The 288,168-nt window shown below is 37.8% G+C and overlaps 5 protein-coding genes across 8 annotated transcripts; 4 read left to right on the top strand and 1 right to left on the bottom strand.

Annotated features, from left to right (window-relative positions):
* The first annotated feature begins 12,346 nt into the window (after positions 1 to 12,346).
* On the top strand, positions 12,347 to 23,441 carry LOC128856357 (uncharacterized). The gene is made up of 3 exons (XM_054091656.1): positions 12,347 to 13,170; positions 22,209 to 22,403; positions 22,492 to 23,441. The coding sequence occupies exons 1-3, from the start codon at positions 12,478 to 12,480 to the stop codon at positions 22,822 to 22,824; spliced, it is 1,221 nt and encodes a 406-aa protein (XP_053947631.1). The 5' UTR covers positions 12,347 to 12,477; the 3' UTR covers positions 22,825 to 23,441.
* A 16,543-nt stretch (positions 23,442 to 39,984) lies between these two features.
* Positions 39,985 to 51,115, top strand: LOC128857417 (uncharacterized). The gene is made up of 12 exons (XM_054093177.1): positions 39,985 to 41,515; positions 41,573 to 41,713; positions 41,857 to 42,018; positions 42,087 to 42,260; positions 42,324 to 42,497; positions 42,561 to 42,740; positions 43,484 to 43,555; positions 43,634 to 44,010; positions 44,079 to 45,534; positions 45,596 to 46,099; positions 46,172 to 47,110; positions 47,759 to 51,115. Exons 1-12 carry the CDS (start codon positions 40,169 to 40,171, stop codon positions 49,451 to 49,453), a joined length of 7,221 nt encoding a protein of 2,406 aa, XP_053949152.1. The 5' UTR covers positions 39,985 to 40,168; the 3' UTR covers positions 49,454 to 51,115.
* A 7,457-nt stretch (positions 51,116 to 58,572) lies between these two features.
* On the bottom strand, positions 58,573 to 80,411 carry LOC128857416 (DENN domain-containing protein Crag). Of its 2 annotated transcripts, XM_054093175.1 has the most exons (16): positions 80,085 to 80,411; positions 79,225 to 79,529; positions 78,618 to 79,164; positions 78,414 to 78,564; positions 78,248 to 78,349; positions 78,015 to 78,184; positions 77,733 to 77,946; positions 77,496 to 77,651; positions 76,877 to 77,279; positions 75,499 to 76,810; positions 75,125 to 75,427; positions 74,562 to 74,642; positions 68,687 to 69,053; positions 68,179 to 68,595; positions 65,571 to 65,749; positions 58,573 to 65,506 (listed from the first exon to the last, which is right to left on the bottom strand). In XM_054093175.1, exons 2-16 carry the CDS (start codon positions 79,523 to 79,525, stop codon positions 65,188 to 65,190), a joined length of 5,022 nt encoding a protein of 1,673 aa, XP_053949150.1. In that variant the 5' UTR covers positions 79,526 to 79,529; positions 80,085 to 80,411; the 3' UTR covers positions 58,573 to 65,187. The 2 variants fall into 2 exon arrangements, with proteins under 2 accessions (XP_053949150.1, XP_053949151.1); XM_054093176.1 differs by lacking the exon at positions 74,562 to 74,642.
* A 13,041-nt stretch (positions 80,412 to 93,452) lies between these two features.
* Positions 93,453 to 217,302, top strand: LOC128857414 (allatostatin-A receptor-like). Of its 3 annotated transcripts, XR_008453938.1 has the most exons (10): positions 93,453 to 93,795; positions 130,303 to 130,381; positions 189,746 to 190,432; positions 199,755 to 200,040; positions 200,222 to 200,372; positions 205,549 to 205,667; positions 210,740 to 210,815; positions 216,537 to 216,692; positions 216,802 to 216,994; positions 217,054 to 217,302. XR_008453938.1 is itself a non-coding variant. In XM_054093172.1 (9 exons), exons 3-9 carry the CDS (start codon positions 190,033 to 190,035, stop codon positions 216,898 to 216,900), a joined length of 1,287 nt encoding a protein of 428 aa, XP_053949147.1. In that variant the 5' UTR covers positions 93,453 to 93,795; positions 130,303 to 130,381; positions 189,746 to 190,032; the 3' UTR covers positions 216,901 to 217,302. The 3 variants fall into 3 exon arrangements, 2 of the variants coding, with proteins under 2 accessions (XP_053949147.1, XP_053949148.1); XM_054093172.1 differs by having other exon boundaries at positions 216,802 to 217,302; XM_054093173.1 differs by lacking the exon at positions 130,303 to 130,381 and having other exon boundaries at positions 216,802 to 217,302.
* Positions 217,303 to 267,973: 50,671 nt separating this feature from the next.
* Positions 267,974 to 283,022, top strand: LOC128857415 (allatostatin-A receptor-like). Its single transcript, XM_054093174.1, has 7 exons — positions 267,974 to 268,346; positions 271,793 to 272,078; positions 272,207 to 272,357; positions 272,552 to 272,670; positions 275,062 to 275,137; positions 282,611 to 282,766; positions 282,837 to 283,022. Exons 1-7 carry the CDS (start codon positions 268,004 to 268,006, stop codon positions 282,936 to 282,938), a joined length of 1,233 nt encoding a protein of 410 aa, XP_053949149.1. The 5' UTR covers positions 267,974 to 268,003; the 3' UTR covers positions 282,939 to 283,022.
* Positions 283,023 to 288,168: the final 5,146 nt, after the last annotated feature.

Raw genomic sequence — 288,168 nt, 5'->3', positions numbered from 1 at the left:
TGTGTACTTGACTTATGTGCCAAACTCGATTTAAGCCAATCAAGTTTTGAACGAAACAAACTTAGAAAGCTAGCCAATAAAAATCAACTAACAAAATTAGTCATATTTCAATAAAAAAAATTGCATATAAAACACGGCGTGCACATAAAATGGTTAACAAATTCTCAACATATTCAAAAGCTAAATCTATATAAAGTTACTAATGGTTTTATTTGTAAGTTTGGCTGTATTTTCGTTTTTTTTTCTTTTTTAGTTTTTACCGAATTATAATTTCGTATCCAAAAATGAAAAAAAAGTAGAAAACACAATGAGCAAAATCAAACATTTCTCGAAAATTCCATAGTTTTCAGTGCTATATTCCGTAAAAATTTTAGGAATTTCTTAAAATAACCCACTTTATCCAGCCATAACTACAATTTACACTTAAGGGAAAACGCCACTGTGTGGGGTCAAAAAATAGTAGATTTTTGGGAAATTTTTTCTGTAAGTAGAAATGATTATTCGAGAATCGGACAAAAGGCAATTTATTATATATATATTAATCTATGTTGATGTAAATTTTTATTAAGAAATATTGAAAATTGACAAATTTATGTAAATAAACCTAACGAGTTAAAAAAATGAAATCATCTGGTGGCAGCGATACAGCAATGAATAATAATCTGAAATCAAAAAACCGAAAATCCCAAAAATTTTATTAATCTACACAATAGTGGCTATCGCTGTACGTAGCCGTTTTTTTTTTTTGATGAAATGGTGGTGATTCGAATTTCGATGTGTGTTTTTCACCAATTTTTCGATTTTGAACAGTCCCAAAAAAAAGTCATTTCCAAAATTTTTAAAATCGGCTACGTACAACGATAGCCAATGCGATAACAGAAATTTTGAAAAAAAAAAGAAAATTAAAATCGGTTCATTGGTCTTCGAGAAATCATTGCCACCGTAACAAAAAAAGTCGTTTCGAGAAAAACGCGTTTGAAATAAAGCATCGTATCGTAAGCGCAACGGGGCCGAGCCGACGGGCGCTCACTTAAGTGCACATAGAATCGGGAATAAAGCGAATTTCACTTAAATATTTTTACCACATTTTCTTGAGTAGTTATACTAACAATTTAAGCAAAAAAAAAAAACAAATCGATTTTTTTGAATTTTCACAGTGGCGTTCCCCCTTAATTCTTTCGTGCTCAAGAATTCTCCTAACTCAATTTTACGGCCCTAACAGACAATGTTATGTTAACAGTAATTGCCTATGTAAAGTATCAAATACAACAAACATAAGTTTTATTTACACTTAATTAAATATAAACATCGCACGGAAATGTTAAAAAATACATGCAGTTGTTGTTTCTTTTGTGCTCGTAAATTCTCTCAACTCAACTTTACGGCCCTAACAGACAATGTTATGTTAACAGTAATTGTCTATGTAAAAGATGTTTACAGGCGCAGCCAGAGTCACGACTACTTCTTCTTGTTCAGTATGATACTACGTTCATTTGACGATTTGTGCTGATTGCGAAATTCCACCAGTTACTCATGCCGAGTTAATTTTGTTACTTATTTCTTTATTTATTTATTTAAAGTATCAAACACAACAACCATACATTTTATTTACAGTCGATATCGTTTTTAGTCCTTTCTGCAAGAATGTTGTAGAATCATCTCAGCAACTTCTCCTCAGCTGGTCTACTCTCATCGGGTTGAGATTCTAACATCTTGGCTTCCCTCGGTATAGCACATCGTTATACGAGAAAACTTATTTCAATATCAGCGAAGCTTACAAAATCTTTATACTTTTTGGTTAGGGATGGCTAGAACTAATAATACTTGCAATGCTCCGATTTCTAGAGCCTTGAGAGAATTTAATTGTCTTTCAAACCACGTTGGCCTAGATTTTTCTTCCACAAAGCACTGCTTCAAAGTGCTACTAAATGAATTGTTTAACTAAATTCTAAGTCTTCTCTAATATTCTTTTTCTGTAAACTGTAAGAAATGCTACATTTTCTTCATTAATTCATAATTTAATTTTGATTGAATTGTTTAGCATTCATCTGTTTTTCACTGTCTGTAGTAAATATTGCACTTTAAGATTACCCAATTTTAAATAAATAAAAGTATAAGCATTTCAAATATTAATTCAAGCTTGTGATAAATATTCCAATTCGCTATACGGAATAAAAAAACTAATAAGCTAGCAGCTCTGGCAGCTCCACTTTGAATGAATTCGCATTGCTGCGAATATATTGAAATAAATAAAATTTGCGCCTAAAGGCAAGCAATGCCAATTATTGATGCCCATATGGGCACACAGCCATCAGCTCATACGTGCAAAATGCACGTACGGGTACTGGCGCCCATCTCTACTTTAAACTGGGAAGATCATATAGCGAGTCCCAGAAAATCTCTTATGGTAGAAAGTAAAAAATGTTTTTAAATGTACATATTTTAGCTTTTTTATGTAGATTTTATAATGTGGGTTCCAAACTATAGAACCATATTTCAGTAAACTAGAGATGTAAAAAGCGCTTCAATCACATATGGATTATCAAATTCTTTTGACCGCCGCATTTTAAATGCTAGAAAATCGCTGGCTTTATTAACGGTGACGTCCACTTCAATCTTAAAATTAAGTTTTGCATCCACTGCAACACCTAACTCATCAAAGTCATGTACTTGTCTTAGACTGTAATTGCGTATTTTATAAAAAAGAAGTACATAATTTTGTACATATTTCTTAAGATTTAAAAGCATTTTATTTGCTGTCGCACCAAGTAACTAAGTTATTTAAATCTGTTTGCATTAAAGAGCTTTCCACGACCGAAGCGCATGACTTAAAAAAATTTACATCGTTGACGTAAATTAAAATATGTATGTGTGTATGTATGTATGTATGTACATATGTATGTGTGTGTTTGTGGAATTTAAATTGGAAATAAAAGATTTTATCATTGAGTATTCTGTTAAAATCAAGTAATGAGGTGGCATACAATGAGCGTACAATTAAAAAGCCAATCATTAAGAATTGAAATTATATTTCGTTTTTATTACTCCGTTCATCACAAATGTTAACAAATGTTTGCATGTAAGTTCATTTCCGTAAAGTCATTCAATGTACTAAGTGCTTCAAAAGCGGTGAAAATTTCTTGCGATTGGTCGATTCTAAAGAAACTCCGCATAGAGTGTTTTTTTGAGGTTGCTAGTTTTTCAAAATTCAAAATGGCGGACACCATTTAAAAATCATTTATCAATCGATTTTAGTTAAACTTCTACATTGCACATTCAATATGGTGGACGATTTTCGAAAATAATAATCCGATTTTAAATAAACTAAACTTCGGCTAAATGGCTAAACAGAAGTTTTACTTGAGATCATGGAAGCGGCTAAACCAAAAAAAAAATGTTTTTTTAATTAAAAAAAATAACCAAAAAAAATTGAAATAATTAAAAAAATTGAATTAAAGAAGTAAAAATTCAAATAAAAAACAACACAATAATTTAAAAGAAAAAAATTAAATATTAAAAAAATAATCAAAAAAAAACAAATTGAAAAATTAAATTAAAGAAATAAAAATTAAAAACAATTAAAAAATTTCAAACAAACAACAATTCATTAAACCACAAAAAAAACTTTTTTTAAATATTAAAAATGTATGAAAAAAAATTTGGAATAATAAAAAAAATAAATTAAATTAAGAAAAAAAAATTCTACAAACAAAAAGAACAAAAACACAAAATATTAAACCAAATAACAAAAATTAAACAAAATAAAACACAAAAATTCAAAAACCCAAAAATAATTTTTTTATTTAAAAAAAGAACCGAAAAATGAAATAATTACAAAAATTAAATTAAATGAAATTAAAGAAATGAATATTCAAAAAAAAAATTAAAAAAAAAAATTTTAAATAAATAAATTTTTTTCAAAAATAAAAATTTTTTTAATTAATTAAAAAAAATAACCAAAAAAAATGAAATAATTACAAAAATTTAATTAAAGAAATGAATATTTAAACAAAAAAAACACAAAAATTAAAAAAAAATTTAAACCCAAAAAATGAATTTATTGAAAAAATTAAGTTAAATTGAGGAAATACAAAAAATCAAAATACAAATTCAATAAACCACAAACAATTTTTTTTTAAATAATAAAAAAATTTGAATAATTAAAAAAAAAAATTAAATTAAGGAAATAAAAATTCAAAACAAAAAAACCAAAAACAAAAAATGTTTAAATAAAATAACAAAAATTAAACAAAATAAAACACAAAAATTCAAAAAACCAAAAATAAAAATATTTTTAATTAAAAAAAATAACCAAAAAAAATTAAATAATTACATAAATAAAATTAAGTGAAATTAAAGAAATGAATATTCAACAAAAAAACACAAAAATTAAAAAAAAAATTTAAATTAAATTGAGAAAATAAAAAAATCAAAAACACAAATTCAATAAGCCACAAAAAATTTTATTTAAATAATAAAAAAATTTGAATAATAAAAAAAAATAAATTAAACTAAGGAAATAAAATATCTCAAAAAAAAAAATTATAAACGAAAACATTTTAAATAAAATAACAAAAATTAAACAAAATAACACAAACTAAACAAAATAAAACACAAAAATGCAAAAACCCAAACAAAAAATTGTTTTTTTTATTTAAAAAAAAAATTAAAAAAAAAGAAAAAAAAAATGTAAATAAATACAAAACTTAAATTAAGTTAAATTAAAGAAATAAAAATTCAAACAAAACAACAAAAATTCAAAAAACAAAAGTTTAAATATTAAAAAAAATAACCAAAAGAAATTGATTTTTTTGAAAAAGAAAGAAAAAGGAAAGAAATCAATAAATAAAAATGAAAAAATTAAACAAAAAACACAAATTCAATAAACTACAAAAAAAATGTTTTTTAATATTAAAAAAAAATTGGAATAATTAAAAAACAATAAATTAAATTAAAGAAATTAAAAAAAAAAAATAATTAAAAACAAAAAATATTAAACAAAATAAAATTTTTTTTTTTTAAATAACAAAGTCGTTTTGTAGCCCATATTTTGACAAAAAAAGTGTCAAAACCGCAAAAATGAGCTAGTTTTTAAGTAAATAGCCAAACAATACCATTTAACAGAGTAATAAATAAAACAAATACTTATTGAAGATAAGAATTTTTTCCCCAATCGCACGGAGTCTTAAACTAGGGAAACCGACTAACTCTATCTGGGGACATGAAATATCTGGGAGTAATCCTTGATAAATCCTTGACTTGGAAAAATCACTTATCGTACATCACAAATAAAGCCTTGAGAGCAATATATATATAAAGAAGGCAATCTTACAGGACATTTAAGAATTCTGGATTCAATCCTGAACTCTCCGTGCCTGGCAGTTCACGACAAGATGGAAAGGAAACTAGAACTCTTCAAGAAATACAAAGTGGTCATTAGTGACCGCTCAGAGTGCCGAAACAATGAAATATCCTTAAAATAGGGCGCACAGGTGTGGTTTACTGATGGGACCAAAATGGATGACGGTAGTGCCGGGGCTGGAATTGTCGGACCACATTTCAAAAAAGCAATTGCAATGGGAAAAAGCACTTCCAATTTTCAGGCGGAGGTCGACGCCTTAGAGCTGTGTGCCAGAGAATGCCTACGGAGAGGCACGTGCGGTGCCAATATTAACATTCTCGCTGACAGTCAAGCAGCTCTAAAATCGCTGGATAGCTTTTCATTCCAAACAAGGTTGGTCGGGGATTGTTTTAAAATCCTCAACACCCTAGCATCAAGAAACTTTGTAACCTTGATGTGGGTTCCGGGACATGAGGGGCACAAAGAGAATGAAATTGCGGACACTTTAGCGAAAAAGGAGGCAAAACTCCCTTCATTGGTCCTGAACCTTTTTGCGGGGTAAGTAACAGCTCCAAAAGTGTCTTTCTACGTGAACATGAACAACGAGGCCTAATCGATTACTGGAGAGCCCAATCGGGCATGCGGTAATCGAAAGGACTCATAGATCCAGAACGGATAAAGTCAGAAGCAATCCTTAATCTAAGCAGAAAGGACATAAAACTTTACACTGAACTACTAAAAGGGCACTGTAGACTTAATTATCACATGAAAAAAATAGGTGCGATAGAAAATGATTCCTGTAGACTCTGCAAAGAGGCACGAGAAACAGTAGAACACGTTCTATGCGACTGCCCAGCAGTGGCACGACGCAGACTAAATTACCTGGGAAATGGGGCTATAAATCCAAACCTCTTGGTGGAAATGAAGCCTACAGCAGTTTTGGGATTTATTAACAGCCTAAAACTGTTTGAGTAGGCTACATGGCTGCACAGTAGATCTCTTCAGGTCGCAGTGCACAAACAGCCAATCAATTATAAATAAATAACTGTACAAAATTCTCTTAACTATTTTAATAGCTTGCAGCCAATTTTCAAATATATAACTGCGCCGCATAATAAGTAGCCACTAGATTCTTTTCACAATCTATTCCATTCGGATTTTGATCGAACCCACACCATTTCGCTCACAATATGCTTTCAAATAGGACTGTGCACGCACGTACATGCAACTGCACATATTTTTCCACATTCATAAATATTCGCATAGGTACAACTGCTATAAACAATTTTGATGTAATATTCCGTAAGAGCTACATCTGAATATATGTAGGTAGATGTGTATGTATGTATGTAGATATCATCCGTTTAAATTTTGTTCAGATTTCAGAGGAAATAATTGATATAAAAAAATTAGCACAATTTTTGCACGTTCGCCTATTTTATAGCCCTTTTTGTTTACGCCGTAAATTATGTACGAATATGAAAACAAAGGCAGGCTGCAGACTTTGAAGCGCCAAATAGCAGCTTTCAACATTGAAGGCAAATAGTCTTCATTCGTAAACATAAAGTAAAGTAACAACGTAAAACAATTAAATTAAGTTAAACCAATACCTGTGCATATCTATATTTATACGTATTTATATCTTTGTACTTATACAAGGTGAAGTCCAAAATAAACAAGACTGAACTAAAATAGAAACGAAAGCAGCTTTGTTCTGATAACTTCGAGTTTATTTATTCAAAATAGTCCCCTCTGGTCTCGATACACTGGATTGCGCGATCTTAAAGCTTTTCGAAAAAGTGTTTCAGGTCATTGACCGGAATGTCCTTTAGGATGTCGACACAAGCCTTTTGAATGGCCTCTACGGAGGCAAAACGTTTTACTTTCATGGCCAAATGCAATTCTCCGAATAGGTAAAAGTCACAAGGAGCCATATCAGGCGAATGCGATGAGTGATTGATGCTTAAAATGCGATTTTAAGTCAAAAAATCAGTCACAAGAGTGGATCGATGAAATGGTGCATTCTCATGCAATAAGCGCCAGCTTCCACCTTTGCGGTATTCAAGGCTAATTCGACGAATGTGATGTAACAAACGCTTCAAAATGCTAAGATAGATAATTTCATTGACGGTTTGGCCCATTGGCACGAACTTCTTTGGACAATTCTCTTGGAATCGTAAAAACAAATGAGCATCGACTTGATTTTTGACTTCTCCAAACGCGATTTTTTGGGTGGTGGCTCGTCTGGGACCTTCCATTCGGCACTTTGACGTTTAGTTTTAAGTTCATGTTGTAAAGGAAGTTCTCGTTTTTTATGGCCTCTTTAATGAGTACTTTCGAATGTTGAATTCTGAGCAATTTTTGGTCCTCAATTAACTTGTGCGGAACGAAACGTGCACAGATCTTTCGTAAGCACAAATGATCAGTTAAAATGCAATAAATCGGTGTTTTGGAGATATTCAACTCCGATTTCATGAATTTCAGCGAAGGTTTTGGTTCAGTTTCGATCCATTTACGAACAATTTCGATGGAGTTTTTGGTGTTCATTGTCATTTATGTCCCTCCAACCAAAGTGTAAACCACTCATGAACTCTGGCACGAGATCATCATCAATTCTTCTTCAATTCTTTTTCATCAATTCAAATGTTTCGGTAAACGTTTTACGGATTTTAAAACAAAATTTCATATTAACTCTTTGTTTGAAGCTCACTTTTTGTACCGATGACACAAACATACTGACACTTTAGACGCAATAACTTCGCTTCCACTGAACCGAATGTCACCAAGCTTTCACTGGAAGTCAGCTAGGGATGTACCTTCCAACGCACTAACTCATTAGAAAGATGGCGCCATCAAAAACATTTTTATAGCACCAGTCTTGTTTATTTTGGACTTCACCTTGTATTTATACGAGGGTGGTTCAATTATGTAAATAAAACAAGTTTATTCAAATTTGTTGTTCACACCCAAAGATTTCACCATTTTGCACAGTCTTATTGCAAATCGGCGTTAAAAACAATGTGGCCCAGCATTTTAGATATATAATATGTTCAGCAGCTCTAGGTAAAAAATAACGAGGAGCATTTTTGTGGAGCATTTTAACCCTCTAACTCTTCAATAGATGGGTATTTATATCTCTTTTGTTGTCGATTGATTGGTCGAAGGCCAAATTTTGTGGATCTTTACATGAAGCAATTAGCCTCCTGAGGTAAGGACTACAAAGGCCGAACTACAATGGCTTAAACTCCGAAGGAAGCCCGACAAATCCGTAGGATTGCGTCGAATTCCGCCCTTTAAGCAGCAAACATTTAGTAAATGCCAATGTCAAAGTCAGCAAATCCACTGTTCCATGGGTTATTCCAAAAGCGCCACATCTGAAACATAAAAAATAACAAAAAAAAAACACCTTTGAATAAATTTCGCAAGGAACGCCGCCTCGATTTTGCAAAGAACTGCATAGCTTGGAGTTCTGTTACAAATAACGATTCCAGTGAATGTAAAAAATAGTATTTAGTGACGCAAAGAAGTTAAATCTGGATAAGCTGGATGGATACAATTCGTATTTGCATGACTTAAGAAAAGAGGAAAGGTACTTGAGTCGACATCACAGCCGTGGGGGCAATATGGTGCTACGGCGCGTTCTAATTGAAAATTGTAGACTAAAAAATGACGGGAAACAGCTATAAAGCTCTATTGGGATTTTGTTTTCCGGAGATTCGAGAAATATTTGGACCTATTAATTGGATCTTTCAACAGGATAATGCAACTGTACACACTTCAAGTGTGCTCAAAACTTGCGTTCCAAAACGTTGAAACTTTAGATGCCCACCATATTTCCCAGATCTCAATATTGTTGAATATCTATGGAGGAGACTAGCTCGTAAGGCAATTTGAAAGCAAACATGCTTTAATTCAAATCATTAAAATGGCCTGGTCTGAAATTTCATTATGCTGTCTGGAGAACTCGTACAAATTCATTCATCAACGTATCTCCGAAGGAATATATAAACAAGGTGGCAGACCAACCTATTAAGTTTAAATAATAAATGAAAAATAAAACTAAATTTCCTATATTTGTTATTACTTTTCTCGAAACGACTTTTTTCGGCCGGGTGTTGTCAAAAAAAAACTATTTAACCGAATCGTCCGAAATTTTAATATGTTGTTCACAACATCAAAGGCTATCGCCCGTACAAGAATCATATTATAATTTATAATATAATATGTATTGTAATAGGACTATGAATAAGTTCGTGCGGTTTTTTTCGAAATTTGAAACTTTATTGACGTAAAATGGTTACAAATTTAATATTCAAAATATTGTCCATCGCTTACTACTACTTTTTCCCATCTTTCTGGCAATTCACGGATTCCCTTTGTGAAAAATTCGGTCGGTTTTGCCGCAATCCACGAATCGATCCATTTTTTGACTTCATCGTAATTACGGAAGTGCTGGTCAGCCAGGCCATGTTGCATCGATCGGAAGAGATAGTAATCGGATGGCGCAAGGTCTGGACTATACGGCGGGAGGGGTAGGACATCCCATTTGAGCGTTTCTAAGTATGTTTTGACCACTTGTGCAACATGTGGCCGAGCATTGTCATGTTGCAAAATAACTTTGTCGTGTCTATCGGCGTATTGCGGCCGTTTTTCTCGCAGTGCTCGGCTCAAACGCATCAATTGTCATCGGTAGACATCCCCCGTAATCGTTTCATTCGGTTTCAGTAGCTCATAATACACAACACCCAGCTGGTCCCACCAGATACACAGCATAACCTTCAGGCCATGAATATTCAGCGCCGACGTCGATGTTGAAGCATGGCCAGGGTATCCATACGTTGCCCGACGTTTTGGATTGTCGTAATGGACCCACTTTTCATCGCCAGTCACAATTCGATGCAAAAAACCCTTTCTTTTGTGCCGTTGAAGCAGTTGTTCGCATGCCATAAAACGGCGTTCAATGTCTCTTGGCTTCAATTCATACGGCACCCAATGGCCTACCTTTCGGATCATTCCCATGGCTTTTAAACGTTTGGAAATGGTTGATTGATCAACTCCCAAAGTTTTTGCAACCTCTTCTTGCGTTTGAGCCGGATCTTGATCGAGCAATTCCTCCAATTCGGTATCCATGAACTTTGGCGGCGCACCCTCGCGTTCTTCGTCTTCCAAGCCAAAATCACCACTTTTAAAGCGTGCAAACCACTTCTGGCACGTTCGCTCAGATAGAGCGACTGCTTCTTTCTTTCGGCTGCTTTTTTCTTCATATTAAAATAATGAAGAAGAATTCCCCGCAAAAACACATTATTTGGCACGAAATTCGACATTTTCAAGTGTGGTAAAAATATTGTTGTTTACGCTTCAAATAAAAAACTTATACTGACGTTTGTGCCTTACGACAGTAGCTCTCCAATGAATGTTTGGAAATGTGGATCGATGGAATAATAATCAAGTTACGCCATCTGTTGTAAAACCGCACGAACTTATAAATAGACCTATTATATAATTATTTTGTATTTTTTTGATTAAAAAACTGAAAAAACCACCGATTTTTAGAGGATCAAAATCAAAACGGCGCCATTTTGTAAATATTTTTTTATTTTGTAAATTATTTTATTATAGTAGCGGGACATAGTTACAGCCGATTTAAAATTTTTTTTGTTTTTGTGTTTCAGATAAATAGAAGAGCCAAAAGGGCTTGGATGTATGTAGATTTGAACCTACGCACTCGCGAATGGTAGTCACAACTCATTCGGCTACGGTGGTTCCCTGGTATACATCCACTATTTATAATCATTATGTTATTCCGCACATGACTGTTCCATTCGCCCGCCAACCAAATATTTTGTTTCATTAAACATCCTTAATCGGCGGCAAGCAAACAAGTGCGCTCATTCCCTTTTCGAGACGACATCGAGAACAACACCGTGCAAGAGCAAATCTCACAATGTTTTTCTCTAATAAGGCGTAAGTCTTGTAATTTTGATTATTTACTTTAATATAACAACAAAATTATAAAAAAAAATAAACCAACCATTTATTGTTCTAATCAAATTACTTTGCGTTTTTCTTTTAAAGAATAAAATAAATAAATAAACGACTGGCTATGAGACTGTCATCACTTGCGCTAGGTCATTTCATTAATATGTATCATAAAAGCAAAAATAAAAAAAATTCAAAAAAATTAATTTCTAATTAACTCTGATCAAATTTCCATTCATTAAATTGACCAAAACCGGCGAACTTCAGCTCTCTGCCAAAACTATTCGTTTATGTTACAAAATATTTACAAAATGTGAAATAAGGCATAAAAGTCGCATACATCCGTTGGTTTCTTTGTTCTTTTATTACATTTGTTGTGGTTACGTATACGCACCCGTGCACACGCAGGCATGCCTTTATATGTTTATTTGTACATGAATGTATATACACATGTAGTATTTAGTTCTTAAACGCTTAGCCGACTCCCGCTGCTTTGAAAATTGCCAATCAATGCCAATTAATAGCAACAACAAATATCCGCAGTGTTTTCAACTGCACACCGATCTGCGCCCGACCTGCGCCCGATCGTCGCTCGCAGCCGATTCCTCTCCCTGGCTAATTTATGATAAAGTAAACAAACAAGCAGATTTCATGGACTCCATGGCATAGCGCGGTGTATTTTCGAATACTTTTGATATTTTCTTAAAGTATATCTGCACTCTTTGCTTGTACTTTTTTCACTTTGATTTTTGGCATTTTCTTTTGGATTTTATAGTAAAACTTTCCTGTATTGTAGGTGTGTAAATGGTATGGGTGAGTACTCGCAATTCGCACAAGTGTTAAATGAAGAACAAACAAAGCAAAAAAAAAAAAAAAAAAAAAAAAAAACAAGAAAAGATAATCGAAAACACATAAAGTGTAGCGAAGTTATCGTGAAAGTGTGGAAAATGTCGGGAAAACGGCACGCCAGCATTTTTAGCACGAAAGTCTTGAACGATTTTAGTTGTAATTCAGAAAGCGGCGCGCACGATTCACATTTCTCGGTATACAGAGTTTAATCGAAAATTTTAAAATTTAATCTTGCAGTGTCTGACTTTTGTATCTTATATTTTATTTTTATACATAATTTTTTGTTTGTTTTTGTAATTTGGAAGAATATGTCTGCTCATATTGGATTCGAAGTGAAGAATGAAAAAAATCACACAAATCAAGTGAAACCATATAATAACGCGCCAAATGATGTACGATTCGAAATAACTGACAATTTTAAACATGATCGAGTGCGTTTCAAAAATACCCCTCCTACCATTATTGTGCCTACACATAATTCGCATAAAAATGTGCCAAAAAATTTAGCAACACAGTTGAAAGAGAGCGGTAACAAAAGTGAATCTAAACACATTTCAAACATTTTAACCGTTAATGATACAAAAAATGATTTCGTCATACAAATCAAAAATGACACAAAGCATAAACGAAAAAGTGACGCAAAACTCACACCTAGCACACATTCGACACTTTCGAAAGCCGAATCAAAAACCTCCTTAAAAAGTGATCACAAAATTTTGATAAAATCAGATTCAAAATCGACTATACGTAGTGGTGAATCTAAAAACGACTTGAAATCACTCTCGGGTACCTTACCGAGGCGGGAGTCCAATGACACAGTGAAAGGTAATAGTTTGAATAGAACGCTGCAGAAGGTGGATTCTAGAGCGACGCTGAAAAGTGAAACGATCTCAACGACAAGCGTTCCAAGCAGCACGCATGGCAAAAAGAGTCTGGAGTCGATGACGGATGAGGAGATCGTCGAGGAAAATCTAAAAGAATTGCTCGAAAACAAAAATCGTGTAAGTTTTTAGATAAATAGCATAGCGTGACCATCTCCTTTGAATAAAGCAAAGCAGTTTATAGAAAATAATGATCTCTTAGCCAAAAAAGCAAAAAAACAAATAAACGCTGAATTAAAATGTTGACGCCATTTGTTGTTGCGCGCTCAGTTTTGAAATTCAAAGTGAAATTAGTTAAAGATTTTCTGACGAATACGCCCAGATTCGCCTTCCTCGACAGCACTGAAGAGGTCGCCCAAATAGGGCGTCCAAAATTAACATAATTTATTAAATCCACAGGTGGGTCATAGAAGACTCAGGAGTGTAAAGGAGCTCCAGTGGTATGACACTGGGGCTATTCAGGCGAAAGTGTGTCGGTTGACAGCCACTCAACCTAACCTAAACCTCAAATACAAAAAAATAAAAATATATAATTGGCGCTTACACTTTTGTTAGGTGTTTGACCGAGCTCCTTCTCGTATTTGTGGCGTGCATCTTGACCTACAGTTTTAAGCCGCCTCCGAACGCTAATGGTTTTTATGAGGAGCTTTTGGCATGGCAGAAATACACTCGGAGGTTTACCATTGCCTGCCGATGGGGGAACGCTATTAGAAAAAACTTGCTATTTCATGCACGCAAATTCGAATCTACGCATTGTCGAATGGCAGTCACACACCAACCTATTCGGCTACGGCGGCTAACCTACGAATACTTCTGTATAATACGAGAGTTGCTTCTTATATTTTTGGTCTTCTGCACTTATCCTACCTTCAGGCCCCATCTGATGTCTTCATTGGAAAATTTGTTATATTTTACCTTAAACTTACTCAGAGAATTCAACCGTGAACTTTTTCGTGCGACTATTTTTCACAATTTTCGACGCAGTTTAACTTCGTTAACAATGCTTCGTTGAACTAAGATCTGCATACCGCGAGCAAGCAGAAACCTCTATCGCCATAAAAAACTAGTGGTACTATGAATTCCCTCGTGTTAGGTGTTCACTTACCGCTGAATTTTGGTTCAGTGTTTGTATTCACATGCCATGACATTGAGGCTTCCTTGGGTATTTGGATGACAAGCATTAATAAGATGTTGCAGACCACCTTGGGTTAAAAAAAATAATAAAAGAAATAAATAATTTAAAAAACTCCCAGGAAACGCTCTGAAAACGCAATCGGACGAAATGCTTCAAAAATTGGTTTAAAAGAATGTAAAAATATATTGATCATCAAGAGAAACATTAAAAAAGATACTCGTTTTCAACCTCGATTTTTCCATTATTAGGCCAGAAATATAAATAGCAACCCTAATACAAAGGGAATGAAAATCCGTAATCGACGACAAGCACCGTAGCGGCGCATGTGATGTCTGAAACCCTTCAATTTAGCAGTACGCTTGTACTCCTGAATGTATTTCATGCCAAAAAATGTGGTTTGAGCGCATCTAACACTTATTTAGGCGTCCAAAAACTTTTCGCTTTTATTTTGCTTTTGATCTGCGGATCATATATCAATTCGATATTTTCAGTGCACAAATACTCGTTTGTTTGAGTTTGATTTGTAAGACCTATCAAGACCTATCACTCTCGTAATAGGACGTTCGTATTTTTCTTCCATTTCTGGCTAACAAATGGTGTTATACCAAACGCACGAGACAAACTCCATTATTCCGAAAAAAACAAGCGATCTTTTGCTTGAAAATCTTTCGTGCGTGAACAACTTTTTTGGATTTGGACGAGCTTAAAAGGTCAGACTATAAAGTCGATTATTGTCTCGTTTCGCACTCATATGCATTGATCCACAAATTGTCGCCTGTCAGCATCTTAGAGGCGTCTTTTGATGCACCAAGATAAAATTTGGTCAATATATCTCTGTTGCAATCGGTATGGGCCTTTGTTGAGCGATTACCAATCTACAACTATCCAGCGCATAGAAATCTTTTTGAAGGTCAAATGTTCATGCAATCTTGCATGTACGCAAATCGAACTAGTGCGCAGGTAAGCCTCTAGCTTAGGGTACGTCCAGGATTTTTTTTCTGGCACCACTACTGCTTAGACGATCTTCACAAATTCGTATCTACTGTTTATCGAAGCGCGACTACGATTGTATTCGGAGAGCTAGTAAAATACAGCCGTGGCTCATCGTCAAAAGTTGTTGGTTGATTCTTATTGTTTAATTATAAATTCACGTTGAACGTCATAAAAAATCATCATATGAGAATTGAATTCAATTAAACATTTCAGTATTTACCATCACAGTGTTAGTTGAGACATAAAGAGTTTTGAAGTCGACACTCATTGGAATCAGTGGGGCACTTCGAACGACTCCTGTTCTGGTGGTCAACGCAATGTTAAATGTGGTACCCGTAGACATCGCAGACAATTGCTGCGTACCGTAATCAAACTGAGGGGTTCGAGGGCTATAGGATCAATCTCACTTATGGGCACTCAAGCATTCTTAGAACCTTTGAGTTCATCCCCCTGTCAGCAGATCAATGTATACCCTCACTTAGTCCAACCGGAACTTTCTCCACTCATATTTCATCAAGGGAAGAGTGGACGGGTGGTTACACTTCGGAACAGGGCCTGGTGAACTTGTTCACGGATGGATCGAAGTTGGAAGGGAAGGTTGGCGGAGGAGTTTTTTGCGAGGAGCTCCCTTTCAGACTCAAATTCAGGTTACCTGGCCACTGCAGTGTATTCCAGGTAGAGGTAGCCGCAGTTCTTGGCTGCTCACAGGCATCTTGGCTCTTACTTCTTTGCTATGTCTGTTGATATAGCTAGCGTTGACATTAAAAATCTAACGCAAGCGCAGCACAGTTATCGTTCATAATCCACACACTCTAAACCCATCCTCCTAACCATAGCACCACCACCTCTCCCCGCCCTCTCCTTCGGTTTCCTCTTTCACCTTAGCTCCTTCATAATGGTATCACAAAGGACGAATCCGTTTATCTTCGTTCAAGTGTGCCCATTTCTTGGGTAACCATTCCAACCTAACCTAACTGCTTATTTCTCTTCCTCTTCCCTACAACTTCTGCAGTATTCATGAGAAAATACTCCTAGCCTAGAACAGCCTAGCCTACCTAACAGCCAATGACCGGGGACACAATCCACGGCCTCCGAGATGTTCTCTCTTGAGAGGTCCCGCAAATCGTCTGACCTTTTCCTATCTATTCGCGACCAAACTATCCTGGCTGTGAACCAGTATTTTCTTCTCTCCATGCTCTATTGGCCTCTTGAAGAATATTTTTTGTTATGCTTAAGTTGCAAATCGCCATAGGAATTCCAATATTGCCTCTGTTTTGAAGTAGTGGAAGATTAGTACCTGGCTGGCTCAACAGCCTTGCAATTTCCTTCAATATCTCTAAGTCCCAGTACTCATATTAGACTGCCACTGAAGATGGTGCTAATATCATTTAGAGCTATCAGGCATTCCTGAGCAACCTTTGATCTTCTTGATTTGAGTTTGCCACTCTTTTCTTGAAGGGATGTTAGTATTGAAGGGCCTGTTGAAGGTGAGTTTAGGGAAAGAGTAATCGACTTAAAACTACCCATAGTATGTAAGAACACGCCTAGTAACGTCAGTAAAAAAATCTCACGATTTACGAATAAGCAGGTGGAAAGTGGCGCAAAATTAATCATCCAAGGTTTTTTTTGTATAACTCTTTTACTAAACAAAAAAAATTGAGTGGTAGAAATCTTTATTTTCACCTTTACGCGCTCCATTGCTTGTCATTTTGCTTATTGCAGTTGTCTAATTCACAAGTGTCAAACCTGACTGATGTACAACGCAACATGCAAAAATTATAAATTTTCCGATAGGGTGATTAATTTACAAGTCTATTCTTGTTATCAAAAAACTTTGTCAAATTCAAAGAAATTTCATTCATCCTAGTACAAATATATCTATGCATGTGCATGTAAGCGAAAGTAAAGGGTGAACAGATTGGATATACTTTTTTCAATAGGCGATCACGTGTGGCTACTGTCAAACTAAACACTTAGTTTTTTCAGTATTCATTGACATTTCATCATGGAATGACTTACGCCTCAACAACGTTTACAAATCGCACAATTGTATTACGAAAATCGACTCTCTGTGAAAAGTGTTCATCGCGCTACATCAATAACCCCAACCCCATGCCATGCAAGAACAGCCATTACATCCATTGAAAATAATCGTTTGGTGAAGCCAATGGGCTGGAGGAATCATCGGCTCATAGTTCTTCAAAGACAAGGCTAACGCCAATGTAACAGTGAATGGCGAACGCTATCCCGCCACGATAAACGACTTTTTGATGCCGAAAATTAAACCCCGTGAGCTCTACATTATTTGGTTCCAACAAGATGGCACTACAGTAGATTCTGTTTTTATGCGGTAGATACGTTCCGCAAGAAACAGCATAAAAAAAGAACAGCATAAAAAAGCTACTAGTTCTATAGTGCTGAAACCGCATAAATCTGAAATAATGTAATAAAATCGCATAAAAAAGGGCACTAGTCCCATATTATAACTATAGATACATTCCATAGACCGCATGAATCTGAAATAATTAAATAAAATCGCATAAACAAAATATTATATTTTTGAAAATTATATCTTTATTTAAGAAACGTCAGAATCGAAAAATAAATTTAAGTCCGAAATAGAATCAGACAATACCCACATATTGCGCGTTCGTTTAGGATTTGGCGTAAAATCACTTTCGTCACTTGAGGAAATGTACACGTCTGATCTAGATAGTTATGCAGGCGGTTCCATACTTGTAGGGTTAGCATTTCTGATGTAATCTGTGATGAGTTTTTGCTTACCTGGTTTAGAATCTTGTTTATATGTACAATTCCCGATAGGTCGACATGCATTTTGTAATTTAAAAAAAAACCGCACTATTTCAAAACCGCATAAAAAAAAGCCGCATAAAAACAGAACCTACTGTACTTGCCATACGTGAAACAATTGAATTACTGCTTCGTCGTTTCGGTGAACAATTTATCTCTCGCCTTGGACCAATGGATTGGCCACCTTGAGCTTTTATTTGTGGAGGGATGTATAGTCAAAATACGTTCTGGTTGAACCAGCTTTGATTGAGGCATTCGTTGGAAGCCAACATTACTAAAGTTATTCACGAGATTTCGACCGAAGTCCTCCAGCGCGTCATTCAAAATTGGTATTTACGAATGACCGAATTACGGCGTAGTTGCGGCCACCATTTGAAAGGGATTATCTTTAAAAAGTAAATGTCTTGAGTGATTTTACTCAAAAATAATAAAGATTGTCTAATAAATTTTAATTTTCATTGTTTCCTCATAAATTCCAATACCTCTAAATTAATCACCCATGCATATGTGCAATATTTATATGTATATTATAAGTATACAATTTTTAATTTTGCACGCACATTACATCTTATTCAGTAAACAAACACATTCCACTCACTGACCGAAGGATTGCAAATTGATGGACCTGTCAAAATTGATGAAAATCCATGCCGTAAGACATTGAAAACTCAATTGATTTATTATTCAATAAATTTTTCCAGCCACTACTGCTTTTTTTGTTTTTGTACTGAAAATATTTGGTATGAGCGCATCACTTTATAATTAGAAAATCGAATTTATGTAGATAATAAATCAATGTTTTATGATAGTCGAAGTGAATCATAAAAATTTGCAATATGCTGCGCTAGAGTTCTAGTCCATTTAGAAAAAAATTGCGTGGCTCTAAATAATTGACACGTAAACGTCTGATAGGTTTTTGGCCGAGCTCCTCCTATTTGTGGCGTGGCTGCTCGACTCGTTCCAAGGGAGTTGAATTTCTTTCAAAAAATTCATCGGAAGAAGGTGGCTAAAGACATGCTTGAGCAAGTGACAAGTGAATTCGCACCCAACGTTTATCCAGCGCATCATAGCAGGTGATGAGACATGGATATATGAGTTTGACATGCAAACCAGTCAACAGTCAACAGGCGGCTAAATGGCCGAATGAGTCGAAACCCAAGAACCCACGTCAAAGTCGGTTAAAAGTGAAAGTCATGCTACTCGTTTTCTTTGATTATCATGGAGTTGTGCTCTCGGTATTCGTTCCAAATGGTTCTACAGCAAATAAAGAATATTATTTGGAAGTTATGCGACATTTGAGAGAGAATGTACGTAGGAAACGGCCCAATTTGTGGAAAGAAAACTCATGGATCTTGCACCATGATAACGCATCGTTTCGCAAGGCTCATATTGTGAACACTTTTTTGGATTTAGCCTCCTCTGACTTTTTCCTTTTCCCAAAACTTAAATTGCCACTCCGCGGGTGCCGTTTTGAGTCGATAGAGGTCATCAAGAAGAATTCGCTGAAGCAGCTGAAGAAGATCTCTTCAAACGCGTTTAAAAGGTGCTTTGATGACTGGACTAATCATTAGTATATGGAGCTTCAATGGAGCCTATTTCTAAGGCGACAAAATAAATTTTGATGATTAAACAATTATTTTGCGCTCTATTGAACAATTCCCGGTACTTTTTTGACAGAATGTATAAAGGTCATCTGCGTGGGTAATATGTTTAAAGAATTTGTGTTCTTTTATTACTTTAAATTTATTAAAAACAATCAAGAGGAAGGCCTCCTCTGCGGTGAAAATATCAGGTGGAGAAGGAGTTGGCTTCACTTGGTGTGTCCAACCGGCACCGGTTCGCACGAGAAAGAAATGATTGGCGCGCTTAGTTAAGTTCGGCCAAAATCACTTAACTGGTAATCGCGCCAATCAAGAAGGAGAAAAATCAAAAGAGGTACCACTGAAAGAGGGGACACTTGAGCAATGCTGTTTTCAAATTTAAATATGTTTGAGAAATTATTGCTTGTGCAAAAATTTTTTTTTATAAAATTTATAATTTTGTATCCAAGCTTGCATTCTATTAGTTGATCAATGACGGTGTGTATTACATGTATGTTTTGTATGTATGTATCATCCATAAATTATGGTATGAAATCTAAAGAGTTCAATGTTGAATGATGAGTAAAGTTGAAAGTATTCAGCATGACTCACAAATAGTACCTGGAAAAACGGAATGAAAAACATATTCATAATCTTGTTTGGGTATTAGCAACTAAACATTTTTGCCAGCTCCAATTAAACTACATAATTTGTGAATAATCTTATGAAAGTGTGGTGCACAAAATAGGAATCGTGTGCAACTTATGTGGGTGGTTAGTCACATTTTAATACATTTTTAAAATGTTATTCTATGTGCATACTTGTTTATGTACATACATACATACATACGTATGAATAGTAGGAAAGCAATGACCGCATGTGGTATTCAGCGGGAAAGTAGTAGGAATGTAGGAGGATGTAGAAATTAAACACAAATTCATACAATTTTATTTCTTTATATTTTAGGGGTCTAAAGAAACTTCATTAGTGGAATATGTCAACTATTGGAACTATTGGATAACATCCAAGAAACATAAACGGACTCTTCCTTAGAACTTTTTTATTCATTACAAAATCATAAGTAAGATGTAAAAGGTGGTTAAGTTCCAAGAACCGGTGTTGATTTTGAATAAATACATCTTTTTTAGGAAATGATTGTCACTTCTGATTTATTAAGATAATATTGGTATGGCTCAATTACGTATGGAACAAAATATCGGCCAGATGGTCTCGGCGGTACACCTCCATCCGATGGTCCAAATTTTCGATGACGCTGAGGCATAATGGAGGTTCTACGCCGTTAATGTGCCGAATTATCTCATCCTTTAGCTCTTGAATTGTTGCTGCCTTATCGACGTACACCTTTTCTTTCAAATAACCCCAAAGAAAGAAGTCCAACTGTGTCAAATCACATGCTCTTGGCGGCTAATTGACATTGTTTCGTTAGCTGTGTGACAAGTGGCACCGTCCTGTTGAAACCACATATCGTCCGCATCCATATCTTCCAATTCGGGTCATAAAAAGTTCGTTATCATCTCACGATAGCGAACACTATTCACAGTAACTTCCTGACCTGCCTCTTTTTGAAAAAAATACGGCCGTGAATAGTAGAATGATGTCACCGGCCCATTAACCGCAGCAAACAGTCACACTTTGTGGGTGCATTGGTTTTTCGGCAATCACTCTTGGATTATTATTCGCCCAAATGCGGCAATTCTGCTTATTGACGAATCCACTGAGGTGAAAATGTGCCTCATCGCTGAAAATCATTTTCTTCGAAAATTGGTCATTGCAACAGTGAACATTTCCTGCCACCATTCTGGCCATTGAAGACGCTTGAAATAGTCAAGAGGCTTAGTTCTTGAGTCAATTGCACCTTGTAAGCAAGTAAATGCAAGTCTTTATACATAGTATTTATCAACGACGAGCGTGAGAGGTGCAATTGTTGGGCACGACGACGAGTTGAGGTGGACGGCTCTTCAACCACACTATCGCGAACAGCAGCAAGATTTTCTGCAGTACGAGCTGTACGAGCATGCACTGGAGTTTTTACATCTCCTACAGACCCACTTTGCTCAAACTTTTGCACAATTTTTCCGATTGTACGCACATTTGGACGATTAAATTGACCGAAAAAATCACGAAGTGCCCGATATGCATTTTGATTTGAACGCCCGTTTTCATAATAAGCCTGAATAACTTTAACGCGTTGCTCGATTGTGTATCTTTCCATAGATCAAATTGAGTTAGTCTGAAATTGAAAAATTTCAAATGAAATGTAGAAAAAACTTGACGTTTAGGTGTGGTTCACGTTCAATATCGGCCTTTGAAATTTAACCACCCTTTACAATCTTATGAGACTACCCTTACTTTAGTGCACAAACATTTACAACAAATATTTATCTGCGAGTCCAATTTATGATGTGAACTCGAATATTTATAGTTGAAAATAGAAAGATATCTGCTCACAAAAAACTCAAACTCATGACCTTCAGGTGAAAGTGCACTATTCACTATTGATTGCCATTTAATTACAAAATATGAACTGACTACTGTGTCACTACAATTTAAGTTTCTAATTTGCTAATTAAATTACACTTCACTACTACATACATACCAATTATTATTTATGTTCGCAGGAGGAGCGCAAAGCCAATGGACGCCTGATAGCGCTGATTGTTGCGTTTTTGGTCATTTTCATTGCTCTCTACAATTCGTGGCTGAAGGATGCACGTGGCCTGGCTGGCATCCTAGTCCCGGCGTTAATTATGATATCTTATGCTGGATGGGTGGTGTTGTTGGCGAAGCGCGACAAACAACGTCAAGTATTGTTTGTGAGTATCCATAGGTTGTAATTACATTAATTGTTTAGAAGCACCTGACTGATACTAATAGTCCTAATATTTTTTCCTTTCATTACAGGAAAAGCATTTAGAAGAAGTTATGGAACGCAACAAAATTGAATTGGCGAGAAAGGCAAAACTCATAAAGAAAAAGAAGCAAATCGAAGAGGCAAAGCGCAAAGAGAATGAGAAAGCCGCTAAGCAACAACGGCTGGGGCATCGGCCCAGTTTCCGAGAGAAACTCTTCGGTGTGCGTACGCCGGCATTACAGCCTTCAACTAACTTACTGACAATTGCCGTCACTGCAGCGGCGCCATCACAAATTGTTGTAGAATCAAGTAAGAAGCACTTGCAGCGTATGGATGCTTTAGTGCTGCCACATCCGCCTGTGCGTACGAGTTCCATACCGTAGTGGTAGAAATATGAATATGGAGAAATATTCATAAACAGGAAAGCTGCTAAAAGTGTTGTGTTGTGGCAGGAAGTGAGCGTAGTTGTTAAAAAACTATACAAAAATATGATTAAACGAAGTTTTTCACATTAATAAATTTTACACAAATTTTTTAAAACCTTTTTGGTATATCAAAAATTGTATGTTTATATTTCTTGTACCTATATCATAAATTTTTCATTATTTTGCGTGCTTACTTTCATAAACACAATCAATGATAGATAAATTCATTAAAAATGTGCTAAATATACAAATCCAAAAATACTCGCCTTTGAACACAAATTTTATTTACTTAAAATTTTGCTACCAATTAACGAAAAAATTCCGTCCACTTTATATGTTTTTCTTTGTAGTCATTCTACTGTGCGGATTGGTGTTTCCTTAAGCATTTTTTTTTCGAGGTGCTATATGCTCTTGTATCTCATGCAGTTATTTTAGACACAAATACATTTACTTCTTAAGCTCTAAACATGCAGGCATACATACAAAGATATGTACGTTTGTAGTTAAGTAAATATAATTTCAATTGCTGAAACTACGATATATTACGTTTATACTTAATTTCTACTCCTCTAAGATTACAAATTTACTGTTATTTAAATAAATTTTAATTTATCAAATAAGATACTTGAAAGATTTTTCTTTTATTTTATTTTCTTATATTTTTTCTTTTTATTCTGTTGAGAGTAGATTGCCTTCTTTATAAATTTCCAATATGGTGATACAGACAGAAGCGTGGAAAGATTTCTGTAGTTCCATAGAATCAACCAAAGATACGGCCAGACTGAGTAAGCTTTTACCCAAAGAACACTCCTGTCCTTCTTTCTTGAAGTAAGACAACGGAGAATGGACAAAATCCTCGGCCGATACATTGGATTATCTCATAAACACACATTTCCCAGGCAACACAGAATATATTGAGAGCAATATTAATAGTGTTCAAACATCCAACTAGTCATCCAATAGAATCAATCACATGAACAGGGTTTGATTGAAAAGTAATGAGCCTTCCCACACGGAGCGTCTGCCAAGCGATCAACCAAATCGGCTGGTGGGGGAAAATGATCGTTGGGCTTTCCCCTTCCATTAGAAACCGGTCCGAGTTCGCTAGCAACAGCGGTGCAGTCAACATCGCTCCGCGCGTGAAAGCTCGTTTAAAAGTGTGTTAGGATTTTGCAGTGGCGAAAATGCAGCGATCTTTGGAGCAACGTTACTCGATCAAATTTTGCGTAAAGCTAAACAAAACGAGTAGCGAATCCATTGGGCTACTCAAGGAGGCTTACGGGGACCAATCTCTGTTCAGTGCCCAGGTAAAACGGTGGCACAAGTCGTTCAAGGAAGGCCGGGAGGACGTCGAAGACGAACAGCGATCATCTTTTTCGACTCTCGAGGCATCGTCCACAAGGAGCTTGTACATCCAGGAAGCACTGTGAATGCGGCATTTTACAATGAAGTGCTCCTTCGGCTGAAAAACTGTGTCGCCCGGGTTCGGCCCGACCTCGTCAACAATTGGACCCTTCATCACGACAATGTGCCGGTGCACACCGCCTTCGTCTGCCCCTCTGCATTGGCCAAGATGGGGGTTCCGGTGCTTCCCCACCCTTCTTACAGCCCAGACCTGTCCCCTCCTGACTTCTTCTTGTTCTGGCGCCTGAAAAGAAAGCTGAAGGGGAGGCGTTTCGACTCCATCGAGGGAATCCAAAAAACTGTAACAACCGAATTGAACGCGATTCCGGTGGATGAGTTAAAAAAATGTTACTGCTAACAGCGGTGTATTGACGCTCAAGGGTCCTATTTTGAAGAATATTAGTTGTATAAGCCAAAAGGTTTTGTGGCATAGAATAAAAACAATGCTCACTAGTCGCTTTTCTCGATCCTTAATTGAGATTCTTAATATATTAGGCACAGACATAGGTCTCAACGAATGGAAAGAGAACATGCTTAAAACTAGAATAATCATCGCACAGGTAGGCAGCAGCATGGTAAAACGCTCAATAGGAGAACCCCTCAGGGAGGGGTCTTATCTCCTTTGCTGTGGTTACTAGTCGCTAACAACATCCTTACCAAATTCAACCGAAAGGGCATTAAAGCAGTGGCGTATGCGGATGACATAGTGCTTATGGTTTCAGGAATGTTTTCATCCATAATCAGTGAGATTATGAAAGGAGTTTTGGGATTACTTAGTAATTGGGCCACAAACTGTGGCTTAAGTGTAAACCCGAGCAAAACTGAACTGATGCTATTCACTAAGAGAACTAATACACCAAACTTTAATCTACCAAAATTACACAGCCATTGTACGGCCAATACTAACAAATGCGGCACTAGTCTGGTGGACCGCAGCAGAAAAGTAATACAACCAAACCAAGCTGAACACTATACAAAGAACAGCGAGTATCTTAACCACAGGAGCGCTTAGCACCAGTCCTATTGAAGCGCTTAATGTACTTATACATATAATTATTACCATTAGACTTACATATAAAAACAAATCAGACTATACAGTCCCCGATCTTAATTTTAAGAAAGACTTTACGGTACGTTTTCCACCGAGAGCCGAATGGAGGAAAGGAAAAGTGATTAGTACATTCGACATTGAAATCACACTAATGGTTCTAAGATAAACTGTAGTAGTGGAGGGGGCCTCTGTTCGGAGCTGCTCAACATATCCACATCAATCCGAATTCCTGACTATGCCAGCATGCTCCAGGCAGAACTGTTAGCAATCAGAAAAGCATGCAAATCACTAAAATACTACAAAGACATTGGTGCAAGAGTAGCTAACTTTTCAGACAGTCAGGCAGTTATTAAATCCTTAGATTCCGATTCCATTTCATCCAAGTTTACAGTGCAGAAAGGAACTAGAGCTGTTTAGTCATTGGCTTCAAATTTGATATGGGTTCCCGGTCATAGAATCATAGAGAGTAATGAGATGGCAGATGAGCTAGCATGAAAAGCTCTTTCGGGAAGCCCTTCTTACAGCAAATTAATGAAATCTCAGACGTAGAGATAAAAAAATTGCTGCTATACCTAGATCTAACGAAACGGATCTGACTTAAAACGGAAAAAAAACATCATCTCACGAGAACAGTGGTAGTAAAACAGCGCTAGTCGCTAACTACGAATATTTCAACAGGAATACTGAACCACCGCCACAAAAACAACAACAACATGACGATACAAGGTAATCTTTAGTTATATGAAAGTATCTACTTAGGTTTTTCACAATACTGTATATGATTAAAAGATCATCGATATCCTAGGTTGTTCAATAATTTTTGCGGTTCGATAAGAGATGACACTGCTACGAGCCTAAATTTCTTTTGTTATGTTGGTGCGATCTTCATATGCACGGATTTCTTTACAAACCATTTAATATCGACGTGTCACAGTATTTTCTATAATGGAAAAAATCAAGCATCGTCCAGTGTTTGAATTTTTATTTTTGGTAGATTTAAAAGCTAAGGAAATTTAGGAACAAATGCTGAATATGTATAAAGATTAGTACAGACCAGCAATTAGTACAGACAATAACAACCCGAAATCATAGAAAAAATACAATACGATACTGGAAAATCGTCGAGTGACTGAAGCAGATTAACTATAATAGAAGCCCTAGGCATCTCGTTCGGCAGTGTAAGCAATATTTTGACTGTAGTATTGGCTCTCAAAAAGCTTTGTGCAAGTTAACACCGGCTTCAAGCTCACTTTTCTATAATTCTAAAAAATAATAGCAACAGCACCTGCTTATGTGTTGCAGCAACAGTAAAGGCAGTTGCCTAAAACATTCCCACAAAATAATTCCAAAGAAGTAATGGAAACTCCAACCACCTGTTTATGTGCTGCATCAGCAATAATGGCAGATGATCAAACATTGCCATAAAATTGCAAGTGAATGAGACTAAAATAGCAACAACAAACTGCGGCAGACGCGGAGGCGTTGGCGGCAGCAGTGAAAACAGAATGGATAGGGTAAAATAGAAGATTAGATTTTGGTTTCCTAAATTATGTCAATAGCATAATAATTCACTTCTTGGCAAACAGGCAGAGAAAACACCTCGTAAAAGCGGAGCAATAAAAATCGCTAACTAAAAGAACTTTGTTTTACTAAAAACGGTAACTTGCACAATGGGTGTCCCATTCGATAGCAACGGAAATGGAACAATAACCCATTCGAATGCGACTTTCTCAGCAACATTTAAGTTCTTTCGGTTTCCGAAAAGAAAAAGTGTACGAGGGCGGGTCAATAAGCTCAATGGACCACATCAGAGGGGGCGGTGCATCATGACCGCATAAATCTAAATGTATAGTCAGAAAGGGACTTCTCTATGAGTCTTCTGTCTTTGCTAGAGTAAGGCTACACATTTTGGGTTCCAATGTCATGAGAATGAGTAATATTCGTTTTCTAAAACTGGAGGATATTTTCAGATATGCCAAAGAATCTGGAAAATTCTTATTCCCTATTCTATTCTATCTCTTTTTTTTCTGTTACCTCTCGCCTTTCCTCCTTGACTATCTAAACTTTTACTTTCCAGAGCTTTGAATACAATTGGCTTTTTAGCGTGAGTGTTTTAGGCGTTACCAATCTCTCGGTCTCGGTCTTTGTTGACGCACCTTTTTCAAATTTCAATTTCATTTCAGAGAGGGACAGAAATAAGCATACATTGTTATTATTTGGGGCGAAGTCAGGCGTAACACCTGAAAATATGGGCATTGGGTACAGATAGCTAAATTTTTTAATATTTATACATCTAGCAGGGCTAACAAATATTGAACTAGACCTAAATACGTTCTGCATCAAATTCTGATTTAATATTATATGTAAGAGTATCGTGGCGTGGTGCTATCAAGGCGTACAACCTCAACAAGTGCAGATTGCTAAATTTCAGTACTAAAAATGCCGATCCATTTAGCAGCAATAATAAATTCATTTATTTTAATGTAATTCTAATTGTACATACATATATAAGTATATACATATATATATATACATATATGTGCGTAAATTTCCTTTGGCTAGAGGTAGCAGATTTTCACACCAACAATTCCCAAACAAGCAATAAAATTTATTTTTGAAAACAACCATTCAATAAATATATTTTGCGAAGAACATATCTACATATAAGTATACAGTACGAGTACATTTTTTGTGCACCATTTTGTGCAAGTCATGGAACATTTACTCTCGGCATGGTTGGCCTTATAAAAATACTTAAATAAAACAAAAAGTTAATGTAAACACGGAAAAAGCAATAAAAGAGTATTCGGCATACTATAAGTATCCACAATTACTATTATAAGAAACTGATTATTTCTTTATTCATTAAATACTGTAGTATAAATAAAAATTTGCTTTTATTATATTCTGCCACATACACACATGCACATAGCCGAATAGTATACACAATATATAAAATCTAAATATCTTTCACTGAGAAAAGCAATTATTATTACTTAGTACTTATTCTTGAATAAATTTTGATTTATATTTATAAGAAATAGGATACATTCATAACTAAAACTGAGTGGCGTCCTTGCGTCTTGTGCTTGTTTTTGTACACATTTTACTTTTATATTTAAATCAATGACGTTGAATGTTAGACACCAGGCGCAACAAGTACATTCATGAGCGCACAAATGTGTTTGTGTGCAGGAATTTAAATATATTTACTTGCACGTGTGTGCAAAGTAAATATTTGTACTACAACATCCAGTCAGATTTTGATGGCTTCAAAGCATACAAATAATTAACATTACTCATACGCCATGTTGGTCATTATTTTAAAGAGTCCTGAGTATTCTGCTATACAAAGAAAAATAAAATATAAAAATTAGCAGTTTCTGTCGGCGTAGCAAAATAACTGGCATTTAAATTACGCCCAGGGGTTTTATTTCTTAAAAAAACAAAGGAATTTTGTGCGTTTACCGCACCATTTTCGTTTATTGCCTCTTCAAGGACAGCGCTTTTATGACTCTTTTTTTATATGTCTAACTGTAAATCAGAAATAACCATAAAATATTGGTTTCTCATGTTGATGGTCTCTGTAGTTCATAAATTACTATGAAATTCTTGTGCATTTCCTTATTGCCAAGCTAAACATTCACGGGTGGCCAAGGGCGTGAAGAGCTCAGCACCTTCTTCAAAAATTTAAACGATTTTGTTCGAAACTCTTGCGCATAGGTGGCGCATCTTCAAGATGTCCATATAACTTTTCCTAATTCTTACGAATGCTGGGGCCTAAACCCAAAAATAGTTCACTGGCTATATGCAGCAGTGGTAAGGCCTATCATGACATACGGTGTCTTAGTCTGGTGGCCAACACTCGAGAAAAGAACAACAGTAAAACGCCTAGAAAGTATTCAAAGGGAGCGGAGCACTAAAGACTACTTCCAACTTAGCCACTAACAGAAGAGGTCACGTAAGAATACTCAACGATGGACTTTTGTAGCTCAGTGGAGTTGCATTTAAACACATCCCTTACCACAACTCTCCCAACGAGAGAAGATTGGGACAATGGGGTAATGGACAATAAAAGCAGAATCAGCATCTATACTGATGGTTCCAAGCTAAATGATCAAGTAGGCGGAGACCTTCATTCTGAAGGAATGTTTACCGGATCACTGCAACGTATTTCAAGCTGAAATATTGACTATCAGAGAAGACCTGCTAGCGCTAAATAAAAGTGTCCTCACAACAAGAGATACCAACATATATTCAGTCAATCGGCCCTGAAACCTCTAAAATCGCCTAATATTAACTCGAAGACAGTAAAAAAAATGTATCGACATTTTGACAGAACTATCACAGTACTTTGTAATAAACCTGCTCTGGGTGCCGGGTCATAGATACATAGAAGGCAACTGCAAAGCAGATGAACTGGCAAGATTGGGTACCACATTGCCGATCCAACCTTAAGCAACTTGTAAGATGCTTATGGATAAACACACTATCAGTGCTGCCAACAGGCTATGGTCTCAGTCCCTGACCTGTGCAACTAGTAGAATGACGTTGCCGGAATGGAACATGGGCCGCACAAACCGACTGTTGAAACTAAACAGGAAAAACATGAGAAATGTCCTCGGTGTCCTAGCAGGGCATTGTTTGATTGGCAGGTATGCCAGTAGACTGGAAGCTCCCTATTACGACTATTGCAGAAGCTGTAACGACATTGAAGAAGAAGAGCCTATAGAACACTTTCTAGGCGGGTGCATGGCTCTGGAGAAGAAGGTTCAATATTTTAGGAAAAAGCTCAATGAATAACTTGTCAGAAGTAGCCAATATAAAAATAACAAGTCCTGTTAGATATATCAAAGCCACAGGTTGGTTGAATGAGGACGATATAGAGTGAGGAGAGGGGACAGCCCCGGTGGTATCACAATGGGTATACAGCAGGCCTAGGTGTGCCGAACGACAACCACTATCCCTACCTACCTACCTACGAATGCTTTCTGTCATTGGCAGATGTATGTACAATCTCTCATTATTCGAATTAATTGTTAAAATTAATGCCCTACTATAATTGGTATTGCTCTTGCTACTCAATGAATCAGTAAAATTCTATTACAAAATCAATTAACTATTCCAACGATTTTGGGTACACAAATAAATTTGACGGTTTTCCAACCCAAAAACACGCAACATTAAGTCGGTCATGTGAGAGGCAGGGATTTTCTAGATTCAATCTATTAACTTGCAGTGATTTACCCTTGGCCTTTGCGAATGCGAGTCGAATGGGAAACTGGAGGTGCTTTTTTTTGCGGTGAGGTTGGGTTAAAAATGCCTTCGCACCGTTAATACTACTTGTTTGTGTGTATTGCTTCCACTAAAAAAATGTTCTCTTGGATTTTTTAGAAAAATCTTTAATTGCAATTTCTTAAACATCTCCAAAATATCAAAACAATTAATGTAACTTCGAATGAGTTAGTGCAAACCAGCATTGCATCCAGTCTTCCTTGATCTTCTCTTTAAAAATTCCATTTTTTTTTTCATTCTCAATAGATATTAATTGTCATTTTTCGGCAGTGTTGCCATCGAAACTTACCCTAATCTGCTTAAATTATGAGAATTAAGACTTGTTGTCAATCCGCATTAGTTGCACTTAATTCCGAATTAAGTTGTTAATCCCGATTAACGCCACCGTCTGTCTATGTTATGGCACTAAAAAAAGAGGTCTTTAGCACATTCTGATTTGGGCTCCGTGAGACCTATTAAATCCGATAACGGTTTTCTATGTATAATTAAACAGATTATAGCCGCAACACTGAAAAAAATATTATAAAACTCTACTATTGAAGAACACTATAATAAACTTCTTTCATTTATTAGAATACAGCATTTTTAATTTATTTTAATTAATTAAATAAATTTTTTTTTTTTGTTATTAACCCTGCGTTGGGCACCTTTCTTAAAGCCATCGGTTGGGCACCCGCATCTGGCGAAATTGACGTATTCGACTGTTTTCAAAATATATCGTTTCAAAATTTTGAATCGACACTGGGACATTGCTGCTGGAAAAATAAGCAAAGTATCCGAAGCCCACAAAATCTCCGCTTTCTGCATATTTTGTGTGTTACACCCATGGCGAAAAGAACACCAGTAAATGCCCAAGGCTCAGTGCTAGTCAGATCAATCCAAACTCTTAGTTCTACATCTGGATGTGCTTCATTGCATTTTTGAATGACTTCATATACATATCGATGTGTTTCCGAAATGATAATGAATGAAATATTGGATGTAAAAAATGTATTTACTACCACAATAGGAACGGGATTTTGAATAGCCACAGATGGCTCGTTTTTCTTTCACTTTGTTCCATCTCTGCCGTGGAAAAACGGATCGTCCGCACTTGGTTCTGGCGCAGCCGTCGACTCATTCAAAAAGTCGTCCTTAATTTCTTCATCGCTGTCAAGTATTTCATTTGGCTCGATTATTTCCTCCTGCCCAATACCGGATGCATCATCCTCAGGCAAATAATCACCATCTGGATCGTCATCACCACGACCAAATGGATCCACTTCATCACCGCTATCTTTACCTCTACTTCCACAACGAATATCAGTCTCCAAAGCTAAATAAAGTCGGTTATAACAATCAACACACAGATTTCTTCCACATGAGCTTGTGTTAAGTGTTTAACGTCGCTGCTGATACTATTTTCGTGTCCGCTGTAGTAATATACTGCTGATTTGAAGGTGCATATGTGAGGTCACGATCGCAGTAGTTGACATTCGTTTGAATCCTTATTTATTTGACGTCAAAAATTTATACGTTCGCCCCGAAAAAACAGCATATGCGCGAAGTCATGCTTCATTATTACCTTTTAAAGAAAAGTGCAGCTGAAACGTCTCGTATATTGATTAATATTTACAGTAATCATGCTCCATCAAATACAACTTATAGAGTGGTTTCGACACTTCCAAAGTGGCAATTTCGACGTGAGTGATAAAGATCGCGAAAGGGCACCGAGAAAAATTCGAAGATACTCAACTACAACAATTATTGGATGAAGACGCATGTCGAAGTCTTGCTGATATGCCTAAAGAGTTGGATGTTGACAGATCAACCATCGATAAACATTTGCACACGATGGGAGGGGTCCAGAAAGCAGGTAACTCCACATCAATTGAAGGAGAGGGATATCGAGAGCCATTTGGTGGCGTGCGTGATGCTTCTTGAACGGCAGAAAAGAAAAGATGTCTCGTCACTGGCGATGAAAAATTGATCTTTTGGGATAACCCTAATCGTCCAAAATGTTGGAGCCTGTCATGTGACCCAGGTCCATCGACAGCGAAAAAAAATATTCATCCGTCAAAGGTTGTGTTGTGCATCTGGTGGGATCAGAGGAGTGTCATCTATTATGAACTCCTTAAGGGGGGAGCCTGGTTTATGATGATAGATTTCTAATTATCGTAATTTTTTATTCTAGATGAACTAAGAAAACTGAGAGAAATTCCAAAATTTCAACTTTTTGGAGGTTTTAAAGGAAAAGTTGCCTTTCTATAAAAAAAAAATTCACTTCAACTTGGTATAAAAATCTTGGAAAAATTTTTTTAATCTATTTTGTTCGTTCAAATAGAAGAGAATTTAATACTGAAGAGAACAAGCTATGATTCATTTCAAAAGGTTCGTTAGTTTTTATTTCATTCATGTACGCCAATTCAAAGAAATCATAAAAATGAAAAGTCGAGAAAAGAAGATAAAGTTTGTACTATAGCTGTCCGGTCACAGCGAACTACCTAACGCTCGCCTACCTTTGGCTTTGTATCTACGGAAATATTGAGAATTAGGCTCTGTAACTTTGTGAGAATATTCTGAAATATATTAGGAATCGCTTAAAACGAAAAAAAAATTGAGTTTTTTGACCTTATAAACCAGGCTCCCCCCTTAAACATCTGAAACCATCACTTTGGATCGTTACCCACTGCAGCTAATGCGTTTGAATCGAGCTCTCAAAGAAAAGCAGCCGAAATGGGACGGTAGACATGACAAACTGGTTTTGCTGGATGGTAACGCTAGACCACACGTTGCTAAATCGGTACAGAAATATTTGGAGGGACTGAATTGCGAATTCTTGTCTCACCCGCCGTATTCTCCAGACATTGCACCTCCGGATTACAATATGTTCAATAATCTGATCAATGCAGTCAGCTCTTATTAAATAGCGGTCCAATGCTTACGAGAGCATCGCAAACTTGCTCAATGAATAGATCAAGTCAAAAGAACTCGAATTTTTCGTCAGAGGAATCTGTATGCTGCCTGAAAGATGGAATAAAGTTGTAGCTTCCAAGGGCTCATACGTCACATAATATCATGTAATATTTAATTGTTTAAATAATTCGAAACTTTGGCTAAGAAAGGACGGAAGCTTATTCCCATACTCATATAAAATTGTAAGAAAAAAAATCCAGTAAAGCATACCACTAAAGCCATTTCGAACCCCCCAATTTTAAAAGCAGTTATCTTATGTAGAATCCGAATCTGCTAGGAACGATGTCAAAGAAAAAATGTACCCGCCCTAATATTTTATATTTATATGCGAATATTCTTACATACGTATACAGGTATATATACGTACATATGTTTGGGAAAAAGTTGATTGCGATACTGATTTTAATATTTCCTTTACATCTGTTATTTCTTAACATTTTTTTATCTGTTTTGTGTGCGTTTCCAATTTTAGTGGGAATTCCAAATGCACATGTGCGAGCGCAAAGGTACTTGCAACATACTATACATACCTACTTACACACAAGCTTAATTGTTTATTTTTTTTGCATCTTTTTTGTTTTAAATTTTCTAGTCAAAAATAAATAAGATCGCCTGAATAAGCAAAAAAGCTTAACGCAATTTAAATATACACCGCAGATCAGTACTAGCATACATACATATATATATATATATATAGATATATGTATGTGTGTATGTATATATAGATATATGTATGTGCTCAAATTCAAACTTTGAAAATTACATATGACGCCTTCAAATATCTGAGTGCTTTCATGACCCTAGCACACCTGCAGCCATTCTAAATGGCCAACCGCAAACGAAGGTGTGTAGCCGTAAGAAGAACTCAGTCCTTGCCTAGGAAACCTGAACCAGTGAAAAGACTTTCTGGTTCAGAACAATAACGGGTGCCATAATTTCGAACTAATCGTATATATTTTTGACCTCTTCTCATTCATTGTGCGATAGTGTCAAAATAAAAAGGATAAACAAAAACAATACTCAACATGGTGAAACAAATTTAGAAGGTGTCGCTAATATCAGACCGTTAACCGGCTCTCAGCGAATTTTAAGGATTCAACTGATTGACTGACGTAACTGGGGTCATAACAGCGGTTTGTTTACGAAAAGACTGATATTGTGTTGGTGATATACGAAAAAAAGTGACACAGTCTCCGCTCATGTTGCTTTGTTGCTGTCTCAACAACGACTGATTTGATAAGTACAGTGGTCACACAATTCGTTCGTACACCCTGAGTCGTCCGCAAAAAACTTTAGCTTTGTGCAAAATATTTGCTGTGACAATATATGTACTACTTTTGGGTCACTGTAAGAATGTTACAGTGAACAAAACTCCCGTTATTTCAACTCACACTGAAGGGTTCCATGGAAAAGCAGGCAGATGTAGCAAAGTGCTGCAAAACATTTATTCCTATACTTGCAACTCTTGATAATGTTGCTGCAAAAGTAATAGTAAAAATCGTTTCTGTTTTTAATAATACTGCTGAAAACGAAATAAGATTGGTTTTTCTTAGTTTTTATCACCGATTTAGTTTCAGTTGCGCGTAGTATCTCGATTGAAAGTGACAAAATAGGACGAAGCGCGAATTTACCATTAGAAATGCGTAAAATTGTTATTAAATTGTACCTGGAAAACAAGTCTCTGCGCGAAATCGGCAGAACAGTTCGCAAATCCTATACTACATTGCAAAGTTTTCTTGCTAATTACGTTAATACTGGTAAATTGGAAACTAATCACCTTCAAGCCGGAAGGCGAAGAATATTGAGTCCACAATATAGTAGCATCAGTCGCGCAAAATCCAAAATTAAAGTCCACGATACTATGCCGAAATATTCAAGAGTCTTTGCATAAAAAATAATCCCACAAACAGTCGGTAATTGTCTGCTTAACTCTGGTTATCATAGAAGATTCGTACGCCGCAAGCCCTACATTTCAGATATAAACAGAAAGAAGAGATTGAAGTTCGTCAAACGCTATATAAATGAGCCAGATTTGTTTTGGAAAAACGTCACATTCAGTAGTGAGCCGAAATGTAATGTTTTCCGATCAGATGGTCTATCAAAAGATTGGAGAAAAGAAAATACAGAACTGAATGAAAAAAATCGTATCCCTATCGTTAAGCATGGAGGGGGAATTCAATGATTTGAGGGTGCATATCTGCATTTGGAGTAGGAAAAATGGTTTTTATTGATGATAAACTGGACAAATATCTGTATTTAAGGGGGGAAGCTGGTCTAGAATTTTAAAAAAATCGAAAATTTTTTTTTTGTCTTAAAAGGTGCTTTAGGGTCTTAGAAATAATATACCAAATGAGGGATGCCAGCAAAAATGTCTAAATGCCCAAATTTTTCATTCGACGGCAGTGCCTCGCAGGTATGCCCCGAACGCTACTTACAACTTTAAACGCGTTTTTCTCGAAATCACTTTTTTTAAACTGGCCGAAGACATAACTCGAACAAATCTTTACCGATTCTTACGAAATTTTGACAATACATTCGAAATACCTTTCTCCGGAGACGTACGTAGGATTTTTTATTTATATTACATAGTTTTTTTTTTAATCAACAATTTTATGTCGTTCTTTATAGTGAAAATTGTAACTTTTTGTTCAAACGTGCACCATTTCGCGAAAAAACAAAATATCGAAAAAATCCTACGTACGTCTCTTTCTGTTGTTATATAGAAACCAAAAAAATTTTATTTTTTGATCCAGGACAAAAATTAAGGAGTTTACGTCTTCGGCAATGGACCCACTAGAAAAAAAGGCGCCTTAGGAGAATTGCTGGACAGCGGCCATTTTGAAATTAATTCAGACGAAAAATTTTGTATTTGTACCATGAAAGCTATATTATTAAACCTATTTCACAGATTTTCGATTGATTCCTTTGTTGAGTCAAAATAAATTCATAAAATATGCCCATTTTTTGCGCTCTAGACCAGCTTCCCCCCTTAAACATGTTGCATAATTTTCATGATAGTTCCGTTAAACTTGGACTGGATGCTAATAGTCCGGGAGCCAGGGGTTATTTTGACTTCATCATTTCATGCCGACTGATTTTAATACTGAAGGCAGACGCCATCCAATGGATGACGAAACCAACCGTCAGCTGGTCCAATAGCGGTGGGTACGTGCGTGGGATGCTGCGAAACGTGTCGAAAAAACATTTTTAACAACTCATTTAATACCGGCTGAAATTTTTTTTGTGTATTGTTGACATTTAGTAGAATAAAAAAAATAGTCAGCTGCGCCGTAGAGGGGGGAAAATACGTCTGCTGAACAGGCGAACTTGTAAAATAAATTAAAAAGTAAAACTACTTTATGCTGATTAAATTTTTTTTACATAATTTTGGACACATATGAAAATATAATAATGATGGTCACCTGCGTTTATAGCGATGGAAAGACCGTCAGCCGAAGCATTGAAAATTCCACGCGCCGCCGAGATGCATGAACGCAATGATACATTCTTGCTTATTTCGCCCACGCAAAAAGAAGTTACATACGAAAATACTATTACATATGTTGAGTACGGAACACTAGAATAGGCCCACTGCGATTTACCTACAACTTTCCCCACGAAGACCTCACCTGGACAAAGGAGGTCAAATTGCAAATTAAGGTAAAAGTCGATGACACACCAATTCCGACTGTTAACAACCCCAAAATCCTGGGAGTTACCTTCGACAGTTCGCTCTCCTTCTCAGCGAGTACAACCGCTATTACCTTACCTGTCCAACACCGTCTATGCCATCTATCTATCATCAGTATTTCTGCGTTAATATTTATATACACAATTTATATATTGTAGACGTTGTTAAGCTAAGACTGTTAAAATATTCCTTTGTTTTTATTCGAATTGAGTTTGTTTTTTTTTTGTCTGAAAGCACCGTCCTTCTGTCACTTTTCAGCTATTGTTAACTCGAAAGAAGTTTTGCGCTTATAAATGCAAATTAAATTGTGGCTGAAGTGTGCATATACCCAAATATATTTCGGAAATTTAGACCCACTATATCCGCAGGCGTAACGAAAAAATGAAAGCCCAGATGGCTAAATCTTTGTCAGACGAAAGCAGGGCAGCTCAGAAGAAGGTGTTGAGATGATTCCACCTCGTCCTCAAGACAGCTTCTGCAGAACGGACTTGAGGCAATTCCAAGTCTTACCACATGAACACCTAACGGACAATGCCCGGTAAAGATACCCACCAAATTAGAGAGCTGGGGCTTTGTTAGCCCTAGGAGTTCCCTCGAGCGTCCCCGATCTACCCGTGGCCAGAAGGATCTCGCGACCTTGCACGTTTGCGCACTAGCCCAGCGCTCGCTGAGTTGACTTGAGGCCCATATTTCCAGTAGTAGACCACAGGTTCGTAAGGGAACCCCAAACCTCTCATTTCGTGACGAAACCGTCTCCAAAGTCCCCTGTCTAGCCAGCTCATCAGCCCAACAGTTTCCCTCTATGCCGCTGTAACCGGGAACCCAAATGAGCCTGATGTCGAAGTATTCGGATACTATCGAGAGAGAAGCCAAACATTCCCCGACCAATCTCGAACGTACAAAACAACGAGCTCAATGCCCTAATTGCCGCTTGGCTATCGGAGTAAATATTTACTTCCTTAACAGTAATTATCAAGGTAAGCAACCAATCCACTGCTTCCTTAATTGCGGGTACCTCCGCTTGGAAAACACTACAGTGGTCCGGAAGCCTGAATTCGAGTTTGACGAGAAGCTCCTTACAGAATACTCCCCCATCAACCCTTCCGTCCAACTTCGACCCATCCGTGAACATGTTTGCCATGCCTTGCCGCCAAATGTTACACCCTTCCCACTCATCCCTTGAGGGAATATGAGTGTAAAAAGGTCCGCTCGGACCAAGCGTGGGTGTAAAGTGATACAGCACCATGGGGATGAACTCAAAATTTTGAAGAATGCTAGACTACCAGTAATTTAAGACTAGCTTATGTCTCTTAGTCCGACTGCGGTGTGTGCAGCGGTAGTTTTCCTACAATGTTCACGGGTTCCACATTCAGCATAGCGTTAAGCACTAGAGTAGGAATGGCACGGAGCGCCCCACTAATTCCAATGAGGGCAGACCTTTGTACCCTCACCAGCTTCTTAACTGATACCATCCTTTCTAGCGAGTGCCACCAGACAAGGACTCCGTACAGCAAGATTGGTTTAATAATCGTGTTATAAAGCCAAAAAATGACTTAAGGAGAGAGGCCCCATCTTTTGCGCCCCTGCAACCATACAAGGCGACTGTTGGTTTCCTAATTCTCTTCTCAATATTTGGCTTCCACGTAAGACCACTGCCAAGGATAAGTCCCAGGTACTTCACCTTGTCAAAGAGCACCAACGGAGCGTCCGCTATTGAAGGGAGAAACACTATAGGTATTTTATATTTTCTCTTAATAAGACGAGCTCCGTCTTCAGGATTTATCGAAAGGCCGAAATTTGCGGTCCAATTCACAACTAGATTCAGATAACTCTGCCCCAATCCTATCAGAGTATCTAAAAACTTGCATCTAACAATAAGTGCCACGTCATCCGCGTAGGCAATCACATTGCAGCCCCCCCACTCCAGCTCCTCCAGCAGGTCGTTAAGTACGGCAATCCAGAGTAGTGGCGAGAGAACACCACCTTGCGGAGTGCCTCTGTTCACTTGCCGGCGGAGAGAGGTGCCGGACCTTTCTGCCGCCACCGTTCTATCGCTAAGCATCGTATGGATAAGCCTAATGAGTTTGGTTCCGACTCCTAGTTTACCCAGAGACTTGGGGATTGCCTCCGGGAGGACATTTTTAAAAGCCGCCTCAATATCGAGGAAGGCGCCCATAGTGAACTCCATCTGATGGAGTGAACACCTCGATGTCCTTAACAATTGTATGCAAAAGCAGACTTTGCCGATCTGCCTTTACAGTCCTCTTATTACTTATTATAAAATGTAATACAGATTTTCCCATGCGTATTGCTGCCATATTTTTTTTGCGCCGTCAGTAAACGACGTTTACGGATTTCCTCCAACGGTTTATTATTAGCAGCCAATTGCGCAATTAAATTAGCTATTCCTTCTCTTTGTCTTTTCTTCACATCGTTAAAAATAATCAAACAAACCAAAAACACCAAAATATTCCACCAAAATAATTTCTATGAAGAAAAACCTTTCACAACAGTATTGACAGCTGATTGTGAATTTTGCAGGTAATCTGCCATATGTGAACGGGGAGATTAATTTTGTGGGTTTATTGGAAATTACTGCATATTTGAACGTAGTTCTTCAGTGTGGCGTAATTCGCGTATTAGTTAAGCAAAGTATCGATATATCTGACACTACGCTACATATACAAGCAAACAACGTTGTTAACGCACATCCCTAGCTGGGCATTTCTATCGGATTTTTGTTTTTTCGGACGCTTGGTTTTCACCAATCCTTTAACGTTAGCGCGAACATTTTTATACTAATTAATGTTCTTCCAATATTTTGTTATACAAACAGAAAAAGTGCTTAGTAGTCAATACAAGTAATTTACATTTCAAGGTCTATTTCCGCCCATTCGGCATTCGCAATGGATTTGGATGAGGGCAAACATGTTTCTATAACACACTTCATCAACCCACAACTTTTCTGGTTTCATGAAATTAGTGTTCCAAATGAGGCGTATTGTGAAATAAAGGAGTTGGAAGAGCAACTACAGAATTACTACAAATCCCATCAACCATGGACGCAGGCAGTACACAAGCCGGCAATCGACATGCTAGTAGCTGTGAAATTCTTGTCCTGGCAGAAAATGATACGAGCACGTGTTGAACATATAGCAAATTTCAATAAAAATGCGCATGGCGGTGAATTTATAATGTGGGCTATTGATTATGGGTTTCCCTTTCAAACCAAATCTGATCAAATATTTCGTTTGCCGGATAAGTTATCGCGCAAGGTTGATCATATACGTCGTGGCGGACTGGTGGATCTGAATCCAGCAGAAAAAGATTTTGATTTCCGTATGAATTGTGCTGTAACAACTATGAAAGAGAACTGGAGCCAACGTTCGTGTGACTTGGTAGAGAAGTTGCTGAACGAGTCGGAATCGGTGATGTTTGTTGAAAAATTCAAAGTGAAAGATCATACCTGGGGCGATATTATAGTAACTACGCATTTGGGAGATAAATGTAACATACGCGACTATTTGATTGGTATGAGTTTGGCAATGGATGCCGGGCCCAACTTCCCTGAGATTTGCCTCAATTTGAAGGTCACAAAAATTTTGCCATGGATGACAAACAGTGGTAATAGTAAATTTAGTGCAAACAAAGGATTTTTGTATGCCGGCAGTGAACACGAAGCTAAACAAGCGCAACAAGTGGTCAGCACAGGAAGGGATGACTATGCGAAAAGAAAAGTTGAGGATTGGTGTGCACGAAATGAGCTGGCAAACTTTCAAGAATCATCAGATTTCGATGTCGACATGCTACTGGACAGTGTCGCATTCGACGACTCAGCATCAAACGAAAATTTGAATATCGGGAAGAAGTGCGTTAATAAAGAAAATCAACAAAAGCAACAAAACTTACATATCGATTTAAGCAGTAAATCCACAAAAACAACCTCTGAGTGGAGCGACGAGAAACTTCTTAACGCTGTGGAGTCAAAAGATAATGATGAAATTTCTGAACAGAAACTGGGCATGGCTGGTGCGTTGACCGAGTCAAGAAAGAAGAAATATGGCAAAAAAGAATTGCCACCAAAACCAAGCAGCAATGATTTCAATATGAGATTTGATTCCGAAAAGGATATGCATAAGAGAAATAATGAACTATCAGAGAGAGAAAAACTAGTCAGTAGTGTAGAGTCGCTGGTTTTAACGAGCACAGTAGTATCCGGCCGAAAGCAAAAGTTGCTGGAAAAACGCAAGCAGGTAAAGGTTGAAAATGTAAAATTTATGGTAAAAGCATTTCAAATAATTCTTGTACAGATTAGCAACAAACAGCCTGAAGAGTCGAGTATAACTAATAAGCTGCATGCGATGGCTAATGATAATATCAAACAAAACCTCCTTATAGACTTGAGCTCTAATATGAGCGCTACTGCTGAATCGGATAATGAGCGGCAAATGGTAAGTTAATTAAAGTTGATGAGCAATTATAATCTACGCGATATGTTCATATGTGCTTTTAACATCAATATCTCACACAAATCTGCATTTTCTTGTGAAGACTATTTTTAATTTTACCTTTCAATCGCATTATTGTTGTGTAGGATGCCGAAAGTAGCTCTCGTGTTAGACGTCATCTACTAAATCGCCATAAGGAAACCATTCCACTAGCAGAGAGCAACACAGACACTACATCCTCCAACACCAATGAGCTCAGTACGCCGCAAATCTCAGTTTCATCCAAACGCATGGAAATGCTTAGAAAGGTATTATTTACTTGCACTTAATTTTTAATTAAAATACTGAGAAAGTGTGTCTCTTTTGGCAAAAATAGCAAAGATTGGAAAAGCTTAAAGCAGATAAGGTCGCAACATGTAAGCAAGATGGCGCGAAAGAGGAACCACCTAAAGAGGAGGAGACCAACACTAACAGTGCATCTACTAATACGAATGAGCATGGCATGTCGCAAGGCTCATTTTCATCCAAACGCATGGAAATGCTTAGAAAGGTATTTACTTGCACTTAATTTGGCGTTAAAATACTGAAAAAGTGTTTATCCTTTGGCAAATAGCAAAGATTGGAAAAGCTTAAAGCAGATAAGGCTGAAAAATGTAAGCAAGATGGCGCGAAAGAGGAACCACCTAAAGAGGAGGAAACCAACTCGGACAGTGCATCTACTAATACGAATGAGCTGGGCATGCCGCAAAGCTCAGTTTCATCCAAACGCATGGAAATGCTTAGAAAGGTATTTACTTGCACTTAATTCGTAATTAATTTACTGAAAAAGTGTTTATCCTTTGGCAAACAGCAAAGATTGGAAAAGCTTAAAGCAGATAAGGCTGAAAAATGTAAGCAAGAATGCCCCAAAGCCGAACCATCTAATTTAAATCAGAACAATACAGAATTAAACAACGGAGCTGAAAACAATTCCTCGTCGACTGCATCTAGCAGCTCTCATGTAAATCGTTTGATGAATTTGCGCAAAAAGGTAATTCTCGAAAAAGTTCAGCAATCAAGCTAAATTATGTGACTCTCATATGCACCACAATTGAATACGAAATATTAAATGTAAAAAATTGTGTATTATTATGTATCTCAACTAACAGCATAACGAGGAAAAGCAGCACCAAGTAGTTGTTAACGTATTTGTACCTAAATGCAAGGTAAAGAAATAGACCAAAGTTTGGCAATTGAACTGTTTCGGAATAGCTAACTTATAATGTTTTATCAGCGAGTTTTGTACTGTAATCAAATGTACAATTACCAATATAAAACGATTTTTGTGACATTGCAAATATGTAGTATGTTTTAACTAAATTATTAGACGGTTTTCGCTTCGTACCTCCAACAGTCGGTTCTACGCTGGCGCAGCGACCCGAATTTATAGGCTGCCAAAGACTGTCAACTAGGCAGCATTCCCCAAAACTTTATGGAGGGTGTTGTACGATGTTACGATAATAACAATTCATCTGCTTTTTTATACTCATCTACATATATAAATATATAAATGTGTATGTGTGTATATCAGTTCTTATAATGCCATGATTTGCACTCGCTATTAAGCTAAACTTCAAAAATATGGTTAGAAAAATATGCAGAGCACATATCATAATTTACTTAGCTCTACTTATTCACAGCCTATAAAATCATAATGAAATATTTCTAGCATTACTGTTAAATGGCAAATGCTGCAAAAGTATCAGGGTAAAACTACGTAACGCTTTCTTTCAGGTTGAGGATATAAAGGACGATTCATTTTTTGAGCTGACTGAATCAAAGTCGCGTTATCGCCCAGCTGCCGAGGTTTGTTTGAAATTATAAAACGGCTTAAGCCCCCAATTTAACATTTAAATGCATTTTTTTTCTCTTTTTTTTTTGAAGACTTTAAATGAGAACTCCACTTTCCATGGCTTGCGTATGATACCAGCCGGTTTTGATATCACAAATCTAAATCATTATAAAGACGAGAAGAATCATTGGCATCGCAAAGCGACAACCCGTTTTGATTATGTGCCACATGACTCCCATGTAAGGGCCGTGGAGCAGAAGGAAGCTTTACGCTATGAAAACTTACATAGCGGCGGCCAAAAGTTACGTGGTACATCAGCCGCAAACATATCAAAGCATGCAAGTATTTTAGATACAACAGTGCCACGACTAAATGAAGCCCCAATGGAGTTTTCTAACACTGTCAAGCAAGAGGCAAACAATAGGGTGGCTACAACACAAGAGCCACAGTTGTCCTCCAGTGGCAGCAAGTAATATGCAAACAATTAAGATGTCACACTCTTCAATAGTAATCAAAATATAAATGAAAATGTTTCAGTTTAAGCTCACCTGTGCCGAAGAAATACGGAAGACACCGTTCGCTGAAATCTCCTTCAACTCAAATGAACAAAATTGATGAAATGCTACGACGTGCATATGACGAAAAAGCAGGAGGCAACGATCATATACTAGACTTAAACAATCTTAACTCAAGCGGCTGCAAAGATGACTCCGACAACATGGAACTGTACTCTGCAGAAGATGGCACCTACGGCGGCTCTACTTCCGATAATGAAGATGTATCTGCCCAACAGCATTCATCAAATAAACGCTCTTTAATAAAAAGTCGCTTACAGAAGAAAATGACGACACAACAGGCGCATTTGAAGCAAGTGGAAGAGCAACTAACCTCCGAACTGATTGGTGCTAAGCTCGAATCTTTTCACATTCGCCTGCCACAAGTAAAGGAGCTACGTGAGGTCGAGGGCGAACATAAGCTAAAAACCAAATTTATTGACCATTTAGTGCTGGCTCATTCAAAGGTGCCACTAAGTGCGCTGGCAAGCATATCGGAGGCGTTCTTCCTCAAAGAGATACACGAAGAAATGGAGCACATGCGCGTCACCAAACTGTATCGTATACAAGCCTACGCTTGGCCGCACTTGTTGCGTGGAAATTCACTGTTCATTGTAAATCCACACAAGTCGGGTAAAACATGGAGTTACCTACCGACTATTTGCAGTTTGGTTGCGTATCGCATACAAAGTTGTCGCCTTGCCGAGACTTATGGTCCCGTCGCCATTATTCTAGTGCCCACTTCGGCCTGTGTGGAGGTGGTGCACAATTATTGTAAGCGTTTGCTAATGGGCGTACGCCCAGAGGTGACCACAGTGTCATCGTATGGTGTGCGCAACGCAAACGCTGCTAAAATTCAATTGCTCAATAGTTGCGGTATTTTGGTAGCGACGCCAGGTAGTCTATTGCGTCTGCTGCGTGATAACGAAAAGGAATCGTTGATTGATATAGAACGGCTCAAGCACTTGGTTATTGATGATTTGGACTTGATGCTTTCGCGTTCGCAAGCGGACATCGAAACCGTATTGAAGACGTTCTTCAAGTTATCCAAGCGCAGCATGGGCAAAGATGCAGCGCAAGTATGTTTGCCTTGGCAACTGGTGGTGACATCACGCCATTGGGACTCACTGCTTGTAGCGCTGATGCGTAAAGCAAGTCAACCGCTACTTTTAATGGGAGATTTTCTAGAAGCTGCTGTATATGGCAGAGTGATGATATCGATTAAGTTGTGCCCCAGCGAACGTAAGATCGCGACAATTTTGGAATTCATAGAGCAGTACTCGTTGGAAAATGAGCGTTTACTTGTGCTGTGCAACAGCGATGACGATGTCTATGAAGTCGTAGACGCGCTAACCACTTCCGCATACGTCTGCATTGCCTACGACAGCCACTCTTCATCGGATGTGCGCCTCATAGTCGAGGAGTGGCGCAAAAAGAAGGTTATACGCTTGAATTGATTTAAATGTTTACAGCAATTTTACATAGTTATATTAATTTCAGGTAATGTCTTCACGTATACTCGTTTGTGCCGACTCCTCGTTTCCCGAGCTGCAAATACAAAATGTTTCGCACGTCATACATTACTCGATGCCCACATCGTGGACCAAGTTTACAGCACGTTTTTCAGCACTAGCACAAACCTACGAGAACTACGTGTGCAAAAACTTCGACATGCTAACTGGCTTGGACCGTCCAACAGCGCGCTCATTGATCTTACTTGACGAAGAGAACAGCATTCAACTGCCGCGTCTGATGGACTTCATGAAGAAGCATGATCAACTGAAACTGATACACGCCGACATTTTGGCTGTATCGAAGCGTGTGTTGGTGGAGCGCGAGGAGGCAAGAATTCTACAGGGCACACGCATGTGCCCGTATGTGCTGGAATTTGGCGAGTGTGATGAACCACGTTGCGAATTTCGTCACAATCTCACACGATTCGATGCGGCTTCCACAAAGGACAATTTGCCGAAAGCCGGCGATATGCGTATACTCATATTAAAGGTTTGTGTGGCATAGTAGCACTTAAAATAATATCAAATTTCAATAAAAATTACTAATATGCATTTCTAATAGGTCTTTTCACCCACCCATTATGCCGCACGCCTGCTACAACATCGCTCGCCCAACTCCACCAAATGGCATGACATTCGACGCTCGAAGGAGGTCTGCAATTTCAGCATACAGATGAATTTGCATTACTTGAAACAAGAGAACTGGAATATGCATTGGCCGCTCCATATAGGCGATTTGTGTGTCTACAAATATGCGGACACCTATCAGCGTGCACGCATACTTGAAATGCCAGAAGTGCAAAATACGGATATGATTAAGACTATAAAATTGACTGTGAAACTAATCGATGATGGCAGTATTATAACAAGCGTTAAATCGGATGAACTCTACGTGTGCCACGACAAATTCAAAGACTTTCCCGCCCAAGCAATTGACATACATCTCTTGGGCGTCGTGCCATTCGACAACGAACGCACGTGGGACACGAAAGCCACTAAAACAGTGCAAAAGTGGATTATGACCGATTTAACCAAGAATGAATGTGTGCATGTGAGCATTAATTTCACATTAATCGACACAATTTGGGTGAACAATGTGATAGTGATGGAGCAGCTCGCTCAAGTGGGACAATATGTGTATCGTGTAAACTTGAAACGCTCGCTCTTGGGGAAGGATATCGCCGCTGTGGCTGACTGCAAGCGGCAGGGTATACGCGAAATAGCTGAGGAGTTGGGATTGCTGGCAAATGGCGATGCGAATGCCACGATCAGTGACTCGGAAATGGAGTTCAAAAGTTTTAGTGAACACGATACGAGCAACCTAATAAAATTCTCCTCTAATGATGACACCACGGAGAGTGAAAAGCCACCGCCAATAAACGTCAAAGAGGTGCCGAAACCACAAGAACTGATTAAAATCAACGCTGGATGTGGCGAGGACGAAGCCGATTGGGATGAACAGTTGCGTGCTGACGATAAGAATGATAAAAACTCCAATGAGGTTAGTGTGCAACGTTTGAAATTAAGCAAGCGCGTGTTGCGGCATCGCCAGCGAAGCAGTTTACTCAATCGAATGTGATGAGCTTAAGAAATGTTTTCATATATTAAAAAAAAAAAGATTTATATATATAAATAAAGGTCCATAGCGGTTAGGCAAGGCGGCGCAGTCGAAAAAATCGCGATTTCATCGAATGAATTTGAAATGAATGCAACGTAAGACTAAAAATTAAGCAGATGTCGCACTACCAACTTCGTGAATGGAAATAAAAATAAAAATAAATAACTTGCGCGTACACTTCTGTTAGGTGTTTGGCCGAGCTCCTCCTGCTATTTGTGGTGTGCGTCTTGATGTTGTTCCAAAAATGGAAATATCGCTTTACATTTGACGGAAAACTTGCTTCATTCCTCATTAAGTTCACATTACTGAAATATTTTCATAATTCTTTTACATCAACATAACGGCCGGCCCCGCTTGATTTTCGACTGTGGACCTACTAACTTTATTATTATTATTATATACATATAAGAAACGTAGATGAGATCCACTACTTTACATTGGAATGGAGCACTAGTGTAAACACCTTCGGCTCGCATACTAACTTTAATTTCAAATGCTCTTAGAAAACATACTAATATAATAATTTTGCAGATTTGCTTGCCACTGCGTTCAACTAATACGCCCGAATCGAATGTAGCTACGCCAACAACAACAATCGCCTCCCAAATGAGTAACACCGATATTTTAACGCCTACAACATGGAAGGAAGATTGGATTGCTCTGCCAATAGAGCAACTGGTTAAAGTAGAAATCGGTAGTGAGGCTGAAAATGGTAATTGGAGTGACATTCACTTACAATATATCGGCGATGAAAATTTGGCCAAATTCGATGAATTGCTCGAGTTAATTAACGCGCACATAGCGCAGTTGCAGCAAAAGCCGCTGATGCCATTTCCTGCCTCTTGGTTCAAACCTATGCAGAACTGCATAGTACGCCATGATAATAGGTATTTGCGTGCCAAGTTGTATGGCATCTTCAACAAAGATTCCTCTTCAATTGGCGCCACCACTTCTTCAATTTACCGCTTCTTTTTGTGTGATTATGCTTGCTTTGTTATGGCTGATACTAAAGATTTGTATAATGATTTTCTGTATCCAACCACCCAGCAAATTGTGGAGTTTACACCTTATCAGGCGGTACACTGCACATTGGCGGGCATTAAGTTCAATCGCTTTGCGAAGCCTTTCAAAGTGACTAAGGATTATCTATTTGCTTATGCGGTAATAGAACGAAAATACGAATCGATGGAGATAAGGGGTTTCCCCATTAACTCATATGAAATTTTGTTGTATGAAAATGAAACCGAGGACGATTTGCAAACGCTTGAAATGCTTAATAAGGCTCTAATCAGCAATGGTGTTGCCACTGTGGATGAGGAAACAAAAGCATTTTTGGATATGCACATAAAATTACCAACGGTGCCTAAGGAATTGTGTAAATTTGATGAACTTTTGCAATGCATACAACGCTCGTTCGACCTAGAAATGGGCGAACTTAAGTGTGCGGAGTCCTCAACACCATTGCGAGCAATTGAATTGCCGCAACTTCCGGCACCGCATGAAGAAAACGCGCCACAAAATAGTGCTCTCAATCAACATAGCACCTACGAACCGTTAAAATCTAGCACATCAAGCGGTAGCGAAGAAGAACTGCTGCTATCGTCAACAACTAAAACCTCAAGCACCAGTAATAATGATCAATCGGTGAGTTGCCCTTCCGTAGCGCATGATACTACATCGTCGTCGACGTCTGACCTGCCACCTCCACCAGCATTACAAACGAAATATAAACGCCCACAAGTGTCTTGGTACGATACAGATTGCCTAATTTACCTGGTTATAAACGTGCCCGATATTAGCCACTACTATCTAGAAGTAAAAGTGGACACCTTGTTATTCTATGCCATAATCAACGATCAGCCATATGCGCTAGTGATGAACTTTTTGGGTATTGTCGAACCCTCACTTGTCACACATGAAATTCGCGGCTTAAACGTAGTGGTGCGTCTGGTTAAGGGAGTATTTATGAAATGGCCACGATTGCTGCAACAGTCAACCAGATTCCCGTGGCTCAACTTCAATTTGAACGCCATTGATTTGTCGGAAGTGGAGAATTTGCTACCGCAACAGCAACTGGAAATGTATCTGCAGAAGACAGCAGGATTAAACCGCAGCGACAGTGATAGTAGCGATCAATCTGATGATGAGGAACGCAATCTGTTCCAAACGTTTACACCAATAGTCAACAGTGAGGACATACACGATCCCACTGTAGAGCTTCTTTGATACCAAAAACCAGAGAAAAGTTTGAATATTAAGCTAGTTAGTTTGTTTGTTGGGTTGGGAGTTTTGTATTTAGGTTTCAAGTGGCATACGATTCGCATTCCTAGATCACTACCTATAATTTAAAATTGAATTTTATCTCATTTTAGTTTTCGAATATACCGATTCATTTTCATTTTAACTTTGATAAACCACTTTAAGTGTAAAGATACTTATACATTTATGGACGCATTGGAATGTGACGTTTTGAATTTAATATCGTTACTTACATATGTACACACTATATATAGGGTGCTATATGTACCACACACATCTTAAGAATTTCGAAATCAAGTGTTTTGATTACTGAAGTTTACAAAAAGTTTGCTCAAAATAAATCCATTGAGAACGACATTATTGTTTAAAACTGAATTTTTATGCTCGAAAGTGGGGTTGACACTGGATAAGTAATTTAGATAGTTTAACTTGCTACAATGTGCAGAACGTAACTGGGTGAGAATAATGCGTGCTTTACGAGACAGCTGAAATTCTTCGTCTGTGATGTGTGTTATGAAAACTATAAAGAATGAAGTGAATCAACTAACCTACTTTGTTTTTAAAGTCGCGGTTGCACGACGATTATTTACGGTTGGGTTAAACGCTTCACGCGACTAATGAAAAGTTTGATATTTTTTTTAGTAAGTTGAGAAATATAATAGGGACCACCTCACATACAACACAAAAACTACAGTAAGTAAGTTGCGCTAGTACACGGCTATGATAAGACCCATTATCACCTATGCGTCAGTGGTCTGGATGAGTAGACTCTCTCTAGTGGGAGTCAGGAGGACCTTATCGAGACTACAACGCACTGGCGCCATCTGTTGCACCGGAGCTTTTCCGACTACTTCAGGCCCGGCATTAGATGCTCTGATTGGTTTACCACCACTTGATGCTTTCATTCAAGAAGAGGCCTTGAAGGCCATCTGTAGACTGAAACACAATGGGAACTGGTACGGCTCCTGTACGGCATTGGAGCACAGAGAAGGCATGGACGTCGATCCAACGATTCTCTCCATGCCCCTTGACTCCATGCCATCAAGAGTCGTACTTGAAAAGAGATACAGTGTAGTGCTACCAGATGCTTAGCTGTGGGAAGACTCAGAAAATGAGCCCGGCAAACACTGTTTTCGCATTTTTACGGATGTCTCCAGGACCGAGCATGGCTCCGGCTCTGGGGCTTGCGTGGAATCCAGCGGGACAAAACTGCACTTTGCTCTTGGAATCTAGGCCGAACTATGTCGGTAGACATAATAACCTGATGCTAACATGGGTTCCGGGACACGAGAGTATCGCGGGTAACGAGACCTCGTGACTCCTTAGCTAAGATGGGCTCTGAGGCCAACTTCTTTGGCCCAGAGCCCGTTTTGCCACTCCTTTCTGCGGCCATCACAGCCACGGTTAGCAAATGGGTAACTACCACCCACAAGCGAGCTTGGCAGGCTGAGAGAGGGTATATTCAGAAACGCATTATAAATGCGCAGTAATTGCAGCGCTGGCAGCACTGCCAATGTGACAAGTGATGCAATTGATAGATTTGTTAACGATTTGCAAAAAGATTTGTTGCATTTATGAACGCGTTTTACACTAAAATGGAAGTATTATTGAGTTTAGTTGTTGACGATATATTTGACGTAAAAGTGATAGTTTTTTGCTAAATTAAAAAAAAAAAGACGTGTAAAGCTAAAAAGAAGATCACATATAGTAAGATGTTCATTAAAACGAAAAATTCCCAAAAATAAATCTTTTTTGCTAGTCGCTAATGCTTTTTAATTTATTGTGATTGTAATTCATTACTTTTCCAATTTTCAAAACAAAAAAAAAAAATCTTTTTTGAAACAATTAGAAAATTTTGCCCGTCTATTTTCAAATCTTTATTCACCTTTTTTATTTCTTCCGCCACTTTATTCCACAAAACACTCTTTTTCCTCCTCCCTGAAGCAAATTCACTTTCCATGCTCAGTCGGACTCTGAGAAGCAACTTTACTTCCGATGTACTTAGATAATCGCTAAAATCAAGAAAAATGTAATAAAATATTGTTTTAATAACGTATATTTAATATATCTTTGCATTAAAAGCTAAAAAAAATTGTTTTATACTCAGTTTTCATCAGACATCATATTAGCGTAATCAGCGGCAGTATTAAAATTTTTCCTGCAAATAATGCGTGACGTTTGATACAAAAATGGCGTTTTGGAACGCGATGCATTTGCAGTACTGCCATATTTGCATTTCTGAACGCATTGCCAACACTGCAAAAGTACGTTGCGCATTATAATGCGTTTCTGAATATACCCAGAGGCTGCAGATGCAAGTCCGATCGACTGTCGCAAACCCTTCTGTCATTAAGCAGAAGGGAGTGCAGACGGCTGGTTGGACTGATGACGGGCCACTTTCTGTGGGCAAAGCACATGGAAAGGTTGGGCATCTCAGACAGTGTACTCTGCCCAGCTTGTGAAGAGGAGGATGAGACGGCGGACCACTTCCTGTGTGTCTGCCCCGCCTTCGCTCGAATCAGGTTTGAGGTCTTTGGCACTGATGTGTTAAGAAGCGACCATCTTGGGTCCTTGGCACCACAAGATCTACTCAGATTTCTTCGGAGATCGGGTAGATTTAAAGAAAATTAAAAGGGAATCCAAGTGTAGTACAATGGACTCAATTAATGTCTGAGTGCTGCACTTTCTAGTTGTCCCGACAAAAAAAATTCCGCTAGAATATTTGGTAATAAATTGTTTTTAAAAGTTTTTATTTGTAGGACTTCACCGACGAGCAAGTGCAGCGGAAGGTGCACGTATTTCTACCATCGTCACATGTGGTGCTACGGACAATTTCATAGATGACATTGATCGTGCTGTGTATGATGGTTGGGCCTCTGTTACTCAACAACGTGGAAAATTTTGCGAAAGGATTTAGGTGTGAAACCTTTCGAAATACAGCTGGTGCAAAATTGAAGCCAAACGACCTACCGCAATGCAGAATTTTTGGTGAATGGGCTCTTGGAAAGTTGGCCGAAGATCCACTTTTTTATCGAAAAATTGTGTTCAGCGACGAAGCTCATTTTTGGATCAATGGGTACGTAAATAAGCAGAATTGTCGATTTTGGAGTGAAGATCAGCCAGAAGAATTGCAAGAGCTACCAATATCCAGTATCCAGAAAAGGTCACAGTTTGGTGCGGTTTATGGGCTGGAAGTATCATTGGACCGTACTTCTTCAAAGATGCTGCGAATCGTAAAGTAACTGTGAATGGTGAGCGCAACCGTGAAATAATATCAAACTTTTTTTTGCCCAAAATGCAAGAGCTTGACTTGCATGACATGTGGTTTCAGCAAGACGGTGCCACATGCCACACAGCACGCGTAACAATGGACTTGTTGAGAGGCGAGTTCGGTGAATATTTTATTTCACGTTCGGGACCTGTCAATTGGCCACCCTGATCGTGCGATATAACGCCTTTAGATTATTTTTTGTGCGGCTATGTTAAAGCTCATGTCTATTCAGACAAGCCTGCTTCAATTAACGCATTGGAGGACAACATTAAAGCATTTATAAGTGAGATACCGGCCGAAACATTGGAAAGAGTATGCCAAAATTGGACTAAGCGGATGGACCATTTGAAGTGCAGTCGCGGTCAACATTTGCATGAAATAATCTTCAAACATTAAATTATATGGACTGTACTATCGATTTAAATAAAACTTTCATGCATTTTTCTGAATTTTACGTGAGTTTTTTGAAACCCTTTCCTATAGCTCTTAAAAAATCTCCCTTTACTTGCAATGTTGTTGCCACTCTAAAGCCACGTCCTTGTACTCATTCGCCTTGACTGTTATACCTCAATTGTTTGTTTACTATGAATAAAAAACAAGAAAATAAAGAGTTCCCAATTTGGTTTCATTTTTAAAAGTGACAATTTTATTTGCTCTTTGTAAACATATTTAGTTGTAAACCATTTCTAAAGGATATCAATTTTATTAATAATATTGTAATATATGAACTTTTAATAGTTTTTGCTTCATAAACGCTAACTTGGAGATACTGAAAATCGTAGGATTACTTAGTTAATCGTCATATAATCATCTTTCGTTTAGTGTACAATATTCATCAAAAATGAGCGTGCCCAGACCAAAGTTGCACACACACATATATATGCATAAACATACTTCTATACTCGGTACATAAGAATGCCTGTCTATTTGCTTATTTGCTTATATGTTTGTATGTATTTATGTATTTTTTATGTGTAAAATAAGTAACATTAAACAAAGTGTGGGTATTATAAACCGCATTTCCCGTTTGATTGTTTGATTTCATTCATTTATTTAATAATTCCTTTTTTAGGATAGTTACAGAAACTGATCACGTAAGTTAAAGGGCTAAACTAAGTACGTAAAGTTCTGCGCAAGTGCCTTCATTTCGAATTTCGAGTGCATGGCGAGTGATTATTGTGAGCTTTTTCTGTCGTTCGTTTCGAAAAGTGCTTAGTTTACATACACATACACATACATACATATATACATACACATATATATGTACATTCTTCTATTCTTATTTATTTACGGGTAGGTTTACGAAAAGTACAAAAATCGAAATGAGCGAAGGTGTATTGTCACAAAAACTACTTAGCCTAAATTGATGCGCGTATGCTGCTGATCGCATTGTTGTATTGTTGTGAATGCAGAGTGCTAACTGATAATCAACTCTTGGGAGAGTGAGTACTCCGAGAGTGAATCTGCGAATAGGGTATGACGGAATAGTGCATTTTAAAGCTAAGTTACATCAAGGAAAAACTTACTTACATACATACTTAAATTTTTGCATTAAGTACCATTACCAAATCGTACCATAACCATTTTTTGTTGTTTTTTTCTTCGTTTCTTCGTTTTTTTATTGTTTTTTTTTTTTGCAATACTGTTACTTTTCGTTATTATTAACATTTTTCGCTCTCAATTTCATTGGCCACAGACATACAAAACAACAACCACACACGCGCTTGCTTACTAGAAGTTTTCAATGAGTTTTTTTTTTCAGAAAAATGTTTATAAAAAAATAATTAAAAAAAAAAAAAACGCTGTACGAAATGAAATCTCCTTTTGTTGAAATATATTCGCTGGATTTGTTCATGAAAAATTAAACAAAAAACTGTTGCAATTTCAAGATCCAGCGGCTCCGGGCTGGGTCATATCGTCCGAATGGATACAATCGCTCTGGCTCTGAAAGTATTCAATGCGGTATCAGCTGGTGGTAGCAGAGGAAGAAGAAGGCCTCTTCTGCATTGGAAAGATCAGGTAAAGAAGGACTTGGCTTCTCTTGATGTGTCCAATTGGCGCGGGTTAGCGCAAGAAAGAAACGACTGCCGAGCTTTGTTAAAGTGGTTATCGCGCCAATGAAGAAGAAGAAGATACTATTTCAAGGTTCGTTTGATAAAAGTAACAGATTAAATATAGATAGAAATTCGATACGAAATACATTCCCATGCTATAAGATCGAACTGGATTTGCAACAACATAGAATTTCGAGACCTTTAAATCACACTGGAATTATTTGTAGAAGAAAATGTCTACCCATTTAGTTTTCTTTAATATTTAAAAATTAAATATTAATACAAAATATATTAAAAACGAGTTTATTATAAGAAAAAAAAAAAAAAATAGAAATAGGAGGGGTTGCACTTTGACCTTAAGGTCTTTTGTGCCCTCTTAAACCTTTAATTTTGTTACCGTAAAAAAAAATTAATCTGATTTTAACTCAAAATTTGAGTTTTACGTTATTTAAACTGTAAGCCTGATCGACGCGGCTAACTCAAGAGTTGCTGAAGATCACTTCTACATAATTGAGGTCGAAATATCGACAGACAAGTGAATGAAAGCATTAATTCAGTTTGTTGCTTTATTATTGACCCTAAGTTGGACACTTTTTTTACAACCTTCGGTTGGGCACCCGGGTCTGGTCTTTTTTCGTTCTGTTCGAGGATCCTTTTTAAAAGATTATATCCAGAGAAAACTAAATTTTTGGAAGCTTCCTGGAAACTCAATTTTTTAGCTATAATAGAAATGTATTAAATTCATGTCCCAAGTTGAAAAAGTCTGGCCAGACCGGGGTGCCTAACGGAGGGTTAAAAAAAAAACAAAAAATGTAACTGATTTTTATTTGAAATTTGAGTTTTACATAATTTGAATCTGTAAGCCTTCTACATAATTGAGGTCGAAAAATTGGCAGTCAAGTAAATAAAAGCATTAATTAAATTTGTTGTCGAGCCCCAAGAGATTTAAGATTTGACATTTGTCAAGTCGAGACAATCCAGTACATTTCAAAGATTCTGCACAACTGATGCTGCGCCACCGATTGTCGAAGTCGCGTGCTCATTTTTTTTCAATACCAAATCTTTTGAAAACTAACTGACGGGGAATGTCCGCCCAAGAGAGTTTTGGTATTTCTCGACATAAAAAAAAACAAAAGCTATCGCGCGCTGCTTGGTTCTTTTCGTACTCATTTAGAGGAGAAGATGTTTGGGATTCTTTGCAAAATGAAAATCAGAGTTTTATTAAAATACTTTTTTAATTTTACATTTTTTTTTAATTTCTAGAAATATCATAACTTTAACACTATCTGCCCTATTTGAATTTTAAAAGCAATCAATATCAAATCTAATAGTCAACCAAAAATAGTCATATTTCCCAGTTTTCGAATAAAGCAAAAAAAAAAACACAGCTAGTGCTAGTTTAAATTCACAATTTGCTTTGAGTAACAGCTTTGCAAGTTTTATTCTTACATGGCTCTTCGTCATCGAATCGACGCTACAAGACGACTACTTTGGATAAAGTCAAATAATAAAAAAATTAAGTAATGACTTTTATTTTTTAGTTGAAATTGTAGCCAAAATGTCTTTACTTTATTGCTAATAAAATTATTTAGTGGTAACACCACTGCCAGATTTTAGAGCTATTGATTTGTTTTACGAAAACTATTTGCTAAGAGGTTTCTTCGATCCGCCACTTCTCTCTCGCTATGGGCTCTGCTCACGAAACCAAAAATTTGCATGTGACAGCAACAATAAAGTTGTCAAGCAAGATTCGCCGCTGGTAAGTGCGGTTATACTTCATAAAACTGGTACAACTCACTATTTTCAAAAAAAAAAAATTAATTTTGGCACCTCTTCTTTTCCAGTTGCTTCATCTATACGCCACTTGCTAACGCTTGGCTAGTTGTATGAATGAACTATTTTTTTCATATTAATTACAACAAGTCGCCCACACATCCTTAGTTGGTCACCCGGGTCTAGCCACACTGACTTTGGACTTGAATTTAATATATTTCTATTATAGCTAACGACTTGAGCTTCCAGGCAGCTTCCTTAAATTTAATTATCGACAGAAAATTGGATATAACCTTTGAAAAAGGATCCTCGAACGGGACGAAGTGCCAAACCCGGGTGCCTAACCAAAGGTTTCAAAAAAAAGTGTCCAACGAAGGGTTAAAAGGTCTAATTGCCAGCCCATTCGTGAAGTACATCTTAATATATATATATAATTACATATATATATACAATCACATCTTAATGTGGTGACAATTAAATGTTGTCCCCGAACAGCAGATGACTTGCTTACGTAAAACTTTTTCCTGGCTGAAATACCATACAATCGGCCTGCTGAGCGGTAGCTATCAGAAAAAATTTTGTTGAATTTAGAGAGCGACAGAACTTTGGCTTCGGCTTCAGCCATAAACTTACCGGTCGGTTTTAGTGGAACATTTCTTTGAATTTTTCGTGCTCAAACATTTTATAAACTTTAGTTTTTGTAACATTTTTTGAAGACAAAAAGCAAAGCTAACATTTTCTATTGAAATATCACGAAATATCTATCTGCTTCTCCATCGAATGTGGAGTGTGAAATGAGCAATTAATTGTCTAGTGTTGTAGGTCAAGCTTTTATAGTTAAGGTTTTTGTTTTTACACTAAAAAAATTGGCGTATACACTTCTGCTAAGTGTTTGGTCGAGCTCCTTCTTCTATTTGTGGCGTGCGTCTTGATGTTGTTTCACAAATGGAATTACATTACAATATGAAGTTATTCGATTGAGTATTAAATATCACTGTGAAACAGGTTGTCGTTAAGGTGCATACAAAAAAAAGAATACGAAGAATAATTTTGTAGAACATTTCAACCCATTAGTCCACTCAAGAAAGGGTAATTTTGCCCCCTTTTTTAGAAAGTCCGAATAAAAAAGTATTTTGAAGGGTTCACTAGAGGGTTCACATGTTCCAGAAAATTATCTATTATACAATTTCACACCCATACAATAACGAAAATTCGAAAATCTTTACTTTTTTCAATTCAGTGCAAAAACGTTTTCAGTGCTTTTGCAAGTAATCATGCAAATCTAGGTTTGAGAAAAAGGCTTAAGAAATTTTATTAGATTTCGGAAAGTTGACTTTGATATTGATCACGACGTACAGTGCCGGTCAAAATAATAGCAGCACAAAATTTCGAGCATTCGTTATATGGAAGAAAGCGCATATAAAAAAAATGCAACAAAGGGAAATATTCAATATAATGCAACACTCTTTGAAAAAAGCGGGCATAGAGGGGTGTATCCCCGTCCTAAACAGAAATAAACAACCCTTATCAGTCCAACTCCGGCCACGCCATCCACACTTCTTTTGCGTAGAACTCCTTTCCACGTTAAAACCACTAAACCAAAAATTAAAACGTCATATGCGCGTTTCCACGACAGTCGGTTCTACGTAACCGGAACGACCCGGATTTATATTTGACCAAGGACTGTAACTTCAGCAGCATTCCAACAACAACGTCATATGCGTGTATGTAGTAAGGATGCACAATACTATAAACCTCATCCCCATCATCAACACTGAACTAAAATACTTCATTTTTGTTCATATATTTATGTTCATTTGCAGGCATCCGGCAACACTATACTGTTTTAAATTTCAACGAATTGCTATTCTCGTTTCAAATAGGAAAGTGATGATAACGATAAATGCATTTACATTTAATTTTCATTGAAATATTTCGAATACAAAAGGAGTAAACACTCGCGTGTGACTGTACATTTTATGAATTGAAGTGAAGTTTAAAAGAAAAAATATTATAATCTGCCAAACTATAAGGCACTTTGAACGCAAATAATTGCAAAACTATTATTTCCGAATTATTGGGCGTTACAAAGGTTGTTCACGAACCACTCCCTAGCGCACCTCCACTAAGTTTCATTAAATAAATCAAATAAATAATTGGCGCGTACACTTTTCTTAGGTGTTTGGCTGAGCTCCTTTTCCTATTTGTCAAGTGCATCTTGATGTTATTTCACAATTGGAGAGACCTACAGTTTAAAGTCGACTTCGAACGACAAATAGTTTTTGAAGTGAAACTTCTTTACGCGAGAATAATTTCAAGACCGCGACACACGAGCTAGCGTTACGAAAAACCGTCACGAAATGTATAAGCCTACGGCATACAAGCTATTCTCTTTCTCCGCTTTGTGCGGTGCTTCGTAGTCTCATCACTCTGTTGTCGACCGCTTGCTTGTTTGATTGGCTGGCGATACGAATGCATTTGTGTACGTGCGTGGTTAAAGTAGGACCAACGGCGACGACGTGTTGTGGTGAGTCAATCGAAGCCGGTGTACTCGTACTCATAATAAAAAGTTGTAGTCAGCTACTTACATGCACATGTATATAATATATATATATACATACGTGCCGGTCAATATAATATCACCAGTTGCAATATTCTGATTCGAAAGATGTAAAAATTTCACCTATTTACTATATTATTTTTTGGAGTGTAAAAAACAGTTACATTTGTTATGCTATCTCAGAGTGTGTGCATTTGTTGTCAAATTTCGTATCTGTGAATCAGGTGAATCAGGAAAGCATTGTTCCCCTGAAAAACGAGGACTAATAAAAAATGTTGTGTCCGAGGGTAAATCGTATTCTCAAATAAAGGAATTGCTGGGCTGTTCCAATGACCCTGTCACCCTTAATAGTAAAACGGTTAGTACGGACGACTAAAGCAAATCCCTTTATGATAGCTAGAGAGCTCAAAAAAAACATTGGATGTGCCGGCAAACGTGGAAACTATTCGCCGCAGACTTCGAGACAACAGGCTCAATGCCTGTAGTCTTCGAAAAGAGCCGCTCCTTTCCTCTAAGCATGTTGCTAAACGGATTTCTTTTGCTAAAGCACATCTAAATTGGCCAAAGGAAAAGTGGAGAAATGTGCTATGGACTGACGAATTCAAAATTGTTCTTTTTGGTGGAAATTGTTCCAGATGTTTTATCCGTAGGCCACCTAACAGCGAATACAAGCCACAATTCACAGCAAAAACTATCAAACATGGAGGTCATAGTATTATGGTATGGGGTTGCTTCTCGCTTCAAGGTGTGGGTCATATATAGTGGATCAAAACCGTTATGGATTCATCGGTTTATGTAAAAATCCTTGATGAAATTATGCTGCCATATGCTTCTTATGAAATGCCGCTGGTGTGGATCTTCCAGCAAGACAATGACCCCAAACACACCAACAAAATAGCAAAAAAATGGTTCAACGATAACTCGTATCAATGTAATGGAGTGGCCTGCACAGTCCCCAGATTTGGTTTCAGTTACCACAAACCGATTGTATCCACTGCTGCTATTGAACCATTAATACAAAAGGTACAGGCTGTTGAAACACCGACTAATGTACTAAATTTCAGAAATAAATGAATAATAATATTGCCCACTATTATTGTATGTAATTTTATAAAACATCATTTCAATCCTCATTAAAATATTTAAATTGAATCCGGAAATTAAGAAGTTTCACTTCAAATATGCGCACATAGTGCGGCTGGTTTTCTTTTTATGATAAACTTTTCCATGGCAGAAATACACTCGGAGGTTTGCCATTGCCTGCCGAGGCAGGCCTAAAATTTCTCACTAAGCCTCCAACACAAAAAAATTATCAAAAATCAACACGAATTTTGAGCCACTTGAGACTTGCACAGGATTCTAATAAATATTCTAACAGTTTGAAATTTGACGGAAAAAACTTAAATTAATAAGCAAAACTGTGCAATATGTCGCACTGCTATCATTTTGACCGTCACTGTATGTACCGTTCAAAAGTATAACTCACTGCCTACTTTGAGCCGCCCGTGAATGTAGCAGCCTTCAAGGGGCAATATTTCAACTGTTTGAAGCCTTAGAAATAAATATTCCAAAATGTCCTGACTCTGGGGGATTTTAATGTTAGATCTAATTGGTGAACTTTTTTGAATCCAGGAGACGTTATTGGCTTGGAAACTTAATAATTAATAATTCCAGCTTATTCTAGCTCAACAATGTGCCTGTATACGACTTTAGTTTTACAAACATCACAACACTGGCAACCTAGGCGGCAACAGCACTATCGCATCCTAATAAATTCAGATCAAATAAAAATTAAGTAACCCAAATTCTTAGTCAAAAGGAAATTGTTGAAAGATCTTGGGACCATTAACCTTGGAACCACATATTAGTCAAATCAAAAATAAAAATTCTATTGTTCTGATAAAAAAAAAAACAAATCAAAAGATACTAACAAACAAAAGTGGAAATTACATTTTAGTGATAAAAAAACACTAGAAATTCCAAAATATTGGCCACGCGAGGTGTTGGCAAAACTCTTCAGGTAACAGCTGGCTGCGCAAAGAAACCAAATAAAGTATAACAAAGATAAATAATAATAAAATTATAGTAAAATGCGTAAATTAAGAAGAGTCTACACAATTACCGTCTGGGTATTTTTTTCTTCCGTTGTATGCACTTGTTTTTTGTGTGTTAATTGTTGTTCACGCAAAGTCATGCAGATATTCTGGCCTAAAACCATAAGTAACACTGACATATGGGCTAGTACTAAGCAAATGATATCTGAGCAGTATCCACTGTGTTTGGCACCTAAAGACGACCTTATACCCACAGTTTCATTTGAAAGGAAATTTGATGTCAGATTCCAGAATGCATTCAGGGAGGTTAGATGGATATTTTTTTACCGATGAGTCCAAGAATGAAATAGGGTCTGGAGCCAGATGGTAGTTAAACGATAGTAATAAGTATCACTACGCTATGGGGGGAATGGCAACTGTTTTCCAAACAGAAGTTTTTGCAATCCTAAAAGTAGCCGAATGGATAATCGAGAGGAGATGGAGTGGGAAACAGATTGGAGTTTTCAGTGACAGTCAGGCTGCACTGAAGGCCCTGGAGAATGCGAAGCAAACCTCAAGGATTGTTCAAGAATGTAAGAAGAAGCTTAATTCTGTCGCAAGACAAAACAGGCTTGTACTTATATGGGTTCCAGGACAATTCGGTGTTCAAGGAAACGAAATTGCCGATGAATTGGCCAACTGTGGATCAGCGGTTTTCCCACGAGGGCCAGAGCCAATAATCGGAATCAGTTCCGCAGGAATCATGAATTGGATCAGCGATTATGTAGGCAATGTACATAAAGAGCGACGGGCCGGTCTATAACGCTGCAGAACTACAAAGTGTTTTGTGAAAAGTCCGAACAGAAAACTGTCAAACTTTCTACTAAAACTTAGAAGGAAAGATGTTCGATTGTTGGTCGGTATTATCACAGGGCACAACTCGTGGGGTCAGCATAGAACCACCATTGGAATCATTGAGCACCCAATGTGCCTGTCTTGCTTGGAGGAGGCGGATAGCACTGAACACTTTCTCTGTGAGTGTCCTGCCTTTGCTGGAGCAAGGCTACGAATTTTGGGGTCCAAAGTCATGCGAATGAGTAATATTCGTTCTCTAAAACTGGAGGATATTTACAGATTTGCCAAAGAATCTGAAAAATTCTCACAGGACTAACTATCTCTATCTCTGTCTCTATTCTTTCTCTGATACTTTTCTCCTTCCCTCCTTGACTACCTGCCCTCTTTCCAGAGCTTTAAATATAATGGGCTTTTTAGCCTGAGTGTTTTAGGAGCCACAAAATCTCCTGGTGCTCCTTGACTCGACCTTTTCAAAATTCAATATCACTAAACAAATACTCATCCTCCTCGAAGTACGACGTCACAAATGGAAAGGGATCGGCCATAAACCAAACCGCCTAAACCCTTGGACGACATCGCAAGAGTTGTGTTGGGTTAGAATCCGCAAGGGACTCGCAGGCACGGAAGACCAGTCAATATCTGGAGGCTACAGGTGGATGCAGAAGCGCAGAAAACGGGCTATTCGTGGAAACAAATAAAATGCCTAGCTTCAAATAAATCAAATTATAATCCATTTGTTGAGGTCCTATGTTCCAACCTAGGAACCATGGGAAAATATCTATACATTCACTTCTACAAAGTTTCTGAGTAAAATAAACTCAAGTGCTTTTTTCGAGCTTCCTTGAATTGGCAGTGGCCCAAGAGGTAACAAACAACAGATTGCTCCTCCAAGTGCGATATATTCCGTTAATTGACTCTATACCCTGGATAACTTCCGTGCGTTGCTGCATTTATGAATATTGGTACGAATAAAGCCGTAAACGTTCCAGAAACTATTTGAATCAATGTCATTCTGATGACACACATACTCGCACGTCTACGTATGCATATGTATATGTGGCATACAGTTATAATAGAAACTGAGCTTAAATTGAACTTGCGCGTTTAAAGTACAAACAAAAAGTTTATTTTTATTTCTGAATTTGTAAGACGTCACACATACACACACACACACACCCATGCACACAAACATAAGCCTGAAATATCTATACGAATCTCGTCCTCGATTTAACTTCCCAAAAACTTATCACTTCATAGCGCCTGTCTATTACTTTAGGGGTCTTCACACCTTATTCGTGGATTCGTTACTTAGCAGTTTAACGTATTTTTGTTTTAGTAAAAACAACTAAAACATCTAAGCGCCAAGTAACGAAGCGCTGCTGTGACTAACTCGATAACGATCAGCTGTTTGACAACTGGCATTTGGTGGTCAGGCGTGAAGTTCAATTGCAAAATATCAAAAAATGTAGGGGAAAAAGTAAGTGAAAATAATTTTTTCAGTCAAAATTTTGTAGGTATAATTCGAAATTTATACAATTAATTGAGATATACAAATGTCTTTGCCTTCAATCAGAGTAACTTGCAACTTTCTATTAATTGATTAATAATTTTCGGTTTCACGTTACTAGGCAAAAGATGGCGCAAAATTAAACACCTTTTTGGAAAATTTATAATTTTGGCAAATAACGTCGTACGTCAGTCATTTTTGACACTTGTGAATTAGACAGCTGCTGTATTCAAACGGACAAGCAATGGAGCTCAAATTAGAAGGTCGCGTAGACCTATCGAGTACAATAAAAATAAACAACTGCATATAAATACAAGCCAATCTATTTAAAGAAACTGGAACGAATTAAGAAGAAAACGAAAATAACAAGAAAGTTCCGCTGAAATTGATATACCTCCAAGACAACATAAAAACATACGCAAAATCAAACGGAATCTAATTAACAAATGAAAACGAAATGCACTAAATGAAATAAAGGGTTTTCCAATAAGAGGTGTTATTTTGATATTCAAAGAAAAATGCTATTTTTTAATATAAATAATCGGATGTTTATTAAATTATAAAGAGGAAGGTATGCCGTTAATAGTGAAAAATAACATCAGTTAACTGACCACCACGACCACGCTTACAGGACAATATCCTTTTCATGAAATTTTCCATAACCGAATTGCAAAGTGGTTGCCCCATGTCCTCGATAGCCGCTCGAATTCCATCTTTGAGGTCTTGAATCGACCCTGGGCTGTTGGCGTAGACCTTCTCCGTCACGTGGCTCCAAAGAAAAAAGTCACAAGGCGTTAAATCACAAGATCTCGGTGGACAATTGTGATCACCTCTTCGAGAGATAACACGGTCCGGAAACTTTTCCCGTAAAAGATCAATGGTTTCATTGCTTGTGTGGCGCAGAGCGCCGTCTTGTTGAAAATAAACGTTGTCCAGATCAATACCATCCAATTCCGGCCATAAAAAATCGTTAATCATCTCTTCTGTTTAACACCTAACACCTGTTATTGGAAAACCCTTGATAAAAATGTCGATTCAAAACAAAAATGATTCAACATAATTTAAAAAACAAGACGATAGAAATCCTAAAAAATTAGAAGCTGTCGTAATAACGGTAGTACAGTACAGTTTTACGTCAACACACAGTTTGAACTCACAAACGGTGGTGGCGTTTTGTGGAAAAAAAATAAATAAAAAAAAATCACTTAACATCATTTCTTTTATTTAGTAAAAAAGTTATTCAAAAACAAAATAGGCTGATTTGATTTTGCGCCACCTTGTATACATATAGTGAATTTGCTATAAATCAGCTGGTGCGCAAGAGCATTACCAAACTAGCAAAAATAAGTCAAAGAGGCCGTTCACAGCAAAACACATTTGCCGAACCGACAAAGCAACGAAATGAGTGTGTGATTACCCCTACTAACGATTTCTCATTATTTCTACTGATATTACACCTTCACATTACATTCGTCCGACTACCAAAGAAAAAAAAAATAACAGAAAAGAAAACAAAATGTAATATGATTATGAATTACGTAGTATCTACAACATCACTTAACGCATCCGCCACAATACCTTCGTCATTTGCATTCGTATTTGCCTTCGTATTGATGTGAAAGTCATGCCGCAGATAGTTGATATCACGTCAAGGAAGCAATAGCGGCTTGAAGTAAGCTCGGCAGAAAATTGTTGCCGCCGAAGGTGGCAAATCCTGATTGCGATAGAACATATTGCATTCCTTTTCGGTCAGCTTGTCAAATACCGAGGCATATTCGCGATGGAATGTGGCCAAATCGACATTGGAACGGCCGATGGCGGTGAGCGCCAAAAAGAGTATATCACGATAGATGGAGTGTGTTCGATCAACGCCGTTATTTTTCAATTTGTGTCGCTCATTTGCTAATCGCTTGACTGGCGTTAAGAGATCATTGCAGCGTATTGCCGAAATGATTTGCTGAATGACGCTGAGGAGAAATTAAGAAATATATGTTAAGTATATTCATTAATTCTGCTGAAACTGCTGCTTACTTTTTGTTCAAATGCGCCTGGTCGGTGAGCAGTGCTTTCAGTAACGGACTGGCTGGCTGGTTTTGCTTGTATAATATATACATGGGCGGACCGGCTTCGCTGTGTAGTCGTAAATTATCCCACAGACATTGGATGCTTACAGTCTTTACTTTACTTAGCGGATCGCATTCCTCGTCAGCCTAAGAGAAAACAAAGGAGAGACTATTATTATTATGTTTTTTTACAAACCAGATTTACAAACATACATATATTTATTTAAATAACTCTTAAGAACCTTGGAAATAATAAAATTAAAAAAAAAAAAAAAAAAAAATAGTGAGCGTGCCCAATATAATGTAAACATTTTTGAAGTGAAACTTCTTAGGCGTCGATGGACGAGCGAGAATGGAGAGTAAAATTTCAAGGCCATGCAACGTTTTGGGCATTTTCGTTCCGCGAACGAGAAAAAAGATATAACGTAGAGGGAAAAGAGAAAGAGAGCATATCTTATATATCTTAGATACACTTTAGGCTATTTTTTCTGAGTTTTTCCTTGTGGTTGTAATTTCTAGTGAGAAATAACAGTGCCTACATTTTGGCGCTTGATTCTTGGTGCAAACTTGTAGGAAATATATTTTTGGTGCCTACTTTTTGGCGTTATATTTCCTTTGTGCCTACTGTTTGGGGCGTTTTTTGGTCCCAATTTTTTAGGCGTTTTTTTTTTGTGCATACTTTTTGGCGCTTTTTTCCGTTTCCTGGCTAATGCTTGTGCTTACTATAAAGTGCTAACCATTCGGATTTATTGGTATTGCCTTGCGGTAATTTGTGCCGTTGCTGCGGTTCTGGAATCGCTGCGTTTGTGCGGGTGATGAACGCTCGGAGTAGTGCGCGTTGTTGCCACAGCGCTTGTGTCCGGCGTTTACCTACACCGGTCGACACTTATCCGTTTTTTGTAAATCTTGTCTATTTGTATTCTCTGCAAATGTTGTGAATTTATTTAGATATATATTCGTTCTCTCTTTCTCTCTCTCTCTTTCTCATTTCCTCTCGGGTCTCTCTTTCTCTCTCTCATTCCCTCTTGGGTCTCTCTCTCTTTCTTTGTCTGCCTTGAAAGTTTCACTTCTGTTATGTGTACTAAGCTACACGCACTTTTTTTATTATTTAACTTTGAAACAAAATCAGTAAAAGAAAAAATAAAAATATAATGGGCTACTTTTTTTTATAAAATGGCATACGACTGCAGTACCTACTAATTATGTTTCAGAGTATTGTTTTTTGTATAAATGTCCATACCAAAATTGAAAATTTGTCCCAATAAAATGAACAGTGAAAAACTAGTTTTTAAACAATTCATAATTTTTATCCCCGTTTAATAGAAATAACCGTTTTAATATTTTCATTTCAATTAAATTTATATGTAAAAAATAGTTTTTATTTGTATTACCGCTTTAATATTTTTATTTCTATGAAGTTTGACAGTAAAAAACTAATTTTTGATCGATTTACCATTTTTAGCGAGTTTTAAATTTTTTTCTATTAAATAGTAAATAAATAGTAAAATAGTAAAAAACTAGTTTTTGATCGATTCACCGTTTTTATTGATTTTTAATTTTTATTACCGCTTTAATATTTTTATTTCTATTCATTCCGATCCATAATTTTTATCGACTTTTTATTTTTATTACCGTTTTAATCCATCCATTTTTAAAGATTTTTCATTGCTATCAAAATTTAATAGTAAGAACTAGTTTTTAAATGACTCATAATTTTGTACCGATTATTTATTTCCATACCGCTTTAATATGTTAATACATTTATTTCAATTAAATTATTCGATTTTTTATTATCATCCGAATATTTTTATTTCTATTAAATTTAACAGTAAAAAAATAGTTTTTATCGATTATTTATTGTTATTACCGCTTCATTATTTTTATTTCTAATTTATTTTTTCATTACTGAATTTTTAACGAATCACTACTTTACATATTAATTTACTGATCAGGTATCTTTTCGGCAACCCGTCTCAAAAAACTACAAAAAAAAAAAGAAAAAAAATTGAGAATCTGGAAAGCCTGTGGCACTAATATCGAAGATACGTAATATTTCGTATAATATGCATAACAACCAGTCTTCCCCACTGTCTTATCATGATTGACTCGAGATGTTCCGTACGAACAGACAATTTCTATTGTAATTCTAGCAAATTCGCTATTTCTTATTGAAAATTTGTCCCATATAAATTATAAAATGCCTCTATGGGGATTTAGGCCTCTTTGCCGAAGGTAAGCTGATGACAGTTGGCTCAAAGTTATTTGTATAACCCGAATTTATACCGGGCCAAGGATTGTTACTTAGCAGCATTCCCAAAAGTGTATGAAGAAAATTTAGTGCTGTTACAGCAACAACCTTAGTCAGCTGAACCTCTCCTATGGTGAAAATGTGCAGTTTGAGTTTCTTGCTGAATCTTCAATCTAACTGCCATAAGGTTGCTAGCCTTTAATTTAAGTAGACGCTTTTGAGTTAATATAACTTTTTCTTTTTCTTTGCCCAAGTGGGCCCCTCGCGTGGTCAGCCATTTGTCTTATCCTAATATACATAGTTTTAGATTGTATAGGAAAATACTCACAGCTACTGGCAGACAAAGCTCAGGCAGATGCGTTTTACTCTCGATACGCTCCATAATCCACAATAAATTCCAATAAATAATCGGATGCTCCTCTACAAAGGAGGACTTCACCAGTGCGATATCACCTTCCTGTGTAAGTATGTTTTCGAGTTCTTTGCGTAAGACCAATGGATTCAAATATGGAATTGTCAGGCTGTCTGATTGTTTGAGCGCCTTCAGGGAATCGTCCACAACAATTTGTACGCTCAGGAATGGCACGGTTAACTTATTACATGCGTGGCAGGTTGTATTCAAATTGGAATCCTCTGCTGACCAACCGGACATAATCTCCTCGTCATACAGCAGCACCGAACAGTTGTGGCATTGGGAACAGGATGTGATTTGTATGAGTACGTCACATTCGGGTCGCTCTTCTAACTGTAAGTACGCATGAATCGGGTTAATTTTTATTAGAAATAAATTGAAGTGCAAAAAAAAAAAAAACAAGTTAAATAGATTCAAAACTCACATCCGCAATGGGTGAGTACAAATTTTCCGGTAGCACTGGAAATGCGCTCAAATTTAACGCCGACGTATTTTCGCCCAACGGCACCAAATTATTATAGCTTGATTTGCGCGATTCACTCAGCCGTCCCCAAGGATCCAAATCGCTGGAGACGCGACGTATTTTCAACGTGCCATCCTCGTGTGTAATCACATCCTCATCAGCACCCTCGGAATGTCCAACGTTGCCAGGCGTTTTGACCGGTGTCGTTTGGGCCGAGAGCGCACCTTTAATCTCATCGAATTTTCGGGTTAACGAAGTGGCAGCATATTTTATGCTGCTCAGGCTACCTTGAATGATCTCATTCGATTTTTTACCCGTTAAACTGGGACTGCAAAAGGTGAGTAAGCGTGTATTTTGAGATATATATGCATGTATGTTTGCTTTTCATCGGCATAGAATTTGTTTTTTTTTTTTTCTAAGCAAAATTTAATGATTTAGAAGCTGATTTTACAGCTGTTTTAGTTTTGGTTAGTAAAAAATGTTTAATAGGATTGTATGGTGTAGGTAAAAATGAAATATTTGGATGAAAAAGCAATATAATTAGTATAAAAAAGTAAACGTTTTTAAAAAGTAATGAAATGAAGCACCGAAAAACAAAGTGTGCAAGCAACAATCACGAGTGACAGTGGTGAATTTAGAAGAGATTTGAGTCGATTATTCGTCGTGCAATGCTTTTTAGAGATGGATGATTACTTGCCCTAATTACAGGGTGGGCCATATAGCGTTTGCTTTTTGAACCAGCTATTTTTTTGAGAATGGTAACACAAATGACATGTCAAATGTGTTTATAATTCGTGGACACAATTTTTTTTATAAAATTATAGTTCTCACTACAATAAAAGCTATATAACGCAAAGTTCCAATTTCAGTTTCAACTTTCACAATTTTTCATTTAAATTTAACAGTAGACAAATTTTTAAACGATTCGTAATTCTCACCGATTATTTATTTTCGCCTTAATATTTTTATTTATATTAAATTAAATAGCAAAAAAACAACTTTTATACGATACATAATTTTTACCGATTTTTTATTTTTAATAATTTAATTTTTATTTCTATTAAATTTAACAGCAAACAAAATTTGTAATCGCTTCGTAATTTATATGGACTTTTTTTTTAATACCTCAATATTTTTATTTCTATTAAATTTAACACTAATAAACTGCTTTTCAATCGATTCACAATTCTTATCGATTATTTATTTTTTATCACCACTTCAATATTTTTATTTCTGATTCATTATTTCATCACAATTTTTCAAAATTAATATACAACATTTTTTTTTTATCTTTAGCCAGAAATTTTAGAATTTTTCTAAGTATGCATTTTATAGCTCACTGAATTTCAGTCTGACAAAGTGTAAATTTAAGGAACTATAATAATACTCGTATACCGTTGATTTTTGTAAATTTTTTTCGCTGAGATGACACACCTTTTCTTCCCCACGCGCAGTACATGCTCGATTTTTTTATATGGAAGAAAAAGCCTAGCACAAAAACAAAAAATGCCGAAAATCAACGGTAATCTTTAGTCACTGGAAACTTGCACTCTGTTATACAACATTTTTCTTCTTTTTCGCTTCACAGTCTATGGTGGGCCATAACTTCATCATCAATCTTCCTCCAGTTCACTCTCCCTCTCTTTTGCTACATTTTTCCAATCACGAACGTTCTTGACTTTCAAGTCTGCTTCGAGTCATCAAACCATCTCTTTCTTGGTTGGCCTCTTTTTCTTTCTCATTTTGGACGTAAAGTAAACAGTTTTTTTTAATTCATTTGGCATTTTAATAATGTGACCAATCCATCTGATACCCTGCGTTTTAATAAAACGTATCTCACCATCTTCGTCTCCTTGCCGCGGGGATGAGGCTTAAGGGGTGATTTAACTCCCATATCATGAGGGGGCTTGCCATGTCGAGCAGCGCGGACAATTATGAAATGATGATGCACAAAAAAGCCGTAGCTTCGGATAAAGGCATAAAGAAAACAACACCCAATCCTACGGGAAGGTCAGGTCTTTCGACGGGAAAGACCACACACACGAGTGGTGCAAAGCCTAAGTCAGGGCCAAGCTCTCTCTCCGTCCGTTCGGGGACTGCCTCCACGGTAGCGAGGACTATTACTGGTCACCATCCCAACCCTGCCTCAAGACAAGTTGGTGATGATATTCCATCAACGTCTGGTGGCAGAAGTAGACCCCCTCGCAACTAAACCCTCAGGAAGTAAGGACGGCCCTGTCCTAAGACAAGCCGAGCTTGCTGTCTCCGTCACTCCAGGTGACACGGGAACTCCAGAAGGAGTAACACTCCTGACAACGTCGGCGGCATCGGACCACATGGCTCAGCCAATGGTTTCTGTAGCTCGCCCTTCTGACACAATCACTGCCCCGGGTAGTACCCACCCCCGGAATCAAATTAGTTTTCAGAAAGGTACTACCGTACCAAGCGTTCAGCCTTCAGGATCCTGGAGAGGCTGCAGGATACCAAACTAGAGGATCTGACGGAGGAACAGTCAGACTTCAAGGTGTGGGCCGAAGCCTTTATTGCCGAGCACCGGGAAAAGGCTAAAACGGATTCTGCGCAAGGGAAGCGCAAAAGATCGAGGGAGGGACATCGGCTGAAGCCAAACGAACTAAAGTGTCCCCCACTCGAGCAACTAACACCACGAAGAAATCTATTGCGGAAGTAGCGAAAGAAAGCCACATAAGGGGGTTATTGATCGCAGTTCCCACGACGGTGCGATTACGCAAGCAAACTGGGACCTGATAAACAGGAGTCTCTGGAAAATTTACAGAGACATCCGGAAAGAAAATCCAGGATCCCCACCCAGTTGTTTGGACGTGGGTTGGTTTCAATTACGCGTCAAATTAATCAGGTGCGCTGATCAACGATCGGTGGACATATTTACTCTGGCAATAAAGCGCATAGGGGAGCCTCGGCCGTATTACTTTCACACCACGAATAATATTACGTTTGCTTTTTGAACCACCTATTTTTTTCAGATTTGGGGCTCAGAAAATGCACACGTTACTTTAGAGAAGCAAATGCATCCACAACGAGTCACTGTTTGGTGCGGTTTTTGTTATGGCGGCATCATCGGGCCATTTCTTTTCGAAAATGGGCGAGGAGCCGCGGTTACAGTAAATGGCGAGCGTTACCGTGACATGCTCAACGAGTTGTTTCCAAAAATTGAAGAGGATGACATGGACGACATTTGGTTTCAACAGGACGATGCAACTTGTCACACTGCCAAAGTTACACTCGAACTTTTGGCTACCTTTTTTGAACCGAATAATCAAGCGAAATTCCGATATCAATTGGCCGCCTCGGAGCTGTGATTTAAGCCCGTTGGACTATTTTTTGTGGGGAGCCGTTAAGGACAAATGCTATGCGAACCATCCAGAGACGATTGATGCTTTAAAACACGAAATCGAAGTTGCCATTCATGAAATTGGAGCCCAAATAGTCGAAAATGTGCTTAAAAATTGGGTTGATCGAATGGCCTACTGTAAAGCCTGTCGTGGCAGTCATTTGAACAATATTATTTTTCATTCATAAATGACAATGTTCAATCTTCAAAATAAAAAAAAGGTTTGAAAAAATATTGATTAGTTTTTTGTTTTTTTTAGCACATTCAAAAAGCTAATTTTACATGGCCCACCCTATATATAATATAAAAACTGCTTACCCAGCAAAACTCTGGTTAAAAAGTTGAAAGTTTTAATCAAATTTTGAAACTTGCGTTATATGGTGTTTGTTGTAGTATGAACTTAATTAAAAAAAAATTAGTAGTGTGTTTATAATTTTGCAACGGGGTGTATAGGTGAAGAAATCGTAGCGGTGCGAGTTAATAGTGGTTAGGGCAAGAACACTCATATTTATATATACTAGGGATTTCAAACCGCGATTACAAATTTGTCAACAGCACTTCAGAGTAGTCAATTGATCTTCAGATATCGTAAAATGAATTTCAGAATAGCTAATTGATTTTCAGAAAGCGGAAACAGTTAATTACAGTTCCGAGTCCGTTAAATATATAGTCCGGGAGCCAAGGGTCGATTTTGGACTGCGTTTTTATACCGTTAAATTCTTGACTATACTTGTGATTTAGCTTTCATGAATAACAAAAAAGAACGTCAACTGGCGCACCCGCGGTGGGTGTGATTGTGGGAGGGTACGAAACGTGTCGAAAAAAGATTTCTACCAACTCATTTTATACCGGCTGAAATTGTTTTCATGTATTGTTGACATTTAGTAGAATAAAAAAAAATAGTCAGCTGCGCGGTAGAGGGGGGAAAACACGTCAGCTGAACGCAATAATACATTCTACAATGGTCTTCCCACCGCTATAAACGCAGCTGACCATCATTATTATATTTTCATATGTGTCAAAATTATGTAAACAAATTCAATCGGCATAAAGTAGTTTTACTTTTCAATTTTTTTACAAGTTCACCTGTTCAGCTGACGTGTTTTTCCCCCTCTACCGCGCAGCTGACTATTTTTTTTATTCTACTAAATGTCAACAATACACAAAAAAAAATTTCAGCCGGTATTAAATGAGTTGTTAAACATTTTTTTTTTCGACACGTTTCGCAGCATCCCACGCACGTACCCCCCGCTACTGGACCAGCTGATGGTTGGTTTCGTCATCCATTTGATGGCGTCTGCCTTCAGTATTAAAATCAGTCGGCATGAAAAGATGAGGTCAAAATGACCCCTGGCTCCCGGACTAGTACTCCATAATAATTTTAAATGTAGCAGACAAATCAAGGCGAATCTATTAAAGGCGGTGTTGGTAAATCAGCTGATTTTTTTACCTTTCGCTGTGTCCATGTCGCTGTCAGCACAAAATAAAACAAGGCGAATTATTATAATTTGTTTTCTACTTCGCCAATACCATGCCGTGACAATCAAACGTAGAAAACATTGTTGTAGGTCTAGTGCCCCCACCTTCTACAAATGCGTCTTGAGAAAGGTTAGGTTAGCCTGGTTGGCAATAAGCCATGCATAGACCTTTTGGTCCCTCGCGATACCAGATGGAGACCGACCTCTATGAATACCTAAAGTAGACATCATGTAGGATGTCAGCGCTTTTGGCGAACCTAAGTAGGACTGGGAGCTCCGCTTTTGAGACGTCTTCCAGACCCTCAAACAGTGGGGCTCACAGGCATTTTAAACACGATGACTGGGAGAGTCATCTTAGTCGCGTTTTTGATAATGCCGGACTAAGCAGCCGCATTTGTGAGTATTCAAAACAGCTACTTCCTGAAACCTTCAACAGATTTTTCAGATTCATTAAATTATTAGAGATAATAATCTCTTATTAGCCTCCTTCGATTCCTGTTTTCCCGCCCCTAGTTCGTATTTTAAGGAAGTGCAATGGGCATCTAAGCCTGAGTGATTTTACGACTTACTCAAATCTATTCTTCCCCTCATGTGCGCCCAAAAATGTGCAGCTTTTTTCAAAGCCAAATTCAAAATGAGTTCCCTAAGACGTATATTTGTGGTGTGGACGTAAAAGTGAGTACTACACAGGTGCATATATACAAATTATTGGTCAAATTTTAAGCATTAGTGAACCCACACCGTCTTTAGTTCAAACCAACATAAAATTTTACACACATTGTGATTGGGTTAAAAAACGAGGAGTAGAGAAAACCATCACCGTAAAAATGTTTTTTTTTTTGTAAGGAAATCAAAAGTTGGATTTTTTTTTTAAACAAAGCATCTAAAGCTGAGTGTGGCGCCAAACACAATAGAATAGAATAAAACAGAAACAACTGGACGCACACACAGCTCAGCAAATCTGTGGCTTTTAGACGGTGGCACTTACCTTATATTGGAAATATTTTCTATAATAATGGTGGGCTTGAAACTGTCTTTCTTAAATGAGAATCGTGCAGGTGAATAACGTCTACGAAAACATGGTACAAATTTGTTTCATTAAAAAATTGGGGAAGTGACAATTAAGGAAAATTCAAAAAAAAAAAGTATAGCAAAATAAAATTTGTACTAAAGTTGGTATGTAAAAATCAAAAATAGCGCGCGTTAATAGCTTTAAAATGCGCTTGCAAAATATGTATGCATGAGTAGTATTGGCTGCATAGCAAGAAAAAAGAAAACAACACAAAAAAACAAAAAAAAAAAAACAAAAAAAAAAAAAAATTTAAAAATGACTGCCCTTGCATGCATTAAATTTTCAACATTAAAAAAAAATTAATATGTTGTCAGCCGTTGAAAACAGAAAAAAATAAATTTGTACTGTTTTGTCTGAATTCTGCTAATGTCAACCGCATCTGAATTGCAGCAGTTTACTCTTCTTAAATCGACAAGCCTAAGCAATTCTGCGCATTCATACTTGAAAAGAAATCTGTGCATGTCGTTGCGTATATTTACCCGAAATTGAATTTCAACGATGAACCGAAATTGGCCAAACTCGACGCCACACTTGAACCAGGCATTGTCTCCGATCGCTGCATACTTTTGCTCAAATGCGTCGATTCGTCGAAGGTCGCACTGCGTTGACCTTTGAATAATATGGGCTTATCGGTATACATAGTGCTGTTATTCATGCCGGCGTGTTGTTCGTTTGTTGCCTCTTTGGTGCTTTTGGTGTTTGCAGCCGCACATTGACCTTTCAGTTCTTCATTTAACGCGCCTAGCGGATCATTTTGAGTGACCGGCGTACGTGGTGATATTCTGACAGATAATTATTAGAAGAATAACCTTAGTTTATTTGTTGTAATTGATGTCAAGCACTTCGCACTTACTTTGTGGGACTCTGTAGAAGATTTGCGTGCGCATCTTCACCGCTCATATGTGCGTCAGCCGTCGTCGCATAGTCCAACTCTTCCTGAGAGCTGGCAATTTCATGCAGCATTTCATCTTCCTTCAGGCCCTCCTCTTCATCGGCTACATCTTCCTCGCCATCACCAATATTCATTATTTTATAACGTGGCCCACTTGCCTCGGTGGGCAGCGACTGCTTGCGTTGCAATTTGTTCAGCAGCTGTGCATCACCACCGAAACTCTCGGCCTTCGTCAATTGTAGCTTGCCGCTAGCGCCAACCCCGGTTAGATCACAATTGGGGCTGTGCGGACTGTTCGGTGTGTGCGGCGACGATGTGGAAGTAGGTGGCGCACTTTTGTCATTGCCTGATTTTTCGATGGCCCCACTGGACTTGATGTCACCTGCTATCAATAGTCCCGCTGTCGAGCTGATCACATCACCAGCTGGGTCCTGTGCACTCATTGCCAGCGCCGATTGGCGCACAATGCTACCTAATTTGCCTCGCAGTTTATCGAATGCCGAGAAGTCTAGCAGTGTGGCGCTGTACGCGTGAGAATCGCCAGCACCCCGTTCCATATGCGAAGACGTTGAAGAATCAAGGCTGGTACGTGATGTGCCGTCAACTGTTTCTAATGTACTGAGGTTATTTTCGCATGATGCCGAAAGTGGTTTCTTAGCTGCATGCTTCTTGCCAGCGCGTCGAAAATGCGCCGCGCCAAGTACGACGTTTTTAATGCGATTCCAACGTAGTTGGCTAAGCGTTGTACTATCACTGGGCCATTCCGACTCGAGCACGCAACGATTGTAGAAGCCGTAGGTTAGCGCATTGGGTTGTACACCCGAGCGCTTCATCAGATAGTGTAGACGCACCGCCAATACGGGGAGATTATGTATGCCACACAATTGCATCATGATACGGTAGCAAAATTCATCACAGGTTATTTTAAGTTTTGAGGCGCGCACCAACATGTCGTAGGCTGCACGCAAAATGTCGTGCTCTTTGCCCGCCTGGCGCGTATCGGTCACCATGGACGGGAGTATGAGGAAGTAGAGAGAATAGCATGTCGCCAGCAGATATTTTGACCACGCCTCTGGGTGCATCTGACAACGTCGTGCCATTTTCTGCGAGAGCTTAATTTCGTGTTTTGTGCGGCGTGCTATAGGCGAACCCGGCGCCAACGAGCCGTTTAACTGTTGCTGCAAAAAGTGCGATAACGCAGTCTTCTTCGACGATTTCAATAGACCCGGATTCAGCGTGAAGTTCGCATAGTTGTAAACGAACCCGGAGTTATCTAAGAGATAGACAATTTAATTATATATTTTTAGCGAATGTATTTGCGAAAGCTTTTAGTACCAACCTTGTTTGGGTCCTACACTGTCTGGTGGAAATATGTACTTTGTACGTTCGCTATTCTGCCCAGATTCCCAGTCAACTAAACGCAAGTCGGACGGTGTATCATCGTATGCGCCCACCTTTTCGGCGCATTCATCGAAAAATGTAAGTCCATGATCGCCATCCGATACGAAAGAACGTTCTTCAATGAAACGTATAAACATCTGAGTTTTCATGAGAAGTTCAAAGAACTTTTGATGCGCCTTATCGCGTGATCGCAAGAACGCCTTCAGTTGAAATAAGGCACTTGGATCTGTGGCACCGACAGAGGGCGCCTTCGATATCGGCGTCAAATAGTCGCGATAGCCGCGTAAAATCGATGCCATGAACAGCAGAAAGGCCTCTTGAATTCGTTGTTCGAGATCTTGCTGAGGAAGGAAAGAGCAGATCCAAATGAAATGCAGAAATTGGCAAGCACATTTGGCAGTGGGTAGGTAATTTAAGGTACCAGCAAATATTTGTTTTTGGGTCATGGAATATTTTTAATAGCAGCGTACCAATAAAGTTAGCATAGCGCGCATTTGTAGTTTGAAATTTAAAAGATAAAATTAAAGTTATTAATTGAAATTTAATAGATAAGGTACCTCACGCTTTCGCTTTCTTAAATCCCTATCAAGGCTGTTAGTTGATTCGATGTGTGTCGTTTTGAGAGCTTCCAATTCGTTGAGGCTTTGACGCAAAATACGTGCAGCACGTTTAGGCAAAAGTTTTATAGTTAAATGCTTCTGTGATTCACACAACTATAGCACAAAATAAATATAAAGGGTAGATAAGAAATGAAACTACATACACAAGTACAACCAACTAAACAATTCACGTACGCTGATTGTGTTCGTATCTAAGTCGATGCAAGTTACATCTTGCGGTGGTTCATACAAATCAAAAAACCTTGAATCGACGCCAATCAAATAGGGCAACGGCGCATGCAAGACTTCCGCCAAACCCAGCGGGCATAGTGGAATGTACGGGCATTGCCATTTGAATGGAAATAACAGCGATACAATAGCTTCACCCACTGCAGTTAATGTCGCCGGTCTAAAAGAAAAGCAGAAAATTAAAATCAAATTGTTTTTATATGACTTAATATCATTCAAGTTGCAGACCGTAATGAGTGTATCAAAATTTTTTGCTCCGTTAACGCCAGCAACAAGACATGCAAACAGTTATCAGTTCCTAAATTCTGTAGCAACATATGAAAACCCGCACCGCTACGTGGCAGAGGCGAGTCTTCCGGTTGCGTAAGCAGAATGCGGTCATTGGACTCGCTGGAGAGCTTTATTTGCGTACAAAATAAATATTACTGATAATGTAAATGAAAAATTTTAGTAAGATTTACTTGTAAGTGTATGCTAGGTGCTGGAAATGGTACTTCGTCCAGCAATTGTGTTATATAACGTTCGATGGCTACTGGTAAATCTACACCATACACTGCTAGGCGCTATAAAAGTACGAACAAACCAAGATTTATTTCACGATTGTGCAAAGCACTATTTCTCACTCACATGTAAGTAACGCAGCCATCTGTCGAAAGTATCCCCGAATGGGTAATGTGACAAAAGGCAAATAGATTTAATTATATGCAATGAATTTTGCTTAGCAAATGCTTCATTCCATCCCAACAGGTCACGCTGCTTCTCAGTCAATGCTTCTTCCCTAAAAACAAGTTTAATTTACTTTATAAATTAAATAAAACTCTATCTACTCACTCAAAATCCTCATAGAATGTTAAGGCGGAACCATAGACTTTGTACGTGCCATCATTGACCGTCAGTACAAACGTACTGAACACCGGACTGATGGGTTTACGTTTCTCTCCTTCGCTCACGTGAGGCCAAGCCTCTAAGGATGCGCCCATCGGCAAACAAAATAGGGGTACACTTGGACATAAATTTAAGGGAAAATCATTGTGATCGACTGTTGGATACCGCAATAATATTTCCGGCTGATAACTGATTAATCTTGGACGGTACATAGATTTTTTGTAGCATAAATAGACATCGCTGCCCATGTAACCCTTATTGAGGGTTTTGTAGATAAGGCAAAATGCATGTGGTGGTTTTTCTCCTTTGCTTTGTACGATCACACACAAATCTGTGACCACTAATTCGTTGCAGGGCATGTCCGGTCGTGCTCGTCGGTATGTAAGAAATATTTTCGATGAAGAATTGTTAACATTTGCTACGCGGCCACCAGGCGTCTCTGCGACAATTTCAGCATCGGACATTATACGTTCATGACCATCGTACAGTACACCTGGAATAGAGAACTAGGCATTAAAAGAAGTGCTTAAGTATACATGCAACAATCGATTACCTATATCCACTAAAGGCGGTCGATCTTTACCCCGTCTATAGTAAATATAACATTCCGTGGTACGCATAGACCCATGGTTGAGATTCGCTGGCAGTCCTGTAGGTGTCGCCTCCAACACCTCGTAGCCTTCAGGCACCTCTTCATCGAGTAACGGGAAGTATACACCAATATCAGTTATGGGTTCTATGGTATTAGCCGCTCTCAAATGACCCGATTCGCTGAAAATATTTTCCTGCAACAGCTGCGGATGCTCTGGCATACCAGCTACCACAAAATAGTCAGCAATTCGTTTCTCCTCCATGGCGCTAAAGATTATAAAATGAATAACAAAATTGAATTGAATTGAAGCAACAAAAGTACACATATAACATTTTTCACAATTGCATTTTGTTTTCATTTGACATTTTTGTCGCTTTTGTTTTGGTCAACAGTGAACACAGCAACCATACCCCAAAGCAGGTAGAGATGCCATTCACAATAGACCAAACAGTATGCACATTCTTATAGCTGGTAGAGTTGGAGCATTGCAGTTTTTATTTTTTTTTTGTTTTTTACACACAACCTGTTCTTCCCACTTAAAGAAATCCTTTGATTTATTTTCAACAAATCTTCCGCTAACGCCTTCCTGATATCAAGTTTTATACAAGGAGCTAGCTCAAACTAGTTCGCCTTTGCAACTTTGCGCCATGTAGTGATTCACCGTCCCGTCACTTCCTCGCCTATTTCCGCATTTGGTGTCGGGGTCAAATTGCTATTTGCCCCTGCTGCAGCCACCCGTTGCAAAGTAAGATTTCTAACTATTAGCTCATTTTACATTTAATGAACCTATAGTTAGAATAATGAAGTAAAATCCAACTTACGTCGATTGATTTTGCTTGGCTTTCCAATCTATGCGCCACTTTGTTCAGCAAACTGTCTGCTGCCTTTTACTTTTGCCTTGCACTCCTTTTCTCGACGTTCACTTTAATCAGAAAAATTTTCACAACACTGCGTAAAATATTTTGTATGCCTTTACATCACCATCTTTGAAATAAATGTTGTTCTTATTAATCTTTAAACATGAGGATATGATTTAAATTCAATATTCAAAATATTTTAAGAGCGAATAGAATTTATAAACGCTTCACTATTGGAATTTATTTTCCTTTGATAAATCCATTGGTTCGGTGACTCGCAAATGGACAAGAGATGCCACCTGATCAAATCGAAATAGATGAAAACCTTAAAATTTCGATTGACAATAATAAGTAAAATTTATACTAAAAAAATATGATATATTTTATTAGAGTTTTATATATATAAATTATTGTTATTCCAAACTGTTTAATATCGCTTTTAATTCAAGAAGTAAATATTGTCAAGCTGCTTTCTGAGATTAATAATGAGGATTTCACATTAGGTTTTAAGTGGCAGCGCCGAAAATGGAATGTATAACTGTTTTGTCTCTTTTAACCTTATGGCCTCCGGTGACGCTCCAGCATGCTTGTCCAGCAGGCTTGTATGTGTGCGTGTCGGGTGCTTGACGCTAATATCTAAAATTTTTGATTTTCATCATTCAAAAGCCGACAACAAGTATGTGTGACACGAAGCAAGTACGAGTGTCACCCGACACGCACACATATAAGCCTGCTGGACAAGCATGCTGGAGCGTCACCAGAGGCCATTATCAGTGCTGGCACAATTAAATACTCGTATAAATTGGTCTAAAAAAAGTTTTGAATTTTAAGGTGAAGTGAAAGATCGATAATGACCAAGAACATGCGAAAAGGTGAGCATTTTTCAAACTAGTATTTATTTGAAAATTAAGTGGTTTCTAACAAAAAAGCACAATTAAATAAAATTATTTTTTGTATTTATTTATTATTTATATTTTTATATATATTTAATCCCACGACATATCCGATCGCCTTATAATTTTTCAATTGTCTTGGAGCAGTCGGTTCGCTTTACAAAATATCCTTAAAAGAACGGCCTAAGATCTGATTGTGCGCTATGATTGACATCCGCTCCATGAAACCATTTTCCAATGAAAAATTAAACAAAATCTCCGATGAGATTTCCACTTCTGCTGATGACCATGGTAGACGCTTTAAAGACTATGATTTGGGGGCATAATAAAGAAATATTTTTCTAACAGCGATCGCCACTTGGCATATAAATATTATAACAATACAAAAATAAACATATTTAACTTGCATTTCTTACAAAAATTTTGAATTTGAAGCTGCATGCAATGTATGTCCGTCCGAGTTCTTTTTTAGCCACTGTAGTTTGGTGACGATCGGGTTTGCGCGATGTAATTTCATATCTACTCATTCTAAGTATATCTGTATTACGAATTTCCTCACCGTCCGGTTAGTTGCTATAAGCCGGTGATAACTTAACCGAATGATGGCTTGAAATTACAATTTCAATTTCCGTAAGGTCTGGTTGGCTGGCATCGGGTTAGTTCGCCATTCTGAATACTTTGGAAAAAAGCTCACAAAAACTCATTGAGAATGATCACAGCAACTGATTTCGGATGCTATTTAATCCATTGATGTAATTTGGCAGTAAGGAAAAAAGGAGCATAAGTTTATTCCCTTTTTGAAAAGGTAGTCAAATTTGAAAAAAAAGTCTAATGGTACTTAATTATTTATATTTTTAACCTAAGCATTGCAGTGGATTTGTCACATTTGTATTGACAATGCATGACATCTTTTTGTGCTTAGTTACCGAGTTCTTTATGGGGTTAGGGGTAGTTAGAGTTTTGAAATTTTTTTGCATTTTCTTAAAGTATAATATCTTAAAAATATTGTGTGAAAATTTGAAGTCAATCCGACAAATACTTTTCGAGTTATTCAACAATTAACAAAGGGCGCTCCGGAGCAGATAGCAAAACTTTAAATGCGTTTTTCTCTAAACAATGTTTTTTGAACTGGTGATTTCAATAAAATTTATAATGCTTTTAAAAAAATACCAGTCTAACGGTTAGACGCAATAGAAGTGAAACCTTCCGTAAAACAAACTGAGAGAGAATGAGACGAAAGCAGCATTAGGAGCGGGATAATTATAGGTTCATTATAATATTGCTAAAAAGTTCATATTTTATTTTCTTCATTTTATTATTATTCATCCTCAATGTTTTCAATTTCAACAAATGATACGAGTGGCTTATGATAGCTAAAATATGATACAAATGCTTTGGTTTCGATGTTGTCAACATATCTTTGAAATACCGCGTCAATTGTTGTTTTTGATCGTGTTGTCGTTTCAGTGCGTTTGTTACACATTTTTAAATTGAATGTTGTATTGAGAAAGTCAATTAAAGGAACCGCTGTGTCCAATGCCAAAGTTACGTTAAAATCGCCACTTAAAATTATTGGAACTTGATTGTAATCTTTTCTAAGTATCCGCGATACTTCTGGTGTATACTTTATTATATTTTCGTGAATGAATTCCGTGATGCTATTTATTGATTGATTCGGTGAAATATAAATTGCCACAATTAAAACTGTTTTTCCATTGCTCAATCTGGTTTCGCATGCACATATTTCTCCCACTTTAGAGAGCTGAACAGACAGTGATTCTAGTTGCTGAGCATTCAGATCTATCTGTGGAGTTACAATACGAGCACCGTCATTTTGATTGTGGTATATTGCAACACCGCTTGCAATTGCGGTAAATATTTAAAAATGAAAATATTTACGAATATAAAAATACGGACGCAATACAGCACACGCGGTTGCTATTATGAGCGTCGTAAGGCGTATATTACACAGACGTACTAACATACACACAAACATTCGTAGGACGCTTGGTCTAAGCAAGTATTAGGTAGTGTAGTATAGGTATACATAATGCTTTCTCGCTCACCGTGGCTCCGTAATACGCAGGCGCGCACACATACGTACTAGCATACATACAAACATGCATACGTATGACGCTTGAACTAAACACCAAAGCAAGTAATAGGCAGTGTAGTATACATACTACAATACTCACTATACTAGCGTGGCTCAGCAGCCACACACAAACGTACATATATCAACATATAACGCTTCGTAGCCAAGAGTGTCGCTTTTTCGGTTCATCGAGTCTCAAATCACTCTAAACGATTCTAATGAAGTTTTCACTTCAAAAAAATAAAAGCTCGTGCCTGATTTTATCTTAAAAACATTTGGTTTTTTTTTACAATTAATTGTCGGTTTTTTTCGAAAATCTGAAAAATATTTCTTGAGGACGCCATATTGTAAATTTTGAAAAAATGTTTCGATCAGCCGCAAGATTATCTATTAATAAAACTAATTTCTCTTGTCTTGAGTTTAGATGAATCTCCAAGGATTTGTGATGATCACCGAAAGAGACTTTTGAAGAAAAGCGCTCCTTACAAACAGCGGCAACTTTTACAATTACTAATTTAGTTTTTTGAAATTTTGCTAAAATCAAGTGGAAACGTAATAATGCTATGTATTTATTTTTGAAAAATAAAGCAATTGACTAGCAAAAAAAAAAAAAAAAAAAAAATTATTGAAAATCAGGGGCTCTGACTACTCCTAACCACTTATGTATATATATACTATATTTCATGATATTTTTGGTTGTATAGCTTTAATTTAGTAATGTGTCTCAAATTTGCTATATTTTTTTCAGGTTTTAGAAAGATAAAGGTCCAAAAGCTCGTAGTTTGACAAACAACTATGCGAAATAAATTAAAACTTAACTTAGCACTTAGAACTTAATTGTTGGGTTTTAACAACAATTGTTGCAACTTTCGGTATGTTTCACAAAAGATTTGATAACCTATATCTTAAGAACTAAAAAACTATATCTTAAGAAAAAAATATATTTTTCCTGTTCTCAGAAGACTTACGTATGCTAGTATTTCGTCAAGCCCGTTAATCATACATTTAATATTTTTGTTTACCGCAATGTTCACTGACGAGATCACCTGTTAAGCTACAAGTATAAAATCCATGTGAGAAAAAGGTAAATGGGCTGAAAACTCGCGGGTCTAACACATAGATGGCACTAGTTGTATTGCATTCGCCTCTTTTTCAGTTAGTTCCAAACTTAAAAAGACAGCGGTTAAAATTTCATAATATTTTATTCATTAGTTTGTGAGTTATTGTGCAAAGAGTGACGCTACTTTTGTTATTTTCAAAATAATGGATAAAAAACAATTTCGTGTTTTAATTTTACACAGCTTATTGATGGGGAAAAATATCGTTGAAGTGAAGCAATGGCTTGAAAAGTGTTATGGGGACTCCGCTCCATCAGAAATTACGATAAAACGATGGTTTGCTGACTTCAAACGTGTTCGTAGAGGCCCCGATGATGCACAACGCAGTCGACATCCTCTTGCAGTAACACCAGAAAACATAAAAAAACATAAAACACCAAATCGTTTTGAATGATCGAAAGTGAAGTTACGATAGTTAGCTGACATCGTAAAGATAACAAAGCATTTGACTATGAGAAAGCTTAGTTCAAAGTGAGTGTCACGTCTGCCACTGTTTACCATCAACAGGCAACGCACAGTGTCACAAGTTAATCAAAACACATGCAAAACTACATGAATTGAACTCGAAATTGCTCCTACATCTACCATATTCGTCAGATTTGGCTCTCAGTGTCTACTGACAGTTCGCAGGCACAATTAAGTCCATTGTAATACACTCGGATTCCCTTCTAATGTTCTTTACATCTAACCGATCTCCAAAGGAATCTGAGCAGATCTTGTGGTGCCAAGAAGCCAAGGTTGTCGCTTCGTAACCCATCAGTACCAAAGACCTCAAGGCCGGGCAGAAAGAGGTCCGCCGTCTTATCCTTATCTCCACACGCTGTGTAGAGTACACTGTCTGAGATGCCTACCTTTTCCATGTGTTTTGCCCATAGAAAATGGCCCGTCATCAGTCCAACTAGCTGTCTGCACTCCCTTCTGCGTAATGACAGGAGGATTTGCGACAGTCGATCGGATATGACAGGTAACATCAGTTTAGTCCATCTGCAGCCTGTCTCAGCATGCCAAGCTTGCTGTGGGTTGTAGCAACCCATTTGCTAACCGTGGCTTTGATGGCTGCAGAAGGGTGTGGTAGAACAGGAGTCAGAGGTCTCGTTACTCGCTGCAGATACATATAGATCTGCCTCTCCATCTGTTTTCCACAACAAAGTTTACACCGGAGCCCTGCTCGGTCCTGGAGTCATTCGTGAAAATGCGAAAACAGTGTTTGCCGGGCTCATTTTCTGAGTTTGACCACAACTGAGCTTCTGGCAGCAGTACACTGTATCTCTTTTCAAGAACGACTCTTGATGGCATGGAGTCAAAGGGCATGGAGAGAATCGTTGGATCAAGGTCCATGCCTTCTCTGTTTTCCAATGCCGGACAGGGGCCGTACCAGTTTCCATTGCGTTTCAGCGTGCAGATGGCCTTCAAGCCTCTCCATTGATGAAAGCATTAAGTGGCGGTAGACCAATCAAAGCATTTAATGCCGGGGCTGAAGTAATCGGAAAAGCTCCGGTGCAACAGATGGCCACAGCGCATTGTAGTCTCGATAAGGTCCTCCTGACTCCCACGAAAGAGAGTCTACTCATCCAGACTACTGATGTATAGGTGATAATAGGTCTTATCATAGCCGTACAGATCCATAGGACCTTGCTAGGAGAAATACCACACGTTTTCCCAAAGACACCTTTGCACTGCCAGAAGGCTGTCAGTGCTTTAGATGTTTTCGTTTCAACGTCTGACTTCCAAAGAAGTTTACTATCGAGGATTACTCCAAGATATTTGATTTCTTTGGATATCTGGATTGTGACTCTTTTCAGATCAATACCAGTTTTGGTGGGGTTTATCGATAGCCCATTCGCACAGCACCAAGTGTCAATCATATCCAGTGTTTTCTGTACTTTTCTGCAGATGTTCATAAGCGAAGGGCCCGTTATCAAACAGGCAACGTCGTCCGCATATGCTTCTGTGTAGACTCCAGCACCATTTAAGGTGGTGAGTAGAGGATCGATCACCATGCAACAGAGCAATGGAGACAGAACACCATCTTGGGGGCAGCCTCTATTAACCCCGGACAACACCAGCAGATCCTCATCCGCCCGCACCGTGACTATTCTTTTGGTTAGCATTGAACGAACCCAATTCACCAGCACTTGGTCTACACCATGTCTGCTGTCAGAGCTCCACATACTGTCGAAAGTGGCATTATCAAAAGCCCCCTCTATATCGAAAAAGATGCCCATAGCGTAGTCTTTTCTGTCGATGGTCTGACTATCTTAGCAACAAGGTTTTGCAGTGCCGACTCGCAGGATTTTCCGCTTTGATAGGCATGCTGAAATGGAAAGAGTGGGTGAGCCTTCAGCGATTTCTGACGCATATGCAACTCCACTAGCCGTTCGAGATTTTTCAGCATGAAGGAGGTCATGCTGATAGGTCTAAAGCTTTTGGGCTGGTGTAGTCATCTCTCCCAACTTTAAGGATGAAAGCGATCCTCACCATCCTCCACGAGCGTGGTATATAAGCCAGTGCCAAGCATGCAGTGAAGATTTTCTCCAGTGCTGCAGTCACTGACTCTATGCCTTCCTTCAGCATGGCGGGATAAATGCCATCTGGTCTGGGGGACTTGTAGCCGCCAAAAGATTCCATAGCAAATTGAATGGCGGCTTCATTCACCACAGACCTGGCAACGTACCAGGTTGGGTTAGGTTGACCTGAAAGCCAGATGGGGCTAGACCTTTACGTTTCTTTGTAGTAGACATCTTGTAATACGTCTGCGTCTTTTGCGAATCTAAGTACGCTCTAAACTCTAACCCCGAGAAGCATTCTAACTTCTCATATTGTAAAGCATTTTAATCCGGTTCTAGCTAACGCAGGGCAAGAACATAGAAGACGTTATATCGTTTCCCTTTCTCTTGAATAATCTGCAGCTATCGTAGTTTGCAATTCCTATTTTGTATGCGTGCGCCGCTAGCAAATTGTGGCCTGTCTGCTTTCTTTTCTGGACAGAGCTACATAGTACGAATCGGACGTATTTATCTGCATTCTGTGTACACATGATTTCCGCGGTTTTACAGGTAGCTTCGTTCAGACAAGTATATTTCTTATTACACAGGTTAAGTGATCGGGACGATCTAGTGATCGTAGAGGACATTAAGTTTACGACGACACAGACCATCACAATTGGCATACAATTCACATCCATAGAATAAGATTGATAAGATAAATGTTTTAGCTAAATGTACTCGAATTTTCAATGGATTAAAGTGCTCAATGGCCCATAATGAACAGAGCATACCATAGACCTTGCCTGTAGTACTGTAAATTTGGCTATTCCGCTATAGAGTTCTATTGAAAATTACTCCTAGATTTCTGGCAGTGTCAACAAATTTTATAACAGCGTTGTCAATTTTACTTCACTGTAGCCTTCGAGTTTGAAAGCCTCGCATTTAACCCATTAACCCTCGCAAAGTAACCCATTGACGTAAGCCCACTTGCTGATGTTTTCTAAATCAGTGTTGAGTTTATTAATACAGGGCAGTTGACATATAATTGGACATTATCTGTGTATACATGAATGTCACAATATTTTAACACACTTTGTAGATCACTTATATGTAACACACACAATAGTGGCCCGAGAATTGAGTTTTGGGGAGCACTTTTAGTTACGGGTAAATCATTACACAAATTCCGCGCTCAGCCCATTTACATTTTCGGAAACATGATTACTTTTATTGCTAGTCCCTATTTCACGAATGTAATTCCATGTTTTTTTAGAACCTATTGCTATGCTAAACCGAAGTTCGTAGAATTTATTTATAGTTAAATTTAAATTCGAATCGCGGACAAAACGGAGGTGGGCTATTGCGAACTAAGTTTAGTTTTTTTTTCCTTGTTTACTCCTTTCGGGAGCATAGGGCCTCGACAAGACTCGTCTTGCACTGGTTTCGTTAATCTATTTTCCCTGTCGATTTCTGACAGGGTAGGTGATTAGTCTGCCGCTACCAGTCCTAAATAGTGGGAATGCCCACCCGTCGCTGCTTACTGTCTTACTGCTTGGAGCGCCATCAGAAGGACCGCACAGTTGGTTGAGGACTTCGCTAAATGTGGTGTGCCTGCGCTATTACTGTGTGTTTTTCTTTGTTTTTTGCTTGTTTTAGCAGCCACAATGCAAGTAATGCGCGGACTATTGCGCGGGAGTAAGCATGGAAAGGATAAGTTTTTGGGTTTGAGGAATGAGATTTTTTTGTTTTTTTATTTATTTTTTCTGTTTTTAAGGGAAGTAGGTAAGTAGGAAAAGTGCGAGGACGTTGCTTTACGTGGGGTTCGAACCCACTACCTCTGGAATGGAAGGCTAGTGCACTTACGCTAGACTACCGAGGCTGGTAGTTTTCAAATTTTTGTAAAGGAGAGTAAACTTGAAATTATATGGCAAACCTGGGAACAGCAGCATCTAAAAATGACTCCTTATGGAAAGCAACAAAACACATTAATGGCGCTGTAGTCAACACCCCATCTAAACAGAAACATGAGCAAAAACAAGCAAAGAAAAAGCCGATACACTAGCCAAACACTTCTTAGACACGAAAACATTAACATTAACATTAAATCTGATAACATAATAAACGTTCCGCAAATCAAATCAAAAAAGACAACCATAAGCGAAATTAAAAATCAAATAAGAAACCTAAACGATAAAAAAGCTCCAGGATATGACCTAATAAATGGAAAATTTGTAAAAGAGTTACCTGAAAAAGCATTGCAATTTATAAGAAATACATTTAATTGCCAGTTAGAGGCTAAATACTTCTCACGGCTATGGAAAATTGCTCAAATTACCGCCATACCCAAACCAGGAAAAGTTGCCTCCAAAACTGCCTCATATCGACCCATCCAAGAAATCTACAGGGTTGTCAACAAAATACTTAACGATATGAATGACAAAAAAATATCTTTTGTAGCTATGTACTTGGACATTGCAAAAGCCCTTGATAAAGGTTGGCTCAGTAGCTCTTTCCACAAAACTACTTTGAACTTTTGAACAGCTACATAACTGATCGAAAATTTTATATAAGATATGAAGTCGAATATTCCGATATCCTACCAATGACAGCTGGAGTACCGCAAGGCAGTGTACTAGGACCTCTTTTACATCTAATATACACCGCATATGTGCCAACTCCGACAACGTACGCAGATGATACGGTATTAATGGCATCAAACAATTACGAAAAACTGGCGACCTTCACACTTCAAAAATTAATAAACAATACAGTAAACTGGTTTGACGAATGGGTAGGGCTGCTAGACGTCCCGGTTTTACGGGACATGCCCCGGTTTTAGGACATTTGACCTGGAGTCCCAGTCCAACTCTAAAATGTTCCGGTTTTCGTTTAGGTGTCCCGGTTTTTAAATCTAATCGATTGTAAAGAGCCATGAAATCTACCAATTTTTTGATTTGCTTATAATGTGCGCTCCAACTAGTCTGAATAAGAGTACCAACTATCGGCTTTAATTATGAAATTCTAATATCGCTAGATAGTTGCACCTTGCACAGTACACATATATCGATTATCGATATTAAGTGTTCTTCCTAATTAGCTACAGCGCTTTTTGTTTGCGCTAAGTATTTAGTTCTTCAAGTTGAGTATTTTCTCACAAAATTTATAAAATTAATGTGTTTATAATACTTTCAATCGCTTTTAGTAAATGCCAAAAAGGAAATGCGAATTCCTTCTCTCATACACAGAAGAATGGTCTTTTATGAAACGTGGAAGAAGTGAACATGAATCGTTGTGCACAGTTTGCGATTGTTTTATTGCCATTCGTCACGCTGGACGCTCAGATATTCTTGATCATATCGACAATTCCAAGCACAAATCAAGGTTATGCGAGGCTTCTACTTCAAAAGAAATCTGTTTTTTTTTTTTGTTGTAAAACCAGATACAACAAAGAGGCAGTTGATCTCCGCCGCTGAGCTAACAAATGCATTTAAGATTATTAATCAACTTCAGTAATTCAGCTCAATAGATTGCGCTACAAAACTATATGCGCTCATGTATATATCTTGATACGGAAATAGCAGCAAAGCAATCAGTTTGCAGGACCAAGCAACAGCTTTAATCAAAAATGGTTTTGGCTCCGCATTCATTAGCAAACTTTGTAGACATTTTAATAAAAACGGAATTTCAACGGACGCCAGCAACCACCAAGCCGAAACAATGTTTCCATTGCTTACTCACTTTTTCACGAAAAAATAAGGTTTACAAGTAAAATTATTAAAACTCAGAAATTTACCCAATGAAACTGCAGATTTTCCAACGCCATTATGTGTAGACACATTAAGTCATCACAAAATACCATTACAAAACCTTGTAGCTTTTGGTGCTGATAATACCAATACCAAGGTAGGGACTAAATCACATATTTTATAAATTAAAAGAAGTTTCAAGGAAAAGCATTGAGGGCGGAGGTTGCACAATACAATTTTTAGTGCAGTGGATGTAATGTCAATATATGTAGAGTCTGTTATATTTAAGATATATAAATACTTTTCGATATTCAATGCGGAGCGGCTTAAAGATTTTTGTGATAATGTGAGCACAATGTACAGATCAATTTTTTCTTATAAAGGATTTTCCAATAACAGGTGTTATGAATGAATGGATTGCGCTATCGAGAGATGATTAACGATTTTTTATGGTCGTAATTGGATGGTATTGATTTGGACAATGTTTATTTTCAACAAGACGGCACTACGTGCCACACAAGCAACGAAACCATTAACCTTTTACGGGAAAAGTTTCCGGACCGTGTTATCTCTCGAAGAGGTGATCACAATTGGCCACCGAGATCTGGAGGTGTTATTTCGATATTCAAACAAAAATGCTATTTTTTAATATAATGATCGCATCTTTATTTCATTATTAAGAGGAATGTATGCAGTTAATAGCGGAAAGTAGCATCAGGCAAATGACCACCAGGACCACGCTTACAGGACAATATCCTTTTCATGAAATATTCCATAATTTTTCGAATTGCAAAGTTGCTGCCCTATGCCCTTGATAGCCTCACGAATTCCATCTTTGAGGTCTTGTATCGACCCTGGGCTATTGGCCCCAAAGAAAAAAGTCGCAAGGTGTTAAATCACAAGATCTCGGTGACCAATTTTGATTACCTCTTCGAGAGATAACACCGTCCGGAAACTTTTCCCGGACACAAACCGTGGCAACAACGCGTACTACTCCGAGCGTTTATCACCCGCACAAATGCAGCGATTCCAGGACCGCAGCAACGGCACAAATTACCGGAAGGCAATCTAATAAATCCGACGTCGGAATGGATAGCACTTTATAATACGCACAAGCACTAGTCAGGAAACGGAAATAAGCGCCGAAAAGTAGGCACCAAAAAAAAAACGCAAAAAAAATTGGGACAAAAAACGCCCCATACAGTAGGCACCAAGGAAATATAACGGCAAAAAGTAGGCACCAAAAATATATTTCCTACAAGTTTGCACCAACAAACAAGCACCAAAAAGTAGGCAGTGTTAGTTCTCACTAGAAATTAGCAACCACAATGAAAAATAGCCTAGAGTGTATCTAAGATATATATATAAGGTATAAGCTCTCTCTCCCCTTTTCTTCTGCGTTATATCTTTTTTCTCTCTCGCGGAACGAAAATGCCAAAAACGTTGCATGACCTTGAAATTTCTCTCTCCATTCTCGCTCGTCCATCGACGCCTAAAAAGTTTCACTTCAAAACAAAAATTTTGTAAGACAAAATAATTTCATTACCAAAACTTTGGATTCCAAAGCGTACATATAAGTCTTATCTGGAGTTATTTCCAGTTCGACAAATTCCGTCCACTAATAGATTTCTCTGAGCGTCCTTGTAAGTATTTCCCTCACCATTTATGAATACCTACCTGAGATGCTAATAGCCAAGTAGTCAGCATATGCCATCAGTTTCGGTTCGCTATTCCCCAGTTTGATGAGAATCTGATTTATCACTAGAAGAAGGGAGAGCACTCCTTCCTGTGGAGTTCCTCTGTTTGCCTTTTTCGATATTGTACTGGACCCCCATTAGAACATCACTATCCGACAGTTTAATAGGCTGCCGATCCAGTCTTGAATAGCAGGTTCCACACCAGTTGCATCCAGCTCCTCTATCAAAGCTTCTGTAGATACTTTGCTAAAGGCTACAGATATGTCAAGAAAGACTCCCCTCGTATATTCTCCAAAGTGCAGCGCTTTCTTTATATGCAGCACTACTCTGTGAAGAGCTGTTTCAGTGGACCTACCCTTCGCCTGATTTGGTGCCAAGTTTGGCTAGGTTTTCGGTAGGTAGTGTTTTAATGAAAGATTGTACGGAAAATTTTCAGACCTTGGCACGTTGGCGACGGCGAGTAACGCAGGCGATGGAACAATGAGCTGTATGAGCTTTACAGAGGAGACCTTTCTCTTCCTCTGCGTTGGAAAGATCAGTTGGAGAAGGACTTGGCTTCAACTGGCACCGGCTAGCACAAGTAATAAATGACTGGTGCGCTTTGTTCAACCCGGCCAAAAATCGCTTAAGCGGTTATCGTGCTAATCAATAAAAATAAGTGTAGCTTGTTTCTATTAAAACCTTCCAATAGGCGGGTTTGTTATTTCTTATAAACATTTAATAAAAAATTTAATTTGATAAATTTTCTTTCTTTCTTTGTTGCTGATTAACATTACTACATTTTAAGTGCTACAAATGGCGGAATTTGTTTTTAGTTCTTGTACGTACACGTACACGTTTAACCACAACATTAACGGCCTTGCACAATATAAAAAAAAAACAATAAATAAACAAAATTTACTAAAAACGGCATTGGCTAACCATTGTTTGGTGGTCCCGCAACGGGTAACGCTCAAATATAGGTTGAAAAAGCGAGTAGGTGATTGAGAGAAGATAGTAAACAAATGAGCAGGATATTGCTTTCTCAACCTTAACATTTATTGAGTGGGTGGTAGAAAATTTAACGAGTGGCTGTAAAGGACTCTTGAGTGGAAGAGCAATTGAGCAACTGAGAAAATTCACATAGCTTCCATCCAAATCGCTCAACTTGCGAGTACTTACATACGAATGAGAATATGTGGAATTTATTAAGCGTAGATTTTGTGGAACATATGTAAAGTGTCCCAAAAGCATAGAGGCAACAGCTGCAACGAAAATCACTTTCGATTCACGTCAGTTTCGTATCGTTTGGTGCAAGTGGCGGTTCATTGTCGGCAGAGCAACGGGAGAAGATTTAATGCCAATGCACATAAGTCGTAACCGGTGTACTTTAAGCACCCACGGTTTCACGAAATTTTATACTTTAGCATTGACGTAAGTGAATTGTGGAAAATAATTAGAAGAAAAGAACGGCAAAGTTGAAAAGTATTAAAAGGGCAAAACTATGAATAGAAAGCAAAACAAAAAATAAGTGATTAACCGTTAAAAATAAGTGAAATACATGGAATTAAATAATTTTATCAGTGACGAACAGCAGCTTTGTGTTGCTTTAAAATTTTACCTTAAAAAAAAATAAATAAAAAAAATATGCAAAATGAGTGGTAAGTGAACAAATTTGGAAGATTTAAGCGCAAAAAAAGAAAGTGTTAAATATGTAGCCTAAAATATGTGGAAAAAAGGTTGGAAAATTAATGCCTTGGCACTGGTACAAACATACATACATATCCACTATGCGCATACAAAAAATTCTCGTCGTGTGCGACCTTGTCTGGATCCCAAAATTGCTTTATTAACCAAAGGCTAATGAAACAGTTTTTAACAATTTGCAGAAAAGGCTCGAAGTTATTTATTTTCACCGGACATTGTGCATTGTGCTAGCAGGATGCTGTTCTTGATAAAGTAGCGCGCCTAACGCTATGCTATAAAAATGTGTGGGTAATGAAAAGCAAACAGCAGCTAGTAGGCCAAAGCCAACGCCATAAAACAACAACAAAGGGGAAAAGTTACGGCTACTACATTTTTATATGACTTGAAGTCATACACATATGCTTAGATATGTATGTATATGCACATAAGTGTGCAGGCGTGAAAGTGTTCTTCATGTATTGGCGATAAAATGTAGTAACACAAATTTCCCCAACTTTCATAGGGGAATTATTAAGTAAGCGTCTCAACGTTTTATTGCTATTATTGAACATTTCGCTTTATGAAAACGTGATCCATTGGATTATATCAGCTATTAAGTGAAGTACCAACTTATAGGTATGTGCAAAAATAATAAATAAATCGGCTTAAAGCATGGATGTTGCTGTTTAAAAATGTGAGATTTCGATTTTAGAATTTGTGGCAATTTTGTTTTTATTTATTTTTTTATTACCAGGCTTAATTCCATTCAGATCCGGTGGGAAAACAAAAACAAAAATATATATATATATATAGATATATATATATATAAAGGATATACCTCCTACTCCGATAGAGTATTAAAAAGGAGCAGACTTTGTGTCTATGACTTTTTTCATTCATTTTATGAAAACGAAAAGCGTGGAGTTGTGTAGCAACACACTGAGGTTTGCGGGGAGAGTGTCAGTCATTTCAGAGTGCTCAAACCTTCATCATTAGAAGCCCAAGAGCCTTTGTGCGGGTGGTTGGTAGAGCTCGCACGGAAAGCAAAGAAGTTGGCTCTTGCAACACATTGCTTTACGATATTATCTTACCCTGACAATTTAATGCTGACTACCTTCCATGAGATTGCTGGCTGTGCACAATCAGTACACAGTTAATGGCTCGAATTTTCAACCTTCGTCGCTTTTTAATATAGTTGGAGTGGATTGAATATAACTCGGAAAGTTAGCGGAATCCCACTATTAAACTTTTATAATCTCAGCCATTAATTAAAAATTAAGAAAATTATCTGTGGGTTTCATGTCAAATTACAAAAAATTTGTTTTTGAACTAAAAAATTTAGGTTTTTTTCCAAAAACTTTAATCTGTGGGTGTTTCGTTAAATGGCAAACAAAAATTTTTTTTTAACTAAAAAATTTAATTTTTTTTCCCAAAAACTTTAAGGACTTAAAAAAGCATGCAATTACAATAAATTTAAGAATTAAATTTTTCCCGAAATTTTTTGAAAAGGTTTGTTAACAATTTTTATCTCAAAAGTATAAATTTCTTTTCCAAAAAGTTTTAAAAAAGTTAAAAAAAAAGAAAATTTTATTTTTAATAAAATTATAAAAAGGAAAATTGGATTTAAAAAAAAATTAGAAAAAAGAAAATTTAATTTTTTAAAAGATTTTTTTGTTTTTAAATTTAATCTTTTAGTTTTTATTGTTTTTAATTTTAAAATTGTTAATTTTTTTCTAAAAAATTTTGAAATTTTGTTTTTAATGTGGATTTGAATTTAAGGTTTTTCCCCAAAAACGTATGAACTTTAACACTAAAAGTTAATTAAATTAATTTAAATTAAATTTAAGAATTATAAAAAAAATGTTATTTAAAAAAAATTAGAAAAAAGAAAATTTAATTTAACAGAATTTTTTGTTTTTAAATTTAATCTTTTAGTTTTTATTTTTTTTTTTTTAATTTTAAAATTGTTAATTTTTTTCTCAAAAATTTTGAAATTTTGTTTTTGATGTTGATTTTGAATTTAATTTTTTCCCCCCCATAAACGTATGAACTTTAACAGAAAAAGTTAATGAAATTAATTTAAATTAAATTAAAGAATTATAAAAAAGAAAATTTCTCGTACAACTAGAATGATTTTAACAATTACTTAATCTGAATTTTTACACCAGTTCATTAACAAATCAATCCAATATATGTAACTTAACTACAAATTAGAAGATAAGGCTTTGGTAGTAGGAAATGAAAAGAAGGATTTAGAGAAAAAAAGTAGTAATTAGAGAATACAGAGAGAAATTTAATGCTCTAATTCAATGCAATCAAACACTTTTTTGTTAACAAAAGCATTTAATTTCTTTGTCAAAATTTTAAAAATTTATTTCCAAACAAATTTAATTTTTTCTCAAAATTTTAAAAAATTATTTCCCAACAAATTTAATTTTTTCTCAAAATTTTAAAAAATTATTTCCCAACAAATTTAATTTTTTGTCAAAATTTTAGAAATTTATTTCCAAGCAAATTTAATTTTTTTCCAAAAAGCTTTAAAGAAATTCAAAAAAATTTAATTTTTTTTTCACAGAAAATTGTTTTGTCTTATTAGAATTATTTTATTTTAAGTTTTAATATTTTAAAATTTTTTTCGTAAAAATTTTGAAATCTTGTTTTTTTTTCAAAAACTTTCTTTACAAAGCTTTAAAAAGATTTCGTTAACAAAAATATTTAATTCTTTTTCCAAAAATTTGGAAATTTTTTCCCCAGCATTTTGTCAACAAGCATATTTTATGCTAAAAAATATAAAATGGTTATAATATATTGTATAAAATGTTAAAAAGAACCGAAGATATTTGACTTTAAAAACTAATAGCAAAAGTTTCAACATTGAATGAATGATTTATATTAATATTAATAATAATTATTTATTATTAAATTTTTCCAGTGCTCTTTTAATTTCACTAAAATAAACCAATTTTCAGAAAAATTTAAGACCACTTGCAAAATACTTGGATGACTTGACATGAAATCGCTCATTAGAAAGATTGGTAAAAAATCCAGCAGTTTTTTGCCTCAAAAGCGAATGCTGATTACTTTTATAGAGATTTGAGTCTAGGCTTTGATATCTCATCAGAGAATAGGAATTTTTCAATCACTACAAAAAATGCGACAAAGTGCTTAAATATGACCTTCCGTTAAGCGTAGTGTCTTTGGTGTGTAGTGCCTGGTGTCGCAAATTGTTATCAATAATGATAAAGCTATATTAAAAAAAAGTGCGTGTAGCGTAGTACACATAACAGAAGTGCAACTTTCAAGGCAGACAAAGAAAGAGGGAGAGACCCGAGGGAGAATGAGAGAGAAAAAATATATACCTAAATAAATTCACAACATTTGTAGAGAATACAAATAGACAAAATTTACAAAAAACGGAGAAGGGTCGACCGGTATAGGTAAACGCCGGACACAAACCGTGGCAACAACGCGCACTACTCCGAGCGTTTATCACCCGCACAAACGTAGCGATTCCAGGACCGCAGCAACGGCAATACCAATAAATCCGACACCGAAATGGATAGCACTTTATAGTACGCACAAGCACTAGCCAGGAAACGGAAATAAGCGCCAAAAAGTAGGCACCAAAAAAAGGACAAAAAAATTGAGACTAAAAAACGCCCCAGACAGTAGGCACCAAGGAAATATAACGCCAAAAAGTAGGTGCCAAAAATATATTTCCTACAGGTTTGCTCCCAACAAACAAACGCCAAAAACTAGAGAATGTTATTTCTCACTAGAAATTGGCTACCACAAGGAAAACTCAGAAAAAATAGCCTAAAGTGTATATAAGATATATATAAGGTATAGCTCTCTCTCTCTCCTTTTCCTCTACGTAATATCTTTTTGCTCTCTCGCGGAACGAAAATGCCCAATACGTTGCATGGCCTTGAAATTTTACTCTCCATTCTCGCTCGTCCATCGGCCCCTAAGAAGTTCCACTTCAAAAATGAATTAATTCTAATATTTATAAATAAAATTTCTAGTTTATAAACTAAATAAAACGCGACTCAATTCGAAATATTGTATATTAAAAACAATAATTAAATGCCAAAGAGAAATTAAAGCTACAGCAAAAAAATCGTCGCTTGTATCAAATGATCAGCTGCGTCTAAAGGCCGGTTAAGCCTTTTACTTCAATGTTAAAAAACAAAAATCACTTGGCAATAAGAAAAAGCTGTATTTGTTGAAATTTTGAGCCAACTATAATATTTTATCTCAAATCGAGGAAACAATGTTAGGTCCTTTTAAGAAATACCAGCTTTAATTTTTGAGGTAAAATTGTGTTGACCAGCGCAGTTTGTAGTGGATTCACACGTTTGCAATTTAAAAAGTTCGTTTCATGGTTTTCTATCAGCATTAAATTAAATTCTTAGCATTTGCAAATAACACACGCACACATTTATGTAAATAGATACACGTATGGTACTCAATTTTGGTGAAACTTTTTATTCCATTATGCTTGTTGATGCAGTTGGAAGCATACCGCAACCATAACCGCATCATCCATCATCCAGCCAAAGCCCAGAGGGTAATCAAAACAGTTGGTCACGAGGCAAAAACAGCAATGCAACAGTGTGAGACACTGTCAAAATATCCATACTACAAGCTGATGTGGGTAACGTAAACATACAGATGTAGATCTACAACGAGAACATATGTAAAGCACAATGTGAAGTACAATGAAAACAGCAAGACAAAATAAAGGCAACAAAACAGGAACTGAAGTTAAAGTGCCAGTAGAATCAAACTTTGTATACCCGGCGTACGTTTTAAAAGAAATTCCATGACATGCAAGGATACAGATAAGGATATAAAGATAGAACAGAGATTATAAGTATAATTAAACTAGTGGAAAGAATAACAAGGCAATGTGATTGTATACTTCTGCTTCTTCTTCTTGATTGGCGTGATAGTCGCTTACGCTATTTTGGCCTAGTTTAACCAAGCGCGCCAGTCGTTTCTTTCTCGTGCTAACCGGCGCCAATTGGACACACCAAGTGAAGCCAAGTCCTTCTCCACCTGATCTTGCCAACGCAGAGGAGGCCTTCCTCTTCCTCTGCTACCACCAGCTGGTACCGCACCGAACACTTTCAGAGTCGGAGCGTTTGTATACATTTGGATGAGAGGAACCAGCCAACATGGCTGCTGGATCTTTATTCGCTGCGCTATGTCTATGTTGACATAAGGCTCATACGTCTCATTGTTCCATCACCTGCGATACTCGCTATTGCTAACGTGCAAAGATCCGAAAATCTTCCACAGAATCTTTCTTCTCATCGTCAAAGATTCCGCTTCATATGTAAGGGCGGGCATGTTCGTCGAGAGAGAGGACTCAACTACTCAATTGCCTACTTAGTCTAAAGTAGCACTTGTTTGTAAGAGAGATTCTACGTTAGATTTCAAGGCTGCCACTATTGTGGTAATCCTGGTTCCTAAACAAATGAAGTCTCTTGCAACCTTGAAATCTAACCAATACGCGAGTGCGCCTGTGCGACTGTTTGTGTGATGACAGGTACTTAGTTTTGTCCTCGTTCACCACCAGACCCATTCGCTTTGATACCAATATCATCCGCATACGGCAACAATTGTATGCTCTTACAAAAAATTGTGCCCGAGCGATTAAGTACTGCAGCTCGCACAATCTTTTCCAGCATCAGATTAAAGCAGTCACACGACAGTTAGTCACCCTGCCTGAAAACCCGTTTGGTATCAAACGACTCGGAGAGGTCATCATTTTGCATAGCCATATTAGTTTTGCCGGGATACCAAATTCAGACATCGCGACATACAGGTAACTCCTTTTCGTACTGTCGAATGCAGCTTTGAGATCGACAAAAAGATGGTGAGTGCCGATTTTCCTTTCATGAGTATTTTCCAGGACTTGCCATATTGTGAATATCTGGTCGATGGTGGTGGTATACTAGTCTAGAATATACTACAGGTATAACTCCCTGTAGTCTGCTTCTCATAGAATAAATCAATTTTTGAGCATCATAGTCGTAGTATATCATGTGCCATACCTCGTAAATAACGTTTTTGAGCTCTGCTCGAACTTTTGAGAATTTTTTTGCAATTTTACTTTAAATATGCCCACAATTTTTCTATTAAATTAATATCCGGGCTTTGGGCTGGTATATTCAGTATTTTACTGTAATAAAAAGAAGCCGCATTCTGACCACATGTGTTCTGTTTTGGATCATTGATATGTATCCTGGATCCTGTATATGTATGATAGGTAGGCTAGATAGCAAGATTTCCAGAGCTAAGCTGCAAAGAGCACTAGAGGCAGTTTTAATACCATAATGTCGACCACTAAATGCGAAAAATTACTAAACTTAAAGGAAGAGAAATGATCCACAGCCATCCGGAGTTGTTTATGTAAAGGATAGCAAAGGGATCTAGGCTGGAGAACTGCCTCAGGCTATCCCAAAAAGGCACACTAAGGAACGATAAGTGTCTAGCCGCCAAACCCGGCCATTTACAAAGAAAGTTTTCAACAGTCTCTTTTTCTGCAGGCACCCCACAGCTTCTGCAATTGGAGCTGAATGGAAGTACAAGCTTTTCAGCATAAGTTCCGGTCGCCAAGTGACCGGTGAGCACCGCTATGAGTTTGCACTTTTAGTGGACAACAATTTAGGTGGATAAATTCACTTAGCCTTCATACATTACACTGCCTTGAGCCATGCTTTGAGACTGACGGAGTCTAGAAAGCTTCTTAATGCCCCAGTTCTAGAAAAAAAAAATAGATTTAAAGGAGTATCGCACTTCGACCTAACTACCTTTTGCACTATCTACTCGACATTCTTCTACTCACATCATCCAAGCCCAGTTGCCTGAGTAAACCTAGTATGGAGCTGGATTGGGCTGTGTGTATTTGCCTTTGCTCTGGCTGTATCAGGTCTAGATGTTTATTCTTTGTTCTCGCAATGGCATCACAGCCTGATGGCTCTGCTTTATTCGCACAAGTATAATATAAGAGCCCTTGTTTGCGTAATTACGGGATTTTTTCCGTCAAACGAATATCTCTGCATTAGTGGGGTTATATTTTTGGTTTTATGAGACAAGAAGACAAAAATACTGATCGAATCGTTCAGGCATATGACTTTTGGGAGAATATTTCTAAGCAGTTCCGATGGCATGGAGTTCCATCTAGTGGATCGTATTCAATTTATTCCTTGTTTAGCTCAGCTCCAGGAGATATTTGTGTCTAGCTTAGTGGTATGGGTGTACAGCAGTTGAAGACTTCGCTTACCTTTGTCTGCGACTGCCTTTTACATCAGCGTAGAGGCGGTCAGTCAGTGTATGGGAATATTAGCTGCTGCTTGCAATTTATGAAAAAGTCATTTCAATGAGCAATAATCTACGCTCCGATAGCCAGCAGAGGATCCTTAATAATTATAAAAGCTCGTGGTTCTATCGATTTTGAAAAAATAAAATAAAAATTTAAACTATCGCATTTCCCTCATATCATTTCTCTCATATCATTTTTCATACATCCTCTTTAAAAAATTTAAGCAAAGCCTCTTCCATATTTACTATATTTACTGAAATATTTGCTTATTTTGTATAAAAGATGGAACTGAACATTGCCCGAATTCGCCTATTTTCAATACTAATCCAAGTTAGGCCGGGCGTGCACTAAGTTCTTTTGAGATATTTCACATTTTGCTTCAGCTATCTTGCGGACGGTTGGTTGTAGAGAAAAATTAATCATCACCTCTCGTCATTATGAATAAATTGGTATACATACCCGTATATGCATATATGTTTTGAGCCATAAGTCCTGGCAGCTAGTGCTCCTTTTATTGTAAAATAATAATTTATTGTTATTTTCCATATATTAAATAAATAAAAATACGCATATCTTCAAATCCATCGTCACTCCATTAGTCTGCCACAAGCAACCGCACAAAGTTATACTAGTCACACCCTAGTGCACAATTGCGCACGGGTATAAAAAATAAAGACCGGCATCCCTTCGAATAATCAGAAACATAAAATGAAAAATAAAACTTTGGCAAAGTTAGCTTTGCCGGGCAATGCGACCTTGAAGTATTCCCTCATTTACATATTATTACCTTTTAATACTCAACGCAACAAAAGCATCAAAAGCAACAACAACGGGAACATGCGATGAGAATAAGACAATAAAGAATAAAAAACGGCAAAGCAAATTGTTTGTCTACATTCACTTTTGAGCCAAGAGGGAATTGCGTGGTGGCAGGAGTAGCAGATTAAAAGGAAAAGTGTGGGTGTATTCATAGAAGCTGACACACGTACACACCAATTCCTATGTATTTAGTTTTTGCTTTGCGTGGCAGGCAAGACAGTGGTGCTGACTTGGTTCCCATGAGTTCAAAAAATGTGTTGCCACTTCGAAACAATGCACTTACGTGTAAGTACTTACATGGGTGTGGCGGCACACTTTTCTATTGATCCATATATTTTTAGTTGTAAATAGGCACACACACACGTGCTTGACTGTACATATGTACGCGTGCTTGTGTGTTTTGCAATAAATCCAATCTGACACGCTGTTACCGCACTCTAAAATTTTTTCTAATAGCATTTTCCTGCGATAAGTAGTTGGGTGGAGTAGCATAAATGGCTCTAGCTCAAGCAACAGTCACCTCCGCATACTTATCTGTTTAAGTGGCATGAGAAAGGTGGCTAATACAAGTTTTATTGCCTCAAGTGGTACAGCTTCGTATCTTAAAGTGACACTGCAGCGCGCTTGGCTTTGGATTTACACATACTTTGTATTTTATACTCCATCTTCGTATTTTTGGTGTAACAAAGTGTTACAAAAGCTGTTGGCAGTCAGCTGAAATAGCTAAGAAGGTTGCATGGAAGTTGGCGGCTGTCGTAGATGGGTGGATTTGAGCGCAACTACCATTTAATAGCCGTCGCCTCTCGGCAGACGTTGACAAACTTCTAAGTTAATTTCATAAGTAAAACTTTATTGCCCTCCATTTGTAGAACAACATCAAAGTGCACACCGCAAATTAAAGGAGAAGTTGGGTCAAACACTCGAACAATTATAGGCTTCTCAATAATGACTTTTGAGTTAATTTTGGCTTTCTAAATTCAGCAATCTTGCTTGTTTACGTAGTAATTGAGCTAAAAATTAGCAGCGTAAGTTAATTCATTATGAAATGTCGGAAAACATTTAATACTATTTATATTCAGATTATTGACTTAAGGCACAGCTGTCAGGCACTTAACCTATCTTAAATTACATTAACATAACGTAACATAACATAACATAACATAACATAACATAACATAACATAACATAACATAACATAACATAACATAACATAACATAACATAACATAACATAACATAACATAACATAACATAACATAACATAACATAACATAACATAACATAACATAACATAACATAACATAACATAACATAACATAACATAACATAACATAACATAACATAACATAACATAACATAACATAACGTAAATAATAAATTTTAAATGAAAAAGTCAGATCAGATAAGCTAAGCTGACATAATAAAGCATAAGATTATATACTGTATCATAGCATAAAATAAAATAGCTCCATGGTTGACATGATTCCAACCCTTTTAGTGATCTAAAACAAACAAATTAAGAAAATGCTTCATTAGTTAGGATGTCGCTATCGGATGACGCCAAATCAAAAAAAAAATAATGCACAAAATGGCGTCAACTTGAAAGAAAAAATTTTTTTGCCCCCTTTTTTTTACCTTTTCAAATTTTTTAAAAATACTTCAAACTTAAATTTTTCAAAATCCGAGGCAGGCACGATAGACAGATGTAAAGGGGTTTTCAATTGGCGCGGGTCGATTTTGGCGCCCTGTGGTTGCCATTTTGTTTTGGTGACATCTGTCAAATCTGTTGTTTATTATTCAGTTGTTTATGCTAAATCATCATGGCAAGTTACACGATGGAACAGCACGTTCAAATGATAAAACTTTATTATCAAAATGAGTGTTCATTAATGCAAACGTTGCGCGCATTGCCCCCATTTTTCGGTAGACGTGTTGGCTCTTCCAATTTCTTATGGCCCATATTGAACCATATGGACCTAGACGATATGTGGTTCCAGCAGGACGGCGCTACGTGCCACACAGCAAACGCCATTTTATTCCATTTCTACATCTACCCGCCCTTATTGAAAAACCCATTATAATAAAAAAATTCTTCTTCTTCTTCTTAATTGGCGCGATAACCGCTTACGTGATTTTGGCCGAGTTTAACAAAGCGGGGCAGTCGTTTCTTTCTCGTGCTAACCGGCGCCAATTGGACACACCAAGTGAAGCCAAGTCCTTCTCCACCTGTTCTTTCCAACGCAGAGGAGACCTTCCTCTTCCTCTACTACCACCAGCTGGTACCGCATCGAATACTTTCAAAGCCAGTGCGTTTGTATCCATTCGGACGACATGACCCAGCCATCGTAGCCGCTGAATCTTTATTCGCTGCGCTATGTCTATGTCGTCGTAAAGCTCATACAGCTCATCGTTCCATCGCCTGCGATATTCGCCATTGCCAATGAGCAAAGGTCCAAAAATCTTCCGCAGGATCTTTCTCCCAAACACTCCAAGCGTCGCTTCATCGGATGTTGTCATCGTCCACGCTTCTGCGCCATACGTTAGGACGGGCATGATGAGCGCCTTGTAGAGTGTTAGCTTTTATTTACTACTCACTCTGGATTAATCGGCGATATATTTCCAGGTATATATTATAAAAGTATAAAGTATATATATGTATTCCTTCTGCTCAAATATGAACGAGACGTTATCAATAAAACGGTCCGCGGATGACATATGGCAAAAATAAATTTTTTGTTTTTTGGTAGGACTGTTATAAGCTTACATGGCAAATTTCAGCGTGATATGTCACATGCTACTGTTACTGTGCTACTGTAAACAAGTCAAGCTCGAGTGTGTTCTTCGAATTTAACGATGGAAATTCAAGTTGATCAAAGAATTTGTTTGAAATTTTGTTATTCCAACAAAATTTCGGCTTCAGACGCCTTAAAAATGTTGCAGACAACCTATGGGGACTCTACTCTATCGCGTGCACGTGTTTTCCAGTGGTACAAATCGTTCAAAGAGGGCCGCACATCGGTTGAAAACTTGCCTCATGAACGTCGTCAAGCAACATCAGTAAACGACGAAAACATAGGAAAAGTAAAGGAAATTGTGCTTGAAAATCGCACAAATCGCAAAATCGGTTAACGCTGAATATTAATATATTTAGACGTTTTAAAGCGTTTGCGCGAGAACATTCGTCTTAAAAGGAAGGAATTGTGGGACAACAAGTCATGGTTCTTGCATCACGATAATGCACCAGCTCACACATCACGTCTTCTTCGCGATTATTTAAACAAAAATAATGTTAATATCGTTCCACAAGCACCGTATTCGCCTGATATGGCTCCATGTGACTTTTTCCTGTTTCCCAAGCTCAAGTTGCCGCTCCGTGGAAAACAGTTTGAGACAATTGAAGTCATAAAAGAGAATTCGAAGAACACACTCGAGCTTGACTTGTTTACAGTAGCACAGTAACAGTAGCATGTGACATATCACGCTGAAATTTGCCATGTAAGCTTATAACAGTCCTACCAAAAAACAAAAAATTTATTTTTGCCATATGTCATCCGCGGACCGTTTTATTGATAACGTCTCGTTCATATTTGAGCAGAAGGTATGTATAGAATAAATAAAGGTTGTGTGGGATAGAAAAGATTTTGTGGAAAGAACGAGTCCTCAAGTCGTCTGGTAACATCTGCCGTCCATTGTGCGATTCGCTCCACTCGGCCGGCTCAGACGCCATGTCACAAAATCCGCTGTATCTCCGAAAATAATTTGCATTTTGAAAAATCCCTTGAAGGCCATATTGTTGAAGGTTTAACTTTGAAAATATGCAAAAAAAAAAAATCGATTTTTTTCAAATTTCTAGACCAGAATACCCCCTTAAGAACAAAAAAATATTTATGGGCTGGATCGATTACTATTACTGTGCATCTTTATATTGTCGATTATTTTGCGAAGTAGATGGAAGACGTCAAAAGAAAAAAATAAATGAAAATAAACGCTGGCAAGGAGAATAGGTATATAAACATATATTTCATCCAATATTGTACAAAAATTAATTAATTTTTTTTTGTATATCTTTCAAAGGGGAGCAAAAATGAGTGTAGTGTTACAAAAATGAAGTAGAACTTGATTTATGGAATATAAACTGAGTGACAGCTGATTGCTAATCTCACCCTTAATCTGACAGGGCGAATGGACAAATTAATTATATCAATCAATCTGCGGCAAACCTTTGCATGTACGTAATATAAGGAGTACATTTCTCTTGTTCTACTTCAAAAGCAATTCCAGTTTTTGCCCACAGATCAATTGTTTTTCTTTATGCAAATAATTTTTCAACGCATAAACTTCTCCTGCCATAAACTTCTTCTCTCTAAAGCATCTTCCGTATTGCATTGCGGAAACGGTAATAAACTCTCACATATTTACATTTGTGGTGTGTGCTTGATGGTGACCAACAAATGAACGGACCTAAAGTTTCATGCCGCCTCTGAATGACAGAAAGTTTTTTATGAGAAGCTGTTTTACGACACCTATGCACACGGAGATTAACCATCGTCTACTGAGTAGCAACGCCATTTAGAAAAACTTTTTCTATTATTTGATGTTTCATGTTGACAGCGAACATCAAATAGTAAGCTAAGCGCAACCCCAAATTCAGCTACGACGAATATTTTGTTTACATAGCCTGCTCTTAAGGTTGACAAATTGGTTGAAAGACAGAATTTAGTTTTTTACTTTCAGTTTTATTATAGTTGAAGAGTTTCTTCATTTGCCTTTTGCTTTTACTCAGCTACCTACCCCTTATACTGCTGGTTTACGGGTTTTTGTATTTGCTAGCGGCCATCATTCAAGCAAAACAGCAAATTGTCAACATTGTGGCCACGGGGCGTATACGCAACATTAAAGTGTAAGCGAACGAGTAAAACATAAAATGTAAACACAAAGTGTTAGAAGAATGAAAGGCTGAAAATATAAAAAAAAAATTTGGTGAAGAATAAATGTTAAGCGAAATATGTTAAGAAGTTGAAATGCTGATAAGGCGAAGTGCAATAAACCGCGAGAAGGACAATATTAATACAGGGATGGGCTGGCGAAAAAAATGCAGTGGTGTTTATAAAAAAAGCTTAGATGAAGTGAAAATTCTAGTTGCGAAATAAACAAATTGAAGAAGTATTATAATTATAATATAGAAAATGCATGGGTTATAAACGGTTATCTACAATTGCAATAAAATATTCATAAATTTTAAAGCTAAGTGAGTTTTGCATTTCTATGTCTGAAATTTAATATTGAAGAAATTTAAAATGCTTCGTGTAATTGATTATTCAGGCGTAGTTTGATGCTTTATTTATTTAAAAAAAAAAAAAAAAAATTAAAAAATCCGACTGGCTGTCAAACACAGTTAAGCGAAAAATAAACCGAAATTAAACAGAGAAAAAATTAAATGATGTTATCACAAATGTGTTACAAGGGAATTTAACATGCGATAATGGAATTATCGTGGCAGCACAAAAAAATTGGAAGCGAATAAAAACGTTTGATTATTTGGGTGGCACTAAATACTGAATTTACAAGTCATCTGAAAACTTAAAATGCTTGAGAGAGGCGAAAATTACTGCTCGCCATTATGCTGAGTAAAATACATTCGCCCACTTTTGCAATTCAATATAACAAAATAACTAATCTAAAACCTTGCAATAAACTCAAAATTTTGAACAATTGGAAACTTATTTTCTGTGGCTTGTCACACAAAATTATAAGAGATATTAACTACCCGAAAAAACACTGGCCAAATAGAAATACTTCTTCAACAAAATAACCAGACTAGACATCATGAAATTTGAGCGACTCCAAAACAAACAAATATTAAATGGATCATAAATAAGTAAGCACCTCTTGTAGAGGGTGATCAATTTAACGGTATCAGATTTTCGGTACCGAAAATTCAAATTGATTGTGAATATTTTTTATTTTAGTGTAGAATCTTTCATGACATTTATTTTTTAAAGATAATCTTTTTCAAATATTGGCCGCAACTGCCCCCTAATTCGGCCATCCATAGACACCAATTCAGAATGGCTCGCTGGAGAACTTCGTTCAATATCTCGTGAATAACTTTAGTAATGTTGGCTCTCTAATGCCTCAGTCGAAGCTGGTTTATCCACAAAGCATTTAGACAATACATGCCCCCGCAAATAAAAGTTCAAAAGTGTGCTATCACACAATCCTCATGGCAAATTCACTGGTACCGGACAGGAGACAAATTGCTTACCAAAACGACGACACAGTAAATCGTTTTCACGACAGTCGGTTCTACGTTACCGCACAACCCGGATTGATGTCCGGCCAAGGACTGTCAATCCAGCAGCGTTCCCCTTATGTAATTATGGGGAGTGTTTATGCTGCTACAACAACAACAACGACACAGTAAATCCAAATTTGTCTTATTGGAACGAAATATTGTGGAGATCACTGGCTTCAATTTTCAGCATCAATGGTAATGGCAATATTTGTACGTGTTAGGCTAAGGCCTTTATGCACAGCGAACAGTTTGATCTACTCTAAGCCTCTCCTTAATGCTAATTGCTTAGTATTGCGACGAATCGAACCAGCTCCTTAGAAGGGCACATTTGCAAGGATGCATCGTCTAGTAGGCACGAGCTCAGGACTCTGTGTCTCCTGTGACCTAATGCTTCACAGTTGGTGATTAAGTGTTCCATGGACTCCTCTTCATCACAGCAGAACTAGCATAAACGAGTGCTAGATATTCCTATTGAATTGAAATGTTTATTGCAGGCAAAGTGACCTGTAGGTGCACCATAGAATAGTCTGAGGCCTTTTTTGTCTAGGGTTAGAACAGATCTTGCTTGGTTGGAGTGCTTACCGGCATCAAAAAGTCATTTATCATGGCGTGATAGCGTTGGCCATTCACTTTTACATTGGAGCTAGCCTCGTCTTTGAAGGAATATGGGCCGATGATTCCTCTAGCCCATTGGCCTCACCAAGCTGTTGTTTTCAATGGATGTAATGAATGTTTTTGAATGGCTTCGGGTTGATCTTCTGTTCAAATATAGCAATTTTGCTTACTGATGTGGCCATTAAACCAAAAATGGGCCTCATCGCTGAACACCATAAGTTCGCCTGAGCAAGGAATGAACACTTTTCACAGAGCGTCGATTTACCTAATAGAATTGTACGCTGTCTAAACGTTGCTGACTTTGTGCCGAATAATCGTCATTTGCGGGAAGTGTTGATTTTCCTCTTTCATTCGAAAGAAACGGCAGCTGAAGCGCAAAAAGTTTATGGAGATGCTGTAAGTGCTGACTGCCGAGATTGGTTCCGTCGCTTCAAAGACGGTGATTTTAATGTTGACGACCGTTCGCGTGAAGGAAGGCCAAAAATCTTCGAAGTCGCTGAATTGGTATTTTGGTATATTGCTTCAGTGTTAGGAGTTACCCGCCAATCCATTTCCAAGCGATTACATGCTTTGGGAATGATTCAGAAACTGGGGACTTGGGTCCCTTATGAGTTAAAATCAAGGGATGTTGAACGCCGTTTTCGAGCCTGTGAACGACTGCTCCAGCGGCAAAAAAGGTAGGATTTTCTTCATCGCATCGTGAGGGGTGATGAAAAATGGATTCATTACAGCAATCCCAAGAAAAGAAAGTCATGGGGACTGCCCGGTCATACTTCTACGTCGTCACCTCGACCGAATATTCACGCTGCGCAGGTTATCCTATATATTTGGTGGGACCAAGTTGGTTTTATTTATTATAAACTGTTAAAACCAAGCGAAACCATCACTGGGGATCGGAATCGACTTCAATTGATGCGATTGAGCCCAGAACTGCGCGAGAAGCGGCCGATACGCAGAGAGGCATGAAAAAGTGATTCTACGGCATGACAACGCTTGGTCTCACGAAACCCATTAAAATCTACCTGGAATTACTAAAATGGGAAGTCCTACCCTACCCGCCATATTCTCCAGATATTGCGCCATCCGATTATCACTTGTTCCGATCGATGTCAAATGGTTTATTCATATAAAGACTTCAAAAAATGGCTTGATTCGTGGATAGCCTCAAAAGATGAACAGTTTTACCGCGACGGTATACGAGATCTACCAAAAAGATGGGGAAAAGTAGTAGCCAGCGATGAGCAATAATTTCAATGATTCACTTGTAACCAATTTTTCAGAATAAAGTAGTATTTTCATCAAAAAAAAAAAAAAAAAAAAAACAGTGAGAACTTAATTGCGCACTTAATATGTGAGACTTATCCCCAAGAAAGAATTAAGCCTGAATAGATGTGCCAGGGCGTCCATATTCCCATCAATACAGCTCGAAAGTAGTGCTAGGAATGCATCAGCTCCCCACATTGCACCTGCGTATGGTTCAAGTAATCTAATCCAAACCTAAGGTTGTTAAATATATAACCATGGGATGTGACTAGTTTTGCCAGGAAGCCTGCGGAGACAAAATTATATCTGTTCCAACACCGGGCTAGAAAAGTGAGCTGGTTTAGATTATGCGTACAATAAACCACAATATACTAATAGGACTATGAATAAGTTCGTGCGGTTTTTTTTCGAAATTTGAAACTTTATTGACGTAAAATGGTTACAAATTTAATATTCAAAATATTGTCCATCGCTTACTACTACTTTTTCCCATCTTTCTGGCAATTCACGGATTCCCTTTGTGAAAAATTCGGTCGGTTTTGCCGCAATCCACGAATCGATCCATTTTTTGACTTCATCGTAATTACGGAAGTGCTGGTCAGCCAGGCCATGTTGCATCGATCGGAAGAGATAGTAATCGGATGGCGCAAGGTCTGGACTATACGGCGGGTGGGGTAGGACATCCCATTTGAGCGTTTCTAAGTATGTTTTGACCACTTGTGCAACATGTGGCCGAGCATTGTCATGTTGCAAAATAACTTTGTCGTGTCTATCGGCGTATTGCGGCCGTTTTTCTCGCAGTGCTCGGCTCAAACGCATCAATTGTCGTCGGTAGACATCCCCCGTAATCGTTTCATTCGGTTTCAGTAGCTCATAATACACAACACCCAGCTGGTCCCACCAGATACACAGCATAACCTTCAGGCCATGAATATTCTGCGCCGACGTCGATGTTGAAGCATGGCCAGGGTATCCATACGTTGCCCGACGTTTTGGATTGTCGTAATGGACCCACTTTTCATCGCCAGTCACAATTCGATGCAAAAAACCCTTTCTTTTGTGCCGTTGAAGCAGTTGTTCGCATGCCATAAAACGGCGTTCAACGTCTCTTGGCTTCAATTCATACGGCACCCAATGGCCTACCTTTCGGATCATTCCCATGGCTTTTAAACGTTTGGAAATGGTTGATTGATCAACTCCCAAAGTTTTTGCAACCTCTTCTTGCGTTTGAGCCGGATCTTGATCGAGCAATTCCTCCAATTCGGTATCCATGAACTTTGGCGGCGCACCCTCGCGTTCTTCGTCTTCCAAGCCAAAATCACCACTTTTAAAGCGTGCAAACCACTTCTGGCACGTTCGCTCAGATAGAGCATGCTCACCATAAACTTCCACCAAGATACGATGACTTTCGGCTGCTTTTTTCTTCATATTAAAATAATGAAGAAGAATTCCCCGCAAAAACACATTATTTGGCACGAAATTCGACATTTTCAAGTGTGGTAAAAATATTGTTGTTTACGCTTCAAATAAAAAACTTATACTGACGTTTGTGCCTTACGACAGTAGCTCTCCAATGAATGTTTGGAAATGTGGATCGATGGAATAATAATCAAGTTACGCCATCTGTTGTAAAACCGCACGAACTTATAAATAGACCTATTAGTTATATAAAACACTTTTGCTATTAATAATTTCGATAATAAACCCGCTTGTATTCCCCTTAGAAACACAGAAATAAAATCATAAACCCAGGCCCACCAAAGCATTCGTTGTTGTGTTGCATCGTTTAATACTTTCATTAAATTTTACTGCCTCATACAACTAATAACTCTTTCGCGGAAAAATATGTAATTCATATTAATTAATTCCATCCGTTTGAATCCATTTTAATTTACAAAGTCTAAAAAAGTGGTTTACTGCAAATACTTTTTATCACTCATACGCCCTGACAACCAAAGTGCTGAAGGGCGTGTAAATATTTATGTAGCCATGCCTTTATTATTTATTTTATTGCGTCTTCTTCAAATATATAAATATTTTTTATTTATTAGCTTTTGCATATATCAAAAAAAAAACCTTTAAAAATATTAACCAAAGCCAAATGCCACATCATTAAAAATGCGTGGACTTAAATCTAACTTACAAAATATGTCTTTGAGAAACATAAGAAAAAACCAAACCATGACACCGAAAAAGGGTAGTTACGTATAGCAACACATATCTGCGTAGATACTATGTCAGTAAGTACATGGATATAAGCCTTTTTTGGGACGTCATTTTAGCAAAACCACGCAAACCAACGTTAATGGCACAGTATGCGGGTGCGAATGTATCGCCTTCAGCGAATTGTCTAAAAATGTTTGCACTTAGATACGAATGCGTACGTACGTACATACATATGTAATATGTGAAGTGCACATCCTAGGCGCTCAACATATTTGCCTTTATGTACACATTTATGCATGCCGTTGGCGTGAGAAGCATCGTTTGTTTATATTTGCTCAGTTCGTTTACTTTAAATTTAAATTTCGGTGCGTTTCAGTGTAGAAAAGCAGTCGTGTTTTCACACAAACCAATAGAAATTTACGTATAGAATTTAAAATAAACAATGTTTGCAAAATGGTTAAAATTCAAAGCAAAATTTTGAAAGAAAAATATATTTCAGCAAAAAAAAAACGAAACAAACGTAAACAATTTCGGAATAGCGGACCTTTGAACATAATGGAGTTGGTATGTAAATCATCATAAGAGGCTGGTACATTCACCTCTAAATGGTGGTTGTTGTAGCAGCATAAATATTCCCGTGAAGTGGCAGTCCTTGGCCGGAAATGAAACCGGGTCGTTCGGGTAAGGTAGAACTGATTGTAAATGGCTACAAGATCGGTTTGACTCCAAGTTTCTCGACTTATGCAAGCCCTTTTGCACTACCACAAAAGCGACGTAACCAGAATTTGTATCGCTTTCGAATGGCAGGGAGTTTCTATAAGAAGTGTTTTGCATAATTAAAATGAACCCAGAAGTATTAAAAATAAAATAAATAATTGGCGCGTACACTTCTGTTAGGTGTTTGGCCGAGCTCCTCCTCCTATTTGTGGTGTGCGTCTTGATGTTGTTCCACAAATGGAGGGACCCAGAAGTATTGGGTTAGGGAATAAGTTCGTAGCGCTGTTACCGAAGACTTTTACTTAAACAAAAAAAAAAAAAAAAATAATTATATCAATAAGTTAATCAATTATAAAGGGTGGTTAAGTTTCAAGGGCCTGTGTTGATTTTGAATTATTGTAAATACAATTTTTTTAAGAAATTATTATCATTTCTCTTTATTATGATAATATTGGCATGGCTCAATTACGTATAAAATAAACAATTGGCCAAATGGCCACCGCGGCCTCGGCGGCACACCTCCATCCGATGGTCTAAATTTTCGATGACGCTGAGGCTTAATTGAGGTTCTATGCCGTTAATGTGCCAAATTATCTCATCCTTTAGCTCTTGAATTGTTGCTGGCTCATCGACGTACACCTTTGTTTTCAAATAACCCCAAAGAAAAAGTCCAATGGTGTCAAATCACATGATCTTGGCGGCCAATTGACATCGCCGCGACGCGAGATTATTCGGCCATCAAATTTTTCGCGCAAAAGAGCCATTGTTTCGTTAGCTGTGTGACAAGTGGCACCGTCTTGTTGACACCACATATCGTCCACATCCATATCTTCCAATTCGGGTCATAAAATCATCTCACGATAGCGAACACTAATCGTTTTCATAATAAGCCTGAATAATTTTAACGCATTGCTCGATTGTGTATCTTTCCATGTTTGAAATTGAGTGAAATTAAAAAATTTCAAATGAAATGCAGTTAAAACTTAATGTTTAGGTATGGTTCACATTCAACATCGGCCTTTGAAATTTAACCACCCTTTATATTCACCGTTGCTGTTTATAACCGCTTCCCACCTCTCGACCAATTTGTTGATGTCGTTCCGCCAAAAGTCGCCTGGTCTGGTGTCACAGAAGCTGTTGAGCCAGTTTTAAGGACCTATTTGTTATCGAAGGGTACGGCCTTCATATGGTTCGACAGGGAGCGGAAGAGGAGGTAATCGTTCGGTGTAAGATCAGGAGAATACCGCGGATGCTGAAGAACCTCCCATTCGAGCTCTTGAAGCGCGGCTTTGACGACTTGTGCAACATGGGGCCTGACGTTGTCGTGAAGGAGTATGGTTTAGCTATGTCGGTGAGGTCTTCTCAGTCGAACATCCTCATTCAAGCGGTGTAGCTGGGCAATGTATATAGTGCACTATGCCCTCCCAGTCCCACCAAACACATATCATGACCTTCTTTGGATGAAGATCCGGCTTGACTCTCGGCCTTGGTGTATCTCCTGGAAACTCCCAGCCCTTTCTTTGTTTCGTGTTGATGTATAGGCACCATTTCTCATCTCCCGTGACGATTCGATACAAAACGCGCTGTCTATGACCTCGTCTTGCTTGATGGCGGGCGAGGTGCTGAGAGGCAATTTGAAGGGGAATTTCTTTGTTGTTTTTTTTTTATTGAGCTCGTGAGTCAACAACTCGATAAATTCTATTGAACGAAGGTGATTGGTGATTGAGAATCTTATCGTGATCGCAGTTCCTTTTTTCCGCCAATTCACTACTAGTTTGGCGACCGTTCAAAAGCGATTTGAGACGTTCTTCATTGAATTCAGAAGGCCTTCCGCTGCGTAACACCCAAAGACGTCGCAAATGTCCCGCTGCTTTGGTAGCTTTCTGACCTCGATGAAAAACAAAGAAGAGCAGATGCCGAAAATGTTGATTTTTGCTTCCTCCATTTCTAAGCCTCACAACTAATGAAAAATTAAATAACTCAAAAATACCATTAACATAGTTTTGTATAGTAGAAAGAGTTCTATCAAATGAATACTTATATATATATATATTAGGCCGGGCCGATTTGTGGGGAGGCAAAAAATCGCCCATTGCTCTGTGAAAATCATATTCTGGGGATCAAAATAAGAAACTTTGCCGAAGGAACCATACCTCTAAAACGAATTCTGATGTCCCCCAATTTGGGTTTTCATGTAAAGGCCAAAAATGGTGATATTTTGAAATGATTGTATGGGAAACCCTCCAGGGGAGTGTATGGGGAACCCCCCAGGGGGTGTGCCACTGGCATGGGTGGATCGGCCGTCCAAAGTTAGTGGGGGTCGGTCATACATTTGGACTCGATTGGAGCACTCTAAATGGGTCAAAGTGGGATTTTTCGTTCGACCCAAATTGGGGGACATCAGAATTCGTTTTAGAGGTATGGTTCCTTCGGCAAAGTTTCTTATTTTGATCCCTAGAATACGATTTTCACAGAGCAATGAGCGATTTTTAAATCGACCCGCCCTAATATATTGTATATATATATTTATAATTGGCGCTTACACCCTTTTTTGGGTGTTTGGCCGAGCTCCTCCTCCTAATTGGGGCGCGCGCCATTGCGCCATTAATGGAGGGATCTACTGTTTTAAGCCAACTCCAAACGCCAGATATTTTTTATGAGGAGCATTTTCATGATGGAAATACACTCGGAGGTTTGCTATATCTTGCCGAGGAGTGACTTCCATTAGAAGAAAACTTTTCCTTCATTTTGGTGTTCATGCACGAAGATTCGCACCAGCGCACTCCGAATGGTAGTCACGCACCCACCCATTCGGCTACGGCGGTCTCATAGAAATTCTAGCTGTAATTTATTTAGCCTGACAAACAATATTGGCCTTGTGGGCACCTCTATTCACCTTTATGATGTATTAAATAGTTGAAATATAGTAAATAGCTGTAATTTTAATAAAATTTAGTGTAAAACATTAATTAGTTTAACAGGTTTGCTGTCAATTAGTTTTCCCAAATTTCGGTGTAACAACCTCAATTAATTTAAATAAATACTTCCCACTATGCAACAGAGAATGATATAATATCTATTGTATTTTACTCCATGCGCACAGTTTCGTATGACGACAGCCCTTAATTAGTAAAAGTAACTGCCAAAAATTAAAAATATTAAAAACCATATTTTGGCGTTTATATCATATCATTTTAACATTAGCAACATCGCACAACGGAAATTCGTGGAAATCCGGAAGGCAAAAGTTAAGCGTGGCAAAAGTTACACGCGGCAAAAATTGCAAAGCTGCCTGGTAAATTGGCAGCCATCAGGAAGCATTATTTAAAGTTTTTGCCATTCCATCAGCGATATGGAAAAACAACAACGAGCATACTAGTATAAGTAAAGGGCAACATACAAACATACGCCTGCTGCAATACAAGTAGCTGATAGTTTCTTCCCAATAACGTAGGCTATTAGTTCAATGGCCCTCTGTGCCAGAGTACTTTAGCGGTGCCTAATGGGATGTTTTTCATACCGATCCTACCCCTTCTTTCAAATTTAACTTAATTTTCCCCACCGCTGCGATCAGCGTTCGTTGCTCTTTTGTTCTTGTGAATTGGCAAATGTTGTCAATTATGAACTTGGAAACTTAATCATGTAACGGAATACTTAAAAAGTATGCGCTTGTGTAAAAGTTTATTTGTTTCTGCCTGGAAGTTTTCGTACACCTTTACAAAAGAGAGCGAAAAGGTAACTTGGATATTTACACGGCTTTAATTAGGAAAGAAAAATGTAGGAACATTAATAAAGTCATTGAAATTAAGATTTTCGTTTAATGGAAATTATTCAAAGAGTATCATTTTCCAACCTTACTGAGCCGCCCTACTGTATTAGAAGCCATATAAAAGCAAGGATAGGAGTCTCCTCTGAAGCAGCAACTACGTCCTTGCTGTTTGTTTTTTTGTTTCTGAAGTAAGCTTGAATAAAATTAAGAAAGCGGCTTTCACTTTTATACAGGCAACCTCGTCCAAATTAGAGGTCAGCTTGAGTTTTAGCTTTACCTTCTTCCCATATTTGTCTTGAAAGTTGGGTAGATCAGAAATTACTTAGTAGCTCACTTTACTGTTGACTTTGAAGCTTTTTTGTGCTACTAAATGCGCAGTTCGAGTTGGGCTAACGGATATCTATTTTTTTGGGGCAGGTCAAACTACCGAGTACAGCACTCCCACAACATTAAGTCAATTGTACTGCACTCGGGTTCCTTTTTTAATTTTTTTTTAATCTACTCGACCTCCGAAGAAATCTGAGTAGATCTTGTGGTGCCAAGGAGCCAAGGCGGTCGCTTCTTAATACATCATTGCCAAAGACTTTAAGCCCGATTCGAGCGAAAGCCAAGCAGACGCCCTGAAAGTGGCCCTCCCACTTATCCTCCTCTGCTGGGCCGAGTGCACTGTCTGAGATGTCTATCTTTTCCATGGGCGTTGCCCGCTACCTTAATGAGGTGTTTTTTCTTATCTAGGGAGAGTAGTTTAACCAACTAAGGTCTCGTAATGTTAACTGAAAAGGCCAAATGCGACATATTAAGTAAAATATCATACTTAGGTAGGGTGACTAAGAAGCCGAGCAATGGCATGAAAATTTTATTTAATACATTTTGCAATGTAAATTTCGGGGTAAAGTATTTTCATAATATTAAATAATATCACAACACCGTCGGACGCCATTTCTGAAGGTGATAAATTCTTTTACATTACGATGGCCTCAGATATGTATACCAAGACTTCCAAGCCACCCACGTGGCCAAACATTTTGTTTGGCTATCAAATTAAGCTTTCATATTTGTATCAAAGTTGTTTCGAAAAAATTAAAAATATATTTTAAAGCAACAATCTGAGCTAAATTTAAGTATCTGAAAAATAATTTTGGAAGCAATTTTTTCGACTCATTAATGTGTATTTTTGACACCTTATGTGACAAGTACTAGCAAAATCCTTTTACAAGTAAGAGGGTGCGTTGTGGGGAAGCTCTAAGACAAACGACCGAGGTCAGTCTCTATATAATTTTATTATTAATACTAACTTATCGGTACAGGTATGTAACAGAGGTAACACTCCCACTTTCACCTTTCCTAGTACGGAGTACTTCAGAGGATGGGAGGAAGTGATTGATGTTACTCTACTGTCTGAAAATAGCTCAGTAAGGGTAGATAATTGGAGGGTATCCAATGAAAGCAGTGAAGCAGTGAGCTCTTAAAACTAAGGGAAAAATCTATATCAACGTTTAACCTCAGCTACTCGATGGGAAATTGGGAATTGTACAGAGAAAGTCGGAGACAGTACAAGAAGGCAATCAGAGCCGCCAAAAAAGAGAGCTGGAGGGAATTTCGTTCGTTGTGTGTGCTGCTAGGCTCAGCCGTGTTCTTTCCAAAAACCACTCAATGGGTTCTTGGGTTAAGAAACCTGATGGAACTTGGACTACTACGGCAGAAGGATCGCTAGAGCTTCTGCTAAACACGCATTTTCCGGGATGCAGCGTTCACGTAAAATGGATGTAGGAGCTGGTATATATTCTCAAAGACTTGGAATTGAAAAATCTGTGCGTCTCCCTAATACCAGCAGGGTCTTCCAGGCGGAAGTACTGGCAAGCTTCCAGGTTACTAATCGCAGATTTCTCTTTTAAGGGCAATATCGCTATTCTTTCGGATAGCCAAGCTGCAATCCAGGCACTGGACGCGACTATAACAACCTCTAAAGTGGTGGAGCAAAGTAGGAATAGCCTCACCAACTTGAGTGAAAACCATAGAGTAACCTTAATTTGGGTCCCGGGACACCGGAACATAGAAGGTAATGAAAAAGCAGATGGACTGGCAAGAAGGGAATCTGCCATGAATAGCGTTCTTGCAGTACCAGTATTCACACCATTAGGTGCGGTCAAGAATGCAATTTCCCTAAAATACCTTCGAATCGCAGATTGTAGATGGAGAGACCAGACGAAATGCAAAATCAGCAGAACGCTATGGCCCACCTACAACCTCAAGCAATCGTCGACATTGATAAACATGAAACGACGGGACGTCTGGAGACTAACGACAGCCATAACTGGCTCTTGGTCTGTCGGAGAACAAGCAGCCTAAATGGGCACCCCACACAACACATACTGCCACAGTTGTAAACAATCAGAGAAAAAGGAAACAATCTTCCATTTCCTCGGTGAGTGCCCTGCCCTGTGGAAGGACAGAATGTTAACCCTGTGCAAACCGCTGTTCGAGTGTCTCGAGCAACTGTCTGGCTTGACGTCAACAACCTGATAAGGTTCCTAAAGCGCAAAGACTGGATATAGTCTTGCTGTAAATAACTGTTAAACAATTTGCTAACGAGGATGTGGCAACAAAATGGTGCGGAAGCGCTAGTTGGAATCTGCGATTAGTAGCCTAAATGGGCACCCCACACAACACATACTGCCACAGTTGTAAACAATCAGAGAAAAAGGAAACAATCTTCCATTTCCTCGGTGAGTGCCCTGCCCTGTGGAAGGACAGAATGTTAACCCTGTGCAAACCGCTGTTCGAGTGTCTCGAGCAACTGTCTGGCTTGACGTCAACAACCTGATAAGGTTCCTAAAGCGCAAAGACTGGATATAGTCTTGATGTAAATAACTATTAAATAATTTGCTAACGAGGATGTGGCAACAAAATGGTGCGGAAGCGCTAGTTGGAATCTGCGATTAGTAGCCTACAAGCTTCCCCAACCCCCGCGTAAAGACACTGCAAGCATTAGGGAGACGCATAGATCTTTCAATTTTAAGTCTATGGGAATATATACCAGCTCCAACACCACAATCCATTTTACTGCCATCTGTATAGACTGTAGAGTCGAACTTGTTTAGTGAGAATCTCTTATTTCATTCTTTCCAGTCTTCTTCGAGGTATACTGGGTTTGATGGAAGCAACTAACTACATGCATTACAACAAAAAGCACATGGCCGTCGTACAAAATCCAAAGGGCGAATGATGTGTTAGGATGCTCTCGGCCAAACATCTCACGCATCACTGCAACCCTTACATGCCATTGGAAAGTAGGGGATCATGCAGTTAGACTCAACCTACCCTTCAATCCTATCTGCAGAAGCTGTCAAGCGGAAGGGGCGAAGGAAAGTCTTTTCCATTATTTATGTGAATGTCCGGGACTAGTCAGGGCACGACTCCGCTCCTTCGTTAAGCCTTTCTTGCAGCAAATAATGAGATCTCAGACATCGAGATAAAGAATTTGCTGCTATACTTGGACCTCACTAAATAGATCTGACTTAGAACAAAAAACATCATCACACGAGGACAGTGGTAGTAAAACGGTGCTGGTCACTAATTAGGATTATTTTAGTGGAAATACTAAACCACTTCAACAACAACAACAAAAGACTGGCATGGCCATGAGCTTTTTCCTTCCAGCGACCCGCTTCATTTAACCTAAACGCACTCATTGTTGCCATCTTCTTGATATGTAGATCTCCGTACCCAGGGTTCCTGGATTAATGTGATGTCGACGTCCTCCTCCGCTAGGAGTTGCAGTCCGCGAGTGCTGCAGGTTTATTTGGACAATCTTGAGACCCATGCAGCTGGTCGTTTTACAATTCGACGGCGTCACCAAGCTGCACTCCCGGGTGCTGCTCGTTAGCGCCATCGTTTTTGGTAGAATCGGTGTCGTCAAGTTGCATACCCGTAAGCAACTCGTTCATCCTCCGAATTTGTAGAACTGAATGTATTCAGTTGCGTTTTCCTCACGCCAAACCGAAGCTTGTTGTCCCGTTTTCCCAGTGGCTCGATGCTCTCCTCCGATATTTGGAGAAGGAAGGACACACAGTTCGTTTGCGGAGCCTTCGCTTTGATGATGCTCCATTCATCCATCGGAATAGTGCGGTTGTGTGCTTGCAAGTATGGAATTAGTTGCTTAGCTTTAGTCGCAGATGCGAGCCCTCGGCCGTCGAGGGATTTCGCTGGCCGGGATTAGTTTGGGGCTTAAACCTTCCCAGTCGTTCTGGATCTTGCCCACAACTGTTTGCAGGAAGTTAAGAGGGTGTTGATTATCGCACTTGATCACCCTGTATCCACGGACCCCCTCCATTGAGTCAAATCCTGGCACTTGACCCTCGGATTTGCCATGACGTGATCGACGACAATGAGAGACATCCGTGGCTCAATTTCGGACCACTTCTTCAATGCAGGTTTACCGCGGTTAGTTATTTCATCAAACAACGCTGTTTGCAGGTGATATCGTTCCACCTCATTAAATGTGCGTTTGGCTGGCTTTGGTATTGAAGCGGTGTGCACTTTCATCCTGCGAACGATTACGTTTCACGGCCAACGTAGCCGCTGAAAATTTTTTCGCTGGGCTATGTCTATGTCACCGTAAAGCTTATACAGCTCATTATTACATCGCCTACGAGTTCAAAAAAATTCCTCAGAATCTTTCTCTCAAACACTACAAGGATGCCTCATCGGATATTGTCACCGTCCAAGTTTCTGCACCATATGTTAGGACGGGTATGATGAGAGCCTTAGTAAATAAAGGAAATGAGTATTAAATAAATAAAGCTCATAGTATTCGCGAAAATTACAACCATTTTTAGAATTAGAATTCCTATATTCACAACAACATTTTCATTCACATGCGATTAAGTATTAAATTTTCGACCTGACACTAATTAAATTCCATATTCGCATGTACATCTTAGCAAAATTGAACGCATGAATTAAAATATTTGCATTAGTGAAGCAGCGTGCACGGCTTCCTTGTAGACAGACCAAGGTCACGTATACGACATGCCAAACGCGTATGCCTACCCACAACGACCTTGGCAGATTAATCTACTTAGTCACGTTTCTAGTGAAACTTGTAGTTGCTAGAAAATAAAAACTAGAGTTTTAGAAAATATTGCTTACAAACATGCTAACTGTTAGTATTTAGTTATTAAAACGCTTGTGTGCATTAAATGCAAGTGTTTGAAAGTAGGCAGAGTTTGTTTTGAATTTATAATATCATCATTGTTATTTTCATACGTGTGTGTATTTGCACTTTTTCACAAACTAAACGCATACATATATAAGTATTTATACATTTTAGCAGTGCGTGATCCAATTTACATCAGCACTTTTATGTCTTCACACACAGCTGGGGCGTTCGACTTCTTTGGCAGTGTTTATTTCCCAGTGCGCTTGTTAACGCATTTCACAAATGGGAATAAAATTAAGCCACGTGCCGCAATTTGCTAGCGCTAAACTGTGGGGTGCCAAAAATTAAATTTTATACACAATTCTTCCTGCCTTCCTTAAATATAAATTTATGTATATATGTAGACACATATATCTATAGCTTAGAGATTGCTGCTTTCGATCCTGCTGCGCCAGTTGCTCATAAAATTCTCAAACGTGTCATTCACACTTACAGTTGTGCAAAATATTGATCATTTTCCTAAAGGCAGGATATTTACTGCTGTTGAGGAGACACCTGAGGCTTCTCAGTTATTTATTTTGTTTTTGCGGTTTTAAGCTTCTGAGGCATGAAAAGACACGATGAGGTAGTTAGATAATACCAAGAATTTCTGCATTGGCGTTCGGATTTTTCTTGATTTGGCAATGGGCGAACAAACAAAGAATTTTTTTAAGGGGTTAGGGGTAGTCAGAGGGACGAAAAAATGATGATTTTTAATAATTAGTTAGATTCCTATGAAATGAGACTTTCAGCTATTAGTCCATAGATGTCGCTAGGAGTATTTTTAAACATTTCCAAATGTCTTGTTTTTTTCGTCTGTCATCTGTCAACAATATTCAATTCATTGTTTGTTATATTTCATACAACAATGCATTTTTGTCGCTCTTAAAAATGTCGAATTTCGTGCCTTCAAACTACGGTTTGTGGACATCGCTGATTGTTATCAATTGAAGAAAAACGCTTCTCAAGTTCATCAAATGCTTATAGAAGCCTATGGTGGGCATGCTCTAAGTAGAGCAAAGTGCTTCAGGTTGTTTGAAAAATTCCGAAGTGGGGATTTTAGCGTGGAGAACGAGGACTGTGACCGGCCACCGAAAAGGTTTGAGAACGCAAGCATTGTTGGATGAAGATGATGATCGAACGCAAGAAATGTTGGCAGAGCAGTTGGGAGTGACCCAAAAAAACTATTTCCAAACTTTTGAAAGACATGGGCATGATTTTAAAGGTCGGAAGATGGGTGCCGCATGAACTGACTGAATGGCAGCAAGAGAACCGAAAAACCACTTGTCAAATGTTGCTCTTCCGGTTCAAAAGGAAGTCTTTTTTGCATCGAATCGTTGCGGGTGATGAAAAATGGGTGTATTTCTTCAAACGCAAGCGTAAACGATCGTTTGGTCCGCCCGGCCACAAGCCAAAAACAACGGCCAAATCAAATCGCTTCGGCCGCAAGGCAATGCTGTGTGTTTTCTGGGATCAGCGTGATATGATTTCGTACGAGCTATTAAAACCAGATGAAACAATTGACGGGGCACGCTACCAACGACAATTGGCCGATTTGAACAGCGCTATACACCAAAAGCGCCCAGAATATGCCGATCGGCGTCACAAAGTAATTTTTTTTTATGACAATGCAACGCCATGTCGATCAGGAGCGACCCAGGAATTGATGGAGACGTACGATTGGGAACCGCTGGTGCATGCGGCTTACTCACCAGACTTGGCGCCTTCCGATTATCATTTGTTTGCATCGATGGGCCATGCACTTTCCGAGCAGCGCTTCAATTCTCTCGAAGAAGCCAAAAAATGGCTCGATGATCGGTTTGCGGCCAAAGACGGGCAATTTTTTTGGCGCGGCATCCACAAATTGCCTAAGAGATGGGAAAAATGTGTCGCTAGCGATGGCTATTATTTTGAAGATTAAGTTTGTAAAAATTTTTTGTTAATAAACTTTTGAAATTGAAAAAAGTCTCATTTAATAGGTATCTACTGCTTTATTTTACAAAAAAAAATAAAAACATAGCATTAGTACGTCATGTTTCGACTTGACTTTAGCAAAATTTCAAAAAAACAACAAAATAATAATAATTGTAAAAGCTATCGCTGTTTGTGTGGAGCCCATTTCTCCAGAAGTTCCTTGCGGTGATCATCACAAGTCTTTGGAGATTCATCTAAACTCAATCGGGCAAGAGAAATTAGTTTTATTAATAGATAATCTTGCTCCTGATCGAATCTTTTTTTTTCAAAATTAACAATAAATATTTTTCAGATTTTCGAGAAAAAACCCGACAATTAATTGTTTAACAAAAAATTTAAAAACAAAAAATTCTTCGATCAGGCACGAGTTTTTTATGTTTTTCAAAAGCAGTATACATTTTATTGAAATCTACCAAGCGGTATTTTAAGTTACAGTGATCATCAGTTCAGAAAACATAGTTTTGAGAAAAACGCATTTAAAGTTTTGTTATCTGCTCCGGAGCGCCCTTTGTTAATTGTTGAATTACTCAAAAAATGTTTCGCGGATTCACTTCGAATTTTCACACAATATTTTTAAGATATTATACTTTAAGAAAATGTAAAAAAATCAAATTTTTTTAAAATTCTGACTACTAAATAAAAAATATTATGCGTTCGCTTACACCACCAACACTCGTTCATTACCTTGAGTAACTGTGAAATTGACTTCAATTTTTGGTCTAATGCGTTCGTAATAGAGTCTGGCATACGTTGGCCTACAAGTAATATTTCGACGAAAGACTGTTAGGCTGTCAATTATAACCATTTTATAACTTGGCAGCCGTCAATGGAATTAAAATTATTTTCATTTTGTTAGAGCGTTGGCAGCGTAGCATTTCTTTATTCCTTATTATCGAACCTTCTGAATATTGAAAATTAAATTAGGTAAAGTGACGTCATTAGGAAATATAAATGAATTGTGGCATCCATTGGGCGCTGTTTGCTTTGATTATATTTAACCAGATTTCCGTCCGACTAGGAGCGATACTATGCGCATAGATATTTTTTGTTTGGGGTAGTTCTTGAGTTCTGCTTAAAAACAAGAAGAAAAATAAAATAATTATCCAGATGCTGCCTGTTATAAATAAAATATATAATTTTTTCTCCGGGGTTCAACAGAAATGCTTCCTTTAACAAATACTTCTAGTTCGTTTATTTTTTTTTGTGTGGAAAATCTATGATTTAAATTTTTTTCCAAGGCTTCTGGTTTTATGCGTGCTTCCGCTTTATCGTTTATACTTCCTTCTCTTCTTTACTAGCTTAATAGGGGAACTTCAATTATTAGTAGAAACCAATTCTACTCGAGGACAGGGGACATTGAGCCGTAAATAGAATATTCCTCATAGTGTTGTTTATCTTTAGCACACGGTTTTTTCACTCTCTCTGTTTTAACTTTATATTATTCTGGACAAACCGACTAAGGCTGACATCTTTTCTTTAAGAGTAAATGATAGGCTTAGGTTAGGTTAGGTTATGGTGGTAGTCGGTCCGTATGACCAACTCACTTAGACCTTACAGGTCCGTTGTGATACCACTGTGTGACACGGGAACCTTGTTTATTTACTTTCATGAAACCATTTTGAGGCTCTTATGAAGCTCAGGATTGGTCTAATCCCCGCGCCAGATAGTTCTGTAAGAGAATTGAAAAAGTGTTTACCTAGACAACCTGCTCTGATTTTAGCTAAAGCTGGACAATTGCAAAGGAAGTGCTCTACTTTTCTTCCTCCTCCTCATCTCTACAGCTTCTACAATATTCATGGGAGAATACTCCGAGTCTCAAGGAATGCCTGTCAAATAGCCAGTGGCTGGTGACACAAGCCACGACCTTTGAGATATCTTCGCTTGAGAGGCTAAGCAATTCCTTTGTCGTTTTCTTGTTTATTTGCGGCCATAGTAGCCTGGCTGTTACGCATGTATCTTCATCTTCCCATGACCTACTGGCCTATTGGGTAATGTTGTTTTTTATTATTAATTTACTCGTGGCCAAAGGTATTTCAATGGTACTTTTATCATGGAACAGTTGAAGAGCAGTACCTTTTCTGGCTAGCTCATTAGCTCTACAGTTTCCCTCAATATCTGTGTGTCGCGGAACCCAAATAAGGCTGACCTTGAATACGACGCTAACATCATTTAGGGCTGCTCGGCATTCCTGTGCAACCTTTGATCTTAGTATAGCCGCATTCATTAATTTAATGGCCGCTTGGTTATCCGAGAATATATTTATAGTCGTTTTTGTTACGGCATGCTTATTTAAGTATGTAGCCACTTCTTTTATGGCTAGAACCTCTACCTGATAGACGCTGCAGTAGTTCCAGTCCTAGTTCTTTCGAAAATACTCGATAGCCCACTTTATCGTCTAGTTTGGAACCATCTGTATACAAATTTAATTCCCCTTTCTCCATGGCCTTGGTGTCTGCCACTTCCTTCTTGACGGTAGGCAGGCTATGAGACCCAGTTGAGAGGCAATCATACAAAGCAGGGTAAAAATAGCGAAAAGCATTCAAAGTTCTGAATCTACTTCGATTATATCTGTTCGGGCCAGTATAAGGCGGAATAGAAACCGACCATTGTTTAATGGCGATAAACAGAAACTGAGTGGCCTTTCCATCAAATGATTTTTGCCGCACTTTTTCATCGTACTTTGAAAAAGTGTAGAGCCTTTCAAGCCAAGGTGTGACCCCTTGATTTGCTCAACTAGTTCTTCGCTTGTTTAGTTGATGTGATTCCGGCGGGCGATACAGAAGAGAACAAACAGTTCATGTTTTTTTTGGATGATCTTAAAGGACTAACCAAAGACAAGGTTAGTAAAGACTGTTTTTCATATTCGTACTGAATTGAGTCTTAAGCAAGACTTATCACGAATCCCTGGATAGAATTCAATAGCATCCCTTCCAAAAGTTGTGGCGACCTAGACTATGCAGATGATAGTTGTTGTTGTATGGCACTAAAAAGAAACAAGAATCACTTGTTGAAAATGCGCGATTCGTGGACTTAAAAGTGAACATGAACAAAACTTGCGCGCTTATAGACACCGGTGACAGAATCTTTAACTATTTGGATGAATGACAACACTGAGTCAATCGCTGATGTTGAGCAGTTCAACTATCTGGATTGTGGGGTAGCGAAGAACGGAGATGCAGACGCAGTTTGTGATGCGTGCTTGTGCAAAGCGCATGCAGCCTTCTAGAAATTGAAGCATATTTGAGACTCCAGAGTTTTATTCCGGAAGACAAAAATGAGGTTTTCGATATAAGCAAAAAAACTGTTCTCCTGTATGGATTAGAAACTTGGAAAATGGCGAGGGTAATCTGCAATAAACTACAAGCTTCCGTAAAAAATGCCTCCGAAAAAAATTCTGCCAGGTTTTTTGGACTGTTACCATCACAAATGAGAATCTTCATGCTCTCCCAAATAACAAATCCACTAATGTGGAAATCAAAAAGAGAATATGCAACTGGTTTGACCTCACGTTACGCAAAGACCTCAGCAACATAGCAAAAATGGTCTTTGAATGGAATCCACAAGGGAAAAGAAATCGTTGAAGCCCAAAGAAGATGTAGGTGCGGACGTGAGCAACTCGTTTCCTGGAGTCAAATTAGGAACCATCCGTATGATAGAAGCTATGCTCTAATTAAGAGCGACGCATCTTCTAAATTTATGCATTCAATTTTGAATTTTTACTGTTTGTTTACTTTTAAGAAGTTCCAAGGAATAAATATAGATTTATTTAATTAAAAGCTAAGAATTGAAAGTAAGTATTGTGCGGGTAAAAACTCTTTCAAAAATTTGTCTATTTGTCGTTTGGTACTGGGGATACTAATATCGGAATATTTTCGAAGTAATCCAAGGATTAGTACTAGCTAGAATGGGGTTTTCGGAACCTGGAAAATACCAAATTTCAGGATCCCGAGTAGGTATCAACCTTATAGAATTTGTAATATTTCATTTGATAAGATAATTGTTTTTAGTTCTACCTTTTTAGATAGGTGACAACCCTATTGGAAAATACCATGTTTCTAAATCAAAGGCTACTCCAATACTTTTAGTTTGATACCCATTTTTTATATTGTCGGAGTTGCCCTTCAGGTCCGTATTTTGCTACATGTTGTGACAGTTAGTCAAACTCTTCTAAGAGCAAATATTATCTCCACATCAGAATCATTGGTATATTGTTGCGACCGACTATACTGAGTGTCCCATCGTCTTTGCAGCTAATAATTTTCACACCGCTGAAACATCCTACAGCATCGAAAGCATAGGCAACTTGGTGAAGAGGGTTTCTAGCAGCTTTATTTCGACGGCCTTCCAGCGCTTCTGTGACAGCCGTCCCAGCGGTTTACTATGGTCGACAAGCGCCACGGTCAGATGTTGTTTGGCAATCTATCTCACCATCCCCTTTGCGTTGGAAGTAGTTGGCTTTACGTCTTTGCGCCTTTTCTTCGTCACTGTCTTGCTTTCGCTTTTGGTTGAGCGCTGCCTTTTCTCGGCAATATGCTGCTCACCCTGGTTTGCAAGCTTCGTGTCTGATGCCTTATAACCTCCACTTTCCACTTCCTCCTTCGCCCAAGCCAACAGTTTCCTCCTCCAACAGTTTTCCTCTCCTCATGCTGGACTTGCTACTAGGTCGGTCGCAAATCTCGATAGCAACCTTATAGCACAATTTCGCCTTTAACCCTGAGCCTTTTACGGAGAGTGAAGTAGTGCGTCTTCATCCTCTGTGTTTACGCTCATAACGCTTTTATGGTCCGAGTCTTGAAGGACTAAGTAAGGTACCGTCGCGTCGCAGAGCAGATTTAGCTTAAGGTTTGGTAGTAGAGGTACAACCGCTGTAACCTGCTCCCATTACAGTAGAGGTGTGGCCGCTAGTGACACACTTGTAAGCTCGCTGCAGACGCGGATGGTAGCATCCCTGTCCTAGTCTCTTATTTTTTGCCCTCCATGTTGGTTCTTATGTCGGGGATTTCTACCCTGCATCCATGCGGAGAATTAGCTAAGAGAATTTCTGCCTGTCTTACCTGTCTGCCTGTATATGATAATTTACACAAAATATGTACAAATGCTGGTTAAAACAAGAGCCCAGGCTTGTGTCGTCAGCTTAGAATGCAAATACCAAAAGATTTCAGCATATCAATCCATTACCAAATTTATTTACCAGTTTGTAGAATATCAAGCCGTTTACTGCTTCAATGCATCCTATCGCATTATAAACCTTTACTTATATAAGTGGGACTAGATAATAGTAATATACCTTAATTTGAAGTTTGATTCTTTCCTTTTCCTGATTGAGTTCATATTGACGCGTAAGATTTCAATCGATTGGTTAAAAGGTAGGCAAAGACAGGAAAAAGTTTTTATTTATGTTTGGGAGAAAAATCAAAATACAGCAAAACTTTCCCAGTACTTTTCCACTACGAAAATATATACACATACATGCGTGTACTTTTCTCCAAAGAAAAGAAAAGAAATGGATCTTTTCACCTAATGCGAGCTGTCAAAAGCCAGTCGAAATGGATAGCACTGAAGCGTTTATTTTTGCATTAGCGTTTTGTAATATTTCAAACACTTCCAAATTGTATATACGCAAGTTGTTACACATATACAGGGTGATGCAAATAAAGGTATGGGCTTTAAAAATTTAATGAAATTAACAAAAATTTATTTAACTTTGGTAAATTTGAGCGAAATTTATTTTTATCGAAATATTTATATTTAATCAAAAAATAATTGTCACACAAATTACGCGATTCTGGTAATTTATAAAAATACTGTAAAGAAGCAAAGTGGGGACACTGTAAAGCCCACATTAAATTGTTAAATTGTGCGTTTGTTTTGACGTCACGATAATCAGTGACAGAAGGAGACTCCTGGTTGCGGAAATTTGTCAACGTAGCCGTAGAGAAGAAAAGGCAGCACAGCGAAAACTATTTTTCATGAACAGATAGTTTGGGCAACTCTGCACTCAATTAAGTTAAAAAATAATAAACTTGAAATAAGTTTGTTAGTTTTTGTAATCTGTTTTGTTACTTTGTTGTATTATGGCTCAAGAGCAGAGCGTCGTACGACATTGACCGGCAGTCAACATTTTAAGGTGAAAAAGCTGCCATATTTTATATAATAAAACTGAATATTTCTCAAATTTGTATTTTCCTTTCGTGAATTTTGCAACGCAAAATCTATTCCACATACTGCGAATATGTAGCCGTTTCCCTTGTGAAATTCACAGAAAGACCGCAATCTGTAAGTCAACACATCCAAATCTTTGCACTCACACGCTTTCTCCCTTCTCTTTTCAGAAAATCAAATTCCAGCAGCTGGCTGAGTTTTATGGTAATACAAACTGCAAGCTAAGTTATAGAATTCTATGCACTTCAGGTTGGTTGAAAATTATTAGCAAAAATATACAATAAGAAAGACAGTTTTTAAATGAATTAAGTTTTATTTTATGCAATATAATCTCCCTCAACCTCAATGAATTTATTCAAATGTTGCTCTAGTAATTTTATGCCATCGCTTTATTGAGCTGCAAATTCCTGTTGCACAACTTTATGTTGAATTGTCAACGAATGCGAACTAACTTTCGCGCATAGTTTTTCCATGAAAAATGCCTCCGAAAAAAATTCTACCGGATTTTTTGGACAGTTACGATGAAAAACGAAAATCTTCATGCTCTCACAAAAAACAAATCCACTAATTTGGAAATCAAAAAGAGAAAATGCAACACGTCACGTAAAGAGAAAAGCAACATAGCAAAAATGGTCTTTGAATGGAATCACAAGGGAAAAGACGTAGGTGCGGACGTGAGCAATTCGGTCCCTGGAGTCAAATTAGGAACCATCCGTATGATAAAGGGTGTTTTTTTTAGAGGTTAGGTTTTCAAGATGAAATAAAACGTATATAATTTAATGTTATGGCCAAGAATTTAGCTTTATTATAAAGATAAGGGTTTGCCATTATGTTTTAAAAATGATTTCGGGCAAGTGGCCGCAGCAGCTGGCTCGAATAAATTCCAGCCGAGAGGCCCAATTTTCGACCACTTTTTGCAGCAATTGGGGCCGTATGTCAGCAATAACGCGCCGAATATTCTCTTCCAAGACGTCAATCGTCTCGGGCTTATCTGCGTAGACAAGCGCCTTCACATAGCCCCACAAGAAATAGTCCAGCGGTGTTATATCGCACGATCTTGGAGGCCACGCCACAGGTCCACGGCGCGAGATAATGCGCTCACCAAAAGTTTCCTTCAATAAATCGATTGTTGCGTTGGCTGTATGGCATGTAGCGCCGTCTTGTTGGTACCAAAGGTCGTCCACATCAACATCGTCCAATTCAGGCACGAAAAAGTCATTAATCATGGCTCTATAGCGCTCTCCATTGACTGTAATATTATGGCCGGCTTCAGTTTTAAAGAAATATGGACCAATGGTTCCCTCTGCCCATAGAGCACACCAAACAGTGACTTTTTGAGGATGTAACGGCGTCTCAGCAATGGCTTGTGGATTATGTTCACTCCAAATGCGACAATTTTGCTTATTGACATACCCATTCAACCAAAAGTGAGCTTCATCGCTGAACAAAATTTTCTTGTGAAAATCGGGATCGGTGGCCATCTCGTTTTGGGCCCATTCACCGAACGTGCGACGCGCTTGATGGTCGTTCGGCTTCAATTCTTGCACGAGTTGGATTTTGTAAGCCCGCAAACCAAGATCCTTCCGCAAAATCTTCCATAAAGTGGATGGGCACATCTCGAATTGCTGCGCGCGATGGCGGATGGACTCATTCGGGTCTTCTTCGATACTCTGCTCCACAGCAGCAATAGCGTCTTCGGTGCGCACTGTACGATGTCTCTGAGGATGCGTATTATCCACTAGAGCAAACGTGGTGCGAAACCGATCCATGGTTAATCGAATTAGTGACTTTGATGGACGATTATGTCGACCGAATATTGGACGCAGCGCACGATGCGTCCCGCGAATCGAACCATTATTTTCGTAATAAATTTGCACGATTTGCAAACGTTGTTCAGGTGTAAGTCTATTCATTATGAAATGGCAAACCAAACTGAGCATAAATCAAGTGACAGCTGTCAAAAATACCATCTACGAAAAAAGTAGTGCCAACTTGAAAACCTAACCTCTAAAAAAAACACCCTTTAGAAGCTATGCTCCAATTAAGAGCGACGCATCTTCTAAATTTATGCATTCATTTTTGAATTTTTACTGATTGTATGCTTTTGAAAAGGAATAAATATAGATTTATTTAATTAAAAGCTAAGAATAGAAAGTAAGTACTGTGCGGGTAAAAACTCTTTCAAAAATTTGTCTATTTATCGGGTTACTATGGTGCAGAAGAAGCGCCACGGTCAGATGTTGTTTGGAATCTAACTGGCCGTCCCCGCTGCGTTGAACGTTGTTGGTTTACGTCACCGCGCCCCGTCTTTGCGCCTTTTCTTCGTCGCCGTTTTCCATAAAAATATGGAGTACTCATTTCCCTGTGGCTCAATGCTCCCCCGCGGAACAATAGAAATTAATAAAGGGTGGTTAAGTTTTAAGGGCCGGTGTTGATTTTGAATAAAATACAATTTTTTTAGGAAATTATTGTCATTACTCTTTATTATTATGATAATATTGGTATGGCTTTGATTACGTATGGATCAAAATATGGACCAAATGGCCCCGGCGGCACACCCTCATCCGATGGTCCAAATTTCATCCTTTAGCTCTTGAATTGCTGCTGGCTTATAGACGTACACCTTTGTTTTCAAATAACCCCAAAGAAAGAAGTCCAACGGTGTCAAATCACATGATCTTGGTGGCCAATTGACATCGCCGCGACGTGAGATTATTCGGCCATCAAATTTTTCGCGCAAAAGAGCCATTGTTTCATTAGCTGTGTGACAAGTGGCACCGTCCTGTTGAAACCACATATCGTCCACATCCTTATCTTCCAATTCGGCAATCACTCTTAGATTATCATTTCCAAATGCGGCAATTCTGCTTATTGACGAATCCAGTGAGGTGAAAATGTGCCTCATCACTGAAGATGATTTTCTTCGAAAATTGGTCATTCACTGTTGCCCGTTTTCATAATAAGCTTGAATAACTTTAACGCGTTGCTCGATTATATCTTTTCCTGATTCAAATTGAATTGGTCTGAAATTGAAAAATGTCAAATGAATTGCAGAAAAAAGCTTGACCTTAGGTGTGGTTTACATTCAACATCGGCCCTTAAAATTCAACCACCCTCTATAAGTACAAAGTATATTTCCTTCTGGTGTCAGCAATTTCCTTTCTAACCAAATTTAGATCTTGTCAAACAGCTGTATGTATTGTGTTTGCTCCTCGATTTCGTGTGATGTAGCCCTTTTTGGACATCCACTACGTACTTCATATTCAACGCTCGTACGACCTCATTTAAACTCTAAACCACGTCGAGATACATATAATTGAAATCGAAAGAGTAGATTCTTTTAAAACTTTCATTATTTTTTATGCTGCTGGCGAATCAACCAAAACAAAGAATTTTATGACGGCCTGATATTTGATTTTTAACACACTTTTATTAGGTCGGGTTGTATGTACAATATGTATGTACCATATGTATGTATGTATGTATGTATGTATGTATGTATGCATGTAACGGAATCTTTGAGCTTAATTTTCACTGGCTTCTAAAAATCTGATCGACTTGAAATTTTGCACACCTATCAAGGACCGATGACAATGCAATAATTTGATAAAAGTTTTCCATTATCCTTATTAGGATTGCCAGGATTAATATTTTCTTTTTTTACCTGTGGGCAAAAAGTAAGGTGAATTTGGTTGTAAAATGAAAAATCTTTTTTTATTCTTGTAAATCAGTTTATCAGGCTCCCTCCACGAAATAAGTTCTTCATCCCGATTACTTCTTTATCACGGCCGATAACTGCATAGCTTTAGACTCACAGTCGATAAGAAAGGAATTAAATATAACACGAATATATCGCATCATTAATTCACTGACTGCAATGATAACAATAATTTTCATTCATAATAAACAAAAAATAGTTTAAAGAAACTAAAAAACACACTTTTTTGCTAATCGAACTAAAAAGTAGAAAATAAAAAATAGTTTAAAAAAACTAAAAAACACGCTTTTATTGCTAATCGAACTAAAAAGTAGAAAATAAATTTTAATGACAAAGAGACCTATAATGAAGTAATAGCAAATCGAACGATCAGTCATAGTCAACTACCTCAGAACAGAATTATAACAAAAATTAAGATACAAATAGAGCAATTCAAATTAGAGTTAAAAGCGTGGGATCCTTGATATAGTAAATATTACAATCATTCTATTGGCAACTACCTATGTACAGAGGGTTATGAAAGTGAAGCAACGTGCATCCCACGCTTTTAACTCTAATTTGCTATTACTTCATTATAGGTCTCTTTGTCATTAAAATTCATTTTCTACTTTTTAGTTCGATTAGCAATAAAATCGTGTTTTTTAGTTTTTTTAAACTATTTTTTATTCCATTATAAAAATAAAAAGAAGTTCACCGACGCGCCAACTTCAAATGGCTTATAAACAAAGAATGTGGCATCTAAAATTTTTATTTTTCTACGGGTTAGTATCTGTTGCTTTTAATAAAAATCATTCAGATATAAATACCTACTCGAGTGTACTCGACTGGGTTGAAGAACAGTTGGGAAAGTTCACTTCTAAATTTAAAGTTTATTCGGCCCCTCAGAAATACATTTTTTGAGCTCACTAAAAATCGCTGAAATGGGGTTTTATCACTTAAATTACTATCCGATTTTCAAAAGGGGGAAAAGAGATTCATTATTTATGATTCATTATTTAAAACTGTAAAACTGTTTTGCGGTCGATCTTTAGGTCCTGGGCGATGTTACGACTACTAATATCAATTTTAATTACTTCTGTGATTTTATCGACGTTTTCATTTACATTAAAAATGCCTGAACAGAATCGATGAAACTAAAATTCAACGTTATTGGCTAGTACAGTATCGGCATCATTCACAATTTCAGCGGACTGACTTGCATTTTCGCCTTTATCAAAAAAAAAAAAACCTGTAAAATGTACTGAATTTTCTCTTTGTTGACTTCCATTGTTAACACCCTGTAACTCACAGCTGAATGAAATAAACAAAAAACAGCAAAAGAATTTTCGTAGTGTGAAATGTCACCTTGACAACGAGCATAAAGTTTAAATTGTTTGATCGATAGTTTATGCGATATCGATCACTACAGCCAGCTACCGAGAAAATAATGAATTTATTTTTTCCCAAACTAATATTTTTTTCTGATATTTCTCTGAGTTCTGAAGTTTTTTTTCATATAGTCGGGGTTTTTCAAAATTTGTACGCCGGTAAAGTAACCTTTCTTTGAAAATTTGAAGAAAATAACTAACAGGTAAATAGCGGTCTTCACAGGGAGAAGTGCTCTTCCCTTTTTTTGTGGAACCTAGTGGTGTACCAGAATCTTATTAAACTTGGGGATAGCGGCCCAAAACTGACGGCATTTGCTGACGACTTAGCTGTTGCCATCTCAGTGTCCTCAAATGAGGAGTGAAATATTCACAAGTACGCTTAGAGAGATTTGCAAGTGGACAGAACAGATCGGACTGGAAGTACCTATATCCAGATAAGACAGACTAGAAGTACAAGATTCCAAACTGGTCACATCCGAGGCTTGGAGGAGTTAAGTTGATACCAAAAACATCGACTAAATACTTAAAGGTCATTGTGGATAGTAAACTGACATGAAGATTTAATGTGGAAGAAAGACCAAAGAAAACCTCTAATGCCTTATATGCGTGCAGAAGAATGCTCGGTAAGACTTGGGGCTTATCATCTCGATTCATATATTGGATATAAATGGCGTTAGGTATTAGACCAATAATGCTGTATGGTTCGCTGGTATGGTGATAAAATGATGTAAGAATGACAAAAAATTGCAGAAATATGTGAAACCAGCGCTATGAGCACAACTCCAAAAGCAGTAATAGAAAGACTTCTCGTTCCGCATCCAATCAAATTAGTCGTAAGAAATTCAGCGAAAAGGGCTTTTTGGTCACAGTTAAATTTTTTTTTTTTGTTCACTTCTTTCGGGAGCATAGGACCTCGACAAGACTCTTCCATCGTACACGGTTCTGTGCTGTTGTTTTTACACCATCCCATGAGATATCTGCTCCCTTGCGGGTTTCAGCGCAGTGCCATTCTCGTGATGCTCTCTGGTGGTTTGGTTTAAACAAGTAAACTTTGGCAAGAAGCCTAGTTTTTTAATTGAATGGAATTGCTGACAAAAGTGTTAGGATCCGACTTCTACGCATACAACTCCTTTACAGATGAATCCAAAGCGACAGAAAGAGTAGGATCCACAGTTTAATCTCCAAAAGTCTTCCAGGCTTACTAACCATTGCAGCATATTTCAAGCTGAGATCTCTGTTGTGATCAAAAGAGCTAAATTAGAGTTGGAATTTACTCCCCTCGACTCTCGCACAAACATGTTTATCGATAGTCAGGCTGCTTTTAAAGCAATGATGCCTGTAATGCCTAGCTCAGAATGCGTGCAACACTGTAGATCCAAATTGAACGAGCTCTGCGAGAATATACAGGTAATAATTTACTGGGTACCAGGCTACATGGTAATAGAGGGAAATGAGAGAGTTAAGGAGCTTGTTAAGGCAGGCACCCCCTTACCTAGAATGAGTACGTCGAACATATCTCCTTTAGTCTCAGTTTGGAATACAGAACTAGACGAGGAACGAACTCTGTAGCCACAGTCTATGTGGGAAGCCTCGATCACCCACAGGATTGCCGAAATAATGCTACGAACTTGCGAACACGAAAACAATCAAAGTAAAACATTGTTTGGAGTACTGACGGGATATTATCTCACTCTATATCTCTCAGATAAAATGGGATTGGTCCAGAACGACGCGTGCAACTTTTGTGAAGAAGAAAGGTGTACGTTAGAACATCTCCATTGCTGATCCCTGCTCTAAGCAGAACTCGATACAATTGCCTGGGATCGGTACACCTTTTACCTCTAAAGGATATTGCTGACAAAAGTTTAAACAGTTTATTAAAACTCGCAAAGACTTGTATCATGAACTACGGTTCACACGACTTCTTACCCTTGCGGTTCATGTGATATCTATTCAGATCAGCCAGATATACCTAGCTTAACCAAGTATAAGAAATGAATATCTGATTTTTCATTTGACATTTGACATTTGATTTGATTTTTCATAGCATGAGACGTAAAGTGCCGCCTAGTCTAGAATACAATCATTTTTGATTACAATTTCTATAGGGACATAACCTTTGCTATGCGACAACTCCTTCTGGGGATGATGAAACGTGTGAAATTCAATTCAAAAAAGTACAAAAAGCCGTGACAATAAAATGAAATTATTTATACTCGAATTTGCATTCGAAATTCTGTCAAATATAACATTCCTTGTTGTCATATTTTCATATTTTCTATATGAAATCAAATCTCAAGTCATAAAAGATGAAACATGGCCTCGGCGCTAACATAAAAGGATTTCACGTCCAAAAAAAAAAAAGAAATGAAAAATGATATTTCCCACAATTGTCGTAAACGACGACGAAGAAGCACATATGGAGTACATCTGCACACACAAGTAAAGTACGCCGAGTTATCCTTTAGCTACAGAAAAATACAGAAAGGTCAACCCTTCTTGCCAAATTTCCCAATCGTTAGCATATCACCACTTTCGTTGCTATTTGCGGATGCGAGGAAAAACAGAAATCGTAAATTGTTTGTATTCACCCTTTTACACAAAGAATATGAAAAGCTGCAAGGAAAAGCATTAGGAAGAAATGAATGCGTCTAACAATCTGAATATGCCAAGATTGAAAGTGTTTGAAGTGTGACAAAATGAGAAATGGGAAATGACAAAATCAACGCATCAGTGCACGCAACTCGGCTGGCTTGTGACAGCTCCGACAGGGCGATGAAAACATTGGTCTACTTTGAAGAAACAACTGTGGAGTATATTGCAGATATGTACACCCATATACATATATGTAGGCGTGCATGTATGTATGTCGGTAAAGCACTTACGCAGAACTTTTTATTGCATTTCATTTTACTTTGCTGGTCTTGAAAGTGATAATTCGTTCTTGCTAGGGATGCCAATATTAGCGGAAACTTTTCGGATCTCGGGATTTTGGGATTTGTCCCGTAATTCAACTTTAGACATAATGTTTTCCATATGAGTAAAAATTCAATTAATGAATTTAAAATTTAAGGCAAACTGAGTTAACAAATCACAAATTTTTTCAAACAGACAAATTGTAAGTAATAATATATATTTTTTACATCCTAAACAATAAGTTATTGGGTTGGGGAATAAGTTTGTAGAGTTTTTACCGAAGACTCTTATTTAAACAAAAAGCAATTACAAAGAGTGGTTAAGTTTTAAGGCCCGATGTTGAATGTGAACCACACCTAAACGTCACATTTTTTTCTACATTTCATTTGACATTTTTCAATTTCAGACTAACTCAATTTGAACCATGGAAAGATACACAATCGAGCAATGCGTTAAAGTTATTCAGGCTTATTATGAAAACGGGCGTTCAAATCTAAATGCGTATCGCGCACTTCATCTTCAGTGATGAGGCACATTTTCACCTCAGTGGATTCGTCAATAAGCAGAATCTCCGCATTTGGACGAATGATAATCTAAGAGTGATTGCCAAAAAACCAATGCACCCACAAAGAGTGACTGTTTGGTGCGGTTTATGGGCCGGCGACATCATTGGGCCGTATTTTTTCCAAAATGAAGCCGGCCAGGCAGTTACTGTGAATAGTGTTCGCTATCGTGAGATGATAACGAACTTTTTATGGCCCGAATTGGAAGATATGGATATGGATGATTTGTGGTTTTAATAGAACGGTGCCACTTGTCACACAGCTAACGAAAGAATGGCTCTTTTGCGCGAAAAATTTGAAGGACGAATAATCTCACGTCGCGGCGATGTCAATTGGCCGCCAAGATTATGTGATTTGACACCGTTGGACTTCTTTCTTTGGGGTTATTTAAAAGAAAAGGTGTACGTCGATAAGTCAGCAACAATTCAAGAGCTAAAGAATGAGATAACTCGGCACATTAATGGCAACCTCAATTAAGCCTCAGCGTCATCGAAAATTTGGCCATACCAGTATTATCATAATAAAGAAAAATAACAAAATTTTTGTAAAAAAATGTAGTTTATTCAAAATCAACACCGGCCCTTAAAACTTAACCACCCTTTATATCAATAAGAAAATATTTTATATATGCGCCGTTGGCGTTTACAGCCTCTTCCCACCTTCCGACCACTTTCTTGATGGTGTTTCGCGAACAATCGCCTGGTCTGGTGTCAAAGAAGTTGTTAAGCCCGGTTTTAAGGACCTCTTTGCTATCGAAGGTATCGCACTTCATATGGTTTGACAGGGAGCTAAAAAGGAGGTAATCGTTCGGTGAGAGGTCTAAAGAATACGGCGGATGATGAAGGACCTCCCTCTCGAGCTGTTATTGTTGTTGTTGTAGCAGTAACTTTGCCCTGTCAGTGTAGTGTAAATCACCGGCCGTCTTCGTCTAGCTCATCCAACGGTAGGCCCAGGAAACTTGCTGTTTCGACAGGTTGGATCCAGAAGGAGAGGGGTGTTAGATGAGTGCGTTTGATGGGGCATGTGAAATGGTGGTAAGTGTTGTGCGGGGTGCCTTCACATGCCGGACATATGTTAAGTATGTCGGGGCGATTCTGGATAGGTAGGAGTTTAACCTGCTACAGTATTCAGAACGTAATTGTGCCTAGGTTAAGCGGGACTCTCGGGGAAGTTGGAGCTCTTCGACTACAATGGGTGGTGGTTGGACTTCGATGACGGCAATCGGGGGTCGGGAGCTTAAGAAGGTGGTAAGAGTCTCCCGATGGATGTCGTTAATTGTCTGTCTGTACACTGTCCGACCCAGTAATTGTCCGTATGTTTCGTCCTGGATCTCGTCCGCGTAATTGAGGAGGTACCCCCTGGTGTGTTTGGGAGGCGGCTCAGGCTCAAGCAGGTGTCTGCTTGGATGGGACCTGCTGTAACACCCTGAGAGGAACTGCTTGCTGAGTAATTTATTATGCTCCTTTACAGAGAGCATATGGGCCTCGTCGTGTAGATGTTGAATTGGGGACATCAAAAGACATCCTTTCGCAGTCCTAATGGCAGTGTTTTGACCAGTGTACAGCTTTGTCCATTGCGAATTACAGGTTACAGGCGAATTACATATCTTTGCTTTTGCCCCAAGTGCTGCCGGCAGGCGATTCGAGGACCTGGTTGCTATTTTGGACTTTAGTGGCAATAGCGGTTGTATGCGCTGAGAAGGAGAGCCAACTCTCGAAGGTACCTCCCAAGATCTTCCAGTCGGAATTGGAGGGTCGTCGACTTTTACCATAAGTTGCAGTTTGACCTCCTTTGTCCAGGTGGTGAAGAGGGTCAGCGTGGACTTCGTGGGGGAAAGTTGTAAAGTTGAAATAGCACCGGCGAATGATGACCACTGCAGCCCTGGCGGGAGTGTCGACTGTAAAATATCATTTAGTAGCGTGGCGTGGACAGTTTTCTCGCAGGGGCGGTTTTGGTTAAGCCTGCAGCTTATCTGAGTGTTAATGACGGGTAGGTGCTTGACTATCTTTCGGAATTAAGAGAGAACGCAGGTTCGAATCTCGGTGGAACACCAAAATGAAGAAAAACGTTATTCTAATAGCGGTCGCCCCTCGGCAGGCAATGGCAAACCTCCGAGTGTATTTCTGCCATAAAAAAGCTCCTCATAAAAAAAATCTGCCGTTCGGAGTCGGCTTGAAACTGTAGGTCCCTTTATTTGTGGAACAACATCAAGACGCACACCACAAATAAGAGGAGGAGCTCGGTCAACCAGCCAAACAGCGGTGTAGCTGGGCAATGTAAAGCTCCTTGTTGACCGTGGTATTCTTTTCGAGCATTTCCTAGTGCATCATGCCTTTCCAGTCCCCTCGAACACATATCATGATCTTCTTTGGATGAAGATCTGGCTTGACTCTCAGCCTTGGTGTATCTGCTGGAATCACCCACTTCTGTCTTTGAGCTCATGAGGCACCCAGCAACCCAGGCTCCCAATTTTTCTGGTTTGGTGACGTTCCCCTTGTAAAAATAATTTGAGACGTTCTTGATCGAATTCAGATGGCTTTCCACTGCGGGACGTGACATCGACGTCGAAGTCGCCCTTTTTGAACTTTGCAAACCATTTCCGCCCTTTAGACTCGCTTATGACACCTTCTTCATATACGTCGCAAATATTCCGGGCCATATATCCACGGATCATTTCATAGACAAGCCGAATTGAGTGAATAGTTCTTCCATTCTCAGGCGATTTCGATTCGATAAGTTCACAACAACACTACAATCAGGTAATGCTCTGAAAAACTAAGGCAAACTGTAGAAACTAAGAGCAAAATGTACAAATTTAGGTTGTACTCTTTTTGATCCGTTTAGAATGAAAGCTATATTATTATCCATATTATCGAAGCGTACTCAAGCTTTGAGTGAACCAGGGCATTGTAGAGTATTTCTCTAGTAGAGAGAGTGTTAAAATCGATATCTGTGCAGGAATGTTGAGTTACTATAAACCTTCGGAATTAGATAAAAAATTAAGGGTATGTAGATTGGAGGGCCTTTTTCCAATAGGGGGTTTTGACAGATCACGCGTGACTACTGCCAAACTATTATTTCCCTCAGTCATGGCTGAGATTTTGGAAAGGTCACTGGCTGTACTGTTCTGCCACTTGCAGACTCCGAGTCAATTCTGACAAAACGGAGCTGGAGCTATTTACCAGAAAATATAAACCTCCACCCTTTCGACCTCCCAAATTAAACAATCACGTTCTCCCGCTCTCATCGGAAGTTAGGTATCTTCGAGTAATACTTGTCTCCAAACTCCATTGGAAGCTACATATTGAAAATCGGGGAGGGCTATAATAACATTAAACTGGGGAGAACTGAATGCATTGGCATAGCCGGCGCATGTAATGCCCCAGCGCTGCCCTGAATGTTCTTTTGTACTTACTTCCCATCGACTTTTCCGTCATTTCCATCGCAGCTCAAAGTGCAATGAGGTTAAAGGAAATTGGCCTCTGTAGGCAATTCCTCAAGGGACATGGTAGCATTTTCGGGCAGTTAACACCGTATTTCTCCGAACTTCGTATAGATATCTCTACCCGCGAAGAAGAGTTTGAAGGTCGTGCTAGGGCAATCTTTCCAAATAGGCAGGATTGGATCGGAGGGAAAATCTACACCGAAGCTTGCCCCTCTCTCTTCACCGACGGTTCCAAAATAGAATCGGGAGCCGGAGCAGGGTTTTCTCTAATTCGGCCAATTAGTCTATCTCCTTTAAACTGCCAAACACTGCTAGTGTTTTTCAAGCAGAAGTCTTTGCGATCCTGCAGGCGTGCAAAATGCTTAGGAAACGCGGGAGCGATGGAGATATTAACATTTTCTCCGATAATCAAGCCGCGATTAGGGCTCTGACGACGCCTGGGTGCAGAATGAAATTAGTAAACTCCTGTAAGGAGGAGATAAAATCTCTTGGGTTGGGACGTAACATTTCTCTAATCTGAGTTCCAGGACATAGGAACATAGAGAGAAATGAAATTGCTGATGAGCTTGCCAGGAAGGGAACTGAAATGATCTCATAGACCTCCTACCCGGTCATCGGCATCCTCCTGACAGTTGTTAAAAGGGAAATGCACAAATTATTTTCAGGAAAGATGAAAAAAAAAAAGGGAGATCCATTTCTTCATGTGCTATTTCCAAAAGACTTTTGGTCCCAATACGATATACGAAGAACTCAGAAAGTCCTTTGGACTCCTCGCCATTCAGTTTCCAAACTCGTAGCTGTGTTTACCGGTCACTGAACGATCGGCACATACGCGGAAAAGCTAGGGTTACCATTCAACCCCCATTGCAGAAGCTGTAGGGGCCTTTCAGAGAAGGAGACTGTAAAGCATTTTCTCTGTATATATATATCCGGCAGCTAAACGACTAAGGTCACTGGGTGCTCCTTTCTTCGAGAGCCTTCGGCAGTGCGCCAACCTAAATCCAATCAATCCCCTCCATTATATCAATAGCTCTGGTTGGCTATAGATATCTGCCTCTGAGGTCTCTTAATGGTATAAAAACGGCGCTTTAGTGCTGCTAGAGGAGTGCCAGACCGGCACTTCAACCATTTCACCACCTATCTACTGCCAAACTAAATACATAATCTTTTCACTGCAATTTAGACTACCATTCTCAATAGAGTAAATTTCTGTCGATCAAGTCACTCGAAAAGGATCTATTCTACTGCCAGTCGCCATTTGCAATAAGGATGTCTATGATTTTATTAATTGTTTATTGTAATCAAATTTTATAACGAAGAAGTTTTAAATTTTCCAATTCCATATTAAACATTTTCCGCATCCCGAAATCAATCGAGGATTAGTAGGATTTCCAGGGCCTTAAAAATACCTCGTTATCGGGATTCGCATCCCTAGTTCTTACACAAACCAATACATTTCTTACTTTGTCCACACATCCCAGCATCCCTTGCCATCTAACTAGCACGAATAACTGCGCTAAAAAGCGAATCGTTTATGAGTCCACGCGCCTGAAGGAAGAGCAAAAATCCAAAAAAAAAAAAAAGTAGAAGTAATAAAAATACTTCTTTATTTACGTTTTATTGTAGTTAGGTTGCCTAGAGTACACACTTATGCTGATCCTTATCTCTCTGTGATTCTGACTGGTAAAGTGGCGTATTTCAATTCTACTAAAATTAATTTAAAATTACAATTATCAGAAATTTAAAAATTCTTTGATTTCTATGTAATAAAGGTGCTTCAAATTGTCGAAAAATCCCTTACTTAGAGTAAAAAGCCTTTGTCAAGCTAAATCAGTGAACTGGCATACAAATTGGAATTATATTTTCTCAGTGCGTTTACTGAGTTTATGGTTACAGTTGTCTGGAAAATTCACACATGACTTCAACATGTCATTAATCCTTAGCTACGTCGAGAGTTTCGCGCAAGTTCATTAGCCTTACAATTACCCTTTGTGGCGTAATAGGCTGGAAGTCATAGTATATAAGTTTTTTTGCGAAATAACTCAACCCTCTCTATAAGAAATGTGTGACATGTATGACTATCGTGGAGAAATGGAAATTTTTTGATTGTTGTGTGAAGGATTTTATAGCCTCTTGGCTATCAATAAAAATATTGCCGTCATGTTCGTAGTCACAGTGTCAAGGCCATTAGTTCAGTTTGAAAGACGCGCAAAGAGTTGACTCTTCTAATAGCTTTCGTTTGCCACTTTTCCCTTGAGGTTAAGAGGGCTGCGCATGCTACGAGATTTGCAGTCAGTAACGCATGATTCGGCAGTGTACCATTCTGAGCTGCTAAGCGAATATTACACCGTGAGAGAAAATAAACTTTTTTGTTACCCAGGAAAAAATTCATATGCACGTGCATCCATAGGGTACTATGTAAAGTAATGCTGCACATGGGGGAAATGGCAACTGTTTTCCAAACAGAAGTTTTTGCCATCCTGAAAGTAGCCGAATGGATAATCGAGAGGAAATGGAGCGGGAAACAGATTGGATTTTTCAAATCGAAGCAAACCTCAAAGATTGTTCAAGAATGTAAGCAAAAGCTTAATTTTGTCGCAATACAGAACAGGCTTGAACTTATATGGGTTCCAGGACACTCCGGTGTTCAAGGGAAGGAAATTGTCGAATAGGCAATCTAAATAAAGAGCGATGGTCCGGTCTAGAACGCTGCAGAACTGCAAAGTGTTTTGTGACAAGTTCGAACAGAAAACAGTCAAACTTTGTACTAAAACTTGGAAGGAAAGATGTTCGGTTTTTGGTCGGTATTATTATAGGGCACAACCCGTGGGGTCAGCATAGGACCACCATTGGAATCATTGAGGACCCAATGTGCCTGTCTTGCTTGGAGGAGGCGGATAGCACTGATCACTTTCTCTGTGAGTGTCCTGCCTTTGCTAGAGCAAGGCTACGAGTTTTGGTGTCCAAAGTCGTGCGAATGAGTAATATTCGTTCTCTAAAACTGGAGGATATTTACAAATTTGCCAAAGAATCTTGAAAATTCTCACAGGACTAACTACCTTTATCTCTGTCTCTATTCTTTCCTACCTCTTTATCTGATACTTTTTTCCTTGCTTCCTTGACTATCTACCCTCTTTCCAGAGCTTTAAGTACTATGGGCTTTTTATCCCGAGTGTTTTAGGAGCCACCAAATCTCCTGGTGCTCCTCGGCTCGACCCTTTCAAAGTTCAATTTCAATCTCAATGCTGCACATTTAGTTTTACATTTTCTCATCGATTTAGTTTTTCGAAGCCATTAAAAGTTTGAAAGGGGAAACGAAAGCTGTGGTATGTACTGCCTATGCTTTATTTCATAGGAGAAAAGTTTAGCCATTTTTTTTACGTTTCCGAACAGAACGAAGCTGAGTTATGTATTACTACGGATATATATCTTTCATATATATATTTTTTTTAATATTTCAGTGGAAACTTTGAAGGATATTTCAGGATACATTTTTCAAAGTGCTTTTCTGTAATATATTTCTTCCTTTTATTATTTGAGAACCTAATTAGTTTAAGCTCCGCAGCTTGGCGGATCTGCTATCAAGCAATAATCTCACAAAATGCTCTGATGCTTTCAGATCAGTATTGGATGATATCTGCTCAAAGAATATTCCCACTTTTAGCATGAAACTCTATAAACTTCCGTGGTATACTAAGAGACTGAAAAAAGTTAAGAGTATAAGAAACAAATTCTATAAAAGGTTTTAATCTCCTAATTACCAGATCTTTTATGAAAAATATCGTCATTATCTGAAAGAGTTCAACTGTTAGGAACAACACGCAGCTAAGATATTTGCTAATTTTATTAAATCGAACTACGACGCTTTGGAAGACGATGACCTGCGATCTCAAAACTCAAAAACTCCACCCAAACTGACTTTGATGATTTTTCGGCTATTTTATTAAAAAACTGCTGTTCAAAAAACAATTAAATCTCTTTATGAGTATTGTATTTCAGCATTCCCTTCTGGGTGTCAAGTTGATTGCATTTACACCGACTTTTCTAAAGCCTTCGACAAAGTTTCACTTATGGTGTTGCTCGGCAAGTTCGCTGCCTGGGTTTTCATTCAACTTTTCTGCAATGCCTAAGGGGACAGATACCTGTAAACGGCAATATTTTCCCTGATTTTCATTAAAATTATTTAAAATGAAGAAGTCAGTATAATTTTTTCAAAATTGACACTCAGTTTATTTATACATTAAAATAATATAAAAAATTTTGTTTTTATTTTAATCATTTAAAATTGCGGATGTACACTCAATTCTTCCAGGAAGGTCACAGCGAGGCTTCTCAATCGACGGACAGCGGCGTCAGAGTACAAAAAACCACACATTTTTTTGTTTATTAATGTCATAATTTCTATATAAATTAAAAAAAAAAAATGGAAAAAATGCTAAATGCTCCTAAAATGCTTAAAAAAACAAAAATTATTTTTTCGAAAAATTTTCGAAAACTTGAAATCCATAGAAAGTAATATCATAAAAAAGATGTGTGAACAATCTCAGGGAGATCGGTCAATAACTTTTCGAGTTATCGTGTACGCCAATTTGAAAAATATAGTTTTGAGAAAAACGGGTCTAAAGTTTGAATACAACATGACTATACCTCTCCCAACCCTCGAACGCAAAGAATAGAGTCCTCACGGTTGACGATCTATAATATAAGAAATACTTAAATTTACTTTCTAAAATTTTTTTCACATAATCTTAAAGGATTATATTAACATTTTATGAAAAACAAAAAAAAATTTTTTGCGAAATTTTACAGGTATCTGCCCCCTTAAATCCTATTTGAGTGGAAGGCAATGCGTTGTCACACTCGATGATGTTCAATCTGAGTCTTTTTCGCCATTTCTGGCGTACCATTAACTAGCATTCTCGGATCCTATAGCTTGCTCTTTAGCACTGCTCAATTTGAAATCGGTTGACTAAGAAAGGTCCTATTATCTTTAACTTTTATTTTTTGCATTATCCGAGGAGGTATCTTCGTGCTTTGCTGGCATTCTAGGCAGATAATGAAAGAACGAACTGTGTAAAAAATGCAATGAAAGAGCTATTTGCGAATTCAACCCAATCTCAACATCTATCGATCTTGATATTTCTTGCCTAAAACAATTTTTACTGATATTTTGAATATGAAGTCCTAGTCCTGAAGTAAATAAATAAATAAATAAATAAAATATTTGTCTTGGTGAAAAGTAAGAAACATCTTCTTTCTGTTGATGTCAATATTAATATCCATAAGTATTCAAACCATATTTTGAAAATTTAGTCCTATCTGATATTAAAGTCCTTTTAGAAGGTTAACTGCTTGAGCAAAAACTGAGTATGCAGTATTGATACATAAATCTGAAACCATAGATATAAAATTTTTCCCGATAACTGTTACTGACGCACGGTGTTATACATGCAAATAATATATTTGTGTTTGTGTTGTCAGCTAAAAAAATTATCAGACCAAAATCCCAATTTGCAGGTAGGTGTTAAAACGTTCAGAGTTTTAAACTGAAATATGTAAAATCCAAATTTGGTACTTTATTTATGGAGTTTGCAGAGTTATGATAGCTTTCGGAGTTTTCATCATACATAACCTTTTATTTATATACTAAACATAGTATATACAAACTCAAAAAGTAAAAACCACCAAAACTTCGCAAAAAACGTTTATGTTTGTCCCTACAGATGTGAATACATACCAGCATGTCTGACTTGCCAATTCCAGTTCAACACATTTAATTACAACCAGTTCACTCCAGAGTGGGCTTAAAAGACCATGAAGTCGAAGTGCAAACCTCCAATAAATCTAATCTACAACCAGTTCACATTTTCATCCCACAACTATTTGCGGTTAGTAGGCTGAGTGCCTACGTTTTTGGTATTTATTGTCCCTCTGATAGCTTTTGAAAATGCCCATTCTAATTATCGCTAATGCCTGGTTTCTAACTCCTGCAATAATTTACAAGTGTTTTGTTGTACATAACACAAAGGTGATAAGTGATTGCGGTTGCCCGCATACAGTTAACCGTTTCATCGGCTTAGTTATTTTTGGTCAGATTTAAATGAAATGTGGGTGAATTTTAGATATGGTACGCCGCTGAAAAAAGTTGGAAGGTAAAGTAAAAATTGTTGACAGGCCAAAAACATAGCCACTGACTGCTGGATGACAAATTAATGTAAACTTGATCAACTCTTAAGTAAATTTTTTTCGGCTTGTATTTCAAAGTTTATTAAAAGCCGGATTGGAGCGCTCCTCATTCTCCATAGATTGCCTCGACTTGTTTCACAAGTGATATCAAAGGTTCAAAAATCTTCTGCAAAATATTTCTTTCATACACTCCAAGTGACGCCTAATCGGATATTGCCATTGTCCAAGCCTCTGCATTATACGTTAGGGCGGGAGTAATGAAAAAATGTTAAGTTTTAGTTTTATTCGTCGAGAGAGGCGACGCAATGAGCGATTTAGAAATGTGGGGCCTCCACGGTCGCTCCGATGATATATTTTAGGAATATAAAAAAGTGCAAAGGCGTGTCAGTGTTCAGTTGTTATCATTTATTTTCAGTATATATGGCTTTAAAGCGTTGACAAATTGTACATATACAGAAATACGTTACCTACGTATTGGATTAGTATAACAAATGGTATTTACGGATAGTTACCTGAGTCGGCTGACACGTCCTGATGGTAGGATTTAAGAAATCGCAGTGACAGTTAAAATAAAAATTGAGGCGAAAGTAACCTCGCCGAACAGCGTTTAACACGGTAAACGTTTTAACTGTTCGGCGGGGAAATGCCAGGGTTAACGGCTTTCACGTTGCAGCAACTGGAAACGGTGGTTAGCAACAGTCGGAACGGTAGGCGCAGTTACCATTAGGGTGGCTAAACATTTACTAAATATTAGGGTGTGGTCTAAAGACTACTCAATCGCCTATTTAGTCCAAAGTAGCACTTGTTGGCAAGAGAGAGATTCTCTGTGTGATTCCAAAGCTGCTATTTTTATCGGTGTTAAAGCTGGTTCTTAGACAAACGAAGTCTCTTACAGCTTCGAAATCATAACTGTGAACAGTGGCGTGGTTGCCGATAAGCGAGTTTGTTTGATGACAGGAGGTACTTCGTTTTGTTTTCATTCACACCAAATTCACTCGGTTTGCTTCTTTATCTCGTTTGGAAGAGGCAGAACTAACAGCGCCGTTGTTAAGGCCGGAACGCTCTTATAAAAACTGTGCCTGAGCATTTAAGTTCTACGGCTCGAATGACGTTTCCAGTATCAGGTTAAAGAATTCACCCGACAGTGAGTCACCCTCTCTGAAATCTCGGAGAGGTTCTTCCCGATTCTGATGGCACTGCTGGTATTGAGCAACGTTACTTCGCATAGCCGCATTGGCTTTCAGACATCGCGCCATACAGGCGATCGACGAAAAGATGGTGTGTGTCGATTCTCCTTTCAGGGGTCTTTTCCAAGATTTGGCGTATTGAGAATATTTGGTCGATGGTAGACTTTCCAGGTCTGAAGCCACACTGATAAGGTCCAATCAGTTGGTTGATGGTGGGCTTCAGCCTTTCACACAGTACGATTGCTAGAGCCTTATAGGCGATATTTAGAAGACTAATCCCGCGATAGTTGGCACAGATTGGTCCTGCCCTTCTTATGGATTAGGCAGAGCACACTTAAATTCCAATCGTCGGGCATGCTTTCATCCGACCATATTTTGCATAGAAGTTGATCTATGCTCCTTGCCGCCATGATTGAATAGCTCACCCGCCGGCGCCCGCGGCTATGTTGTTCTTTAGCCGCGTTATCGCTATTCTCACATCGCTATGGTCAGATAGCGGAACGGCAGACGGAATGGAGGTGTATTGGGATCTTCACATTTTCTGTGACATGCGCAGCTGTCACTATTTAACAGGTTCGAGAAGGGTTCTCCCCATAATTTAAGGATGCTCTGGATGTCAATCACCAGATCGCCGTCTTTGTTCTTACAGGAAAACGCCGAACTTTGTGATAGAATTTTCGGGCGTTGTTCCTGTTGGCCAGCATCTCAAGCTCCTCGTACTCACGTATTTCGGCCTCTCGTTTCTTCTTTCGGATAATACGTCTCTCTTCCTTTTTTAGCCACTCGTAGCGTGGCAGGCAGCATCGTTTCTTAGCGCGGCAGCGTCGTGCCCCTCTTTGTACCAATTGTTTTTTCGGGCTCGCCGGAATCCGATTTCTTCTTCGGCGGCGGTACGTAGGGAACGAGGAATGTTGCTCCATTGCTCGCGCATGCCGATTTGTTGGGTAGTGCTTTCGGAGAGCACTCTCACGAGTGGCGAATCTTCTGGCTGTCTGTTGTGATTGCAGCTTTTCGATGTTGAACATTCTTTGCGTAGTTAAATGCAGGTTTTTTGCTGCACAGAGGCGTGCGCGTAGTTTGGCTGCAATAAGGTAATGATCTGAGTCGATGTTGGGTCCTCGGATGGTACGTACATACAGGGTTTGATTGAAAAGTAATGAGCCTTATTTTGTTTAAGCAGTTTTATTAAACCTTTTGGCTTATACAACTAATATTCTTCAAAATAGGACCCTTGAGCGTCAATACACCGCTGGTAGCGGTCCTTCCACTGCAGGAAAAATGTTTTAAACTCATTCGCCGGAATCGCGTTCAATTCGGCTGTCACAGTTTTTTGGATAGCCTCGATGGAGTCGAAATGCCTCCCCTTCAGCTTCCTTTTCAGACGCGGGAACAAGAAGAAGTCCGGAGTGGACAGGTCTGGGCTGTAGGGAGGGTGGGGAACCCCCATCTGGGCCAATGCAGAGGTGCAGAGGAAGGCGGTGTGCGCCGGCGCATTGTCGTGATGAAGGGTCCAATTGTTGACGATGTCTTCCGTAAGCCTCCTTAAGTAGCCCAATGGTTTCGGTACTCATTTTGTTTAGCTTTACGCAAAAATTGATCGAGTAACGTTGCTCCAACGATTTCTGCAAAATCCTAGCACGCTTTTAAAACAGATTTCACGCGCAGAGCGATTTTGACTGCACCGCTGTTGCCAGCGAACTGGGACTGGTTTCTAGTGGAAGGGGAAGGTCCAACAATCATTTTCCCTCACCAGCCGATTCGGTTGATCGCTTGGGAAGGCTCATTACTTTTCAATCAAACCTTGTACATCTAAAACACTAGAAGCGTGTCTTTCATCTGTCACAACATGGTCGATCTGGTTTCGCGTTATCAGATAAGGAGGCAGACACGTAGCCTGTTGTATTTTTCTATGCTGGAATCTGGTGCTGCATACTATCGTGTTTCGAGCCCCAGTGAAGTCGATCAGCATCTGCCCGTTACGGTATGTTTCGTTGTGCAGGCTGAATTTTCCGACTGTGGAACCAAAACTTCCCTCCTGGCGCACCCTTAAAGTGAAGTTCCTAAGCCCGATTTTTATGTCGTGGTGGGGCAGCTTCCATAGGTAACGCCCATAGAAGGAGTCTTAGGGCAAATCATTTTTCTTTTGCGTTGGAACGTGGGCACAAATGATCGTGAGGTCTTTCGAAGAAAGTATATTCACGCTCTTTTGGGTGAAAAATCTATGTATTGATGATAATTTGCGGTGACACCGCGATTTTTTGTTTTTAAATCAGTATTTGGCGATTTCGCTCCCAACCCACAAACCGCACCACTTAGTGAATTTCTTGGCGTACCCCGGCGGTTGCTGATCTACCTGTGCACTGGTATCACCTTAAACGCGACAATTTTGCTTGATCACGAAGCCATTGCGTCAATGATTGTCAGCCTCATCCTATAATACAAAGATTCAGTCCTGCTTTGGAAATGATTTGTTACAATTCGTGAATGCATAAATTTGTATATTTTGAAATTTTAAGGAATACTAAATGAGATGGCATTATGACTTGTCAAATGAACAGTCACAATGTCAAAGTGTCTGCCAAAGAGAAGGAGCAAAAAAATCCATCTGATTTGTGTTGCGTATACGCAGTGTATGGCGTTTATAGTAATATTAGCACAGCACAAACTCACCTATGTGTGTATGTTTATTCGTGAAGAAGAAAACAAGTAATTGGGAAAAGAATTCGCACCAAATATATGTGTTTATATACCTACATATTACACAAACATTTGTGCTTAGTTGAAACACCTACTTATAAAATATGTAATCCCATGGCATTGCTAACATTTAATTTGTTTATAAACATCACACATAAGTATTACTGTCTGTCGTGTAGACAAATCCTGCCTCAAAGCCACTATATTCTCTGTTTTGCGCGACTTAATTTGGCTCAGGGCAACAGAAAATTAGTCGCTTCTAGCACATTCGCCCCACCGCTGTGCAAAAGATCAATTACTAATTCTGGAAGCGTCTGTTTATGTGCGTGCGCCCTTATTTACTAAGAAAAAGATGAGATTTAACCATAAACACATTTTACATCCGTGGGAAAGATAGCAGCCAGCGTTACGTAAATAATTGTCAGCAACTGGTAAAATGCTTGCTAATGGAAATTGACAGAGTAAATATTTATTACTATATAAATAGGTTTTTACTGTATCGATGCTTCTTGTAGTTAGTGTGGGTAGTGAGATAAAAGTGTCGGAGAAATAAAGGCGCTTATGTTGCTATATATGAGTTCATCGCTATATTTCTCTCCTTCCTATCTACTATTTTTTTCGAATTTTCAGAATATTGAGAGTGAATCACTGAGTTGTTAATCCTTTTTTATCGCTGCTTGTCGCCAATTCGCGGACAATCTTCAGTGAACAACGCCGGCTTAAAACAAATAAGGATTTCTCAAGAGATTTTTTTTACAGTGGTTTGTTTTAAAAAGTTTTTACTTAATCGCTTTTGGCCTTGCCTGTTCGACTGAACAAATTTCGAACTAACTTTTCGATGAGCCAGATATTTAGGGTTTTCAGCATAGCTAAGAACTTAATGATAACATAGGAAAAAATATGAATAAATCTCTTATGCAGTGAGTGGTTGTAATATTAAAAACGGTGAGCTTATAGTTGGATTTTCCCTCGCAAGGACAACCATTTAATTCAGTTGGATTTAAAAAAATGTATTTAAGTACATGATGATGAATTACCCTCAAAACACTAGCCCGGTTACGTGGCACTGGGATCGAAGAACAGAGCAACAAATTCATACTAAGAATACCAATCCCAGTATTCCGGGTTTTTTCGGTCTTGAAATATTCAAAAATTAACTCTTGGTGAATGTCGTTCATACTGACATATCTTTGACAGTCGCTTCTACCTAATAGAACACGACGGGCTTTTTACTCAAACCTTCTTGAATTTCCAATTTCGGCAGTTGCGCTTCATATTGCAGTTTGCAGATTCTTTCCATGAACAATAAGCCAAGTCTTGGAAAATCACCCTGACAGAATAATCGTACATGTTATCTGATCGGCGTTTAAGATCACCGCATTCAACAGACCGAAACGAGCTTCCTATATGTCGCGATGTCTGAAATGAAATAACTTTTATTTTGTGTATGCCCCACTCTAATGTATATATATATACGTACTAGTGGCACACCTATTCATTATCCTTACATATTCAGATTACCTGAACTGACATAATCGGTTAGCATCTTTTAATTGCATTAAAGTTCCCGTAACAGCGTCATGAAAATCTTAATATTCCTGCCACCTGACACACGCGCGAGAAGAGCATAGGTGGAAGCGGCAGCGCAAGTGCATTCCAGCAACTCATCCTACTTGAGTTTTATATCAAATTTTGCTGTTGCTACAGATGTTGCAGTGCTTAAATATGTCACTTGTGCTGCCTCTTTAATGAGTAATAAAAAAAGAAGATTTCAGTGTGAGAGTGTCAGACAATAAAAAAATGGCTTAAAGGCAAAAGCAAACAAAAAAAAAAAAACCTTCAGTTAATAAACGAATAGCTATAGACGCACACAGTGATGAGCATGTGTATGTTTGTATGTGTACAAAAATGTAGCTTCTTGCGGTGAAATTTAATGCTTTTATAATTGGAACGAAGTAGGTGGAATGGAAAATACTGCGACTGCATATTACTTATATAAGTATACTCGGGTGCTGTGAAATGAGTATGTCTGCATTTGTTGGTGTAAGTCAAGTCACATTTTAATTTTATGAGAAATTATTGCAGTCATAAAATTGACATTTTCACGTAAAATTGCTTTTACTCTCTGCTTGAAATGTTACGTGTGAAAAAAATAAATAAATAGTTATTGGGAAAGCATCACACACATGGAAATGTGTATTTCAAGTTTACTACAAGTAAGCAAAAAATTACAAGGTGGTCCATTGAGCTGCCACTTTTCAGAACTTTGTCAATAAAATGGTTTTCGCTTTTCGGTCGTTTTCGTTACATCTGTTCGGTTGCGCTATAGGCTTAAAATATTCAGCTTAGCGGGGGCGGGATATTTGGGACAACCGCATTTGTGATCCACCAAATTATTGGGTTGGCAGCTAAGTAATTGAAGATTTCACTCACAGATTTAGATGGCTTTAGTTGAATTTTTAGGTTTGCGGACGTAGTTCAAATGTAAAACACATTTTGTTATTTGATAGTTGGCAATTCAGCTGTCAATCAGTAAAAAAAGCTTTTTGATCGGTAGCGCAGTTTTTATTTGGCATTCGTTGAGAAAGGGAAAATCAAAAGGAACATTTTGCATTTTTATTTCCGCAAAGAGAAAACCGCATCGCAAACTCATAAAAAGTTATGCGCTGTTTATGGTGACGAAACCTTAAAAGAACGGCAGTGTCAAAATTGGTTTGTAAAATTTGGTTCTGGTGATTTTTCACTCGAAGATGTGAAACGCTCTGGTTGTCCAGTTGAAATTGATGACGCCCTAATAAAAGCAATAATCAATTCGGATCATCACAGTACAACACGTCAGATTGCAGAGAAGCTTCATGCACCACATACATGCATTGAAAATCACTTAAAAAAACTTGGCTACGTTCAAAATCTCGATGCATGGGTTCCTCACAAACTGAAAGAAACGCATTTAACCCAACGCATTAACAGCTGCGATTAGCTAAAGAAACGTAATGAAAATGATCCATTTTTAAAACGACTGATAACTGGTGATGAAAAATGCGTTCGTTGTTTACAACAATATCAAACGGAAATGGTCGTGGAGCAGGTCCGGTGAACCAACTCATACAACAGCAAAAGCTGATATTCATCAAAAGAAGGTTTTGTTATCAGTTTGGTTGGGTCACAAAGGAGTTGTATACTTCGAACTCTTACCACCCAACCGAACGATCAATTCTGATGTCTACATTGGACAACTAACAAAACTAAACAATGCAATTGAAGGAAAGCGGCCCTAATTGTCAAATCGAAAAGGCAATGTATTCCATCATGACAATGCAAGGCCGCACACATCTTTGGCCACTCGGCAAATATTATTGGAGCTTGGTTGGGATGTTTTAGCACATCCACCATATAGTCCTGACCTTGCACCATCTGATTACTTTTTGTTTAGATCTTGAATGGTAAAAATTTCAATAATGATGATGATGCCAAATCGTACCGGATTCAGTTTTTTGCTAATAAAAAACAGAAGTTTTATGAACGAGGGATTATGATGCTGCCTGAAAGATGCCAAAAGGTCATTCATCAAAATGGGGAATACATTACAGAATAAAGTTATTTAGTTCCATGAAAAAATTCTCTTTGATTTTCTATAAAAAAATCCGCAATTACTTAGTTGCCAACCCAATAAATTTTTGGAATAGGTAAAAATTACATAGATAAAATTAGGTAGCATTGAAAAAAGCTGACACGCTTGGTGATGCTGAACTTATTTGGTTTATATTCTGAATATTTATAATATTACTCAAAATATGCTATGGGTACGTACATTGCATGTATCGTGCGGGCCACATAGAATGAACCATGTTTATTCTATGGAGAATTCGATAAAAAATTAGTTTTGTTGTTGGTATATGTGGACGATTTATTAATAGCGTCACGTGAACCAAATATATGATAATTCACAAATTTAAGCAGCAACTTTTGAATGGCTTCGACTAAAGATGTCGGTAAAGCCAACTATTGTCTTGGCTTAGAGATTCATCAAGAGAAGCGTGTAATTATTTTGAAACAAATGGGTTACATATTAGAGCTATTGAGACAATACGGCATGAGTGACCGCAATGAGATCGTCTTTTGTAAATCTCTGAATAAAATTGATAAATAATTCGTGTATCGCATTGATTTTGAAAGTTTTTCTAGTTTTTTTTTTTTGTTATAAATCTTTTAAATTAAAAATGTTTCTATCTTTACCAAAATTTTTTAATAAAAAAAATCACCATTTAAGTAAAGGGTATTTTTAAAATAATTATAATTAAAAAATATTCTAACCTATTTTAAAGAATCCAAATTTTTCGAAATGTGTACATATTTAAAAATATAAAGAATTAATTAATTAAAAGAAAAATAAAAGAAAAGTAATATTTTTTATTGACATATTTTTGTTAGTTTTCTGTCTAGCGCTTGCAAAATAAAATAATTTTGAAACGAAATTTTTTTTAAAAAAGCTTGAGTACAAAATTTTCTAAAAAAAATGTTTTTAAGTTTCTTTGTTTATTAAAACTCTTTGATATACAAAATGTTTTAAACAAAAATATAAAATAACTATTTAAGTAGCAAATATTTTTTAATTAAGAAATATGTAATTGTAAAACTGGCGGGCTCTAGTCTAGCGTCAGCACACTAGCATGCTATCCCATAGGGAGTAGGTTCGAATCCCACGTTAAGTACGGCCCTCGCACTTTTCCAAATTTACCTACTTTCGCTGTTTCTAAAAAAAAAAATTTCCTCCCATTCCATTCCTCAAAATTTAGCGAAGTCCTCAACCATCTGTGCGATCCTTCTGGCAGAAAAATGTGAAACACAGATGGCGCTCCTGGTAAGAAGAAGGCGTTGTTCTTAAGGTGTTGTTCTTAAGCAACGACAGGTGGGCATTGCCACTACTTAGGACTGGTAGCGGCAAACTAATCACCTACCCTGTCAGAAATAAAAATAAAAGATTAATAAAACCAACGCAATACTGAGTCTTGTCGAGATCCTATGCTCCCGAGAGGATTGAACAAGGAAAAAAATTGTAAAACATACTAAATTATTTAAAAGGATCCAAATTTTTTAAACACTTATTTAAAAAAAAATATATGTAAAAGAAATGTATGTAATTAAAAACAAATATAAAAATGAATTCTTTTTTCAAATAATTTTCTGTTGTTCAGTGCTGCGTTAGTAAACAAAAATAATTTTGAAGCGAAAAACAATTTTGAAAAAAGCTTAAGTTTTGAATTTTTTTTAATTCTCTTTGTGAAATGAATTAATTTTTAAATTAGTTGTTTATTAGTTTAAATACAAACATTTTTAGGACTGTGTTTGTTAAATAAAAAAGTGTTTAAACGGAATTTCCTTTTTTCAATTTTTAAATTGAAAAATGTTTTTTAAAAAAATGTGTTTGTTATTATAATAATAATTATTAATTTTTAACTAATAATTTTTAAACTAATTTTTTTTTGTCAATTCTGAAATGGAATAATTTTTTTCATTCAATTCATTAACAATTTTTAAACTAAATTTATTTTGTCAATTCTGAAATGGAATAATTTTTTTCATGCAATTCATTAACAATTTTTAAACCAAATTTATTTTGTCAATTCTGAAATGTAAAAGGTTTTTGAATACTAATTTGTAAATAAAATTTTTAAATAAAAAATGTTGTAAATTAAAATGTATTATTTATGCAATTTTTTTATTTAATATTTTTTTTATATTGCATTTATTTATGTTTTAAAATGATTTTTTTTATTACAATAGTTAAAACTATTTTTGATTTAAACAGTTTGCTTTAAAACGAAGATTAAAAATATCTTATCTAAAAATTAATTTAAATTAATTTTAATTAAAATTAATTAAGTATTTTTTGTTTAAGTCTTATTAAAATGGGCTGAAATTTATAAAAGTGTCCACATAGAAGATGTTCAGAAAATCTGCGCTTATGAGTTTTTAAAATCTAGAAGTAAATTTGCAAGATTTCGATATGCGTTACATACTTTAATAATATGCATTAACTGAACGATTTTCCTGCAACAAAAATATGCCAGGGAAGCTCGACTTCAAAACTTATCAAGTATTTAATAGGACTATGAATAAGTTCATGCGGTTTTTTTTCGAAATTTGAAACTTTATTGACGTAAAATGGTTACAAATTTAATATTCAAAATATTGTCCATCGCTTACTACTACTTTTTCCCATCTTTCTGGCAATTCACGGATTCCCTTTGTGAAAAATTCGGTCGGTTTTGCCGCAATCCAGGAATCGATCCATTTTTTGACTTCATCGTAATTACGGAAGTGCTGGTCAGCCAGGCCATGTTGCATCGATCGGAAGAGATAGTAATCGGATGGCGCAAGGTCTGGACTATACGGCGGGTGGGGTAGGACATCCCATTTGAGCGTTTCTAAGTATGTTTTGACCACTTGTGCAACATGTGACCGAGCATTGTCATGTTGCAAAATAACTTTGTCGTGTCTATCGGCGTATTGCGGCCGTTTTTCTCGCAGTGCTCGGCTCAAACGCATCAATTGTCGTCGGTAGACATCCCCCGTAATCGTTTCATTCGGTTTCAGTAGCTAATAATACACAACACCCAGCTGGTCCCACCAGATACACAGCATAACCTTCAGGCCATGAATATTCTGCGCCGACGTCGATGTTGAAGCATGGCCAGGGTATCCATACGTTGCCCGACGTTTTGGATTGTCGTAATGGACCCACTTTTCATCGCCAGTCACAATTCGATGCAAAAAACCCTTTCTTTTGTGCCGTTGAAGCAGTTGTTCGCATGCCATAAAACGGCGTTCAACGTCTCTTGGCTTCAATTCATACGGCACCCAATGGCCTACCTTTCGGATCATTCCCATGGCTTTTAAACGTTTGGAAATGGTTGATTGATCAACTCCCAAAGTTTTTGCAACCTCTTCTTGCGTTTGAGCCGGATCTTGATCGAGCAATTCCTCCAATTCCGTATCCATGAACTTTGGCGGCGCACCCTCGCGTTCTTCGTCTTCCAAGCCAAAATCACCACTTTTAAAGCGTGCAAACCACTTCTGGCACGTTCGCTCAGATAGAGCATGCTCACCATAAACTTCCACCAAGATACGATGACTTTCGGCTGCTTTTTTCTTCATATTAAAATAATGAAGAAGAATTCCCCGCAAAAACCCATTATTTGGCACGAAATTCGACATTTTCAAGTGTGGTAAAAATATTGTTGTTTACGCTTCAAATAAAAAACTTATACTGACGTTTGTGCCTTACGACAGTAGCTCTCCAATGAATGTTTGGAAATGTGGATCGATGGAATAATAATCAAGTTACGCCATCTGTTGTAAAACCGTAACGAACTTATTCATAGTCCTATTAGTAGAGGCACCGTGTAAAATCGAATATGGAAGGCTTTTGAAAAATTGAGTTTTACAAATACGCAACCAAAGTTCGATGCTCGATAAAATTTACTCTGCTAATTTAGACTCACTTTTAGGAGGTATATATAATTGGCACGTACACCCTATTTGTTTGGTGTGCGTCTTGATGTTGTTCCACGAATGGAGAGACCTACAGTTTCAAGCCGACTCCGAACGGCAGATATTTTTATGAGGAGCTTTTTCATGGCAGAAACACACTCGGAGTTTGCCATTGCCTGCCAAGGGGCGATCGCTATTAGAAAAATGGGTTTTCTTAATTTTGGTGCTTTACCGAGATTGGAACCTAGGCTCTCTCTGTGAATTCCGAATGATAGTCACGCACCAACCCATTCGGTTACAGCGGCCGCCAATTTGTAGTCTATATACATATATTTCATAGTCTGATTCGTTAGGGGTGAGTGGAGAAGCCAGTGAGAAGGAGTTCTTTAAATTTACTGAACCTTTGAGTCTTAGATGATTCACGGGACGTGTTTGGCACTTGGGGTTAAGAGCTGCAGTAAGCACGGAGAATATACCAAAATATTATTATTATTATTATTATATGAAAATTTTAGTATAAACATTAATTTTTAGAAAATCCACTTGTTTCCATTAACTTTTTAAAACGCTGCTACAATGTTTACTCAACCGCACTTTCACGTCACCTGCTAAGCCTTCAATCACAAATGGATGGCTGCCTACATGTCAACCTTTTTATTTTGCCTACTGAACTGCTGCACAGGCTTGGTGGCAAAAACAAATATTTGCTTTTGTAAAATATTTTGCGAAATAAGGAATGAGATTAAGCTTAAGGAAGCAGCTGCTTACAAATTTTAAATTGTTTGTCAAATATCTATTGAAAAAATATTCAACCTAAAAAGCCTTAAGGAGGCTTATCTTCTTCACCTTAAATCCTTTCAAGTGCGTCAACGACTTAATCCAAATTGGAAGTGTCAAATGTATGCATGAATATTTCTCATTTGATTGTTTATGGCTTTATCGCTTGCGTGTACACACACAGCAAAGTTCACAAAAGATATTTATTAAGTAGTGATTCAATTACTATGCAGAGATCAATTTTTGTAAATTTAATGCTCGAAGTTTAAATATAATTAACCTGAATACATAAATTTTATTTTTCAAAACTTAATATTACGATTGACATGCAAAATTTATCAACACAGCAAGGAAGATACCCTTTATTTAATTTATTTTATTTAGCCCTTTTTCGCTCTTCTGCAGCTCTTTTTTGGCAATAACCGCTAAAGAAACTAGAAAAGAGATTTTTTGCCTATTCTTTGGAAAAAGAAACAAAACTATTTTTTTTGGTTTAGCGATGCAAAAGTAAGTCTAAAAGCCATTTGTTACAGAGGAACTACTTTTTATGAAAATATTTGTAGTCTGGTGTTATAGATTTACGGGCTACATACATTTTCAAATCCAGAAAGAAAACTGATTTTTTACAAATATTAACACCAGTTTTTATTTTGTTATAAATACTTTTTAAAAGTCCATAATTCGCCTTCGGCTTTGATTTAAAATGTTTAATGCTTTACCAAGTCATCAAATGAGTTCTCATATACTTTTTATGCACGTTATTTAAGTTGTTGGTCATAATAGCTTGAGTGGCTTCAATTGATTCATGGCGCTTTCTTTTTCTAACCTAACGAATGCCATTTCGGTCATATATAATAGTAGAGGGGTATCAAAATAGACGAATACGGTGTTTGATGCAACGAAATAAGTTGCCACTTTTGGCAGAAATTCACTCACCACACTTGGCAGACAAAGAAGGTTAGCCTCTGGAGGCAATTTCTTAAACCGACATAGTAGCATTTGTAGGCAACTAACACCCTATTTCTCTGAACTTCGAACAGATCTCTCTACCCGCAAGCTGGAGTTTGAGGTCGTGCCAGAGCAATCTTTCAAAGTGGGCAGAATTGGTACCTCTGTCCTGACTGACTGTTCCAAGATGGAATCGGAAGTTGGAGCAGAGGCTTTCCAAAAATCAGCCAATTTATCTATTTCCTTAAAATTGCCGAATACTGCTCGTGTTTTCCTGGTAGAAGTCGTTTTGATCCTGCAGCCATGCAAAATGCTTAGGGAAGGTGTGAGCGAGATATATTAACATTTTTGTCGATAGTCAAACCAGGCTCAAGGCTCTGATCCAGACTTGTCAGCTTCTGTAAGCTTGGGTGCGTATGTAACATTTCTCTTATCTGGGTTCCAGGACATAGGAACATATAGGGAAATGAAATTGTTGATGACCTTGCTGGGATGGGGACTGAAATGGTCTCAGAGACCTCCAACCTGGTCATAAGCATCCCACTGACTTGTTAAAGTGAAATTGTACAACTTATTTCTCAGAAAAGCGCAGAAGAGATGGAGCTCCATTTCTTCATGTGCTATTATGAAAATCCTTTGGTCTCAATACAATAGAAGGATGACTCAGAAAGTCCTGGGAACTCCACCCCATTCGATTTCCAAACTCGTAGCTGTGCTGACCGGCCATTGGACAATCGACACACACGCGAAAAAGGTAGCGTTACCATTTAAACACCATTACAGAAGCTGTAGGGACTTTTTAGGTAAGGAGACTATTGAGCACTTTTTCTGTAATTGTCTGAGTTTTTTGGCAGCTGGACGATTAAGGTCTCTTGGGGCTTCTTTCCTCGACAGCTTGGGGCAGTAAGCTAACCTAGGACCTCGATGGACTGATGTTTTAGCCGTCAACTAGTTCAACACATTTTAAGTGGAACATATGAAGTCCTAAGATACTTGGTCCAAATGTAATAAACAAATGCTTGAGACATCTTCTGGGTAATTGTTGTCCCGGCAGTTCGCGGCCCGCAATTGATACAATATTCAAGTCTTCCTTTCGATTAGCTGAAATCTTTATTTAATTTAATTGTTACAAGTTTTTAAATTTCAATATTATAAAATAACTTACATTTTTGATTTATTTGCGGCCCCTGTGCGCTCTTGAACAACCAAAAAATAAATGCAATAGAATAATGTTACCTTTGACACTTGAAATTGCGAATGTGGGAATGAGAAAATAGAAGAATGCGATGGGTTGCCATTGCAATTTTTCGCAACAATAATTTTAATAAAATATCGCACTTTTCGGTGTTTTGATTTTTAGAGATATTTCAATCCGGACGATCCTCCTTATGGACTAATCGTTTCTATACTTGATTGAGATCGCTTGCGGTTCTCATTTGCGAATGGGAAAAATAATCATCAGCTTTTTAAGGCATTCGCTGCATTTCAAAAATTTTCCAAAATATTATATGTCGACAAAAGTTGTTTTTCTTTATACTTTATTTGGTGGTTTTTTACTGGTTTACAGCGAGCGCATTAAACCGCATCAGAATCACAATGAATATTTTTCTCACTTTGTATTTAGTTTTTAAATGTATACAGGTTTCTCTTAATTTTTCGTTTTTTATTGCTTAAATCCCAATTTTTGGTGATTAAATAAATTCGCACTTAACCGCCTTATTGTTTTTCAAAATATTCTCCTTGGAAGCCAATAGACTTCAGCATTCGTTTGAATGAATTTTCAAAGCACTCTTGCCGCTCAGAAGTGGATACTTCCCAATCGAGCTGTTTAAAGGCTTCAACAGTTTCTTCTATTAATTTGATCCTTTAAGTGCTCAAGAGTTCTCTTGTGTGCGCCAATGTGTAATAGCTCGCATTATATTGGTGAAAAATGATGGATGATTCGTCTTCAGCGGTTGGTTTTCCTTAAGTATCCAAAAGCTTTTGGTAATCAAATGGTGGCATATCATTCTTGTCTTGGAATGCCAATACTGTCGATTGCGACTTTGTTTCCGGCTGATACACACCAGAGATCTGCATGGCTCACTGTTTTCTTGAGTTGTTCATACGCTAAATTTCTTGCTCACATTCAGTCAATTGAACCAAAATATTTGGTCAAGTGCAGTCAGCTCATGCAGGCGAACGCGTAGTTCAGCTCAGTCAGCACGTATGATCTAATGTCTTGCTTTCAAACGATCAAACTTGTTCAAAGAAGTAATTGTCATTATTGTAAATAGCACATGTTCGAGCAAACGAGCGTTGGCGTACAATGTACGCTGTAAATTGCGTTTCGTATTTGAAAGGATTAGTTGGTTTCAGCAATGTTTCCTTATTTACATTATTTTCTTTCGTGTTTTATTATAAGTTTTAAGAAAAAAAACAAATATGAAAATATAGTGTTTTTGCTTTAAAATTTTGCTTTTACTTTGCTATCGTTAGTTACAAGCAAAAACTCATGCGGGATCATACGTGTTCAAACCGGCTCATTTGGCTCTGTAGCCCTTTTATTCTTGCTCAAAAAAATGAATGTATAGCCGAACGAGCAAATACCCGAAACGGCTGCTATGAAGATGATTGGTGATAACATCGGAGAGCTAAAACGCAGCACATGATTTGATTGAGCTGAAATAAACAATGACAATAACTTATTTGAACAAGTTCGATCTTTTGAACGCAAAGGCCTGTTTTTTTGTTCAAGTGAAGCGTATGAATGTTTTACACTGAGCCGGTGCAGTTCTCTGATACACGCGGATCCAAGATTCGACATCTATTATGTCATCATATTAGATATGCTTTGAACGGCCGCTACTGAATTTATTTACACCCATCAACACAAGTCTTCTTTTGGGCAATTATCAAATTATGCGACATCCGACGGGAACAAATCTGCTTGACTACCACATAGTCATATAATATTGCTGGCCTCACTAATCCCCAAGGATGTCTATAGTTAAGGATTCTTGAAGCCCTGAGGAAAAATTTGTTTTGATGACCTGTGAAAATCTCACATAAAAATGTAATTCGACTTTTCGATTTGTTTCAAAAGTTCAATTCAAATATGAAAGAGTTGGGTAAGTTTTTTCTTGAGTTGCTCTAAGGTCCATATCCTCTCTATAGTTCACCTAGCACTACCAGAAACTGTCCGGCGTTTTCACTAAAACTGTGATAAAGCTGTTAAAATAAAAGAAGCAGAAAAATTGAGCATCAAGTCCCGTTTTCATCTTCTTTTTCTCCATTCACGTAAAAGTTTTGACAAACACATCCCCAAACGCGTATTCTTAGTTATTTTCTCAGTAATTTAAACACACAACAAGCAGCGTACAGAAAAAAATATATAAAAATAAGAAAGAGGGGGAAAAACAGAAAGACAAAAAATCGTTTAAAGGTTATTGTCACGTACCAAAAGGCCACTGAACCAAATCAAATAGAGTTAAAAGCTCATTTAATAGCCTTTAGCTTTGTGGCACTGCATCCTTCGTTGGCGCCATTGCAGCTACTGCAAGCACATCGTAGCGTGAGATTGCTAAGCATTTTGTTATTATTTGCCAACAATGAGGTCATAAAGCTGCATTTTTATGGCGCTGCAGCGTGTAAGTCAAAGAACAGCCACAATATATACCCAAGTGCATGTATATGTATGTATGTGTATATAGTAGTTACGCTTGAAGTAGATAAATATGTATGTGAGTGTGCATGCTGGTGTACTTAAATGTGTGGTGAGAATGTTGTACAGTTATTTGTGCTAAATGGTTCAAAACACATTTGCGGTAAACTTTGCATTCACGTGGCAATGCCGACCTTTGACTCTGGGCTCTTAAGTTGAAAGTGGTGGGTTTGGCCTCTTTGTAGTTCAGTGAAGTCAATACCTAAGGTAAAATTATAGAGGCAGAATGTGAATACTGCAATGAACATATAAATTCCTTAGCTAAATCCGTGTCAATGCGCACTTTGAGTAGAAAGAACTGCCTAAACTACAGTTATGGATTTTGCAAAACAGGGAAGCTTACGTAAGCAGAGTCGCAAGGATTGTTATGAGTGCCCCTAAGATAAATATCTATGCATATTTGTGCGTGATCAATGCTGGGTTAATACTAGGGCCGAGCTCAGTCTTATGCCTTAATGAAAATAAATTAACTGGGCATGCAAGTACGGTGACGGGATCTCAATATTTTTTCCAAAAAGCCCATGATTGGCTTATATAATTAAATTCCGAGAAAATTTATAAATATTTGAACTTAAGATTTAAGATTTTAAAAGAACAAATTTCTGAATTGAGAAAAAAATATCTGTCTGACAGATTTGCTTTATGCTTTTCAGTATGCACCTTTTCATGACAAAGAGTGCCATTCTAGCGAAAACAGCTGCCATTTCGATTTGAACCTATGCAGCGATTGCTTATCAAGTGACTCAAGTACAGGGTGGCTGATGAATTTTGCTACATTAAGAAACTCAAATAACTTTTTTTTAGTGTATGGAATTCATTTATTTTTTTTTCAAGTTGAAGGTCATTAAATTTTATTAAATGTAGCTTAACTAGTTTTAAAAATAATTGAATTTAAATGCCCCCCATGCTCGTTGACACAAGTGCGGCATTTTAGCAAAAAGTTGTTCATTGCTGCTTTGAGAGTTGCGACAGGAATAGCCGCAATTGTTGCCCGAATGGATTATTTTAGTTCATCCAAATTTGTTGGCTTTGTTTTATAAACTTCTTGTTTACATAAACCCCACAAGAAAAAGTCAGGTGCAGTAAGGTCAGGCGACCTGGGGGGCCAACGAAATTCGGAGTTTCTTGAAATCAGTTTATTGGGAAATTTTCGTCGCAACTCTGTCATAACAGTCTGGGCTATGTGAGACGTTGCCCCATCTTGTTGAAACCACACAGAATTGAAAGGAATTCTCTTTTGGCGTAGTTCTGGATAGAAAAATTCTTTCAGCATTTTCAAATAACGGTCTCCAGTAACCGTAACGGTGTGACCATTTTCTTCAAAAAAATAAGGCCCGACAATACAGCGTGAAGAAACCGCACACCACACTGTCACGCGAAGAGGATGCAATTCCGTCTCGTGGAGTATCTGTGGGTTAGAAGTACTCCATATCCGACAATTTTGTTTGTTCACATTGCCGTTTAAATCGAAATGGGCCTCATCAGACATGAAAAGGCAGTTTAACATGTTTTGGTATTCTTCCACCATTTGCAGGATCTTCTGGCAAAATTCCAAGCGAATCGGCAAGTCTGCTGCATTCAGTTTGTTAACCATTTGAATTTTGTAGGGAAATAAGTCTAAATCTTTGTGCGTTATTGTTTGCAAAGACTGTCGGCTGACACCAAGTTGAGCAGATAAGCTTCTTGTTGAAACCCTTGGATTGCTTTGTATAGCTGCAGCTACAGCAGCGATCGTTTCCTCCGTCCGAACTGGTGGGTTTCGATGATAAGGCCTTCTTGCGACTGTTCCTTGCTCAGCAAAATTATTCACCAGTCTCATTACGGTCCATCTGCTCGGGGGATCGGCGCCAAACATCCGCCTGTACTCTCTCTGTACCAAAACTACGGACTCCAGTGCGTGATAGCGGCGGACTATCCAAATTCTTGTTTGCGTATCCCAGTTATCCATTTTAATAAATTTTAAAGATCAATCTGCAAATTAAAACAAAAATGGAACAGATAACTTAAAAAGAAAAAAAGTTATTCAATTTTTTTTTGGTAGCGGCTTTCATCAGCCACCCTGTACTTTGGGCATTGTGGATAATTCTACTAACGAGTGGCGGCCGCCGTAGCCGAATGGGTTGCTGCATGACTAATGAAAGTAGGTTCGAATCTCGGTGAAACATCAAAATGAAAAAAAGAGTTTCTTCTAATAGCCGTCGCCGCCTCGGCAGGCTATGGCAAGCGTCCTGCAATTTTCGTTAGATTATATTCCCAAGGTAGTCAGATGATAATTTAATTTACAATTCCCAGTTAGAGTTCCTGTGATGATTATTAAATTATTCTTATTTAATTCCATACAATCTTTAAATCAGTTCAGGTTGAAGCTACCCATCATTGATTTTGATTGCGGTGAAGCCGGTAGATAATCGCAGTATAATAAAAGGTCTACACTCTCACTATCTCTTGTTTCTAATTAAATTAAAGGGGAAATTGATGACTTGTCTGGGCTACTGGCACTCATTTCTATATCTCCACTAGAACTCTTCACAACACTTACTCATTTCATCTTAAATATTTTATTACGAATCATGCGCGTAATTCTATTGCCCACACACATAGAAAATTTAATGAGATCTTGTGTTTCATTCAAATATGGTGGGTAGGTGAAATAGTTGAAGTTCCAGTCTGGCACTCCTCGAGTAGCACTGAAGCGCCGTTTTGATACCATTATGAGACCTCCAACAGGCAGATATCAAGAGCCAGCAAGAGGGGATTGGATTGATTGGATTTAGGTTGGCGCACTGCCCCAGGCTGTCGAAAAAGGGAGCACCCTACACAGCTACGAGTTTGGAAATTGAATGGCGAGGAGTCTAAAGGACTTTCTGAGTTCTTCGTATATCGTATTGGGGCCAAAAGGATTTCGAAATAGCACATGAAGAAATGGAGCTCCATCTTTTCTGCGCTTTTCTGAGAAATAATGTATGCAGTTCCCCTTTTACAACTGTCAAAGAGATGCCGATGACCGGGTAGGAGGTCTATGAGATCATTTCAGTCCCCTTCCTGGCAAGCTCATCAGCAATTTCATTTCTCTCTATGTTCCTATGTCCTGGAACTCAGATTAGAGAAATGTTACGTCCCAACCCAAGAGATTTTATCTCCTCCTTACAGGAGTTTACTAATTTCATTCTGCACCAAGGCGTCGTCAAAGCCTTGATCGCGGCTTGACTATCGGAGAAAATGTTAATATCTCCATCGCTACCGCGTTCCCTAAGCATTTTGCACGCCTGCAGGATCGCAGACTTCTGCTTGAAAAACACCAGCAGTATTCGGCAGTTTGAAGGAAATAGATACATTGGCTGAATTAGGGAAACCCCTGCTCTGGCTCCCGATTCTATTTTGGAACCGTCAGTGAATATAGAGGTGCAAGCTTCGGTGCAGATTTTCCCCTCGATCCAATCCTGCCTATTTGGAAAGATTGCCCTAGCACGACCCTCAAACTCCAGCTTGCGGGTGGAGGATCTTCCGAAGAGCTTCCCACCAAACTAGGCATCCATACGTTAAAATTCAAATATGGAATTCTATTAATTTTCTAACTTTATTTTGTTTTTTAATTTCTATGTACGAAAATATATGAAATAAAATAACATTTCTTTGATTCTTTTCATTTTGAATCTTCTCCAAAAAGGTTTTTTACTTTTTCCACATTGCCTGAGGACATCGCTCCAATCAGCCAGCTTGAGCTCTCACCGTCTTCAGTTCCCTCTTTTATTCGCTTGAATACGTCATGGTGCTTTTAAGTATTTGACTGTTTTCGACCATCACATCTCTTCCGTAATGATCTGTGGTGTGCTCGTATTTCTTCTGAGCTTTGTGACTTCCACTGTAAGAATTCATGGCACGATACTCAATTCTATCCGTGCTTCGATTATGCATTCTTTCCGACTTATTTTTACAACGAGAACTGAAAGGTTGATAAACTGATTAAACTGAAATTTAGTACTTATTGTTATTGTATATGGTATAACTAAGTTGAAAAAAAAAAAATAGTATCTCCCCCTTTTCAACCTTTTCTTGCTCTGAATTTTTCGTAATTTTCTGCACTTATGTACTTTCAGAACTTATTTTTGCCAAGAAGTAAAACGCCATTTCGGGTATTTGTGGTGTAAATTGCGCCCTTCTACTTATAAAAAATCAATGCCTTCTATTGTGTATGGGGAGTAATTTCTTAATCGTGAAGAATTTCCTATTTGAGCTCAAAGGCATCCGATGCAATGAAGCAGTAAAAGTAAGTGAAGTGGAAAATTTGTGTGTGTTTGGTATTCTTGATTTAAGAACTGAAGCCTGGATAAAATCTTTCTCTTCTTGTATGCAACAAAGTTGTTTGCTATGTAGTACGCTAAACTAATACATGTGCCCTTCAAAGTGCAAAACTAAATATGTAATTGGGAGTACAAAGAAATCATCACTTACTACAAAACTTTTCGTATTAGAAAGTGGTTCTTTACCTTCTATTGCTTTTGCACTTGGCCATCGTCTTGATGCTTTCGATAGCTGCTTAATCTCAATCGGTTTACAAATGATTCTGGTATGGTTTTCATTAATGAGATTATTCATTTGCGTAATTTCGTTGGAACAACTCATTAGAATCAATTATCTACTTACTTAACGTAAGTTTCTAAGAAATCAGATAAGTTTTAATTAACTATTAGATGTACGAAACTCATCTGGATTACGTGACCACTCAGTGGTGATAGTTAGCTTATCGAATAGTAAATAAATTGCTTGCGATGACGTGAAAACTTGTGAGTTATATAAATATGTAAGCATGTACATATGTATGTATGCATGGAACTTCTTTCGCCATATCTACATTACAGGTAAAATGAAATGACTGATTCCGATGGTTGAAATAAACCTTAGACAGGCGAATGAAAAGCATAGCATTTCGTATCAGTAGAAAAAATCTACCGCTAAGGTAATAGCAAAGCGAAAAAAAATATTAAAACACAAAGAGCGAATAGTCTGCCCAGGGGCGATCGCAAATTAAAAAAAAAATTTTATGCCATCATTTTGCGTTTCATGCCCGAGCACTTCTACGAGTAAATGGTAGTCACGCACCAATCCCTTTGGCTACGGCGGCCACTGCAAAATTAGTTCACATTGAAAGGAGATATCTTAATTTGTCTTGCTACTCAACTGGTGAAATTTTAAACTCCAATTTAGGTTCGCTGAATCGCCTTGAATAATATTTGTATATTTACAGACCGCCACAAATGATAGCAAATTAATAAAATGCTTTGCTCAGTTTTAATCATTTTTATTTTTTTAATGTTCATTATTTTGGTATAAAGACCTAGTCCATTGTCTAACAAAAACTGTATAAACCCAATTTTCAAACTTTATATAAGCTAAGCAGATATGACTGCTAGTTACCGATATAAACGAGCATGTTCTCTGCGGTCCAACTAGCGCACATCATACACATCCCTTGCAATTACAATGCAAGTGTGAGTCGACTGCTGTGAGAGTCAGTGCAGTTAACAGCGAACTTCATACGCATCGGTTGCAGTTGCTATGCCAGTGTTACTCGACTGCTGTGAGAGCCAGTGCAGTTAACAGCGAACATTATAAGCCACGCTTGCAGTTGCTATGAAAGTGTGAGTCGACTGCTGTGAGAGCGAGTCCAGTTAACAGTGAACTTCATACGCATCACTTTCAGTTGATATACAAGTGTGAGTATGCTGCTGTGAGAGCCAGTGCTGTTAACAGCGAACATCATAAGCCACGCTTGCAGTTGCTATGCAAGTGTGAGTCGACTGCTGTGAGAGCGAGTCCAGTTAACAGCGAACTTCATACGCATCGCTTGCAGTTGATATGCAAGTGTGAGTCTGCTGCTGGGAGAGCAACCAGTTAACAGTAGAGAGGAATTAAGTGTGAAGTTCACCTTCATCCAATTAAAGTTGGACCAATTTGAAGATCACTACGGTTGGTAGTTTTGCTAAGCTTTACCAAGTATACAATATTTTTGTAAATACTTATTGTTCCCATAATAAAAAAACTATTTCATAATTTATAAAAGTTAGAAAAATTCCCCAAATTTTCCATACCAATTTCATGGTTTTTAATTAGAATTTCTAGAAAGATTTTAGGTATGCAGTTTTATAGCTTATAAAATTTTAGTCTAATAAAGTGCAAGTTTGAAGTTACTAAAAACTCTGTTAATTTTTTAAAATATTTTTCCTTCTATAATTTCTCCCATTACAAATCCACGATATTTTTTAAATTTAGAAAATGCGTAACATCGTCAAGGAAAAAAAAATAAAACATCAACGGAGTTTTTTAGTAACTTCAAACTTTCACTTTATTAGACTAAAATTTAATAAGCTTGTGGCGCCAAATAATTCAGCCTATCGGAAGATTTACAATTTTGCAAATGGTGACACTTGGGAACTTGGAGGATGGTTCCATGTGTAGAAGTCCACGCAAGTGGGGAAAGTTACTGATCGCCATTCACTTGGGAATGGCCAGGACGATTCTTCTACATATGGTTCAAGCAGCTCACAACGGCCGGGATTAGCCCACGTATCCTCTGGGTAGCTTCCGAACACCCGTTCGGGAGTGAGCTAACGTGAGAAGGCGAAACATTCCAGGATAGCTGGTTGTGCGTTGGGTTTGGGACCCGCCACTTAAAAATCCCCCCCCAATGAAAAGTTTGAAAAAGCCTCGGATGAGACCTCCCTATGCTGATGACGACCCCTGCAAACGAAATAAGGAATATGATTAGAGGGCATGCACCTGGAATGTCCGGTCCCTTAATGGGGAAGGTGCCTCTGCCCGGCTGGTTGATGTCCTCGTGAGAGTAAAGGCTGACATCACTGCCATCCAAGAGATGCGATGGACGGGGCAAGGTAAGAAAACCATAGGACCTTGCGACGTCTACTACAGCTGCCATGTAAAGGAGCGCAAATTCGGTGTCGGATTTGTTGTGGGAGAGAGACTTCGTCGCCAAGTACTGTCGTTCACTCCGGTGGACGAGCGTCTCGCAACAATCCGCATCAAAGCCCGTTTTTTTAACATACCGCTAATTTGCGCCCACGCCCCGACGGAAGAGAAGGACGATGCGACCAAAGATTCTTTCTATGAGCGCCTGGAACGCTCCTATGAGCGCTGCCCCCGCCACGACATAAAAATCGTGCTTGGCGACTTCAACGCCAGGGTGGGCAAGGAGGGAATTTTTGGTCCCACAGTCGGAAAATTCAGCCTGCACAACGAAACATCCGGTAACGGACAGAGGCTGATCGACTTCGCCGGGGCCCGAAACATGGTAGTCTGCAGCACCAGATTCCAGCATAAGAAGATTCACCAAGCCACCTGGCTGTCTCCTGATCGAAAAACACGAAACCAGATCGATCATGTTGTGATAGATGGAAGACACGCTTCTAGTGTATTAGATGTACGTACGATCCGAGGACCCAACATCGACTCGGATCACTACCTTGTTGCAGCCAAACTGCGCACACGCCTCTGTGCAGCAAAAAACGTGCATCTACCTACGCAAAGAATGTTCGACATCGAAAAGCTGCAATCACAACAGACAGCCAGAAGATTCGCCACTCGACTCTCACTCCTGCTCTCAGAGAGTACTGCCCAACAAACCGGCATCCACGAACAATGGAGCAACATTTCTCGTTCTCTACGTACCGCCGCCGAAGAAGAAATCGGATTCCGGCGAGCCCGAAAAAACAATTGGTACGACGAGGAATGTCATGCTGCCGCAGAAAGAAAGGATGCCGCCTATAGAGCCACGCTGCGATCGGGCGCAACGCGAGCCATGTGGGATCGCTACAGAGAGCTGAAAAAGGAAGAGAGACGTATTATCCGAAAGAAGAAACGAGAGGCCGAAATACGTGAGTGCGAAGAGCTTGAGATGCTGGCCAACAGGAACAACGCCCGAAAATTCTACCAGAAAGTTCGGCGGCTTACAGAAGGTTTTAAGACCGGGGCGTTTTCCTGTAAGAACAAAGACGGCAAACTGGTGACTGACGTACAGAGCAATCTTAAATTATGGAGGGAACACTTCTCGAACTTATTAAACAGTGACAGCTGCGCATGTCACCGAGAAAGTGAAGATCCCGATAACCCAATCGTTGACGACGGAATTGTCGTTCCGCTGCCCGATCATGACGAGGTGAGAATAGCGATAACGCGGCTAAAGAACAACAAAGCCGCGGGCGTCGACGGACTGCCGGCTGAGCTATTCAAACACGGCGGCGAGGAGCTGGTAAGGTGCATGCTTCAGCTTCTTTGCAAAATATGATCGGGTGAAAGCATGCCTGCCGATTAGAATTTAAGTGTGCTCTGCCCAATTCATAAGAAGGGTGATCCTGCAATCTGTGCCAATTAGCGCGGGATTAGTCTTCTAAATATCGCCTATAAGGTTCTAGCGACCGTATTGTGTGAAAGGCTGAAGCCCACCGTCAACCAACTGATTGGACCTTATCAGTGTGGCTTCAGACCTGGAAAGTCTACCATCGACCAAATATTCACAATACGCCAAATCTTGGAAAAGACCCATGAAAGGAGAATCGACACACTCCATCTTTTCGTCGACTTCAAAGCTGCATTCGACAGTACGGAAAGGAGTTACCTGTATGCCGCGATGTCTGAATTTGGTATCCCCGCAAAACTAATACGGCTATGTAAGATGACGTTGCTCAACACCAGCAGCGCCGTCAGAATTGGGAAGGACCTCTCCGAGCCGTTTGATACCAAACGAGGTTTCAGACAGGGTGACTCGCTGTCGTGTGACTTCTTTAACCTGATGCTGGAGAGCATCGTACGAGCCGCAGAACTTAATCGAACAGGCACAATTTTTTATAAGAGCGTACAATTGTTGGCGTATGCCGATGATATTGACATCATCGGCCTTAACAACCGCGCTGTTAGTTCTGCCTTCTCCAAACTGGACAAAGAGGCAAAGCGAATGGGTCTGGTGGTGAACGAGGACAAAACGAACAGTCGGCGCACTCGCGTATCGGCACCCACGTCACTGTAGACAGTTATAATTTCGAGGTTGTAAAAGACTTCGTCTATTTAGGAACCAGCATTAACACCGATAACAATGTCAGCCTTGAAATCCAACGTAGAATCTCTCTTGCCAACAAGTGCTACTTTGGACTAAGTAGGCAACTGAGCAGTAAAGTCCTCTCTCGACGAACAAAACTAACACTCTACAAGACTCTCATCATGCCCGTCCTAACGTATGGCGCAGAAGCGTGGACGATGACAACATCCGATGAAGCGACGCTTGGAGTGTTCGAGAGAAAGATTCTGCGTAAGATTTTTGGACCTTTGCACGTTGGCAATGGCGAATATCGCAGACGATGGAACGATGAGCTGTATGAGCTTTACGACGACATAGACATAGCGCAGCGAATAAAGATCCAGCGGCTACGTTGGCTGGGTCATGTCGTCCGAATGGATACAAACGCTCCGGCTTTGAAAGTATTCGATGCGGTACCAGCTGGTGGTAGCAGAGGAAGGGGGCGGCCTCCTCTGCGTTGGAAAGATCAGGTGGAGAAGGACTTGGCTTCACTTGGTGTGTCCAACTGGCGCCGGTTAGCACGAGAAAGAAACGACTGGCGCGCTTTGCTAAACTCGGCCAAAATCGCGTAAGCGGTTATAGCGCCAATTAAGAAGAAGAAGACACTTGGGAACAAGAGAGTTGTAGTATACAAAGAGACAAACAATGTCAAAAGGTCAAATTAAAAATTGCCATCACTCAAAAAAAGTTTTTTTTTTTATTTAGTTAAAAAGGCGTTCAAAAGCAACACTGGATGATTAATTTTACGCCACCTTGCAGCTATTCATGCATTATTCGTTCGGATTATTTTCTGCTTTTTCTTTAATATAAAAAATTCGAGCATATACTTTGTATGGAAGAAAAGGCGTGAAAAAAAATTGTCAAAAATCAATGGTATTTTGTAGGCACTTGAAACTTGCACTTTGTTAGGTGAAAATTTGAAAAATATATGAACATTTTGTACAAACTTTGAAACTGCATTATATAGTTTTTGTTGTATTATGAACTCTATTTAGAATATGAGCTACATAACGATGATTAGTTTTGCGCCAATTTGTTCAAAACCGCGTACAAAATTTTTTTCTAGAGATTCTACAGTGCTTAACGTTTTTTGGAATTTTTCTATATTTTTGTAAACAATTTCAAAGTTGGACTTACATGGAGATACCACTAGCAATTTGCAAGCTTCTCATTAAGGACGCACTAAACAGTTCTGCAAATCAAATATGGATTAGCGTTAAGACCTGTGAAATTGCTAAGCAAACATAGCCAAGGCCAAATTTACGTCTGTCCAAGAGTATTATAAAACTGAGTAGACTTCAAATCAGGACCTTAGTAGGGGCCCTAACAGGACATTGTCTCATAGGAAATCATGTAAGGAGATTAGGCGTTTACACTCATGATTTCTGTCGTTGCTGCAGAAATGAGGAGGAGTTGGAAACAATTCAACACCTTTTTTGCACATGCCCAGCTCTAGCCAGAAGCAGGAACCGATTTTTAAAATCCTACTTCTTAACGAATATAGATAATCTATACATTTTAGGTATCAATAACCTTTTACGCTTTGTCAAAAGCTCAGGATGATTTAGCATGGAGAGGGAAATGTTGCCCGGCCCCCGCGGTTCACAACGGACCCATTTCGTGGTCTAAGTGGCATCGTTGCCTCTATGTGCGATGCGGCTGCCAAACCTAACCTAGCCTAACAAGGGTTGTTTTAGAAAATGAGCTATACTCTCATACAAAACTAACGAACATTCAAAAGATAAAAGAAAACTAGTCAAAACTGGTCAAAATCTCGATGCGCCACCGTTCGGAAGGTTTAATGTTTTCGCAGATGCATTTTATCTGACCATAAAAAGAAAAAAAAATCGAGTGCGCAATGTGACAGCTTTCCAAAATACAATATTTCGTACGAAGGATAAAAAACGAAATTTCAAGCTATTCATCAAGGCGAAGCTATTAAAGGCGGTATCAGTAAATCAGCTATCAGGTATCTTTCGCCGTGTCCATGTAGCTGCCAGACCAGAAAGAAACAAGGCGAATTCATTCTTGCTTTTCTACTTTGCCAATACTTTGCTTTGACAATCAAACGTACAAAACATTGTTGTTGGTCTAGTGCCACCACAAATTTTATTGAATGCGCCTTGCTATTCACGAAACAAAAATATAGCTGTATGATATTACCATACTTCAATGAAAATTAGGAAATGTACAATATTATATTTCCAATTGAAAAACTGCGATCATAGAGAGCTTATACCAGAAATTTTAAAGTACTCAAACATCTTTAATACCACGTAATAGCACATTTTTTTAAATTCATAATTTTCTTTAATGATGGCTTCCAGCAAAAACTGCAGCTTCTGATAAATTTCTTTATTGAGACGTAAAAAGTTGAGGTACTTTTTTTCTGCTATGCAGCAGCAGCGGTGAGCGTAAAAACTTTGCACGCTCCAAATAACAATTTTCACACCAAATTTCTTGCTTTTGTTTTTGTTCATATTTTCAGCCTGTGCGCAGAGCAATGCAGAGCAATGTCACGCCTATTATTTCGCTATCAATGAAATATTTGTCGAAATTGTGTATGTTTGTATGTATGTATGAATGTATATCTCCATGCATGCTTATATGTATGCATGCATAAGCTTGTACGATGTGTGGAAGGGTATAAAAATTCAATTTGCTATCGGGTTTGCATACAAATAATATATATTCGAGTAAATTTTCTTTAAGCCGCTTGCTGCTCTCTGCAGGGTCGTAACCTTAAGTGAATTTTCTTTCAATTTTTGTCATTTAAAAGTAAAAAAAAGTTGTTTATGGAAATATTACAAAAAAAAGCTGTAAAGTAAAATTTTGCATTCGCCTTTAAGTGGTCTTGACTTTTCCCTTCCTTTAAAAGTCATTCCTAAAAATTGCTGCAAATGCAAAAAAACAAACAACAAATGCAATACATGAAAAAGTACAAATTTGCTATATTTTGAGGGAGAGTTCATGTGTATGTGTGTATGCGTGATTGAGAGTAGATCCAATTTCATGCTGAAGATGGAAAAAAGTGCTTAAGTCTGGGTGCTGTCGTTTTAAGGAAGAGCATTTTAAGCTTGAGAGCACTAAAAGCCTTTAAAGGAGGCTGCGTATGCTGTTCAAATTTGAAATTTTTTCCTATAAATTAATGCTATTTGTAAAAAAATCATCGAAATTCTGATAGAGCATTAATAGCTTAAAGTGAAATGACTGAGAACAACATCTTACCTGGATTTTCTGTGATGAGGTAGTCACAAAATTGAACACACAACAAAATGATTTGATGATAAGAACTTTGATAATAACTGGAATGACATAATCAGTGTTGTCTAATTGACCGAAAACAGCTGTTAGTTATCAGTCGAGTGATAAACTATCACATTTTAATACTTCTTGGTTTCAGCACTGATCATAGGAGCGCTAAAGGCGTGTGTTGGGGATTACCCCTTGTTTATCCTACACATGCGGAAAATTCAATCTTCAATATTCAAAAATATCAGAAACGTTTTGAAAGATTTTAGATGAACTTACCTTCCGTCAAAAATATATCGGGAATTGTGCATTTAAAAAGTGGGTATATGAGTTTGACATGCAAACCAGTCAACAGGCAACAGGCAGCTGAATGGCGCTATCCACATGAGCCGAAACCAAAAAACCCACGTCAAAGTCCGTCAAAAGTGAAAGTCATGGTACTCGTTTTCTTTGGGTATCATGGAGTTGTGCACTCGGAATTCATTCCAAAATGAGTATACGGTAAATAAAGAATATTTTTTGGAAGTTATGCGACGTTTGAGAGAGGATGTGCGTACGCAACGGCCCAATTTGTGGAAAAAAACTCATGGATCTCGCACCATGATAACGCATCGCTTCGCAAGGCTCATATTGTGAACACTTTTTTGACCAAAAACTCGACAAATATCATCGAATAACCACAGTATTCGCCGGATTTAGCCCTCTGTGACTTTTTACTTTTCCCAAAACTTAAATTGCCACTCCGCCGACGTCGCTTTGAGTCGATAGAGGTCATTAAGGAGAAGTCGCTGAAGGAGTTGAAGAATTGATGACTGAACTAATCATCGGCATATGCGTATTGCTTCAAATCGAGCCTATTTTGAAGGCGACAAAATAAATTTCGATAACTAAACAATTATTTTGCGTTTTATTGAGCAATTCCCGGTACTTTTTTGACGGAATGTATGTTTAATTTTTTGATTTCAGATCATATGAGCTCTTGCTATCTTGGCAGCAGATTTGAGCCTTTAGGTGAAATATTTGAGAAAATTGCAATTGTTTTTATTCATAGCACCATAAAGCCTATGGCCGAAGCCTCAAGTAAACCCCCCTCATGTGCTACGGTATGTTTTTCTGGAACTTCACCGGTATGTACAGGGTTTCCCATATTCGACGGACCCATCTGGCAACCCTTTATATTTTGACAGAAGAACACCATTAATCGTTTGTACGAAAGGTTTTCGACTGGTGATACTCTTTCTAATCCAAAGAGGCCAAATCAAAACCGACCAAGGCGATCGGATGAGAATATTACTCTTGTAAGGGCTAGTGTTGAGACGTCGCCAAGGACATCCCAAAATCGCCGTTCTCAGCAGTTGGATATTGCTCGGACCACTTTACAACGAATTATCCGCATTGATTTGCTTTTATTCCCGTATAAGATTCAATTGGCGCAAAGATTGTTGCCTGCGGACAAGCCTCGTCATTCTGTTCAAGTCCGATTTTTTCCAATACATTGCGTTAAGGAGCTCTTTTTAGGGATCTACATGCATATTCCGCATATTGAAGGTTATTCATGCCCCTGAACATGCTATTTTCCTGTTTTCTTCGTTCTCGCACACATATGGGATAAAATTTGACTCACTTATGTTTTCAACAAACGTCCTCTCAAGCTTATTTCGCTCATTAATGAACTGCCGGCATCGAAAAAAGATATGGCTCGCCGTTTCTTGTTCTTCGGTACACTGCCGTCAGTATGGGCCGTTCTCAAAATGGAACCTGCGCAGGTATGCTTTGGAGCAACCGTGTTCAGTAAGCAACTGTGTGATACAAATGCCGATTTATACGTGTTTTTGCTCAATCCACCTCGCAATGTTTGGAATCAGTTCAAGTGCCCACCTACCTTCCCCAGATTGCTCCCACCGTATCTGCAATTCTTCAATTGTTCGCAGCCTTTCTTCTTTTTTAGCGGCGCTTGACGGTTTCTGGTGTCATATAAACTATCCATTTAAACCGCGATAATTTCGATAGGCACCGTTCCCCGTTATTACATGGATTGCGTCATCTGAGACAATGCGATAGCCATTGGCTACTCTCAAGGCGCCAAGTCTGTATGTGGATCGTATGTGTTGGAGATACGATGGCTTTGTGTTTGCCCAGATTGGTGCTGCGTACAGAATCACTGAGCTTGTCACTGTTAATAGGAGTTTCCGTATACTTGCGCGAGGGCTGCCAATATTACGCATTAGTCTAGAATACGCGTTATTTATTCTGACGGCTTTTCCACTGACTGACTGTAAATTATTGTTAAAAGTCATTTTCGAGTCAATGAGTACTCCCAGGTATTTGGTATATGGCTGCGATGTTATGTCATGATCAGATAGCGTAATCACTTACTCTTCACATACCCCTGGTGCTGTCAGTTGACTTCAGTTTTTTCAGCTGCAAGCTCTAACTTCACATTTCCAAGCCAATTTCTGATTCTTACAATTGCATCGTTGTTTAACGCTTGCAGTGCGCCCAGATGCTTTCCCACTACCACCAATGCAATGTCGTCCGCGTACCCAATGAGGGTAGCATCTTCAGGCAGCTCAAGCTTGAGGATTCCATAGTGTTGGGCCAAGCACCGAGCCTTGTGGAACACCGCCAGTCACTTTATACATATAGTACATATGTCTCTAAGGGGTTATCAGTATCATAAAGCAAGAGCATCTTATCACAGTAATAAACACAATATACAAGCACTCTCGACTGCGATGGTAAGTTTCGGATAACTTCAAAAGCGTTTGCAGTTACTTACTATTCGTATGCATATTTGTTTATAATAGGCTATTGTTAAGCTGATTTTGCAATTTGGGTTTTAATGTATTGAGCGGCTTCTGTTCTGCTTCTGTTCTTGCTGTAGTATACAAGTAGTATTGAAATGCCTCTGTTCTAGTTGTAACATTTAACATGCATGCTGTCCTTATTTAGCAGATTATTGCTAAAACATGCACAGCCTTAAAAGGAAATTATCATTTTGGAAAATCAGAACAGCAGGTTTTGCAAATCTATTCAAACCCAGTAGGAATATTCTTGTGTGTTTGAATATATTTGAAACCGTGAAAACTCCGCGTTCCTTCCCTTTTCCATACAAGAAACTGGCGAATATTCTCTATATTATTGTGCCCATCCTTTCCGTCGTAGCCGAATGGGTTGATGCGTGACTACCCTTCGGAATTCGGAGAGAACGAAGGTTCGAATCTCGGTGAAACACCAAAAAATTAAAATTAAATTTTTTTTTCTAATTACGGTCGCCCCTCGGTAGGCAATGGCAAAGCTTCGAGTGGATTTCTGCCGTGAAAAAGCTCCTCAAAAAAAAAAACCTATCGAAAAGGAGGAGGAGCTCGGCCAAATACCCAAAAAGGGTGTATACATTCTTTCTTTCTTTACTCACTTCAGTTTTGATTGGTATCGCAATGAAAAGTTTCTATATTCAGCAGCCTAAGAGTGCTTTTAGAGGCAGCCATTTAACCTAATCTGACCTGACCTAGAAAGGGCCAATTATTGCCCAGCTGCATTCGTTTTTCATTAGTCTGGAACTAGTAATAAATTTGATGGCTCAATAAACCCAAAGGAGTAGCAAATTCAAAAAATTATATACATGAGAAATCAAACTCTAATCAAGACTGCGCTGCTGCCAGTCCCGCACTAACGAGAGAAGTAGAAGGGAAAACTTGGAAAAGAATTCAAATATAGCGGAAAAATGTCACACACAAATAATACACGAATAATAACCAACAACAATTTGACCAGATGATAAATAAAAAGTAAAGCTAAGTAGAACTACTTTTTAAAAAATTATATTTGCCATAATCATATTTTCATTAGAAGAGGCTAGAAAAATGTGAGGCAAAAAGAACTAAAAGTAACGAAAATGGTAAACTGGTCACATTGATCGCATGGCTTTAACTAAAATCTTAAAATGCGCATTGTCAAATGTTACGTTTGGCCAATATTGTTGTACACAGTGGAAACGTGGACGCTAAAGACCGCAAATATGAAGAGGCTGCAAGCATTTGCAATGTGGATCTTCAGACGAATTTTGAAAATTTTCTGAACCCTTCATGTTTCTAACAATAAAGTATAATTTCGAACACGAAGAGACCCAAGAACTTCTAAAAACCATTAAATAGAGAAAACAGCGTACTTCGGCTATATAATAGAAAATACCATCTACTGAAACTTATTTTAGAAGGAAAAATAGAAGATAAACGTGGCGTTGAGAGAAAACAAATGTTTTGGATACGAAATACACGTCATTGGACTGATGTCGGAGAATTTGAAATGCTACAAGGCAGAGAGATGTATATAAAACCATTCTAAATAGTAATATATAAAACAGGTCAAGTTTCGAAATTTATATAATATTTATTTATTCAAAAAATGGAATAGCGATCGTCGCTATTAATTCGAAATCGAATAGGCATAATAAAGAAGAAGTTTGACCAACATTGAGTTATTTAATTCTTATTAGTTTTGAGGCTTAGAAATGGAATTCCCAGGAGGCAAGAATCAACATTTTCTTTGCTTGTTGCATAGAGGTCAAAAATCTGTCGAAGCAGCGCGGAACATTTGCGACGTGTATGGAGAAGGTGTCACAGATGAGTTTAAAGTACCGAAATGGTTTGCAAAGTTCAAAAATGGTGACGTTGACGTCGATGACAAGTCCTGCTGCGGAAGGTCTTCTGAATTCGACGAAGAACGTCTCAAATAACTTTTGAAGGAGAACCGTCGCCAAACAGGTAGTGAATTGGCAGAAAAAATTAGCTGCGATCATAAAACGATTCTCAATCACCTTCATTCAATGGGCTTAACCGAAAACTTGGGAGTATGGGTCCCTCATGAGCTCAACGAAAAAAATAAAGAAAGTCGCTGTCAAGCTGCCTCTCAGCATTATGCCCATCATAGAGGAACACGTGGCCATAAACGCGCTTTTTGTACCGATAACTGAATTGTCACGGAAGATGAGAAATGGTGCCTATACATCAATATGAAGCAAAGAAAGGAGTTAATGATTCCAGGAGATGCACCAAGGCCGAGAGTCAAGCCGGATCTTCATTCAAAGAAGGACATGATATGTGCTTGCTGGGACTGGGAGGGCATGGTGCACTGGGAAATGCTTGAAAAGAAAGCCACGGTCAAAAAGGAGATATACATTGCCCAGCTACACCGTTTGAATGAGGCTATTCGACTGAAAAGACCTGATCGACATGGTCAAACCATACTTCTTCGCGACAACGCCAGGCCCAATGTTGCACAAGTCGTCAAAGCCGCACTTTAATAACTCGAATGGGAGGTCCTTCAGCATCCGCCGTATTCTCCTGACCTTTCAGCGAACGTTTACCCCCTTTTGCGCTCCCTGTCAAACCATATGAAAGGCGTTACCTTCGATAACAAAGAGGTTTTTAAAAACGGGCTCAACAACTTCCTTGACTCCAGACCAAGCGATTTTTGGCGGAACTTATTGATATATCGCACCCTAAATACAAAAGGGGCACAACTCAAAATTTTCCACACTCGAGCTTGACTTGTTTACAGTAGCACAGAAAACAAACTATGTGACATATCACGCTGAAATTTGCCATGTAAGCTTATAACAGTCCTACCAAAAAACGAAAAATTTATTTTTGCCATATGCCATCCGCGAACCGTTTTATTGATAACGTCTCGTTCATATTTGAGCAGAAGGGACATTTTGAGTTGTGACCCTTTTGTATTTAGGGTGCGATATTATTGATTTTTGTTGAAATAAGAGTCTTCGGTAAAAACTCTACCAGCTTATTCCCCAATCCAATACAAAAGACAAAAAATAAAAAAAAAATACTAAGTGGCAACAAAATCTAAAATTAAAAAACCGAAATGTTCACGCAAAGATGGTGCGCACCAATTTGAAACTGTAATTTCGAAGCATCAGACGCCGTAGTTATTCCTATCTAGTTTTTGTCTCACAAGTTCGATTGTCAGTTTAAATATTCCCTGTAAAGGTTTAAGTGCTTAGTAGATTCAAATTATTTTCCATTAATGACATCTCTACTCTCTTCTTATGGGAGGCATTTTCGTCGTCAATAATTGCACTATGCGCAGCCTCAAGCATCAAGAAAATACTCACCTGCTTTGTTAGAGAGCATTTAAGCTTAGCAGTACAATTTTAACGAGCTTGGATTGTATTGTTGCTGTATACTACGAGTACATGCATTCGCATGTAAGGATCTACATAATAAAATATGCTGTGTATGTATGTATGTGAAAGAAGTTATATTGCATTAAGTCAACATACTGCCATACGCACGCACATACACACTCGTACTTTGTTGTGTGCTATTGAAAGTGCAGATAAAGAAATTCTAGATATCATTCAGAAGTGCATCAATTAGATGCCTATGCAACAAATGCAAATTACCACTACTGAGCAGCATTTCATTGCTGCCTGCCTTTCTCGCTGAATTGGAATTCGAAAAATTTCCATTATTATCGAGCTCACCAATTTGCGAAATGTGCAATGCAACCGATATTTTAATTAAATATACCGAATGGAGTATTCTATTGAATTTATGTACATACATACATGTGTGTATGTGTGCGCTCATATGTACAAGTACAATGGGCATTAGGATGGTTCCAAAAAATTTGTTTTTCTTGCTGCTCGATCAATGAGACACCAGTGCCAGGGCTAACATATACGATTGAATTCCCATATAAAAAATACATTTTTTAATTTTAATTTAGAATAAATTTTCTCTAAATTTAATATTCAAATCGATATTATTTAATATAAATATATAAGCACAAAAAAAATTATATTTCAAGCTATTTGTGAAGGGTACCTGAAATCCTCCAAAATGTAAAAAGTGTTTTTGTTTTGTTTCAATTTCGGTATAAAAATGTTTAATAACAAAAGAATTTATTTTTATGTTAGTTTTAGACTATTAATGCCGTGTAAATCGATGACAGGGAAAAATTGGGGAGGCACACGAAAATTACTGCGATGGGTTTACCCGGCTACAATCAGTCCTTTGTTTTCTAACGGGGCAGTGTTTTATTATTTCCTAGAACGTCGGCTGGGGATGCAAAGTGCCAAATCACGGAAATATTTGCTGTGGAAGTTAAGCTGTAGGCTACCTGATGGGTCACAGGTTGCGAATGGTGAAGAATCTCCAGATATAGAGGCGAGCTTCTTCTTCTTAATTGGCGCGGTAACCGCTTACGCGATTTTGGTCGAGTTTAACAAAGCGCGCCAGTCATTTCTTTTTCGTGCCAATTGGACACACCAAGTGAAGCCAAGCCCTTCTCCATCTGATTTTTCCCACGCAGAGAAGGCCTTCCTTTTCCTCTGCTATCACCAGCTGGTACCGCATCGAATACTGAATACTTTCAGAGCCGTGCAGACGACATAACCCAGGTAGCAGAGCCGCTGGATCTCTATTCGCTGCGCTATGTCTATGCCGTCTTAAAGCTCATACAGTTCATCGTTCCAACGCCTGCGATATTCGCCGAAAATCTTACGCAGAATCTTTCTCTCAAACACTCCAAGCGTCGCTTCATCGGATGTTGTCATCATCCAAGCTTCGTCAAGCTTCCTAGGCGAGCTGCGAATAAAAAATAAGCAGCCTCGGTCAAGCAGCGGCTGCTCTATCAGACTGTAGTGCGGGTGTGAAGGATGCTGTACGACCCTCTAATTAAATAACTTCTTTTTATTTTGGATTGGTGCGATAACCACTTACGCAATGGCCAAGTTTAACAAAGTGCGCCAGTCGTTTCTTTCTCGTGTTAACCGGCGCCAGTTGGACACTCCAAGTGAAGTAAAGTCCTTATATTTTCAATGCAGAGGGGACCTTACTCTTCCTCTGCTGTCACCAGCAGTTATTTCATCGAATACTTTCAAAGCCGGAGCATTTCTATCGATTCGGACGACTTGGCCCAGCCAACAAAGCCGCTGGATCTTTATTTGCTGCGCTATGTCTATGTCGCCGTAAAGCTCATACAGCTCATTATTCTATCGCCGTCATCAACGTGCAAAGCTTTAAAAATCTTCCGCAGAATCTTAGATCTTCCAAATCGCAGTCCTAAATTTCTTCTGAATAATACAAATTTGGTTGCTTAAGGTAGTAGTCTGGTAACTTACACGTTTAGTGAGGCCATGTTTGGGACATTTTTTGGAAGGGAAAATAAAATTCAATCGGTTTGATTTTCTGATATGTTATTAAAGGTATCAGAAGGTGTACAAAAAATTTTTTTTTTTTTTAATGTTTTGATACTATTTTTGTACACTGCAGCAAGCGGCAAAAAAAAAAAGAGGTGCAGTGGCTGGCCGGCGTGATTTCGTCACTTGTGGTCATCTGAAACAGAAAAAACAAATTGCTTATTAATCAGTGTGCTTGTCGTTCTGGCGGGTAGTAAGATCAAATGATTTTGACAAAAAATAACAAAATGGCGGACTTCGTAAGAAAATTGTCTTTTTTAAAGTGGAAATCGGACTAAAAAATGGAAAGTTAGGGACAAAATAAATTAAATCTACTACCCGCCAGAACTATTGATGTGTAGAAAAACATATCTAAATTTCAGCTCAATCCGTTAGATAGAAAATTTGTTTTCACGACGGCCATCCGGAAAAACGTTGTTTTGAGAAAAACGCGTTTAAAGTTTTAGCAACTGATTATTTATAGCGCGCACAAGTACGAGCCGCTCTCATGTATGTGCTATAATTTCGTCAATATTTCGAATTTCGGTCTAAAATTTGTACAGTATATTACCAATATATCACAGTTTCAAAATATGTAAAAAACCGAAATTCGAAATTTTCAAAATAAGTTACCAGACTACTACCTTAAAGAATTTATTGCTGATATTTAATAGTTTTTTTAGGAATTATAGTTTTTTTCGGAGTCTCTACAAAAATCAGTTTAAATAATTGTGTTTTTGTGTTTGTTTTTGGCCCAACCTAATGCGCATGTGTATATATGCCACTTAAAGTACGTTGTATGCAACACGAATCCATTTATTATGTGTTACCTGAAGAACGCGTTGAAGGGATGCATCGTACAGGGGTGCAGTAGATGGAACACACAAATGATTGCAAATAACCAAGAGAGTACAGCAGTTTCATAGCGTAATTCCGCATAAACTACTTGTGTAAAGTTGAACTCGTGTGATGTAGCGAACCATTTTGATATTGGCCTGATTACCGTGAAAAATTTCCAAGGTTTTTCCGCTTTATTGCCAGATGAAATGGTTCTAAATACTTTCCTGACTAGTCCTCATTTCTTTGGCAATAGACCAAGTGCTCACACGCCGGTCCGATTCGATTTTATCTAAATTTGATTTTGTCCGAATTTTTATCTAAATTTTCGACGATTTGCCTGGAGAGAGTGCTTTAGCTTCGACATGCATATTGCCAGAGCGAAGTCACTGGAGCCACCAATATTGCACTGTATCTGCCACATACTCGTTTACCCAAAACTTACTTGTTTTTTTTTCCTGTTCAAGGGCTGCCGCTCCAGTAAACTGGCCCAATTTAGTGCGCTGAGCCTCATAGCTCACCTTTCATCTCTGGAACAGTTCCATGCAGTACGGCTGCTCCTAATACTTCTCCTTAGGGCTGGTGTTGCACCTAATCCTAAGTCAAAAGTTTATTTCTGCTGCTCCACCAAAATTTGACTTCGGTTAGATATAATCAGTGCAATGGGCAAATGCCATCTTAAGAGTTGTTAAGGGCTTCAGCCACATGTTGATCTACGGCCTCTATTTCATGTAATGCATTGGTGCCACCACCTAGTACTACAAGCGGAACTTCTATGGCTCCTCGGAGCTCATAAAAGTAATACCACTCTCCCCTATCCTTCAGTTTTATCAAAACTAGAGAAGATCATAATTTCGCTTTCAAAGCAGAAAATTACATAATTTTATTAAGCAACTATCATTTTTATGCAACGCGACACTTTCTACTTTATGTTAAATAACTTTTACTTTAAAATATAATTCTCAAATGGTTTGGAATGAAAAAAATATTGTATTGTATTTTTTTTATTGGCTCACTGTGGGTACGAAAGTTCTGGGTGGCACTAAACTGCTGTAATAGGTATATAATAAATTTATATTTGTGGCGTGCGGGTTGATGATTTTCCATAAATTGAGGGAGCTACAGTTTTAAGCCGACTCCGAACGGTAAATGGTTTTTTGTAAGTAGTTGGACTCTATCACTTGGTGTTTCTTAGACGAAGATTCGAAGCTGCGCACTTGTGAATGGTAGTCAAGCACCAAATGTTTGCATTAAAAGCTGAAAAGCGCACAGGTGGAAAAATGCTAAAGAGAGCCCCACGATTTTATATTTTGTTGGCTGGAGAAAAAGAACACCTTTTTTGCTATTGAGAAATCTGCAAGGCTTTGGGCATTTCGCAACATTAATTAGAACATTCATCAGTTACGTCGCCTTCTTGCCTGGTTGACATTTGATTTGATATTCTAGTAGAGTTCGCTAGAAAAATGTAGCTTCCCATCCTCGCGATCTAAAATTTAAAAGTAAAGGGTTTTCCAATAACAGGTGTTACAGGTGAATGGATTGCGCTATCGAGAGATGATTAGCAATTTTTTATGGCTGGAATTGGGTGGTATTGATCTCGACAACGTTTATTTTCAACAAGATAGCGCTACGTGCCACAAAAGCAACGAAACCATTGATCTTTTATGGGAAAAGTTTCCGGACCGTGTTGTCTCTCGAAGAGGTGATCTCAATTGGCCCCCGAGATCTTGTAATTTAACACCTTGTGACTTTTTTCTTAGGGGCCACGTGAAAGATAAGATTTACGCCAACAGCCCAGGGTCAATTCAAGACCTCAAAGATGGAATTCGTGAGGCTATCGAGGACATAGGGCAGCCACTTTGCAATTCGGTTATGGAAAATTTCATGAAAAGGATATTGCAAGCAAGTGAGTCCACAGACAATGCAAAGTAGTTTTGTTACAATAAGATCGGGTTTGCAAAAACCGATATGCCCAATAACGATAGAAGTTGGATCGCAGAAGATGAGATTCTTATATCAACACAGTTCAGTTCAATTATGCAATGTTTTTAATGCAGTTCAAAGCGTAAACCAAGTTGACGTGGAAGATTAGTTTAATTTGGATAATGAAATTGTTGAAAATGTATACCAAAATGTAAATTTTAGAATGTACTTGTACAAATATTATTATCAAATCTTACAACCATTGATGTACCTGTCAAATGTGGAAATACAATTTTGTAGTTATTCGTTGGAAATCGATTCACGTGTTTCATTTATAAAAGAAGTCTTCATTACTGATGAAGATATAGAAATCGTTATATATATCCTGAGTTAACATTTCATGTCTCCCAAGAATCGCTGCCTATTTCGTCTTAAGGGGAAATAGAAAATGGGTCTGTCAAGAGGTTAACTTCTTTTAAAGAAGCTTATTTGGCTAAAAAAAAAGGAAAGCTGGAGAAAGAAAGTTTAAAAAAACTGAAAGTTTTTTTTTAAATCACAGCTACCTTAAGATTGTTGAACTGCTTCCTGATCTTCAAATACATCTTCAAGATATTGAAAGTAAAGAAAAAAAATCGCCAGACTAAAATTTCTGACTTTTTAAAATAATTCTGAATATCTTATATATAATACAATATTTTGTTTTTTAATTCTTGAAAAAATTAATTTTTATGAAAATCCTGCTTTTTTAATATGTATGCATGTATTTATGCTTTTGTTTTCGAAGTAAAACTGTTTAGATATACAATACAAATTTTTAGTAACTCTTTTTATATTTTTTTTCGCAAGCAAACACTTCTCATAAATCGAAATTTTTCATATTTCTTCAGATTTTAAAATTTTTTAATTAGAATCTTCCTTTTTTCCGTCAATCCAAAGCCATTATTTGGCGCTATCTGGAAAATTATGTGACAGAAAAAAAATTACGTTTTGAACTAAGTGACCGATTTTATATAGATTTTGAATTCAAGATGGCTCTTGACTTTTTTTGCTGTAAATTATTGTAATCAGTATTTTTGAAAATCTTTGGGTTCACCAAACATTTCACTAAATGTAATATGTGAAGTGGGTATGTAAATTACAAGTCTTCTTTAGTTTTTTTTTTGAGTTGCTTAACTTATAATAAATTTGTTATATTAATCTAAGAGCATATTTTACAAAGAAATTTATCAATAAAATTCCATTTATTGATTTGCTTTCACACATCCGATTTAGTAAATTGAAAATAAAATTAATTTCCGTTTTGTCTCGTTTGCAGGACAAAATTATTTGCATTCGTCCATTATGTCGACCCCAACAACCTGCGAGAAGGCCGAGTACACATAGATGCCCCGCTAAAGGGTCAAAGGCATGGAAAGGATAAATATTGCAAAAAAAATGTATAGACCAAAATAATAAACAAAAAATAAATAGCAGATAATATGCGAAAAAGGTTACTGGACATACACACACACACACAATTAGTAAGAATTATGAGCCAAACAACCACACGAGCAGATTGAGCAAAAAAGCAGCGCGTGCAAAGTTCTCCAAATAGCCAGCAAAATGAATAAAAAGTTTACTGCAATGCATACAACGACCCAGCTTCAGTTGCTGATGCCACTTTTGCTCGCTCTATCAATGTCACTGTTCATACAACCCACACTGACAGTCTGCCCTAATAACGAATCGACTGCTAAAAGTAGCAGCAACAACAAAAACGCCACTACAGTGGCGGCATGCGGCAATTTTACACTTAATGACGGCGTTGACTTCTTGGGTAGCCATTCAAGTTTTACTGGCTATCCGTTTATGGATGAGAGCAGCAGCAATTTTACCCAGCTACAAGAAAATTTGTTGGAATTTGAATTCGATCCTTTGGAGAGTGTTGTCACTACGGTGGTGCCTGTCTTCTTCGGCATAATTGGGCTGGCTGGTTTGATTGGTAATGGGCTGGTGATACTTGGTAAGTGTTGAAGTTGTACTTCAACTGTATTATTTTCCGTATCAGCGCATATATTGTGATTACTGAGTTTGTGAAGAGTTAAGAGAGTTGATGGTTCAGTTGACTGCTTTGTATAAGTTTGGAGATAGTAAAATTTTTTTTTTTTTTTTTTTTCATTTCCTTGACAATAAATTCAATGCAAAAAAAATTCATATAACGTTACAATTTAGTGTCGTTCGCAGTCGGAACAAGATTAATAAAAGCAATTAAGATTAATAATAACCTACAATCTATGCACTGGGGCTCAGCAAAGATGCGCTTCAAAAAGTGATACGACTGGGGAGGCACTCGGGTGCTAAGAGAACTTAATACATGGGCTGAAAAGTCCCGGGCCTAACACATAGAGGGCACTAGTTTTATTGCATTCACCTCTTTTCAAGGTGTTTCTTTTGTTCTTTTGTTTGACATTAAATAAGTCCATTGTACTACACTTGGACTCCCTTTTAATTTTCTTTAAATCTCCCCGATCTCCGAAGAAATAAATCGGAGTAGTTCTTGTGGTGCCAAGGAGCCAAGGTGGTCGCTTCTTAACACATCAGTGCCAAAGATCTCACACCTGATACGTGCGAAGGCGGGTAGTTCAGCTAGCAGAATGTCTAACTTTACTTCTCCGTGAAGCAGCCATCAGATTTCCAAAGTGACCCCAGCTTTGCGGTTGGATTCTCTTTCAGTATCCTAACCAATTTCGCCGTGTCACTCAGAGATTCAATACCGCCGCAGAATTCCCTAAAAGAAGCCCTTTTCGACTCACGAATTAGCTTCTTGTAGTTCGTCTGAGCATGACGGTGTCGCTCCCAGTCCTCAGCAAGATTAGTTTTGGGGGCCCGGTTTAGAAGTTTTTTCGACTCACGCCTCAATATTTAGAGCTCTCGGTTCTACCACGCAACGGGAGTCCGATCAAGGAGAGGTCGAATTAGACTGGTTGACTCAAAACATTCAACTAAGGCAGCGCTGAGTTTCTCAACTGCCACCTCAATCTCCTGTTCTTTCCGAAATCTTGGTGGCGTCACGTCAAAACCCCATAACGCCCCCTAAACTTCTGCCAGCCTGTTTTTCTGGGATTTCTGGAGGGAAATAGTATTTGTGCCTCCTCGCCACACTGCAACTCAATATACCTGTGGTCCAAGCATGAATCTTCGGCAAGGACTCTCCAGTTCCTGATTGACCACCCAAATTTTGAATTTGATAAGGTGAGACCAATCATCTCTTGCCTTCTAGTGACCATTAGATTTGAAAGCTGATACTTTTAGCGGTTTAAATACTGATTAACAGGAGATATTTTTTATTAGTTTTGTCCTCACTTCCCCCAAAGCCATTTCCATATTTCTACAAAAGCAGCAAGGAAAGGCAAATATCATAGGTGAGGTAAATTTTTAAGCCTGTTTCAATGCCAGTCCTGGCAATTTCCAAGTGCAGAAAAAGTTAAGGTATGTTTCAAAAACACTGAATAAGCTTGAAATTAACTATCTAAACTAATATAGTATATAGTATAGTAGTAGTATATAGGAGCACCACCCGCATGATGTATATTTTTAGCCACGAATGCAGAAGTTTTTATACAAATAAGGAATAAAAGCAAACAACGCAATCAATCAGTGGGAAGCAAGAGAAATGCATGTGGTTAGAAATAATGTTAGTTGATGTGTTTCAAATGCTTTGTACTAAACTTAGTAGCCAACGTAGGTGAGTCACTTATTGCTTTGACAGAATGAATACTTTCGAGCTCTCGGGCGAAGGATAACAAAGAAAAAAAAGCTGCATTTAATTTATTTTTAATTTTTAAACTTTTATTTTAGTTTTATTTTTAATGAAACTGGAATTCAAACATACTTGTTTGCATTCGACAACGCGTGGAGCTAATAATAAGTACCTAAATAAAATGCATTTGCGTGCGTGTTCGTAGGCGTTCCCACCAACTTCGTAGAATGTTTGATTTGATGCTGTGTCGTGGTCGTAGAAGTAAGCAATGAGCAGAAAATATTAAAAAACTTTCGTATTTCTTGTACTTTTCTATATGCGAGAAAACATATTAGAGATTGCAGAAATTTTATACTACAAACTTTTGTAAACAAAAAATTTACCATTACCAGTTGTGTGGGAATGTCACTCATACGCTGTGGTGTACTGACAGTTAGAATAAAACGGTTCTAAAAAACAAACGTTCAAGGATCACTGTGAGGCAGTTAGCAAAAAAGCGCAGCTCGCACGCAGTGCGCTTTTAAGATTTATGCCAAATATAGGAAGACCTCGGGATGAAAAATGACAGACGATTCCATTTGCCCCCACATTCGTGATTACATAAGCAGCGCCGATCTGGGCACATAGACTAAGCGCGTTTAGAATGGAGAGCGCTTATCGCACTATTTCAGATGACGCTATAGCAGTAATATCGAGGAAAATTCCCTATAAATCTCTCGGCCAGCAGAAGGGGCTGCATCATCTTGTACGAAAGATACCACCGGCTATAATTAGAGCGAGCAGCAGTAGCGCTAGGATATTTCTAGAAATGGTTGTTGGATGCACAAACTGATACCAGACAGAGCGAAACGGTATCGAAGGAAGCACAGGGACGTTGGCATCGACGTTTAAAAAGTATCTACACCGCTTTAATTTGAAAAACAAGCCCTTTTACCCGCTCTGGCTTGACGAATCAGAGAGTGCAAGGCATGTGCTCTTCCTGTGCAAGAGTTTCGACACCGAAAGAGAAGATCTTCGCAGGGTTTTTGGCGAGCACCCTACAGAGACAAACCTTACGACGTAAATATGCGATAAATCTGCAAAATGGCAAACATTAAGTTGTTCGAGCGTACCATGAAAATGCTGCATGATGAAGAATGGATTCGAAAGGCGAAACTTCGCTATCTACAGCTAGATATCCAGGCTGATAGAAATGCTGAATACTTGTTGCGACACGAACACCGGATGGATTCTCATACTGACAGAGACTGAGTGATTTGAGTTAACATACTCAATAACGACCTCCCGATGTATTACTTAACGGCAAGATTCCGGGAGGTTCAACCATTCGGTCAAGAGGATGTTTTAGTCCGGGACTGGATATAGGCTTTCGACGCCTTCCTCCTACTAAAAAAAAAACAGACAGAGATACAGGTAGATATAGAAATAGAGATAGAAGTCCCAAACAGATTGAGGTAGAGGTATGGCTGAAAGCAATTTCTTTGCGAGTGACCCTGATTTGGGGATTACAGAAGTTGCCTTACAGAAACCCTTCTGGCATAGTTTCTGAATGACAGAGTGAGCCACAAAATCATTATCCGGGGAATGTAGAACAGCTTCAAGCAAAGCAGGCGCGTGCACTTTAATAGGGGGATAAACTTGTTGTGTGATAAATTTAATAGGACTATGAATAAGTTCGTTTCGGTTTTACAACAGATGGCGTAACTTGATTATTATTCCATCGATCCACATTTCCAAACATTCATTGGAGAGCTACTGTCGTAAGGCACAAACGTCAGTATAAGTTTTTTATTTGAAGCGTAAACAACAATATTTTTACCACACTTGAAAATGTCGAATTTCGTGCCAAATAATGTGTTTTTGCGGGGAATTCTTCTTCATTATTTTAATATGAAGAAAAAAGCAGCCGAAAGTCATCGTATCTTGGTGGAAGTTTATGGTGAGCATGCTCTATCTGAGCGAACGTGCCAGAAGTGGTTTGCACGCTTTAAAAGTGGTGATTTTGGCTTGGAAGACGAAGAACGCGAGGGTGCGCCGCCAAAGTTCATGGATACCGAATTGGAGGAATTGCTCGATCAAGATCCGGCTCAAACGCAAGAAGAGGTTGCAAAAACTTTGGGAGTTGATCAATCAACCATTTCCAAACGTTTAAAAGCCATGGGAATGATCCGAAAGGTAGGCCATTGGGTGCCGTATGAATTGAAGCCAAGAGACGTTGAACGCCGTTTTATGGCATGCGAACAACTGGTTCAACGGCACAAAAGAAAGGGTTTTTTGCATCGAATTGTGACTGGCGATGAAAAGTGGGTCCATTACGACAATCCAAAACGTCGGGCAACGTATGGATACCCTGGCCATGCTTCAACATCGACGTCGGCGCAGAATATTCATGGCCTGAAGGTTATGCTGTGTATCTGGTGGGACCAGCTGGGTGTTGTGTATTATGAGCTACTGAAACCGAATGAAACGATTACGGGGGATGTCTACCGACGACAATTGATGCGTTTGAGCCGAGCACTGCGAGAAAAACGGCCGCAATACGCCGATAGACACGACAAAGTTATTTTGCAACATGACAATGCTCGGCCACATGTTGCACAAGTGGTCAAAACATACTTAGAAACGCTCAAATGGGATGTCCTACCCCACCCGCCGTATAGTCCAGACCTTGCGCCATCCGATTACTATCTCTTCCGATCGATGCAACATGGCCTGGCTGACCAGCACTTCCGTAATTACGATGAAGTCAAAAAATGGATCGATTCGTGGATTGCGGCAAAACCGACCGAATTTTTCACAAAGGGAATCCGTGAATTGCCAGAAAGATGGGAAAAAGTAGTAGTAAGCGATGGACAATATTTTGAATATTAAATTTGTAACCATTTTACGTCAATAAAGTTTCAAATTTCGAAAAAAAACCGCACGAACTTATTCATAGTCCTATTATAAAAAAAAATAATTATTTATTCGTATATTTTTAAGCACCTTAAATCCATCTGAAAATACTCAATCTTAAGCTTTGGTTATTGCCTTAAACCGTGCCACTTTAAAGATTTCGAAGATTTTTTCATTTCGCATAAATTTCAACATGGAAAGATTCAAATCGCGACATTACAAATCTCTACAGTTTTTATTTTTTATGTCGCGCATACATTTTGGTGATTTACAAGTCATAAAAAAGGATATAAATGCCTTAAATTGCCAGACAGAATTTATTACCATTAAAAATATGAGCCTCGTAAAACATAAATTAATAATAATAATAAAAGAAATGGAAAGATAGAGAATACGATGCACACAGGAAGAATAAAAAGTAAAGGTCTCCCAACGGAAGCATCAAGGACAGGGCAACACAACGCAAACAACCTACATAAACAGTGCTTACTAATGTAAAAAATTGAGAGCTCCCTAAATGGACATTTGCGTTGTACTGCAATTTATAATTTTTCCTGCCATTTCTTTCTTTTGGCCACATTATCACTTTAATTGCCCTTAGCAGCCCTCTGCAGACGGGCCTTGTTGACGTGTGAAATGTCACTCCCACTCTTAAGTATAGCTGGGTCTGTGCGGGGTATTTTTGCATCTTTAAATTTAATTTAAGAATTTTTGAAATTTAAGATACGCGATGAAAAGGAAATGTTTTCTCTGTATCGCGTGGCTGCTTGCTCTGCATAGTAGTGCCTAAGAGGATATGTAGGAGTTTAATGCTCAATTAGAGCCTCCTTCTTTTGTGAAGTAGAATAGAAAAGTTTATACGTGAGCACGTAAGGAATAATTACAACTATTAATCTGGAAAAAAGTAAATGATAAAATTAATACTTGCTCATTAAGTCCTCTACGACACAGAAGCTTGGATGATGTCACCCAACGAGAAGTCACTTGGTGTATTTGCGAGAAATATTCTGCGGAAGGTTTTTATACCTTTGCACTTTGGTGATGATGTAGACATAGTGCAGCGAGTCCAGATCCAGAGGCTTCGTTTGCTGGGCCATGTCGTACAAATGTATACAAAAGCTCCGGCTCTGAAAGTATTCGGTGCGGTACCAGCTGGTGGTAGCAGAGCAAGAGGAAGGCCTGCTTTGCTTTAGAAAAATCAGGTGGAGTAGGACTTAATTTCCTTGATGTTTCCAAGTGGAGCTGATTAGCATGAGTAAGAAACGACTGGCGCGCTATTTAAACTCTGCCAAACTCCAAACTACCAATCACTTAAGCAGTTCTTGCTCCAATCAAGAAAAAAAGCAGTGACAGGTATGGAGAACAAGCCGTGCGTATAATATATAGTGTTCGATGTCTCTTATCACTTACCTCACAAGATTGTGCATTGAGTTAATATGAGTTATGCCGCTTTTTGGGAGGATTCATAGGGGAGCCACTGCGATACTATTATTTCTCCCTCTAAATCCCAATGTGGTAAAGTCACTTCGTTTCATGGATAAAATACTTCAGATGTTGGCTACCGATTGCAAGTCTACCAGACATCCAAAGAAGTAAAAATTTCTACAGCTGTCTGACAGCATTATGACAAGAGCAGAGTAATGCCAGAGGAAGTGTTCAAAGCTCTGCACCTCTCCACGTTCCTGTATTAGAGGGAAAACCCCTACCTTTCCATGTGATTGCCCGGTGATGATGCCAACCGCTATACTAGACCGAAAGACCGGCCCAGATGGGTGCGGGACCTAGTTCTCCGCTCCTTACTTCTAAGCCACACCTATGTACATATGTTAGTTATCTCAGAAGTGCGTTCTGTGGTTCATTTACTGTTGACTTGTGAGATGTAGACTGACCGTTTCCATAGCTTGGTTGGGGTTAAAAAGATGCCAACATGTTGGGCAGAATTGACTGATTTTAGAGGAGTTCCCATTCTAGCCAGCTTATTCGCGATACTGTTTTCAGGAATGGCTCTGTATCTAGGAGCAAGATAACGTTGATTCTGTATCACTTAGTCAGCTCTTTTAAAATAGTTTTATATTTGATTGTCACTTAGAATGAAGTACCCTGGCGCTGTAAAGATTTTATAGTCGCTTGACCGCGACTGCCGTAGCCGAATGGGTTGGTGCGTGACTACCATTCGGAATTCGGAGTGCGTAGGTTCGAATCTCTGTGAAATACCAAATTGAAGAAAAAGTTTTTTCTAATAGCGGTCACCCCTCGGCAGGCCATGGCAAACATCCGAGTGCATTTCTGCCACGAAAAGGCTACTCATAAAGAAATATCTGGCGTTCGGAGTCGGCACGACGCACACCACAAATAGGAGGAAACGCTCGTCCAAACATCCGAAAAGTGTGGAAACGCCAATTATATATATATTAGGGCGGGTCGATTTAAAAATCGCTCATTGCTCTGTGAAAATTGTATTCTAGGGATCAAAATAAGAAACTTTGCCGAAGGAACCATACCTCTAAAACGAATTCTGATGTCCCCCAATTTAAAAATATCACCATTTTTGGTCTTTACATGAAAAAATCAGCTAAATGGCTATGTTTTTTCTTTATTTTTATTTATTTATAATAATATTTATTATTTATTTATAATAATACCTATTTTTTCTCTTAAGAAATTTATTTAGTCAGAACATATGTAAATGAAAAAATTAGTTTAAGTGAGTTATAGAAAAGAAACTAAAAAGTTCGACCCAAATTGGGGGACATCAGAATTCGTTTTAGAGGTATGGCTCCTTCGGCAAAGTTTCTTATTTTGATCCCTAGAATATGATTTTCACAGAGCAATTCACAGAGCAATGGGCGATTTTTTTGCCTTCCCACAAATCGACCCGGCCTAATATATATACCTACAGAGTAGATAGTGATCGGTTGGGCTGCGACTTACGATTCTTCACGAGCCACAACGTAGCCTTCTTTATAGCTTTTAACACTGCCAATGATTATCCATTCCATGGTTCAGAAAAAATTATTAGCAAAACAGATTTGTGGAGCACTGTAGTCTAGCTTTCCATGTATTCCCAAAAGAGTTCTGAGAATTTGTATATGCCCAACGATTTCCATTCATGGGTTTGTATGCATTTCGCCTGATTGCGGCTGCGTTGGGAAGATAAGGTGGAGAAGGACTTGGCTTTACTTGGTCTCTCAAACTGGCGCCGGTTAGCACGAGAAAGAAACCACCGACGCGCTTTGTTAAACTCGGCCGAAATCGTGTGAGCGGTTATCGCGCCAATTAAGAAGGGAAGAAGAGGTCTATGCGGAGAAGGTCGGGTAGAATCTTAAGGATCTTAGTTGGAGTAAAGCTCAGCACTTCTGTGATAAGCAAAAAATAAAGGGTGTTTTTTTAGAGGTTAGGTTTTCAAGTTGGCACTACTTTTTTCGTAGATGGTCTTTTTGACAGCTGTCACTTAATTTATGTTCAGTTTGGGTTGCCATTTCATAATGAATAGACTTACACCTGAACAACGTTTGCAAATCGTGCAAATTTATTACGAAAATAATGGTTCGGTTCGCGCGACGCATCATAAGAAAATTTTGTTCAGCGATGAAGCTCACTTTTGGTTGAATGGGTATGTCAATAAGCAAAATTGTCGCATTTGGAGTGAACATAATCCACAAGCCATTGCTGAGACGCCGTTACATCCTCAAAAAGTCACTGTTTGGTGTGCTCTATGGGCAGAGGGAATCATTGGCCCATATTTGAAGCCGGCCATAATGTTACAGTCAATGGAGAGCGCTATAGAGCCATGACTAATGACTTTTTCGTGCCTGAATTGGACGATGTTGATGTGGACGACCTTTGGTTCCAACAAGACGGCGCTACATGCCATACAGCCAACGCAACAATCGATTTATTGAAGGAAACTTTTGGTGAGCGCATTATCTCGCGCCGTGGACCTGTGGCGTGACCTCCAAGATTGTGCGATATAACTCCGCTGGACTATTTCTTGTGGGGCTATGTGAAGTCGCAGATAAGCCCGAGACGATTGACGTCTTGGAAGAGAATATTCGGCACGTTATTGCTGACATACGGCCCCAATTGCTGCAAAAAGTGGTCGAAAATTGGGCCTCTCGGCTGGAATTTATTCGAGCCAGCCGCGGCGGCCACTTGCCCGAAATCATTTTTAAAACATAATGGCAAACCCTTATCTTTATAATAAAGCTAAATTCTTGGCCATAGCAATAAATTATACACGTTTTATTTCATCTTGAAAACCTAACCTCTAAAAAAAACACCTTTATAACCAAACTCTGTAATTACGTCTGCTTAACAGCTGGTTCTGATAAATTGACTGAGAGCAAAGTAGTAGCACTGCGATATACACAGCCTTCTCTGCTCTTTCAGTCGTGTCTTAAATCAAAAATATCATTTCGGTTTAGCGGTTTTCAGTTAACTACTGTTAACTTGCTCGTATGTTTTGGAATAAATGTGGCCTTTTGAAAAATTCTTCTTTATGAACTAAATTCCAGCATCACCTTTATTATAATAAAATCTAGAAGCCCTTATGAAATATTATTTCATTTATAATGGGACTCTATTGGTTTAATCTACTAATTTATGAACAAATTGCAAAAAAATTAAATTACTAGAATCGCATTCTGTTCTTTTCAATGCCCATTTAAATTTCAATCTCTTCTCATTTCAGTTGTCATCGCCAATCAACAGATGCGTTCCACCACTAATCTGCTCATCATCAATCTGGCCATTTCAGATATACTGTTTGTTATTTTCTGTGTGCCCTTCACCGCTACCGATTATGTGCTACCCGAATGGCCATTCGGCAATTTGTGGTGTAAATTCGTGCAGTATATGATTGTGGTCACCTGCCATTGCAGCGTCTATACGCTGGTGCTGATGTCCTTCGATCGCTTTTTGGCAGTTGTGCATCCGGTGACGAGTATGTCATTGCGCACAGAGCATAATGCGATGCTGTAAGTAGCTTCAATACAAGCAAACACACACACATACATACATACCCACACATAGATGTATACATGTTCATTTACAACCGGCATCAGCAACATTCCGTGTGATTTGTCAACATTATTAGACTTTGTGCCACGGAATTGAGGCCAGTCTGATAATGAAATTTCGTTTTCATTTCAATTTTAGTGCCATTGTCTGTGCGTGGGTGCTCATTGTGACTTCTGCGATTCCAGTTGCTTTGGCCCATTCGGTGCGCCTATACTATTTCAAAGGACGTAATTATACGGCTTGTGTTTTTTCCACGGAGGAGGAGGGATGGAGTTTGGTTGGATTTCAGGTAATTGTGATCGAATGAGTTTTTGTGGTACGGTTGAGATTGTATTTTGTAGAATTAAAGCAATTAGCACTTCCTCGCGAAATGATGTGAAAGTGGTGATGTAACGTTTTTGACCGGAATCAACAAAATTTTTAACTTAACTTGAAATTTATGTACTTCAAATGATAGCAAATAAAGTAAATAAAAGTGTGCTTGTTTTTATTTACAAATTCGAAATTAAATTTCGTGGGTGTGCTTAAATTTTATTTTGAGCACAAAGGTCCAGATGGGGAGGATATTGTTGTTAGTAAAAGAGTTTGCCTGTTTTACTAAATTTTTATGTAACTTTTTTTGAATCTTTATGTTACTTTTTTTGTTAAGCATATTTGCTGGAATTGGTTCTTATATCTGTGTTCCATCTGGGAATAATATGTACATATTCGATTCAGACATTTATATTATTACTTTTATTATTATGACAAATGTACTTCCAGTTACAATTTAAGTACAACGAATATCTATCCAGTTGTGGCTCCAGTAGCCTTAAGCTGTATAGTAAAGGGTTTTCCAATAACAGGTGTTACAGGTGAATGGATAGCAATTTTTTATGGTCGGAATTGGATGGTATTTATCTGGACAATATTCATTTTCAACAAGACGTCGCTACGTGCCACACAAGCAAAGAAACCATTGATCTTTTACGGGAAAAGTTTCCGGACCGTGTTGTCTCTCGAAGAGGTGATCTCAATTGGCCCCCGAGATCTTGTGACTTTTTTCTTTGAAGCCACGTGAAAGAGAAGGTCTACGCCAATAGCCCAGGGTCGATTCAAGATCTCAAAGATGGAATTCGTGAGGCTATTGAGGACATAGGGACCCCACTTTGCGATTCGGTTATGGAAAATTTCATGAAAAGGATATTGTCCTGTAAGCGTGGTCGTGGTGGTCATTTGCCTGATGTTATTTTCCACTATTAACGGCATACCTTCCTCTTCATAATGAAATACCAGGTATATACCTATAAAGTGAGACTTTCAGCTATTAGTCCATAGATGTCGCTAGGAGTATTTTTAAACTTTTCCAAATGTGTTGTTTTTTTCGTCTGTCATCTGTCAACAATATTCAGTTCATTGATTGTTACGATTCATACAACAATGCATTTTTTTCGCTCTTAAAAATATCGAATTTCGTGCCTTCAAACTACGATTTGCGGACATCGTGAAACCACTTGTGAAATGCTGCTCAAAAGGAAGGTCAAAAGGAAGTCTTTTTTGCATCGAATCGATACGAGTGATGAAAAATGGGTGTATTTATTCAATCCCAAGTGTAAACGATCGTATGGTCTGCCCGGCCGCAAGCCAAAAACAACGGCCAAACCAAATCGCTTCGGCCGCAAGGCAATGCTGTGTGTTTTCTGGGATCAGCGTGGTATGATTTGGTACCATCTATTAAAACCAGGTGAAACAGTTGACGGTGCACGCTACCAACGACAATTGGCTGATTTGAACAGCGCTATACACCGAAAACGCCCAGAATATGCCGATCGGCGACACAAAGTAATTTTTCTTGATGACTATGCACCGCCACATCGAACAAGAGCGATCCGGGAATTGATGGAGACGTACGATTGGGAAGCGGTGGTGCATGCGGCTTACTCACCAGACTTGGCGCCTTCCGATTATCATTTGTTTTCATCGATGGGCCACGTACTTTCCGAACAGCGCTTCAATTCTCACGAAGAAGCCAAGAAATGGCTCGATGATTGGTTTGTGGCCAAAGACGGCCAGTTTTTTTGGCGCGGCATCCACAAATTGCCTGAGAGATGGGAAAAATGTGTCTCTAGCGATGACTATTATTTTGAAAACTAAATTTGTAACCATTTTTTGTTAATAAACGTTTGAAATTGATAAAAAAAGTCTCATTTCTTAGGTGTACTATATACCGATCATTTATATTATATTAAATAAAAAATGACATTTTTCTTTGAACATCAAATTAACACTTCTTATTAAAAAAAACTTTACTTAAAATATAAAAACATCAAATAGGTTGTAGTAATGGGCTTTGATTAGATTTCGTCATACAGACTATAGCATTTAAGTAGCTTTAAAACATTTTACGATTATCTTGGGTTGGGCTTATAAGGAGGTCCGTTGGCCTTGTATTGGGTAGGAAGCTTTTATATTGGTTGAAAATCGAAATTGTTCTAAAATGTGTTCTTTCATGATTAGGCTGCATTATCTCCATATATTGGTTAGCTTTTATCTATTAAATGTTGGTTTGTCAAAATGCTGTGCCCTAATCTTCTTCTTGTAAGTTTGACCATGTCCTTTCTTGTTAATCACGAGTTGTGGTCGATTTGGAGGCTACGTTCATAGTTAATTTTTGCGGGTTTACTTTTCTATACCAAGTGATAGTTTTTTCGTATGCACTATTTGGTTCAAATGCAAAAAGTTTTTCGTTGTAGCTTCGTATGTCGCTGACCAGGTAATTATTAGACATAATAAGGGGCGTCTCGTGACTTTCTTTGAAGTTAGATCGACTAGTTCGTTGCCTCTAAATTGTATATTGGTTGGTACGCAGACGAGTTTTGTTTTATTTTTATGTTTTATAGGTAAATTTCTTACGGTGTCTGCATAAATGTTATTATATTTTGGGCTTTTTATGTTTTCGAGAGGTGAAAGGAACATCTTGTATTGAAAATATCGAAAGTGACTAGAAAATTTTGTTCTTCCTTGCGGGCGCTGCTCTCTCAATATCAAGTCACCGTGTACCTCTTTTCATAATTACGAAATATCGAAAAAACAAAAAATCGATTTTGAAATTTATAGATCACTGGGTCCCCTTAAGGGGAAATATTTTCGCAGAAAATATAACTGCAAATCCATCGAAATTGTTCGTAAATTTATACAAAACGAGGTGAATATCTCCAAAACAGCGACTTAACGCATTTAACTGATCGTTTGGGCTTACAAAAGGTCTGTGCACGTTTCATTCCGCACAAGTTAATTGAGGGCCAGAAATTGCTCACAGTTTAACATTCGAAAGACCTCATTAAAGAGGCGATGAAGGACGAGAACTTCCTTTACAACATTGTAACTGGTGATAAAACGCGGTGTTTCCAGCATGAATCTGAAACCAAGCGTCAAAGTGCCGAATGAAAGGCCCTAGACTAGCCACGATCCAAAACATCCCAGTGTCTTCTACATATTTGGCCATAAAAGAAAATCGCTTTGCATCCATAGATGCCATCCTGAAGGATTCTCCGGTCAATTACCTGAAACACTCTTTCGAAAACCTTTTAGATCGCGCAAAACAGAATATCGAAGCCAGAGCGCACCATTTCGAATAAATAAACTCGAAGTTATCAGAATAGAGCTCCTGTCGTTTCTATTTTAGCTTAGTCTTGTTTATTTTGGACTTCACCTTGAACATGATTTAGCTCGCTGTGGCTTTAGAGCAACATTTTAGTTTTAGCCTTCATAGCTTACTTGTGCATGTGTTCAACAGGAATACGAGAGGAATTATGAAAAGAGGCACACGGTGTCTTGATACTGAGTGGACGCTGCTATTAGGAAAAACAAAATTATCTAGTATAGTATCTTAAAAATTTGCTGTGGAGTTTCCAGCGGAAATTCCCAATATTATAGTTTCTACAGCCCATTAACTAGGTAAAGAGCGGTACGCGCGCTCCTGTTCTTCAAACCTTAGACTCAATTTACTCGAAAAATTTTTCGGCCTGGTGTTGTCAAAACAAAATCAAAAACAGTTCCACCAAATCGTCGGATATTTTATTATGTTGTTAACAACATCAATGACTATCGCGCTTACTAGAATCATATTTTCATTTGAATTATTTCGTATTTTTTTGATTAAAAAACTGAAAAACCCGATTTTTAGAGTGTCAAATTCAAATCCGCGCGATTTTGTCAATTTTTTATTCTAGAAGCGGGACATAGCTACAGTTATACTTATTAATAATTTTTTTTGGGTTTTGTGTTTTAGATAAACAGAAGAGCCAAAATGGACAACCCGTCCAGGTTCAATTTTTCGGCAGGGTCAATTTCAGCGACATTTTTAAAATTGTTAAAATTAAAAGAAATTTTATTTTCATTTTTGTATGTAAAATAAGTTAAATAAAAGACCTTAAAATTTAAACATTGTTTTTTTATTTTTTTATTGTAAAAAAAAATCCTCAAAGCATCCTAAATTTCGAGCTCTATACCACCGGGACCCCTTAAGTATAATAATACATAGTAGTTTGTGGAAAAGGTAATCCTTAATTTTTGCGTAAAATTTGGTTGATCTTTAGCTCCTGGGCGATGCCATGACTACTTACATTCCGGTCAACTTCGATTATTTCTGTGATTTAATCGACGTTTTCGACATTGTAGACTTTTCTTTAACATCAAAAATACCTAAACGAAATCGACGAAACCAAAATTACTTATAATTATCGTTACAGTTATCGGCACCATAAACATCATTCACAATTTAATTGGCCTGGCTTGCATTTTTTCCTCAAAACTGTAAAATTTACTGAATTTTCTCTTTGTTGACCTCTTTTGATGAAACCCTGTAACACATGACTGAATGGGGCAAACAAAAAAAACAGCAAACGGTTTTTTTCTTAGTGTGAAATGTCACCTTGACAACGAGCAGAAGCTTTAATCGATACTTTGCGAGATACCGATCACTACAGCCAAGTACCGAGAAAATAATGTATTTCTTTTTCCCCAAACAATATTATTATTCCTTGAGCTAAGTATTGAAAGTAGTTAAGATCAGTAAGCATTCTAAAAATTATGCCTCTGACAACTGAACAAATTTATTAAGTATTCTACCGGCATGTGTCGAAACAGCTCAAAAAATTATTGTATCAATTATTAATCTATTATTATATTCACTCAACTAACTATTCGCAGCCCATGAAAGCTATCCGGTGATGTAAAGACGGCGGCCAATGGATTATCTGTGGAACAGCTTTCTCGTCAATTCAATAAAAATATAAGAATGAAATAGATTTTAATTTTTCGTATCAGCAAATTTTTAGCAATAGGAAATTAATTGAAAGGTTATATGTTTTTATTATTTTTACAATAAAAAAAAAAATAAATAAAGACAAAAACATTATTAATTTATTACTCTGAAATGTAGTTTCTAACCACCATCTTTTTTCTATTTCTTACTCGCTTCCCAGATTTCCTTTTTTATGTCGTCGTACTTAGCCCCACTAACTTTAATTTGCTTCTTGTATGTGGGTATGTTGGCACGACTTTGGCGTAGTGCGCCGGGCTGTAAGCCATCAGCCGAATCCAGGTAAGTACTCGTAAATTACTGAAACTCATCACTGCTGAAAAGCTTCAAACATGAAAAAATGCAAAGAAACTAAACCAGAGTATGGGGAATCAGTAAAAAGGAAAGAAGAAGATCGAAGAAAGGAGAATTATTTATAAGTATTGCAAATACATTATTATACGATTATTAGCCACCTGGTGCTCGCAGCTTTGCTAAGGATTTCTTAAATTCTTAGTGATTTTTATCTGATGTACCTTCAAAGAGCAATTAAAAAAAAAAAAAAAATAATTCGCGTGTTCACTTCTGTTAGGTGTTTGGCCGAGCTCCTCCTGCTATTTGTGGTGTGCGTGTTGATGTTGTTCCACAAATGGAGGGACCTGCAGTTTCAAGCCGACTCCGAACGGCAGATATTTTTATGAGGAGCTTTTTCATGGCAGAAATACACTCGGAGGTTTGCCATTGCCTGCCGAGGGACGATCGCTATTAGAAAAATGTTTTTATTAATTTTGCTTTCACCGAGTTTCGAACCAACGACCTCTCTGTGAATTCCGAATGGTAATCACGCACCAACCCATTCGGCTACGGCGGCCGAAGAGCAATTAAAAAAAAAAAAAATAAATAATTGGCGTGTTCACTTCTGTTAGGTGTTTGGCCGAGCTCCTCCTGCTATTTGTGGTGTGCGTGTTGATGTTGTTCCACAAATGGAGGGACCTGCAGTTTCAAGCCGACTCCGAACGGCAGATATTTTTATGAGGAGCTTTTTCATGGCAGAAATACACTCGGAGGTTTGCCATTGCCTGCCGAGGGACGATCGCTATTAGAAAAATGTTTTTATTAATTTTGCTTTCACCGAGTTTCGAACCAACGACCTCTCTGTGAATTCCGAATGGTAATCACGCACCAACCCATTCGGCTACGGCGGCCGAAGAGCAATTAAAAAAAAAAAAAATAAATAATTGGCGTGTTCACTTCTGTTAGGTGTTTGGCCGAGCTCCTCCTGCTATTTGTGGTGTGCGTGTTGATGTTGTTCCACAAATGGAGGGACCTGCAGTTTCAAGCCGACTCCGAACGGCAGATATTTTTATGAGGAGCTTTTTCATGGCAGAAATACACTCGGAGGTTTGCCATTGCCTGCCGAGGGACGATCGCTATTAGAAAAATGTTTTTATTAATTTTGCTTTCACCGAGTTTCGAACCAACGACCTCTCTGTGAATTCCGAATGGTAATCACGCACCAACCCATTCGGCTACGGCGGCCGAAGAGCAATTGCTTTATACAAAAAGGCAATACTTTATATTAAAAGGTAATTCTCAACAAAAGCTCGAATTAGTTTGTATGACAGAAAATACTTCACACTTTCAGCAAAAATTAGGAAATCAACAACGAGTTTTGGGATTTGGTTTTGTATGGTAGAAAATACTGCTTACTTAGAAAACTAGAACGAATGCTCAAATTTTTTTGTACTTCACACTTTCAGCGAAAATTAGAAAATTAGCAACGAATGCTCGAATTTTGTGGTTGAAAATATTGGAGCAAATCCTTTCAGTAAAAAAAAAAATAAATAAGAACCAATGCGCGAATTTGCTTGTGTGGTAGGAAATACTTCACACCTTCAGGAAAATCAAAAAATTATAAATATTTAAAGCGAATTTTAAACTCCTTTAAATTTACTACCGAAATTGAACGGAGTACAAAATTGCATACGGAGATTTTGCTCTAAAAATTTAACCTAAAGAATTGGAAATTTTTATAAAAACATTTTTTATTTTTTTTCACAAGATGTGTGATATTTAAACCCGCAAAATCCGCTGGTGTAGCGAAAAAGTTTGAGCCCAGATGTTTAAACCTTAGCCCGACGAGAGCAGGACAGCTTTTGCAGAAGAGAGAGAAGCTAGGTATTCCCCAACTAATTTCGAACGCATAAACAGCGAGCTCAAGGCCTTAATTGCCGCAACAGAAACTAGCAGCCAAACTACAGCTTCCTTAACTGTGGCTACTTCTGTTGGGAAAACACTAAAGTAGTCCGAAAGCCTACGTTTGAGCTTGATGGGTAGCAGAATACTCCCTCATCAACTCTTCCGTCCAACTTCGAGCCATCAGGAAGGGTGGTTAAGTTTAAAGGGCCGGTATTGATTTTGAATAAAATACAGTTTTTTCTAAGAAATTATTATCATTTCTCTTTATTATGATAATATTGGTATGACTCAATTCCGTATTGAACAAACTATTGGCCAAATGGCCGCCGGGGCCTCGGCGCCACATCTCCAAAAACCACCAAATGCAAATAGTTCCTTATCTAAATATTTGCCATGCCCTGTTTCCAAATGCTGAGCTTCGTTTAAATTTCTGCCACTAATTTCAGCAAGCCTTATGCAAGCAACTTAAATGTTTCAGAATGTACATTGCAATAATAGTAACGAGATAAATAACCAAAATTTAACTATTTTTTGCGTATTTAATTGTTTTATGTTTTACAAATTGTTTTGTAATTGTTTTTAAATAGTATTTTTGTTCATTGTTTAATACTTTGAGTTATATAGTTTTTGTTGTGGTATGAATTTCATTTCTTTTAAAATTATAAAGCAATAAAAATGTAAAATAATATTGTCGTAAAAAATTAGCAAAATATTGCACTTCTATATATGCAGATCTTTAATCAAAATAAATTTCCCTGTCGCAAGATATTATAGTTTTTAAAATAGCATCCAAAGTCAATGGTGAATTATTATTTGAATCAAATAACTGCAGTATGCAAACAGACAAGCAACGCGACCCTAAAGTTATAAATAAAGATTTCCATCACTCAAAATAATTTTTTGTATTTAGTAAAGAAGTTACTCGTAAGCAGTTGGATGATAAATTGTGTGCCACATTGGTACGTACATCCTTTTTCAAGCTCGGTTATGCCACGCTTCTCCTCCAATATGTAAAGTACAGCCATATGCTGCTCCACAAATTGAGTGGCCCACAGTTTTATGCTGGATCCGAACGATAGTTGATTTTTTTGAGAAGCTTTTTAGTGACAGAAATTTACATAGAGGTTTGACTGCTACAGAAAAAAAAAATTCACAATGGGGTTTGAATCCTGCCGAATAATAGCTACTCACGACGCATTCTGCTAAGGTGGCCTCTCTTCACTAAATGCAGTTTTGCACATATTCTTGAAATAAAGGGTAGTTAAATTTCAAGGCCCGATATTGAATGTGAACCACACCTAAACGTCAACGGAACCGTTGGACTTCTTTCTTTGGGGTTATTTGAATAAAAGGTGTACGTCGATAAGCCAGCAACAATTCAAGAGCTGAAAGATGAAATAATTCGGCCCATTAATGGCATAGAACCTCTATTATGCGTCAGCGTCATCGAAAATTTGGACTATCGGATTTGGCCGATATTTGGTTCTATACGTAATTGAGATATACTAATATTAATAATAATAAAGAGGAATGACAATAATTTCCTAAAAAATTACATTTTATTCAAAATCAACACCGGCCTTTAAAATTTAACCACCCTTTATATTCCTATAATTTGATTAGTTGGTGGGAAATGTCAAAAGTCGGATATACTTAATTTTTAAGCAGCTACATTCAGAATTATACCTTAATCCAACATCGCGTCCTCAAATTTTTTTGTCCATATGAACTCTCAAAAAAAAAAAAATATTACGTTGTTATCCATAAAGTAACTTAATCTTATAGCCAATATTAATGGATGAATAACTCATTAATTAATGATTTTAAATAAAAGTTCAGTTTGAAAGTTCAATAAATTTTAATATCATCCTAACAATATATTTAATATTAAAAAAATAAAATTAATCTAAAAAAATGATAAAAAAAAAATTATATTAAATATAAAGATTTATAAGGTTTTCCAAAGAAATGTGCAAATGTGACCATCAAACATCTGGTAAACAGGGATTAATTGTCAATAATAAAATTATCAGCCTACGCTAAGATGAATGAAATTCAGAAAAAAAATTGAAAATTCTAATGAGTTTTAACCTAAAGGCAGCCATTAAACCTGGAACCAGAAAATAATTACCTTTGCACTAAGCTTTAAGCCCTTGCTAACTCTGCTCTTCGAAGTTAGTCGGTGAATGTAAGACAAAACTGAACAGTGTTGCAAAACACAACAAAATTAGTCTTATTTGGGTGCCTGGACATTGTGGTATTACAGGGATAAATTGGCAAATGAAGGCTCTGCATGTATGCCACTAGGCCCTGAACCCTTACTAGGTGGTCAATTCCGCATCGATTCAGCTATGGATTGAGGACTTCATGAGGTCTACTCATAGAGGACGTTGGTCTGAGTTGAACTCGTGCAGAGTAGCCAAGTGAAAGAACCCAACAGGAAAACAGCGACCTTTCTCCTAAAACTCAGCTGGAAGGACCTGAGAGTACTGGTGGGTGTAATCACAGGGCACAACGTCTGTGGTCAGCATATGACTACCATGGGGGTCGTGGACAGCCCGATATGCCTATCCTGTCTTGCAGAGCATTTTCTCTGTAGCTGTCTTGCATTTTCCAGAATCAGACTTAGGATACTGGGTTGCGATACACTGAGTATGGACTAAGTTCATACTCTTCCTCTTTCGGATCTCTTAAAACTCATCAATGAACCCAAGAGATTTGTGGAAGAGTGACCTCAAATTAATTTAACCGTCTTACGACCCACATTTTATCTTCCCTATCTCTCTATTCTTTCTACTGATATCTATTCGGTTGTAGTACAATGGTCTACTGACTGAGTACTTTGACTTGTTCAACCCCCCACAAATCGAATCTAATCTAATCTAAGCTTCGACAATAATCACTTTTTATTTTGCCAAAAAAATGTTGTTACGCTAAATGGCATTTAAAAATTTGTCTTTTAGTAATTAATTATCAATTTAATTTACTTTATAAAGAGGACACTTGTAAGGTATAACCGAACGCGCTGCGTCTTTTTATTTTAACGAAAGTAGCTACCAGGGAATTATTGTTATTGGCGCACTCCGCAAATAAAGTCGCTAAACAATAAATTTTACTTTGATAAAAACGCTTAAGAATTTTCAAATGTGACTTTGATTTTATTATTTTCTTTTCAGGAAAGGTAAGCGGCGTGTGACCCGCATGGTAGTTATTGTGGTGCTTGCGTTTGCTATTTGTTGGCTTCCCATACATGTAAGTATGAGCAAAAGTATATTGTTGGAAATAGTTATTACTTTAAATGATATCACAAAATTGTATTATTAACTGAGTTTGAAAGTCTTTTAGAAAGTTTATTTGAAGAGATTATGGAAAACTGGGTACTTGTCATTATTGAAAAAAATCTGTAGTTCCACATGCATATGAAATTTGTTTTAAGTAACAAATATAATCTAAAACAATAACAACTTAAGTGCAATACACTAACAATTTTTTTCATGTTTAATCATTTAGAATGTTTCTGCATGAACTTTACATAAGGAAAAGCAAAAACAATAAGTTTCCAGCATTTGCCAGTAACTGATATCAAAATTTAGTTTGGGGAAAAGGAAATCCATTATTTCCTCGATAGATGGCTGTAGTGATCGACATCTCGTAAAGTATCGATCAAGCAATTCAAAGTTTGTGCTAGTTGTCAAAGTATCATTTCACACTAAAAAAATTCTTTTGCCTCTTTTTGTTAATTCCATTCAGTCGTGAGTTACAGGGTGTTAACAATCGAATTCAACAAAGAGAAAATTCGTTACAATTTACAGTCTTTTTTGATATGGGGCAAAATGCAAGCTGAAGTTGTGAATGGGGGTTATGGTGCCGGTGCCCATACTTAAGCAGCTGATTACGGCAATTTTGGCTTCGTTGTTTCCGTTCAGGCATTTTTGATGCTAAAGAAAATGTCGATAAAATACCAAAAGTAATCGAAGTTAAACGGCATGTTAGTAGTCGTAGCATTATCCAGGAGCTAAAGATCGGTCATAAAACATTTTTGAACCATTTACGCAAAAATCTGTCGCAAACATGATGGATTTCTTTTTCACCAAACTAATATGGAGGTTGAATTAGTTTTAAAGGTTTTTTTCGAAGATTTGAGGCTTTATTGTGAAAAAAACGGTACAAAATATTTTATTCGAAGTATTGGCCATCGCTAGCTACAACTTTCGCCCATCTTTCGAGCAATTTCCGGATGCCGTTTCTCCAAAATTCTGGCCGCTGCTTGGCTATCCATGACTCAACCCATATTTGGTAGCCTCGTACGAGGAGAACCGCTGGTCCGCCAAATCGAGACTCATATGCCGAAACAAATGATAATCGGAGGGAGCTATGTCTGGACTATACGGCGGGTGGGGTAACACTTCCCAGCCAAGCGTTCCAAGGTATTTTTTGACAGGTTGAGCAACATGCGGCCGAGCGTTTTCATGTTGCAAAATAACCTTGTCGAGCCTTTTTACCGTTTCCGGCCGTTTTTCTTTCAATGCCCGGCTTAAACGCATCAATTGCAGTCGGTAACGATCCCCCGTGATTGTTTCGCCCGGTTGGAGTAGCTCTAAATATACGACGCCGACCTGATCCCACCAAATGCAGAGCATGATTTTTTTGCCGTGAATATTCTGCTTGGCCGTCGACGTTGATGCGTGGCCGGGCAAACCCCATGATTTTTTGCGTTTTGGGTTATCGTAGTGGATCCATTTTTCGTCGCCAGTCACCACCCGATGCAAAAAACCCTTCCGATTTTGTCACTCGATCAGCAATTCGCACGTAAAAAGTCGCCGTTCGACGTCGCGCAGCTTCAACTCGTACGGGACCCAATGTCCTTGCTTTTGGATCATTCCCATCGCTTTTAGACGCTTGCAAACGGTTGATTTATCAACGCCCAATGATTCAGCAAGCTCTTCTTGGGTTTGGCACGAGTCCTCGTTTACCAATTCCCCCAATTCCGCGTCCTCGAACTTTTTGGGCTGGCCAAGACGCTCCTTGTCTTCGGTGTGAAAATCACCACTTTTGAATCGTCGAAACCAGTACTCACATGTTGAAATCGACGGAGTATGGCCTGGGTAGGCCTCCTGCAGCAATTCACGGGCTTGGGCTGTATTTTTTTTCAAATTGAAGCAGAAAAGCAAAGCTTCCCGCAAATTGCGTTTCGACGGCACGAAAGTTGACATACTCGGAGCACGAAAACACTGCGTTGTTTATACTTCAGCGAAATGACAGATACTGATAAACAAAGCCTAGGGATGAGGCTTTGTCATGAATATATATTCAGTATTGCCAACGCGATAAAGTGATAAATAGCGCCATCTGTGTGTCACCTTTAAAACTAATTCAACCTCCAATATTATCCACTCATTAATACATTTTTGCATTGATTAAAAGGTCGATATCATTTCGCGTTTACTTCCCACTAACTTTTACATTATCTGCTCAAAGTTTAATCACGTTAAGAGGTTATACGCAGTTAACGGGTTGTATATACGGGTTGTCAAGGATTTATCCTGAAGAAACTTCAGAATATTTTAATTTGAACATTTTTGGCGTTTATAAAAGCATCCTTCAAGAACGTAACAAAATTTTTTATTTATGAAAATGTTGATTATATAGCGCGCTGCAGGCGATTTCTGGAACCTCCTTTAAAAAAAGACGATTTACGGTGTACATCGTAACTCAGGATTGGATTATCTGAAATCAAAAAACCAAACAAATTTTGTTAATATATTAGATTATCTAGTAATTAATCGTTCGGCTAATCAAAATAGTGAATTTTCACAAAATGGCAGCTTTTAAAAGAAATGATTTCGATTTTTACGTTTAAATTTGGCCGTAAATTGATTATAAAATGGAAAACAAGTATCAGATTTACAAAAGGAACGATTAATTACTAGAAAATGTATCTTTAAAGATTGAGTTAAAACGGTTGACCGATCAAACAAGCCGTTTTCGAGATATCGTGTACACCGACTTGAAAAATGCCGTTTTGAAAAAAACACGTTTAAAGTTTCAATACCTACCTTAAAACGTGCCGAGGCATCTCTACATATTTAGGTATAACTCCGAAAGTATTGCTTAAATCTACTTCAAATTTCGTGCGTATAGTTTTGAATATATGTACATTACAAAAATGCAATAAAAAAATCGTATTTTTTGGAAAGACATAACTGCGTATAACCCCTTAAAGGAGGTTGACCTCTGAAGGCAATCTTTCAAGCGGCATGGTAGCATTTCTAGGCAGTATTTCATGGAACTTTGGACAAATATCTCTATCCGCAAACTAGAGTTCGAGGGTCATACCGGGGCAATCTTTCCAAGTAGGCAGGATAGGAATGACAGGCAAATCTGTACCACTGCTGATACCTCTGTCTTTACTGACGGCTCCAAGATGACGGCTCCGACTTCCGATTGGAGCAGGGGTTTTCTCTAAATCAGCCAATTTACCTATTTCCGTTAAACTGCCGAATACTGCTAGTGTTTATCAGGCAGAAGTCTTTACGATCCTGCAGGCACACAAACTGCTTTGGGTACTTAGAAGCGAAAGAGATATTAAAATATTTTTTTTCGATAGTTGAGCTGCGATCAAGGCTTTGACGATGTCATGGTGCCAGCCAAGCTAGTCAACACCTATAAGGAGGAGATCAAATCTCCTGGGTGCGTATGTAACATGTCTCTGATCTGGGTTCCAGGACACAGAAGGAGATTTCCAGGAAGGAGTCGACGGAATTGGTTTCAGGGATCTCCTACCCGGTGCTAAAGGAGAATCGCATAGTTTGTTTCTTAAGAAAGCGGATACCATTTTTTCATGTGTTTTTTCAAAAGCCCTTTGCGCCCAGCACAATAGACGCTGATAGTCCTGGCGACACCACGTCATTCAATTTCCAAACTCGTAGTTGTGTTCACAAATCACTGGATGAACGGCACACATGCGAATAAGCTAGGTTTAAAACTTAACCCCCATTGCAGAAGGTGTGGGGGCCTTTCAGAGAAGGATACTGTTGAGCACATTCTGGGTAAATATACGGTCTTAGCAACTAAACGATTAAGGTTACTGTGTGCTCCTTTTTTGGGCAGCCTGGGACAATGCGCCAACTCAATAAACAAACCAGTTTAAATTCTCCCTTTTCATGCAATTTTTGCTTGAGGAAATATTTCACATTTTATTTCACGTATTATTGTGCATTCAAGAGTGTTGGTTGAGATCGAGGTGCGTGTGAATCTAAAGCATACATATACCTACGAAGGCTACATTTGCATGTTTCACAAGGCGTATGAGTTACCTTGAAAGAGAAGTGTGTTCGACCTGCTTGTTTTAATATGCTTATAATAGTAGGTTGGTATGCAATCAATATTACTGTATAAACGATGGCAAAGTTCACACAAGAATAGTAAGAATTGTGTAAAAGGGTGGAACTGCACACAAGAAAATGTAATTAGAAATGGAATTACATTTCCTGTGCGTCAATGAGAGAAGCATTTTTAAACGCATTCAAGTAGTTGTGTGTGCCGTAAAATTATCAGAAAAATATGCTCATATTTATTTGCATAAATGCAATTGATATTGTTTCTATATTTTTATTCAGATTTAAATAATTTCAGTAGAAGTCAAAGTCAATCAAATTGTTTAAATTCCAATATTCGGAAAAATGAAAATATTTTATTTAGGAATTCATGGAAAAATTCATGATATAACAAAAACTAGAAAAGTTGAATTGTATATGAAATATACTTGCATATATTATTTGATTATATTTTCTGTTTCATATTTCAAGATTTATATGTTATTTATGCAGCGCTACCACAATATTCGCCTACATTTTGCTATTTGTTCAGCTGTAAATTAATTTGGTAACTAATCGTCTTAAACCGTTTAGAGACTACAAAAAGTTTAAGTTATTAAAATTTAAAATTCAAATACTTCTGCTATGATTTTAAACAAAATGGCTATTATTCAAGCACAAAATACTATTTTTTCCAATCGCTATAAATTCGGAGAAGTTGTGCCATATTTTCAAGCGATGAATGATGGATATAATCATTTTTGCTGTTTTTATACCAGGCTGGCAATGGAATATGAAATGGAACTTAGCATTTCCTCATGAGCTGTGACTTGTTTAGAAAATTTTACTTAAGGCTACTATAAATTTTAAATTATCCTGCAGAGGAACTAGTCACTTTACATTTTTAGCATAGCTTTGACGTGAAACTGACTGCACTACCTTTGTTTTGCTGCTTTGCTAATTTTTCTTCTTTTTATTCCACCGATGGCAGTGAATCCTAATGGCAAGGAGAACATTAAATGAACCTTGAAAGTATAGCGAAATTGCTATGATAACTAATTGCTGGACTTTGACTTAAAGCGGAATATGTACTTTATTTTAGGTAAACCAACGCAGCAAATTAAAAAGGCGCCATAATTGCAGATGCTTAAAATTGAAATGAACTGTCAAGCAAATTGATAGTCGCGTGTTTAGCAAGTTTGTATACCTTAATGAGACCTCCAAGGGGCAAATATCTGTAGCTAACCGGTGCTGTTGATGTAACGGAGAAGGTCGATGGCATTTAAGTTGGAGCACTGCCCCAGGCTGTCAAAGAAGGGAGCTCCTAGTGACCTTAATCGTCTCCCGAGTGGAGTGAACAAAAAAAAGTATTTCTGGCACAAGGGACGATTTGTTCAGTAAAAGGGCGCATTACTACCCATGAGAAAAGTCTGTACTGTTATTAAGCAGAAATTATAAAATTTTTTATATTTTACGATTTTCACTCAAACGTTTAAAAAAAATATAAAAAAATGTGGGTTTTCATAAACAAAATTAGTTTTTAAAAATATTTTACTTAACGTATTCCACCTATAATTCCTCCGTTCAATAGACCTGCCCCCAGTTTTACCTTCCCTCTTTCATGCAATCCACTCTTGTTTTTGTTTTGTTTTTACAGGTCATTCTTGTGCTAAAAGCGTTGGATAGGTATCCTGGCACTCCGTTATCGGTTATGGTACAAATTGTCTCCCATGTATTGGCTTACACCAGCTCTTGCGTTAATCCAATTTTATATGCGTTTCTATCGGATAATTTCCGGAAGGCGTTTCGCAAGGTGAGTGCGCTTGTAGCCAGTAAAATACTTAAAAAAAATTTTCCTATAAATACAAGAAATTCTTAGCGCTTTATAACGCTAATATTTTGTACGTCTATATTTTCCGCAGATTGTGGTCTGTGGTCATCAGCCACTTATTGTCACGCATCAAATCACTAAAACGACACGCACCACTGGCAATGGACCGTCCAATGTGGATATGCTGTGAACAGCCGAACGGATTTTACGAAAGAGTTCGAATTTTTGAATGAATGCAGCGGTGTTTTGTTACTATTTATCTGGAATAACTACTTCTTGTATAGGTATATTTAACTTTTTGTTATTGTAAATACACGCACAAATGTAAATGATAAATATTTAGCTGTGCTAATGAATATGTGAACGAATTTATTCCATGTATGTATGTAAGTATGTATTGGTCCTAATGTAAATTTGTAATGCCTATTCAATATTTAACCCTAGTTATAGAAAATCAAAGCTGTTTCTCAGATAAAACTTTGTGTAAAATTGAAAGCGATGTGAAGGAATTGAATGAGATTTATAATTAAAATATTTGTGTAAAAAAATAACATTTTTCTTCCGTACATATTTTGAAATATCTCATGAATGTTTGGATTTTGAAAATTAACATTTTGAAATTTGAAAATCTACTACTATGTATTATAAACTATTTGCAAATATTAAATTATGTTCATTTGTAAATAATTAAATTAAAAATTTATGCTAATAAAACTGTTACTGAAAATAATTATTTTTTTCTCGTTTTTATATTATATGTATTTAGTTTGGAATATTTGCAAGGTAAATTAAAGGTAAATGAAAATTATTAGGCCTGTGTAGTTCTTCTTCATCTACAAAGTTTTGCAGAGTGGCACAAAATGAATCATCCCATCAGAATATTTATAATTTTTGCTAATGGCGCCATACGTCAATCATATTTTAGATTTGTGAACCAGCTGCAGGAGCGCATAAAGGCTAAAATAAAGATTTTCATTTTCATCTTCTTCTTCTTTATTTATAAAAATGAATGTGTGTCTGTATGCCATCGATGAACTCAAAAACTACTGGACCGATTATTATAAAAATTGGTATATATATGTATTTTGCCACAGAGAAGGTTTGTAGAATATGCTGATTGATGCAACTCGCCACCAGGTGGCGCTGCAGAGTAGCAACTTATGCCCTTTTCAACCGATTGTCATAAAAATTAGTACGACCATGTATTTTTACACAGAAGAAACGAATATGATATGTTCATAGATGTAACATAGATTTTGATTCAAGACATATGTTTGACAATCGCTAACAAGGCACTGGTGCAACTGGGAATGCCTGCTTCAAACCGACCTGCAAACAACCTTTTCCATCGTGATTTGCAACGAGAAACACACTATGATTTTGACAAACTGGGGACATTCGTTTGAACAAATCTTCCGCAGTTGATCCCAGAACAACGCATTGCATTTGACAGAATTATGCGTGCAATCACAGAACAAAGCGGTGGACTGTTTTTCATAGATACTTGACGCTTGCCGTACACTGCGAGATTTGAGAGGAACAGCCGGTGCGACACCGTATTCGCACTCATTTTATTGTCTGGTGATTTTCGACAAACACTGCCCATTATACTACGTTCAACACCCGCTGATGAAATTAATGCATGTCTTAAATCATCAGTTCCATGGCGTCATTTACAGCAATTGACTTTGAAAACTAACATGCGTGTCCAACTACAACGGGATGCATAGGCTGGAACTTTTGCAAAACAATTACTGGATATTGGGAATGAGCGAATGGAAATTGATAAATCTACACAATGTGTCAGCCTGCCAGCAAACTTCTGTAAGATTACAGAAATCATCGACGAATTGGTGCAAAAAATTTCCCCAACCATTGCACAAAACTACAAAAACCATCAGTGTCTCAGTACGCGTGCTATATTAGCAGCCAAAAACATCGATGTCAATACCATCAACTTCACCATTCAGCATGGAATACCCAGTGAAACGACAACATATAAGTCCATCGATACTGTGGAGAATCAAGACGAGGTTGTCAACTATCCAACTGAATTCTTGAATTCGTTTGATTTGCCAGGCATACCGCCCCACGTTCTTACATTGAAAATTGGCGTACCCATCATTCTTCTTCGAAACTTAAATCTACTACGACTTTACAACGGAACGAGACTCTCAGTCCAGAAAATGATGAACAATGTTATCGAGGCAACAATTTTGACTGGAAAATTCAAAGGTGAAGACGTACTGTTGCCACGTATCCCAATGATCCCGACAGATATGCCGTTCGAATTCAAACGTTTACAGTTCCTGGTGCAACTCGCTTTCGCAATGACTATTAACAAAGCTCAAGGACAATCGTTACGAGTGTGTGGTTTAAATTTAGAGAATCCATGCTTCTCACATGAACAGCTCTATGTGCCTTGCTCACGTGTCGGAAAACCTTCTGAATTGTTCGTCTACTCGCCAGATGGAAAAACAAGAAATATTGTTTATTCCACAGCACTTCAATGAACATCGAATTGAAACTAAACTTTGTAATGTCAGAATTTTTTCGAAATAAACAAAGTGAACAAAATGATTTGGAATGTATTGAATATTTGTGTACTGATTTTTCCTTAAAGTAATTTTTCTTAAATTTATTTTAGTTGTTGGCGTAGCAACGCGCGCCGGGTACAGCTAGTGCTATATAAATAGTAGAGAGTTAATCAAATCCAAATCCATCCTTGTGGTCGATTTTGACATGCTCATGTTGCTAATTATTCAATCCTCTTACCAAATCACCATGATAAGTTTCGCGATCGATCAGCATGGGCGAATGATACAGCTTTATTGTGAATGGCTTGAGGGTTATGTAGAAAAAGTTTCTGCAAGAAAAAGTTGCTGCAAGAAATCGTGGCAGTCACAACTTGGAAAACATTTCGAAACAAGAAAGGGCATATTATTTTCTAGCACATATCAGCGTTATATTCATTTCCATGATATCTGCGTAATTAGCTTGTTCATCTCTTATGGGCTATTTGCCCGAGCTTCTCCTACAATTTTTGCAGTTCGTCTCGATGTTGCCCTACTTGTAGATGGAGGAATTTATTGAGGCTAGAGATAACCGCAAAGGTAACGTATATTGCCGCCTTTAGATTTTTTTATGTGAGATTTTCTGAAGTCGCCGGTCAATGTCAATGAGACAAAATAGACCGATGTCAGCATAGCCCATAACATTTCTCAAATTCCGCCGCAGAGACATTCAAAATTATATTTCTCGGATTCATGCCAGCGTGTGATGTCATTTCTCATACAAGAGTCTCTCAAATAAAAAATATATTCATTTATAACGAGCACATAGCCTCTTTACCATGATTAGGTCTTTCAGGATTGTCCATAATAAGCCATGGAATAGCTCAGAGATGTGCTCCCCATGAGCTGAGCAAAGTTTATTCAATTTATCTTCAAAATGGGGTTTAGATTTTGCCCCGCAGTAGTTTTTCGTGCTGCTAATTAAGATTATAATATTTTTAACTGTCAAGCCAGCTGATCAAGTAAACACTTATTTTCGAATTTTTTTGTGGAAAAATAAACGCACAGAGACTTACATACCCATCCCCACAAAAAAAAGGCAAAATTATGTATTTTAAAATTCAAGTTCTAAAATCCAATTCTTCGAAAATGTTCGGAATGGAGAAACTATAACCAGAAGTGACAATCTCGTATACTGATTGGATGAGATTCTCAACAACTCGACTTCCAAGATTTTTAGTAAATATTGGAGCAACAAAGCAAATTTTGGTAAATTAAGGAGTTTCCACGACAAACGGTTCTACGTTATTCCAAGAGCTCGGAATTATATCTGGTCAAAGACTGCTATTCCAGCAGCATTGCCCGTTTTATTATGTGTGCTTATCTGTAACTCCGTCAATTTTCTCTGATGGGCCTGAAACTTTGACATATAACCTTTCAGTAAAAGTGCTATAACTCGCTTAGCTTGGCTCTGAATGGCTCGAAACTTTGGCACGTAATGTCAGAATGTTTTTTCAAACATTAAATAGGGTTCTTGGGATTAGATAAATTGTCGGATTGCGGCTGTGATTTTATTACTGATACAGTTGATGATACCTTATTTAAATTTATCAGAAAACTCCTATAATTCATTAGACAAAAATGGCAATCGACGGCACGATTCGTTAGCTCAGTACATACCATTGGTTAGAGTTGTCAAACTATCGCCGATAGCATGGATAGTGGGTGTTATTTTACGACATGTATATCTATGATTTTGTGACAATCAAGATTTGTTTTGTTTTTTCATCACTATTGGCGTTCATTTGTGAATGCATGCAGCCCCAGTCAGATGATGTGATGAACCATCTTTCGTATTGGAAGGTATGGACATCAGAGGTTAAATCATTTTACTATTGGGCATAAGAAAGAAAGCAAACGTAAGAATAAAATAGGTTTATGCATTTATTTCAGCTTTTTATAGTAAAAATTTAGTAGTTCTCTAGGGTGTAAAAGGAAATGAACCAACCAATCAAATTTTTATAATACCTTGAAAACACACTTTACATTTTTTTTTTTCCAATGAATGTATTTTTGTTAGCGATTTATTAGGTGGCAACACCAGCAAAACATATTTGATATTAAAGCTGTTTTAAACAACTTGCGTCAAATGTTCATATCTTAGTATTGAAATGAGAGTTGTTTTTTTGCAATAAAAATCATGTGGCAACATCAGATAAAACAATGTTTTTATTAAAGTTATTTAAACATTTTCCATTTAATGTCTATGGCTTAAGGCTGAAATAAAATGTTTGATAAGTTGCTCTTTTTGCAATAAAATTCAGCTGGCAATGCTGTCAATAAAAATTTGTTTTTATTGTACAATAGAAGTTTTTTAAAACTACTTTCCTCGATACTCAAGTGTATTTTTAATAAACAACTTTTTTTAAATACAAACAGCTGGCAACTCCCTGATAAAATGACTAAAAAAATGATTTTTTTCATTTGATACCTATGTCTTAATATTCAAATAAAATTTGTGACACGTTGCTATTTTTGCAATAAAATTCAGCTGGCAACGCTATAAAAAAAAATTGTTTAGAATATAATTTCTTAAAACTACTTGCCTCGATACTTATACACTAATGTGTATTTTTTAACAAACAACTTTTTTGAAACAAATAATTGGCAACAACTAGATAAAATTACCCATCTACGATCCATAGACATCCAAAAATGTTTAAAACCGGGGTAGTATTTTTTGCGTCGAGCTTTTGAAGGAACTTTCTACATTTGTATACATATATAGGTGGAGATAATAATTTTTCTTAACCTGGGTCCCAGCTGGAACATAAAAAACTTGTGGTACTGGTGAGAAGTTAAAAACGCGGTCTTACTAATACTAATAAATTCTTATTTACTTATTTATTAAGCCAATAAATATAATAGATTCTTATATGCTAAGTGGACATATTTTAAGGATAATAGGCAACAAAAAAAGTACAATTAAACTATTTATAATAAATATTAAAGATTTTAATAGGTGATATTTTGAATATGAAAAGTCTATCTCAATAAACTTAAAGATTTTATTAAACTCAAGTAAGATTCTAGTATTTGGAGCATTCTGAGCATAACGGGATTTTGAGAGGGCAACATAGAAGAACTCCGACCTACGCAGAGCTCTGGCTGGAATATTAAATAAAATCCTCTCAAGAAAATTTGAGCACTTGTATCACCCTCATATCGTCTGTCCATATTCTGCCTGAAATTTTGAAACCCTTCGTCAATCAGTTGCAGGTTGCAGAACAAAAAAAATTGTTAAGTTTTACAAAATACTCCAAGCAAAATTTTTCGTTCGAATATAATTGCAGAAAATTGCGATACCTCTGGTTTAAGTAGAAGACATTTTTAGCAGGAACCAAAGTGAACGAGAATAGAACATAGTGAGTAATACCTGTCAGCATACAAATGAGTCATCGAGTTATCGGAACTTATAAATTTCGAGTTGCGAAGAACTGGGTCTACTTACGAACCAATGGAAATATTGCCAACACTTCGATTCATCGATTCAAATCGATTTTTTTTTTTTGCATAATTTTGTTGTATGTGTATGCGAGAATACGCCACAGAAAGGATTTCTTGAAAATAGCATTTTTTCACATTTTTCTGGGCACCGAAGTGTACCCTCCTCCGGCCGTTTTATCATAAACTTTATCTTTAAACGCGTTTCCCCGAAAATCGTGTTTTTTAAGCATTTTGGTCACACTTTTCATAGTAGTTATACTCCGATTTCAATGGTTTTGGTCTTAAAAGGTTCGGAAAACTTACCGCTAAGTTTCCCCGTGTACGATTTTTGAAATTTTTTTTCATTCCATTTTTATAACCTTTTAAAGTTCAAAAAATGAGCAAAAAAAAATTTTTTTTGCAAATTGTTGCATAACTTTTGAAAAAAATTAAAAAAAAAAAATCTGTCACGGGAAAACTTAACCAGGGCAACTCTGAAGACAACGCATATCTAATTTTTGCTTTCTGATTACCCAGGTGGAAAAACCGTGACCAAAATGGAGACCTGTTTCGTTTGGAGGTGGACGTCTTCAGCGCCATTTCAAGGTCGCGGGTGTTAATTTTTTTCAAAGTCAAAACCATTTTTTAAAAGCCAAAAAATATTCACAAGATTTGTCACAATCAATCCCCAAAAAAACCCTTCATTTCAGGGCCTCGAGACCAGAATACCCCCTTAACGCTTAATTCAAAGAACACTTGAAAATTTCCCTCATTAATAACTAAATGAGCCTTTATATATTCCACTAGAATTTCCAACCTTTGAATTGCACTCTCTATTAAACGCCAAAGAGAACCGCCAGCAAAGGTAATGCAATCATCAGGCACACACTCGAACATATTCATTAGAACCACACTCGTTCCTGCTGCGTAGTACCACTACTCATTTAATCATACAACGCAGCAAATTAGGTTGTGTAAGCGGCTTTTCTCTTCGCTTGACCGACATGTTGACTTTTGTTTCTACTCCTTTTCGCTTAACAATGTAATTATATTACTTTTATTTACAGTGTGAACTTAATTGGAACAAGAACTGTTTACAAGCGAAGTCTGAATTGACGCAAGCAAGAAAAAAGGGTCTTTGGTGGAAGAGTTTCAGAGGAGGTGGACTCACTTGGACGAGCAAATAAGACTCTGTTCATTGTGAACCTATTGAAAGGAAAACTAGAGAGGGAGAGAGGATGACAAGGAGGAAATATGATGATGATTTGGAAACACGAAAGGAAAAATGGTGCGTGTTTATAAGGAAATTCAACAGGTAGCTTATGCCCAAGCGTGATAGCACCTCAGGCGTAGTTAAAAAGTGAGCGCCACAATGTCTCAGACGAATAGATAATATTGAGATGGTTTTATTTTCACCATCTTTCAGGCTGCTTCCACAAACACCAACTCGACGCACATAATTTCTGTTATATTAAGTTCTATGCGCCAGTGTACGGCTGAGACTCCAACTACTAACGAAAGTTGAGCCTTTGTTAGGCTTGGAAGCTCTCTTGATTTCCTGCAATCCAAGTGTAGCCAGAAGTGCTTTACGCCTTTGTGCGCCAATGTTCTCGCCTAGCAGCCGCTAAGCTGCCTGGAGACTCTTTTACACTAAAGCAGACCACAAGTAATTTATCCTTGCTCTGCATGGATAAACTAACTCAAAGAAGGCCAGCATCAAACTTACAGTTTACTGCTTGCAACCGAAAAGGGATAATATATTCTGCGCTTAGTTTTGAGCTCACCATCAGTGCCTCTATAGCCTTGATTGTTGCATGGCTATGAGAATTAAGGTCATTCTCTTCGCAGAATTAGCAGTTGAAGCAGAGTGGACAGGCGGCCAAATTTCATGAATTTAGAAAACATTCAAAGTATTAGTGATTTTCACAGTTTTCGTAGTAAATGAAGTCTGCTTTGGGGCAGAACCTTTCTAAGTATAAAACCGAGGCTGACATATTTATAAAGTGCCATTCTATAAAGTGCGGGCTGATATGAAATTTACCCATTCTCTTTTTACACTCTTTATGCACAAACAAATATAAGTGAAAATGCGCGGCGAGAGAAAAGCATAATGAACCAGAATAACTGTAAACCAATACAGGTGTACGTACATAAGTTTATATTTCCACGTCTACTATCAACGTAAATGTCTTTGCTCTACGCCACTAATACATTTTGTTAAAAAAGTGCCAGAAAATGATAAATAAAATAAAAGATATTTATTAGACATTCAAATTTATTGGATTAGATTCAAAGTAGGCTCCTTCTGAAATTTCACACACACCGCGAAATTATTATAAAGGCGCCATATATAGACAAGTTTTGGCTATTAACTTATTAGTTTTTTTAATTCCGATTATTTTCGTATAAAAATTTAAACATTATAAACATAATAATCCAAATAAGCTCTCGAACGTCAGCTTAAGGAGCAAAAAGAATAAAATGGAACACTAATAAACTAGCGAGTCCCAAGGTCAAAACTTCATTCCAGACAGAAATTGACAAAGAACTAAGGGGACAAAAAACATCCGACAGTATAAAAGAAGAATGGAAATGCATAAAGAACTCAATCACAACTGTAGCGGATTCTTTAATATATTTGGATGCGAAGATAAAATTAAAAACTCAGAATGGTTCGATAAAGAATGCAAGAGGATGATTGACCTAAAAAATGAAGCGAGGAAGCGATGGCTGCTGACGAAAACGCGAGCCGCTGAAGAAACATACATTGAAAAAAGGCGCGCAGCAATAAAAATGTGCCAAAGAAAGAAAAGAGATTACATGAAAAAGGAGATAGAAAACCTGTGCATAAATTTCAACGACAAGCAAACCCGCAAATTTTATTGCAAAGTTAACACAGAAAAGCGCGGATTTTAACCAAGGGCATATATATGCAAGAACAAAAATGGTGATATACTTACAGAAGAGCAGGAGATAGTAGAAAGGTGGGTGGAGTACTTTAGAAAGCTGCTGAATGCTGGTGAAATTGTTGCTTTTACAGATATTAACATACTTCATGCGAACAACAACACAGTTCTAGACCACCCTGACGAACAACCACCTACATTACAAGAAATACTAGATGCAGTCAACTATATGAAAAATTTCAAAGCTCCTGAAGAAGACAATACAACAGCTGAGCTCCTAAAAAACGCAAGTACTAGTGTCATTGAAAGAATGCATCACCTGACCACATTGATCTGGAACAATGAAACACTGCCAGGGACTGGAACACCGCAATAATACTCCCCATTCACAAGAAAGGCGATAAATTGAACTGCAAAAAATATCGCGGGATTTCCCTACTCAACCCAACGTATAAAATCTTCATAAGAATTTTTAACAAAAGACTTATAGCCCACTCGGCCACACTACTTCCAGAGTATCAATGCGGATTTCGACCTGGAAGGTCAACAACAGACCAAATTTTTTCTTTCAAACAGTCCATGGACGAATGTTTTGAGCATAACATTGGGCTGCACATGCTGTTTGTTGATTTCAAACAAGCCTTCGATAGCATCAACAGGAGGGCTATTCCCACAATATTTCATAAATGCAAAATCCCAGACAAACTAACCAGAATAGTGATGATGATTCTAAAAGAAATTGTATCCAAAGTAATGATACAAATGAAATTCCTTCAAAATTTTCTTTGTATAAAAAAGAAATTTCGTGGAGAGGGCGCACAAGACCTTTAGCAGAAAAAATGATCAGAAATCAAGGAGAATCTTGAACTACTTGAAGCTTGCTTTTTATTAAATTCAAACTTAATTGCCTATAAAATTACGTGCCTAAAATCGTGTACAAGGATGTCAGAACAGTTGCACAGCTCATTAGGTCCCAGATAAAAGTCCCAGGAAAAATTACCCGCGCACATTGCGAGAGAATTCCCAGAAAGCGAGCAGCACGAAAAACGCTTGAATTGTGCCCGGTTGGAAACCGAAGAAGAGGACACCCAAGAAAAGAGAATGCGCAAGATCGAAAATGAGAGAGCAGGCCTTAAAAGGCCAAGCGTGAGGCATTGGAAGGAAGTGACTCTAAATAGGCAGAGGAAAAAGGAAGGAAGTCTTTTAGATTAGAAGATGACGACCAACAGTGGCTGATGAATCTCACCAGATGTGTCATATTTAAAGCTGCAATATCCGCAGGTGTAGCGAAAAAGTGAGAATCCAGATGTATAAATCTTTGCCCGACGGGAGCAGGGCAGCTCACAAGAAGGTGCTGAGATCATTTCATTTAGTACTCCACACTGCTTCTGTAGAAAGGGCTTGAAGCAATTTCAAGTCTCACCGCGTGGACACCTAACGGACGACGTCTGCAGAGGCTTTAAACAGGCGCCTGGTTGTAAATGAAGTAATAGTTCTTCAAGAATTGTGATCCTAAGAAGAAAAAGCAAAATAATCTTCTTCTTCTGCGAGAATGAGAAGAATCTACGAGTATAAGAATTCACAACTTTTTTCCACAAATTAAACTTTGCTCAATGAAATTGCTCTATCAAAATTCGCATAACGCCCATATAGTATTTTGTCGTACCCCTTGGTTTTATGGCAAGAATTTCCATTTATGGCCTTTTCACAATCTCTTTAAATAACTTTTAAAGCTTTTTTATATAACCGATACCTGGTACTTTTTTGACAGAATGTAGAATATTGAGCTGTGAACTACTGTGATTTTATACCCATCTGTTTATAGTTACACTTGGCTACAAACATTTTTTTTTATTATATTTTTATATTCTTGTTTCAACACCATCTACACTATAGTACAAGAAGGTCCCCTATAGTAAATAGTATTCCCCCTATCGGAAGATTTATAAGTTTTGCAAAATGACGTCGTAAGTCAATCATATTTCCCACTTGTGAACAAGACAGCGTCAGAATGCAAACAGTCAGGCAATGGAGCGCGAAAGGGTCAAAATAAAAATTTCCCTTACTAATTTTTTAATTGGGTGATTAATTTTGCGCCCTCTTGTTATTGATAAGAGATGGTTTTAGTGCAAGTATTATGGATTTTTTGGCGGTGAGTTGGAATATCGGATTAAATTTCTTTACCGGTGAAATTTCAAATATACGAGGTGTATTCAAAAAGTATCGCGAATTTTGTGTTTTCTCAAAAATGATTTATTTATTCATTAATATCTATTTTGTCCCCTTCAAAGTAACCCCCATGAGATATTATGCACTTGTGCCAACGTTTTTTCCAATCTTCGAAGCACTTAAAAAAATGTTTTTTGTTTTATCTTGTTCAGCTTCTCCTTCGATGCCATCTTTATCTCGTCAGTAGTAGCGTAGCGTCGTCCTTTCATGGGCCACTTCAGTTTCGGGAACAGGAAAAAGCCACAGGAGGTCAGATCTGGGGAATACGGTGGCTGTGGCATCATTAGTGTGTTGCTTTTGGCCAAAAAGTCGCGCACAAGCAACGAAGTGTGATCAGGGACAGGGGCGTTATCGTGATGCAAAAGCCAATTTTTGTTCTTCCACAAATCCGGGCGTTTCTGGCGGATTGCTTTGGGCAAATTGCGCATAACTTGCAGGTAATATTTCTTATTGACCGTTTTACCCTGTGTCAAGTACTCATAATGCACAACGCCCCTGCAATGAAAGAAAGCGGTAAGCAAAACTTTTACATTTGACCGAACTTGGCGCGCTTTTTTCGGTCTTGGTTCGTGCGGCAGCTTCCATTGAGATGATTGAGCTTTGGTTTCCACGTCATAACCATAAACCCACGATTCGTTACCAGTTATGACCCTCTGGAGCAAATTTGGGTAATTTGGGTCGTCGCGGACAGAGTCTAACGTCTCATTAGCAATGTTCATACGATGCTACTTTTGGTAGAAATTGAGCAGTTTTGGTACGAATTTTGGGGCGCAAATCATTGAAAAAATCGAATGCCACAAGCCAATCGATATATCTAAGTCCTCAGCAACTTCTCTAACGGTGATTCGATGATTTTCCAATACCAATACCATTTTCTTAACTTCATCAATTTTTTCGTCTGTTGTTGAAGTGCTCGGGCGCTTTTCGTCGTTTACATCTTTTGAGCCTTCTGAGAACATTTCGTACCACCGGTAAACGTTGCTTTGGTTCAAAGTAGCTTCTCCGCAGTCAACATTCGGAATGCATCCAAAATTTGATACAGGTTCTTCGACCCATCTTTTTGAATAGGCAAAAATCGTAGACGAGCCGAAACACGGGCAAGCAAAGCAGCTGTCAACAATTAACTGAACATTCAAAATGGCCGAACTCGTCGTCATGAGTGAGAGACATGAGTACCAACATATCAGAACAAAAAAATTGAAATTCGAATATACGTAACCTGCGAAAATTCAAAATTCGCGATACTTTTGGAACACACCTCGTATTTCTATCTTTTCTACATAACTTGGTAAGCGAAGAGAAAAACAGCAAACAAATTTGAACCACAAAATGGTCTTGGACTTGAATATCCATTATTCGGGGTTTTTACTCCATATTCCATGTCACGTGGACGTCCAAGTCTTTTGGACATTGTCATCGTTTCTTCTAAAATTTTGTTTAGTTGTATGCTGGAATATGAAATGTTGTAACTGAGAAAGTAAAAAAATATTTTAACAGCCTAGTACATCCATGCACCATGTTCCAAAGCCTTCCTGTGGGCTCAACAAAAAATAAACGAGGAAGGCTTTCTTATAGAGGGATTTAAAGGTGTATGCTCTGAAGAAAGTAAGCGTCTCGAGGTCTCTTTCTAAAATTCTTTAATTCAGCCCCCGAACCAGCTAGATGATGGAACACATTCTTTATGACAGCAATCTACTTACAATAAAAAAAAACTTCTTGAAAATTTCTAAGAATATTATTTTTTCAACAAAAGCATCACTTCACTTCACTTGAAAAGCTCTATATGAAAATTAAAAAAAAGAAACTCTAAAACTTCTTGAAAAACCCGAAGATATAAAAAAGTGAGAATCTGGAAGAGCGGCAAAATATGCTTCCACAGCTGTTATGGTCTCATCGATTGAAGAAAACTGCTTTCCACAATACACAACTACATTTTTCTAGGTCTGGAAATGGACGGAACTTTAATTCATGTATTTTTGTCATTGTCAAAATGCTCTTGTGATGCGGTGCATTATCCTGATAAAAAATATTTTCTTTCTTTTCGAACTGGGTCTTCTTTCACGAATTTTTTTGCTTCAGCTGGTCTAAAAGGTTACATTCAATATTCAGAACTTATTTTTAACCAGTTTGAAAGTAATCCACAAACAAAATTCCTTACGCATCCAAAAGAATTGATGCTAACACCTTTTGGCCGATTTCTGGGCAAGTACATGTTCGAGAGGCGAAAAACCAGATTCAAACCATTCTTTAGCCTCCTGTTTTCATTTAGAGTCATAGTGATAGACCCAAGTCTCATCCGCAGTGATGAATCGGTGCACAAAATTCACTTTATTATTTCGAAAACACTCTAAATGTTGCTGAGAAAGTCGCATTAGAATGTGTTTCTGTTCTATTTCCATTACTAGTGAGTGCGGTACACATTTTCACACAGCTTTCTGAAACCCAATACTTAAGTCAAAATATTGCTTACACTGCCCAATGAGATGCATAGGCCTTCTAATATTGTAAATCTCTTTCAGTGACTTGACGATGTTTCAATATGATGTTCTGCATGTTTTCGATGATTTCTGGTTTTGTTGATTTTTTTGGACGTCCTTTACGTGGATCGTCTTCAACGCTTCTACGACCACGTTGAAATTCAGCAACCCATCTTTCTACTGTACTAATTGATGGCGAAAAGTCCTTATACACTTTCAACATTCGCTCATAAATTGTCTTTGATTTTAAACCTTCCAAAAATAAAAATTCTATTACTGCACAACGCTGGGGTTTTTCCATTATAGAAAATAGTGCATATGGCAGAAAATACTGTGACACATCAATACTAAATGCAATTCTTCTGATCGTTGTTGTCATGGTTTTCATGCCATGAAGTATTATTCGGCCCAAGGCAGCAGTATTACTAGTGTAATTTTGTAGATGACGACATAGCAAACTCAGCAATGTTGCCCGGTAATCTGACTTAATAAAGATGAGCTTTTCTATTATCTATCAGACATTTTTTTGCATGTACCTGTAGATACTGGAAACATTTTTGGTTGGTTGGTTAGAGTGGTGATTCATCAAGAATCCAACTAGCGCTTCCGCGCCATTTTGTTGCCACATCCTCGTTACCAACTTGTTTAACAGTTATTTATAGCATAACTATATCCAGGCTGTGCGGTTCAGGAACCTTATCAAGTTGTTGACATCTAAGCCAGACAGCTGTTCCAGACTCTCGAACAGCGGTTTACACAGTGCATTCACAGAGGAAATGGAAAATTGCTTCCCTTTTCTCCGGTTGTTTACAACTATGACAGTATATGTTGTGAGTTACCTTCTATGTCCCGGTGTCCCGGGACACAAATTAAGGTTACTTTATGGCTTTCACTCAAGGTGGTGAGGCCATTTCTACTTTGTTCCACCACCATAGGGTTTGTAGTAGCTGAATCCGCGCCTGGATTGCAGCTTGTATTAAAAGAGGAATCTGCGATTAGTAGCCAACAAGCTTCCCCAATTCCAAGTACTTCCGCCTGGAAGACACTGCTGGTATTAGGGAGACGCACAGATTTTTTAATTCTAAATCTATGAGAATATATACCAGCTCCAACACCACAATCCATTTTACTGTCATCTGTATAGACTGTAGTATCGAAGTTGTTTAGATAGAATCTCTTATTCCATTCTTCCTTAGATGGAAAGAGAGTGGCAAAATTCCTATTGAAAGTTACCATCGGGACGATAAAGTCAGTCCTCACCGTGATTAACTGAGCTTATCGCAATAAAAGACAAGAAAACATGTTTGCTGTGCTATCAATTTTTTGAAATTCAGTCCATAGTCTCAGTGTACCGTCAGTATTCACATAAATTACCTCGGAATTAAATTTGAATAATGAATTTTCTGTACATTAGGTAAGTCGATTAATTGTTACTTATAAATGCCTGGCACTTGGATCCATGAACGATTGATTTTGGTTGTATTGTATCACGCAATCTGAGTACAGTTACGTGTTTGTTTATAAACCCTGCCAAATATTCGAATTTGAGGTAAGAAATATTATTATGCTCAGCTCACAGCGTAGATATCGGGGCTAGATATTCTTATCAACGTACTGAGTGACTTCGCAGAACAGATTTTTTTGCAGCTTCTATTCACATTGCTTACAATTTGCATGTACGAGGTGGCACAAAATTAATCATCTATTTTTACAAATGATACTACAAATGATTATCAAGTTTGCTCCGTTTTGAGAAAAATGCAATACCCCATTAATTAAATTTTTTAAGAAAATCTTGCAATATTTTCCGGACCAAAACTCTTCCTTTTATGCTCTGCATATAAATTTGGGATTATTTTTTAAGCATAAAAGTATCGACTTTTAGTTGAGGTACATTTGCATAGTTTTTCAGTAAAAGGTTAGCGTCATATTCAAAAAGACGCACCCTAATACAAATATTGCAAGTTCAAGCAACCAAATGAAAGTCAAGGGCAAAAAGCGCACTTTTAATTTTTTAAATCTTCCTTCAACGTAGTAGTGATTTCATGTTTATCGCTAAGAACGAGTGGAAAATGGAGTGTGAAAATTGCTAAATCGAGGCGAAGCAATTTTGCTATTCAAATTTTTGTGTTGCTGAATAAGCGTTGCATCGCTCGATGTTGCAGAGTGTAATGAGCTCAAAACGCCACTCTATTTATGTGTGCGCGTGGTAGATGCAGCATCCCGTTTAATAGCAGTAAAATGCATTTTACATTATTGGAAATACCTACATATACAAAGTATAGATGGCTGTACATACATTTTTCTGCAGGCTGATTGTCTATTTCTGAAAACCTGTAGGATTCTCAGTTTGCATTCACTTGCCTCAGAGAACGGTTGGGCAGCGCATTGGTAACGCGAAAATATTGCAGAGTATGAAAAGTATGGAACTGAAAATAAATAATGTGCTGCATTTTTCAGTACATTAGTTAAATTATAAAAATTTTAGAAAAAAAAAAAAACAAAGTGTAAAATCCATGTGTAAGTTATAAGTATAATAAATTAAATCAGGGTTGGGCATAATGCACTAGAAAATAAATGCAATACGCGTTTCTTTACCACTATTTCTTCAGTGGTAGTTAAAACACGAATTTCATTGTCACTGAATATTTAGTGATAGTGAAAGAAAAATTAAATATCACTAAACTTTTACTGATAAAGAAAAAAAAAAAATGCATTACAAATATACCTTTAGTGATAGTGAAAAAAATTGCACTACCACTAAATATTTAATGATAATGAAAATCTTTAGTGATAATTAACATTTTTAAGTAACATAACACGGCTTCTTCAAGAATAAAAGGAATACTATACGAGCGTGAAACCCCCAAATGAAGAAAAAGTTTTTTGTTTGCTCCTCCCAAGGCATTGGCAAGCCTCTCATAAAAATATCTGCCGTTCCGAATCGGCTAAAAATGTAGGTCCCTCCATTTGTTGAACAACATCAAGACGCACGCCACAAATAGGAGAGGAGCTCGGCCAAACAGTCAAAAAGGGTGTACGTGCCAATTTTATATATATATATATATACATATATATATGTCAAAAAAGTCTTGCGGTAATTTTATTGAATTTTCAATTGTTCATAAAATTGGTTATAATAATGCGATTTAAGTCAAATATGCGCCGTTTTGTTCGATGACGAGTTCCCAACGAGATGCCAACTTCATAATGCCCCTCTTATAGAAGCTCGCTTCCCTATTGTCAAAAAACTCGGAGAGCCAATTTTCACAGGACTCTCCTGTGGACAACTTCCGACTACCAAGCTCGTTTGCCATGGACAGAAATAGGTGGTAATCACTTGGTGCGAGATCCGGACTATACGGTGGATGCAATAGAACCTCCCATCCGAGCTCCCGGAGCTTCTGGCGCGTCACCAAAGATGTGTGTGGCCTGGCGTTGTCCTGATGGAAGACAATTCGGCCTCTGTTGATCAAAGATGGCCTCTTCTGCATGAGTGCTGCATTCAAGCGGTCCAGTTGTTGGCAGTACAGGTCCGAATTGAGCGTTTGGCCATAGGGGAGCAGCTCATAGTGGATGATTCCCTGCCAATCCCACCAAACACACAGAAGAACCTTTCTGGCAGTCAATCCAGGCTTGGCCACCGTCTAGGCAGCTTCACCGCTTTTCGGCCACGACCGTTTGCGCTTCACGTTGTCGTAAGTTACCCACCTTTCATCGCCAGTCACCATCCGCTTCAAAAACGAGTCGATTTTGTTGCGATTCAGAAGCGATTCGCATGCATCCATACGGGCAAAAATGTTGTTTTGCGTCAAGTCGTGTGGCACCCATACATCGAGCTTCTTTTTGAATCCAAGCTTCTTCAAATGGTTTATAACGGTTTGATGACTCATGCCCAGCTCTTGGCCGATGCTACGGCTGCTACTATGTCTCTTTCGATCAATTCAGCGATTTTATCGCAATTTTAAAAATTCACTAACTATTCACTAACTTGAATATTAATTTAATTAAAAAGTATTTTTTTTCCTGTTTAAACTCTTGCTGTTAACAGTTAACAACTGTTAAGTATTATATATATACACATACATATATATCTTAACTGTTGTACGCTCGAAGAACTGCACGAACCGGCGTTAGCTAAACCCCGTAATGGTCATTTATTTTCGCAAAAACCGATTTTCGAAAAAAATTTATTTTTTTGTTCTTTTTTTTTAGAGGTGAAAACTTTTATAATCGCATGATATTTTGTGAACTCATGATAGTTTATAGACGCACGATGGTGTGGATGTGTATAGTGACGGCCGATAGCCTTGAATAAGTTCTGTAATGTGAAAGTATATCCGGATATACTTGTATTAAAATTTTCTTATAATTTACCGCTTTTCCTCCAGTTATTAATGCAAAATATCGTTGGAAAAAAATCTTACCCAAAATATGATGCTTTAATTAATTATAATCCCTTATATACTATATGATGAACTGAAATCTTCTAGATGTTTATTGTTGTAGCGTATGCTAATTTTTAGACTTGTGCACGCCTGGATGGTTTTGTAGTGGATAAAAAACCGTCGGCTGGCCTCAAACTGGATAGCCAAAAAGAGAAACTTTCACTACTTTCGTTATTGCAATCATGATCGGGAAGGACATTTTCTCGCTGTGTTTAATTTGTACATGAAAGACATACCTGTGTTTCTTTTGTGTATATGAAAATAAATGGAAAATAGGAGAAACTAAAAATGTGCACATGTAACACGGTACATTTGTTTTATTTTATTTTGGTTTATTTCTTACTTTCTCATTTAACTTTTTATTTAATTCATTTTTAATTTATTTTAATGTAATATATTAATTATATGTTTATTAATTTTTTACTTTAGTTTTATTTCATTTTAGTCTATTTAATTCTATTTTTTCATTTTCATTTATTTTTATTTATTTTATTTTTACATTTTTTCTTATTTTGATTTTAGTTTACGTTATATTACTTCGTTTATATTTATTTTTTGTTTTTAAATTTTTAATAAATTTTTTTTTTTTATTTGATTTTATTAAAGTTTTTCATTTTCATTTTCTTAACTCTATTTTATTTAATTTTTCATTTAATTTATTGATTTCATTTGACTTCAGTTTTACCTTTATTTATTTTTTGTTAGTTTTACTTTTTATTTTATTTAAATTTAATTTATTTTAGTTTTTTTATATTGTTTTTTTTTTTGTTTTGTTATTTTGCCTCATAACATTTTTAATATAATTATTTACTATTCTACTGCTATATATTTTTTATTTTATTGTATTTTTTATATTTATTTTCATTTTTTATATATATTTTAATTTTATTTTTCATTGTATATAATTATAATTTTAATTTATCTTTTATATTTTGGTTTTGTTTTGTTTCATTTAATTTTTAGTTTAATTTAATATTAATTTTTTACATTTTTTTATGTTTACTTTTAGTATTTTATATGTTACTCAATTTTATTTCTATTCATTTCATGTATTCTTTTTATTATATATTACTTAATTTCCCTCAATTTTTATTTTTTTCTTCTTTCCATTTTTTTTACATTTTATTTCTTTGAATTTTATTTAAAGTTATATTATAATTATATTGATTTATTTTTTATTTTCATTTTAGTATACTTCATTTCTCTAAATGTTTGCCTCTTTTGCATTCTATTTTTCGTACTTTTTATTTATTTTATTGCTATTATTTACAAACTTAATTTTAATTTACAAATTTAATCAGATAATCAATCGACTGGATATCATTTAGTAAATTTAGTTTGTTTTGAAATAACTGTTGTATTTATTTTTGTTGTTATTAGTTTTATCTTCACCACACATTAGCACTCACTTCACAGTTAATCGCTTTTACATGGTTTCTGTACTCTGCCTACGAGGTATTGAGGCGTAAAATGAGCAAACCCAGGTCAAGTATAAATAATCAATTATCTTAAGTGATTGATTTCGGTTTGGGCTCAATACTTTTGCAGTACCTTTGTGAGCTCTACGCGTAGTTAGTTTTTCTTTTATTTGTGATGCTTCAATAAATTTGGTGGTCGACTTAACTTAAAAGAACGTAATTTAGGCTCTATCAGGCAAAATCAAATGAGAAAAAAAGTTGAGATGACATTTCAGCTTTGCTGTGGCAAAGTTAAGCGAAATTAAAACAATTCGTTGTATTTGCATTTATTCAAAGTCTCATATTATTATTGTTATTGTGACGGATTCTATTTGGTTTCATATCACCTACATGCATGTTACGTATACGCAACGGACAACTTTTAAGCTGCATACAGAACTTTGGCAGGCGAGCATTATTTGACCTCAAACGCGTATTATTAGTGATTTGTTCTCTGCTTTTTTTCTTTGGTGGAATTTATGGTGAGTTATGACATTTTTCTCTTTAAGCCAATCAACTTTGTAGAATTCAATTATGCCTAGACGCTATAGATTATGAAGCATCAGCTGTACGCCGTATAACTTTTGTAATGCAACTTGAATAAGCATAAAGCTACATAATTCTGCATAGCGCAGTTTGATTATTTATTGCATTTTATCCTAGCTCATTGAATATGTTAAGAAAATAGGTTCGTTGTACTTACAGGCATTGCTCTGGAATAAGATTTGCTTTTGGTGTGCCATTATTGTGGTAAAGGTTGATTTAGTGGTTCTATTCTATTTCTTAAGTGTCATCTGAGTCTTAATTGGTCTACCATACCAAAGAGGTGTGGGTGATCATTGGCACTATTATTGTCTTATAACACCATACTATCATTTTTGGTCGCATGTTTTTCGCCCCATGTAAAGTGCGTGACATGTGTGTATTGCTTTCAAAGCTTTATTTTTATTGTTTTTTTTTTTGGTGGGTGATGTAGGGTTCAAAATGCCTTCGCACTTACAGCGACAGTCGTCTACTGCGTTGTGTGGTGTGGCCACTAAAACGATCCTTCCTCTCTTTCTGGGGAGACACCCTTCCCGAAACTGCTTTCTATATTACTTCGGGAGGGTCCAGAAGGGCATCCATAAAGGACCAATTCGCCCACGTCTAGGTCCACCATATTTGTAGCCAGCTTTCAGGCTATAGGCTCGTCTTCTTGTGCCTCTACCTGTGCTGTTTCGCTTCGCTTCAATATCCTACATAAACAAATTAATCAGAAGCGACCTAGATAATAACATCCTTAGATATCTAGGACGCCTTTTCCGGTAACCCTTTATAGTGATGCTATTAGCAAGCAAGAATTAAATTTATTTCCATGGAGCAGATTGTGTAATTTGGCACTCCTGTGCATTCAAACTAATGCCACTTACGTCGTACAGAACTAATCTCTTAATACATTTCATGTTCACCAATTGAGATTTCTAATAGTTAAGAGTCACTTGAATTATAACGAGGGTATGTATGTATATGTATTTTTGTTCATATAATCATTTTAAAATACCAACTACCACATTTTCACCGCCTCGTTTCCTCAAATCCATCTGTTGATTCCAATAATAATCATTTCGAGTTCTATTTAATGACCTGCAAATAGAATTTCGTTTGAAACCACATTTTGTGGTTTATTTACTACTGTTGTTGCCATGTGTTACTAAATTTTAGCGTAAACAAAATTAAGCTATAATTACAAGTAAAACAAGATATGCAATATTATGCAAAACCACATAAAGCCACAAATTTTAGAGAATAAATAATAATTATTGGGTGGTTGAAAAAGGTCGCTAACAAATTTTAGTAAACTATTTTAATAAGCAAATTATTTTGCATTCAGTTTAAAAAAATCGCAATTTGTTGACTTGGTTAAGTAACTCTTGTTAGCAATCTAATAGCCATTTAGAGACAAGTTCATTAGGTAAGAGACTCTCCAGTGTCTGCCTACGTTAGCCCAATCAAGCAGTCAATTGCAGAACATTGAATTTTCTGACGGGAAAATTTTTCAAATTGAGCAATTCGCAAACTTCCAAAACGATAGGGTTTATTTGTCCGACCGTTCATATGAGAATTTGAGTCACAATTTGTCGCTGTAACCGCAGATGGGCGCTCTCCAATCGTTTTGATTGCACCTGGCGTCAAGGTAAATGCGAAATATTATTGCGAAAGTATTTTAGAGGTTGCTTTAAAGGCGTGGGCAGACAAACATTTCGGTGGTAGACCATGGACATTTCAACAGGACTCGGCACCATCTCATCAAGCTGGAGTGAACCAAGAATGGCTAAAAAACAACGTTTTGAAATCGCCACACAAGGGGTCTCAAATTCATCAGACGCGAATCCAATGGATTACTCTCTTTGGGCCATTTTGGAGAGCAAGGTCCGATCTAAGTGATTCAGCCATCTCGAGGCGCTGGAAAGAAAAAAACCATTGTCCGCGAGTGGGCTAAAATACCCGCAAGTCATATTCGGACAGATTGCGATTCATTTCTGGACCACCTAAAGGCCACAGTCAATTGACTCTTAATTCAAAAGTCATTCAAAAGTAAATTCATTCTTAATTTTGTATCATTTTCACACAATTTTACTTTGAATTGAATAAAAGTAGTTTTCGGAACTAAATTTTTTACCTGTTTAATAGGACTATGAATAAGTTCGTGCGGTTTTTTTTTCGAAATTTGAAACTTTATTGACGTAAAATGGTTACAAATTTAATATTCAAAATATTGTCCATCGCTTACTACTACTTTTTCCCATCTTTCTGGCAATTCACGGATTCCCTTTGTGAAAAATTCGGTCGGTTTTGCCGCAATCCACGAATCGATCCATTTTTTGACTTCATCGTAATTACGGAAGTGCTGGTCAGCCAGGCCATGTTGCATCGATCGGAAGAGATAGTAATCGGATGGCGCAAGGTCTGGACTATACAGCGGGTGGGGTAGGACATCCCATTTGAGCGTTTCTAAGTATGTTTTGACCACTTGTGCAACATGTGGCCGAGCATTGTCATGTTGCAAAATAACTTTGTCGTGTCTATCGGCGTATTGCGGCCGTTTTTCTCGCAGTGCTCGGCTCAAACGCATCAATTGTCGTCGGTAGACATCCCCCGTAATCGTTTCATTCGGTTTCAGTAGCTCATAATACACAACACCCAGCTGGTCCCACCAGATACACAGCATAACCTTCAGGCCATGAATATTCTGCGCCGACGTCGATGTTGAAGCATGGCCAGGGTATCCATACGTTGCCCGACGTTTTGGATTGTCGTAATGGACCCACTTTTCATCGCCAGTCACAATTCGATGCAAAAAACCCTTTCTTTTGTGCCGTTGAAGCAGTTGTTCGCATGCCATAAAACGGCGTTCAACGTCTCTTGGCTTCAATTCATACGGCACCCAATGGCCTACCTTTCGGATCATTCCCATGGCTTTTAAACGTTTGGAAATGGTTGATTGATCAACTCCCAAAGTTTTTGCAACCTCTTCTTGCGTTTGAGCCGGATCTTGATCGAGCAATTCCTCCAATTCGGTATCCATGAACTTTGGCGGCGCACCCTCGCGTTCTTCGTCTTCCAAGCCAAAATCACCACTTTTAAAGCGTGCAAACCACTTCTGGCACGTTCGCTCAGATAGAGCATGCTCACCATAAACTTCCACCAAGATACGATGACTTTCGGCTGCTTTTTTCTTCATATTAAAATAATGAAGAAGAATTCCCCGCAAAAACACATTATTTGGCACGAAATTCGACATTTTCAAGTGTGGTAAAAATATTGTTGTTTACGCTTCAAATAAAAAACTTATACTGACGTTTGTGCCTTACGACAGTAGCTCTCCAATGAATGTTTGGAAATGTGGATCGATGGAATAATAATCAAGTTACGCCATCTGTTGTAAAACCGCACGAACTTATTCATAGTCCTATTAATTGGTTACGCTTCGTGTGTCGGACTCTGTAGGCCAAGTAGATATATTTAAGGTTAATAGGCATTAAAAAAGCAAAGTATATATTAACTATTTGTTATAAATCTTCAGCAAATTTTAATAGGCGAGCTTTTGAACATGAAGAATGTATCTCAACGAATTCGGAGATTTTATTAAACTCAATTAACGCTCTAGTGGCAAGGTAGCACTGGCTCACATTGGTTTGTAATTTCTATTACGATGATGAGGGCTCTGTAATAGAAGCGTTTCGAGCATAAAGAGATTTTGAGAGACCAACATGGAAGAACTCCGAACTACGAAAAATTCTGGGCGGAATATTAGAGAAAATGTTCTCAAGAAGCGCCGGACAGTTAACAGCACTGCGAATCAAATCAAAAATGAAAGGGAAGATAAACTTATTCCATATTCTATTAATCAATGAGCATCGCGCTTCACAAACGGGAAAAGGATCCCAACGCTAAATGTAGACGGCCGCCATAGCCAAATGTGTTGGTGCGTGACTACCATTCGGAATTCAGAGAGAGGGTAGGTTCGAATCTCGCTGAAAGACCAAAAATGAAGAAAATAATTTTTCTAATAGCGGCCGCCCCTCGGCAGGCAATGGCAAACCTCCGAGTGTATTTCTGCCATGAAAAAGCTCCTCATAAAATATATCTGCATTTGGAGTCGGCTTGAAACTGTAGGTCCCCCCATTTGTGGACCAACATCAAGACGCACGCCACAAATAGTAGGGGGATATATATACAATATAAATGTAAAAATACTTTGATTCGTTCAATTCTAGAGGCATGTCACGTATATTACGGAGAACAGACCGAAAGTCTAGCCCTTATTGAGGTGCTGTCTGGTTGGGCAAAAATGTGTCAAGCGGCGATTGAATCCCTTGGAGTTGTCACTAATTCCATCATTGCTCAGAAAATGACGAAATATTTCCGCCTCCATTTGATGTTGGTGCTCGGGGCATAGTGACATACTAGCGAGACAAATTAGCGACAGAGGGCACTACCACTCGTCTCCCTCTTGGTATGGAGATTTTAGGCTTACCCCTCTCAACCTACAAGCGAGATTTAGTCTGATATTCACTTCAGCTAACAGGAGATAAGTCTAGTTTGTAACGCTACTTAAAGAATCTGGTAAAATGGGACGTCGAGTGCTCAGGAGTGCTCAGTCAAGGGAAACATCTCAATATAAGTTGCTTTGATCACAGGCCACTGTCTCCTAAATCGACATGTTCAAAAATTGAACGTACCTCATTTCGACTAAAGCAGAAGCTGGAAGAATGAGAGGGAGGAAAAGTCTGTCAAACATTTTCTCTGTCACTGCCCTGCGCGGTATGCCACTAGGTTAAGATACTCAATGAGTTTGCACTTAAAACAAAATGATTCAACGAGGAGTATCAGATGAACTCGATCTATGTGAGTTGGTTTAGAGGCCGACTGCCACTTCTACCTACCTATCAACGATTATTGGGGCACCAGTTACTGCAATCAGCTAAATTTATTTGGATCTATTCAGAATCGGGAGCACAAGGGATCGCCGAATAAGCCCTAACGTCACCTGCATAAAGCAGAAATCTCGCTGCCGAGAAGCAAGAGAAAATATCGTTGAAAAAAATACCAGAAACGAGGCGGGCCCCGAATACTACCTTGCGGAAGCACAGAGCATGCAACGAAAGGGAGATATCTAACATTGTCGACAACAGCCAAGCAATGACGATTGAGCAAGTAAAACGTGATCCCATTCAATGAGGCTTAGTGGAGGAAGCCAATGCAGGCTGATTCTGTAGTTAATATTACATGAGAAACCCTATTAAAAATCTTAGAGAAGTTGGTATGAATGGTGTCAGCCTGGTATCCTGATTGGGTAGCAGCGATACATTCATCCAAAAAGACAGCTAAATTCAACACTGTTGAGCGGCCCGCAAAGAAAATTGGCTGCTCCGGCTGTACCATGTTCTTGACACCCAAAAGGAGTTTGTCCAGAGCTTTACCGTGGCGGAAAGCTTTGAAATAGTCCTATAGTTGTTAATATAATTTTTATTACCGCTTCTGAAAATAGGTGAAGTTGATATGTTTACAGATATTTCGAAAATGGTTGGAAAGATTGGTGGTGGAGTCTTCAATGAGACACTCTCCATAGAGCGGAAGATTAGGTTACCGGAAGACAGCGTGGGTAGCCATTCAACTTAGCTATCAAAGAAGCCGTCTATTAGCTGCTAAATAATTTAAGACTCTTGAAGAATATAAACATTTATTCCGATATCGAAGCAGTAATCAAGCTGCTAGACTTTTTTATGGAAGTTTTGAAGGTAATTAAACTGCATGGTTGCATTAAACTGCATGCTTGTTAAGCTAGCAAGTCAACCGAAAAATAGGGATAGAAATTCCTCTTGCTTTCTGCGGTCGGCTTTGAACAAATGGGCTTTGAAAAAGCTCGGTCAATTCCATGTAAAAATTTTGATCCGTATAATTGCGAGACCTTCTGGCCTTAGGTAGATCAGTCCAGGGATATTCAAAGTCTAAAAAAAAGTATTTCTCTTTACTGGTAAGAGTCCAGTTGTCACTCTTAGCATGAAATAAAAGTGTTCGATAGGAGTAAAGGCGTGTACGCGCTCTATATGAGTGTGATCCCTCTATGTATTATAGTAACTGTGTGAAGGATGATGAGGTTGAATTATCTGACTTTCTACTTCTGAGATTTTTCACCTTAGCGGAGCTAACATTCAGTCATCTTCGCTCTCACTTTTCAACTAAATCTTAAAAGTTCTGAGACGTCAGCAGAATTTACCCACCAGCGCGCAGAGCTTTCCCCTACGCAACTCTTAACTACTCAGCTTGTATTTATATCACTGTGCTTTTCTCATATTCTATGTTAAGTTTCTTCCTAATGATGCCTTAATAGACGGTTTCTATACCCAACTCAATAAGTGTACACCTTCCGTTTCTTTTTGGCCAGCCATTTGACGTGGATTAACCCCACCATCCAAACAATGCCTTATTTCGCATTATTTTATTTAACTAAGTTGACTTTAATTTGAAATAACACAGTCCTTAAATTGAAGGACCGGTAGAATGTACATACACACACATACAGTAATCGATGCCCGCCTTTTTGGTCATATTTTCTTAACTGTCATATTGATTGCTATTCCGCTAGACTGAACCTAATTCCTTAGTCAAGTTATTTAATTTTATGATAAGATTGCAAAATATGTAAATTTTAAATTAATTCTCTCTGTTGTTAAAGGTGTGACTTGGTGTCGTGTCTAGACAATACAAAAAATTAGCTTTAGGTATCCATTTGTGTGATGGTTATGCAAATTTTTACCAATACTAACGAGCTGCTGTTAAGTCCACTTCAAAATATTGAATAAAAGCCATCGAAAAGTTTGTCTAGTCACAGAGAGGTCCTTCACCAAATATGATTTATTGTTTGGGAATTTTAATAGCTGCTTAGTTCGAAATTTTTATGTTTTAATTACATGAATATCTTCCACGTATGTATGTATGCATGCACGTAAGTATGAGGCAACAACTTAGCAAGAGTTGATGAAGATAAACTCAGTTGCAAAATTATAAAATCACCTCGAATTGACTACTTTTGACTATTTATTTGTTTACTTTAATTATTTTGCTGTAAAAATATAGTTTATTCTACAACAAATTTCAAATTTTAAAGGTGTGTGGGTAACTTAAAAAAAATTAGACGTAATTTTAAATATAAAAATCCTAAACTTTATAATCAGAATTAAAAAAAAACCAAAAAGGTAATTTTTTATATTTTACTACATTTTATTAAATTAAAGAGTAAGTTTGAAGTAGTTGAAAATTATTATAGATATTTGCAAATTTTCATCCCTTACGGCGTTGCCCATATACTCCGTATAAAAAAAACATACCAGTCTAACGGTTAGACGCGATAAAAGTGAAACCTTCCATAAAACAAACTGAGAGAGAATGAGACGAAAGCAGCATTAGGAGCGGGATAATTATAGGTTCATTGTAATATTGCTATAAAGTTCATATTTTATTTTCTTCATTTTATTATTATTCATCCTCAATGTTTTCAATTTCAACATATGATACGAGTGGCTTATGATAGCTAAAATATGATACAAATGCTTTGGTTTCGATGTTGTCAACATATCTTTGAAATACCGCGTCAATTGTTGTTTTTGATCGTGTTGTCGATTCTGTGCGTTTGTTACACATTTTTAAGTTGAATGTTGTATTGAGAAAGTCAATTAAAGGAACCGCTGTGTCCAATGCAAAATTTACGTTAAAATCGCCACTTAAAATCATTGGAACTTTATCGTAATCTTTTCTAAGTATCCGCGATACTTCTGGTGTATACTTTACTAAATTTTCGTGAATGAATTCCGTGATGCTATTTATGGATTGATTCGGTGAAATATAAATTGCCACAATTAAAACTGTTTTTCCATTGCTCAATCTGGTTTCGCCTGCACATATTTCTCCCACTTTAGAGAGCTGAACAGACAGTGATTCTAGTTGCTGTGCATTCAGATCTATCTGTGGAGTTACAATACGAGCACCGTCATTTTGATTGTGGTATATTGCAACACCGCCTGCAATTGCGGTAAATATTTAAAAATGAAAATATTTACGAATATAAAAATACGGACGCAATACAGCACACTCGGTTGCTATTATGAGCGTCGTAACGCGTATATTACACAGACGTGCTAACATACCCACAAACATTCGTAGGACGCTTGGTCTAAGCAAGTATTAGGTAGTGTAGTATATGTATGTATGCATAATGCCTTCTCGCTCACCGTGGCTCCGTAATACGCAGGCGCGCACACATACATACGTACTAGCATACATACAAACATACATACGTATGACGCTTGAACTAAACACCAAAGCAAGTAATAGGCAGTGTAGTATACATACTACAATACTCACTATACTAGCGTGGCTCAGCAGTACGCAGCCACACACACATACGTCTATCAACATATAACGCTTCGTAGTGTCGCTTTTTCGTTTCATCGAGTCTCGAATCACTCCCAACGATACTAAAGAAGTTTTCACTTCAAAAGTGCTTCGTTCATTCATTGCTTCAGAAAATGCACAGCACCGTAAAAGCAAAACAATATCAAAAATCATTGAACATTTTGGGTCACTTTATTATACAAGGGGAAGTCCAAAAGAAGCAAGACTGAGCTGAAATAGAAACGAGAGGAGCTTTGTTCTGGTAACTTCAAGTTTATTTATTCCAAATAGTCCCCTCTGGCCTCGATATTCTGTTTTGCGCCATCTAAAAGCTTTTCGAAAGAGTGTTTCAGGTCATTGACCGGAATGCCTTGCAGGATATCGGTACAACCCTTTTGGATGGCCTCTACGGATGTAAAACGTTTTCCTTTCATGACCAAATGCAATTTTCTGCATTGGTAGAAGTCACAGGGAGGTATATCAGGCGAATACGGTGAGTGATTGATGGTTAAAATGAAATTTATAGTCAAAAAATCAGTCACAAGAGTGGATCGATGAGATGGTGCATTATCATGCAATAGCGCCAGCTTTCTCCTTCGTTGTATTCAGGGCGAATTCGACGAATGCGATCCAACAAACGTTTCAAAACGCCAAGATAAAAATTTGCATTGACGGTTTGGCCCGTTGGCATGAACTCCTTCCCTTGGAATCGTAAAAACAAATGAGCATTGACTTGACTTTTGACTTCTCCAAACGCGATTTTTTGCGTAGTGGCTCTATCTGGGTACCTCAATTCGGCACTTTGTCGCTCAGTTTCAGGTTCATGTTGGAAACACCACGTTTTGTCACCAGTTACAATGTTTTAAGGGGGGAAGCTGGTCTAGAATTTTGAAAAAATCGAAACATTTTTTTTTGTCTTAAAAGGTGCTTTAGGGTCTTAGAAATAATATACCAAATGAGGGATGTCAGCAAAAATGTCTAAATGCCCAAATTTTTCATTCGACGGCAGTGCCTCGCAGGTATGCCCCGAACGCTACTTACAACTTTAAACGCGTTTTTCTCGAAATCACTTTTTTTAAACTGGCCGAAGACATAACTCGAACAAATCTTTACCGATTCTTACGAAATTTTGACAATACATTCGAAATACCTTTCTCCGGAGACGTACGTAGGATTTTTTATTTATATTACATAGTTTTTTTTTTAATCAACAATTTTATGTCGTTCTTTATAGTGAAAATTGTAACTTTTTGTTCAAACGTGCACCATTTCGCGAAAAAACAAAATATCGAAAAAATCCTACGTACGTCTCTTTCTGTTGTTATATAGAAACTAAAACAATTTTACTTTTTGATCCAGGACAAAAATTAAGGAGTTTACGTCTTCGGCAATGGACCCACTAGAAAAAAAGGCGCCTTAGGAGAACTGCTGGACAGCGGCCATTTTGAAATTAATTCAGACGAAAAATTTTGTATTTGTACCTTGAAAGCTATATTATTAAACCTATTTCACAGATTTTCGATTGATTCCTTTGTTGAGTCAAAATAAATTCATAAAATATGCCCATTTTTTGCGCTCTAGACCAGCTTCCCCCCTTAAAGGAAGTTCTCGTATTTTCTTGCCTCTTTAATGAGGTCTTTTGAATGTTGAATTCAGAGCAAATTTTGGTCCTCAGTTAACTTCTGAGGAATGAAACATGCACAGACCTTTGATAAATCGATGTTTTGGAGATATTGAACTTCAATTCCATGAATTTGAACGATGATTTCGGTTCATTTTTGATAAATTTACGAACAAGTTTGATGGAGTCTTCGATGATTATTGATTTTAGGGGTTCCTATGTTCATTGTCATTTATGTCCTCCCAAGCATCTCTGAAAGGTGTAAACCTCTCATAAACTCTGGCATGAGATAGACAATCATCGCCGTCAACATTTACATTAATTCAAATGTTTCGGTAGACGTTTTACCGATTTTAAAGCAAAATTTGATATTAACTCATTGTTCGAAACTCTTTTTTGTACCGATGACACAGACGTACTGACACTTTAGACGCAATAACTTCGTTTCCTCTGAATCGAATGTCTCCAAGTTTTCACTGGAAGTCAGCTAGGGATGTACCTTCCAACGCACTAACTCATTAGAAAGATGGCGCCATCAAAAATATTTATTTTTTTTGGACTTCACCTTGTGGTATATTAGAATTGGAGTACAAGACTATGTACCTAAAAACTTTCTATAACCTCTAAATAAAAAGAGTAAAAATGTAATTGAACTAGGATGAATATTTCGAAAATACGCGGAAAGTTTGAAATTTGGATTTATGTGGATTTTCTTATAAAATTAAATATGTAGTTAAAAAATAAGGATTAAAATAATTTGAAAAAAGAAAACATAGTAAAACCGGCAGGTGAGCAGAGGTACTCCGCAGGGCAGTGTTCACTGCCACATCTCAGGTGTGTTGTTCTTAACGACTTGATAGAGGAGCTGGAGAGGAAAGGTTGCAAGGTGATTGCTTATGCGGATAATACGGCACTTATTGCCAGTTTTTAGATACTCTGATGGAACTGATGCAGGGTTATCTAAATCTATTTGAAAAATGGACCGCATATTGCGGTCTCTTGATAAATCCTCTGAAGGCGGAACTCGTCTTATTTGCAAGGAAGTAAAAAATACCTAGCATCTTTCTCCACTCAAAAGCGGGCCTCTAATAGGGTGAAGAAGCGGGAACCTATCCTTGACGGAAACCTAACGAGGAATCGCAACATTCAAGTGAGAATTAGAAAGCCAACATCCGCCTTGTATGGACGTAGCGACGCTATATAACAAAATTTTGAAGTAAATTTTGTGGTACAAAGTCTGGTGGAATTCGCTGGAATGGACGATATAACAACGAAACTGAACAGGGTCCAAAGATCTGCCCTATTTTGAATCAGTGGCCTACTTCAAATCACTCCTACTTTAGCGCTTAACGTTATGCTGAATTGGCACCCGTGGACATTGTAGGAAAAACTACCGCTGCACGCGCCGCAATCAGACTAAGGTGTTCGAACCATAGGCTGGACTTAAGTTACGGACACTCTAGCATTCTTAAAAATTGCTTACCTCGGTAATTACCGTTAAGGAAATAAATATTTACTCCGATAGCCAAGCGGCAATTAGGGCCTTGTGCTCATTGCTTGTGCGTTTGAGATTGGCCGGGGAACGTCTGTTTTCTCTCTCGATTGCATCCGAATACTTCGACGACAAGCTGTTTTCTTAAGGGGTTTTCTTAAAAACTGTGCTGCTGAAGGTCTGCTCCTGGAAATATGGACCACGGGTAGATTGGGGACGCTCGAGGGATCACCTAAGGCTAACAAAGCCCCAGCTCTCGAATTTGGTGGGTATCCTCGTCGGACACCATCCTCAAGTCCGTTCTGCAGAAGCCGTCTTTAGGATGAGGTGGAATCATCTCAGCACCTTATTCCCAGTTGCCCCTCTCGAATATTGCAGCTTTCACACAAGCAATGAAATTCATCAGCAGCTTGAAGCGGTTATATGAACGTAATTGGCCACCGTTGGGCCTAGACCTCTAGCCCCTTCTTCCCTTTTCCACCTGATTTGGTTCTTTCTCTTTCTGATTTGAGTTTATAATTTTGCAAAAATGAGAAGGAATCGCAATAGTAGGATTTCATAGTGATTAGGCTGAGTAGAAACGTTTTAGGCATCTTTTTAGGTATTTCTGTTGCCAAACGTTATTATTGGGTTCAAAAACTTATCGATTTAAAAAGGCGCGTATTTTATGTATTTACATTAAGAAGTAGTATGCACCTTCAAGTTTCTGCCTTTGGGCACTTTACAAGGTGGCGCAAAATTAATCACTCTATCGAAAGATCTGTAATTTTTGCTAATGGCGACGCCTATCATTATATAAATTGTTAAAAAAAAAACGTTAAAAAAAATTTAAAAAAATGGATGATTAATTTTGCGCCACCTTGTATAAGGCTTTAGGTTTTGGTAAGTTTACCACCTGCGTGTATTTTTATGCCCGCAACTGTATGCATATCGTGTTCTCAGTGGAAATACTTACATATGTATGTTTTTGTTTTTGTATATTTAATAATATGCCATGACTATGCCAATGTATTTTTATGTTTGCTCCGAAAATATCAGAACTCAATTTATTTTACTTCAATTGTTGTTTGTACTTAAGAATATTTCATTTTTACTGAACACGTTTTCACACTGCACATAGCTGCACAGAATTTTAGTGTTCAGGTACAGTCTCCTGTCCATTTAGAAATACTGAATTATTCAGCAAAATACCAAGAAAAACCATAAAAGTAGACAAAGTAACAATTTTTTTCAATTTAAATGTAAATTTTTAAATCAAATTGGTACAAAGACAACAAAAATTCTGCGAGCTAGTTGCTTCGACACTCTTATTTATTGTACTTTGGTCCCCAAGAAGTCTGGCTGAGTTTGTTGTTATTTGTTTTGACGCCCAGTGGCGCAATTTCGAAGTAGCTTAGTGTTGAGTGGCATTCAAAGTTTTTTCCTTCTGTTTTCAGAGGTCATTATTTTATTTTGCTTTTACGCGCACGCAGCACGGTGCTCATTTTGATAAGTTTTCCAGTTTCCGCATAATTTTCCTAATTCTCATATTTTACACCATAATTGTGGAACAATGAAAACTGACAGGATTTATTTTGTGGGAAATTTTTAAATTACTTAATTCTTGCTAAATTTGAAGCGAGAAGTTGCCTCACAGCGGTACAAATGTTGCACATGACAGATAACACGTGCTTACAAATAATTAATGAGTTTTTTTTACCAAAGAATCAGACCATCCAATTGCTATGTTAAATCGTCCGAATAAAAATTTTAATTAACTTTTACTGCACTTCCAGGAATTTTCAAGGAATGTTTTTAGTTCGTTGTTTTGCTCTGCTTGAAAAAATGCTACACTGGTAGTTAACCTTAGATTTCTCGTGCCTAGCCATTCCAGTGGCTCCAGTGTCGCTGTTACAGTTCCAGTTGTTCCTTGTTTATAATGATTTTTTCCATATAAAAAAGTAGTTTTATTTCACACCACGCGCTGAACTAACCAAAGTGGATTAGTTTTAAAGACACCTTTAACTGCAGGCTCGGTGCTTTATTTCTTAATTCAGCTGATATGCTGCAGTTTCGCAAATATTTATCGAATGTGCAAAAACAATTTCTTTTACATGAAAAATGTTTCCAGATTTAAGATAGCCAAGCTCAATGACAGTTAAAAGTTGTCTGGTTGCAGAATTAGGAATTAAAAGTTTAAATTAAAAATTTAAAAAAATTACTAACTATAAATTCAACATTTAAATAACTACAAAGAAGACAAATGCGGATTTTTTTTTTTTAATTATTTCTTTTAAAAATGATTTCCTCTTGGAATGTGACCTCCGTATACCATACCACTCGCTGAAAAAGTGTGGCCAGGATGCCATTGGCCTCATTAATGATATACACTTTTAGAGCTAAGATAGTCGCTGAGTTTGTTTCATAGACTTTATTTTTGAGGTACCCCACCCCCACCTGGGTGTCCAGGATATGCTGTTGTAACGGCTTATCAATTTGTTGGAGCAGAAAACACGCAGTATCGCAGTATCTTAGGTGGCCAATAATGGCATAGGTGCATATTTATACTTCCATTTAAGGGGGCAGATACCTGTTAAATTTCGAAAAAAAAAATTCTTTTGTCATAAAATGTAAATATGATCCTTTAAGAATATGTCCAAAAAATTTTAGAAAGTAAATTTAAGTATTTGTTATAAAGGGTGGTTAAATTTCAAGGGGTGTGGTTAAATTTCAAGGGCCGATGTTGAATGGGAACCACACCTAAACGTCAACGAAACCGTTGGACTTCTTTCTTTGGGGTTATTTGAAAGAAAAGGTGTACGTCGATAAGCCAGCAACAATTCAAGAGCTAAAGGATGAGATAATTCGGCACATTAACGGCAAAGAACCTCAAATATGCCTCAGCGTCATCGAAAATTTGGACCATCGGATGGAGGTGTGCCGCCAATATTTTGTTCCATACGTAATTGAGCCATACTGATATTACCATAATAAAGAGAAATGATAATAGTTTCCTAAAAAAAATTGTATTCTATTCAAAATCAACACCGGCCCTTGAAACTTAACCACCCTTTCTTATAGATCGTGTCGACTCTATTCTTTGCGTTCGAGCGCTGGGAGAGGTATAGTTACGGTGTATTCAAACTTAAGAGCGTTTTTCTCAGAACTGTATTTTTCGAATTGGCGTACACAATAACTCGAAAAGTCATGACCGATCTCCGTGAAATTTTGCACACAAAACAAAAATAATTCTTTCGAAGCAATAATAGTAGGAAAATTTACCCCGAAATTCATTTTTTTGTAGCATTTTATTCCGCGAATTTTTTTTTCCATTTTTTTTTTAATTGATATAATGAAAAAATATATTGACTTCTTCATTTTAAATCATTTTAATGAAAATCAGGAAAATATGGCCGTTTACAGATATCTGTCCCCTTAGATGACCCATTGGGTAGCATTCATCACTCCATAACGTAGTGTTATTCTACGAAAACGTTCCAAGATAGCCTCATAGCAATTTTTAAGCAATAGTTAGGCTTATGTTTTTTCGCACTTTGATTATTGACGGTGGTTCGTCTAAAATACTTCCTCAAAATTTCAAGAACACTAGTTTTTGGAAGTTCCAGGCCGATCTCTAGCGCACGGACTGGCGCACATTATCGTGCAAACTTGTAGCGACGAGTTTAATATTTTCATTCGTTCTCGATGTGCGTCTGGGTCCCGGATGCAGGCTGTTTGCCACCGAGAATGTTGCCCAGAACCCTCGCACTCATGAACGAATCGAATCTTTACTTGGTAAACTTGACGACGAGCAGCTGCACAAAAATCTTTGGCCTTGAAATGTGCTTCGATGGCGAATAGAGGTTATTCACCCGTCCACTACAAAATCGTTACTAAGTAACCTGCACGTATAACGAAGCTCCTCTCATAAATTTAAAGCCTTATTAAGCCGCCGGCCACACTGCACTTTTCATGCTAAAAACACAATTTTTGAGCCTATTGTAATTGGGAAGTTCTCAAATACCTTAACTTGATTGCCAGCATAATTTTTTCCATTAAAATTTGTTCCCTTCTTAACAGAGTCAAGGAGAGCAAACCGCTCAAACAAGTTGGTTTGAGAGAAACCCATAGCCTGCAGCGCAGCCTCTCTTCATACGAAGCTAATGTTGGTAGCTGAATTGTGCAACCTTTATTCCCTACACAGTCTATTTCGTTTAGATATGCGAAAAACCGAAAACTATTATAACACGTACCAAATTACTTTTTTTTTTAAGTCCTTGCTGAGCTTCCTCTCAAAAAGGTCACAACTTTTCACACTTTTTTCTGCCGAAAATTTGCTCCTTGAAAGAAGAGCACAGAAATGAAGTGCATATTTAATAGTTAAAGTTAATTCTATTGAATTGGGTGCTAGTTACATTGCAATACTTTGTTCTATACTAACACTAAGTTGTAGTTGAGTTGAGTGTAAAAGCAAGTTGTTGAGCTTCCTCTCAAAAAGGTCACAACTTTTCACACTTTTTTCTGCCGAAAATCTGCTCCTTGAAAGAAGAGCACAGAAATGAAGTGAATATTTAATAGTTAAAGTTAATTCTATTGAATTGGGTGCTAGTTACATTGCAATACTTTGTTCTATACTAACACTAAGTTGTAGTTGAGTTGAGTGTAAAAGCAGAGTAGATACGCGTGTATGCCAGTATACGCAAAAATTGCTCCGAACATCCTTGCAGTGAAAATCTGAAACAATTTTTTTCTTCAGCACTAGTCCGATTTGGTCAATTAGAAACCACTTCACCACTCACGTTTAGTGACTTCGACCATCCTTCGTTTATTTTATGCTTTACGTACTGGAAGTTATCTCAATGACACGTTGATACCTATAATAGGCCTCTTCTTTTTGCCAAGCCTCTAGACCAGCTTCCCCCCTTAAAGGAAGTTCTCGTATTTTCTTGCCTCTTTAATGAGGTCTTTTGAATGTTGAATTCAGAGCAAATTTTGGTCCTCAGTTAACTTCTGAGGAATGAAACATGCACAGACCTTTGATAAATCGATGTTTTGGAGATATTGAACTTCAATTCCATGAATTTGAACGATGATTTCGGTTCATTTTTGATAAATTTACGAACAAGTTTGATGGAGTCTTCGATGATTATTGATTTTAGGGGTTCCTATGTTCATTGTCATTTATGTCCTCCCAAGCATCTCTGAAAGGTGTAAACCTCTCATAAACTCTGGCATGAGATAGACAATCATCGCCGTCAACATTTACATTAATTCAAATGTTTCGGTAGACGTTTTACCGATTTTAAAGCAAAATTTGATATTAACTCATTGTTCGAAACTCTTTTTTGTACCGATGACACAGACGTACTGACACTTTAGACGCAATAACTTCGTTTCCTCTGAATCGAATGTCTCCAAGTTTTCACTGGAAGTCAGCTAGGGATGTACCTTCCAACGCACTAACTCATTAGAAAGATGGCGCCATCAAAAATATTTATTTTTTTTGGACTTCACCTTGTGGTATATTAGAATTGGAGTACAAGACTATGTACCTAAAAACTTTCTATAACCTCTAAATAAAAAGAGTAAAAATGTAATTGAACTAGGATGAATATTTCGAAAATACGCGGAAAGTTTGAAATTTGGATTTATGTGGTTTTTCTTATAAAATTAAATATGTAGTTAAAAAATAAGGATTAAAATAATTTGAAAAAAGAAAACATAGTAAAACCGGCAGGTGAGCAGAGGTACTCCGCAGGGCAGTGTTCACTGCCACATCTCAGGTGTGTTGTTCTTAACGACTTGATAGAGGAGCTGGAGAGGAAAGGTTGCAAGGTGATTGCTTATGCGGATAATACGGCACTTATTGCCAGTTTTTAGATACTCTGATGGAACTGATGCAGGGTTATCTAAATCTATTTGAAAAATGGACCGCATATTGCGGTCTCTTGATAAATCCTCTGAAGGCGGAACTCGTCTTATTTGCAAGGAAGTAAAAAATACCTAGCATCTTTCTCCACTCAAAAGCGGGCCTCTAATAGGGTGAAGAAGCGGGAACCTATCCTTGACGGAAACCTAACGAGGAATCGCAACATTCAAGTGAGAATTAGAAAGCCAACATCCGCCTTGTATGGACGTAGCGACGCTATATAACAAAATTTTGAAGTAAATTTTGTGGTACAAAGTCTGGTGGAATTCGCTGGAATGGACGATATAACAACGAAACTGAACAGGGTCCAAAGATCTGCCCTATTTTGAATCAGTGGCCTACTTCAAATCACTCCTACTTTAGCGCTTAACGTTATGCTGAATTGGCACCCGTGGACATTGTAGGAAAAACTACCGCTGCACGCGCCGCAATCAGACTAAGGTGTTCGAACCATAGGCTGGACTTAAGTTACGGACACTCTAGCATTCTTAAAAATTGCTTACCTCGGTAATTACCGTTAAGGAAATAAATATTTACTCCGATAGCCAAGCGGCAATTAGGGCCTTGTGCTCATTGCTTGTGCGTTTGAGATTGGCCGGGGAACGTCTGTTTTCTCTCTCGATTGCATCCGAATACTTCGACGACAAGCTGTTTTCTTAAGGGGTTTTCTTAAAAACTGTGCTGCTGAAGGTCTGCTCCTGGAAATATGGACCACGGGTAGATTGGGGACGCTCGAGGGATCACCTAAGGCTAACAAAGCCCCAGCTCTCGAATTTGGTGGGTATCCTCGTCGGACACCATCCTCAAGTCCGTTCTGCAGAAGCCGTCTTTAGGATGAGGTGGAATCATCTCAGCACCTTATTCCCAGTTGCCCCTCTCGAATATTGCAGCTTTCACACAAGCAATGAAATTCATCAGCAGCTTGAAGCGGTTATATGAACGTAATTGGCCACCGTTGGGCCTAGACCTCTAGCCCCTTCTTCCCTTTTCCACCTGATTTGGTTCTTTCTCTTTCTGATTTGAGTTTATAATTTTGCAAAAATGAGAAGGAATCGCAATAGTAGGATTTCATAGTGATTAGGCTGAGTAGAAACGTTTTAGGCATCTTTTTAGGTATTTCTGTTGCCAAACGTTATTATTGGGTTCAAAAACTTATCGATTTAAAAAGGCGCGTATTTTATGTATTTACATTAAGAAGTAGTATGCACCTTCAAGTTTCTGCCTTTGGGCACTTTACAAGGTGGCGCAAAATTAATCACTCTATCGAAAGATCTGTAATTTTTGCTAATGGCGACGCCTATCATTATATAAATTGTTAAAAAAAAACGTTAAAAAAAATTAAAAAAAATGGATGATTAATTTTGCGCCACCTTGTATAAGGCTTTAGGTTTTGGTAAGTTTACCACCTGCGTGTATTTTTATGCCCGCAACTGTATGCATATCGTGTTCTCAGTGGAAATACTTACATATGTATGTTTTTGTTTTTGTATATTTAATAATATGCCATGACTATGCCAATGTATTTTTATGTTTGCTCCGAAAATATCAGAACTCAATTTATTTTACTTCAATTGTTGTTTGTACTTAAGAATATTTCATTTTTACTGAACACGTTTTCACACTGCACATAGCTGCACAGAATTTTAGTGTTCAGGTACAGTCTCCTGTCCATTTAGAAATACTGAATTATTCAGCAAAATACCAAGAAAAACCATAAAAGTAGACAAAGTAACAATTTTTTTCAATTTAAATGTAAATTTTTAAATCAAATTGGTACAAAGACAACAAAAATTCTGCGAGCTAGTTGCTTCGACACTCTTATTTATTGTACTTTGGTCCCCAAGAAGTCTGGCTGAGTTTGTTGTTATTTGTTTTGACGCCCAGTGGCGCAATTTCGAAGTAGCTTAGTGTTGAGTGGCATTCAAAGTTTTTTCCTTCTGTTTTCAGAGGTCATTATTTTATTTTGCTTTTACGCGCACGCAGCACGGTGCTCATTTTGATAAGTTTTCCAGTTTCCGCATAATTTTCCTAATTCTCATATTTTACACCATAATTGTGGAACAATGAAAACTGACAGGATTTATTTTGTGGGAAATTTTTAAATTACTTAATTCTTGCTAAATTTGAAGCGAGAAGTTGCCTCACAGCGGTACAAATGTTGCACATGACAGATAACACGTGCTTACAAATAATTAATGAGTTTTTTTTACCAAAGAATCAGACCATCCAATTGCTATGTTAAATCGTCCGAATAAAAATTTTAATTAACTTTTACTGCACTTCCAGGAATTTTCAAGGAATGTTTTTAGTTCGTTGTTTTGCTCTGCTTGAAAAAATGCTACACTGGTAGTTAACCTTAGATTTCTCGTGCCTAGCCATTCCAGTGGCTCCAGTGTCGCTGTTACAGTTCCAGTTGTTCCTTGTTTATAATGATTTTTTCCATATAAAAAAGTAGTTTTATTTCACACCACGCGCTGAACTAACCAAAGTGGATTAGTTTTAAAGACACCTTTAACTGCAGGCTCGGTGCTTTATTTCTTAATTCAGCTGATATGCTGCAGTTTCGCAAATATTTATCGAATGTGCAAAAACAATTTCTTTTACATGAAAAATGTTTCCAGATTTAAGATAGCCAAGCTCAATGACAGTTAAAAGTTGTCTGGTTGCAGAATTAGGAATTAAAAGTTTAAATTAAAAATTTAAAAAAATTACTAACTATAAATTCAACATTTAAATAACTACAAAGAAGACAAATGCGGATTTTTTTTTTTTAATTATTTCTTTTAAAAATGATTTCCTCTTGGAATGTGACCTCCGTATACCATACCACTCGCTGAAAAAGTGTGGCCAGGATGCCATTGGCCTCATTAATGATATACACTTTTAGAGCTAAGATAGTCGCTGAGTTTGTTTCATAGACTTTATTTTTGAGGTACCCCACCCCCACCTGGGTGTCCAGGATATGCTGTTGTAACGGCTTATCAATTTGTTGGAGCAGAAAACACGCAGTATCGCAGTATCTTAGGTGGCCAATAATGGCATAGGTGCATATTTATACTTCCATTTAAGGGGGCAGATACCTGTTAAATTTCGAAAAAAAAAATTCTTTTGTCATAAAATGTAAATATGATCCTTTAAGAATATGTCCAAAAAATTTTAGAAAGTAAATTTAAGTATTTGTTATAAAGGGTGGTTAAATTTCAAGGGGTGTGGTTAAATTTCAAGGGCCGATGTTGAATGGGAACCACACCTAAACGTCAACGAAACCGTTGGACTTCTTTCTTTGGGGTTATTTGAAAGAAAAGGTGTACGTCGATAAGCCAGCAACAATTCAAGAGCTAAAGGATGAGATAATTCGGCACATTAACGGCAAAGAACCTCAAATATGCCTCAGCGTCATCGAAAATTTGGACCATCGGATGGAGGTGTGCCGCCAATATTTTGTTCCATACGTAATTGAGCCATACTGATATTACCATAATAAAGAGAAATGATAATAGTTTCCTAAAAAAAATTGTATTCTATTCAAAATCAACACCGGCCCTTGAAACTTAACCACCCTTTCTTATAGATCGTGTCGACTCTATTCTTTGCGTTCGAGCGCTGGGAGAGGTATAGTTACGGTGTATTCAAACTTAAGAGCGTTTTTCTCAGAACTGTATTTTTCGAATTGGCGTACACAATAACTCGAAAAGTCATGACCGATCTCCGTGAAATTTTGCACACAAAACAAAAATAATTCTTTCGAAGCAATAATAGTAGGAAAATTTACCCCGAAATTCATTTTTTTGTAGCATTTTATTCCGCGAATTTTTTTTTCCATTTTTTTTTTAATTGATATAATGAAAAAATATATTGACTTCTTCATTTTAAATCATTTTAATGAAAATCAGGAAAATATGGCCGTTTACAGATATCTGTCCCCTTAGATGACCCATTGGGTAGCATTCATCACTCCATAACGTAGTGTTATTCTACGAAAACGTTCCAAGATAGCCTCATAGCAATTTTTAAGCAATAGTTAGGCTTATGTTTTTTCGCACTTTGATTATTGACGGTGGTTCGTCTAAAATACTTCCTCAAAATTTCAAGAACACTAGTTTTTGGAAGTTCCAGGCCGATCTCTAGCGCACGGACTGGCGCACATTATCGTGCAAACTTGTAGCGACGAGTTTAATATTTTCATTCGTACTCGATGTGCGTCTGGGTCCCGGATGCAGGCTGTTTGCCACCGAGAATGTTGCCCAGAACCCTCGCACTCATGAACGAATCGAATCTTTACTTGGTAAACTTGACGACGAGCAGCTGCACAAAAATCTTTGGCCTTGAAATGTGCTTCGATGGCGAATAGAGGTTATTCACCCGTCCACTACAAAATCGTTACTAAGTAACCTGCACGTATAACGAAGCTCCTCTCATAAATTTAAAGCCTTATTAAGCCGCCGGCCACACTGCACTTTTCATGCTAAAAACACAATTTTTGAGCCTATTGTAATTGGGAAGTTCTCAAATACCTTAACTTGATTGCCAGCATAATTTTTTCCATTAAAATTTGTTCCCTTCTTAACAGAGTCAAGGAGAGCAAACCGCTCAAACAAGTTGGTTTGAGAGAAACCCATAGCCTGCAGCGCAGCCTCTCTTCATACGAAGCTAATGTTGGTAGCTGAATTGTGCAACCTTTATTCCCTACACAGTCTATTTCGTTTAGATATGCGAAAAACCGAAAACTATTATAACACGTACCAAATTACTTTTTTTTTTAAGTCCTTGCTGAGCTTCCTCTCAAAAAGGTCACAACTTTTCACACTTTTTTCTGCCGAAAATTTGCTCCTTGAAAGAAGAGCACAGAAATGAAGTGCATATTTAATAGTTAAAGTTAATTCTATTGAATTGGGTGCTAGTTACATTGCAATACTTTGTTCTATACTAACACTAAGTTGTAGTTGAGTTGAGTGTAAAAGCAAGTTGTTGAGCTTCCTCTCAAAAAGGTCACAACTTTTCACACTTTTTTCTGCCGAAAATCTGCTCCTTGAAAGAAGAGCACAGAAATGAAGTGAATATTTAATAGTTAAAGTTAATTCTATTGAATTGGGTGCTAGTTACATTGCAATACTTTGTTCTATACTAACACTAAGTTGTAGTTGAGTTGAGTGTAAAAGCAGAGTAGATACGCGTGTATGCCAGTATACGCAAAAATTGCTCCGAACATCCTTGCAGTGAAAATCTGAAACAATTTTTTTCTTCAGCACTAGTCCGATTTGGTCAATTAGAAACCACTTCACCACTCACGTTTAGTGACTTCGACCATCCTTCGTTTATTTTGTGCTTTACGTACTGGAAGTTATCTCAATGACACGTTGATACCTATAATAGGCCTCTTCTTTTTGCCAAGCCTTAGATGCAGCAATGGTATAAATAAACATATCTTGGGAGCGCTGGAATGGAGCTGCCTAAAATTGCGTTTGTTTGTAAAAATAGGGAGTTATAGTATATCAGTTTTTTGAGGTATAACCATACTCACTAGCGACGAATCTTACTCGATAGCTTTGTTGCTGCTTCCACATGTCACTCACTGTTCGTCCAGTGAGCAGAGCTCGGGGATACTGAACAGAGTAGTAGCGAATGGAAGAGTCTGAATATTGCGATTTCAAAATAACACTTAACAATAAACGAACGAATACAAGACTGTGGTTCTGCAACGAAGTCAAAACTAATGCAGCGGAAAAAAGGTCAGCATACCAAAACTACAAAAACAAGATATGATCAACACAAAGCAGTACGAAATTTTAGCTTGCGGAATAAGTTTGTAGCGTTTTTATCGAAGACTTTTATTTAAACAAAAAACAATAAATATATCAAAAAGTTAATCAATTATATATTCGCGTTGCTGTTTACAACCTCGCCCCACCTCTCAGTCAATTTGTTGATCCCGTTCTACCAAAACTCGCCTGATCGGTGTCAAAGAAGTTGTTGAGGTAGTTTTTAAGAACCCCTTTGTTATCGAAAGTAACACCGTTCATATGGTTTGACATGCTCCCATTCGAGCTCTTGGAGCGCGGCGTTGACGACTGACTTGTGTAACATGGGGCCCGGCTTTGTCGTGGCGGAGTGGACCATGTCGATTGGGTTTTTGCAGTAAAATAGCCTCATTCACGCGGTGTAGCAGGGCAATGTTGACCGTGGTATTCTTTTCGATGAGGCACGAGATGCTGAGAAGCAATTTGAAGGCGACTTTATTTGTTTTGAATTGAGCTCTTGAGGCACCCAGGCTCCAAATTTTTTGGTAAATCCCATTGAATGAAGGTGATAGATATTCGTGTTATGAACAAAGTTCCTTTTTTCTGCCAATTCACGACTGGTTTGGCGACCTTTCTCCTTTAAAAGTGATTTGAGACGTTCTTTATCGAATTCAGAAGGCCTTCCTCTGCGGGAGGTTGCCATTTTTGAACCACCACCACTTTGCACACCATTTCCGTGTTGCAGAATCGCCTATAACACCTTTTCCATGCATGCAACAAAGGTCCCTGGCTGTTGTGACAGCTTTTTGGCCTCGATGAAAAGCAAAGAAGAGGTGTCGAATATGTTGATTTTTGGCTCCTGGGTATTCCATTTCTAAGCCTCAGAACTAATAAAAAATTAAATAACTCAAAAATGCAAGTAACACAGTTTTGTGGATCAGAAAGAGTTCCCTCGAATGAATACAAACAAATTGTTGTAAAATAAAAGAAAATATAAAAACGCTATGGATTCATTCCCTAACCCAGTAGAATAAACGCATCAGTAAGAAAATTAAAAGGGTCTATTGAAAAACGTTTTCTAGAGAAATGGAACATGACCTTAATCGAAACCAAAAAAAGATTTGGAATATGCTTAGATATCAAAAAAGAGAACCGCAATGAATATCTTTCACTCACAAACATATCAATTTTGGAGTGGAAAGACTATTTCAAAAATTTACGCAATGAAGTTTCGTACGACGACTGCTCATCTAAATGCCCAAGAGTGACGGGTGCAGGGAATTATACCATCTCGAGTGAATGTGCTTCAGTTACGATTAAGCAACTAAAAAGTCGCAAATCTCATGGGATGGACGGAGTACTCAGCGGAAAGTTAAAATATGGCAACGAAGCTAATTCAGAAGACTTAGTAAATTTTTTTCAGAATATTCCCGATACGGGCAGGGTTCATTAGAATGGAAAGAAAGCATCACAATATACATATGTACATATACGTATATAAATGGCGCGTACACCCCATGATGTTGTCCCACAAAAAGCATCACAACACTCATTTTGAAAAAAACACAACATAAAGGACCCAAGTAAAAATATAGGTTAATTGCAACAAAAGTCATATAACTTAAGTTTCACACCTTGTACAAAATTAAAAAAAAAATTTTTTAAATGTTCATAAAAATTTCAAAATGTTTAGTCAGAATTTTCAGAAGCATCTCAGTTTGGAACTGGCGACTCTCTCTACTGGGATTTATGGCCTCATGTGCGCCAATTGTAGGCATACTGAACCTAACTTTCACATCACATACACACAGCCATCCGTTTACATGTCTTCATCACTCTATAAATTTTCGGCAGATGTTCAAATAAAATGTGATTCCTAAGTTTAAACCTTTTCATATCGGGGCACGTAATTGCTGCACGCGTGTACTTGAGAAACTGAATTTCTTTTACTTTAATCCTCCAACAGCGCAGTGTTAGTTTGTAATGGATATAATGTTGTTTCGAGAAAACAAAAGAAGGTGGGAAGAGTGAACAGAGACACAGGCAGAATTTTATACATCAAATACAAGCAGCCGCCTTCCTATGCTCTGTAAAGGAAAAGGTAGGAGTAACTAAGTGCAAACAATAAGTTGAACTATACTCGACACTAACAGAGCTTCACACATACTTTTGTGGGCCCTCGATGAAAGAGAAATGAGACATTTTTTAAGGTTGTCTCAATTGAAATATTGGATTATGAAGTCACCTTAAAGAAAGGAAAGCAGGTCTGCGGGAATATATCTTATGTGAAGTCATATTATTTTATACCCAAGAGAGGAATCTACTACACCCATCTAAGATTTGGTACATGAGACCCTCAAAACGAATTAATTTTCTACATAGCCTTAGGTTGAGGCAACTTTAATTAAGATTTTGCATAAACGATGTTTTAGGTGGCAGTTCGATAAAACTCCAAAAATTAGTAACATGTCATTTTGGCTTCCACGCTCCAGGTTTGGAAAGAAGCCTAATGCAGGACCGAATTCCGAATTCTGAATTTAGATACCTTAACCCTCTAGTACCCAAGACCGCCTGTAGACGGCCTAAGTTTATTTCACGCTTATTCCCTTTTAAAATACCATTTCGCTACTTTTTAAACTCTTTCTAATTCCGGAAAGTCCCAAAATTATTGCTGGTGCATTTGCAGCAGCGTCTTGTTTTTTAATCAGTCGTCATAGTCATTTGAAGTCGGAAAATAGTGAAAAGCGGTCAAATTAATTATTCTGCAAAAGTGGTGTATTTTAAAAATTAAATAAAAATATTAGAAGTGTATTTAGCTTATAATAAAAATTATCATAGTGTTGCTGGTTGTGTTCAAAATACGAAAGTTAAAAATAATAACAAAAAAAAAAGTGTTTCCTGTATTTTATAAACCTTTGAAGACAGCCCGTCTAGAGGCGGTCCTGGGATAACTCGGAATAAATAACATTATGCGGTAAGTTTGAAATTTTGATATTTTTAGAGGGGGGCTAAGCTTAAAGTTTTGGTTTTTTAGAAATGGATCAACAACAAAAGTGTAAATTATCATCCCTCAATGATGAAGATATTGCAACATTTTTGGATTTATTGGAAATCGACGATGATACAGACGTGGAAGAAGATTTGGAAGATCTTTTAGACGAAGATGTGGACGATGCAGAATTACCTATCGACACTGGAATTGACGAGGTGATTAACAGGGCGGTAAATTTGTCAGATTCTATGCTGGAATCAGAAGTGTGTGTCAATTTATGTCTCGTTGATCATTTCAATAACAGGTTTCAGTCCATTCCGATGACTCAACGTTTATGTGACGATGAACAAATGTGCGCACCGAAGATAAGGACTTTCCTTCGACAATATCTGCCAGATAAACCACATAAATGGGGTATAAAACTCTTCGTTTTGTGTGACTCCTTCGGATATTGTTATAACTTCGAAATATATTGCGGCGCAGGAGACAATGCTGTTCTGACTGATACACCAGATCTTGGGGCATCAGCGAATGTGGTGGTCCGATTGTCCCGTAATATTCCAGGTTTTAAAAACCATATAACATATTTCGACAACTATTACACGTCACTGCCACTTCTGGTTTATCTAAAATCACGCGGAATACATTCGCTGGGAACCTTTCGTTCAAATCGAATTCCGAATTGTAAACTTCCGACAGATCTTGATCTCAGGAAACAACCCCGTGGATATTCAACTGAATTTTGTGGATCTGCTTTAGGAGTTGACATTTCTTTATCAGTTTGGAAGGACAATAAAATAGTCGCATCGAGTTACGCAGGCGAAAAGCCCTTCCAGAATGAAACAAATGTTATAAATAAGGTGTCGCGGTTCGTCCGCTCAGAAAAAAAATTTGTTGATGTCGATTGCCCCAATGCAGTCCGTGAATATAATAGTCATATATGGGGGGCGTCGACTTCATGGATGGACTAATTGGGCGATATAAGATTCCGGTAAAGAGCAATAAGTACACAAATCGACTTTTTAATCACCTGCTTGATATGGCCATGATAAACGCTTATGTTTTGTTCAGAAGAATTAACAAGATTGACACGCATGCTAGGCAGTACCAACTGCCGAACTTCCGGGCAGAGATCGCATACGTACTATGCAAACAACAATATTCTTCAATACCAAGAGCTCCAGGTCGTCCATGACAAACTCCTCAAGTAAAATTTACTGGAAGAAAAGCTCACTTACCTCCTGACGGCGTTCGCTACGACGGAGTTGGACATTTTGCAAAGTTTTTATCACGCACCGGTAAAAATAGGTGCGAATATCCTGGCTGCACCTCCGAAACTCAAATCATGTGCAGAAAATGGAATCTGAATTTTTGTTTTTCCCAGCAAAAGGACTGCTTTCACAATTTTCACCATAAATAATTTGCACCAACTGCCTATTTATGCCCAAAAGCATGCCTTTCTTTTGTAGACATTTTTCTAAAACTATTTGAAATAAGACTGACTGTTTGTTTTGTATTGATTTCTGTTAAAAACTTTCTGTTTTGTTCAATAAAAGGGCGTAATACACTGAATTTGCAAGTTTTTCATTTAGATTTTTTTTGGCGTTCTTTCCCAAAGCCGCCTGCAGGCGGGGTAAGGTTTTATCCCTATATAATCGGATCAAGGAACAAAATTTGACTTTCCTGATAAAGAACCTATAATTTTACCATAATCCCCACCCAAAGCAATTTTTTTCATTCAAAAATAAAATTTGAGCACTAGAGGGTTAAGAAAATAGAGACAATTTCATATCCGTTTCATGCTTAACCTTCCGATGCACACCTTTTTTAAAACCTTCGGTTGGGCAAGCGGGTCTGGCCTTTTTTATCCTGTTCGAGGATCCTTTGTAAAAGGTTATATTATTTTTTAAAGGTTATGCTTGAAATTTTGACACAAATTTACGGATGCGTCAACCTTCCAAATTTGTAAAAAAATAAACAATAGGTTTGAAAACAAAAATGGGTCTAATTAGCCTAAAGCCTCCCTAGTGCATAGTTGCTCTGGCTAAAATCTCTCAGCCAAGGTGGATAGCTCCCTCAGTTTTCCTCTGATTTACTTGAAATTTTTACACAAAGTTACGGAATTGTAGATGCCAAACGTCAAATGTGTAAAAAGCACAACAATCGGGTGTAAAGAAGAAAATTAAATTTCAGGAAGCTCAAGCCGTTAACTAGAATAAGCTAATCCTGTGTAGTTGTCTTTTTTCAAAGCTTTACTTTTAAATGAGACAAATGCGAACATAAAAAATTACTTGCTTTGTTTATAAATGAAATAAACAAAAATAAAAAAAATTTTTTTAATTCAAAAATTAAAGAAGAAACAAAATTAAATTACATAAAGATTGTTCCAAAAATTGTTTATAAAAAAAAAGAATATATGTAATGTAAAGTTATGTAATGTAATTATAAAGTTGATGGCTTAGATGAAATATCGACATACAGTGCACTCGCGATAACTCGAACTAATTAAAACAGGCGCTGTTCGATTTATCGAATTTGTTCGACTTATCAATTGAGTGTGCTATGTTAAAAAAAACAGTCATCGATATCGATTTTTCGATCGATTGTTGAAAATGGAAGCCAGTAGAAAATTTCTGTAGTATATTTTCGTTATACGAATTACATTTTGGTCCATTGGCTGGATCAATGGTGTCACATTCGGCGGCATAAACATAGTTAAAATTAAACCATTCGATTTCGTTGGGATGTGATGGGGCATTATCAATTAGAAGAAGAGCCTTCTCAGGTAGTCCCCCATCTTTCAAATATTTTCTTACCTAAATATTAAAGTCATTTAACTTGGTTAAAAAAATTGTTTTAATGAATCTGGATTTTACCTGCGGCACGAACGAATTATGAAACCAGTCTTTGAAAATCGCCGAAGTCATCCAGGCTGATTTGGAATTTTTGTACTCCACCGGACAGTTAAAATTTTTGAAAACACGAGGATTTCTTGCTTTGTCAATAACGAGAAGTTTTAGCTTATGGTTGCCGGTAGCGTTAGTGCAAGCCATAAATTGCCTTATCTTTCTTTTTTATAAGACTTATGGTGGACTTGGCTACCCCATATTTCTTCGCTAGAGAAGTAATACTACGTCCACGTTTAATTTTGTTAAGGACTTCAGCCCTCTCTTTTAATGTTAAACACTTCAACCTTTTACGATCCATTACTCACGTGCACTGATATACTACAAATGACAAATTTAAAGCAATTTGGTCAATGCAAGATGTTGTTCCCAGAAAACTAACGGGATATTAACGCCGAAATATTCATATGGACAATACACTAGTATACATACTATTACATATGTATCTATGTACAAAATGTACATGTTTGAAAAGAATGTGTGTACAAATAAATTTGTTTTTTTGTTCGAGTTATAGCGCTTTTTTATTGTTCGAGTTACAAAGAAGTCAATAGGGGAAAAAATGTGTTCGACTTAGCGGCTATTCGAGTTACCGCGAGTGCACTGTATTTAGAAAACTGTTAAGCAAAGAATTTGATTTTTGTTGTAGTATGAACGATTTTATAACAAAAACAAGCAAATAGTGGTGTGTGGTCAATACACTTATATGTATGAGTGGAAAAATAAGAGATGCAATTCATAGAGATTAGTGCGGGTGTATACGTGCGGTCGCCGTAACCGAATGGGTTGGTGTATGACTATCATAAAACACCAAATGAGAAAAAGTTTTTTCTAATAGCGGCCAGTGGCAAGCAATGGCAAATTTCCAAATTAAGGCGTTTTTTACAAACCATAGAATTTCTCATTTTGTTTGCTTTTCATTTTAAACTCTAGAAATCTTAAGCAACTTATTAAATCCAGAGTGGCTTGAACTGGAACTCGGCCAAAATCTCTTAACCGATTCTCGTGCCAGTCAAGAAAAAGAATGCTGTGAGTATTTACTCATGCCACATAAATTTTTTTATTTTTCCTTATAAAATTTAAATTTTTGCTCGGACAATTCACTGTGAAAAAAATCCTCTGGCAAATATTTCACTGAAATAAATAGCGAACCTTCATTAGTATTGTGCTTAACAAACAGCATCCAGTGCGCAGCGTGGAATAGTCCACCAACAAAAGGACACAAAACCAACAGCAGGACACAAATACACTAAAGAAATAAAAACGATGGTTGAAGAAAAACATAAAGTACGAAGACGGTGGCAACAAACAAGAATTTTCTAAAAAGATAAAAGCTTTAACGCTCTAAGTGACCACCTTAGGGACTTACTAATTCTTGCATTATCGACTACTTGCGCTGGAAATGTGCCAGAAGCCTTTCCCCACCGACAGTGCAGTTCCAGCCAATAAATAAAGGGCTATGCTAATATATATTATATATATGTATATATAATTGGCGCGTACACCCATTTGGGTATTTGGCCGAGCTCCTCCCTTTATTTGTGCAGTGCCTCTTGATTTTATGCCACAAATGAGTTTTAAGCCGACTCCCAACGGCAATTATTTTTATGAGGAGCTTTTTCATGGCTTAAATACACTCAGCGGCTTGCCATTGCCTGCCGAGGGGCGACCGCTATTAGAAACAACTTTTTCTTAATTTTGGTCTTTCACCGATATTCAAACCGATGTTCTCTCTCTGAATTCCGAATTGGTGCGTGAGTAACCCATTCGGCTACGACGGCCGCCGTATACTTCCTATAAAAAGATCTTACCTAAATGTTATTGCTAATTCTCTTTAATTTTTTCAGCCAATATGAAATTTTTGTGCTAATAAATATTTAGTGAAAAACCAAAGATGCAACCAATGAAACTCTACAGCTTTCAGTGCAAAATATATAAATTTGGCAAGGTCGTTGAAGAAGTCACCCGAGCATATGAAAAACTTTAATATTGAAAGCAATAAAAATAACTTTGAGCCAAAGACCGTAACGTACAATAAATAACGTTTCATCACGTGACTTTCAGAAAAACTGTGCGCCTTATTGACACACCTACGTGTTACTTACATAAAAGCAAAAACAACAAAAAGCGGCATGCTCCACAATCACAGTTTCACATTCACACTCAACCGCCATCCTGCGCCTGCAATGGTGGCTTTGTCAACGTCTCTCGTTACACGACCCACAATGGCGGTGCTGCCAACGCTTTGCCCAAATGAATTCATTGCTAACGGCAGCAATGGCTTTGACTGCAATACCTTGAATTTGGACAATAAAAATAGTCTGGGTGTTATTGGCAACAGTGCGAGTTTGATTGCAGTGCCTGGCCTTAGCGGCGATGCTAATGGGGGTGGGAATTTCACGCATACTCTCGACAATCTGCTGGATTTTGAACTTGACCCACTGGAGCGTGTCGTGTCTGCTATTGTGCCGGCGTTCTTTGGTATCATCGGCGTTGCAGGACTACTCGGCAATGCTCTGGTCATATTTGGTGAGTATTAAATTAAAATTTGTGGTTGATTTTGTGCAAGTAAATATTTTGCTGTTATTTTGTCCTCTATGTTTGGCCACAACGTCCGAGTGCGTTGAGTAAATGAAAATACTTTCGATATTTGAGTTAGCGTTGATAGATTTTTTATTACGTAACAAATAATTGGCAAATTTGAAGTAGAATTAAATGGTTTCAAAGCCATATGTTCCAACTTGGAACTGTAGGAATTGTCGGGTAAGCAACATTCCGGTCAGTTTCAAAAACATACCAAATTTCGTATGTTGTAATAAATACATACAATTTCCACTTGTTGGCGAAAAACAAACTCATAGTGGTCTTTAGTGGTCAATATCCCGCAAAGTATTAATCAAAAAATGAAAAGTTGATGCTCGTTGTCAAGGTGACATTACACACTAAAAATTCGTTTGCCGTTTTCAGTTTGTTCCATTCAGTTGTGAGTTACAGGGTGCTAACAATCGAAGTCAACAAAGAGAAAATTCCGTACATTTTACAGTTTTTCTTTATAAAGTTGAAAACGCAAGTCAGGGCGCTGAAATTGTGAATGGCATTTATGGTGATGATACCACAATTTCGTTTTCGGCATTTTTGTTGTTAAAGAAAATTTCGATAATGTCGAAAAAATCACAGAAATAATCGAAGTTGACCGGCATGTTCATGCATGGGCATCAGTTAGTTGGCTAAATGACAGTACAGAGTATTTTTTAAAAGCGCACGGAAACATTTTGCCGAGAGTAAACGCGAAAAAAGAAAATCAGTTATGGATTTCAGAGGTAATAGCGTGATTGCATTATATTTGGCTGGAAAATCACAACCAGCGATTGTTCGTGAGCTCGAGTACCTAAAAGTAAATAAAGTGTTTACTTATCGCACCATTACTCGTTACAATGATACTGGTAGCATCGCGAAACGTTCTGGAAGTGGTCATCAAAAGACTGCAGCGTCACGGGAAATGGTTCAAAAAGTGAAGAAGTGACTTGAGCGAAATTCTCTAATGAAGTCCCAATCGAATGGTGAAAGAAACGAAAATATCTGACCGTAGCATCCACCGCATATCGAAAAATGATCTCAAAGTAAAGCCTTAAAAGATCCAAAAGGCGCATGATCCCTTACCCTCACAGCAAAGCAGCAACAAGTCAGACTTGAGAGAGCGAAGGAGTTGCTTCGCTTGGCCGAAAGCGGTGAATTTCCGAACATTGTGTTTTTTGACGAGAAAATGTATCAAATTGAGAAATTCGTTACCTCCTAAAACGATATGGTTTATTTGACCAACCATTCATACGAGCATTTGAGTCATCGATTGGCCATCAGGAGACAGCACCCGCCACAGGCAATGATTTGGGCCGCTGTAACCGCAGATGAGCACTCTTCAATCGTTTTGATCGAGCCTGGCGTCAAGGTAAATGCGAAATATTATTGCGAAAGTATTCTAGAGGTTGTTTTGAAGCCGTGGGCAGATAAACTTTTTGGCGGCCGACCATGGAAGTTTCAACAGGACTCGGCGGCACCGTCTCACAAAGCTCAAGTGAACCAATAATGGGTAAAAAACTACGTTCCGAACTTCATAACGTCCTCACAATGGCTCTTAAATTCACCAGTCGCGAGTCCGATGGATTATTTTCTTTGGGCCATTTTGGAGAGCAAGGTTCGAACTAAAAGATTCACCAGTCCCAAGGTGCTGAAAAAAGCCATTGTCCGCGAGTGGGCCAAAATAACTGCAAGTTACTTTCGGTCAGCTTCTGATTCGTTTCTGGACCGTCTCGAGGCCATAGACAAGGAAAAACGTGGTCATATCGAGCAAAAGTAAATTTATTCTTAACTTTGTATTATTTTCTCAAATTTTTTACTTTGATTAGAATAAAAGTAATTTTAAGAACTAAATTTATGGTCCTTTTAAGTGCCGGACCCTGTAGATCATACAACAATTTTATACCAATTGCTCAAAAGCTTACGCAAAAACAATGAATTTATTTTTCCCCAAACTAATAAAATCTTTTGTTTTGTTTTTTGTAATTTGTACAAAGTCTGAAACTCTGAGTTCTATGGTTTTCTTTGAAGTATGAAAATTATTTTTATAAAAAATAAAAAAACTTAAACAAAAAATAAATATATAATTAAAATTTTGCGACTATCAATCAAAGAAAATCTATATTTAATAATTTTTATGCAGCCGAACTAGTGTATTTTGTTTCACTCTCCATCTGATCAGGCCTTTGAGGAGGCTTATTCTTTCTAGGACGTAAACTCGTTCACTCTTACTGCCTTCACGATCTATACAACGACGTTTTAACATTTTCGAAAATCCCAAACAAGACACACAACTGCTCACTTCGAATGATCAAAAACAAGTAACCTTTAGTTTTATAAGTCTTAGCATATCGAATCTACATGTACTCTCATAATGTTTTATAGGTGTCTCTATACATACTTCAGAATAATAAAAGAACCGACCGGCTGTAAGGCCCCGAAAGTAACTGTCAGCTGCCTCAAACGAAGGCGCAGTCATCGGGCGGTTACATTTTCTACTAAAACTTTGTAAATATGGGGAATTTTTACAAACGACTTCCACAGAAATACGCCTAAAACTATAAGGAATAATAATATGCAAAAAAATCGAGTTTTTGAAAATTCTGGGCGTATGTAACCCCTTAAGTCCGAGTTACGCTTTGGCAAAAATGTTTTTAAAAAACTTATTTTGTTTAAAAAAACTCGAGTTTAAGAAGTGCTCTCAAATCGGCCCACTTTAAGTAAATTTTTCCAAAACATTTTGGCGGAGATCTTAAAATATTTAACATTTTTACCATACCGACGGAAAACCAGTACGATTTTGTTTTTGTATAGTGACTGATGCACCCTAATGTGCATATATACAATATATCATATATATGTACAAGTATACAGTGTGCCATATTTGTATGTGCGCGAAAATTAATTCATTATATCTTCTTCTTCTTTCCCCTTCATTAATTACTTTTACTTTATCTCCTATTTAATATTTCATTTTTTTAAATTCTTTGTTACACTTGCAGTTCCGTTGCGCGTTTTTCCCCCTTTTGACCTTTTCCGAGCTTTGTTTTCATTTACTTTCACATTCTTTCCTTTTGACTGCTATCATTTATTTGCCTTCAGCGGATATTTGTTTTCTGAGTTCCAAACGTTTGCTTTCATGTTTTCTGATTATCCGGTAAGCGGAAAAGCGCAACTTCCTTTAAAAAATTCCATTCCGTCATTGTGTGCAGATTGTCAGAGCGGAAGTATCTTTGATTGTGGTTTCACTGCTCTCACTCTTAAATGCTCGTGTGACTCTTTTCCATTTCATTTGTTATTCAATAATATTTTCATGGATTTTTTGAAATTTCTCATTTTGCTCATTCCTCTCTCACTAACTTTTCCCCTCTCTCTTTCACTCTTTTTCTCCCCCACTGCAGTGGTTGCTGCCAATCAACAAATGCGCTCCACCACCAATCTACTCATCATCAATCTCGCCGTCTCCGATATATTGTTCGTGGTCTTCTGTGTGCCCTTCACTGCCGCCGATTATGTATTGCCCACCTGGCCATTCGGGAATTTGTGGTGTAAATTCGTGCAGTATATGATTGTGGTCACCTGCCATTGCAGCGTCTATACACTGGTGCTGATGTCCTTCGATCGCTTTTTGGCCGTTGTGCATCCGGTGACGAGTATGTCATTGCGTACGGAACGCAATGCGACACTGTAAGTAGCCTAAACGCCTACACTTGCAATTAATAGCCTTTAACTACAAAATTTATTTGGCAGAGGTTTAGAAAATTTGCATTTGTATTGAAATTGATTACTACATTTGCTCATCAATCCCATTTCAGTGCTATTGTTTGCGCCTGGGTGCTGATTATCACTTCAGCTATACCAGTGGCTTTGGCTCATTCGGTGCGCCTCTACTATTTCAAAGGACGTAATTACACAGCCTGTGTCTTTTCTACCGAAGAGGAGGGTTGGAGCTTAATCGGATTCCAAGTAACTCCTTCTGCCTTCATTATATGCTTTGTGGTGTTCATACAATTCGTTTATGCTTTCATCAGGCCTTATTGTTCTATTTATTTTTGTATCTTTGTTACGTTTGTATGTAGTTTCGGTCGACTTTGACATATAATTTAAAATCCGATTTGCGTAATTAAAATTGTTTGGTTTGCTTTTAACTGCATTCTTAGATATCTTTCTTCATATCATCGTACGTTGCGCCACTGACTTTAATCTGCTTCCTGTATATGGGTATGTTGGCGCGTCTGTGGAGAAGTGCGCCAGGCTGTAAGCCATCCGAGGAATCCAGGTAGGTAGCTATTGAAGTGTGTCTATTATTGGGTACCTTTATGTTATATTACAAATGTAAAGATGCGTAATAATGCAAGATGTGCAATACGAAAGATGCTACTTCCATGCATTTTGATCGAGCTCGAGAGGCATAGGTTTGTGGCGAGGAATATTATAACTGGCTCGTTAGTTGGTTATGCGATTAGGTGTAGACAAACTGCTTATAAAAACTGGTCCTTCATTTTCTTCTTCTTGGTTGGCGTAATGACCGCTTACGCGATTTTGATCGAGTTTAACAAAGCGCGCTAGTAGTTTCTTTCTCGTGCGAACCAGTGCCAGTTGGATGCATCAAGTGAAGCCAAGTCCTTCTCATCTTGATCTTTCTAACGCAGAGAAGGCCTTTCTCTTCCTCAGCCACGTGCTACCGCATCGAATACTTTCAGAGCCGGAGCGTTTGTATCCATTCGGACGATATGACTTAGCCAATGTACCCGCTGGATCTTTATTCGCTGCGCTATGTCTATGTCATCGTAAGGCTCATACAGCTCGTCGTTCCATCGCCTACGATACTCGCCGTTCTCTCTCGACGAACGCAAACTTGTCCTAATCAACGTTGTAAGCTGAGCGCTGGCACCTTAAATTCCACCATTTTCCTGCTTTCGGAAAGCAGGTTGCGTCGGGCTAGTGACCCAATCGGAAAATTAATACACTCAATAAACGGAAACATGTCTCGGGTAAATTTAGTTTGAGAGGCGACAAGTCCTTACCAGTCTGCGAAGAAGTTTTTGTACCCAAGATCCTATTCTCAATGTCCAGTGAATCAAGGTTTTAATAGCCAAAATTCAAATTCACATGAAAGTAGATTAACATGGAACGAAGAAAACGAGTCTGCATCAGCACAATGGCGAAGTTAGATTTGAAAAAATCGCCAAACAAATTGGCTACGTCCGCAGGGTTTTTTTTTTTTATGGGGGTGACAAAAAGCGTTGAAAGCCGAAAAGTGTGAGACTTGTCTTTCGACTCACCAACTAAAAACCCACCCCTCCCGCATGACGACCGTTAGGTAATACTTCACGGGAGGGGGAGCGGCCTATTGCCTCTACCTGAAATCTGCGCTGCTGTTCAGCATGACGCAGTTTGGTAATTACTGATACCATTAAGTTTTAATTCCCGGGAGGGAGAGCGGCCTATTGCCTCTTCGTGAAAATCTGCGCTGCTGTTCAACGTGACACAGTTTGGTAATTACTATTCTCGCCATGTTACTGACAGCGGACCAATGTTTTTCTTAGTCAAGCATGATACCTACTAGGTTACCAACCATTATTGGCTTCCCAACCCTATCCCTCAAATATTCTCTTTTCAGCACAAAACGAGGGCAGACAAAAAAAACATGCTCTACATCTTCAACTAGATTGTCGCAAAAGGTGCAGTACGGGTCATCTTCGTGCTTAAATCTGTGTAGATTAAGGCTTAAGCATCCATGCCCACTAAGTACTTGGGTTAGGTAGAAATCTATCTGTCCATGCTTTTGATTTATCCATCTGGTGATATTCAGAATCAATCGATATGTCCATCGTCCGTTCATGGAGTTCCTCTATTCCTCCTGTCAAGTACGGATGCTTCGCTCCCGTTCAGTCCATCGGTTAGTCAGTTGGGCTGGATCCGCTCGATGTTTTTTTTTATTCGGCGAATTCGCTTGCAATCAGCTTAACTGGTAGCATACCCGCAAGAACTAATACAGCATCCTCCGATACTGTGCGGATTGCGCAGCACACCCTGAGGGCACATAACCGGTATACCGACTTAATGCCTTTCATGTATGTACCGCAGCTTGTTGCTTCGACCCAGGCTGGTACCGCATATAGCCAGATAGATGATACCACACTGCTAAGCAACTTCCTAGAAGCCTGCTTAGGTCCTTTTGTAGTCATCATAATACGTGTCAATGCAGTTACAGCACTCGCTGCTTTATCGCTGGCGTATGTTAGGTGCTGTTTAAAGCTCAACCTGTGGTCCTTCATTACCCCAAGATATTTGATGTACAGCTTAGACTCGAGTGCATGGTCACCTACTCTGAGATTTGCTGTTTCAACTATTTTCCTGCTGCTGATGAGAACTGCCTCTGTTTTATGGTTTGCAAGGCTTAAACCACTATTGCGCAGCCAATCTTTTGTGATTTCGACTGCTTGATTGCCGATCGCTTCAGCCTACGTCAGCAGGTGTAGTGGTAGATTTGTCAGTAAAACGCACAGCAGAAGGGACACCAGCGCTTGACTTCTTGCGCCACCTTTCATTTGTATACAAGTAATTACATAGATATATACATACATTACATATATTTCAATTAGAAAAGCTTCTGGACTTACTCAGCATTTTCCTTATATTTTTCTGTTTCTTCCAACATTTTTAGAAAAGGTAAACGACGAGTGACCCGAATGGTTGTTGTGGTGGTATTAGCATTTGCCATATGTTGGCTTCCCATACACGTAAGTAGAATATGAGTATGTGTGTATGTATATAGATATGTGCCGCTAAATGGGAACAATATGTTGCCCCAATCTCAACACATTAACATACATAAACAAATGCGTTACTCTGCATAATACTCGTATGCGTATGGTATGGTAGAAGGTATTGTTATTTTGCGTATATATGTATGCATGTATATATATGTATATGTATGTATGTATGTATGCATGTATGAATGTATCCAAATGCAAATTACATGACTTGTCAAAACACACTTTAATGCAAATTAAGTGATACATATTTTATGGTTCTGAAGGTACACGTTTTCCTCGGTTGCTCGCATGCAAACATGCTTACACACACATGCAGATATATAATAGGCACATATTAGCATATTAGGGTTTCGAATATTTGATTGGATTTCTTATTAGACGCAAAATTTGTGAGTCCTCCGACACCCTATTTTTTCTTTAAATAAGTATTCACTATGACAAATACACGCTTGACAAAACTATTAAATGCTTTTAGATTTCTTATAAAGGGTGATCAGATTGGGGGTACTTTTCCAATGGGGTTTTTTTGGCAGATCACGCGTGATTACTGTCAAACTAAATGCATCATTTTTTCCAGTATTCACTGGCATTTCATCATGGAAAGACTTACGCCTCAACAACGCTTACAAATCGTGAAAAGTCTGCATACCGCACTCAGGCCAATTTATAGTATTTAGCGATGAAGCCAGCCCTGGTTTTTCTTAGTGCCTACTTTTTTTTTTTTTTGTGTTTTTTTTTTTTTTATGGAAGTGGCACAAAGCATTGAAAGCCGAAAAGTGTGAGACTTGCTTTTCGGCTCACTCCCTAAAAACCCACCCCAGCTCCGTTTCCCACCCACGGAAACTGACAACCGTTAAGTGGTACTTTACGGGAGGGGGACGGCCTATTGCCTCTTCATGAAGATCTACGCTGTTGTTCAGCGCGAGGCAGTTTGGAGATTACTATTTTGCCATATTACATACAGCGGACCAATGTTCTATCATAATAGCGACTAGGTTATCAGCCGTAATTGGCTTCCCTCCTAGTGCTTAGTTTCTCCCTTTCTAACGCAAACCGCGGACATACAAAAAAAACATGTTCTGCGTCTTCTGCAGTTGGTACACAATGAGAACACTACGTTCGTCGTCTTCGTGCTTAAACCTATATAAGTAGGATTTAAAACACCCATGTTCTGTCAGTATTTGGGTCAGTTAGTAATCTAACTATCCATGTTCACGGTTAACCCATTTGGAAATTATGGGAATCAAACGGTACGTCCAGCGTCCGTTGGGGCACGAGCTCCATTTTTCCTACCATGAACGCAGGCTACGATCTCTTGCTATCTTGCGTATTGTCACTCGCTCTGAAGTAGCTTTGTTTTGTATATTTCAGCATACTCTGTTGCCATTAGGTTGATTGGGAGTAGACCTGCTATAACCATAATGACGTCTTCCGATACCGTGCGAAACGCGCAGCACACTCTAAGGGCACTCAATCGGTACACCGGTTTCATACACTTCACATTTGAGCTCTAATTTGTGGCTTCCGCCCATGCTGGAGTTGCGTACAGCAAAATCGATGAGACCACAGTACTAAGAAGTCTCCTGCTGTTTTGCCTAGGGCCTCTAATATTCATCATTAGTCATGTTAGCGCAGATACTGCTTCTGCTGCCCAGCTGCTCGCGTACACCAAGTGGTCTTTGAAATTGGACATACGGTCTATTATTACGCCCAGGTACTTAATGAACGGTTTCGATTCTATACCATGGTTGCCCACCATTATATTAGCTGACTTTACAATCTTCCTGTTGCTAATTAATACTACTTCAGTTTTATGGTCCGCAAGAGTTTGACCACTGTTGCACAACCATTCCTTTACCATGCCGTCAGCCTGGTTGCATGTTTCTTCGGCTCGACGGAGTGTTTTAGCCACGACCACAACAGCTATGTCGTCGGCAAATCCTATGATTTGCGACCCTAGAGGCAGATTGAGGCGCAAAACTCCATCATATTCTTAGCGCCTAGTGCCTTAGTATTACCGCATTTGGCCAGAAGAGTAACCCGAAGCCAGTTAAAAATATTCATTGCATCCATTGAAAACAAGCGTTTGGTGAGGCCAATGGGCTGGCCCATATTTCTTCAAAGACGAGGCTGGCGCCAACGTAACAGGGAATGGCGAGAATAGCTACGGCGCCATTATAAACGACGTTTTGATGTCGAAAATCACTCCAAAATATTCATGAACTTTAATACAAACATAGCAAAACCTGTTCTAACCCTAGACAAAAAAGGCCTCAGATTTCTCTGTGGTGCACCTACAGGTCACTTTGCCTGCAATAAACATTTCAATTCAATAGGACTATCCAGCACTAGTTTATGTAGGTTTTGTTATATGGAACACTTAATCATGAACTGTGAGGCATTAGGACACAGGGGACACATAATCCTGAGCTCGTATTTACTAGAGGATGCAGCCTTGCAAATGTTCCCTTCTAAATATAATACTAAATAATTAAAATTAAGCACTTAGGAGCGCACAATAAATCAATCTGGTCGCAGTGCATAAAGAGCTTAGCCTAACCCGTACAACCATTACCATTTCCATTGGTGCCAGTGATCTCCACAATGTTTGGTTCCAACAAAATGGCGACAGGCCATACAGCCCGTGAAACAATGGATTTACTGCCTCGTCGCGTCGATGAGGAATTTATATCTCGTCTCGGACCAGTGGATTGGTGGATTGGCCGCCAAGGTAGTGAAATATCACACCTTTAGACTTTTATTTGTGGGGGCGTGTAAAATTTAAATCTTTTGTGGATAAACCAAATAGGCGACACGTTTCTAGTGATCCAAAAAATAGCGAAATACCTAGGTATTCAATTTGACTGCAGGATTACTTTCTGGGCCTAGACAGGGAATGGGCTACCAAAGCAGCAAAGGTCACGGGAATGCTAAGTATATTAATGGCAAACATCGGTGGGTCAACATAAAGCAAACTAAGGCTAATCATGGCGTCCACAAACTCAATTCTTCTGTACGGTAGCAAAGTATGAGAAACTTTGCTAAACTGCAAAGCCAAGCCCAAAGCACTGGGGGCTGTGCAACGAACAGCGGCACTCAGAGTTGCCTTAGCCTAGTGCACCGTCTCTGGTTCTGGAGCGGGCAGCGACACGCCGATCTCATGGCCCGAGAACGAGTGGATGCGTGGGACACCAAGAAGAATCACGTCATCAGTAACGTCAAACCAGAAGCCAGCCAGAAGCCAAACCATGCTGCGCTGCCAAAGCCGATGGGACACTGAACCGAGTGGCAGATGGACGACGAAACTTATTTCATCAATAGCCAAATGGGTCCAAAGGAACTTCAGTGAAGTGAATCACAATCTGAACTCAGTTCCTCTGAGGCCACGGATCCTTCCAGAGATACCTATACCGCATGGGTAAGGTAAGCAATCCCAAGTGCAAAGCGAAGCAGCACAGATAAAAACACGAGCCTATAGAATGAAACCTGGCTACAAATACGAAACACCCTGACGTGGGTGAATAGAATTGGTCCTTTATGAATGCTGTTTGGATCCCTCCCGAAGTAAGGCAGAAAGTAGTCCGGGAAGGGTGACTCTCAGAAGGATAGGAGGGATTGTTTTAGTGGCCACACCACTCGACGCGGTAGACGACGTTCGCTGTAAGTGCGAAGGCATTGTGAACCCAACCTCACCCACCAAAAAAGAAAAAAACATTACTAAAGTTATTCACGAGATACCCGCGTGCCTAAATAGGTGTTTACAGATGGTCGAATTACGACGCAAAATAAATGCGACAGAAATAATAAAGATTGCCCAATCAATTTACTTTCTCGTTGTTTTATTTCAATTTAAAATCCGATACCTCTAAATTTATCACCCTTTACAAATGCGGTTGTGTGGATTTGATTTGAGTATTTTAATGATCTAAAACCCGTATCCGAAAGAGCAAAGCAGCTCTTACAAAAAGAAATGCAAATATCATGAAACGGTCCCATCTGTCACCAGCTTCAAAATTCTACTGAGTTTCTGTGGAATGATGTTGAGCGACAATGAAACAAATAAAAGTTCATAGGAAATTATTCAAAGATTCAGACAAAAATATATTTATATTGTTATGAACATTTTTATTGAAGAGCCACCCGTTTTTTTTGCATTCCCAAAATCGATTTAAGTACCAAGTTTGTTGAGCATCATTTTTTTACATCAGAGTCTATGAGTACAATTTTAATTACACAAATCCTGCTGTTTGAGTAGAGAAAATCTTTACTTGCAACATTGGTTTAAGGGGGGGGGGGGGGGGGGGGGGTAGGGTTTTTAGGGTAAAAAAAAATCGATTTTGGTTTATTTGAGAAAATGAATGTACATAATCTCAAGAATGTTGTGTCCAAATTTTAAGTCAAGCGGTGCAAAACTCACAAAGTTAGAGCATTATAACCGTTGGCCGCTCCGACTCGGCTACCTGCTATGGTCGAACTTTAAATCGATTTTCTGGAAAACGACGTTTTTCAAGTCGGTGGACACTTTTTCTCTGAATCTACTCGGCCGATCTTCCTGAAATTTTGTACACACTTTCTCTACATAATTACCGAGGTAACCCTGGGAGTTTTTTTTGTTTTTTCAATTTTTATTTATTTTACAATAAACAATATTATGAGATTTATCGTCTAAAAATCGAACTTCTACTTCAAATGTTAAAAAAAATTGAAAAAAAAATTTTTTTTAATAAAAACTCGACAGGGTTACCTCGGACAATTAATTACCTAATGAGAACTCTTTGATTTTTTGATTTCAGATGATCCAATGCTGAGAAAAACTGTCCACGGCAAATTGCCTTTTTTTCGAGACGTCTGCGTATATCTGCTGTCAACGGCGCAATTTTGTATATTTTCTTGTAAAACTTTTTGAAAATATTTTTGAAATATGAGTCTACAGTATACTAATTGGATAAATAAATTTACATGAATCATCTTTCCAAAAAAAATTCTTAAATAAGTGCATAGTTTTAGTGGAATTAAAAAACTTACCAGTACAAGAATTTTCTTGGTTTTCATAAAATACTTTCCTGCCTGATGCTTTCTTCATTGACGCGATAATCGCTTAAGGGGGACCCGTTGGTGGTTTGGAAAATCGATTTTTTTGATATTTCGAAAGTGGAGGATCTTAAGAATATACTGTCAAAATTTTTGAAAGAAGGATATTCCTAGTATTTTTGATTCTACATCCCGCTAAGCAGGTAGAGTCAGCTTTCATCGCGCGGCGGCATCAATGGTCGCATATCCACTCTCAAAACTTTAAACTCAATTATCTCAAAACGACTTTTTTCGGCCTGGTGTTGTCCAAAAAAAAACTATTCAATAGAATCGACTGAAATTTTAATATGTTGTTCAGAATATCCATGGCTATCGCCCGTACTAGAATCATTTTATTATTTCGTATTTTTTTGATTAAAAAACTGAGAAAAACCTGATTTTTATAGCGCCAAATTCATATCCGCCATTTTGTAAATTTTTTTATTTTGTATTCTAGCAGCGGGGCATAGCTACAGTCATACTGATTAATATTTTTTTTTTGGGGGTTTTGTGTTTCAGATAATTAGGAGAACCAAAATGGACGACAGCGTTCAGCTCCTCCCTTCTCGGCAGGGTCATTTTCAACGCCATTTTTTAAATTATTAATATAAGATTTTTTTTTTGCATTTTTGCATGTAAAAGAAATTGTGTAAAAAGCCTAGAGAATTTACATATCGTTTTTCATTTTTTTTATTGTAAAAAAAAATCCTGAAAGAACCTTAAATTTTCGAGCTCGCGACCACGATTTTTGCCGAGTTTAACAAAGCGCGCCAGTAGTTTCCTTCTTGCGCTAACCAGCTTCACCAAATGAAGCCAAGTCCTTCTCCATCTGTTCTTTCCAACGGAGGGGAGGCCTTCCTCTTCCTCTATTACCACCAGCTGGTACCGCATCTAATACTTTCAGAGCCGGAGCGTTTGTGTCCATGCAGACGACATAACCCAGCTAGCAGAGCCACTGGATCTTTATTCGATGCGCTATGTCTATGTCGTCGTAAAGCTTATACAGCTCACCGTTCCATCGCCTGCGATATTCCCCGTTGCCAACGTGCAAAGGTCCAAAAATCTTCCGCAGACTCTTTCTCTCAAACACTCCAAGCAATGCTTTATCTGATGTTGTCATCGTCCAAATTCCCATACGTTTAGACGGGCGTTAGAATGTTTATTTTGTTAGCCGGCGGAAGATTTTACTACTCAGTTGCCTACTTAGTCCAAAGTGGCAGAGAGTTTCTATGTTGGATTTGCCGAAAGAGATTCTATGTTCCATTTCAAGGCTGACATTATTATCGGTGTTGATGCTGGTTCCTCGATAAACGATGCCTCTTACAAACTCGAAATCATAACGGTGCCGATGCGCGAGTGCATCGACTGTTTATTTGTTTGAATCGAAGTACTTCGATTTGTCCTCGTTCACCACTTGGAAGCTTGGAAATGGCAGATCTAACAGCGCGGTTGTTAAGGCCGATGATGTCAATATCATCGGCATACATCAACAATTGTACGCTCTTATAAAATATTGTGCCTGAGCGATTAAGCTCTGCGGCTTGTACGATGCTCTCCAACATCAGGTTAAAGAAGGCTAGGGACAACGGGTCACCCTGCCAAACGGCTCGAAGAGCTTCCTCGTAATTCTAATGGCCCTGCTGGTTTAAAACAACGTCATTTTGCATAGCCGTATTAGTTTTGCGGGGATATCAAATTCAAACGTCGCGGCATATAGGCAACTTCTTTTCAGACTGTCCACAAAAAGATTTTTCTTTCAAGGAGAATCTTTTACCTTTTGACTTAATCATTTATAATAGACGTATACGTCCACTGTGAGGTGCTTGTGCTAGCTCCTATTTAATTTTGTTTAGAATTCGTACGATCTATTGCATTTTTGTATAATTTTTATATCTCAAGGAAGAGCTTTTTGAGAAGCTTTCTTATTTTAGAAATGTGGGTTTACCCTCACCTGCCGAAGCGCGGCCGCTACTATAAAATACTTTTTTCCTGATTTGATGTTGACCGGAATAGGTTTGCATTAATAAAATAAAAATAAAAGTTTACATACCCGCCGTCAGTTTAAAAATAACACGCAACTCAAAAATTTACTGTTTTTGAACTACCTGGTGCGCACTGTAAATTAGGTTGAATATTTTAATTTTAATTACAAATTTACCCGGAGATTGAATATGAGCTTTGGCATCATTTCGTAGAATCAATAATAAAGTTTAGTATGTTGCTGAAAATGCGACACTACCTGTTCATAAATATGCCCACGCATGCAAATTTCCACACAGTAATCGCAATATGCAAATGTTGGATTTTAGCTGTTTTAGATTAAATTCAAATATTTTTAGTTGGCTTACGATTTATTTTTATTTCCAGGTAATACTTGTCATGAAGGCCTTGGAATGGTATCCTGGCACCCATGTCTCAGTTATAGTACAAATTATCTCACATGTCCTGGCATACATGAACTCTTGCATAAATCCCATATTGTACGCCTTCTTATCAGACAATTTCCGCAAGGCTTTCAGAAAGGTGAGTTGTTTTTATGTATTAAGTTGGCAATACCAATTTTTATTTGTGCAAATAATATTTTGTAATTCAGGTTGTTGGCTGTGGCAATCAACCACTCTTCCCGATGGCACACCAAGTTACAAAAACAACACGCACCACAGGCAACGTCACATCCAATGCTGAAATGCTGTAAGCCAAGTGCGCGCACACAAATACATTTTTACGTTAATCTGTATGAATTCTAGTCAAACAGTTGCCGAAAAACTTGTCTAAGCAGAAGGACACAATTCGTTCGCAGCATCTTTAAGAACCGTATTACATTTACAATAAAATAAAATGTATTTATTTATTAATTTATTTACTTGAAATATAATTATAAATCATCACATAACAAAATCAAGGCAACCAATAGCAGAGGCTATCGGCCTGGAAAAATGTAAACTTTTAGTTTGAAAATAAAATGGAATATAAATATTTACCGCTGTATTAAAAAGTAAGCACACAATTTCTACATTTTGTGTTTGAAAGATTTACCCGTAATTGAAATGCTTAATACCCTGTTATTTTGTTTGGCTCAATACTTTTGAAGGTGTTGCTTCTGTATCATCAAAATGGAAGCAACCGATTTGATTGCACTCGGAGTTGAAAAGCCATCACAGGGGAAGCAGGGAAAATTTTATGGATTTGCAATTTAAATGAAGGCAGAGTGTAAAATGTAAAAACAAACAGTCGGCGCACTCGCGTATCGGCACCCACGTCACTGTTGACAGTTATGACTTCGAGGTTGTAAAAGACTTGAAACCAGCATTAACACCTATAACAATGTCAGCCTAGAAAGCCAACCTAGAATCTCTCTTGCAACGTTGAATTTCAAATGCCTCTTTGGACTAAGTAGGCAAATTAGTAGTAAAGGCCTCTCTCGACGAACAAAATTAAAACTTTACAAGGCTCTCATCATGCCCGTCCTAATGTATGGCGCAGAAGCGTGGACGATGACAACGTCCGATGAAGCGACGCTTGGAGTGTTTGGCAATGGCAATGGCGATTATCGCAGGCGATGGAACGATGCGCTTTTTGAGCTTTACGACAACATAGACATAGCGCAGCGAATAAAGATCCAGCGGCTACGTTGGCTGGGTCATGTCGTCCGAATGGATACAAACGCTCCGGCTCTGAAAGTACTCGATGCGGTACCAGCTGGTGGTAGCAGAGGAAGAGGAAGGCCTCTTCTGCGTTGGAAAGGTCAGGTGGAGAAGGACTTGACATCACTTGGTGTGTCCAACTGGCAGTGGTTAGCACGAGAAAGAAACGACTGGCGCGCTTTGTTAAACTCGGCCATAATCGCGAAGAAGAAGAGTGGATATGAGGAATTTCAGTGGCGATATCTTTCTATAATCAATCTTTCGTGATTGTTTTGAGTTTTTTAAACTATAGGGTTATCTAATAAGAGGTGTTATTTTGATATTCAAAGAAAATGCTATTTTTTTAATATAAATCATCGAATGTTTATTTCATTATAAAGAGGAAGGTATGCCGTTTATAGTGGAAAATAACATGAGGCCAATGACTACCACGACCACGCTTACAGGATAATATCATTTTCATGATTTTCTATAACCGAATTGCTAAGTGGCTGCCCTATGTCCTCGATAACCTCACGAATTTCATCTTTGAGGTCTTGAATCGACCCTGGGCTGTTGGCGTAGACCTTCTCTTTCACGTGGCCCCAAGGAAAACAGTCACAAGGTGCTAAATCACAAGATCTCGGTGGCCAATTGTGATCACCTCTTCGGGAGATAACACAGTCGGGAAACTTTTTCACGTAAAAGATCAATGGTTTCGTTGCTTGTGTAGCATGTAGCGCCGTCTTGTTGAAAATAAACGTTGTCTAGATCAGTACCATCCAATTCCGGCCATAAAATATCGTTAATCATCTCTATTCTATTCAAAATAACACCTGCTATTGAAAAACACTTTACTTTTTTTGGTGATGATTTCGATGAGCAGTGAATTTTCTAACATGACGAAGTTCATTCAAATTTTTTCGTGTGGTGTTTAATAATAAATAAATAATGTACTTGCAAAATCTCTTTAAAAGTCAAATACAAAACTTTTTTAAATTAAAAAGTCCTAATTAGTTTTTTTTTACAACTTTTCATATTGCCGATGTTTAAGCATTCACGTCACCTCAATCACTTTCCCGAAAACTGATGAATGGGCTAATATATAAACCAAATTAAACCACTCGCTTAACTACCTAAGTTAAGTTGTAATTAATTTTCAGGCAGTCAATAGGTCTTTGGTCTGCACGAGTACCCACGCAAAAATATTCTAAGGCATACCAACCAAGAACCAACCAGTACCCGTACCCAATTTATGACTAAAGTGAAACTATAACAAAACAACAACTATTTATGTCTTACACAGGCACAAGTTCACGCATACAATTTGCATATCTCATAAAATAGTTGATAGGCTGCCTGGTGCTGCTTGTTTAAAAGTAATCTTTACGCTGTACTCGTACAAACACTTATGACGTGAAGGCGATGAATAAATGTCTTGAAATGTGTAATCTCAGATATTTAGGAGTTCATCAGGACGAGGTGAATGCAAAGTGATACATATTTATGAGGTGCAAAGCAGAGATTATAAATTATTTTTTAGAAAAATGCAGAAAAGGATTTACGAAAAAGCCTTGGCGCTCGAAAGTTTAATTAAAAACTTACATAAAGGAATGTTGCAATGTTTCAACTGTGAGCGCATGTTTGAATTGAAGCGAAGGAAGGTGAGTTTAAATGAATATACACATACATATGCACGCATGTATATGCCAGTTTATGTTTGGCATAGTTTGTGATTTGTTCAACCGAAACGACTAGCAAAAAAGCATAAGTTTATGAAAACTAGGACTGGTATTAATGGAACTATGTTGCAGAGGAGAAGAAGAAGGAGGAACGAACGAATACCGAGCTAATTTTCGTGATGTGGTTCAAAGGTTATAAGGGTATAAGAAGGGGTTTATGCATAAGAAGATAAATTATATTACCTTTTCAGATGGGTGGCAACCCCCATTCGCAAACATGTCTTCCTACATAGCCTTGGGATAATTTGAATGCACTGTGCATGACCGGAATTTTCTCCAAGCACTCAGAAAATGTTGCCCATTGCACTTGAGGCATTAAAATAGGATTTAAAAGGCAAAGAAGAGGCATTAATTCTTTGCAAATTTCCCAGATTTTTTATGCACAAAAATATTTATAATATTTTGTTCACTTATTTAATGGTTTTACTATAGAGCAACATTAAGACGCACACCACAAAAAGGAGGAGGAGTTCGGTCAAACACCTAACAGAAGTGTGCGCGCGAATTACTTATTTTATTTTTTACTATAGAAAGATGGGGTCGAAATGATTTTCTCTCAACATCTAAAATAATCAATTTATATGGAATCTTACTAAATTATATAGAAAAATCTTCTTCATGAATCGCACCATCCATTGATCCAAACCCGTAATAGCCTAAGCAGATGGAGACGTTAATCGAGACTACCGGCACAGTTCATTCCGATTAAAATTGTAGCGTAAGAGACGGTTTTTACGTGAATTAGTGGACAGCTGATTTGCTTATTTTATAGTTTTGCCCGTAAAATACCGATATTAGCTGCCCTGATACTGAGAAATAATTATTAAAAAAAAAAAATTTTAAATTGCAATTCCTCACACTGCTCCGAAATATCAAAACAATGTAATTTCGAACGTGTTAGTGCAAACTAGCATTGTAACTCGTCTTTCTTGTCCTTCGCTTTAAAAGTTTCATTATTTTTCATTCAAAATTTTCGGCAATGTTGCTACGGAAAATTCCACAAATCCGCTTAAGTTATGAGAATTAAGTCTAGTTGTCCATCCGCACTTAATTCCTCAGATAATTCCGGATTAAGTACTTAATTCAGTTAGCGCAGCGTCTAGGCTATAACATAATCTGTGAAGCATTTTTTGAGTTTAACGCGTTAAGACAAACAAACATATCGCACCCTAAATACAAAAGGGGCACAACTCAAAATTTTCCACACTCGAGCTTGACTTGTTTACAGTAGCACAGAAAAAAAACTATGCCACATATCACGCTAAAATTAGCCGTGTAAGCTTATAACAGTCCTACCAAAAAACAAAAAATTTATTTTTGCCATATGTCATCCGCGGACCGTTTTATTGATAACGTCTCGTTCATATTTGAGCTTCTGCTCATTTTGAGTTGTGACCCTTTTGTATTTAGGGTGCGATATGTGTACGCTATAGCGCACCTCTTTTTTTCATATCATAAATGGCTGTGGAAGTATGGGGAACCTAAGAGAATATAATAAAACTAGTCTTAAACCATTGAATGTATGTTTGAAACCACTTATCTCCGTTAAGAATGAAATAAGTTTGATGGGACTTTCACTGATTGTTACGGTTTTTTTTGAACACGTTATAGGCTACTTTTTTCATACTCCAATTGCCGATAGTGGCAAAATGCATTCTATCAAAAAAATATCGGGAATCGTTCATTTATTTTACTGGAATGTTGGTACAACTGTCCCCTATAGTGTGGCAGAGTTTGAGCGTGACCTGTGAATTAGCTTGCTTTTAGCATTTAATTATATCAGTCTACCCCAGGTGTGCTCTGCGATTTTCACTATGAATAAAAATATCGAACAAGGAATTTGTCTTAAATTTTGTGTTTTGTACGGGATTTCGTGTGCCGAATCGTTGAAAATCTTGCAAAAAGCCTATGGCGAGTGAGCTTTGTCAAAAATACGGGTCTACGAGTGGTATAAGGCTTTTGCAGAGGGCCGAGAAGTCATGGAAAATTTGCCCCAATCTTGTCGCCCATCAACGTCTTCAACGGATAAAAACATCGCACGGCGACAAAGTCAAGGAAATGCTGCTGGAAAACCATTTTGAGTGAGGTAGTTCGCGACCTTAGCGTGCCTCACGAATCAATTCGCAACATTTCACACCATCAGTGGGGCATGAGACGCGTAGCTGCTCGAATCGTTCCAAGAGAGTTGAATTTCTTTCAAAAAATTCATCGGAAGAAGCTGGCTGAATACAACGTTTATCCAGCGCAACATAACAGGTGATGAGACGTGGGTATATGAGTTTGACATGCAAACCAGTCAACAGTCAACAGGTGGCTGAATGGTGCTAACCACATGAGCCGACACCCAAAAAACCACATCGAAGTCGGCCAAAAGTGAAAGTTATGGTACTCGTTTTCTTTGATTATCATGGTTTTGTGCACTCGGAATTAATTCCAAATGGTTCTACGGTAAATAAAGAATATTATTTGAAAGTTATGCGACGTTGAGAGAGAGAAGGTGCGTAGGAAACGGCCCAATTTGTAGAAAGAAAGCTCATGGATCTTGCACCATGATAAGGCA

The sequence above is a fragment of the Anastrepha ludens genome, chromosome 3, assembly GCF_028408465.1.
Source record: "Anastrepha ludens isolate Willacy chromosome 3, idAnaLude1.1, whole genome shotgun sequence".
In the NCBI taxonomy this organism is placed as follows: Eukaryota; Metazoa; Arthropoda; class Insecta; order Diptera; family Tephritidae; genus Anastrepha; species Anastrepha ludens.
Note: the sequence above shows the minus strand (reverse complement) of the source record. Positions and strands in the feature narration are given on the sequence as shown.

What these genes read in the sequence shown, in the direction of transcription:
- LOC128856357 (XM_054091656.1), top strand. Translation starts at nt 12,478, where the DNA reads ATGTCTGCTCATATTGGATTCGAAGTGAAGAATGAAAAAAATCACACA. An exon ending in TGCTCGAAAACAAAAATCGT is followed by an intron (nt 13,171 to 22,208) that starts GTAAGTTTTTAG and finishes TTATGTTCGCAG; the next exon opens with GAGGAGCGCAAAGCCAATGG. An exon ending in AACAACGTCAAGTATTGTTT is followed by an intron (nt 22,404 to 22,491) that starts GTGAGTATCCAT and finishes CTTTCATTACAG; the next exon opens with GAAAAGCATTTAGAAGAAGT.
- LOC128857417 (XM_054093177.1), top strand. Translation starts at nt 40,169, where the DNA reads ATGGATTTGGATGAGGGCAAACATGTTTCTATAACACACTTCATCAAC. An exon ending in GCATGGAAATGCTTAGAAAG is followed by an intron (nt 42,261 to 42,323) that starts GTATTTACTTGC and finishes TTTGGCAAATAG; the next exon opens with CAAAGATTGGAAAAGCTTAA. An exon ending in AGGAGTGGCGCAAAAAGAAG is followed by an intron (nt 45,535 to 45,595) that starts GTTATACGCTTG and finishes TATTAATTTCAG; the next exon opens with GTAATGTCTTCACGTATACT.
- LOC128857416 (XM_054093175.1), bottom strand. Translation starts at nt 79,525, where the DNA reads ATGGAGGAGAAACGAATTGCTGACTATTTTGTGGTAGCTGGTATGCCA. An exon ending in CTTCTACAGAGTCCCACAAA is followed by an intron (nt 75,428 to 75,498) that starts GTAAGTGCGAAG and finishes ATTATCTGTCAG; the next exon opens with AATATCACCACGTACGCCGG. An exon ending in CAGGCGCATTTGAACAAAAA is followed by an intron (nt 65,507 to 65,570) that starts GTAAGCAGCAGT and finishes ATTTCTCCTCAG; the next exon opens with CGTCATTCAGCAAATCATTT.
- LOC128857414 (XM_054093173.1), top strand. Translation starts at nt 190,033, where the DNA reads ATGAATAAAAAGTTTACTGCAATGCATACAACGACCCAGCTTCAGTTG. An exon ending in TTTGTTGGCTTCCCATACAT is followed by an intron (nt 210,816 to 216,536) that starts GTAAGTATGAGC and finishes TTGTTTTTACAG; the next exon opens with GTCATTCTTGTGCTAAAAGC. An exon ending in TCCGGAAGGCGTTTCGCAAG is followed by an intron (nt 216,693 to 216,801) that starts GTGAGTGCGCTT and finishes TATTTTCCGCAG; the next exon opens with ATTGTGGTCTGTGGTCATCA.
- LOC128857415 (XM_054093174.1), top strand. Translation starts at nt 268,004, where the DNA reads ATGGTGGCTTTGTCAACGTCTCTCGTTACACGACCCACAATGGCGGTG. An exon ending in CAATGCTCTGGTCATATTTG is followed by an intron (nt 268,347 to 271,792) that starts GTGAGTATTAAA and finishes CCCCCACTGCAG; the next exon opens with TGGTTGCTGCCAATCAACAA. An exon ending in AAGCCATCCGAGGAATCCAG is followed by an intron (nt 272,671 to 275,061) that starts GTAGGTAGCTAT and finishes CAACATTTTTAG; the next exon opens with AAAAGGTAAACGACGAGTGA.